General features: G+C 37.4%; 11 protein-coding genes, 1 long non-coding RNA gene and 1 other non-coding gene across 20 annotated transcripts; 9 read left to right on the top strand and 4 right to left on the bottom strand.

Annotated features, from left to right (window-relative positions):
* Nucleotides 1–2,794: 2,794 nt before the first annotated feature.
* Nucleotides 2,795–43,795, bottom strand: LOC117405852 (calpain-5). The gene is made up of 13 exons (XM_034009264.3): nt 43,678–43,795; nt 32,808–32,981; nt 19,437–19,568; nt 11,532–11,740; nt 10,481–10,673; nt 9,967–10,160; nt 8,566–8,643; nt 7,680–7,875; nt 6,966–7,088; nt 6,175–6,371; nt 5,548–5,669; nt 4,993–5,129; nt 2,795–4,483 (listed from the first exon to the last, which is right to left on the bottom strand). The coding sequence occupies exons 2-13, from the start codon at nt 32,970–32,972 to the stop codon at nt 4,301–4,303; spliced, it is 1,929 nt and encodes a 642-aa protein (XP_033865155.1). The 5' UTR covers nt 32,973–32,981; nt 43,678–43,795; the 3' UTR covers nt 2,795–4,300.
* Nucleotides 13,267–17,314, top strand: LOC117973017 (olfactory marker protein). Its single transcript, XM_034923831.2, has one exon. It carries the CDS (start codon nt 13,305–13,307, stop codon nt 13,890–13,892), a length of 588 nt encoding a protein of 195 aa, XP_034779722.2. The 5' UTR covers nt 13,267–13,304; the 3' UTR covers nt 13,893–17,314.
* A 1,437-nt stretch (nt 43,796–45,232) lies between the features above and the next one.
* On the top strand, nt 45,233–47,514 carry LOC117406000 (uncharacterized). The gene is made up of 3 exons (XR_009329330.1): nt 45,233–45,377; nt 45,880–46,410; nt 47,354–47,514. It is a non-coding gene; the product is annotated as an uncharacterized LOC117406000 (transcript).
* Nucleotides 47,515–48,083: 569 nt separating this feature from the next.
* On the top strand, nt 48,084–50,837 carry LOC131696765 (uncharacterized). The gene is made up of 2 exons (XM_059028524.1): nt 48,084–48,390; nt 48,666–50,837. The coding sequence occupies exons 1-2, from the start codon at nt 48,090–48,092 to the stop codon at nt 50,318–50,320; spliced, it is 1,956 nt and encodes a 651-aa protein (XP_058884507.1). The 5' UTR covers nt 48,084–48,089; the 3' UTR covers nt 50,321–50,837.
* Nucleotides 50,838–52,501: 1,664 nt separating this feature from the next.
* On the bottom strand, nt 52,502–60,005 carry LOC117972791 (DCN1-like protein 5). Of its 2 annotated transcripts, XM_059028525.1 has the most exons (12): nt 59,869–59,996; nt 58,986–59,061; nt 58,704–58,751; nt 56,971–57,016; nt 56,772–56,880; nt 56,090–56,181; nt 55,716–55,786; nt 54,948–55,039; nt 54,235–54,343; nt 53,739–53,843; nt 53,225–53,327; nt 52,502–52,882 (listed from the first exon to the last, which is right to left on the bottom strand). In XM_059028525.1, exons 2-12 carry the CDS (start codon nt 58,998–59,000, stop codon nt 52,827–52,829), a joined length of 846 nt encoding a protein of 281 aa, XP_058884508.1. In that variant the 5' UTR covers nt 59,001–59,061; nt 59,869–59,996; the 3' UTR covers nt 52,502–52,826. The 2 variants fall into 2 exon arrangements, with proteins under 2 accessions (XP_058884508.1, XP_034778904.1); XM_034923013.2 differs by lacking the exon at nt 58,986–59,061 and having other exon boundaries at nt 59,869–60,005.
* A 244-nt stretch (nt 60,006–60,249) lies between these two features.
* LOC117405335 (uncharacterized) lies at nt 60,250–61,947 on the top strand. The gene is made up of 3 exons (XR_009329329.1): nt 60,250–60,830; nt 61,435–61,471; nt 61,567–61,947. It is a non-coding gene; the product is annotated as an uncharacterized LOC117405335 (long non-coding RNA).
* A 447-nt stretch (nt 61,948–62,394) lies between these two features.
* On the bottom strand, nt 62,395–89,090 carry LOC117405897 (cullin-5). The gene is made up of 19 exons (XM_059028523.1): nt 88,754–89,090; nt 81,991–82,100; nt 78,339–78,438; nt 77,678–77,854; nt 76,917–77,058; nt 76,462–76,607; nt 76,237–76,317; nt 75,856–75,949; nt 74,667–74,797; nt 74,286–74,393; nt 73,970–74,034; nt 72,274–72,406; nt 71,779–71,910; nt 70,539–70,662; nt 70,076–70,251; nt 68,741–68,902; nt 68,129–68,247; nt 66,965–67,088; nt 62,395–65,942 (listed from the first exon to the last, which is right to left on the bottom strand). The coding sequence occupies exons 1-19, from the start codon at nt 88,775–88,777 to the stop codon at nt 65,748–65,750; spliced, it is 2,343 nt and encodes a 780-aa protein (XP_058884506.1). The 5' UTR covers nt 88,778–89,090; the 3' UTR covers nt 62,395–65,747.
* Nucleotides 89,091–91,661: 2,571 nt separating this feature from the next.
* On the top strand, nt 91,662–110,996 carry LOC117972611 (solute carrier family 35 member F2-like). Of its 3 annotated transcripts, none has more exons than XM_059028520.1 (9): nt 91,662–91,798; nt 102,050–102,173; nt 103,463–103,638; nt 104,523–104,650; nt 105,141–105,300; nt 105,665–105,821; nt 106,266–106,318; nt 106,873–107,027; nt 108,916–110,996. In XM_059028520.1, exons 2-9 carry the CDS (start codon nt 102,067–102,069, stop codon nt 109,129–109,131), a joined length of 1,152 nt encoding a protein of 383 aa, XP_058884503.1. In that variant the 5' UTR covers nt 91,662–91,798; nt 102,050–102,066; the 3' UTR covers nt 109,132–110,996. The 3 variants fall into 3 exon arrangements, with proteins under 3 accessions (XP_058884503.1, XP_034778193.2, XP_058884504.1); XM_034922302.2 differs by lacking the exon at nt 91,662–91,798 and adding an exon at nt 100,096–100,236; XM_059028521.1 differs by lacking the exon at nt 91,662–91,798 and adding an exon at nt 101,572–101,652.
* On the bottom strand, nt 94,601–99,983 carry LOC117972612 (ras-related protein Rab-39B-like). Its single transcript, XM_034922303.2, has 2 exons — nt 99,335–99,983; nt 94,601–99,112 (listed from the first exon to the last, which is right to left on the bottom strand). The coding sequence occupies exons 1-2, from the start codon at nt 99,547–99,549 to the stop codon at nt 98,686–98,688; spliced, it is 642 nt and encodes a 213-aa protein (XP_034778194.2). The 5' UTR covers nt 99,550–99,983; the 3' UTR covers nt 94,601–98,685.
* A 1,031-nt stretch (nt 110,997–112,027) lies between the features above and the next one.
* On the top strand, nt 112,028–122,657 carry LOC117405291 (ELMO domain-containing protein 1). Of its 4 annotated transcripts, none has more exons than XM_034008236.3 (12): nt 112,028–112,136; nt 113,887–113,968; nt 116,332–116,477; nt 116,707–116,735; nt 117,347–117,444; nt 118,035–118,164; nt 118,608–118,741; nt 119,194–119,262; nt 119,620–119,643; nt 119,966–120,016; nt 120,854–120,987; nt 121,357–122,657. In XM_034008236.3, the coding sequence occupies exons 2-12, from the start codon at nt 113,952–113,954 to the stop codon at nt 121,527–121,529; spliced, it is 1,005 nt and encodes a 334-aa protein (XP_033864127.3). In that variant the 5' UTR covers nt 112,028–112,136; nt 113,887–113,951; the 3' UTR covers nt 121,530–122,657. The 4 variants fall into 4 exon arrangements, with proteins under 4 accessions (XP_033864127.3, XP_033864131.3, XP_058884505.1 ...); XM_059028522.1 differs by having other exon boundaries at nt 112,089–112,107; XM_034008237.3 differs by lacking the exon at nt 112,028–112,136 and adding an exon at nt 112,584–112,817.
* A 1,067-nt stretch (nt 122,658–123,724) lies between these two features.
* LOC117972631 (kelch repeat and BTB domain-containing protein 3-like) lies at nt 123,725–140,409 on the top strand. The gene is made up of 3 exons (XM_059028519.1): nt 123,725–124,068; nt 125,190–125,430; nt 132,289–140,409. Exons 2-3 carry the CDS (start codon nt 125,204–125,206, stop codon nt 133,892–133,894), a joined length of 1,833 nt encoding a protein of 610 aa, XP_058884502.1. The 5' UTR covers nt 123,725–124,068; nt 125,190–125,203; the 3' UTR covers nt 133,895–140,409.
* Nucleotides 140,410–155,704: 15,295 nt separating this feature from the next.
* On the top strand, nt 155,705–171,310 carry LOC117406004 (alkylated DNA repair protein alkB homolog 8). Its single transcript, XM_034009637.3, has 11 exons — nt 155,705–155,882; nt 157,611–157,845; nt 159,045–159,176; nt 159,884–159,979; nt 160,346–160,450; nt 161,554–161,624; nt 167,626–167,732; nt 167,921–168,072; nt 168,517–168,782; nt 169,938–170,087; nt 170,591–171,310. The coding sequence occupies exons 1-11, from the start codon at nt 155,754–155,756 to the stop codon at nt 171,155–171,157; spliced, it is 2,010 nt and encodes a 669-aa protein (XP_033865528.3). The 5' UTR covers nt 155,705–155,753; the 3' UTR covers nt 171,158–171,310.
* A 1,444-nt stretch (nt 171,311–172,754) lies between these two features.
* LOC117405957 (CWF19-like protein 2) lies at nt 172,755–225,954 on the top strand. Of its 2 annotated transcripts, XM_059028517.1 has the most exons (18): nt 172,755–172,886; nt 177,742–177,852; nt 184,249–184,377; nt 185,895–186,011; nt 193,010–193,129; nt 195,121–195,214; nt 198,084–198,199; nt 198,387–199,108; nt 199,947–200,079; nt 201,752–201,859; nt 203,742–203,864; nt 204,891–205,028; nt 214,754–214,966; nt 218,179–218,295; nt 219,859–220,014; nt 221,023–221,103; nt 224,075–224,176; nt 225,208–225,954. In XM_059028517.1, exons 1-18 carry the CDS (start codon nt 172,794–172,796, stop codon nt 225,346–225,348), a joined length of 2,814 nt encoding a protein of 937 aa, XP_058884500.1. In that variant the 5' UTR covers nt 172,755–172,793; the 3' UTR covers nt 225,349–225,954. The 2 variants fall into 2 exon arrangements, with proteins under 2 accessions (XP_058884500.1, XP_058884501.1); XM_059028518.1 differs by lacking the exon at nt 185,895–186,011.
* The last annotated feature ends 6,924 nt before the right edge of the window (nt 225,955–232,878 follow it).

Raw genomic sequence — 232,878 nt, 5'->3', positions numbered from 1 at the left:
ATCAGTCTCTGTAGACCACTTTTCTTCTGATATTTTGTTATGACAGCACATTTTATGAGACCATTCTTAAATGCAAAAATGACTAACCTGCAGCACTCGTTAACATTTGAAAGTAACCAACCATTCTCAAATCATTTACCCTCATGCAAAGTGTTTTATAAAATAATGTTTTCCATAAAAAGAAAACTGCAGTTTATGTCGGAGCAGTATTTCCTGGCACTGGTGCATTACTAGTATTAAGGATCCCCATTCGCGTGCCCCGCTAGAGATGTAATCCCCCTTACATTTCACCCTCTAGACTCCATTCTAATATAAAGTTTGTAACGTGACCATCTGTTGAACCTTTTAGAAAAACAGGGTACATGATTACTGACTCTAGCCCAGCCATCTCATGAAACCCGGTTTTGTAAGGCATCAGACAGCATCCCCCAACATATCAACAATGGGAATATAACCCGAACCCATCCTGTACAGGATTTTCTTCAGAAAACATGGCCTGCCAACAGAGGTTTATTTAACCCAGTGAAGTACCAGATAATCAAGTTTTAAAATGAAAACGCAGGTTTGCTGAAACAGAGATTACTTTCACAACCACACATTGAGACCTATGTAGTCAATCGATGTGCATGGTATGGACAATGTATGGAATTATTTAAATACAGTAGCTGCAGTCACTTCAGCCACAGTAACATCTAATATCTTACCTTCAGTTCTGCTAAGATGTTGTGGGGACGTTCTACATTGAGGGAACATAACGGAACATTCTAAATTGGGGAGAAAAACAGGGGTAACATAATTGTGACCACTACATTTAAAAAAAAATAAAATTGCATGGGGATGTAATTTGATTGATTTGTTAAGGTAAAATCAAGCTACAGAGAGGTTACATTTAAACCAGGTCCCAGTTATATTCAAGTGTAGCAGTGGACATCTACACAGCACAGAGGTACTCAAACATGTCCCCACTTTTTAAGTGTGTTTGGTGACACCTCATGGATAAATAAGCTCATATCTGTCAATTGTAAACAAAAGGCAATATTATGATTTATTGGGAACAAAGCAGACAAAATGTATTATTAGTTCTACTTAAAAAATTGTGGTTTATTATTAAAGCAAATGGCAGAGACAGCTTTCAATAAAAGTCTTTATTTCAAATTCATGCCACAAATTTTGACATCATAAAAAAAAAAAAAAAAAAAATTATAATAATCATCAAAAAAAAAAGTTATAAAATAGCCACAGTAGAAACAAACTGCGAAGAAACAAACAAACAAAAAAAAAAAACAGTGTGGGCAGAAACATAAACTAAATTATAAACACATGATTGTATTTTTACAACATTAAAAAGTATTGTAAACATAATATTGGCTTTGAACCCCTGGGTGGGGAGGGGGGTGTATAACACAAATGTACAAAATATTGATATAAAAAAAAAAAATACCCAGAAGAGAATTCAATGTTATCATGCAATGCATTTGCAAATATCAAGGCAAGCTTATTGCCGCATTACAATAAAGCAATTGTTTCTCAGACTGCAGAATGCCACCATTATATGATAACAGTGCACAAGCATCCCATGTTACTGCAGTCGCATTACTCAGTTGTGTGTATCGGCAAGCATGCTAACTCGATGAAACTTCATGAAAGGTTGGCATTTTGCTAAAAGCCTGTAGAATTCTTGTCCTGCAGTTTTAAACTTGTATTTATTCTGCAAGGGTAATGTGGTGCAAAGATACTCCAGAACATTACTAAGGCACCACGGAACACATCATAACAGAATGAGAACTGGCAATATGAGCAAATCAATAAAAATCATGCAACGTGCAATGTCAGGCAGGCCGTCCCCACAAAGCCGATTACTTTTACTGACGCTTTTGTTTCTGAATTCTAACATTTTGAAGGAACTACCTAGACCGAAATTGTTTCAAAAGTACACTGTAGTTAAAATGCATACCCAACACACTATTTTTATATTACACACACCCTTTCACACATTTTAGAAGCATTGCGGCTCTCTATACGCTGGATGCATGATATATACGAAGCGCCCGGTTTATAGGAGTGTAGTTTATATCGAGTCGCAACCTACAGGACTACTAACCCGGTCTTCTGGCAGCTGCCAGCAAAATCTGATGTGTGTTATACAAGGGGCGTTAAATGAAACACAAAGAACGGGGTGCGTGTAATACACAGGGAGTGCGCTCTGCTCTAAAAATTACGGTACATCTGTTTTTTTTTTTGTTTTTTTTGGACTGCTTGTTTCCACATAGTAAACTCCTAAGACTTCATTGTAAACCGACACCAAAATTACCTGATATTTTCTTTCTTCAAATTTAAGACACACTTCATACCAGCAGTAGATATTTGGCCACTCAAAGGCTATCTGCTCAAGCAATTGTTTGTAAGAGTAAGGGCCTTCACATAGCATTGTGATTGACATCCCCCTTACCGTTTCATGGTGTTTGCAGTCCTGCCGAGTGTTTCTGGGCTCTGTTACTCCAGTATTGACTGGTTATCCCTTTTCTCTTTGCCTGGCTTTTAGCTTGTCTAGATGATCCTAAATGCCAGGACTGAACAGCCTTCCTTGTTCCATTGAAATCATGTGACTGCTAGCCCCATCTATCTCTACAATGCCATTTGACGCTATATATACTAACTAGGGCTATGGATACTGAGTAGGCTTTGCCTGAATAATATCCCCATGATTTAAAAAGGTACAAAATGCGCTATAGTTTAAAAAGTGAATATGTTTACATAAATATTGTGTGGACAAAACCTGTACCTGTAAAAGCTCCTAAAAGCAGCCAGTGCACACCAGTAAACACCCAAACTTGGACAAGTGGTAATGATTTTATAATAATCTTAAAATCTGTGAGCCAGTCAGATTACAAAGTGCAGACTTTTTTTAAATAGTATGTCATTTTGTCCTTTCAGGAAAGGCTACAAATTTATAGCAGGCAAGGCCATTAAGAACTTTACAGGGTTTGCACACCAAAATGTACAGCTATTCCAAAACATAAATACATACACACACACACACTATATATATATATATATATATATATATATATATATATATATATATATATATATATTGCTGCTACTGTGTATGAGCCAAATGAGGTATACTAAATACCCAACTCCCGCTCTCTGGCAACACTGCAGTTGTGAGAGTGTGAAAAGCCTTCAAAAACATGCACAGACAACCATTACTTTTCAACGTCATGTGCAAACAACATCATTAACACTAGAACAACAAGGGGTCATTTCAACCCCATTTTAAAATATCCCCAATGACAGTTATAGTTGAATGTAAAACAGTAAAATACACAATGATTTGGTACATTTATATTTTTTGTTTTGAAGGATTTCTAATCTTTTTGTGTCCTAAAAAATCTTTCAGGAGCATCAATGCCAGTAGTAGAACACTATGCTATCAGAAATGATAATGGTGTTTTAGTCACACCACTGGCAACTATAGCATAGAAGGGTCAAGTAGGGGTCAAAATGGCCCCTCGTTCCTTCTAGATGGGCAGATTTCTTTGGTTGTTCTAGTGTTAACAAAGAATGACAGAAAGAAGATCTCAATTTGTCATTAGCATGTGGTAAGACATTTAAACCTTCAACATTTTATGGCTTTCTTTGGTCCCATAAAGCACTTGTCACAATAGAACGTATAAGGTTGGGGTTGAGGTTAGGGTTAGGGTTACACACACTGGAAAACAAGTAAAATTATACAGTAGCGAATATATAAATCTTAAACCTTATGCTATTCTATTTATTATTTCATTAGATAAACATATTTTCATGCTAATAATTACTGGCAATGTTGTGTAATTACCTGGCTTTAAAAAAATCATCTTTTATGCCATTTTAGGAAGACATAAAAATATATTTTTTAGCACAGAAAAACATGCGTGGTATATGTGGCTTGGTCCTTATTACTTAATTAAGACAATGAACCTCCAACCAAAAAAAATGACCTTTCTATGAGTAATAATAAATCGCTTAATGACATCACAACACGGTTGTGCACAGAACAGTAATTTGGCAAACATTAACAATTACCATGGAGACTTCTTCTATAGAGAGGGCTGTGCAGGCAGGAGACATCAACACATTCTGTAGAGCATGTTGATCCTGAACAAATTGCGCCATCTGCTGGGCTGGCAAAGCCAGTTGTTAACACAGGTAGCCCTTGTGAACACCTTTTTATCTGTTCTTATTATAGGGTTGTCGTTTTCAATCGTTTGGTCGCCCATGTCGCTCGCACAGCACGCGTTGTAAGGCTGCAGTGACGTTATATGTTGGTGAGCACATCTTTGGTGATGATGCTCACTGTGATGTTGCCGGGCAGGTCGTTGCTTTGTCTGTTGCCCTTGTCTCGAAGGTGGAGGGTGTGCTCCTGCTGGAGGTCACTGGAGTCACTAGTGAGGATTACCTGACCCATGAAGGTGTCACACATCACATTCTTACTGTAGATCTGAGAGAAAGGTAGAGATTGAGAAAAGGGTGTTGGAACAACTGATCGCATCTTCTTAACAGCTGCATGTTAATATTTACTATTGCTCACCCAACAAGCCACATACTTGAAAGTGAAAACGAGTGCCAAGTGTGAGTTTTGCATTAAGAATGATGAAAGAGATATTAGCCTGGGTCCAGTGACTTGTAGACATTAGAAATGTCAGAAAGGGATATATTTCTTCAAACTTTTTTGAGTACAAAGAAAATCCTATCATTCATTAACTGCTGAGAAGGTTTGATTATTAAAATCGTTTTAATGAGGAGATGATCCTCTATTCAGCTATACCAAAAATGTTTCGATCACCTATATCAATATTTTTAAAGAGCAGGGGTCTTGGTGGAAGGTAGTATATTTTGCATACATTTTCTTTTTAAACTAGATTTAAAAGTGCCAAATCCCAAAAATGATTCCAGCGACAGGTAGACCTGTACGGCTTCAATAATGAACCCAACACCGTATTCCTGTACCTGTATGTGAATATGTTCCCTTGGCTTCTTCCTGTAGAATAGTGCTTTCACATCGAACTCTGGATTCAGACAGTCCTTGTGGACTGGAGAGCGAACCTTCTCTCCCTCACAGCTTATGATCACGTAGGGATTGGCAGCTGAAATAAAAAAAAAAAAACGTGATTCAGTACAGATGTGTCGTGAACAGTGAAGATGCCAAATTACCTAGATCACATACTTCAAAAAGTCTCAGGTCACACTGAACCAAGTGTTCAGGTTTATTACCACATATGTGCTGCTTTAAAAGCTACCACAGGACAAGGACTCGTGTTCCTAGTTTTATGAGTGCTTTTACACTGAATTAACAACTACAAATCAGATTTAACTTTGTGGGGAAATTAAAGAGATTGAATAAGCAGGCACCTGTATTGAGTGGCCATGCCTGTTTAATCCTTATGGTGACTGATGGCCAATTCAGACTTCACAGTAGTAGCAGTAATCTAATTTTCAGAACCAAAAAGTTAATAGTATTGAAGTTGCAATCGCCCTTAGCTGAAAGGAAGGTGCCTCTTGTACCTCCGTTTGAACCCTGAACTTGAAGGCCTTGAGCACCCAGAACGTGGACCTGAGTGACCAGCTGGGGGTATCCGCACATCCCTGTCCAGCACGTTTGCGGAGGCTCATCAAGGGTCAGCTCCCTGCAGGACAAACAGACACACGTCACATTCAGTCTTCATGTATCTGTATGGGCAGATCCATTAAACTAGCGTTGGGTTAGACAACTTACTAGTTTTTTCATTTGCTTTGTTTTGCTGTAACTCAACAGGTTGCTAAAACATTAAGAAGTCAATAATAATAATAAAAAAACACTTAGCAATTTGTTGAAACATACAAGTCAAGCAGTACGTTTTCAGTCCATGTCTTCATCAGAGTAATCAGGCAAAGGGTCGACAAGGGACAATTCACGTTCCAGAATATTAGGTTCTGAAGGAACAGAACCCAATACCCAACAGTCTCCCATTCCAATTACACACACACACAGAAAATAACGTATTACTGAATCTTGGGAGATACTGTAAGCCTGGTTTACCCCAACTAAAGGGTTGCAGAGAGGATCTAAATATTCTAACTAGAAGTTGCATCGTACAAACCCTGCCAGAACCCAGTACATTTCACATCCAGTAATAGAAAAGCCATGTTTACTTGCAGTCTGAAGGCACGTCTGAGAAGACTCTGACAAGGAAGTCTCCTATGTGCCCGGGGTCGAAGGTCGTGGGGATGATGACATAGCGGCCCTCTCGCAGTTCCTTCTTGAAGAACACACACCTCGAGTTGATGTAGACGGAGCCCGCCACCTTCTGCTGGACAGTATGCATTCTGTACTTCCTGTTCAACTCCACCTGCCAACGCAGCAGAACAACATGACCCTTACAGCAGCAGGATCACTGACAGCAGGACTGTTTCAAATTAAACCAAACCTCTGGACATGAATACAAACTGACTGTGCCCTCCTCTCCCTCCCAAACTTACAATAGTTACTCTGCAGTAATAACTGAGACCCACCATTACTATAAAATTCGCACTATAACATTTGTAAACGTTTTCTAGACATGGGCGAAGACAATAGATTGCGCTACCAGACATTAAATTCACTTCCTGTGCAGCAGGTATTAGGATCCCACCTGAGCCTCATGTTCAGGTAAGTTCTTGGGGTAGTGAATTAGTCTGGAAAACTACTTCTGATTCTTACTTAAAACCCACAGTAAAGGCAAAAATGGCTTAGATCTCTTTATTACTTTTAGAAATGTCCAGCATACACAGTTCCTCAAAATTCTGGTTGCATTTCACTATTGGTGCACTTATCTTTTTTATGATACATAATAAAGGAGATGGCAGGAAGGAAGGTACTATTACCCATTAAAGTTCACTGCCAAATGACCAACAGACTAACAAAGACAACGTTGTTATGCCTCAGAGATGTGTCATTTCCTCACCCTGTGGATGTCAAAGCCCATTGCCAGGTTTTCCCCTTTTCCCTCTTTTGGACGAGCTCTCCGGTCCTTCTGCTGCAGGCAAATCAGCACCTCATCTTCAGGCTTCTTCACGTCAAAGACATACTGGACAGAAAGGAAAGAAAATGACCAGACTCAAATTTCTGAGGCCTTTCTGTACTGCAACAAAACACCAACATTGATACGGGCGTTACAAAAACTATTGCAATTCTTATTGTGTGTTTTGGAATCACTTTCTGTATTATTTTCAATTCTTACACCGTGCATGCTTCTGCTAACATCTATTCTAAAAATGTACAGTGAGCCCATTAATGTTATGTGAGGCTTTCAACAGTACCTTATATCACCACAAGGTGGCACTGAAGATTGCTAAAAAGAAGCATAGTCACTACCTTTACATGCACTTACTGTAGCATTCCATATACAGCAGTGTGCTTGCAAGGCAACTAAAAATGGACCTGAAGTTTCATGTCTTTAGGCATCAAACAGCATTTATAGCAGGAACAAGAACCTGTTAAATCCTATTACAATCACAGCCTGTCGTATGCTTCAAACGAGTGTGAGCTGCACAGATTTGAATTGTATGCTGCTGTATTAACAGCCTATCACGTTATTGTAGAACCTTGTTTAATGCTCTGTTGCTTTATTTCTAGAAAACGAGACATGTACTCATTGTAAACACTGTCTGCCTGTCACCTGTGGGTTCTGCAGAAAGGTGACTTTGTAATTGATGCAGCCCCCCGAGCGGTTGCGCAAGGGGTCATCGTGTCTGTCCCAGGACCCCCGCATCACCGCCTCCTCCCACGTCTTGTGGATGCTCAGGTAAGACGTGTTGATGAGGCGGCAGAGAATCAGGTCGGTGTAGTACTTGCAGAAGTCTTCAAAAGTCATCCTGAAAGAGCACATCAGAGAAGAAGAGTAGCATCCCATGCACATTCAAACTACTAACACAGATTATTTATTTATTTATTTATTTATTTATTTATTTATTTATTTATTTTAAAAGGGTTGTGCTCATTAAAAAAGGTGAGAGACAATGGCATTAGCTACAGGCAGGCACATATAACCAATGGCAATGAGCCTTCATTGAAGTGGATGCTGTGCTAATACTAGACTCATATTCATTATAGAACATAAGAAAGTTAACAAATGAGAGCAGGCCATTCGGCCCATTTTGCTAGTATGGTTGTTAGTAGCTTATTGATCCCAGAATCACATCAAGCAGCTTCTTAAAGGATCCCAGGGTGTCACCTTGAAGAACATTACTGGGGAGTTGGTTCCAGACTGCCACAATTCTCTGTGTAAAAAAGTGCCTCCTATTTTCTGTTCTGAATGCCCATTTATCTCCATTTGTGACCCCTGGTCCTTGTTTGGATTTTTTTTTTTTTTTAAATCCAGGTATCCAGGTAGCACACAGTGATTGAATCACATTTACTGGTAATTTAAGTAAAGCAAACTTTAATTTTGGTATTCTAGCATTATTTAGGTTTTCAATAGTTAAAATTTAAGCTGTACACATTTCTAACCATGTAAACATCCGATATATAGAGGCCATTGTTTGCTGAGGAAATGAAAAAAGTACCAGAACTCTCCATCGTCTTGCACTGTCACCCCCAGTTTCTCTCGCTCACTCTTGCTCACTTTCTGCCATTCTTCAGAACTATAAAGCAAGATGAAGGGCATGTAAGAAGTCCTTTTGAAATAAAGTCAAGACAGTGGCAGTTTGCCAGCCCAAAGCAGCTTTGACAAAGGCACAGTAGAATGGTTGTACAGTACAACCTTTGTAATCATGTTGAACCTGTGATAACATGATCATACTGTATACAGCTGCAGATTTTTCAAAGCATTGTTCATTGAACATTTTACTCTAGAAATAAAATATGCTGAAATATAAAATCTAGTTCCCAGTTGCCAAAATTCAGAAATTAAAACTACCATAATTTAAAAATACCAGATAAATGTGCGTTCCATTTGTACATTGCTTTTTCTATAAAATCTTGGGGTTGACAAAACATGATTTCACATGCCCTCAAACTAATGCACTGGTTTAGTTAAGTTTTTTTTGTTTTTAAATTACTCAAAACTAAATAAGTATTTAATTGCCAAAGAGATTAAAAAAAAATAAATAGGGAAAGAGCTTTTTCCTATTTAAATAATTTAAAAAATGAAATATTCTAACAGTAATTGTACTGTATCATCAATAGAAAACCCCAAACATTAAATTAAGCACGAGTCCAGATCTAAAATTAGGAGACTACATCTGGCTTTTATACCCATTGTCACAACATTATACAGTACAGCAGTGTGGTGATTTTCTCAAGAGGTTGCTTGAGAACTGCAAATCACTGCAAAAGCCTCCCCAATTATTCCTAGACAGTGTTACTGTGACAGAGACAGAATAATTCTTTGTGACAAATCTCTCTCCCGACCTGTGAGGGCGCTGTGTATAGGGAACAGAGTGCCCTGGACTGGATGGCCAAACAATTAATTCCCAGGGTTAGAAGGAAGTCCGTCATCTAGAAAGGGGCGGAGCTACGATACACTAAATCATCGACCTGGAAGGGAAACGATGTGGCAGCCGCAGATTGGAGGAACGGTTACACTAGTTAACCAAGGGGTCATGATTGACGGTACAAAAGGGGTACCGTCAATCAAATTTGGTTGGTGCCTCGTGCAAATATTTTGCTATCCACCACAAGACATTTCTAAAAGCCTGACTAACGGTCTTACCCAGATTTGGTGAGATCTACCAATATATCAGCATGATATTTATGGCACTTTTGAAGAAGGGGAGGTGTTAACCCCAGTGTTGACTTCTTCAATTCCACTACCCTTATCGTAAATTGGAACGGGACATCTTTATAAACATATTGCATCGCAGTGGCTCTATCAGCATAAACATCTTCACCACACAAACAAGTACATCAAATATATTAGACAATACCTAACAGCTTACAACAATGAAATAAACGTGTTTCAATACCTGTCGCTCCAGGGCCCATTCCACTCCTTCTCTCCCCAGGGGTTCCGCATCCGGATCATGAAGAGTTTCTCTGACTTGAGGTAGGACAGCAGCCCATGGCCCAGCCTCACCTTCCGCACGTCTGTGACGGCATAGGCATGGCCTTTCACCAGGCCACAGTCCAGACGCGCCTCCATGTCAGCGCTGGTGGTAGCCTGAGATCGATAAAATAAAATTAAAAAAACAAGACTGAAAATGAATCCTAGAGAGAAGGAAAACTAGTTTTAGTTTCCAAGCGCTTCTTGTTCTTTCTCCGAACACAACAGAGAAAAAAGACGCGGGGAAAAGACAGGAGCTTCACGTCCTTCTATAACGGGGGTGTTGCAGACAGCCGGAGGAATATTACATGCTTGTGACGAGGTGCTATTCAGAACTGAGCTTTGCTGAAAGAGCTGCTCCATTGGCCCACCTTGCGGGGTCCTAGCTTTGGAGACCAAAGGGGGTTTGTAGGGCGACACGACGGGATTTAACTTACTCTGATAGAACAGCTGATGAGGCCCTCGCGGTTGTGCACCTTCAGCACCCGCTCAAAGAGCCGGTTTCTCGACTCTTCATCCTGGGCGAACTGTCCTTCAATCAGATCGAGCGGCTCGGACACTCCCCCGGTGAAATCCACGAGAGCGTCCGCCGTGTTCCCCCCGTCCAGGGCTTCATAGCAGCCATACACCCTGGGGGCATGGAGCAGCCCCGGTCAGCCCACACTCCAGGACATTTACTAGGAGCACTCAACAAACACACATTCTACTGCACACCAACAATGGAAGGGATCAGGGATTGGTCATGGAAAAAAACAGCCTAGAGGGTTTTAGACACATTTTCACTAGGCAACAGGGAGTGCCTAAAAGACAGGGGTAATATAAAACAGAAAGACTTTGGCCACTCCGGTCAACATACAGACTAGAAGCTAAGGACGCCAGGGTGTAAACCATCCTGTAAGGGACCCCATCAAAACATTTTTAGGAGTTGAATTTTTTAGCAGGCTACCAACAATAGATCTACATTGATGGAACGTTGAATAAGAAACGCAATAACTCATTCCACGGTGTCCAATATGGTCCGCATGCCTAGGGGTGTTGTTCAGTTAGACCTTATGGGATGTGTTACTGTGCTATTAAAATGGCACCCCTCACCCCTACCAAAGATAACTTGTTTTCAAGGGAATCAGTCAGAGTGGTTCTAAAAGTTCCTTGCCATGCTGATATAGTGACATATTTGCACTATACTATACCTGTTGGCCAATGAGATTGCTCCCTCTTTTTTCCACTCAATACCTTCTTCTAATTTAAAATTCTGTTCAATTTGGTGATATACCTTTCAATAGCCCAAACCACCACAAACCAAAACTCATACATTAATTGGTCACCATGACACCTTCATGGATGTGTGCTAGGGAATGCGGTTACCTAGTTTCAACACAACTGAGTGAGCAGTTCTTAAGATAGAACTAAAAATAAACACTTTATCCTAGTCGCTATGGATATGCTACTAAAACATTTCACTGCCCCTAGTGAATTTGCTGTACTTGCTTTGCATAGGCCTTTTCCACCAGCGCACTCCAGAACTCGTTGGAGTCGTTGGAATGGCAATAGACCAGCTGGTTGTTGATGGTGGGGAGCCGGTCATCAATCACCACGTCCACCCATTCTCCGAAGCGCCAGAACCGGAAATGGAATATCCCAGCATAGGCCTCTTTCTTCTGCTGGTCCCACTCCTGCTCCTTCCAGTCTGGGATCACCTGCAGAATTAAAACCAGCGCTTAGCAACCTTGTATTGCATCAAACACCTTGGCCGATGCAAATCAGGGGAGGTTGATCAAATCAACCTCTTCCTCAATCAAAACACACTGAACAGCACAATAGGAGAGGGTCTGTAACATTTTCATATGAGCGTATCCAGAAATCAAATAAATACACCACTAGATTACTTTGAGATAGAAAGACAGATAGATAGATAGAGATAGATAGATAGATAGATAGATAGATAGATAGATAAATAAATAAATAAATTGAGGGGCATCGTTAGAAAATGATCTGGTACCAAACTGTACTTGATTCAGTTTTATGACAGTGACTTTCTGTTCGTTTTATGCTGATATGGACGGTGAAACACCGGTTAGTTAAGGGGGAGGGGGGGGGGGGGCTGGTGACATGCTATTTGCAACACTTGTAAGATTTGATACTTTGAAATGGAGAAAGTGAGCAATGGCATTCCGAGTTTATGGTTGCTAAGCAATGGCGTGCTGTACCTCCTTTGATATTAATTAATTTCATATTCTCAAAAGGTTTCCTCAGTGTTGCTCAGCAAAGGAAAAGGCTGTATTTGTGTACAGAACATGATGTACATGTTTTTTCCAAGGTCTTGTTGCTTACTGGGCTTGTTTTTGTGAAGCTGGCTTATTACTGTACAGAATATTCCTGTACAGAAAGTGAAGAAAACACATAGGCAGAAAAGAAGTCTGTCAAAAATATATACTATAAGGGAAACATTAGATGTACATGGGATTCACCTTAAGCATGTATATAAACTGGTAACAGCATCAGTTTAATGAAGTTTTAATGGAGCAGTGTGGCATTTTGCTACTCAAGCTTACTACATACAACAACACCCAAGAGGATGGAAACATTTAACAAATATTATAAAGGGGGAAAAAAACCCGGCAATTTTGAAGCCATAAAAGCCTTGCTCAAGCAGCCTCCGAGAGAGGACAAGTGAAAAAAAGAGTCAAGGGGTGGAGGAGATGTCTGTCCAGAAGAGGTACTTTGCCTTCAGCAGCAGCAGCTGAATGACATCCTGACCACCTGACCTGCCTCCATACCTCCTTGGGGAAGCGTTCGAGACAGATATCGTAACATCTCCACTCGGAATCACGCATTGCTTGGACCTCTCTGTAAGGACACGGCCTGCCAACTTATGATTGTGGCACCAAATGCTATCCTAATACTTGAAGGGGGGGGGGACGGACAGACGGACATCTCTTTTGCCACTTTTTGGGTTGCATCAGGCCTATGAAGCCAAGCAAAGCAGGACAACTTGCTTTACCATACCCAATACAAATGAGGCGAGCAGAAGCATGATAAATACTGTATAGTTTCAGAGAAGGCACCCTGTAATGTTTTCTAAGTCATCAAACAGTCCGCACTGTAGAGACATTCAGTTTTCCCTTCAAGAGCATAACACAGAAATCATGCAACGGCACACGCCAGTTTGATAAAACCCTAAGCGCCCAGAGGAAAATCCCCCGGTTACAGCTTTGCACGTCATTAGCTTTTGTTGCCTAGCACCACCACACATCACAACGTATGCCTCTCGCTGTCTGTGAAACAGGATCAGTACAGCCCCACACTGCAGCCAAACAGAACTCATCCCACATTAGAGACCGACTGGGAAGAGACAGACCCACAAACACAAAGCAAGCAGCCATGGCCTCAGAACTGGAGCTTCACTTCTGTGAAGACAGCCATCTTACAGAGTGCATGAGGCTGCGGGCTCAAAGCGTGCAGGACAGGAACCAGACGCGTCAGGATGGTGAGAAGCTGCTGCGGCCCAAGGAGTATGTGTACCGGCTGGAGTTCACCGAGCAGAAGCTCAAGTTCCAGAAGTGGAACATTCAGCTGGGCGTCCCGGGGAAGATCATCATCACAGGCACCTCCCAGCACTGGACACCCGACCTCACCAACCTCATGACCAGGCAGCTCCTGGACCCTGCTGGGATCTTCTGGAAGAAGGAGGGGGAAGACCAGATCCAGTGCTACGAGGCAGACGCCCAGGAATTCGGGGAGCGGATAGCGGAGCTCGCCAGGATCCGAAAGGTGATGTACTTCCTGGTGACGTTCGAAGACGGCACAGATCCAGCCAACATCAACTGCTCAATAACTTTCAAAGTGTGATTGGCGAAATATTTTTCACTTGCTTACTTTCTTACTTGTTTGTTTGTTTACTTATTTTAACTTGCTGCAGTGGGAAGGGTTTTCTTGCTGTGTTTCTCCGCCTACAGTAGACGTCCTGTATGTAATTCTATCGAATATGTTTCTTTGTGCTTTAATGTTTGAATGCTTGAATATGCACATTGTGCAACTGGGACTAAAAAACTGTGATTGAACCTGCTCTAATACAAATAGGCATACAGTGAAAAAAGCACAGAGTAATAACAAGCAAGCTTTCTGTATACCGCTTCTGCTCTAAATGCAGAATGTATTATGTTTGCCCACAGTTTGATGTTTTTGTTTGTTTGTTTTTGCAGAGTATATAGCAGAAATGTATCTGTTCCGTGTTCTGAATAATTCCAGCACCAGTTTATTAGAAATATGCTTAAGATGACACGTTTCTATTTTTAAGCTTACGTAATATTATATATATATATAAAAGTACAAATATATAATTGTGAAGCAGCTGCATTAAAGTATATGGCAGATTTACTCATCTAATATAAACTGTATTTATGAGAACAGTCCTTGATCTGTGTGCGCCAGTAGACCAGCTGTTAAACACCACTACTGGAAAAGGCTTTGGAAGCAGCAAGCTGGTGACACTTTGATGGTATTGATTGTATTTCATGACATGTCCCCTCAAGGCGCTAATTACAATGGAGTACTCCACAGGGAGATTTTAGTGATGAAAAAATCATCCCGCTTGGCTTGTTTGCATCCTTCCCAAATTCACAGCTACAACATTCTGAATGTCAAACATTTCCAGGGCTCCAAAATAAAAATTACCCTCATCTCTCAATACTCACTTTGCAAATAATGCAGTACAAAGAAAATGCCTGTATCATTATAGTGTAATGTGTTAGGTTTCTTTTTTTTTTAGATTAAAAAGGTGTTTTTTTGTGTGCATTTTTTTAAAACAAGCTCACACAGTTAAGATATTAAAACTATACATGACACATTTGCATATGACCAGAACTAAAACTACAAAACAAAAAACTACGAAAATGATATTCTGATTATTGTAAAAACGTGTACACATTACTTGTAATGATCAATTATACCGGTGCTATCAAAAGTGTGATTTCTAATTTATAAAACAATGAATCTGTCATTGTAATGTCAGTTCCAGTAAACGAGACACCAAGATAAACAGAAATATGCAATATGTTTTTTTTTTTTTTTTTTATAAATCATGAAGGTCTTTATTTCTTTCAATGTCAGTTTCCCTTTAGAAAATGACTGGTATTTGAATTAGCCCTGAACTCCCTGAAATTTTAAAACTAGTGCAAAAATAAAATAAAAAATAAAGCTACTAGAAACTGCAAGTACATATGTGGTGTCATTACTTCATAGATCTCACTTCCAATTATAAAAGGCATACACATTATGGTAAACGTGAATTAGAACACCTTTACTTTCATTGCTGAGGGACTTCTAAAGAACTACAAATCCCAGAATCCTCCTGCTTTTGCTCCCCATTGCAGTACCATAAACAATCACAGCTGTTTGCTATGACTGATGTGTTTTCAATGTCTCTGCATTCCCAATGGGCCCTCTTGCAGGAAGTGCAGCAATGAAATATTTTTCAGGGAGCCATCAGTCCATTTTACCCATTAATGCTGTGAATAAAGTAACATTACAAAATCCAAAATGCACCTTTACTCTGATGTGTTCATTAAGTAATGTAGTTGTACATTTTAAATGTTGTAAACTCTAAAACAAATAGAACACATTTTCTCTTGAGCAAATGCAAAAAAACCCCTGTCCCTTTGAACTACTGTACATGTACCAATGTCTTGTATAAATACAACTGTAGATTCACATCAATGATCTGTAACCCTACAGTACTTTTAGATACAGTCATGCAATAATACCCATGGAAAATAGAACAGTCGATTGGAGAAAGAATTCTATTATTGTGTCATATTGTGTTCTTCTATATTGTATGTAATAGAAAGTGTAATAGGCCTTTGTTATACGATTGAATAGATGTATAGTGCACAGCCTACAGAGCCTTTTATTTTGGGTTTCGTAGAAATTCAGGAACTGTAAGCCCACGGTACTGGCAGACCGATAAATACATGTAAATTGCGTTACTGTGCCTTTATTAACAGCATATCATTGCTTGTTTTAAACGGGATGTCCTTGCGAGAGGGAGACCATTGGAAATAACTGATAATAGGCCGATTAGGGGGTACTGTCTGCAAGCTGCATATTTCAGATTATTTTGCAAGGTCAGACACTGGGGATTGTATGCTGGAGCTTCAATGTACATTAAACGGTGCAGTTCTGAGGAATCACAGCCATTGGGACATATGGGATTTTATAGAGATGAATAGATACAGAAACAGACAAACAAACAATTCATAGTTGACCCCAGTTCTTAGAAAATCTATACATTGTACCACTACACTTGTGAGACAGGCTGCTCATTAAAAAAATAAGCGTCCATATATTCAGAATATGGAAACTGAACACAGATTTGGCTATGCAGTACCAAATATTAGCACTATTATGTGTTGTGTTTTCCCCAAGAGCAGCAAAACAAAAGTACAAAACTGATCTAAAATCCCTTACTTTCCAGTAAAGCACAGCGGGTTTCTCTTGATCATTCAGCTAGATTATAGATTTCACACAAATATTCCCTTCAGTGGCACCATGTACTGTCTGATGTAATTCAGGTCCGAGGTGAGTTTGTATTTCTCAACAGACAATAATTACTAGAGAGCATTCTAAGTGGCTTCAGATTCTAAGTAACAAGTTCTCTTGGGGTGGCGCAGGGTATTTCTGAGAGGGAGCACTGAAACTGAATCTGAAATCAACAAAACACCTTTTATTGAGCAGGTCTCTATTACAGCTTTATGGCAATTTGCCATGTTCTGGTGTGTTTCAATTATCTGAAATAAAAACACATTGGAAATGTGAAAGAACGGCAAGTTATCAAAAGTGCCCAGCCATTTAAAGTGGAGATATCAAAAACACAAGCCAAGTTTCAAGAAACCATTGGGGCAACCTTGCCCAGCACAAGGCAAATAGGCACACATAGGTAAAACCGATGGGGGTCAAGGTTGCCCCAATTGTTTCTACTAACTTGGCTTGTGTTTTTAATGCAAGTTCGATCTGCTTTTATTGTGCCTGAAAAACACAAGCCAAGTTAGCTGGTTCTTATATATAATGTGTGTGTGTGCTATAGTATGTATGTTCAATTCAATGAAAGTGTCATTCAAATCAACTACATTTTTGCAAACAGAAATAAATCATTTAATATGAATGATATAGGACGTCAAAATAAAAGTGTTCCCTAGTATATTTCCATGTTGACAATACAAGTTAATTGTCATTAAAACTCAGATGCCCTGTAATATACATATGCATGGATAAAGGTGTCTAGGGTCTGCAAAAAAATAAAAACAAAATACAGAAGATTTTTACCTTTGGTGACTTATTTCTCTTACTGTATGACAGGTATTGACTTTTTTTCACATTTCACCCAAGTTTCTTGGGAACTACAAATTAAAAGTGAATGATGCTTTTGGCTGATTTACTTTTGCTGTACTAATACCCTGAAAACACAAACTATCCGTTGCTTGGCCGCGAGGAACTACCGTTCCTCTCAATAAAGGCCAGAAAATGAAATAGAAAGTCGTCTAGCTGTGCAGTGAAAAAACAAACAAGTAATGTAAAGTATTGTGTATGCATGTTGTTGTTTTCTGAACCCACTACTGCAGCTATGGCCAAAGGTTTTGAATCACCTACAATTTTAGGATTAAGACATAATAAAAAAAATAAAAATAAAACTATGAACATAATGTACACCTTTTAATTAACACAATGTAATCAAAGAAACTACAAAATGATATTGCAAAAGTCTACCAGAAGCCATAATAGTAGTAGTATTTCATGTTAGATTTTGAAAGGTCATATTTTTCAATTTGTCAGTTTTTCGTTAAGTATATAGAAAACTACAAAGCGGTATGTAATTCAATATGTTAACGTAACATTATTCAGCAGGTGTCATTCAACTTTTTGAAGCAAAATTTGTTCATCCTATTGAGTGATGCAAAACCTTTGGCCAGATCTGTAGGTGTTTCAAATTCAGAAACAAGACAGCTTAAGAGTACAGAATACAAAAAGGTGTTTTAGTAGTTCATATTGTAACTCAGACAGAATAATCATATTATCTTGTAACTATAACAAATAACACACAAACAATGAACTATAGATACACATTTCATCCTCAGGTGGATGAAATCAATAACTGTGATTTTGTTAAAGACTTTTTCAAAGTCAATTTCGATTAAATAAATCCAGTCTGCAGACCATGAAACATATTTTCAATCGTTTTAGAAAGGGTTAGTAGTTTATTCTCATTTTAATCATTTTTGAAGCGCTGTTATACCTACCAGTATGTTTATAAACAGAGACGAACAGTTCTTTTAAGTCTTTAAATCAAGTCTGTAAAGTTTTGTGAGCAGGGCCTATGATATCATTTGAAATTGTGTGTGCCAATCCTGTCAGGGCACATCCATGACGTAGCAGGTTGTTTGCCTGTGACGTTCTCAACCCTACACCTGAATGAAAGAGACAGCAGGAGGGGTTTTGAGTAAAGAACAGAGAATTCCTGAAAGGCACCAGGTGCGACTGCAGCAGCAACTTGGGGACCTGTTCGGTCGGAAACTTCCAAGCTTGGTGAAAACATCAGGAGCACCTGGGGAGAGTATGCTCCAGTGAAGCCGTTGACGCAGAACAAGCCAAGGCTCGCAAATAACGAGGTCCCAGAGGGGTGTGCGTCTGCGAGCGGAAAGGCTCGTTAGAACTGACGGAGAACAGGTATCGGATCATTCAAAACCAGATTGAAATAAGAACCTGTTTATGATAGCGAATACTGTCACATACATTTTTTTTGCTTCAAAATGTGCAGTTTTGAAAAAAAAAGTTAAATGCCACTATACTAGGTTAAAAGAAATCCCTGTTTGCAAGTCTTACTTTCAGGTCATCTTGTACTTCCTTGGTCATTTAAGTGTCCCCACGCCTTCTTTCCTGTTATTGACCAACCAACTGCTTACATTGTTGTGCTGGGATTTGTTCTCAAGTTTGTCGTTATATTGCTACCTACTGTATTCATCATGTTTAAAACACTGACATGTCTATATTGTTTATGGTATAATTGTTTTGTTTTTATATTATTTAATACAGGATATATTATCTGTTTGGCTAAACCTAATCCAGGTGTTTTCTCTGCCTGTGCCAAGTTTGACAGCTGCATGGAACTGAGGCACAAAATAAGGGAGCAAACAGAGCTGGCTCTTTTGACATAGCTGAGCTGACAATACAATGACCCTGAACCAGGTCACTCATATGTGAAATAAGTGTGTGGGGAATTGAAAGTGAAAAAGTTAATTTATGCACATTTACAAGAATCTGTATATATTGTACTGTCACATTCTGATGCCAAAACAATTCATTAAATGGGAAACGGAAGAGCCCAGCTGGAGAGCCACTTACCTTCTGCCAGAGAGATTCTCTGGAGGCTAGACTGGAGCAGGCTGCCACAAACCAACAGTTTCCCAGCTGGCCCTGGTGCAAGTCATGTGCGCTGATCCCATTGACAAAAAGGTGGGGGTCCTCACACAGCTCCTGCAGGAGAGACAGGCAGGGATTGAGGACAGTACACAGCACAGCCGGGATTCATTCATAATGCCGGTAATCGTAAAGTGTTTTACACTCTGTTAGCACACCATAAATCATGGTATTAGACAGGACACAGCAAGTTTACTGCATTTTCTGATACTGCAAGACTTTTGATGCTTGCAGGCTTAAGAAGACATGCGTGACAATGACACTGGATACAGACAGGCCTGGAGCAGACAGTGTACAAGAAAAGCTAGTAAATAGTGCAGTGTTCAGTGCAATGTCCCCGACACTGCTGGCTATACTGTCTTTCACCAGCGGGTGGAGGTCAAGGTTGCTGCTCACTAGAAGTGCCAAGTTAACAAGTTATTTGCATTTAAAGACCTGCAACACAGCTTTGCAGGTGGCAGGTTTTAAATACTGTGCTGGCTCTGTTTTGCTTAAGTCTTTTTCTTGTGGGGCCAAAAGTACACAATACTGCAGGAAACACCCACATATAAAATGACATACAGCATGGATATAATGTAAAATTATTTTTTTGGAGCCAAGGATTGGGAACGTTGAGATCTCTAAAATGCTAGTTCAGATCAAGCCGCATTTCCCAGCTACAGTAAGAATTCAAGTAAACAGTAAGAGAGTTAAAATGTGGAAGAAATATTTTGGGTAAAACTGACCTCAAATACAGAGGTGCATTTCAATTTAGAAAAAAGGGCCAGAATGTTGTTTAATATGAACATACCCTAACAGTAACTGAGGCTGAAGCTGAAACTCTTTGGTATATATTATATTATTCAAATTAATTCCTAGGAGTTGCAGAGTTTTCAGTTTTATATTTGTAACATGGTAAATGAAAAACATGTGTCTACTTTAGGTAATTATGGGAGTAGTTTTATGGAAGGACTAAATCAGCTGGAAGACCCTGTGTATTCTTCTTTGTTACACAGATGGAGGAGCCCCTTGTGACCAACACACTCCCATCCCTTATGCATTTTAGAAGTTACAAGACTCTCCACACTCCAACCAAAAGTACATTTAGAAAATACTAGTACATTGTATGCTAGGGGTCTATTTATGCAAAACTGGCCCATAGTACTGTACTGTAGGTCACAAAGCCAAAACTACATTTTCCATTCAAAGGACAACTTGTCATAAGAGTTAAGTGAAGGCTGGGACTGCACTTCACCCCTTCATCCCAACCATAGTTACTGAATGAACTAAAACGATGAACTAAAAACACAGGGCATGTGAATAAAGACATTTTGTTTAAGGGGTGTTGGCAGATCAAACACTGCAGTTAAAACATGAAATATAAAGCATATTTGCTTTTGCTTTTTTTACAGACCACATCGAGTAGGTAGTGCACTTTGACAGTGCAGTGCAGGTATTCCATAGGCACACGGACTCAGATTACATATTGCAATATAAACACAGCAAAAGCAGGGTTGAAGGGTGGCATTAAGGTCAACCACCGTTTAAATCCTTAAAATATACCCCATGTCTTTCTGTGAAAGAGAGAGGATCTATTCCTTTAATTGTTCTTTCATTTCTTAATGTAGAATCCAGCTTTGTCCTGATACATTATTTCAGTATAGATTTCACCAGTGTATGGCATGTCACTGGGACTTCAAAACAGCTCCCGATAGCTTGTTATAATTGTGAGGTCTGTAGAGCAGGTTGTCAGTGTGTACAATTAGCTGCAAGATGGATCATTTCTCTACTTGTTAGGTGATTACATGGTGAAACTGTTGCAGCACAGCAAACAGCTACCATCCTCCCACACCAACAGCTGTGATGTCTGGAAGTTTTTTTGTTTTCTGTCAGAAGGAAACTTCAATAAGCCTTACTTTCCCCCTCTAACCGCTTAGTATTACTACATTCTGGTATTAAAGGCCAGTTGCCTGGCAACTAATGGGGCCTGTTTGTGAACAAAACAAAGTTTGATATGTATTAGATGTGTTGGTTAATACCATACATCATCAAATGAATCAAAGACAGACAGAAAAGTTGTGTTTAGTGTTATGCTGAATTAAGACTGTAATGTGTTTAAACATACTTCACAAGCCCGAACTACTTAAATCTAGAGGTTAACAAATTAAACAGTTTACACATGATAAAAATCGATGAAAAGGCTGGTTAAGGTTAAAATTCAGATATAACTGTGTTCACAATGTAGACACAGGATCAGTGCATAAATGTCCACATTTTGAATGAGCCTAAACATTGAATTTAAAATGGAGAAACTGAGTTTGAGGGCAGTTTTTATGTGAACAATAATACTCAGCGGCTTCCAGAAATGCCAACGCATTGCCAGAAGAAATGGAACTTCATAAGGGACCAAAGTAGATTATGTTTGATGCAAGGAAGGCTGTGTAAATGTTAAACAGGGTCACACATTTCATAGTTTTAAAACTGGTTATGAGAGAGTGCCATCATATTAGACTAGTCAAGTGAGCAGTCAGAAATGTCCAGAAATGTACCAGCTCTTTCTAGTCTTTCATTATAGATTGCAGCACAAAATCCCATCTGCACCTTAACACAAATGGGATTCAGACTGTTTACCGTTTCTGCAAACTGATTAAGTTTCCTTGTCATTTTTACAACTGTTATATATATGAAACCCCTCTGCCACAAGAACATTTCATTCGAACAGGGTTTTTAGCATTCAGCACTACTACTGCAAATTATTCACTGGAGAATTAAAATGTCAGGAATGAAAAAATACCAGGAATTAATTTATACACGATTTGTTCCCGGACTGATTTTTAAAAGTTATTACTGTACCATTCAATACATTTTTTTTTATAACTACAATATATCTCATTCAACTTAATGAAGTACATGAACCATTAAAAATCTTTTTTTTTTTTTTTCAAGCAATCAACTTATTGTTATTATTATCTGAAAATTGCCATTTGGGGCTCAAAAAGAAGGACAAAAGCCAACATACAGTACAAAAATAACACAACCAGAACAATATGTAAATAACAAGCCCAATCAGAAAGGCCTAAAAATCAACAGCTGCATTGTGCTCAGGTGGGGCTCAGTAAAGGATGTCAAACTCCATGAATTCTTCTCAATGTCACACATACTTTGTCACATCAGTAACTTGCACTAAAGGGATTGTCCCACCTACTATCAAAAGAGCTTAACTGGGTCAGGGATGCCCTGTTTTCTTGCAGTCAAAGGAATTACAAGTTGGCTCAAGGAAACATCCCAGTCTTAACTGTGCCAAAACTGCAGCAAAGCAATGTGAATCATCAAAATTAAACTGTTTTCAGTGGTACAGCTTAAATGACGAAATTCACTTCCAGGGGTGTCAAACTCCATTCCCGGAGGGCCGCAGTGTCTTCTGGCTTTCGTTCCACCAGAGCTACCATTTACTTCATTGGTCTAATTATTTGATTAGCTGGACAACTTTAAAACTTCTCTCCAGGCCTCAGAATGTTTCATAGGCAGTGTACCTTGAATGAAGTGCATTTTTTTAAAATTATCAACTGTAAAATATCTTGAAAAAAGCTGGAATGAAAAACTCGAGGACTGGAGTTTGACACCCCTGCACTTCACTAAGTTTGACCCTAGAAATACCAAAGGCTAACGCAAACATATCAATTTATACTGTGCTGTTTACATTTCAGTTTGTTTACATACCCCAGAATGCTTTGTACTGTATGGGCACAGCCTTCCTGGCCCTTTGAAACCTGCTTGCCACTTTGCCATTGTACAAGACAAACAGCTACAGCTACATTGCATGATGATGTACCGTGCGGCGCATTGGATAATTAATCAATATTGGACAACTGGCAAGTCCTTCAGTATTATGTTCTACACTACATACTGTAGCTCAGGAAGCAAAACAACCTACATTTTGAATTGAGGGTTTTCCAACTTGCCACTAAAAATATTAATGCAATCTGTATGGGACACTGCACCTTTAAATATTAGATTTTAGTTGTAATTAGATCTTGGTTTTAAGCATTACATGTCCCCACATTTGAAATATAACATTATATAGCTCTTAAGTCAAAAGGCTTGTATTTACTGTAAAGCCACCGTTAAAGTGCTTGAAACAGCAAGTGGATTGCAGCATAAACTGCTGTTTAATGGCCAATTATCCAACAAGGAGCAATTATCTAGCCCAGTACTGTAAGTAGTATTTGGTCTTTATAAAATATGGATGTATTTTTCCCCACCTTTTCAACTCCGAGTAGAGTGCTACAACCACAGATACTTCCGCTAATTACAGCAGAAATAATGATTCATTAAAAGGTAATATTCCTAGGAGACAAACTGCAAGCTCATGCAAACCAAGGATTCTCAAACTGTTGCTCTGGGTCACAAACAAAAGCATATTAGACAAACAGAGGATATGTGATGACTCTAAATGAGTAAAAATAATTACAGAGGAAGGGAACACAGAGAGTTAATATAGATTAATACAGAGCCTTTTGTTGCTCAACTTCATCAGTTACGACAGATACTAGGGACATGCTGTGATGTTTTGATTCGATTTTCCCTTAAGTGAACTCGTTTTTTTTTTAAATGCTGATTTGCTAGCAGCTCAGGGAAAGCAAACCTGGTTTATCCAAACAGGGGTTGCTACTGGTTGCTCCAGCCTAGCATAGTCCAATTATAAACCATATGGATATATACCACTGTTACTTCTAGGTCACTTTAGTTCAATTGATTTTCTGGCACAGGCTCACAAACACAAGGAGATGAGTGTGTGTTACTGTGCTGTGAATTCCCTGCAGTGGGAAACACTGAAATACACTGCTGGCTCTGGCATATAAAATACACAATAAAAAATAAGAGGTTTTTGTTGTAGCTTTTTTTTATTGTATTCAGTTTACCTGCCACAATAATTGCTTAACATTGTAATATAAACTGTGTGTGTTGAACTGTTTGTGTTGAACGGTTTACATTTTTAAAAAAAAAACTAAAAAGAAAACACAACATCCACTCTCAGTGTTTGAGTTTAGATGGGAAATCTTTTCCATTTGGTTTTCAAATGAAAACCACATGTTTGCAATACAAAGCTCTGAACTCTGCACAGAAAGAGAGTTTCAGGAGAAACAACAGGAAGCTGTGCCCATGTTTCAAGTTTCGCTGGGGCACTCCTGCAAACTCTCTATTCATTCCTCCTGTTTGCAGCTGATAACTGGAAAATATTGCTATCTCTCATGGTCACCTTAATGACACTTTAATTTAAAGCTGCAGTGTACATACATTATTATTTAATAAACAAAAAATTATATACTTTATTTCCATTTTTCATTTTTAGTACTGTATTTATTTTTATTTGAATTTATATCTATATTTTGTCATTTTTTCTGTGTAAAACAAACAAAACTAGAGTGTACCGAGTCACGTTCAGTTATTTACTAAAACATTCCATTCTAATTTATCAGGAGGGTAATATCATAGCTCACGGTCTTACATGGAAACGCCCTTCACATTCTTCCACTTCAGACTGCTGCCCCAGTCTCACTAATAGCTGCAACAGGTGAAAACAAAACAAACAAGTGCTCTGGCTTTTCTTCAATGTGGGCAATATTCCTTACTCTATCAGTGCACTAGAGCAGACATTTTGAGAAGAGCTTTGAAAAAAACATGGGGGCGGTGTGTAATGCTAGATTTACCGGAACCCCGCTACTTACTCTTTAAGGTTGCACAAGTCTGTGCCTTTAAAAACTCTTAACGAGCTAGGCCTTAAAGAAATGCAATCCTGAAGCCTGCTTGTTTTTCTTTTCCAAAAATAGAATTTTGTGGTTAAGGATTCTATTGGCATATTGATAGGTTCTTAAACAAATATTAAGACTGAGTTCACAATGGGTCCATTTAGAGGGTTTGGTCCGCACTCGGTACGGTTTCGTGTGAAGTATGAACAACAAAGTCCGCTTGGGAAACTAACTGTAACCCAAAGTCTGGTTCGCTTGCTAAACCTCAAAAGTGAACAACTGCTGGACTCTGTCCTTTTGCTCATAGGAAACAAACTATACAAGGTAACGTAATTGGAAGTAAATATTTTTGAAATAGTTTAGTTTATATGAACATTTTAAACAAGTAGAGCATAAAATAAAACTATATGGACAGTGCAAGGAACTGAAGCTCCGATAGAAATTTCAAGAATGCATCCAGTAGAGGTTGTGGATCGCTCGAAGAGAATGCTGTCCCTCGATTTCCTGTAAAGAAATGCATAAGGACCAAAAAACAAACTTTAGCTTGCATCCAAACAAACTCGCTCCCTTTGCTTGCAGATAACTGAACAGCAAGCACATTGATACATTGTTTCAAACTAAACAAACCAGACCGAGTCCATTTGAAACGGACCCAGTGTGAATGACTTACATACAAAATGAAAAACTAAAATGTCTTTGAAGCTGACATTTAAACACGAGACATTCATAACTTTTTACATTATTGTGCAAATAAATGTTTCTGTATTAAAGAATTAAGCAATGCTTCATTTAAAATTAAGTATAATTACATTTGCAATAAAGTATGATTAATACATGTCAAATAGTGAGATGAATAGAATAACAGAAATCAAATATTTTGAGTATTGTAGGACTGTTTTTAATGCAGCAAATAAGCTATTACAAATAAATGGGCAGATCAAAAAGCTTGTTAAATAGTATAGCACACCCGAATCAAAAAGGCCATTCCAAGGTATTTCCTTCTGGAAGGTACTCAAGTCTAAACCAGCAGTACCAACAGTGATGGCGAATGACAGGAGTGAAACAAGCCCAGGTTGAACAATAGCTCAGTTGTTTAAATTCTGTTCATTCTGCTTAAGAGCATGCGTCCAAGTGCAGAGGTGTATGGTCCATCTCAATATAGAATGGTAAATTACACAACCGAAAAATACAGGTTAGAATTTTCTGTTGCAACCGAATCAGGACCTCTGATAATCTGCACTGCGCCATGCACCCTCTGAATGTAAAAACTAGTTCAACTTCATATGTCAAAAAATATTAAAAGCACAATGCCCCATAACAAAAAAACCCCACAATGCATGAAAAAAAGAAAATAAAACATGTAGCTACAAAAATACTAACAAACATTATTGTGCTGTATACTGCTTCCAAGAAAATCTAAATTTGTCCTGAGGTTGTTTACTGTACTGTTGTATTTTGTTTCGGTTTTATTATTAGGTATGTTCATGTATGTTGGTAGGCTTTGAGAAATAATTACTTCTATATTGAAATTCTCCACAAAGTCTGCTGAACTGGAGTTACTGAATTATTGAAAGCAGAAGAAAGCCTTCGATCTCAAAGGGCATTGCAAGTTTTCTGCACACTCAGCTCAAATGAACTGCAGTTCTAGATTTTAATCATAGCATGGCCCTAGGCCAGTTCCTGTCTGGTAATAACAGATTTTTGAACTTCACACTGTATTTATGATCTCCTTACTTCAGTGATGCTACAGCCTAGTCCTCAGGTACCCCCCAAACATCATTGCAAAATGTATATGAAACTAAATAGGACTCGTAGAAGAATGGATCAGGTCCCGACGCCCACATACTGTATATACAGCCTTCAACAGCGGCTCACAAAAGTATTCACCCCTCTTGGACCTTTCCACATTTTATTGTGTTACAACATGGAATCAAAATGGATTTAATTTTGAGTTTTTGCCACTGATCAACCCAAAAAAAGTCCATAATGTCAAAGTGAAAAATAAAATCTACAAATTGTTCTAAATTAATTACAAATACAAAACAGAAAATAATTAATTGCATAAGTATTCACCCCCTTGAGTCAATATTTGGTAGAGGCACCTTTGGCAGAAATTACAGCCATGAGTCTATTTGGATAAGTCTCTACCAGCTTTGCACATCTGGACACTGCAATTTTTGCCCATTCTTCTTTGCAAAATTGCTCAAGCTCCGTCAAGTTGGATGGGGACCTTTGGTGAACAGCAATTTTCAACTCTTTCCACATATTCTCAATTGGATTGAGGTCCGGGCTTTGACTGGGCCACTCCAGGACATTGACCTTTTTGTTTTTAAGCCACTCCAGTGTGGCTTTGGCTGTGGCTTTGGCTGGATTTCTCTGTACTTTGCTGCATCCATTTTGCCCTCTATCTTCACAAGCTTTCCAGGCCCTGACGCAGAGAAGCATCCCCATAGTATGATGCTACCACCACCATGCTTCATGGTAGGGATGGTGTTCTCAGGATGATGTGCAGTTAGGGTTAGGGTTAGGGTTAACATAGCGCTTAGCATTGAGGCCAAAAAGCTCTATTTTGGTCTCATCAGACCATAGAATCTTCTTCCACTTGGTCTCAAGAGTCTCCCACATGCCTTCTGGCAAACTCTAGCCAAGATTTGATGTGAGTTTTTTTCAACAATGGCTTTCTTTTTGCCACTCTCCCATAAAGGCCAGTTTTGTGAAGCACATGGGCTATTGTTGCCGTTGCACAGTGTCTCCCAGCTCAGCCGTGGAAGACTGTAACTCCTTTAGAGTTGCCATAGGCCTCTTGGTGGCCTCCGACTAGTGCCCTTCTCGCCCGGATACTCAAGTTTTTGAGGATGGCCTGTTCTAGACAGATTCACAGTGCCATATTCTCTCCATTTCTTAATAACAGACTTTACTGTGCTCCGGGGGATATTCAATGCCTTGGAAATGTTCTTATATCCTACCTGATTGGTGCTTTTGAAGAACCTTATTCCAGATTTGCTTTCTATGTTCCTTCGTCTTCATGATGTAGTTTTTGTTAGGAAATGTACTAACCAACTGTGGGACCTCCCAGAGACCGATGTATTTAACCTGAAATCATGTGAAACACCTTAATTGCACACAGGTGGACTCCATTCAACTAATTATGTGACTTCTAAAGACAATTGGTTGCACCAGAGCTTATTTAGGTGTGTCATAGCAAAGGGGGTGAATACTTATGCAATCAATTATTTTCTGTTTTGTATTTGTAATTAATTTAGAACAATTTCTAGATTTTATTTTTCACTTTGACATTATGGACTTTTTTTGGGTTGATCAGTGGCAAAAACTCCTAATTAAATCCATTTTGATTCCATGTTGTAACACAATAAAATGTGGAAAGGTCCAAGGGGGGTGAATACTTTTGAGAGCCACTGTATGTAGCACAGAACATATTCAAATGATTATACACATATTTAACACCTGTTCTCTTCTGTTGGTGAGCTCCAGTTATTCTTTAAGATCACAATATCGCTGAGGCAGTAAAGTACAACTTGTGTGTGCACTGAGCACTGATCCAAACCATGCCGTGATCCACCTTGGAGCAGTGGGCTGAGAAAAAGCCATAAACATTAATGTGCCTGAACAGTAATAAATCTCTCTATTCCTTTTAATCCAAAAGTGACTTATTGTGGAGGCGAGCCAGAGGGCTTTCTCTCTCTCTCTCTCTCTCGTAACCTCTACAATTTAGTCCATTAATTCAGGATTTGTCCGCAGAGCTTTCAGTGTCATTGCGCAGGACACTCACTCCGCCTCTCTCTCTCTCTCCCTCCCTGCTTAGCTTGTCATGCTTCTATATGCTGAATGATGGGATCCCCATTTCCAGAGGTGTGTCTGCCTACACTTCTAGGTTCTACGACAGTAAACCAAAAAGTGAGAAAAGAATCAGATATAGAGGATATACTGATGATGCGTTACACAGAGATAACTGTGGTTAGGATTCCCTTAGGATTCCCTTTATCAATAGCATTAGCCACATGTTTTTTTATTATGTTTTCAAAAAATGTTCGACCAAAATTGCAGTGGCAACACTGCAATGTTATGATTTGAATTGAAATAAGTGAAGTTCTGCTCAGATGGCTAGATATTTATGACAACAATTTCAGTCAGTCAGTTGTCCTTCGGACGAGACGTAAAACTGAGGTCCTATTGAAAGTGACTCTGCAGCAGCAGTTGTGATGCATAGTTCACCCCCTAGAGTCTGTAAGTCGCTTAAAAGCACCTGCTAAATTACTAAAATAATAATAATAATAATAATTATATATATATATATATTCTTTTAGCAATTATTGGAATTTCATTAAGATCGTTAAATGCAGTAACTTCTCTTAAATAAAATTCATAAATAATAAAACACATATTAATTGGTTACCGTTTTGCTTATTTATTTAATGAAACTGTATTTAATACGTTTATATAAAAAAAAAAAGATTATTATGAATATCAGAACCAATTAAGCTAATTATTTCTTCTATTTTACATCATATTCAATTACGGTAATATTACAAAAAATAAAGACTGCAGTAGCCTACGTTAGACGAAGTACATTTGCATGTGTACAGAACAATATTATACTTTAGTACTTTGTTACATGTCAATAACAGCTCCTGAATGATAACTGCAATCACAGATTATGATTTTACATAGCACTAGAAAACCATGCTCAACGGCGCATGTGTAAATGAAGGACTGTGCTCAGAAAAGTTAATTTGTCTTATCAATTACATCATATCGCCATCATTTACCTCAGTAATATATTTCATCAGTGGACCCTGTAAATCAGCCCGAGTGGCTCACCTGGTAAAAGCTCAGCCGCGTGGTGCGCCAGTCATACAGCGCAGGTTCGCGTCCTGGCTGTGCGAAGGCGCCGGTCTTCGCTGGGGATTCTGAAGGGAGCGTCGCATTGGCTCTGGTGCTCCCGTGGGTTAGGGAGGCAAAAACTGGCAGGGGCTGTTCCTCCTCATCGTGCTACAGCGAACCCTGCTGGCCACGAGCCCAATAAGCTCAGAGTGGACACCTGCAGGGCTGGCCTTTGTCCTCCAGAGGCCAGTAGCTCTCTGACATCCACTCTCGAGTTTCTGGCTGTAAAAGAGGAAGCTGGCTTGGTCGTGGGGATCGGAGGACGCCCACTGAATCTTCTGATCTCCTGCGCTGTGTGGGGAACTGCTGCGGTGAGGAGAAAAAATAATTGGACATTCCAAATTGAGGAGAAGAATCTGGGGTAAAATAATTGGGCACACAAAGAAAAAACAAAACAAAAAAAAAACCCAACAATCCAACCCCTCTTCACTGACACAATAGAAAATAGCCCTGGAGCTCTCTTTGTATCCCATAACCCTTTGCACACCATAAGGCAAATCAGTCATGTGACTTACTACACAGGAAATGACTTGTTACATTTTGGTTTGTTTTGATGTACACACACCCTATATTGTATATCAGCCATAGATATTATATTTACTATATTTACTGTGTATATTTTACTGTGAACAGAACAGTGGTACTTTGTCAGCTGTACAGTATATCATTCATATTCACAGGCAGAAGGCATTAAGCTGACAAATTAAATTTGAAAAGCAAACTAAAGCAGAGGCGTCCCCACGGATTTCCAAGGCTGTGAAACTGCTCGGAATACTAGAACCTTCATTTGTCTGCATTTCTGAGCATGCTGGGGGCAAAGCTTGTGGTGTGCATGCTGAAACCAGCCATATGTGAGAATATCTAATGTATCCAGAGGATTAGTCAGCGGTGTTGCAAGTGTGAGGTTACTGTGAAAATGAGCCCCTTTCCTCAATGGTTCAGCTCCCCAGCTGCAATAAATCAATCCTGACATTCCTTTCACAGCCACCAAGAACAGAATAATGTTTCCTTATCATATTTCATCACTATTGGATTAATGGAAGATAAATGTAAAACTCCAGTGTGACATGCAGTCGATAAATGACCTGCCAAGACATTTGAAATATGCAAGGATTGCACAACATGACGATTATCTTTGTAATACAAATGAGCTACCTGTGACAATGGCATGACCAAGCTGTCCTGTTTTAGCTGTCTTGTGATGCCATCATTAAATTCCATAACCAATAGCTACAGCCCTTGTTCTCTGAGATAGTTATGAAAATGATTTGAACACAACAGATTCTAAAGATTCTAGACTCCCGAGAACAAAGGTTATTCTGTTCCAGTTGAACAAGCTCTATTTCAGTGCTGTTCTATCACAGGAAACAGCTTGAATATGAGTGTCAGGCACACAACCCAGCCCTCACTATTGAATCAGTACAACATATTAGTGTGAGCCTTCTATTGGAAGTTAAAGGAGGAGCTCTGTTGTTTAGACTGTGTCTTTTTTTTGTTGTTTTTTTTACCAGTTAAACAGGAAAGCTGAACCAGGCAGCTTATATTTTATATAGTGACATGGAGACACACAGCATGGCAGTAAGTGATTACCAAGATAAATGGCAAGAATGTGAAAAGGTTAAGGAAGGAATATACCAGGGCCCTATTAAAGAAACATTTAAAAAAATTAAAAAGACAAACAAAAAAAAAAAACAAACACAAAACATAGGTCCAGTTGTCTTTAGCGATGTGCTAAATATTTAGGGGCAAACAGATTGGGCAGTATGGAATGCAACATTATACAGCACTTCACAGCATTCTATTGCAGGAATAGAAAAAAAAAATTAAAAAAATCTGAAGAAGAAGTCATCAAAAATTCTGAACACTCTCATCCTCTGGAACTTGATTTGCATTTTGCTGCCAAAAGATGTTTGTTTCATGTCACGGTGTCTTTTTGTCTTTCAACAACGGATGTCTGTGAGCCTCAAATCAGCTGACTTCTGCCAAATGCCAGTAAATCAAATGATTCCAAGTGACAGTGGTCCTCGTATATTCAGGGAAACCCACGCAAAGAGCTGGACAGTGTCAAATGCTTTCGACTTGCCCTGTGAAACATTTCATTTCTTAAGTGCAAACATAATGTCTTTACTATAGCTTTGCCAAGCAGGAAATTGTGCAGTGACAAAGCAATGGTTACATCATCTCTAACCTGTTCTCTTGCCTTTGTTTACTTTTGTTCTTAATGGTAGGTGACTCCCACTCCCTCACATACAGATGGCATATAAGCTTCAGAACTTGTAAGTGCAATATTACATAGTAGAACATGCAGTCTTGGCTCCGGCTGTGACTATTTTAAATCTGTCTTCTCCTGCCCACACAAGAACTCACCCATTACCAAGCTGGGTTTCACCTCGTTCCTTTCATACCATAAAGTAGTAAGATTTTGTCCCCCCTAGATGCCAATCAACTGCTTTAATGCTGTGGAAATAATAGATGAAATTCTAATGGATTATGCGGTTTTATAACAGCTCATGTTTTAGGTTTCTAGACCCTGAGAAAATAGCAGTTTTCAATTAACAAAATGCACCTGCAATACAAAGCTGCAAACACAGATGTAAAGGATGCACTGCAGAGTGCAGGGTGGCAGGGGTACCTTGCTGGCAGGAGCAGCAGACACATGGCTTACCTTGGGCCTCTTCCAGTGCACTCTGCCTATCGGGTTCCCCTGGTAAAAGAGTGATTCGTCGACGGCGGGGAAGAGAGGGTCCTCAAACAGCACCTTCTTCTGCTGGCACTCCTTCTTCAGAGCAGCGTACTGCTGATTTTCATAGGGCTTGACTGAAGAGAACATTCTTCAGTTCTATAAAACAGGACAGCACATTTTCCAGGGTCACAGTAAATGAACGCAGCTCAACTGTTCACTGTTGCCCCAGCTACAGTAATAACAGAGTGGACTGGGATTGACCGAAGTCAGTGGGAACACGCGGCTCTACGTTTAATTTTGCCATTTTAGATATGAATGAAACAAATGCGTAAGCTCTCCCTCCGGAATTTGAATTGTTAAACACAAAGTGTAATGCAATTTCCAGGCCACTTCTTGTAAGTGTCATTTTTTCATTTTTAAATAGTTGAAACCACAATATCACAATTACAATCTTGACTTGAGCTTGCACGTGAAAGTTGCTTAAAAAAGTCCCCTGCTACAATTTGCTTGAATAGTTGACTGAAGAAATTTTCATAAAAGTTGAGTGGTGTTACATAGACTTAACGTGCCAACTTGGACAAAACAGAAAAAAAAAACTGTGTGTAAAAGAGAACTACTGCATTAATTATGGAGAAAAAACATGACTTATCAATGTGATTATCATGATCATTTTAAGATGATTAATGAAAATGCATTGACTATTAAGAGTATACAAACACCACTTTTCAAAACAAACAACTGATAAATAAAGAAGAAAAATTCATACCAGCAACAATTTGGCCTTACCAAGCTAATGATGCTGAACACAAACCAAGCTAATGACTTGCGTTAAAATCTCATTAAACAGTCTTGTGGTTTGAAAATGTTAATCCAATCCAACATTGTCATAAAGGCTGATCACCTGGGCAACCATTAGACTACAACTAGAAACAGGATTCAAAACATATGACCTTATTTGCAAAGCTTTAACTCAGGGGTTAAAGAATATTTTGTTTAATTGCTTAGATGAATACAGTTACTGATCTTCATGTGATGCCTGTTGGCTTATTTTACAACTCTCTAAGAGAGTTTTAAAAAATGTCTTATATTTGTAAAAAATGCATTATTTTATCCCTGATTTTCTCCCCAATTTAGAATGGTCATTTACATTCTCTCGCCGCAGCAGTTCCCCACAGCTCAGGAGAACTGAAGGTTCAGTGGGCGTCCTCCAATCCCAAAACCAAGCCAATTTCCTCTTTTACACCCAGGAACTCGAGAGCAGAGGTCAGCGAAGGACAGACCAGTCCGTCTGAGCTCACCAGGCCCTGGCCAATAGGATCTGCTGTTGTGTGATGATGAGGACAGTCTCTGCCGGTTTTGCGTCCCTAACCCCCAGGAGGGTCGCAGGTAATGCGACACTCCTTCCGGAATCCCCAGTGAATGAAAAAACATGCTTTAAATAGCAAATAAGTTAAAGATGTGTCAATAGAACCTGCAGCAATACTGTAGTCTAAGTTGTTTACTGGGTTACACCAGGGCACAACAAATTAAATATTCGGCAGTCTGGTTGTCATGGAGATTCATTCACAGGAGCCAGAAAAAAAACAAAAAAAACAGGTTCTGGTTTGTGCACTTTCCATCACACTATTCAATAGGAGCCTGTTTTTAATGGACTCTTTTTAATGGAATCTTCATTAAAGTGAAGATTCGATCTGCCAATGCTCTGTGCCCTAGTAAAAACAGCACTGCAGTGAGATGACTGCAGGGGAAAACGCAGAAAGCTTCCAGACCTCAATCCTCCACAGATGTCTTTTTTTTTCCTTTAATTTATGACAAAAATAGGAAAACAACATCTGAAACAAAGCAGTAAAAGAACTTTTCTTATGACTGGCATTGGGGAAAGAATACAGGTGCACTGTTTTTGGTATGAGGTAACTAGTGCAAGATGTGTTTTCTCACAGTGGAAAAATGAACAATTTAAAAACCAGGAAAACAAATACAGTTCACACAAGGTTGTGCTGGTATTCCATAATCTGCCAACATGGGAAATGCAGGCTTAATAAGATTTACAATGTTTTTCTTCCGCTTCTGTGCTGGTCCTGTGTGTCTCACTAACTGTATCTGCTTACTCTCTGTATAATCAAGCATCAGTGTTGGCAGTTACTGTACATTATAACAAACCAGCTAACTGAACAGCTTGCCAGATTCCAAGTGATGCGATATAGGTGCATTCCCTGATAATGCTACATTCTCAAAAATTCTCAGATAGTCTATCTGCGAGAGGACTGCAGACCTACTTTATTTACTGTATTAGGATGCTAATGTGAATACAAAATTTCAGCTACGCTGACAGACTGGTAGAGATTTGAGAATCATGCCTTTTGAGTGGAAAAAGATACGTCTTGAACAGTGTTGAAAGGTTTCTACGATTTGGGTATTTTAAAATTTAATTCTTCAATCTGGTGGCCAGTCAGTGTACATGCATCATGAAACTGATCACTGTAATCTTTATCCACAGTACATTATGTACTATTAACAGTATGTTAGTGTGACCTACGTATGGCCAGCTCCAATGTATTGTATCTAAAGGAAGAGGTATAGATCAACGCTCAGTTTAGAGAAGAAAAACAAGAACCACAAGATAAGGCAATAGGCCTAAGCCAGGACCACTGAACATAGCAAGGCTCATTTTAGATGTAGGGAAAATACAAAAGGTCAGACACTACGTACACCAATGACAAGAGCAGCACTGTGACCTGTAGAAGAATCACCGGGTTAAGATAAACATTTTGTGAACAAACCATTCCATGTACTCCCCCATACATATTTAACAAGGTTCGTACCCTAAAAGCCAATACTGAAAGATAAGCATACATGTTTCCTGTAAAATCTGTATCGTAAAAACAGCATTTAAAAAATAAATAAATAAAATAAAAAATCCTGTGCCAGGTGGTGCTCTCGCTGAGCACACAGGCATGAGAATAAGTGCCATGCTTCACTTCTCTCTGCTGCATCTCGTTCCAGGTAGTGGGGGTGGGGACGGGGACAAGTGGTCGCTCAGGAATAGAAAACCCGAGACGTTTGAGTGGTTAAATCCAGCTGGGATACTCAGGAGGAGAGCGTACTTCCACACAGAGAGACACAGTACTGTCGTTTGCTGTACGGCTCATCTAACTGTTTGGCACTGATGTGCTTAAAGCCTTCCCCAAACTGCTGGAGCCTGTGACCTGCCAAATAGAAATGACAGAAACTGGCACTGCAAATGACATGCTTACTGCACATGGGTGTATATGAAGGGGGACAAATGAAAAGAACGATTTTACTGAGCCTGTGTTTAAAGCTGATCAGTCATTTTTGGAGTTATTCAAGTAGAGTTTTCTTAAGTTACTATTGGAAAAATAGGTCTTGAAAGTAACCATTTTTTTTGGTTCACTAGTTTTCATTGCACATGTTTTTCATACATCATCCTTAAATGCATCTGAAAAGTTACCAGGGTACCTCATTTTTAAAATACTGTACGTATAACTTGTGGGATTGTATGTGTTTGTCATGGGATGAACATTGTTATTTCATCACGAATGATCCCACAGACAAAAACTGAAAATAAAAGGGACATCCAGTTTTTTCCTTTATTTTTCCATAATATTCTGTACATGGATATCATAACCTGCTGTAAACCACTTTCAGCCTTTTGGCCCTCCATAGACTGTATTATTGAACACACACTCCACCACACTCTGCAGTCTCTCCTCAAGATAACCTAGGACATTGATCTGCATTGTCAGCGCTTGATGGGGCGATCACTTACTGTACTGTAGCCCCTGCCTTTGGACAGATATTTTTATTTCATTTCATTTTTATTTGGCAGGTCACAGGCTCAGGGCTGTTAGATGGGCATCAAGTGAAATACAAACGTTTTAATACTATATTCATCATTTATGTATTTATTATTTATGGAGGACATTAACCCATTTTTTTCCCTTCACTTTACAACGCCATTTCCACGTTTGTTTTATTTTAAGTGTTTAAAGGTAAATTTCAGTTTTCGTTTGCTTGTTCAGCTACAAAAAGGCACAAGTAAATCTCATGTTATTACTTTATGAAAACGTGTCGCTGGCCACTGTTTACTGTGAAGAAACGGCAATGGCAAGAAATGAAAACAAAAAATGCGTTGTCAACTTTATGTACTGTTTATTTCAGGAATAAACGAAACAACGTTTAACTTGAACTGCTATTTGGCATCCTTTGTTTTGTAGTTAATTCACTGGGGTAAAGTAACTTATTCTTTACTACTGGAATATTTTCCTATTTTAATGTGTTACATATTGTAAGGGCTTGCTGTAAAATAAAGACACACACACACAGGGGCCAGGGGCCACGGACACACCCCTGCAACTGCTGCTATGCTGTCTCTGCCTGCGTTCAGTGCAATATAATGGCTTTAATTACTATTAAAAGAACAAATATCCAAACAAATATTTAAAATTATGAGCAAATATCTGAACATGAAAATCCTGTGTTTGTCCCAGCACTACAATATAATATGTATTTAATCACGCAGACCCGTCTTTACAAGATCTGCAACAGTACGAGGTTATTTATTTATTTTAAATCCTCCTTTGTTATCCAGGGAAGTGACGGGACGTATCCACACCAGATTAGCACTACCGCTTCACAGTGGCTAGAAAGACGTTTGCATTATGGAATACCCGGTCATCAAACTGACTTTGTGGTTTATGGCTGGACAACATGGAGAGGCCAGTGTTACGAAACAATGTAAAACAATGCAGGGCACAGCAGAAGACATGATACCATCGTACGTGGGCGAAATTATGTAGAGAAAGATACGGCAGGAATTGTCTAGATGCTTTTATAAGTACTCTGCATTACAGATCACACAGCTGTGCAGGCGGGGCAGGAGATGCAACCGACTGAAGGAGCAGTACAGACACAGCAGACCGGGGGCAGCAGCAACAAAACATCCAATTAACCACAAAAGGCTCTTAAGAGGCACCCAAATCTTTTTTTTTGAAAGAATTGGCGAATTTAAATTGATTTGAATACTTACTTTTGCTTTTTGAATTAGAGTGAATGGGGTCCTATTCAGACTCATTCAAAATCTCACGTACACTCTTTTGGTTTCCCAAAAGGTCAACATTTACATAACTCTGGTTAGTTACTTTCATTGCGATTTTTTATTTATTTTATTCTAGTGGCGTATGGTTATCTATCAGTGATTTGCCCCTTTTGAAAAGAAGTGCTGACCCATGGTGATATGCTGCAATATCAACACCCCCATGTGACTTGTTTGACCAAATCAGGATAGAGTATTTAAAATACCTATATATATATATATATATATATATATATATATATATATATATATATATATATATATATATATATACACACACACACACACACATATATATATATATATATATATATATATATATATATATATATATATATATATATATATATATATATATATATATATATATATATAAATATATAAGCATGTGTGTTTCTGTAAATTAGAAACTCAAATGATCTAGGACTACAGTATGTAACAGAATATTATGTGTAATGAACACACCTGGGGATGGAACACCACATCTCAGATTTATTATTTCATTCACCAGACAAATACTAGAATTTAATATTATTGACTTATTGCTTATTTTGATTTATACCATGGTTCCTAAATGATCAATAACATAGGATGTTGTTCATCTTATTTACTTAATGTTACTTTTTGAAACAATATTCACCTAACATTTCACTGACTTATTTGCTTAATATATATTTCATTTGCTTAATATATATTTCCACCCCTGCTTTCTGAGGAACTCCCATTAATAAACAAGCAGGTTCATAATCTTGGACCTATTACTGTTGTTCCATACTAAAGTCAATAAGGATGTTAAGCAATGAGTCAAAACATTATTGTACTGTTTGTCATATTCTAACCACAATTTTTAAAAAAAACCTAAATGTCACTGACTAATGGAAATGGCCATACCAGAACCAGAATAACACAACCACAACCTGTTAACACCACAACCCAGAAAGAAAGAAATATGCATGTGTATCACATACAACTGTAAGTGCTCACTTAGGCGGGTAATCTCAATGCAAGCCACCTGCACTTAGGAGTTGTTCATTGTGAAAAGTAGGCCCCTTTACATTGTGAATTCCTCAGGGATTGTGCAACCTAACTTTAGTTTTGGTTTACAGTGCTGCACAACAAAATCAGCTCATTTGCTGATCTGCTGGGCAGCTGGTTGGACACAGAACTTCATACTGAACCACCCCACTTACTGACCAGTCACACTCTTGCTTAGCTTGTGAGATATGACAAGATAAGAGTACAGGTTGGTTTGCCTTTTGCCATAAACCCTTAACAGTAAAGATGAGTAATACTGAAAAAACCAATAAGGACTAGCTGCAGTACCAGAGGCATCAGAGGAATCTAGGGGTGGGCTGATTGCTAATAAGATAGTTCTAACTGCCTAGATTGTCTGACTCCAGATTCCACTGATACACCTGTATCGTGATACATTTAGACTTGTTTTATTACCGTCTCTTGGGACAAAAAAACAAAACAAAACTGTACTGTCAAAGGAAGTCTGATCTTCTGAGGACTATGGGTGTGAGATTACTGGATGTTTCATTAATTACATTTCAGAAAGTTTAGAAAAAAAGGCTATATGAGAAAATGTTATCTCCATAGAGTGTCATACTGTCACAGTATGCATGGAAAATATTCAATACAAAAACGCAGTAAAACCAAGGCTAACATATGAATAGCTTTTGATCTTGCTTAACAGAAAGCCTGAATTGAGAACACAGAGCGCCTTGGGCATACTGTACTATCCTTAACTACAGCAGTACCCTCCTTAGAGAAAACAATCCATTACTGTTTAATAACCGGCACACCTTCTTTCTACACTTCCTGTACCAGTAATGTTAGCTCTGGCAGCTAAACCATTAAAGATTTACTAACAAAAGTCCACTACTGCTGTGGACTGCTGTCAGCCATCTTCTCATATACAGTACAGTAGGTGTACTGCAGTGCTACAAAGATTATGCCTACTGTGGGTTGTGCTTGGTGTTCTCAAAATGAATATACTGTATGCTTTCATTAAATTATGAATATTATACATATTTTTATTAGGAATATCTTTTTAATGACTACTTTAAATATATGGCAGGTCACACTGGCTCATTGATAACTATAAAAAACACACAATGGTAGAATATGTTGTGCTGTTAAAAGAAACAGTGAAACACACACTAGCGTATGATTTAGGCATGTTTCCAGTTTGATCCCCTGCATCAGAAATCATACGTTTCCAATACCGCACAGTGACATTTAATAACACTTTAATCAATCCACACCATTATTGTTGCAGTACATGCTGGGGACTTTGCAGATTAACAACATTTCACAGTTGTTTGGTATTGGACCAAATACAATTTTAAGCAATAGAAACAAATACTGTACACACTGAAGAGAAGTTGATTCATAGTAGCTATGCACTAGGTGGCGCTGTCTTTGACTATTCTACAGACTGTTTTGTTACTCTGTCCTGTATTATAGGTTTTTGGTGACTGCTATGATGAAGGGAATGAAACAAAAATGTTTATACTTGAATAAATAGTAATGTAACATTTAATATGAAAATGTATACGATAGTTTAAACCAGCGCCAGACACGCTGATAATACAGTTAATTCTCATTAAAACAATCTCAGATAATACACATTTCCTCATAATACTAGCAAGGACCAAGCCTGAACATAATAGTATCTTCTTGTAATAGAAATTCCCTATTCGCCAAACTAGATATTGTTTTGCTGTCGTGGGGCGTCCACTACCAACCATTCACAGCCTTGGTGTAAAAGAGGCGCCCACGTTTGGGATGTCTTCGACTCACTTTGAATATACTGCAGCATGCCTTCTCAAACGTTCAAGCGTGTGCGTCCTTATGAGACTGTTGTCATCTCCATCGAGGCTAACAGGTAAAGGCACTGGAATTATCCAAGTTTCTAATGTAGCACCATCTACAACTCACAGCAATTTTATTTTAAAAAGGTAAAACACAACTTGGAGTTGTTATGAACACTGGTTCCACAATCGATTCTCTGATATAATTCCACTTACAGTATCAGGAATGGCTTTAAGAGTTTACAACATGGATCACAATTTTACTAGCTTCTTATAAAACAGGTCATGTGTGCATTGTGGAAAGAGAACCACAATGACCTTTTACACATTTTTATTACAGTAAAGTACTTCTGTCAAAGGTGTGGACCACAGGTCATATGCAGCTAAAATAAAGCCAATCACAAGAAAACTGAACTGTGACATCATCACTGCAGACAGAGTTAACGACTAGGAGGATCTAGGTTCAAATCCCAGTTCAGCCACCAACTTAGGTCCCAGTTAATTTAACTTTTATGTTAGGAAGAATTCATTCAATGTAATAAACTGAGAAGATGTGAAGAGATTTGAAGAGAATTGGATTCAGTCACTTAAATCCAACATAATTGTTTTATACAGCATGCATGTTATGATGTTACTGTAGTGTATCTATTGCCAACATATAAACACACATGAAGCAAAATATGTACAAGAAACATCTTTGTTAAAAATAAAGTACTTTGAAAATCCTGCCAGTGGGAAACACTAGACGAATCTCATTTTAACTCACAAACATTAATGTTTTGCAACTATAGGGCCTTAGAATGCTATTCAATTCCTAGTAGTGAATTCTGGCTCAAATGCAAGACATGCGCTTATAATGGCATCTTATCACTTGCTGTCCTCCCAACAACACATAACAAAACGCTGCTTCTGGCAAGACTCGATGCGTATCACCACCACACAAAGAACGCAATGTCTTGGGGAACATAACCCAGTCATGCCACTAGCTTTCCTGATGTATGCATTGTCCTTGTATTACCCCCTCTAATCACTTGTCTGGCACGCTCACTCCCAAATCTTTGGCTTACTGTACTGAATTCAAATGTTGTATTTCCTTTAATAACTAGGCGGTGGGACTTTATAACCACACTATATCATCTGCTCTCTTATCTACATTGCTCTAATAGAATTGGTTAGAAGGCAGTATGGTCATGGCTTCTATTTTCTACTTCATCCAAGTTCACTTGAAGCTGGATGGTGATTAAGGTGTGACACAATGGTTTAATGAAGAAGCAACCCCAACATGCACCACCAATCCCATTTTCTTCAAGAGTAAATAGTTTCAAATGTGATTTTAATCATCATTTCATGGTGTTTGCAATCATTTCTGAGTAGTTCTAGTTCCAGGTTATGTTGCTCCAATATTATTATGAGTTATTATCAATTTTCTCTGAATCTGCCTTTCACTGGCTTTGAGCTCAGCTACAGAATCCAAAGTGTTGACACTGAACAACCTTTCTCATTCCAGTCAAATCATGTGACAGTAACCTCTCAACTCTGCTAGCCCCTCCTACTCTACATTGACCAAATAATAGACAGAGAGGCTGGTGGTGAATGGAATGAGGAAATGTGGTCAGACCTGGCACTTCGGATTCTACAGACACGCTCAAAGCAGGTTAAAGTCAGGTAAAGGCATATCTAGAAAAACATCACCACTCTGTATTAGAGCAAAGGGTTGTAAACACCATAAGACAGTAAGGGGAATGTTAAAACACAATGCAAATGGCTTGAAACGGGCCTACAGCACAGGACCTGCTTGGGTACCAGAAAGCAGCATCTCTGCATAATAAAGTATCAGCATACATACAAGCAATGAAACAAAACCTCTTCAAAATAAACCAAGTTCAGTGAAGTTTATGGAGGCTTGCCTTAATGTATAACCAGCCAAAATGTTCCAAAATGCATGTTGTGCTAAAATACAAGAGACTTCTGAGTAACCAAAAGTCTGAATTATAAAAGAAATACATTTGCCAATGAACTAGAGTCATACTTATATTAAACCCGTTTCGCCATTACAACTTAAGTTTCCAAAAATCACATGTCCTAAAAACAAATGATATCAGACTGTGACCATGACTGAAACTGTAACAGTACTGCAGTGGTTAGGGTTAGCGGAAGTATCTCTTCAGTCTTCTGAGAGTTACAGCTTCCAAATACTGAAAGGTTAAAAACAGAAGGAAGCACTACCACGAACAGCAACAAACACATTTTTCATATACTGCCTCAAACTACTGGTACAGGCATACCGTTGTCAAACCTATTTAGCTCATGTATTTAAATATTAAAACCACAGTGTATTGACATTTTTTTTTGTATGTTGACGTACGGATTTACTCCAGGGCAAGGTGGGGCTCTGTGTTTGTATCAATACAACATTCCCGATTAGGCAAAGAGAGAAAACTATATTGGGTGTGGAACTTCTTGTGAAACAATTCATCGTCCAAAATGCTTGGATACATTGTATTCAGCATAGAAAATAAGTCAGAACCCTGTTTAAGAAGGAGTGTCCCTGTATGGGTGAGAACCAAATTCATGATTTAAAACAAATCCACCCACTCAAACCAGTGCCCAGAACTCTCATCATCAAAGTAAAAGACATTGCATTCTGACATTCTAAATTTCATACTTCATGCACGACACTCTATCCCCCCTATGTTGATGCAAACTGTCTAACAGACAAAGCGTTAACATAATAAACAAATGATAGGGGACGCGGTGTTGTAGTAACAATGCAACGATGCTGAACAGATTTTTAATGGGATCGTATTTCGGCAGAGCTGCTGGAGTCAGCTTCCTCGTAGAGTGTGTCTTGTGCTGTATCTGTTTTCAACAGGTTTAAACACATCACTGAAAAAGCGAGGTCCTAGTATGTTTTCCTTACCTGAGTGGCGTCCTTGTCCCTCGGTGACGTATTCTGTCTACTACTCCTGGGATCCAGCAGCAGTGTGATCGCTGTTCTGTGCTGCACAGCCTCTGGCACTCAAGTAAAAATACACACATTTGGGAGGAGCTGCCAGACAGCGGCGCTCGACACAGCCCAACTGCGCATGTGCGACCACTCGCAGCACACAAATACAGACTGTGTTTGCAAAAGCATGTCTAGTATTCGTTTATATAATAATGGACAGCCGATAGAACGTAGGTAATTTGTTGAAAATAGCTATTTAGGTGGCTTTCTTTATTCATTACATTGATTCTCAGACACGTAAATGTATAATTGGAAGTGAATTGCTCTCTCGCAGGGCAGCCGAGTAAGGGTGTAAAAGCGTGCAGTTCATTCAGTTTCGCCAGCGGGATTTTTAGTTACAGAAATATAATCTCAGTTTCTTACTACTCCTCATCCTCTGCTTATTTATATAGCTTCTCACCTGTTCTGTTCTGTTTTGAAGCACCGTTGTTACTGATAATGCTGACTCCTGAGTAGGCATGTGCAATATGCTACCTGTGCACGGGTCTGATACTTGAAGTTGAACAGTGGTCACGTGGAGCTGCGTTTCCATAATATTCTGCCAGATACGTGTATTGTTATATACACATAAGACGTCGTCATTGAAAATTACTTTGTAATTGTCTATTGTCTGACTTTATAACACACTTTTTAATGCTGTCAGTTTGTGTTCATGTTTTAAATACACGTGTAGTCGAGTGTTTTTGACTACTTATTCCCCACCTTTCACCATCTGTATACAAAAACTACACGGGAAAATGAGGCAAATATCATTTTCCAACAATTCTTTTATTTTTTTTCTTAAATATACGGTTGCATTAATGCTAAAAAGGTTCCAACTATACATGTCTCACTCCAAATCATATTCTGAAACGCAAGACCAAAAATCTGTACTCGTTTTATTCAACATGTATTCAGATCAACATCTCCCTCTGGTGGCAATGCCAAAAGTAAATAATAATAATAATAATAATAATAATAATAATAATAATAATAATAATAATAATTTCCATTTTCCGTTTCTTGGTCACGCTGTGAGTGCTATAAAGAGATACAAAGTTAAGCTACAGTTTTAACGCGTTTAAATCCTAGTTTACTCTACACCTAAACAAACACTAGACTAACATTAACCTTTACAATGTATGTAAATTCCTTTACAATTACTTACATAGGATTGTGTAGTAGCTTATGACTTTGTAGAATCATATAATGATTATAACAAATGACATAGAAACGTACAATTGTGTAATTCTCTGTAAAGTGTTACTATATTGATTTTTTTACATTCTGGGAGCTCATACTAATCTAGTCAATATTATTCTGATCACCGTGGAGGCACATTCTATAATGGGGAGCAAATAAGATCATCTCCCCAAATCACAATGGGATCTGTGTCAGCTGATGGTAAACTAACGGTTAATTTTTAACTTTAAGGATGGAATCATGTGAAGATTGCACTTTACACCTCAACAAAAAACAACAAAAAAAAACAATCACTCGCAGGGAGCTAAATACAAAACATACAGTAGAAGGCTACTGTTCCAATTGAAATTCTATTAAAGAAGCTGAAAAGGAAGATTAATTTATAAAGCTCTTTGGCTGCATTCTTTGTAACTGCTGACTGGCATCTGTGGGTGAGTCACAAACCTTCATTTTTTTGTTTAATTTCTAAACTATACTATGAACTATATATATATATATATATATATATATATATATATATATATATATGTATATATATGTATATATATATATATATATATATATATATATATATATATATATATATATATATATATTATACAGCTGGTGACCATAACATTGATCTCCGATATGGCAGCGATATTGATGTCATGTGAGGTTTGAGGTTTCGGCTCCATGATATCCAGTTTCCACAGTAATTTTGCCGTACTTCCATTTCTTTATGATTTCCTGCAACAGTGCTTTTTTACACAGTGCACTACAGAAGACTATTGCATTGAACAGGGGGTATAGGGGGCAAGTGTCTGTCATACAGATAATTCACATAATAGGATATAAAGCTAGATGATAGAAAGTATCCTTTTCAATATTTTGTTGCTAGCTCCAGCTTTCACGTCTATTGTGCCTATTATAATTGACCTGTATCTCTTCCAGGAATTGTAAAGATGAAAACAGGCCCTGACTCAAAGCAATCCCTATTGTTTTGCTTATATTTTCTATGCCATGCTTGTTGTGTGCCATCGAATGACACTGCCGACTCGTGCCAATGGTTGTGGATAAATAGCAATAATCTGACAGTAAACTGCATCAACAAGGACCTACGGGCTGTTCCTCAAGGAATACCAGTACAAGCCTGCTCCATTCAATTGGGTGTAAACCAAATTTCACATGTAAGAAGATCAGATTTTCCCCACTATGCTTTTAACACACTCAAACTCAACCTCAGCCACAATCGCATTGGAAAAATAGCAGACAGGGCTTTTGGGAGTTTTCCAAACCTCGAACAACTGGACCTGAGTGACAATAGGATCAGAACACTAAGGGATGACTCATTCCAGGGGCTTTTAAAACTCAAGGAACTTCATCTGGGACGAAATGTCATTTCAGAAGTCCCTCTGTTTCACGACCTTCTTAGTCTACAAGCTTTGTGGTTACAGAGCAACAGGCTTATTCAAATTCCAGCAGGTACGTACAGTAGGGTTAACATCTGCTCACTCCCAACAAAGCAGTAAACGAGAGGGAAAAGCTCCAAGCTGCCATTTACATTAACAGCTTTGCAGGTGGCAAGTGAGAAACAAGGGAGACATTTGTCAAATGGGAGAATATCAAGCAAACTGGAGTGTCTATTAAGTTTTCATTATAATGCAGTTAGTGTGCGACTTTTTACTTGTTAAGCAATATTTTTAAATTAATTTTAAGGAAGCAAAACACAAGGTAACTTTTATTGATTTCTTCAGTTTGGAAGTAAATCATTTAAAATCCCATGTGTATTGTTCCACTTCATTTTAATAGATTTTTTAATGTAGTGCACACCACCCAGTGGTTGGATATTGTAATTGCAGAATTAAAAGAACATCCAAAGATAATTTATTCTTATGATTTAAATCAATATCCACAATTCAGCCATTCAGTACTAATAATGTATGTTTGGGATTGGGTATTCTTATTAAACTATGATCCTATTAACATCTTTAATATCTTTAAATTCTTTATCAGAGCCATTGATATACATTGATATTGATTTCACATCCTGGCAACTTTTAAAAAATTTTGAAGTTTAAAGCACCCCTGTGGCATCAATAGAGCACTCAGAATAATGTCAAACCTCCATCTACACCGCATACAGAGTGTAAGCATTAACTTGCCTCTATCTACACCACATACAAGAGTGTAAGCATTAACCTGCCACCCTGCAAAACTCTGCACTTAGTGGATGTGAGAAATGGCACATTTGTTCAATGTGGTACTTCTTACTGTTGGGATAAATTACTGATGGTGTACCACCTGTACTTAGAGATTTGACATGTTTCTTAGAGGCCTACTGAGGCCACATTAAGGATTTAAAGTAGGCTGTTTCTGTTGTTATGGTGGAACTTAGCGTTTGTTTTATTAACACTTCTTTCTGCAGTGAAGTTCATGGCCAGCCTCAAAGTCCTCTCTCTAGCAAGCAATAAGATTGTCTCGGTTGATTCTGGAAGTTTCCGAGGCTGCGGCTCGCTGGCTGAACTGCACATGCAGCACAACTTGATATCCAGAGTTGCTGGGGAGGGATTTGACGGTCTTTTTCAGCTCAAGGTAAAAACATTGCAAACTGAAAATCAAATGTAAGGGGCAGTAGAAACGGAGACAGACAGATGGATGATATAGAGAGATGGATAGTTAATTGATACATATATTGATCTATCCAGTATGAATCCAAATCCATTATCAGCCACTATAGTGATATACTGAAGGCACCAGTCGACATACATCCAGTCCTCTGGATTGCATTATATTAAAATCTTAATCAAGGGTATCCAGGCATAAGTGATTGATGCTTTAAAAAAATAATAATCTAGCTGTGTCTTATCTCAGCGGGGTATAGGTTGATCAAGTCAACCCCTTAGGCAATTACAATGGTATATTCCTTTTTAGCACAAGTTCATAAAGAGTATCAGAATCTATGAAGGACTCTGTCCACCTGTCTGTATGCCATCCTTACATTTTACATACTGTGGATGTTAGTGATGAAGATTGACTTTTTTATGACTGCTCAGGTTTTGTATTTACACAAGTGTTAGGGAGCTATGTTACTGACATTTATTATTATTATATTTATTATTATTATTATTATTATTATTAAGGTGCTGAATCTGAGCTGCAACATGCTTGAAACGATCCCTCCCAAGGCCTTCCAAGCCTTTGCTGCCCAGGAAACCGATTTAGTTTTACATGATAATCCTTGGCAGTGCAATTGCAACATGTACGAGCTGAAACGGTCTGCTCCCGCTTCACTGGCACAGAGAATCAGATGTCACACTGGGCCTCTTGCTGGTCACTACCTGTCAACAGTCAACCAGGAGCAGCTGACATGCAAAGAGTCCCTCCGAGTTGCACACGTTGTCACGGTGACAGTCCCAGCTGGAAGGGGGTTAAAACTTGCATGTGAGACAAAGAATAAAAAAGGTAATATTTCTACATATACAGCATTGGCGCTTTAGCTATTAACTGGAAGCCAGATGCCCCCCCGGTAGACTTTCTGCCCCTTTTTATTTCATTTTCTATAGGTAGTCCAGCAATAATAACTGTGGCTTCCAAGCTCATTTAAATGAAAACTGAATCCTGCACAGTACTATGAGGCACACCACAAACTATGTAGAATACAATGGCTGAACCTTCTTCTGTCTCTGTTAAACAAACTCAGTATGCTTCTTTGACCTGTGTTGTTTGATCTTTTGCAGGACACGTACTTTACTGGCAGACTCCACTTAGGAAACACAAAACCACGACAATTTACAGCAGTGAAGACCATACCTTTGTGTTGAGTGATGGGAGTTTAAAGATTGTCAGGCTCTCCGCTCACCTCTCTGGAATATATTACTGTGTCTTTGGCTATGAAGAAGGACAAATGATAACCCTTTATAAGGTCAATTTAATGGATCACGGTATTCTAGAAAGGGGGCGATTAAGGGAAAAAAGGGAGTATGAGCAATATGTAGAGTTAGTGTCGGAGGAGCACTTTGCCTCTGCTATTGCTGCTTCTGTCATCGTTACTTTCTTAGGTGCTGTCATTCTTGGTGCCATCAGTAGTCCGTTCTTCATTGAGTGCTGCAGGAAAATAAAGCACCGCAGAAATGCGACAAAAGCCAAACTAGGTCTTGAATTGAAAACAGAGCCAAGGCATTATGAAAACATGGTATTTGCAATTAATGAAGACCCAAAAGAAGAAACACCAATCTATGACATTCCCAAAGGATCAGAGTCTATAGCACAGGATTCCAGTAGTGGCCAGGAATGTACCTATGCAAAACCCAGCAATGCTCATAAAACAATTTCCCTTGAGGTTCCTGAACCAGACAAAGAATATGATGTTTCACCACCGCGACCAGCACCCAGACTGAAGTTCCCACCTCGTAAAGGAGATGGACAATCACAAAACACAGAGATATCAGAGGGCGCACACAATGAATCAGCTCAAAGTCTACATGGTCAAGTAGACGCACCAAGGTATGCACATGGAACCAGTCACTCTGATGCAGAACACTGTCTCAACAGCAACCTCTCAACAGATAACATTACAAGTGCATTACCAGCAATAGGAGAAAACAGTGAAGCAGACTACATCATTTTCCCTGTTTGCGATTATACAAAAGTGGCTCCTGTCCAACACTCTGCCGATATTATTCTTTCTGAAAAACTGTTTAGCCACAGTGCAATCATTCCAAACTCCCCACAGACATTTGAGTCCAATACATCATGTGCAGCATTTCCTGAAGAGCCAGGAACAAATGCTGAAAATAGTGCCGGTCTTCACAATAAAAAGAAAGGGCTGGATTTAGACAAACCTCTTTGTTCAGAGGAAGAAAACATGAAAGCTAAACAAGACTTTCTCAAAATAGAAATGCATGAAGGAAGTTCTGATGTAATTACTGAAGAGGAAAAGCCTGATTATGGAATGTGTCCCAAAGCCAACCTTGATAAAACAGCTAAAAGAAGTGAAAATCCAGAAGCACATGGAGAGAGCAGTCACAATGAAGAGAAACCGGTTGACCTAAACCAGAGAGATCAGAACTCAGGCATGAATAAAGACAACCAGGAAGGTCCTTCGTCCAGTGAGGAGTCAGGAGATCTGTCTCAACACCAGCCCAAGGCAGCCAAGCGAAGGGTTATCAAGCTGTACAACTATGATGAAGAAGGAAAGCTGTACGATCACATTAAAAGTTCAGAAGAGTTTGAGTCCGAGAGCGAGCAGAGAATGAAACGGAGGTCATTGTCCCTGACTCGGCTGAATGCAATTATGAGCGTAGCATTTGCAGATGACTTCAATTCAGAATTAAACAAGAATCAGAAACAGTCAAACATTGATGGAAATGGCATGTTTAATATAAAAAAATAAGGATGCACTTGGCTTTCAGATTAGACTTCACTTTTAACCCTTATCCAGGCAAGTCAATCGGCCACATTAGAAGATCAGGTCATGAGTCAAAAAAAAGCAATTACGGAATTTTTTTTGTAGAAAATGCATTTGCAAATTCAGAAAAGATTAAACAGTCCAGTAGACCAGAATTGCCCAGATAATGGTTTAAAGCAGCACTGATATGCTGTATAATAATTGTGCAATTGATGGCTGGCCAGTAGGTGGATATGAAAGTAGAAATAACACTGAAATCAAACTTAAGCAAATGAAAACACTTTAAAAGGAGAAATTATTATAGACACACTATATATATATTTTTTCTTTACACTCCTGTGATATTGAAATGAACATACCTCTTGTTAACAATACAATTCATTTTTAAGACTTCTCAGGGATGATCAAGTTAAGCCAATTACTTAACACTTGTAAATGTAATACTGTATAAAACCTTTGTCAAGTAAATAAATTAAATTTGACCTTTGTGGTACAAACTGCACCGAACAGTAATGTATGAAAACAGTCAATAACCTTGTTTTGCACTCCAGGCCAGTGTACTGGTCACATGGTGAAGTTTTGTTAATCTGAACCTTTTTTGTTACCATTTCTGTTTTCATCTTCCAATTGTTATAGCAAGAGCAATTTTGTATATGGTTAGTCAGTGTGTTTTTATCAATTATACAAAGTTACTCAATATATAGCAATGATAAAATGGGGAGGGCCACATTAGTAACTACAAAATTGTTGGGGGCCCACGAACATCTTTATTCCCCAAACACTTTACATGCCATGGCTGTGATAGAAAATTAGAGCCATTGACATCATGAAGTGACACCACCAATATAGACTTTTGGCTGGTTTCCCAGACCCCAATTAGCACAAGTCTTGCACTACTTTACCTAAAATAACATTAGTTAGTCTCAAATTAGTCATAAATCAGGGTCTGTGAAAGCAGTGGTTTGTGTTTATGGACTATAGATCTGCGACAAACATGGAATTTTCATGTTCAGATATCCATTCAAGATTCAGACAATTCGTTCATTTGCAAAACGTTAGCAGTTATATGTACTACTGTTTGTATTACTGTACTGTTAAAGTTGAATAGGCCTTACTTTACCCCACTGAATTAACTACAAAACAAAGGATGCCATACAGTAGTTAAGGTTAAATTATTCTTGTGTATATTACAGGTAAAAACAGTACATACAAATAAATACACGTGAAAAATAAAATGTGGAAAAGGTGCATTAAAAAAAAAAACACACTATTTACTTCTCTTATTCTACCAAAAACTAGAAAAAATAAAAATAAAAAAATAAATCACAAGACATTTTATTTGCAAGTTGGGCCAGTGCTGCATTTTGGGGCGATGTACCCGATCTGCTTGTGTTGCCTGCACATGCTAATCTTGAACCCCCTTTAAAATGCCAGAGTAAATAAAGGACTAAAAGCAGCGGTGTTGATCTTTTTATATAGAAATCGCACGTAGACAGAGGTATTTTTCAATTTTTAATAACTGCCGCACATATTCTGGCAAGGTGTTAAATCTGTGCAAGGCGAAACACTTTGTGATACGTATTTCCCATTTCTATCAATTGTGTAATATCAGGCAGACACTAACATACGTTTTTGCCTTTGAATACATGTAAAACACATGTTCGTTCGGACATTTGTCCCAGCACTACTAAACTAGGCATGACAAATGTAAGGTTTACCTGAAGGAAGCAGTGAGACACAACATTAGGCAAGCGGCTGGTATTTTGGACCATTGATGCAAAAGTTCTGGTATCCTCACACATTTAAGTTGCACTTAACAAAAACACAATCATATACACTACTTCTGAGCTTCCAAATTCCCCAAACATACCTAAACTACTCCACAAGGTTTAAAATGCAATCTTGGCTGACCAGGTCCTCCCTTCATTTTAGCATCTTTTGCTGTGAGGTAATGTGAAGGGCCTGTGGCTGTAAATATATCATGACCCCTTAAATAAACCATTACAATCTACAAAACTGTTAGTAAATTGGTGGGGCAGTTAATATCTGATAAGATTGCTATGGTATTTAGAATTCTCTCAGCCAACTAGGGCTCCCCAACTCCTGTCAACCATAAAACACAGTCCAATTGTGCACATACCTTCTCAGGATGTAAATGGAGACATATTCTGGTACTTTAACATACTTTATTATTGGTTTTGAAAACATATACTATAAACAGGGTAAGACCAAAAAAAAACAAAAACAAAAAACCCAACAAAGAAACACTGCCAGTTGATCGTACAACATTGGATATGTACTAAATGCCATGACAAATGTAAAACATAACAATTCCCCTTCTTAAATTAACACTGCAATAGTCTCTTTTGACAATTAAATCCATGGTTTATGGATTCTCTGCTGTCCTTGCAATTTGTGTGAGCGGTAAAGAAACAAAACGTCCAAACTAGTGCTTTTCTTCTTTTTTTTTTTTTCTCTTTCTTCCCCCTGGTTATAATGCCAGTCGTGCCTTCTGCCACTCCACAAATTCATCTAACAGAACAGGCCCTGAAATAAAAAAATAAAATAAATAAGTGAACTTCGGGCACTGACACTGGGTTAGTTTCAGTAGTTAAGGCCGCAGTGGATCCTTCTTGTTATCCACATTTAACAAATGTCCAATTATTGTTGTACGTTGCACACCCAGTTCATAACCATACAAAACAGGAATCCACAGAATTTAGATCCAATCCGATACTATAGGGTCATTCTACATCAAATGGACCAACTGCCTCCACCTCACTGTCTCAGATTCTTCTGATACTGCATATAAATGTACCTGGAAGTGTTATAAGAAGAATCACAATTATTATTTTTATTATTATTTTTATAATGTACACATTTACTTACATGCACCGTCTTCATCGTAGTTACTAAGATCCGCATGGACTGTTCTGCTGAATTCTAAGACATTGTACCACTGATCCTTGTTCATAACTTTATATTTGGATTGCTACAAAATAAAAAAAAAGATCAAATAAATAACGTGCCCCTTTTATCAAAAGAGCTCCTTACATAATGACTGCCATACAAGTGTACCAACTACCAATATCACTTAAAGAAAAAATTACAATAAATGTGAACACACAGACCATAATGTTCTCTGAATATCCAATCAGCAGTTAAAACAGTTATAGTATAGATGGGCTAGTATTGAAACGGCAAGTGACATTGGTAGAAGTGCTAGAACAATTTGAATGCTGTCATAAGTGCAAGTACATCTATCAAACCCTTATTCCAATCACAGCCCAACTTGTCAAGTTTTTCTTCATGGTGGAGATCGTGTATAACAGGATCAAGGTGTGAAGCAAGCAAAATGTACAATCAATTAACAGCCAAGTGAAAAAAGAACACTAGTACAAACCTCCAAAAACTGATGAAACACTGAGAAGAGAGGCCATGTTCTTCCTAGAAGTAAAGCTAACATAGACTTTGCAGTGTCGATATCAAGGCTACGTTGGTCTTTATCCTATAGATATGTAAGTGAACAGGAACATATCAAAGTGAACAGGTGCAACACAGAAAAAAATTGCTTCAAGAGTAATAACTTAATTCCTTTCATTAACCATTTTTGCAAAACTGGTTTGAAAAATGGTTTTCAACCCCCGCCACCCGCCCCCACTAATCTCTAGCTTTCAGCTACATTCAATGCGATCTGCAGGAATCCTTTACCCAATGGCCCAATTCCCTCATTCCAAAAAAGCATGTGAGACTGTGACCTTCGCAGCCAAAACCGGGACACAGCTTCACGTGACTTGGAATGAAGAAATTAAAAATAAACAAAAGACCTTAGCACTGTATTTGAAGTTACATAATCATTTACAAACACATATTCAAATGGACAAAAGAAGAGAACTTACCCTAGCAAAATCAAAGGCATATCTGTAGATATTCTTGAAAGCTGTAGTATCATTTAGCTGGGATCGCAAATAATCAAGCTTGCTCTGTAACCTTTCTGTACAGTCACATCTAGGAAATGCATTGAATAAGCTCAATTCTGGAACACTAGATCACGTTAACAGTTTATAGTCTTATACTTAATATAAAGTGCAACTTTTGCTTAGATTTTTCTCCACAAAAAAACTTTATAAACAATAATATCCAGTAAAGGAAGGTAGTATGCTGGTAAACATGTAAAATGCAATACTTTAAGCCTGTATGTATTTCCTCCAGTATGTGTAGGCTTTTGTTCATTCCTGATGCCCTCTAATGACATAAATAAAAATTACAACCCACACCATATACATCACTTCAAATGGTGTTTTTTAACACAGGTATACATTCTGAATTGCAATATAGAATGACAAGCATAAGTGTGGAGTAGTGGTTAGGGCTCTGGACTCTTGACCAGAGGGTTGTGGGTTCAATCCCCAGTGGGGGACACTGCTGTTGTACCCTTGAGCAAGGTACTTTACTTGGATTGCTCCAGTAAAACTGTATAAATGGGTAATTGTATGTGAAATAATGTATAATGTGATATCTTGTAACAATTGTAAGTTGCCCTGGATAAGGGCGTCTGCTAAGAAATAAATAATAATAAGAAATAAAAAGAAGACATTTCAAAAGTTCTTACTGTAGTAAGGTCATTCCCTTTAGCCATTCTTCCTTTGTGAAAAAGCCCATATTTGGGGCTTCCAATTTCCAGGCTAAGACTAACATGATAATCTGCAAAAACATGTGAATAAATACAAAGTTCAAAAAACATTAACAGTGAAAACTGATGGGCATAGCACAGGACTGCATTCTGCATAGTCTCCCAGCTACCTGATGTCTGGACATTAAATTAAATCTATCATCCTCTGTGTCATTTCACACACACTAGCCTTTTACTCCTAAAGCTGTTTTCACTTTTCAACTTAATAAGCTCATATTCTTTGTTGACATCAAAATGGAGAACAAGAAAGTGCAATGCAGTCAAATCTAGAAATTGGCACCCCTTGGGTCATAGCATAAGGGGAATGGCATCTCTGATAGAATGGTTTCCAAACCTGTATAAAGCAGTATGGATATGTGAAAAAATAGTTTCACAAAGAGAAAACTTAAGCTATTTATTATACTGGTCCACTGCATTAAAGCTAAACACACATTTTCAGGTTCCACACCAATGTCTTCACAGAATAATGGCTGATTATGAATAATGGTTGAAATTATGTTGGCATCTGAAATGTTTGCTATATCTGCTGTTGAAGTGGGAGCTTTACAAATAGCATAAACCAAGCTGCATGCAATGTAGTTACTAGTATAGCATACATAGTTCAAACAAATCACTTGTACAGAAGTAATGATAGAGAGAGTTTAAGTTGCTTCGTATGCTTGTTTACCGCACTAAAGCTAAACTCACATTTTCAGGTTCCACACCAATGTCTTCACAGAACTTTTCCATGCCTTCTGGACCCAAAACTTCATCAGGACCTTTAAAAAGAAGAAATAAGCTTTTTAAAATCTTCACATCCACATGTAATGGGTTAATGATACAATAAATACAAATTTTCATAAGGTCTGTGTTAAAACAAAAATATATAGTAGACTAAAGGGTCCCCCCCAATGATTTGTTTGAAACGATGTCAAACGTCAATATTATATTCAGTATATGGTTCAGATAAGCCTAGTGTCACTTGGTTATTTCCAGACAGCACAGTGTAGGAGATTGCTTTTACTTTTCATGAAAGGTCGTGGAAGTCAGTGGTAGTTAGGGAGTAGGATAACCAGACATACCTGCATATTCATAATACCAAGACGTGCACTTCTTGCTTGAAAAATGGTCTTCCGTATTTATCAATCTACCAGGTGCTTGTGATCTGCAGAAGCTACATGAGGAAATGAGTGTTAAGAATCCTTCTGAGGGACTCAGGAGATATACATACCATAATACCCAGCAGACAGACTATACCTGAATACCTTTACCGAATTTGAAAAAAAACATTAAAAAAAAATAATAATAATACTACTACTACTAAATTGATACCTTGAAAATTCCAAGACTGAATGTGTCATTTGAAAACAATTTGTAGTTGCTAGGATTTCTTAAGATTATCATATTTATCATATCATACTTCAGAGTTAACCAATGTAATTTGCTTTTAACTTCCTTAAAATCATCTATTTGTCTTCCTAAACAAATGTCAATAACTGTTAGGGACTTTTCAGAGTCAATCTTTCCTAACAAGTCAATAAGCCACATGGTTTATAGATCATTTCTTAATGTTTAACATTAAGTGTCAACTTTTAATGTCCTATTTGCATTAATCATGGACTAACTTGGCCAAGACCAGGTTAGATCATTTATGACTAGTGGTAATTGGGGTCAATGAAACCAGTGGTAAGAGTGACAAACAAGAATACCTCACAAGAGGTCAATAGATAGGAACTCGTTCACAATCCTGAACATGCGAGATACCTTGTAATCTTGCATTTCCTAATGCCAGCATCTTCTGGCCCTGAAGACTTTCTTTTCTTTTTCACAGGCATTGTGTGAACACTTGAAGAGCTGCTTGGTTGGGGGGTTCCTATGGTTAAATTAACAATAAATATAATTACAAAAACAAAACCGTGCTCAAATCATACTGATCAAAGAATGACATAAGAAGAGGATTTACCTATGTTTTTTTGATCACCTTGTCCATTCAAATCTTCTACTATATTCTATTAAAAAAAAAAAAAAAATGATATAAGAACAGTGGTTATTTCCTGTTTATAGTAAAACAGATAATACAATTGTAGCAACATATTTAGCATAGTAATGGAATAGAACAAATATGCCTTATCGCAGAATTACCATAATGTGCAATGGCAATGCAAAGTGTCAAATTCAGACATCATCACTCAAGAAATACCTTTATAGGTACACTATATATCCCAATTGCTGTGATATCCACAGGAGGAATTCACCCAATACAGCAACAGTATTCCAACTATGTATTATATACTGTTAAATACAGATGTTTTCATTTGAATAGCGAGAAGGACACAGATCTATTTACTTTTTTATGCTTTGTAGAATTGGGAGAGTTAGAGACCCATGTTGCCTTTAAACTGTTGTAGCAGCCACCCAATATTTTGTTTTTCTGTAACTTTGAAATAGAGCAGAGTTTACACTGTATGAAATTGTGTAAGCAGGAAGCACTCAAGCCAGAATCCAAATAAGTCCCCCTATAGTGTCTGGGTGAGGAGAGAGAAATGTTCTCGTTTTCAGTGTGGACACTGGAATTTTGATTATACTGTTGAAAACTCAAATACAGGGTTTTGCATCTTGGTAGGGGGTATCCTAGGGAAAAAAAGCTTTTCCCAGTAGATTTTCTAGTCAAACTGTAGCTAGGCTAAATGTGCACTACTAATGTAAATTTACAAAGGTTACTTTGAAATACAACTTGTAATATAAACAATGACATCGCATTCTTGTAATGCAGGAATGGAAAGATGCCTCTTATTGCATAGCACAGGGGTCAGCAACCTAAGGCTTGCGAGCCATACCTGGCTTTTCAAATGACCAAATATGACTGTCATTCACCGTCACTTTAAGACTGTACTAGTAGCATCCACAGAAATGCACCACTGTTTCAAAGAGAGACATTTGGATTGAAAAGTTTTGCACACTAAATGTTAATCTGGAAACCCTTGCTCCGCAACGTGCAGAACTACCAAAACTGCACAAGTGGACTGATTTGAAGAAATTGTAGCACGAAGATAAGCTCATTCTGCAAACTTGGAATGAACCTCCACTTACACAGGGCACAATGCAGAATGTCAGTTTGGCTCTCTTAATGATGTTTGGCTCCACCTATACATGTGAACAAGCATTCTCCCACTTGAATCACATCAAAAACAACCCGCACTCAAGATTGACAGAAGAAAGCTTGTATGTTTGCATGAAGCTAAATTTGACCAGCTATGAACCTGACTTCACAGAACTGAGCAAAACCTTGCAGCAGCAGAAGTCTAATTAAAGCAGTGCACTGCAAGTAGAATAATCAATTTACATTTTCTTTTTAATATGTAGTTTTTACATTGCACTTTAAAGTACACAAATTGTGTATATATCTATATATCATTCTCTCTCTCTCTCATATATATATATATATATATATATATATATATATATATATATATATATATATATATATATACACACACACACACACACCTATATCTATATGGGGTTTTATTTGTAAACCACTCACTCTAAATTCCCATTAACTTGGCTCTCTTGAACAAAAAAGGTTGCCCCCCAGTTTAACCCATTCCAGGTTTCCATCACTGTAATGAGATTTTTTTTTTTTTTAATTGTGTTGTTTTTCCACATCTTTTTTGATTAAAAATGCAGAGTACTTACTAGCCTGTCAAATGTTTGAGATACCTGTTGAATGCCTGCCAGCTCCTTCTGAAACACAAAACACACAAGTCTATAACAATACAAACGACAAAAAATAAAAAAAACACGTTTTGCTCACTAGATACATTCAGCGCTATACTTTATTTGCAAACAAGTAACTTCAATTTTTTCTAGAACATTTTCTGAACGCAATAAAGACATGGTTATCAAAAGATAGTTTCATCTTGGCTTTGGTTCTCATGAATTTTATACAAAATATTAAATTCAAATAGATAACCCTACAGTGCTTCGTAGCATCCCAGTCTGTATCCTTCTCCCAAACCCCAATCCGAAGAATCTCCCGAAAAACAGTATTAACCTGGTGGAACAAGGTTTTTTGTGTCCATGTGTTGTGTCTTCTATAAGCTTAAACATGTTCGTTATCTGTACATTTAGTTTTTTAATCTTTAACACAAACTGCGTCACCGCTTGCTGAAAAAAAAAAACTGCTGCAAAAATGCGAAACCAAGTGAGCTAGAGCGCTGTCCCACTTATGTAACTTATGCACCTTCCTGACGTATTAAAACGATTTGTGCCATAATCAAAACTAAAGGTTTCAATAAAAATTCACAAAATGACTGCACCCCGTCGCTGTTTTTCTTTGCGTCCACCTCAATTTGTATTGTTACATGATTATTCATTTGTCACGGTTAACGATGCATTTCTGTACGACTGGTTAAATAAAATACGTGTCATCTTTTTAGAAAAAAATACGTTCACAGACTGCAAGTCTATCACACACATCATGACGCTGACAAATATATAAACTCTTTTAAGAGAACAATAAGGATGTTTTGTGCTCATAAGATTGCATTCACTTTATTCACAATGTTCGCCCCTCCCTATCTTTATAACAATAACTTTTCCCATTAATATTAGATCGTCCTAACTTTACTTTTGCAAACATTTTTATTTGTTTTTGATTATTACACGTTCCCTTCAGGAATGAAACATTACAATCTGCTGCCAGCGTTCACTCGGCAAATTTAGCCTGACTTCATCACCACCACTAATGGGGTTTTAGACCAACTGTAACCAAATAAAGATGCCAAATTTAGTAGGATTCGTTATATTTGATCACTAGATCTTTCGAATGGTTAAATTAAAGGGATTTTATTTTTCAAACCTGTAATTCTGGCACTTTGTTTTCCTTTTGCACAAAAAAATCAACTCAATTCTCCAGCCAGCAGCAAACACAAACGAGCTGCACTTTCTCACACCGGCACTGCAACTCCTTCCTTCCGGGGCAACAGCAATTTCTCGGAACACACCAAATCTCACCATTAAGGGGTGTACTGAACTACATTAAGAAATAAAAATTACGACCGAGGTTGTGATGTAAAATGTACAGTTTTATTAATGGAATTTTTTTTTTTTTTTTAAATTCAAAGACAAGCATTTTCAAACATGTGACTTTGTTGTTCTTTCAAAACGATGATATTTTCTTAAATCACCCCTTCGCTTATGAAACTTGAATGGTCCCGTTAATAAAAGTGCAGTGGTTTGAGCAAATACATGTCAGCCGTATTCCCCAAGCATCGTGAATGGAACCTTTTCAAAATCAAGAACTATAGTATTCTCAACTTTATTAATTCATCTAAACGATAAACCAATGGACAAATAAGTTCGGTTCTGTATACTTCTGCAACGATTCTGGTCACAGTAACCGTTGCTAAATTGCATGGCAATATGGTACGATTTTTGACAAAACTATGTCTACATGCAGTTGTATTTCACCCAACTATTGCAGGTTTAGTTAGGGAATAGTTAAGTAAGAGTGACAGACACGCATGTAGTAGTTATTCGTTTTTGTTTCTATATTGTGCCCGTTCCTTTAGTTATACAAGTGTGCACTGACAGAGATAATTGAGTCGGATATTTGAATGTTGACTGCAAGAGATACTTCCAAAAATAATAGACAGTAGTATGTTTGATTTTGTTGCTCTTACAATTGTTATTAGAAATACGCATCACAACGTGTTTTGCCTCGATTATCACCTTGCCAGAATTTGCGCGGCAGCTTCGAAAATGTGACGTGGGATTAGCATAAAAAACAGGGTCAACAAAGTGCTGCTTCAGATGCTGCAGGTACATCACTAAAAAATGTTTCACGCTTTCCAAACCCTGGCCCAACTTGCACAGTAAATGCTACTTATAGTGATCAACGTTTTGTTCTGTTATGAGTAGAGTAATAAACGAAAACCAAAACGGTGTCCTTTTTCTTTGTGCAACGCCCCCATTTCAATTTAACTGACAATTTTTACTTGCGCATACTGATAAAAAAAACCAAAAAAAACTGTAAAATGTGTCTTGCCGCTTTGTTTGTTGTGAAGCAACCTGAAATACACACAAGGAAAAAAATGTGTGTGCCATCCTTTTATAGTTAATTCAGTGGGCCACAGTAAGGCCTTCACAACCTATTATGTTGGAATATTAGTTTTAAGTATAATTCTATAATATAACATAATTGCAAATTGTTATACCTTTGTTAGACTTAGCTGGGGATTGTGCAGCACGTAATTGGAATAAAAAGTGAACTTACTTTTTTTGTATTTAGCTGAGGTACTGCGTTCATTTATATCAATGTGTATGATTGATTAACCTATTAAGTTTGTCCTGTTGTCACAGTAATAACAAATATAAAGTAAAAATAAAAGTCTAGCACACCTGATTTTTGTCTCCATATCATTAGAAGGGCCAGATCCAGTACGGAGTTGAGAAGGACTGAGGTATTTTTGAAATGAGAAACACTTTGGCTTTATTATAGAAATACTTGAAAAAATATAGAATTGCAAATGTCTATATTTGTCTTTACTGCACTTAGGAAAAATGAGCAGTGCGACCACCAGAGGCTTGACGTATCCCAAATACTGCAGGACAGAGGCAATGTGGGCACAGCATTCCACTGTGCTGGCTCCAGATCTGTACAGCATTAATGAGTGATGCCTATGAATCCTGGACTGGAGTTGCACATCCAACAGGATATTGTTGTCACAGAAGTTCATAGTAGTCCATGCTCCTCAGCGTACAACTCCATCTGTTTCGATTGGGAAACACCAAGGGTGATGTCCCGCAACCACTCATCCAACATTCTTGGAGTCCGCCGAGCGATAATCTATTTTATGAAGCATGTCATCGTTCAATAGTATAATCTCTTAGTGAGAACATCTTGTGCAGAATTGGTTTTCAAAGGAGGGCCCCGGTAGCCCAGTAACCCAGATAAGGGGCATTTTTGTGTTTTATCGCTACTTGTTTTAAAGGCGTGATAACAAAAGTTTTAACATAAAATGTATTACCTCTTACATATTTTTGTTAACCAATTACTACGCTGAGTGAATCCGACATAGGAGTACAATTTTACCACGAAGAGCAGGCTGGGTTTATTTGTTAATTTGATTAATTCTATCCCTGTTTATTTTAAAGGAGTGATAGCTAAGGTTTTACAAGGCTGGTGATCTTAAAATATGCATAACAAATATATTTTTAACCGTGAAAATTATTTTAAAAAAAAAAATATTAAAAAGGTGAAAAACTAAACCCATAAAAAAAACCAAAAAAAAACAAACATGGAAAATAACTTGGGGTGGATGGGGGTCAATCTTGATGCTTAGAAAGACAATTGCTTAAAAAAAGAAGACTGACATATTTCAGAAACTTCTTTACATTACATTTTTATTTTTCCAGAAAATAAATTAAACAACTTAAAAAATAAATTAAAAAATAATGCAGTACATCAAAATAGTTCAGCTGGAACCGGCATACAGAAATGACTACCATTCAATAAAACTGTACAGCCTTTTGACCTTGTTATGTAGTGGCACACATTCAACTGGTAAATATCAGAAAAGATAAAATTTAGGATTTCAAGTTTGCTCACCACTCCAGGCTCCAAATACTGTAAAGTGTTCCATACCCTAGATAAAGTTTGTTGTGATGACACAATAACTATTACCAAAAATATGAAAAATGTGCCCACATCTTATAAGATTCTATGGATAATAAAAACAAGGTGTTTAATAATCCATTCTCATACATTCTATCATTTGTATTTTTAAACTGTATCTACCAATAAGAACCACTGTTCTTAGCAAGGGTGGAAGTGAGGATTTAGGAAAAATAAATTTAAAATTCTGTGGAAATGCACAAAGTATTCTGAGAGTTGTACCTTTAGCTACTCTGGAGTTTAAGAAAGTCCAACAGCAATAGTTAAAAAACTGAATCAAAACCAAAAGGACAAGGTCTACAAATGGCATCTAAAAGTGAAATATTTACTATGGAAGTTGTACCAGAAATGAACTTGTCTATTGCCACATTCTTTATTTTTTCCGTGTGTACAGAATCCTGTGCAGGCCCACTTGTTCAATGTTGCTAATATGAATGCAAGTGCCATCTTTATACAAGGTCAGTCTTCTGTATGCTGCTATACTGCCAACACACTGAAGACTGAAGTTGTTTCACAAGCGGGCATGCATTCGATACACATGCAAAGAATAAGAATGTGACATTAGACAAGTTCATTTACTCAAATCTACCTGATTGTAGTTGAAGGTGAAACTTCCGTATTAAATATTAATTTTTTGTCTGTTACTTGTCGGCATAATTCCCATCTTTAGACCCTTGTCCTTTCAGGAATAAATTCAACTGTATAAAAACTAACTTATGAAAAAGTAATTGAAATGTTCCTTCCTCCACCTAAGTTGTTTCTTGCTCGTTATATAGACTGGTCAAAAACTTTTGTACCTTTATACTCGTTTCAAAACAGGCCCTGGTGCAAAAACCCTGTTTTTTTGTTTTTTATTTACTTCTGTTACAAGAGACCGAAAATCTATGTTTTCTAAACTGTCAACCATATTCTAAATAATAATAATTTAAAAAAAAATCATGATTCAGAATCCCTTTTAAAGCACTGTATCAAAAACTACAGAATAAAACTGAGGAATTCGGCCTGTTAAGAAGCATTGGATTGTAATGGTAATGTTCAGCACAGCAGCACCCAGCTTAGCATCTAAATTCGGAATTCCTTTCTTGAATGTGGAATTATTTTAAACAGTACTGCAGGACTGTGCACTTCTTTGTGTGTCAAGTAAACTACAGTAATTGCTATAAACCAAGGGCCCCATGTTCTCCAACACCACAACAGGTTAACTGCAATGTCATTTCTACACATGGACACAAGTTAATAAATGGGTGAGACCATTTAGGGGCTGCATCTTTTACTGCAGAAGTCTGCATCCACACCTTTTAAAAAAATGTTTTAATGGCTCACAACTGTTAGCATTAGCATCACAATATTTGCTATTAAAAAAGGATAGTGACATAATACAGTATGTCATTATTGATCTTCAGATATTTTTAAGGAATTAAAAACCCAATACATTGAACACAGAGATTATGTAAAAGTGCATGACTAACACAAGTACTAATTGTAATCCCCATATTGAAGTATTTTATAGCCCACATACATCCACTGTTTGCAGTTATTTCTGTATTAGGCAGTTAGAACTATACATCCACTAAGGTTAAAGTAAATGCAACCCCCCTTTATGATCAATAGTAGGCTTAAAGTTAATCTGTAAAAACTGTTTGCACATTGTTGCCCACTTGATCATTTGTAACATTTAATAAAATTTGATAAAAAAAAATAAAAATAAACTGTGAATTTTTTTCTTTAAAAGCTTGACACGTTGCCATTCTCCAACCAATCGTATTTATTGTTAAAATAAGCAGACAAAGTGTGAAACTGTTTTCTTCTTTCAAGTTTTATATAAATTAAATATTTACAATACAATAGCCTCGAAAAACATGTTATATACTGACATTGGAGAATTGACCCATTTGGTTTATTACTTACAAGTGTCTGACTTTGTGTGTATCAAGGGGAGGGGAAATGGGTAAATACAAGTGTATTGATTTGTACTGTATCAAATATATATATATAATAGAAGGCAGCAAAATTCAAGAAAATGCAGTTTTAGAAACATATCTCTCTTGAATGCCAAGATCCAAAACCACATCTTTAAAGTATTTCTTGTAGTGGGCTAAAGATGAAACTGAAATTTTACTAAATGTAACAATAAAAGCAAGCATGACCCTTGCAATGTAAATAAGCCACTGCAAATCCCTTTATGCAGGAGGCTAGAACATTGTTTTGTTCAGGTTCAGCTCTAAAAGAATGTTTTTTTTTTTTTTTGCTTTTGTTTTGTTTAATAGCAACCTAATTCAGCGCAAAGAAATCAATTTTCACGGCATTCGGAAAACTGAACGCAACACTGTTTTGTTTTATAACCAGCAGTACAAACCTTATTTTAGGAGACAAAAAGAATAAAAAGAAAAAAAAAAAAATGTGTTGGGGCCGGAGACATAAAATAAGGTTTACTGAAAATATTGTTGACTTAGAGAAAAGACTGCCATCGCATTACGGAAATGCATGGTAATACAACTGTCGGTTACAACTTGCAAACTTCAGGACACCAACATTAATGATAAACCATCTTCAGAAACTGTATGCCGAAAAAGGAAACGGTCCAGAACATAAAGTGGAAGTGCTAATCCTAGTTCTAATTACAATTCTTTATATACAAAACTAATAGCAGTTCCCCAGTGCATAATGATGTGTGGGTCTAGGTTTACTGTTGCGGGCACGTCCGAAAAAGAAGAAATATCTGTAATCCATCCGACAGCGGACTCGCACAGTGGATCGAAATTATAATTATTTTTAACAGCACACAACAGGCTTGTTTGATGAATGCATTATTTCCACAAAATTGCATGCCGTTGAAGATGAGAGAAACACGAAGGCAAAACGCCACCATGCATACCGAATAACATTGGCAAAATATAGTCCTCTTTTTTTTCTTTATAAGGCAAGGCAGGGATTTTAATATGTATGTAACTGAAGAGTAATTCACAAATCCAGTATTTTGTGTTTTTTCTTGTTGACATTCCTCCGATCAGAGCCGGGTCCGCCTGGCGTGATCATCGCCACTCGTGCGCTCTTCCTCGTCGCTACGCCATGTAAATGAAGGTGTTTATGTCCGACTCATCCCTCTTGATGTATTTGTGCTCGATAAGCCATTCAATTTGCTCTTTGATCATTTTCTTCTGCGGTAAAAACATGTTTTTTAGAATTTCTACCAGTTCAGTCTGGAGCTGGGCGTTGGTAATCTTCTTGCGCATTTTCATTATTTGGATGATGGCCTCCTAGAAGGAAAAGAACAACAATCAATAATCATGTAAGATAGATCTTTAACAACTTTAACATACTGTAAAAAAGGGGGATATTAGCTAGTGTTTTGGGTGTTTTTTGTTCCTCTGGCATTATGGTTTTCAAATCAATCCAAATCCAAATCTTACCAGCCATGCCCTTCCATCAGCAACGTAGAGCTTACATATGCAGTTTTTAAAACGTCTCAATTTACATCTCTTACTTTCAAGTAGGCTATTTATGTTTTATTTCTTTGGTCACTTCACCGCAGCAGCATGTTCGGGGTCAAAGCATGTCACTGGCCAAAAAGTATTTCAGTCATTGAGGAATGCAGCTGGTTGGTAAGGTGACAAGAAATAAGGCACTTAAGAAATAGTATTTCACTACAGGAAATCGTGAAATCTTACAAGGCTATAGGAGACTAAGCTATTTAACCTAATATGGGAGCAGATACAAATAAATGTTTGCTGTGGTTCTTTGAAAACTGCATGTGAGACCTACATAGCACAACAGGTAAGACAGAGTGAATTACTTCAGAATCTATAACCCCTTTAAGGTGTGGAGTGACGATCTTTAGTCGCAATGCGATACCCAGTTTGTCTCAGTAAAAGGGTTAGTTATAATTTGTATGCACTTCTAATTAAATGATGTTGCTATTTTCCCTATTTTCAACAATGGTTTTAGTTCAGTGGGACTATATATGACATTCAGAAGGTAAAAGTAAAATGTTTCACTACAGTTTAAGCGTGGGGCAGTGAAACTGTTTCAGAATCAAACCCCAAGGTGTTTAATGTCCCAGGACTTGTGTATACAACAATAATTAAATCACAACTGTGATTAAAGATGTGAGTATACAGTAGATCGCAGCAGTAGTAGGTACCAGTAGTCATGATGAATTCATGTTATTTTAGAGCTTAGTAAAAATGAACAAATATTTAATATAAATGTAACAGAAATGTAATCGGACAATCATGTTGGTCCACAGGCAATTACTGTTACTTAAAATGATACCACAGACCTGGGTTCTTAATATTCTTAGCTGGACGATCCCTTCATTTTCCTCCTCTCTCATTCTCTCTGTTGTCAGCTGCAGTCTGCCGATGAGATTAATCTTTCCTCTTTTCTGAACCTTGCTGTTTTTACTGCAACAGAGATTTCCTTTTTGTGAGACAATGTTCATGGAAAACAATCCCACAATTCTCAGAAGAATTAGATTTGTCATTATCAGTTATTAAAATACTGTTAGAATGTACTGGTTCATCAAATGTGTTAAAACACGTATTACATTAAAACTGTTGAGCAATTAATTCCCAACCCCCCTGTAAAATATGTACGGTGCTATAACATTTGTCTTCTAAAAAGGTTCTAGTGTTGGAGGGGTAACATTTTTCTTTGTTACCAGACACTGGCAATGCACAGATATCATACATGCTTTTTGTGTATCTGGATTTCATCATATTAGTGCACAATTCACCCCAAAGGTGCCCTTGCTTGAGATCTGCTTCATGCTTTAAATTGAACAGGATGGAAATGTCTCACTCAAATTCTTGAACAAAAGCATTCAGGGCCAGATTTACCAAAATAACATTAACAGTTGTATTGTACTTCCACAAACAATTGCATAATGCATTGGTATAAACAACTTGATATTCAGTACTTACCCCATTGTGTGTTAAATAAAGAATACAAAACAGTAAGGTTTGTATTATGCATTTACTGTTTATTTTATTTCTTGCTTAGAAGATCTTACTGTTTGGTATTTTGCTACAAAAAACCCAGCCTCCAGCAGTGCAAGGAAGCAAGGACCCAGTCGTTCTACTGTAATATAATGCCTGTCTAGACTGCAGTTAATCCTTCAGCCCTACAGTCAACATTAACCTGCGTCATAGTTAGAAACAAATATGCTCAAAATGTCAACATTCCATGTTATCTTACAGTCTTGATTACCTTTTAAAAAACAGATTTTCTTACCTTTATTACAACACAAGAATTTAGCTAATTAAAACGGCTGATATGTGAGAATGATTTAACTGCATCCTTTTTGTATCACTAGTTGTTGCCACCCTGATGAAACCCCATATACATTATAAACATGTCAAATGTCAGACCTGTAGATGAAGAGCACCTGTCTCTACAGGCATGCAGTGAATGTTCAATGTAATTAAATGTCAGATCTTCTTACATTAAAGAGAACTCCTGGTTCACGAAGAAGAGGGTGCCTTCTGCAAAGTCTTTGGGTGAGTTGACTTGAGGTTCGTATGATAACACCTGCCGCTTTAGCTTTGGAAAAGCTACAAGAGACTTGGGGGGGGGAATGGAAACGGATAACACAAACATTTGGCTTATTTATTTTGAATTCTGTAATCATTTTTTAAGAACAATATATAAAAATATTCCAGGCCTACAGTACTAACATCTTCCACAGGTCAACACAAAATAGAAAAACACTTCAACTCACACTTTACACTAAGAAGTCAAAAACTGACAATATAAAATCACACTATCTTTATTATTTTTGTCTTACTTTCAAATTACATTTAGGTTCCGACTTCAGGTGCTGTAAACCGTGAAATTTCATTTAAAATGAATGGGCAATTTATAAAATCACTTAAATAAAAGTGAAAAACACACCAGTATAAAAAGTTTAATTCTGATACTGTACACAATTTTAAACACCAATGAAATCACCTATAAGTTATCAAAAATAAATATTTTCTGATGAAATCAGTTCTTGTGATTCTCAGGTGACTATATCATCCCGTCATGATGGAAGATCCTCCAGGAGGAAGCTTACCCATAAGGTTCGTCGAAGCTCTGCGTCTGGGAGCTCGGTTGCCAATTTGAGATTTTCAAAACTAATCTTTTCTCTGGGTCTTTGGTTCCAGGCAAACAGAACGGCCAGCTGAAATGTGGTGACCTCCAGGTCATACTGGCCCACTTCATTCTTAAACGTTATCTACAGGACACAGAACACTTACAGTATTACAACAAGGATACATACTGTACATACAGATTGCCTTAACTGTGTGTGTGTATATATATATATATATATATATATATATATATATATATATATATATAGAACCTCACTATACTGCAATTCAGTTATATTACAGTTGGCTCCCCTTTTCAACAAATATAACCACTAAAAGCTAACTGCGCATGACTATGAATATTAATTACCCTATCAGAACATCGTTGAACGTTTTGCTGCCTGGAGATTAAAGTGAAGCAATTGAAAGTTAACTGGCAGCGTTCATATACGTATGCAGAATGAAAATCGAAACGAAAGCTGTTGAGCAAGTGAAAAGCGGAGCTAAACAAGTGGATGTTACATGTGATTTGAAAGTTGGCAATATGATGTGTGAACATACGTGTGAATAAGGACAAGCAGAAAAAAGTAACCGATTACTTTCCAAAGTTGAACTAACTGTCTGTAGGCTATGCCAGTGTATAACAGCAAAAGTCACTGATTTTGATTTGCTCATGCCATTTTATTTAGCAATACAGTAGTTACTACTGGTGCTGTATGTAATTTGTGAATTTTACCATTTGCCCTGCAGCACACAGTATTGGCCCATTTTTCAGTAAATCTGTAAACGTTATATGACACCTGTGATAAACCGAGGGGGTGGTGTACACACAGACACACACACTAGTATGGGACCACCTACCTGTCAGTCACTTTGATCAGAGCATCTCTAAAATGTAATCAGCACAACTTTATATGAAGGATCAATAACATTTTAAAAGAAATACATCGTGCTGTTTTGGTTTCCAGACAGCCATGTGATCGGAGATCAAGGTCACTCAATAAATTCCCATTAGCGGCTGGTACAACTTCCAAGTTTCAAGTAAATACAAAAGATGCAGCAGCTACCAATACATCACGCATCAACCATTTAGCTTGCCCTTTGGACTGCTCCTGTTCGGCTTGGTGTCATTTAAGCAGCTGGATATTTTCAGACAAAAAGAGCTTTGAAAACCACATGCTGTTAGGATAATGTGTGTCCCCAAAAGTATGGATATTCAACGTTTTACTGTAAACGGTATGCTACACAATTACACAATCACAATACTGCCTGCGATTCTAATGATCATTATAAAAGTGTCCATATTAAGAGCTCACAATGCCGTTGGACATGAGGTGATGCCAGTGCAGTTTTCTGCCGCTGTGGTTCTTCTTGTAGAACTCCTCGACCTCCGGAATGAGGTCCTCCAGCTCCGTGGGCAGAGACACAAACACCTTCTCAGAGCTCCTGGACCAGGCTCCAGCATTCAGGATTTTAATGTTCGCTGAATCCGCTGAATTGTAATGATAAAGAGAACAAAGCATTAACCTTTAGGACTGGGATCACATATAAATATTTACATACATATTTAATTAGGCTTTTATGCTACCGACTAGTTTCACAGACCCTGATTAGCAGTAATCTTGGGCTACCTTGACTAAGATTGTGTTGTCCAATATTATACGAACATAGATCTATGGCAATTTTGATTTCCTTTTTAATAGAAGACCCTGGAACAATTGAACTATCTACCTATCTGTAAAATGAGTGCTGAAAGAGTGAAAGCGGAGTGGATGTTACCTGGTAATGCAAGCTTATTGTGTTTATGCATTTCCTTGAATGACTGGTTAAGGTCTTCGGATACTTTAATATCCTGAAACATCCTGGCCAGTTTGTTTACATAGTCTGCAGGCATACCCACTTCCTGTATGGAAAAATACAAAATCAATCACATGAAAAACAATCATTCCTAGATGTTAAGCTATAACTTACAAGAGTGAGGTCAAGTGGACACATTTTAGCTAATGCCTCCATCAGTGTAATCATTGATTCGGCAGCAGTGTGGAGTAGTGGTTAGGGCTCTGGACTCCTGACCGGAGGGTTGTGGGTTCAATCCCAGGTGGGGGACACTGCTGCTGTACCCTTGAGCAAGGTACTTTACCTAGATTGCTCCAGTAAAAACCCAATTGTATAAATGGGTAATTGTATGTAAAAATAATGTGTAAAAAATAATGTAATTGTATGTAAAAATAATGTGATATCTTGTAACAATTGTAAGTCACCCTGGATAAGTGCGTCTGCTAAGAAATAAATAATAATAATAATAATAATAATAATAATAATAATAAGGTAGGGTCAGGAGTGGAAGAAAACACAGAAATAAAACTAGAAACTGGATCTCTGATTAAATGGCTTATAAATATGAAGAAAAATATGCGGATGCATTTATCATTGCTAGAACCACCAGTGAAACAACAGAATTGGAACTGAAACAATAACATGAGACAGCTGTACCAAATATTAATCAATAACTCAAAGTGTAATGTCTCCAAGGCTGAAACTTTCAAATTACTTCTATATACAGTAGCAGCCATATCAAAGTTACACACACAGCAACATGCATTACCCAGCAACATGCAGTTACTACCTCAACATTTCTCAGAGGAATGTGGCACTGACGTGTGTCAGCAGCTGCTCTGTAAAATGTCCATCATTCGGAAACCAAAAAGTCACACGACCTTGATATGGCAGCCATACTGGGTCATATGTCAAAGTGGTTTTATGAGATATTAGCAGTTCAAGAAGTGGAATCATTGTGTTTTAACTTGTTTGATGTGGTGGTGTGAACCTCTTGCCAGGTCATCATTGTAAATTAGTTCTCAATTGACTCATCTGGATAAATAAAGGTTTTGATTGATTGGAATGGCAATTATTATTATTTATTTATTTGGCAGACGCCTTTATCCAAGGCATGACATATTAGCGTCCTCACTGGGATTCTTAATGATTAATATTTAAACAGGTAGCAGCAGCTACTTACTCTAAGCCACTCCACCATGTTTTCTTCAATCTCGCTGTCAGCTGAAATGTCCAGGATCAAACGGCGAGTCAAATGTGCTTTATGATACCGCATGAAGACATCTTTATTTTGCACATATTTTAGCACCAGTAACTAAGAATTTAAAAAAAAATCATGATCAGTCTACAGGACACATGTGAAAGGTTGGTTATACAAAACACATTAATGTGATTTCTTATTAAAAACCATGGGTATAGAAATGGCTGTTACTGTAAATACTGTGCACTGCATGCTGTACCAAGTCTACACTAGAAAAACATTACTACTGTAGCATGTATACCGAGCATCAAAAGAAACTTATCACTATTATAACACATTACTACTGTAGCATGTATTTAGTTTCACATAAACAGCTATGTAAGGAAGCACAAGTTCTACAGGCCTGGATAAATCCTATGAAGTTCGAAAGAATATTTGAATGAATCTTGCCCTGGATACTGTAACAAGTTTACATACCACCTCCTTCAGTTTTGCTTCAATTTCTTCAGAGGTAAGTTTTTTACTAAGCGGTGTTTTTCTTAACAACATGTCACAGTAGTTTGCTAGCAGCTCAGGGCACTTGGACTCAGGCTGTGTTTTTAAACCCACTCTGCATTGGTGCACAAAAAAATAAATAAAATAAAAAAAGACAATATAGGCATTAGGGTTAAAAATAAATTCAATTACTGTATGTTGTATAGAAACTAACAGCTATCAGTATCATGGCAATTTATGTCGACATGGCCTTTAACTACAGAACCTGGTACCCTTAACAACTTGCTAAGTGGTTGATTTAAAATCAACCTATACCTTGCCAGGAGCACCGCAGCTGAACCTTGGAGCATTTCACAGCTCTGGGAAACCACCCTGGATTTTTATCCTTTCACGGGATATGTGGTTTATTCAATCAAGGCTGATTCATAAGTGCTGTAAATGCTCCAATACAATCCAGCTGTGGTTTATCCCAACAGAGCATAGGTTGATCAAATGAACCCCTAAGAATGTCTTAACCACCAGAGTAATCAATGTATCTATATGTAGAAATGTAAGTTTGGCACAAACCCCAATACAGCTGCATGTGCACCCCCAAGAGGGACACAATAGTTTTTAAAAACTATTTTAAAGATGCAGTACCATGGTTAAATATCAGATTTGTTTAGATTGCTGTTTTGCTTTTCTGAGCTACAGTACAAAGGTGCTTACACATCATAGTGATAGCCTGCTGCTGCTGCAGATTTGAAAGCAGCATGTTTGTTTAGAATGAGTGTCAAGCAGGCTTCAAGTAGAGAGGGAGTTTGTGTTCCTGCAGCTGAAACTAGCATTAAGGAATGTAAACAAAATGGAAAGCCAACAAGGTCTAGAGTGCACGAACGTGTAAACAACACACAAATGTATTGTAAGCACCCAGTGCCTGCAATATTAACCCAGCAATTGCCAAATTATTTTTTCTTTGACGAAATCATAAAACAAGCTGTAATTTATGTAATTTGATACATTCTAAATCAATATTTCTTAACAGAAAAAAAAATGTAGTCCTTTATTTTGGCTACAAACTGCTGCGTCCTAGTTTGAAGAGTTAGACGTGCCCATAATCAGACCAGTGAAATTTCACACCGGCTATGAAGCTCAAAACATAGCAAATGGAGTTTAATCACCACTGTGGGGATGAAAATACCAAGAAATGTCTAATTTTTAGACAACAATTCCTTATTTTATATTGAGGCGTCAGAAAAGCATCTGAAGGGCTAAATTTGCAAATTTAACAGTTACATTTAGACAACTTTTGCGGTTAACAAAATCAGAGTAAGTTATCATAACAACATAGTAAAAGACAACTTTTAAAGAACACGTAGATGCCAATTAAAAATGCTCCAAAAAATACAAAAGTAGTCTGTTCTCAAATGAGGACAATGGCACTTAAATGGGGGTTAATGTAAGTTACAAGAGACAATGCTGTACTTATCTTCAATACCAAACGTGTGAACAGTCAAATCCTGCACAGCAAGAGTTGAAAATGAAAGGACTCTACAGCCAAAACCACTGGAGCTGGAGCTTTCAAATAAAAACTAGCAAATTATAATACCGGTATGTGTTTCTGGTTATTCAGTGAACCACTCTATGGTTAAATACACCACTATCAATAGAAGCCATGAAGAACTGGAAACGTACTTACCCTTTTTGCTTCAGGGGTAGCTCAAGTTTAAATATTGTGGCGTCATTCACAACAGCTTTATATGCCTAAAAAAAGTCATTCACAATGGTGGAGAGAACCATTTCAGAATCACATTTTTCAGTATCTCAACGACAACGAGGTCCTTCACAGTTAGCTTTTAAATTCATTATTATTTACAGTATTTTTTTAAGTCAAATGTTTCACCACATCTGTTAAACTTTCACAGTGGTAAGCATTACATCTTTGATTTACATTGCAATATATAACACAACATTACGTGCAGTAACATTTTTATAAAAAGGCAACAGAGACTTACTTTGTCTCTGGCAGTCAGAAAGCGAGGGTCATCTTGAAATGCTTCTTTAACTAGTTTACTGAATCGATTAAATAATGTAAGCAGCTGCTCTACATATTTCTCAGAGTCCTACAGAGAAGAAAAAAATGGAAATATAAGCAAGTCAGAAAATTTTTAAAATATTTAACAGAGTGAGCTACAAAAGCCAACACACCTTTATCCCTGTCTTAATACATTTTCTAAAAACAATAAAGCAGACAGGAAAACAGATTACAAGTAACAAAATTATACTTTTTGATTAAACTGGTACCACACACATCTGAACAAAGAAATCTATCTACTGTTACTACATTAATCATTCTGGTACCGCAGTTATCGAATCTACTAAATGCCACAACTTACAGTAGTGATCGTTTCAGCTGTTGCTACCATGTCTGCTAACCCGGCACTTATAATATGGTCCTCCAAATCTTTCAGCATGGGTTCGATTCCATTTGGAACTTTATCCATGAGTGAAAACATAAGATGTAGCTCTGAGGAAGAAAGTAAACATAATTAGCATCCTCAACCATACATGCTGAGGCCTTGGGGGAGGGGGCACGACGACAGTTATCATAATGAATGTATCCTCCTTCTTGTTTAGAATCCCTTTGTATAATATTTTCTGTTTCAGTCACCACATTCTGGCTACTTAAACTCAGAAGCCATTTCTGTATCACATATGATAGAATGCTTAGCCACCCTTCTATATTATTATTTTTTAAATCCAGCCTCACAAGCCAGACTTTTTCAATGCAGTACATTGTGTTGCCAGACAGGGGATGGAGGGGGGGGAGTGTTTTCCACAAGAAATGGAATCTAATTACATAAATAAAGTAGCGTTTCTCATTTTAAAAATGCTCGGGCATTACAGGATTAATCTTTCCCTCTGCAACACTGTGCTCCCAGTGGATACTACATGTGTTCTATGTGATATTTCTTACTGATGTATTTCTGACATCCATTAGGGGCAGTGTTGCAGGGAGACATGGTAAAGCTTACAATCTGGTGTACCAGCTGTACCTGGATTGAGAGCTCAATTGAGGCTACAGATTCTCTTTACATTTCTGAGGTTTAAAAAGTCACCAGGAACTGATGACTGAAACAGAAAATAATATACAAAGTGAACCTAAACAAGGATATACAAGAATACATTTCATTCAATTCCCTCTACGTCTGGGCTTCCCAACCCTGGTCCTGGGGACCCCATGTGTCTTCTGGTTTTCATTCCAACTGAGCTCTCAATTACTTAGCTAGACCCTTAATTGAACTAATAATTTGCTTAATTAGACCTTTTTAATTGTTCTCAGCTCCTAAAAAGTTGCAGGAGTTCAAGCTACTTATAAAATGGTATACCTAACTTGAAATCTGCAACTGTTTAAGAGCTGAAAACAAGTAATCTAATTAAGCAAATTATTAGTTCAATTAAGGGTTGAATTAAGTAACAGAGTTCCGTTGGAATGAAAACCAGAAGATATCGGGGTCCCCAGGACCAGGGTTGGGAAGCCCTGCTCTACGTTGTTTTATTTATTTTTTCTTTGGAATCACTTACTATCAGTTTCGTTTCTTTTAATCATGCCGGGGCATTCTGCTAAGATTGTCTCTTTGAACGACGTCACAAGTGCATTTACACAACACTCCATAAGCTGAAAACAAGAGCAGCGTGTTAAACAATACAAGAGAGTCATTTTTCAAATATATGCATTTTGCTACAACTATCAATAAAAAGCCCAATTAAATTTGAGAAAGCTAGCCAAAACATTTGTATGAACTATTTTTGTTAAAACAAATACATGTATATTTTATTTACAGTGTTTCCCACTGAGCATTTCACTTAAAAAGAGGGCTTGTGAGTCAGTCAAAAACCATGGTGGTATAATTAAAAACTGATGGTATGACTTAGTGAAAAAACATTAAAAACAACCATACTTACTGCTTGTACAGAGTTACATTCACGCCTCGTCTCTAAATAACGAAGTGCTCTTTTCTCTTCTTCTCTTAACTTAGCATCAGCCTGTTTGGATTGGACATTGTGAATATCTCTTAATTAAGACAGCAGAAGAACAGGCTATCCAAACGAATTACTAAATGCCACATATCAATTAAGATGGGTGCTATGAAGAAAAAATCAATTATTATAGTGTTGCAATTAACTTACATATTTCATATAATTCTGAACGCCATTTTGCTGTAAATATGAGGGAGCTTGTGTCCTGTAAAATCTCTCAGTTGAATCCAGATATGCCTTTTCAAAATTATCCCGATAAATCTGAAGTTTGTCTTCGGGGTTGGAGCACAGATTCACTGCGAATAATGCAACACAAATACACAATTTACAACCACGGTACATCCTCCTCTTGAAAACCACAATACACAAAGATCATTTGTGTAACTTCCACTGTGGCCTTTAGTAGTAACCTACAATTTAATATAGAAATTAAACAACAATACATTTTAAAACAAATTGTAAGACATTATATTTACGTGTCTGAGAAACAAACCCCCTTTTGGGCGCTTCTGTAAACCAATAGAGAAGTATAACACTGGGTAAAATGTAGTGATAAAAATATCGGATTATGTGACCACGCAAAGATGAGGTCAAACTGGGCTTACCATAAGACTCTCGGACTCCAATGACGAGCTGCGAGTCAAATGCCTCTCCCAATCGCTCTGCGTGCACCAGTTTCATTGCACTGTCCTGCAGCCGATTCTTTATATTGGAAAAGATGGACTCATTCCACGTGTCAAGCATGAGCTGGAAAAGAACAAAAGAAAATTAGGAAAAACACTGAATATTTTTTGTTTTATTTTTTTTAGCTCACCTACTAGAATCCTGGTTTTGGAGACAAAAGTCTGCAAGTTCAAACCCTAAGATTGTTTGTGCAAGGTTGCAGTAAGTTGATGCCTTACATGTGTCTATATGGTTCACCTTAGTGTACTGTATCTAATTAGATCTGCAGGCTCTTCTGTGTAGATTTCTTAAAGTCTCTTTTTGCCAATTAGCTGGTCATAGAAACTGCTTTCGTTTGGCTAAAGTCCAAAGTCAGGAGCTTGTTCATTAAAGCATGTCATTTTTTTGTTAACTCAAATCCTATTAGAATCAATTTCCTAACAAGCTAAATAAACACAATAAAGTGCTTTTGCTCCAGTGCAAACCACTGCCCCACTGTTGTTTAAATTAAAAGGTATACACAGCTGACAACATTAGAGAGTTAGAAATGAACTACTCTTGTAAATGGTACACAGTAAATCTGGTCCAATGGAATTCTTTTTTTTCCCCAGGAGCAGTATAAATACATTTTGGCCCCAATGGAATTAGCGACCCCACATAATCATTACTTCCCCACTGAATGTGAACCGTGATTTGTTCCTACCTTTCTCACAATGCTGTCTTCTACATTTGACTTCTTGTTGCTGCCCTGTTTCCCCATCAGTGTAATCTCGAGCTGGCAGAATGGCTTGGGGAGGATGTCACACTGAGTGAAGAACTTTCTCCATTCCACAATGTAGGCTTTGAGTAATGCGGTGTCATCCTGATGGCTCAACACTCTCTAATGGGGAAAAAAAAATAGATTGTGTATTATATTCAGATATATTATATAGCACAGTTACTTACAGTTCCCTGCTTTTTACCTTCTGATAATAAGTTAAAGTGATTGTGGCAATCAAAATAATTCCTTATACATTACCTGTTCTGCAGTTTATTTGTTATATGTCTCCACCCCTTCAATGGCTTCTTCCCTGTCATTAACCAACAAACTGCTTCCACTATTGTCTGACATGCTTTCAGTCAGTAACAAGCTTTGACCCTGATGACACTGCTGAGGTAAAATGACCCAGGAAGTGTAAGTGTAAGAATAGGGCATAGAAACTAAGAATTTTCTTGATATCCAGATATCATGTTTTAAAATGAAAATAAATCTGGGATTAAATGCATAATAGACGACAATATCCCCTTGATCAGTGATAATAAATAGACTTAAGTCCGGTATTATCCTAATAACCTTACAACCTGCAGTGTGTTGGTCAACTTACTGCCTGTGCTTGTTTGATAAAATCAAGGATATCTTCTTTCAAAGCCTGGTGGATTTTTGCTGGACCTTTGTCATCCCAAAGACAAACTGCATGAACATCCCTTCAATAAAAAAGGTATATTTTAGGAATCAGTTACACACATTATCCAGGGCTGCAATCACACAACCTATTTTTTTTTTTTTTTTTATTTATTCGTCGCCAATAGTTTTTACCCCGGTTTTCTCCCCAATTTGGAATGCCCAATTATTATTTTTATCCTGGTTCACCACTTCGAAGCCACCAGAACTATAGTTCCAGAGGACAACTATAGGTCTGAATGGCTCCATTGCACAACCGCAGGGGTCGCTGGTGCGTGGTGAACCGTGGATTGCCCTGCCGACCTGGGCACCGCTCGGCCAATTGTGCGCCGTCCCCTAGGAACCCCCGGTCATGGTTGGCAATGACATAGCCTGGATTTGAACCTGCGATCTTCAGTCTATAGGGCACATCCTGCAGTCTACGCAGAGTGCCTTTACTGGATGTGCCACTCGGGATCCCCCCCCCCCGACACAACATTTGTAAAGCTACATTGAGACCTTTCACATTCATGACACCCTGAAGCCACCTAAATATTTATGACCAACGCCATAGAGGATTACTGGTCTTGAGGCAATGGTGAAACTCAGAGGTAATCCCACATGGACTGTGTTACAAAAACTCATGTAAAAATGTTGTAGGAAAGTTCATTCTTTGTGTCAAAGAAATTGGCTCAAAGGCCCCTTCTCTTCAAACTTATAAAATATGAAGTGAACTCATATGATTGTATGTTAACAAACAAACAAGTTATTTTGTAATACAAAAATGTCTTGGATATAAGGCTGTTCATTAACTACAAATAATACTTTCTCTGACCATAAAAAGCATTTAATTTATATAACTGTTGTCAATACAGGAGGCTGTGTGGTCCAGTGGTTAAAGAAAAGGGCTTGTAACCAGGAGGTCCCCGGTTCAAATCCCACCTCAGCCACTGACTCATTGTGTGACCCTGTGCAAGTCACTTGACCTCCTTGTGCTCCGTCTTTCGGGTGAGACGTAATTGTAAGTGACTCTGCAGCTAATGCATAGTTCACACACCCTAGTCTCTGTAAGTCATCTTGGATAAAGGCGTCTACTAAATAAACAAATAATAATAATTTCTTTACTGTGCAAACGCCCTTTCAACCAGACTACTCTTATTCAAGTCACATCCAAGTTTTAAATCACTGGCATTTAGGAATATGACAGGCATAGAATATACCAGAACTGAATACAGAAAAAAAATGTCATTAATTAAAAACGACTAATAGACTATTAGCAGGAACCCAATGGGCCCTTGGCAACGGCATTGTAATCACGTGACCTCTTTCCAAGCTAGCAGACGCAGTCAGTTTAAGCTGGTTCCCAACTCCTCCCCGAGTCCGTAGCGGCGAGATGGTTCAGAGTTTTGATTGGTTCATCTTATCCACCATATTTGCCAGGTATGACGGTATATCGCGATATTAACTCACTGCGGTATTAATACCATAACAAAAAACATTATCGCGATAACCGTGGGATCACGATATTGTAAATAAGTGAGTCTGGAAGGCAGACTTTTACATAGAATTCACCTGTACTGCACTGCTAGATGGCTTGACTAGTAATAAAGGAAAGAAAGAATCGTTTTAACGTAATTTACACACATTATTTATTAGAAAAAATCCGACTGTTTAAATAAATTAAACTAAAAAGTAAATCTTTTTTTATTATAGAGGTTCGCTTTGTGGCTTTGGCTGGCATCAGTAATGATTTAAAGCAGTATGCGGCGTCTTCACTCCACCAAATACAGTATGTGTTATGCTCTGTTGAATTTTATAACTCACACAGTGTTCTAACTTAACTTGTATTATGGATTTACACTGCTGTAAAACCACTGCTTCATTGTACAGGTTTGGATAAAATGTGTCATTAAGCAAGTATAATATCCTTGGAATAGTCTAAACTAAGTCTTAAAATAAATGAAAAAGCTGTAAAATGAGCCCTTAATTCAGTCACTAGACTCAAATGAAATAATGTAAATCACTGTTTGGACGATTATAAAAATAAAAATTTCAAAAATACAGGGGCAGCTGTAAAAACAAAAACGAGAAAAAAAACAAAAAAAGTTTGAAGCTAAATGACTAAATGTTTGAAATTTGAATCAAATACACATTTAACAGCTAACATTTTACTTTTCCTCGGCAACAGTTTAGTAAACTCGTCAATGCATGTTTGTTGGCCGTGATTTGAACATTGTGGAAGCATGCGCGCCTGCGTAGTGTAGCTATGAAACACGATGCACAGGGAAAACATTACCTGAAAAAGCAACGTTAAAGCAGTGCTGCAAAATAAATACAATCTAAAATCAATTTGACCAGCAAATATTTGAGCATTACAGCTACCAGGGTACTCTCAGAGCACATGTTTAGCACTAGTGGGCACATTCTAACACCTTTTTGTTCACGCCAAAACACAGAACACCTGAATATGCTTTTTTGATGATTCTGTTTCTTATTTGTATATGCCTAATATCAGTAGAACTGCTTGCTTTTATTTTGAGGCAGGCCTGATTTCCATAAAAGATGTTTGTTTTTATAGAGATATTCATTTATCAAGAACACCAAGGGCCCCATTTTGAAGCGATTGCAAAGTTTGCCCTCATTTTTCTGAAAAGAATAAAACCATTTTTAAGATTGTAAAACGCGTAAGAAACCACTCAAAAGAATAATGTAATTGCTCCAACCTGCAACAAATTTGTTTCTTGATAGTCTCATAATATTGATGATGTTTTTTCCTTTCAGAAAAAAAGGAGGGAAAACTTCAGCCAGGATCCTGTCAAACTGTCATATTTTTCACATCCCATTGGGTATCTGGGTGTAATGAAGATGGCAAGTACAGATCAAAATGCCACTGAGACAGAAGTGAACAAATGGCATGAAATCAAAAGCAGCGCAGCTTTCCAGTAAACAGTTGAGTATTTGGGTGCAGACAAGATCAATGCAGACAGCAAGAACAGGGATCATTTGCTGAAAGTTAAACACACAATGTGTTCTGGTATACACCCCATCTACTCCTCCTGCTTCTTCTCTTTAGTGGCATATCGGTCTCCACTCGCCATCTTAACTGCAGTGCAATTAGATATCCACAAAGTATGACAACTAAGCCAGGATCCAGCAAGGCATAAGCATGAGAGTGTCCAGGAAGCAACTGACAGCCAGTCCAGCACCAGGGTTTGAAGTGCATTGGGAATGCTTATTTAATTCTCTGCTCATGGATTTATTCAATGTAAAACCTGAAGACATGCCAAATGTTCCTAAATTAAGAACTCAATATTTTATCCATTAACCAAACAAGTAAAAAGATGAAAAAATGTAATCTTTTTCTATGAGATGAGCTGAAAGCTTAGAAGAGGGCATGTGGGTTGTGATGACAATGGTGGGCATATTTTCACTGCAATATATGTTATCAACAACTACATATGTTAACTGTACCAATGGCATTGCAATAATGACAAGCTTGCATTAGTGAATAACAAAAACATTTATAGTCATCCTGCAAAGAGAGTACAAAGATATCACTTTCATCCCTGATTCATAGATGTAGGTAGTGTACGTACGAAAACAAATCAAACCACTGCTGTTTTGTCACGGATTCCTGGCGCAATAACTTCAGAACGATGGGGCGCATCAGATCCCATTTGTCCTCAAACTGGAGGGAGCCTTTGTTCTAAAGGAAGGAAAAAAAGGTTACTGGAAAATCACATGCTGTAACATTCCCTAATTTCGGATGAGAATTCCCCAAAATAATTAGCCCAACAAATCTCAAGCCAGAATTCTGCATATTGTAAGTAGATCGTAACATGGATACTTCTGGTATTTTCAAGCTATGTCACGATTTACACACAGGACTCTCCACTACAGATACACTACACTGAGCATCCCGTACGCCCCAATACAATTTAAAACACTTCACTGCAACACAGACTAGAACCAGTTCAGTACTGGGATATGCCTGCAGTGAGTGATCTTTGTTTTCAAGTCATTTTTACAATGTTGCAGTATTAAATGTTGCAGAAATCAAATTTAGCTGTCACTTTTGAAATCTTACTAAAAACTTATCCTTGCTCATATTTTGCTATAGCTTTTCATGTTTCGGTATGTTAGCAAAAAGATTGCCACATTCTGACTTCTCATGCAGCCGCGTTGGAGGACAACCCCTCAGTGCAATACTATGTCCCAATTATTACTTCCCAATTATTACGTTTTACTCCTATTAAGAAATTGTCAAAATAAACAAAACAAACCAAAACATCACTGTTGATTTATTTTATTTTCTGTTCTAAAAATGGTAGAAATAGGAGGCTGTGTGGTCCAGTGGTTAAAGAAAGGGGCTTGTAACCAGGAGGTCCCCAGTTCAAATCCCACCTTAGCCAGAATGCACAATGTTGCATCGGTCAAGGATAGTTTGTATGATAGTATGTAAAAAGGTTAGAAGTTGTTGCGTTCAGCACTGGTTGAAATAATACTGCAGAGAGAGAGAGAGATTCACACCTAGGCTGATGTTTGAAGTGATTCAAAATATGCAGGGTGAGGCAAGTCGCAGGATGACTGCCTAAACATAATTTTGTATACTTGTTTATTTCTGCATTTTCTGTGATTAGGATTCCACATTTGAACAGGAGTTTTGGTATGTGCCTGTCCTGTATATTTTAAAATATCTCTGCATGCATACATGGTTAGGTAATCTGTATTGACATGGCTCCAAACTGTAATGTTTTCAAGAGCAATTTTAACAGGCCAGCTCTGGAATGGGAAGACTGCACTTCAACACGTATACAATTTCAAAACTGTGCTTAACAAAAACATTTCTGGCAAGCAAAGCAATGCCGTTGGAAAGAAAAATGTTATAAAGTGCCTGTGCATTCAAATAGTATTGTGTTTGAGATCAAAATGGTACCATTATTTTCATAATATAACCTAAATTATATGAGGCCTATAAGGTGCACAGTATACTCAGGTAATAGTGTTTTATATAATATACGGCTGTGTTTTTAATAGGGTAGTATACAAGATGTGTGATTATACAATGAATTATACACAGGGTGAGTGTTATATTGTTAAAATGACTGTATACAGTAGGTCTATGCACCATTCACTTGTGGGATGTCCAAATGCACTCAAAGTTTACCGGTCGCAGCCAGAAAAGTTTGAACACCCCAGTTTTAAGCCATTCTTTATTGTAGCTGCAGAAAGTGGCAGAGGACTAGAAAACATGTATAGTCTATATTGCACCTTTAGTGACTACCTCTCCACACACTCGCCTTCAGCTCAGGACATTTAACTGCACTAAGCTGATTTTACTCTTCTTACTGAACTGGGTCCTTTTTTCCCCTTGCTATTCTCTCAGATGACTGTGCTTTACTTTTTGTGCTTCAGTTCACTTTTGCTCTATTGGTCTATAAGCAATCAGACCCACGTGACTACCAGCACAGGAAGAAATTAGGTATTGTGAAGCATTTTTTTATTGTTATTATTTTTTTTCTAACAAAATTATATGGCATTGTTAGTTTCGGTCTGAGTCTACCTTCCCCTTTGTTTCAGTCTCTTCAGCCTGCATTTGTTCTCTTCAAACTTTATGGTTTGTGTTTATTATGGCTGAAATCTTGGCACCAACACCACTGTACTTTCAGTATTACTGAAGTAAAAAAAAAAAAAAAAGAGAGATTACACAAACAAGGCCTTGTTCATAAAAATAGGATGTTTTTTTTTTGTTGTTGTTACTGGATTTAACATCCTACGCCCTTCGATTTACACCAAACCCGTGCTCAGGGTTATTCACGGCAAACAACCCAAAATGTACATTTTCAGCCTGATCGGGTCAAGGGGTCATACGTTACAGAGGAATCAAAATTTGGTAGATTTAAGAAACAAAACCTCCTCTCCTATGTGCAACAGTCTTTTTCCTCAGCTTTCAACTGAGCCACCCAAGGAGATTCTCACAACGATTTCTGTTGGACTAGTTGAGGTGGGAGACTTGAAGCTTGTTCTGGTAAATGGGGTTGAATCTGTGTAGGTGTAGTGCTTCATCAATGGTCAGTGTTGACTTGAACCTGTGTTCTAAGTTTTCAGCAATGAACACAATCTATTTTTCAGAGACAAAGGTGAAGGTTATGCTGTGAAAGATAGTCTTGCAGAGCAAAAGCACATCCTTTGTGGTTATAGCCACTGCTCATTTTTGTTGTCTTTCTCTTGGCTGTTCTCCCGACACCATCACAATCTGAAGTCCAGTTTATGATACCAAGCTTGATCAAATTGTACCCGTTTTTGTATGGCCAGCATAGCTCTCACTAAAGTACTGAATTTTGTGGTGCAGTTTTTCCTTCTGTTGGGTTTGGAGTATGGATTGGGAGGAGTGCACAGCTAACATTAAAAAAAGAGATCATGGTCAATGCTTAAAACCCAGGACAAACTGGTTGTAGCTGACAAAATAATTCCACTTCCATTCATTACATACTGTAGCTCTCAAATGTGCAATTTTGAAAGAAACACATGTTATTTCAAAAGCATGACATCTGGTACAACTCTCATTTCTGTTTGCAAGCTATGCTTTCAGATTGTATTGCACTTGCTTGTCTATGTCACCTTGAAGTTATTATTATAATTATTATTTATTTTATTTCTTAGCAGATGCCCTTATCCAGGGTGACTTACAATTGTTCCAAGATATCACATTATTTTTACATACAATTACCCATTTATACAGTTGGGTTTTTACTGGAGCAATCTAGGTAAAGTACCTTGCTCAAGGGTACAGCAGCAGTGTCCCCCACCTGGAACTGAACCCACGACCCTCCAGTCAAGAGTCCAGAGCCCTAAACACTACTCCACACTGCTGCCCGTTGAAATTGTTCAAGTTGAAATTGTCCCGCCCCTTCTTTTCTCTCAACCAACCACATTTGTCATAGAAAACACACTGCTGATGTGAAATGACCCAGAAAGTGCAAGCGTGACATATTTCCTGAGAAAAAGGCATGAAAACTGAGATATCATGTTTTAAAATAAAAATACATATTTAGTTTTGTGTTTTTTTCAAAGCTGAAAATTTGAGACAGGTAGCTAAAGCATGAACAAAACAGGTACAATTTATGGAAATATTTTGCGACCTACAATCACTTTATTGGGCACACAAGGTCTACACAGATTCATCCCTAATTCCTACATCCAGCTTCAAGTCTCCAATGCATAAAAAACTGTGAGAATCTCCTGCGATGGCACAGATGAACACAAAGCTGAGGAAGAAGACACTGTTACTTATAGGAGAGGGAGTTTTGTTTTTTGCATCTATGTAGATACAATTTGGATTGTATTGATTGAAAACCTCTATGAAGTATTTTGAAACTTTGATTTATTTATCAAGTCCATGCACCCAGGGGGGAAATCAGGGCAGTATCTCTGGATAGAGAAGGGTGAGAAATGCTGGATCCCCCTTGAGAACATGCGATGCAGTGTTCAATGACCAAGTCTCACTTCACCTTCCACAACAGGCTGCAACTTGTGGGTTTAAAATCCAACAAGACTGAGGAAAAAAATCCAACAAGACTGAGGGAAAAAAAAAAAGTGTCACTTACTGGTCATTTATTTTTGTTCCAGCCATTTATTATTCAAATGTTCAGGTACTGCCTTCCTGTAACTTTGTACATGTTTAGCAGAAACTTTGACCTTTTCATTAGTTTCTTTCCCAGTTTCTTATTTATTTATTTATTTATTTATTGCCAAAGGTCAAAATCTTTATTAAGGGGTAACTACTACTTTTTTTTTTTTTTTTTTTTTTAAACGTGTTTTTAATATCATTTTTGGATTTCTCAACTTTAATAAAAAGACACCTAACATGTCTCTGAAATAGTTTTTGAGTTAAAGACCGCTTAGGCCTTTGACCTGATAAGGCTGAAAACGTAAACTTTGTTGTTTTTTTTTTGCCTTGAACAACCCTGAACACTGAGTTTGGTGTAAATCGGAGGAGGCAGAGTGTTACCTGTTGGGTTTAGTTTTTTTAAGAGCTTAAGGTGTAGCCATGGCAACAAGAGACTCAAAATCCAAGTGCATTTAAAAGTGCCACTCCAGTAGGTGACAGAAGTTACTTGCAAGCTGCAATTCTTTCTTTGTATTCCACCTACATACAGTAAAACCTCGCTCTTGTAATTGAGAATTAGACAAATGAAATATGGGAATACCATTCAAGGGAAATCACTTAAGACATTTTATTTCCATAGCTTCGTTGGTTGCCCTTTCAAATGTACTACAGCTGCAATGCAAGGTAGGCTACATATTTCAGATGCTCATTAAATTGGGGATTTTGCAGGCCATTGGTGGTGTGCGATGGTTTGTGCTCCACAAACCTCTCCAGAACAACTCAGTTCCAGGGATGCACCTGATTAGATACACTGCTCAGATATGCATGGGTATCGAATCTACCCTCCAAAAGAATTACAGGTCCCAGAACATGCTACAAAAAGAATCACCAGCAGTCATAAAGACAGTTATGGCTATGTTAAATCCATGTTACACTATGTTTTTTCCCATGGTTCAGCTGTAAACTATTAACATGGGTTTCAGTTGCTAGACACCTGACCATCTATTTCTTCATTAATCAATTGACACCTACCCAGTAAAAAGTTACCTGTGAAACATGGGGTGAAACTGAACATTACTATTTTAAATATAGTGTCAGATGTCACAAAAACAGCAGTGCCAAAATGAATGAATGCTTTAAGAAAAGAACAGTACCTATTTACTACTTCTCTATTCGTGGTTATCAAATATTTCACAAATATAAATAAAGTAATTCATCAGAAGTATTGCAGTTCATTTCAGCACACTGTGACCTATAGACTGTGTTCCTTAAATTGCTCACAAACACTACTTACATTTGCATTATTGTATTTGAATTGTATGGGGAGGCAATAAAGATGTAACACATACATATATGGCCCTTCATCTAAAAAATACTATTCAATTTATCTCAAACACATGAATGCTTTTTAAAAATCAAAGCAATGTGACAGCAATTACAGAAGTGAATCATACAGTTACAATATTGTGAATTGATTGACTTTACCTTGCAGTACTCTCCTGGTACTGTAATTAGACCCAGATGAGTTAGTATGATTCATTGTGCATTTTACTGTATCTGTATACTGTTACTGATGTAAATCAACGAGGTCACTTACCCACATTTAGAGGTTATGGTGTATGAAAAGCAGGGGGTGAAGCAACAGCAATTTATTTATTTGAGATAAGTACGCCTCTGGCAATAGATTCTGTGCAGAACTGAGCTCCCAGGTAAAGCTCACATCCACCAGTCATGCAGAATTAAGGCATGACTGCTACTATGTAAGAAGGTATTAAGAAAATTAATGTATTTAGAACGAAGACATTTTATCTTATACATTTTACTAAAAAGCTTGAAGCTTTACCTCAATAAAATATATGGACCATACAACAAACATCAATAAATATGACTGTGGGACACACATGTTTATTATAGGTACAAAAGTGGCAGCCGGCGCTTCGTGGGATATACTACTAGGGACTGCCCACACTGTGTCTCTGGCATTTGCAATCACTTAAGTAAAAAAAAAAAAAAAAAAAAAAAAAAACAACATTATGTGTGTGTGTGTGTGTGTGTGTGTGTGTGTGTGTGTGTGTGTGTGTGATTATATATATAAAATACACAATATCGCAGTCTTTCGTCATACCTATTCATGACAGGGCTATAATTAACGCACTTTTTTTCTCTCGATGGAAAATTTATACCTGGTTAGTTTTCAAATGTTAACATGCTCCTGCGCTTCAGCTATTAATATTAATTAACATTAAGGTTCATGGTTACAACACGACATTGCGATACATACATGTATTCATTATTAAATGTCTCAAATGTAACAAGACGCTATATTGATAATAATAATAATTTGATTAACTGTCCCTGGTCAGTAAGACGTGTAAACATAGAGAGATCCGGGCAATCGCTATACGTTTATCTGAATACAGTCAAGAATTAGTACACACAATTGTGAAGTACTTTGTATCTGAAAAAAATACAAACACTAATTATTTCCTATAAGACCCATATTCTGGGAATATTACATTTTTTTTTTATTTTTTTTTTTACACCCAACATGAACAAGAGCCAGCTATTTCCAGCCAGCAGTGATAGCTTTGTAATTCCTCCTCCATTCATCTGCAAAATTCTGCAACGATCACTACATGCTCTTTGTTTTGTTAAAAGTAGCCCATTTAAACCCATGCAGCAGACCACAAATTCACGTTATATCCAATACAATCAACACACTATCAATATTAAAACGAAGTGCCTCTTACCTTTAGCAAATTAGACGTCGCCATGTTCCCTCAACTTATCGCCTCACGCACTCTCGCGAGATTTACAGGGTTTAGTTATCAAGGGGCCTTAAAGATTGAGCAACATAAAATGCATTTCTGTTCACAAAGTTTTAAATTTTAGCGGTTCATAGATTTAAAAAAAAAACAAAAAACCTGCAACTGCCTATTGCTGCCTTTAAAACTGTATCCAGTTTGCCTTCATATGCTGTGGTTTACCGGGATATGGTGTTAGAGCTGCAGTTTTATGACCTTTCACAATGTAATTCCTGCTTGGAATCGTGTGTGAGCGGGTGCTAAACTTAGCCTTCATAACGAAGTATATCCATACAAGGGTATCACGTGATCTGGATACTGGAGACTTGATGGGAAGGTTGACACTTCAAGAAAGCAAACCTGTGTTAACAGCGGCGCCCTCTATTGTTTACACAGTACATTAATAAAGTTGTTTACTCGATTTAAAAAACATTTTTAGTCACAGTAAAGATCATAATATTTGTGTGATTTCTTTAGTTTTTTAACTGATTTTGTTACTGTGATTGTGTTATTTTTTCTAACATTACAGTGTTTGGACAAAACAAATACCACCTGCCAGTTTCAGTCAAAATAGCCAGCAGGGGGGGGGGGGGGCGGTAGTCATAATAGTAGTTAGACTGCAGAAATAGTCACACTTGTTACTGCCTATTACTTCAGAACAATTAAACATCTTGAAGATCTCACAGTGTTATAGCAGGTTTCTATTTTTTTGTGTGCTGTAGATATGGTGCATTTGAATGTGTACCCAACAATTTACCATTTGATACCCAGAGAGCTAAACTGTCTCATCTGTCCAGCAGATAATAAGTACAGTAGCAATTTTGCATGCAAGACTTCTCCAAAATTATGTTTTGTACATATTTACTGAAACATCATTGCCTGAGCAAAACAGCATACATTTGTTGAAATACAAAAATAAAGCAGATCTATACTTTTTTAAATTGTACAATTTTAGGGCAGCAGTGTGGAGTAGTGGTTAGGGCTCTAGACTCTTGACCAGAGGGTCGTGGGTTCAATCCCAGGTGGGGGACACTGCTGCTGTACCCTTGAGCAAGATACTTTACCGAGATTGCTCCAGTAAAAACCCAACTGTATAAATGGGGAATTGTATATAACAATAATGTAATATCTTGTAACAATTGTAAGTTGCCCTGGATAAGGGTGTCTGCTAAGAAAAAAATTCCTAACAAATACTGTTTTACAAGCATGTTGGCTGAAACTGTTGGGAAAAAAACTGTATTCTGTTGTACTGTATCAGTCTGTGAAGTATAAGGCTAGTTTGGTTTCAAACCTTTTAATCTGGTACCGTTTTAAATGGAAGTAAAAATGTTACCTTAAGCAAACTAGAGCGTTCTCTGTTGAATGCCTTTGCTGGCGTAATGATGATTGATTGGGGTATATAAAACTGAAAGTGTAATATCAAGATTCATTTGAACTTGCCTCAGGCCGGGGCTCCTCTTCAACATTTACATAATGTACGAATTGGAAAAGGGCAACCTGAAAATAATATATACGTTTTTTTTTATTAGTCATGTTAGACGTGTGGACTTGAAATTAGGATTATTTAAACGTAATTATGAAAGACTATAGGAAAGATGTATTATTTATTTGCCCCTTTCTACGTTTTGGTCAAAACTCGCCTATTGGTACTTGGCCATGACAAACTCCAGTGAGTGACATTACCTCCTGTTTGTGTTGAATAATTGGCTGCTGTGCACTGATAGTGCAGCAGGTAGAAGAAGCTGGACTGATTTCTGTTTTAGGACAAAGATAATAAAATGAATTACAATAGTGAAGTGCGGGACTGTTTCAACAGTTACTTTCTTTGTTCTTTGGGATGTGAGCATTCTCTCCTTTACTATTGTTTAATCTCGCTGTGGCCCTAGTTCATTCTGTTTTAGTCAATTGTGAATGTTCTGTATTTCAGTTAACATTTTTTTAATGCAGATTGATTAAACTTGCAGCTGTACTGATATTACAAGCCCTTAATCGCAGTAGCATGTTAATGGTAATGTGATAGACGTGTGGGAGCAACCACTACAAAAGCTGGTCTAGGATTATTTTATTGGGTTTGGTTTATGCATGATCATTTTTCACATAATTTGTTACGTTCACTATTAAAGCTTATTCTGGCCGTCTCATTTTTTATTTATAGAAGTGTATATTTATATGGTATTATTTTGCACAGACTGCTAGTATTACTAGTTGGAGGCTCCATAGTTTGTGTTAGATAAAAACAGAGTGCTGATTGACTTGGACCTAAGGGGTGCATGGAGTATGTTAGCACACTGCTGTTATGACATCTTTCCATCTGGCACTAGGACCGTCTGTAAAGCTATTTTAAATCAGGCAGGGTTTAAATCTCAGATTTTGTGTAATGTTCATCTGGAGAGTAGATTGTAGACTGCAGATGGAAACGACAGCAGCCCCAGTTTGATTGTGGAACAAGATGAGATTGAGTTTTACAGACTGGTTTCATGTTGCAGATGGTTATTGTTGATTCTCAGGCACAGTTTACATTTTACAGCGATTGTTTTTTTTTTTTTTTTTTTGGTCAGGCACAAAATATTCTTTCAGCCCTGTCAACTCTCCCGTTTTCACAAGAATAACCTGTATTTTGGACACTTCTCCCGGGACAGATTTTCTCTCGTATTTTGCTCAAAACTGTACTGTTAAACCTCCTTGTCAGTAAACCTTTAATGTCTGCAAAAGTCATGGTCGGTGTGTGGTTACTGCAATCCCGGTCTTTTTCTAGCAGGGTTTAGGACCCAGAGGAGCCCTGTGGCAGGCATGCATTCAATGCTCGAGGCAAGTTCACATACTTAGACACGCACCTGCACCCCCACAACCCTCTGCTGCTGCTGCTCTGCAGGGGAAACAGTAAAAACGCTATCACGGCACCACACCCCCACTCGCAATTTTGTATTTTCAGAAGTTGACAGGTATGTTCTTTGAAGATCCAACTATTCAACCCGCCCGTTGGCATTAAATGTAAGTAAAAGTAAACTCGCATTTTTTTTACAGTGTAATGCATTACCACATTTAGTTACCTGTCTGAAAAATGAACCGTTACAGTTACAAGTTAATGGAAAACGTAATAAGATTACAGTAATGCATTATATGCAGTGAGTGTTCTACTCCCCAATACTGAGTAACTGATATAGCTTAATGTTTCTTCAAGTAAACTGGGTTGGTAATTAAGACAAAAGATAATAAGGGTGAAAAAAATGACATAGTAGTAAATATGTATCTGTGAGACTGAAAAGAGAGTTTACAACATAGTACATGTTTTAATATCTACAAGGTGGCACTGTCTTGTTAGAAAGTGTGAAATATCAACAGCTGTCAATATGGGCCACAGCTGGCCAGTATGTTTCAGTAAGAATGGAATTATTGTGAAACACAGCCACCACTTTGCCACAAAACAATATGACTTAATTCTAAAGTTGACAAAGTTACTCTCCATACAACCTGGTCTGCTTGAGGTGTGCGGCTGCATTCATCTTCAATTCGATCTTTTCTGATTTCTTGGCGTCTCACCCACCAGTTCCTCGCCCTGTTTTACAATCAGCCTCAAGGCCAGGCTGCTTTTTCACTTCTCCCCAGCTCCCGATGTCATCCAAAGGCAATCCGAAAACACAGACATGCTGTGAGCTGTACACAAATACAGAACACTAAAGACAGAAAATACTGTGGCCTTGATCTAAACAAAACTAGTAAGACACATGAAAAGTTAAAGGCAAAGTGTCTGAGAAAAATAAAACAAGAAACCACTTATATGTAGGACAGAACAATTCAATTACAGTCCTGTCTTTACTAGCAGTGTCTCCATAAAAACACTCACTTGTACAGCCAAACTCTCTTCAGCCATTTACCAATCTCTGTTATATCGGCAAGTCACAGGAAACGCCTGGTAAAAGGGATTACTACAGTATAAACTAACAGAATATGCTTTACTTCCAGGACATGGTTGAACAAGTAGAGATTCAAGGAATAAGGATCTGCAAGTGTTTTTTTTTTTCAGAGCAGAAATTCAAAATACCAGGAATTGTATCACACCTTTTTGAGTGTCTTCATAGCAGTGCAACAATTGTGCTACATCGACATATATATCACACGTCTGAAGCATTCATAGAGCAAGCATCCTTCCAATATTATTATTATTTTTATCTTAGCTTATTTTTCATAATTTGGCCTCTTCTCTGAGCAGTCCTGTACAGTAGCACTGTATGGGAAATGATTTCTAAAAAGCATTGGGTGTTAGTGTTTGGAACCCGAAAAAGTTGAAGGTAAATCAACACAACCGAGTCTCTTTCATTTTAATTCATCAAATGTTTTATGCAGCAATACAATATATAATACAATTATATTAGTGTTATACAGATTGGCTGTATAACATACTGTATATACAAAGATGGTATCTGATGCAAATGACATCACTTTAAGATCAGCTGTTACGTTTAATTATTCTTATTTAACGATACATTATAACTATAGTATAGGGTACTGAAGGATAGCAAGCTGATTTAACCTTTCAAGAATGGACGTACAGAACTCTAAACAAAATTGTAGATATAGTTAACTGATATATAGGATGCTACAGATTATAGTGGAATAAAATAAAGCATAGAAGCCCTTTATTACTTCATTACTATTATACCAAAAATCAAAGACATTCAATTTATTAAGGCTACTGCCATTTCAATAGGTTCTAAGCTGCAGCGCTGTAGATCACATTAGGACTTTTTAAATTGATTTTGCTGTGGCCTTGGATAAAGGGGAGTGCTTGTTGCTATGGAGACTCACTCCACTTCTAAGTTTATTGAAAAGTGTGTTCTTAATCTGCCAAGATGTCGCCGCTGCAGATTTGATATTGACTACATTTGGATCCACAATCATGTCATATTAGAATATCATTCTCTAGTGTCTGATTAATAGTCTTCCATAGTTTATGCTTTTGTGAACTCGTTATCACAGGACCTTGTTCACATGCACATGCAGATTAGCATTCCCCAAAACGCACCTGTGTGGGCATTTGGGAATCTAACCTTAAAGAACTACTTCTGTCCGCTTTCTTATAACCCGACTATCTAATTTTTCATCACCCTGCATTCGAGATCAGCAGGTTGATCATGTGATGTGACATGTGATCCATGCAACACTGAAAAGCTATTGGTGCAGCACAATTGCAAACAGCCTACCAGACGAGGCATGATGGTGGGTGCAGGTGGAGCAGGTGACACAGTATCAAGGACAGTCATGTTGGTAGGCTGCTCCAAGACATCAGCAATGACACAACAAAGGGAAAGTGGTCACCAAGAGAGACAGCTGTAGCTGCAACATGTTTGTGACAGGCAGAGAGGCTTGTCCATGTACTAATAAAGTGGCCAAGCAGTGTGTGTTGAATACGTACGACCTAAGTCGTGAGACTTTGGATTTTCAGTGTTAGAATCTCACATTTTAACACAAAAAGTACACAGTATTCTTCAAAAATCAACACTTTTTCGACATGCAGACTTCAAACAGATCAACCCTCTGAATATGAGATAGATGCCTGAAATGTTTAATTAAAAAAAAAAAAAAAACTATGGGAACCATTTAGCACAGGGGGAGTGCAGCCAATGGAAAGCAATTTAATGCGGCACTGTACATATTGTATTCAGCTTCCTAACAGGAGTTTTATAAACTACAAACAGCCCTGAGATGAGCTAAACCTGATAAATGAGTAATGTAATTATACCAATGATAAAGAACACCAGCAACGCCCAAAACATAAAATACATTTGGAAGAAAAACGATTTGGCTTCATTTATTAGTGTTATAGCATTAAGAAAATGAGACCAACTTTACACTGGTGTATACAGAAGGAAAATACGACCTATTGTGAAGCAATAAGGGAATAGAGAGTGGCAGACAAACACATCTGATTAAATCATATTGCACTTGATTATCAGTAGGTCTGTGCAATCATGAGACTTTCCTTTGGGAACAACTTTCTAAAACACCTCATATTAAATCTGGATAAGTTTGATAAAAACAACATTAAAAATAATTATGTGAGCCATGTAATTATTCCACCATCACTTTATAACACGTTTCTATAACTCTAAATTAATAAACTGTAAATGATAACAAATCAGTAATTGGATGCATCTCAATCTTCTGACAATGTTGAACACTGGTAAATCAGTAGAGTGAACCTGAATGAGACGTTCAATAATATTCAATAAAAGCACAGTAAGGCTCAACATAATACAATCAAGAGTTCAGGACCAGATAGTAAACTAAATACTCTTTCTATATGAACAATAACTCCAATGCACGTTCTGGTCATTGAAAATACTTGGCATGTTTTCATAACGTTGTTTATAATTGTGGCAAGTACCTGTTTACATTTTGAGCAATGGAAATCTAACATATATTGTTAAAGCAACAAACAACAATGGGAACACTTTTTAAGTTCTGTTAATTACAACATGATTACATATGAACTGCCACACAATTTCACACTGAATGCTTGAACAGTAAATTAATCCATGAATGATAACCCCTGTGATGCCCTGTGGGGTGTTGCTGGCGACAAGGATATGCCAGGGGTAAGCACTGAGCAGTCCACTGGAAAAGTCCACTGGAAAACCTCAGAAACTGGTAGCCGACTGATCGCATGCTTCAATTTCAAAGCAGCAACAGCGTAATGTGTTTAAAGTGTAAACTAGAATGAACTAGCAACACACTGTTATTTATTGATTACTTCATATCATTTAAAATACAATTGCAGTCACAGGAGTTACGATATTGCACTGCTATTACTGGAACTTTAAAATATCACAAAAAATATATTGAATAAAACAGACATGGATAAATACATAGCATGTATAATAACGTCTTGCTCCAAGGGCACTTAAAATATTGCACATAGATTGTCTAACAATTTTGGCCTTCCTTTTTGATATGGATGTGCTAATGGGAACTAAATTGAATCCCTGGTGAAAATTAAAATAAGAAATGTACCATTAATCCAGTTTTGTTAGTTTTTAAATAAATAATGAATGGTCTTTATTTACCATAGTGCCACATAAACCAAGTTTGGAATAGTTCCTAATGTACAGAAAAAAAACTGGAAATGAATTCACTAGACCAAAGGGAAGTGGATTCTGTGGTAAACACATTCCCGAGCTGGGGGTGCAGTAACTCCTAATACTATGTGACCTCACACATGTCAACAATGGTTACATATGTAAGATGATGTAACAAACAGCTGACCAAAACATTTTGGGGTTGAGGATTATCACGTCATGTTGGTGTGCCATTCAATTCAGCAATACCGTACCCCCAGATACTGATTTTTGTTTTTGTTTTGTTTTTGTAACATCCTGTTTCCTGTGGTCATGTGAATGTACTCCCAAAACGACTTTCCTGTCTAAAAATAAATGAATAAATAAAATAACAGCTCCAGTGGCCAAGAAGCTTTCTTAACCTTGTACCTATGAATATTATAAGAAAACTAGAAAACATATGTGGTGATATATTTTTTGTGATATTGTCACTAAATGATCGGATCGTTCAGTTTCTTCATGTGATTTATTAAACCATTTAAATGTATATTTATATAAGCATCAAAAATGTTGCTACTACATTATATATATATATATATATATATATATATATATATATATATATATAGACGCACACAAATAAACAACCACATAATTGATAGATATTTTCTGAATATACAGACAATAGATTTCCAACATTGAACTAAATACTGCCAACTGCCAATAAATAACTGAACTATTCAAATAATGGTCAATAATGCAGTATATACTAGCATGCAGCTTTTAAGTATGCAAGTATTATAGCAAGTAAAAATACCATTAACATTGGGTCGTGTTTGACAAACAGTGGTAAACAGAAAAAGGCAGCAAACAAATAATGCAGGCAGTACTTAATATCCCATTCGTTTCCCCTTCGGTTACACGCTTTGAGTCCGGAAATGGGTATTGTCTTGGCTTCGTAGGAATAGAGTGAATGGAAACTTGTTTTGAATGATACTGGTAAGTTATTACAGATTTGCCATTACTGAGAAAGTTAATAATAAAATAAGACACGTTTCACATACTTTTTCACGTACCATATAATTATGCATGTAGGCACATGGGTTTATACTGCAGCGTTTTCTATGCAAATGCACTCAGTCCTTTGGTTTTATATACTGGTCCATGCACCCAAGTCAGAGTTTAATTGTATCGCATTGGCAAGGATATAAGCACCCATGACTATATGTTTGCAGTGCTATACACAATCATTGTAAGTGCGCCTGTTTGTAGGATTATTTTCCAGTGGTTCTAGATTTTTGAGTAACTTGATTTCAGAACTCCCTGTGTTTCCCCCTATATACAGGAATGTGGCAGATGTGCAGCAATGACTGTGATCTCATTCAAAGAGAATTAGGGTACTGCCTTCCTTCCATGCCTTTCAGTGGCTTGTCATTATTCTTATCTAAATCAATCTAGGCTTGACCAAAAAGTACAACAATTTTTGGTTTAAAAATAGAATACATTCATAAACATTCACACATAACATCTACTTATAACAGTAAACTTTTTTTTTTTAATACAATAGAAATCCTGAAGCTTTGCAGTGGTTACAGCTAACTCCATGAATCTTACCAGTGCAATTCGCTATGTGTGGTCTCACATGTGTAGGCAGTTTGGAAAGAAACATGTTATTGCAACCATATATTAATTTAACAACATGATATTTGGTACAATAGTGAATTAAGAAAGCTATGCAAGGCATGCACACTGTGAGCTAGATTGCAGACTTTTCTGATAGCTAGTACAATACTAGGTATGTGTGCCTTTCAAAACTACACATATGTCATCTACATAGCATATGTCAGTGCACAAGATGTATAGATATTTTAAAACCTTGGCACCCGAAGCTCAATTTCCATAAGACACTTATTTGCAAGACTCTCACAGCTTGATTATATGAAATGTACTTGCATTGATGGCTAAATCAAAGAGAAAATGGAAAGTCATTAAAAACATTTTGAAGCAAGTGCTCAGGTACATTTTTAGAGAGTCATTTTAACAGTATCAAACTATTTTGTAACAATAATTGAACTACTCCTTCATACATTTGAGTTTTGCTAGTTTTGTACCATTACAAAATGTTTTTTTTATTCCTCTCAGAAAATGTGCCTGTGACTTCACACTTTCAAAAACTGAAACCAGCTCCCATTAACACGAATTGCAAGAAATGCAACTTACTATCTAGAAACCTTCCTACTTTATTTCACTAATCCATTACCGTACTTGACATGGCAACAGACTTCTCATGCTTTTAAAGCTTGATTGCACTAATGAGGCACATTTCAGCTGCAAAACTTTCTTTGATGTGGTAAGGCAATTACTTTATAATGTGCACTTGCCTCCCATTACAAAATACTGCTATGTGCATTCAGGCAGCTTTCCTTCATATATTTACAAAATGTACATAGAAATGACTGGCTAAACCAGCCCTGTTTTTACGTGCAATTTGTATGTTTTGTTTTAACTCCTCTAACAAAATCAGTTGCACAAGCACTATTATGGTAATCTATATATAGCAGAATATTATGCTACTGAATCTACACATTTTGAACCATCACTCATTGTATGGATTAGATAACCAATGATACAGTAGGGCTATATTATACTGTGTTGGAGAGCAATATTGGAAAACTCCACAGAGCAATGCATCTTTTACATCTTAAAAAAACATGTGTTATGTATTTGTATTATATATCTGAATAGCAATGTGCTTGGTAGCACTCTTCACAATGCACGTAGCTCTTGCTGTTGGCGGATTGGCATTTCTTCCCCAACAGCAACTTAACAAGGGCATCGCCGTCCAGGTTTCACAGCCTCTTCTGATGAATGGACAACATTTGGAATGAAGCCACTCTTCACTCCCTCCCAGTTTTCTTGAATATTTATCTCACCTCTCTTCACCAGCTCATAGATATCTCTGGTGAGAATGGTGAAAGACTCCTCTACATTGATGGCGTCTTTGGCGGAAGCCTCAATGTATTTCATACCACAGGCCAAGGCCAGCTTTTCAGCTTCTTCCCTCGTCACTTGACGCTGGAGACCAAGGTCACATTTATGCCCTACCAACATGAGCACGATTTGGAAAGGTTGCACGTGCATCTTGGCTTCATCTAACCAATTCTTTACTTGCTGAAAAGACCTGCGGTTGGTTAGGTCAAACACCAACAGCCCACCGACTGAGTTACGGTAGTAGGAGCGTGTTATCGACCTGCAATAAAAATAGTAATATAGTAATACAATTAAGAAGCCTTGCCTTATTTACAGATCTTTATAAAGGGAACTAAATTCAGTGTAACGCTAAATCCAGGGCGGCACACACTTGTAAAACAAATCCGTATGCTGGATTATGTTTGTGCCAAACTACATGTACATGAAAGAATAACAATAAATAAATAAATAAACAAATAAATACATGTATTTCTTTTTGTACCTGAATCTCTCCTGGCCCGCGGTATCCCAGAGCTGTAGTTTGATTCGTTTCCCTGGTTCAATCTCTACCAGCCGGGCAAAAAAATCCACACCGACCGTGGGGTCTGAGAAATCTGCAAATTTCCCTTCAGTAAAGCGACGCAGTAAACACGACTTCCCCACTGTCGAGTCCCCAATGATTATCAGCCTGAACTGATATATCCAAATTGCTTCCATCACAACATCTCTTTAATAAACTAGTGATGGCATATATGTGATGAGCTTTATCTAACAATAATTACAATACTATTATCATTTATCTGCAAGAGGTAATACTGTATTAGAAAGAGATCGATGTTTATACTGCCAGCTCTCAGTTCCATTCGTTTTCAGCATATTCCCTCTTGTTGTGTATTTCACCGAAGATATCAATTATGCTTCTTATGGGTTTGCAATTAACAGACAATTAACTGTACCAATTAAAAGAAAAATCTTACATTTTGACAAAGATATTGTAACAGATCAACCACGCCCCACCTCTACATTGACATACTGTCATTGACATCATTCTAGAGACGAGGTGTATTTTTGGAATCTTTAAAGAATTTACACTGTAAACAAACAAAAAAAAAGGATGCTATATATCGCATCAGGGAAAGGAGTTGTCACTTCAGCACCACAGTTAATATTCTCTGACCCTCCCTTTGCTACGTAACTGCGCAATTTCTTGATAGACATTCCAAGGCACCCAGGGTAATTTAAAGAGCCTATCACTTGAAAACGGGGCGAGGCACAGAAAAAATACAACGAATTACATTGAAGCATGCTGGCACTAGGAAGTACGTTTGATTTGCTGTATGATGGTTGAAATACACCGGCAACAACCGACGGAGATGGAGGAAAAACAAGGTTTACGCAGCTCAGGTAGAACTAATGTATTACTGATTGGTAAAATATTACTAGAATGTAAAACCATAAACAGTACATTGGGAGTATACTTTTGTGCAGTGGCATCTGCAGATTAATTACAATAAAGTAGCCGTTGAATATTTGTTTGCACAAACCGCATGTTCCCACAAGCAGATTTGTTTTAAGAGTTCAAAGAAGCGATCCGAATAAATTAGCAGATTGTGAGAATGTACTGATGTGTTTTTGCATGGAAGGTTTAACTCCACGTGTCCTCCACGCATGACACGTACTCCTCTAGTGGCAACAACAGGAACAGAAAGTCTTACACACAAAGACATACCGAACGCAGTTCATAGAAAGACTACAATAATTATGCACACAATTAGGGATGCAAATAGACTCCATGCTGTGATCTCTATAGGTGTCTAAATTATCCAGGCGCCGGAACCCATCAGTACTAATGGATTCCGGATCTGAACAGGCCCAGACAGGCTTGGGGGGGGGGGGGGGGGGGGGGGAACAGAGTGGGATTCGGTTTGGGGTTTAAGGAGATTCTGATGGACAGACCCCCTCCTAATGTTTAGCTGCACCTTCAGCATGTGAATGTTCCTGAACAGACCTGAACCAACAGTTTAGAAGCCCTGCCTGTTTGTCCCTGCTAAAGACACTTAACCCATCAGTTTGGTACTGTTACAATTCAGTCCCAGGTGACTCATACAGATGGCAATATTCACAGTACACATGTAGAAATTCTATTTTATTCACATCCTTACCGTTTTTTGTTTTAAAGAGTTTAATCAACTTGGTGTGGTATGAATGAAACATCGCTGTTATTCTAATGAATGTATTCTTGTTTAGAATTTTTTTTTTGTTTTTTCTGTTTCGGTCATCCCATCCTGGTGACTTTTTAAACTCTGAAGTCACCCCGGCAGCCTCCATAGAGCTTTCAAACAGCGCAGTGTAATCATTAACATGTTCCCCTGTAGTACTCACTAGGGGATGTAAGAAACACCAGATTTGTTCTATGTTCTATTTTTTACTGCTGCATTTCCTACATCTACATGGGTCAAAGTGTTGCAGGTGGGAGCAGGTTAATGGTTACACTCTGGTGTGCCAGCTGTACAGAGAAGACCTAGTTTAGTGCTCTCTTGAGGCCACACTTTTATCACCTGTTTAATATCACATATGTGTGTTTGGTATGGTCCTCTATTGCTGTTTCTACCGGGATCATTATTTACCAGGCTTGCTACTAGTAATGTCCCTTTACAAATAACGAGGTGGCTTTATAAAGTAAATGACCACTAGATTTGTGCAGCTGCAATGTCTGCCCCCTCTTGTAAAAAAACACAGTTTCAGAGGGGACAGAAACTGTCTGGACGTCAAACCATCGAACCAGAAATTCAGATGTGGTTGGAACAGTTAGAAAACACGGTAAATATTGATCGAAGCAGAAACAGCAATGGAGAAGGATTGAGAACACACATTGTATGATATTAAACAGGTTAGAAATGAAAAGTCATGAAATGTAGATGATATAAAGTATCCATTTTTAACTAGTTAATCATCTGGTAAAAATTAAATCTGGCATCATGGTATCTTCATGTGGATTAATGTAACTGGATTTTAAAAAGCCAACAGGATAAGTTCAAGCAGTATAATCGCAATATAATGAATTATCTTATCCTTCCTTTATGGGAACGTTCCAAGCAAGTTAACCACATTCCCTCTTGTACTTTGACACAAAGAGAGTTAATGATTCAGCATATTCTTTCAAAGCTTGGAATCACTACTGCTGTTAATTTAGTTTCTCTCACTTTGGACCCCTTAGAGGTGCTTTGGAAGAGAATGGAGCCCAATGAACACGGGACGTTCCCTGCAGATCCCGAAACCAGCCGTGGAAATAGTTTCCTTGATTCGTTACGGAAATATAAAGTAAAAGAAGTTTTCACATGGTGAGTTATGCAACATATTATAAACACAATATTTTATGCAAGGGAAATGTAACCAATTTTGGGTCATGCTTTATTTTAAGGAGATCTTTCTTACTAACATATTAACAAATCACATTGAATTAATTCTTAGTAAATATATTGTAATCTGTTCCCTTTAAAATAAAGCATGACCCAATTTTGTTTGACTGGCAGTGTATGACATTACTTAAAAGTGACGAACATATTGACAACATTCAAAACTTGTGTTCACGTTTTTAGCACAGAATGGATGATATGTCACTTTTGGACTAGACTATAGGCAAACATATATATTGTTACTTCTGAAGTTTAGCATTGTTTAGTCTACAGTGCAAAATACCCTTTTTAATGAGAAATACTAAAATCTTCACATTCATGTCTGTGTCTTGCATGTTTTATAACTTTATAATGAGCAACCTGCACACTTCTTAAGAAATCAATACGCTTCTTCGGAGTTGTAAAGATGGAAAACAGAATATCTAATGCTGTCCATTCAAAAAGCATATCTTTCCTGATAAGAGACTTTGCAAATTGGTATTGCTACATATAGAATTGTAAAGATATCTTGAAATGCTTAAGCTGCTAATGGATATTCTATTGTACTTGGACATTGCCTTCCCTTTCAAGTGACTTAGTGCTTTTTGGCAGGAAGTATTTCAGAAACAAGTTTGTGGATTTGAATGCCCTTTTGTGTTTTGAGGGGGGTTGGTTGCTGCAGACACACTAGTGTCATTTCTGAGGGTGGTAGACCCAGAGAAAAGGCCACGGCAAGGTTGAATTAAATCTTATGTTTTCCTTTGTGTGTCTCTTTCAATATGTTAGAATCCCACTACAGTTTAAAGCAACTAACCATATTTTTTTTTGTAAATCTGTAGCAGATAATTTTTTTACCTCTTCTTTTTTTTTACATTCAGTAATTTACAAACAGGTTTTGCTATAACAAATGATAATGGTTACCCACATCTGCAATGTCCCTGCTAATCTTGCCCACATTGCACCACGTGGTGCTAGATACAAGCTACACTGTAACTGATTGTTACTATTATGGAAATTGATATGGAATTCTACTCGTCCTTCACCCAGTTAGATTTTCTTATGTATTACATTACTAAATGTGTTGCTTTATTGTGACCCTTTCAAAGTTATTACAGCAGCCATCCCATTAGTAGTACATCTACATACAGGGGTGAAACATTTGTAAGGGAATGCAAAGGTTTAGAACTGAAGCTGAATTTTTTTTTTTCTTTCACTGAAACTGTCCTTTATTTCAGGCATCTTTTCAAGACGATATCCATGAGTCAAGGGTTGTCAGTGTTAATCTGTGGGACTGGGATCTCCAGCCAGTATTTGGCAGTCCGTTATTCTGTGAATACACCAATGCTGCAGAGCTTCATCAACTATGTTTTACTGTTATGTGTTTATACATCAATACTGGCATTCAGAAGGGGTAAGTAAGCCTATGATGCCAGGCATGGGATAATTCTCTCCCTGCAGCTTGGATAGAATAGAAATGGTCATCTATTTTGGTATGGACATTTGTGACAGCCTGGCTGGCAGTGGTGAGTGTGATGACGTCACGGACCAGGAAGTAACTGACTCCAAAACAGTGGATGGGCGGGTGAAACCGAGTGCAAAAGCACTCAGCGTATTTAATAATAAACAAACAGAATATTTAAACAAAATACAAACAAAAGGGCACGAGGGCCAAACGAATAAATAAACAAACAAGTAAGTGCCGTGCTGGATAATCCAGCACGTATTAGCAATTGTTTTTTAAATGTTATTCCTTCTCTCCGCTCCCCGTACTCTCTACTCCAACACCCCAACCCCGAGTGCAGAGTGCTGCTGGTTTATATACTCCGGCCGAGGGATTTAACTAGTTGGTAATTATCTTATTATCCCCCGGCCAGAGTCTGCACGCGTTTGGTAAGGATGCATGACTGTCAGCTATTTAAATAATCAGTAGCTGATCAGCCATGCATCCTCACGGGGTTTTTAAATAATAAAATACAAATAATAATAAATAGGGGCGGGACACTCCGCCACAACATTCCACAGCAGGTGTTCAGTTTTTTTCATGGGTTCTGCCAACGACTGCAGTATTACCATTCGGTTTTGATGAACCTATGCTCATACATTTGCTTTGAAAGCTATTCTACTTCCTAAGATTATAAGCTGCCATACTTTTTTATGGTACTGACACACGTTATGTACCAGTGTCGCTTATTTAGTTGGGGTACGTGTATGTTACTGGCATACCCATTAATGAAGTGCTAATTAAAACACATCCATATACTGCACAACAGCAAAACTATTTTTTTTTACTGATAGGGGATGACAATCTTTTGAAAATTCTGAAGACAAAGTGGTGGAAGTATATGCTGCTAGGGATTGTTGATGTCGAGGCTAATTACATGGTGGTGAAGGCTTACCAATACACAACGCTAACAAGTGTCCAGGTAAGAAACAGACACCCAGATCGTTTTTATTTTATTTCTGTATTTATTTTTTAAAAATGCATGATTAAAAACATGTTTGGGTGAATATTTGTAAGTTGAGGTAGTGTAGCAATGTAACTGGAGTTTTTACAATGCCTTTTTAATGAAAAACATGATCTGCAGGAAGTAAGGTTTTAGGTGTGTGAGAAATAAACACTATTTAACCGGGCTTTGTTTGTGCTGTAATACAGAATCCTTGCTTCATATTCTCACCTAGACTGAGGACAGAGGGTGGGAAACACTTTTATTTTTACATAGATTGCATGAAATGGGTTATCAAGCCATTTTGTTGATGCTGATTCATTGGGATCCTTCGTGAAGTAGGAACTACTAGGAACTGGACAAGCATTGATGTTCGTCATCCAAGACCTAAAACGAGTTAGTAAAATCAAAGAAGGATAGTGTTGCTTTTTAAAGTGTTGTTGCATTTTGTATCTTTATTTCCATCCAGCTGCTGGATTGCTTTGTGATCCCGGTGTTGATGGCACTGTCATGGTTTATCCTTCGTACTCGATACAGGATAATCCACTATGTCGCAGTGTGCATCTGCCTGCTTGGAGTAGGTGCGATGGTCGGTGCAGACGTGCTGGCCGGAAGAGATCAGGGTGCCAGTAAGGAGAAAACTATTTTCTTCTAGTGCTCTCTTTGGAACGTGATGGTGATTTCTGAAATTGAAAAGTAAAAGAAACAATCCACCCCTTACAACATAAACTAAGAAGGTTAGCTTGCTCGTTTTAATTAAGAATCTAACAGTTTTTAGTTCTGCCTGATATATTAACAAGGATCTGTTTTAATACAGGAACTGTGTTTACCACAGTAGTTATACAACATGACACACAAGTAAGGATCATAAGCAGAAACTGCAGTAGAGCATGCTGGGGATATTTAGGATTGATTAACGACTTGTCATCAAGATTCTAACAAGTACTCGCACAGTTGCTCAGCTGCATACAATGTATATTTGAATTGTTTTAGGCACAAACATCTTCCTGGGGGACAGTCTTGTTCTGATGAGTGCTGCTCTGTATGCTGTGTCTAATGTGTGTCAGGAGTACACCGTGAAGAACCTGAGCAGAGAGGAGTTCTTAGGAATGATTGGCATGTTTGGAACCATCTTCAGTGGTCTGCAATTGTAAGAGAAATTCAGTCAATACACTTGAGAACCGTAGAAGGGTCTACATAAATAGGATAAGGGGTAAAAACAGAATAGGGTATTTATTTACTTTTGTTTTCAGACAGGAAGCTGGTGTCTTATTAATATAACCCCCTAGTCCTTTATTTCCTGCTGGATGCTCTTGGTGGTAATGAAGGAGAGAGATAATAATTAGGTTGTGAGATCTAGTCACAAGAAAATTCAGCACCTCAAACAAAAACATTTTTGAATTTTTATTTGGCCAGAGATGAATGTAGGGTTACATGCACTGAAGGTGAATATGTATTTAAAATGAAATGGATGACAAGATATATTTTAAATGAAAATGTTTCACTTTTATAAAAAACATGTTATGTTTGAATTTTGTTTAAAAAGTAGTTAATACTGTACATGCCTTGACCGTTTTTCTTTTTTTTTGTACAGAGCCATATTGGAACATAGTGAAATCCCCAAAATTATTTGGGATTGGCAAGTTGGTAAGTCATGAGTCGTGTTTTTTTTTTTTCTGATTGAAATCAGAATCGTATTGAATTTAAGATTGAAAGTGAGGTTGCTAATCTTTGCATGGATAAAAGAAAGATGACTTCCATTGCATAGCACTTTGAGCCATTCCAGGTTTTCCTATGTGATGAATTCCCTTTCCTTAAGTATTAAGTATTTTATGGGGTTTCAATCATTCTGAGTAGTTCTGTGTCCTGACTAATAAATAGTCTTCCTCATTCAAAACTAGGTGGGGCTAGCAGAGTTGAAAAGACACATTGTCACATGATTTTAATGGAACGAGGAAGGCTAAGGATACTCCAGATAAGCTCCAGATCAAAGCCAGAAAATGGTAGATTTAGTATGGGAGCAACAGAAGCCCTTAGCACCATAGTAAGGGAAATGATAATTGCTGCTGTTGAAACATTTTTTATGGGGTTATCCATAATAATACAGAGCGGGGTTGGTTTATTTCACTCTCCTGATTTGTTTGGGTAATTTTCATTGGTTAATCAGTTTGGGAATAAAACATTACCTTGTTTTCTTCCAGCGCTGCTGTTTGCTGCGTATGCCCTCTGCATGTTTGCGCTGTACAGTTTCATGCCAGTGGTTATTAAACTTGCCAGTGCAACTGCTGTCAACCTGTCCATGCTGACCGCAGACCTCTTCAGCCTGTTCTTCGGGCTCTTCCTCTTCCACTACAAGGTAAAGAAACCGAGAAGAAAACAGAATATACTGTACACACACACACACACTGTGAAGGTGTAGTATATTCTGTAAAGTCATTGAGATCCTTCTGCTTTCAGCAGCAGTGTGGAGTAGTGGTTAGGGCTATGGACTCTTGACCGGACGGTCGTGGGTTCAATCCCAGGTGGGGGACACTGCTGCTGTACCCTTGAGCAAGGTACTTTACCTAGATTGCTCCAGTAAAAACCCAACTGTATAAATGGGTAATTGCATGTAAAAATAATGTATAAAGAATAATGTCATTGTATGTAAGAAATAATGTGATATCTTGTAACAATTGTAAGTTGCCCTGGATAAGGATGTCTGCTAAGAAATTAATAAATAATAATAGGATGAAAATCCACCAATGAATGCACATTTATATGGTCACATGATGTGACACGTGCAACTGTTCATCGACAATTGTCTCAAAGCAGAAGGATCTCAATGACTTTACAGCATATACTAAACCTTTACAGTGTATGTTTTGGCATTGTGACAGATTGTGACAATACATGCTGTGAACTCATTCACTCCACTCGCAGAGGTGCTTTTTTTTTTTTTTTTTTAATTTAGTCGTTGCCAATTATTTTTTATTATTTTCTCCCAATTTGGAATGGCCAATTATTTGATTACGGTCGTCTCACCGCTACCACCCCTGCGCTGACTCGGGAGGGCGAAGATGAACACACGCTGTCCTCTGAAGCGCGTGCCGTCAAGCCGACCGCTTTTTTTCACACTGCAGACTCACCATGCAGCCACCCAAGAGCTACAACGTCGGAGGACAATGCAGCTCTCGGGCAGCTTACAGGCAAGCCTGCAGGCGCCCGGCCAGACTACAGGGGTCGCTGGTGCGCGGTGAGCCGAGGACACCCTGGCTGACCTAACCCTCCCTCCCCCCGGGCGCTGCTCGGCCAATTGTGCGCCACCCCTTGGAAGCTCCCGTCCTCGATCGGCAAAGGAATAGCCTGGATTCGAACGCGCGACTTGCAGGCTATAGAGCGCATCCTGCACTCACGTGGAGCGCCTTTACTGGATGCGCCACTCGGGAGCCCCCGCAGAGGTGCTTTTAATGTTAGCCTTTGCTAACGACCTCTAAAATGTGGTACTTGTGTCCCTGTGATTCTTCTCAATGCCAGTTTGCATTCTTCACACTGATAGCAGTGATAACATTGCAGAGTTGGCTGTAACAATAAGCTGAGCTGTGGTGTCCCAAATGCTGATTTGTGTTGCAGGAGGTCAAAGTCTACAGCAGATGCTGTATAAAGTGCAAATTTGTAAAATTGTGATTAGTGACGGTTCTGAGACTGTTTTTGTGCATTGCTTAAGAAACCTGGCAAGTATAAGCGTGAGGTATGACACAAGCCAGATACTCTAGTATGGGAGAAACACGAAACACATACACACCATGATATGTCCACAGCAGTAGACATGATGTCCTTGTAAAACCTCATCAAAAGAAACATTGTAATTGGCGTTTATAAATATAATTTCTTTTCGACACAGTCTGCTAGCATTTATTATTTCTCCATGTTGATGCATATGTCACGTCTACATATATTCTGAGATCTGTGTATCCAACTGGAAAACTTGTAGCATATAATATTATCTATAACTGTTAAACACTCAATAGTGCTACATTTAGACATACTAAAAGAAACTTTAGTATTTCTAAATTTAGCATAGAATATTAATATGGGAATATCCAGAGGTCAAGAAAGAAACCAGATTTATAAGATTGCTGGGAATATAATTTAAAATGGCAAAATGACTGTGGTTAGCCGAGGACTTCATGATCTAGCAAATATTCTTATTCACGTTTTTTTTTTTTTCTTCTTCTTCTTTTCTTTTAATTGTCTCAATGCAGTTCTCAGGGTTGTACATCCTGGCCTTCACTATGATCGTCGTTGGGTTTGTTTTGTATTACTCCATGGCAACATACACCCAGGAACCTGCACCTCAGGAGACTGCCATAGATGGACTGGACAACCCTGTCTCGGAGACTGAGGACGACAACAGACAGGAAACGGCTATACAGTTCCCCTCAGGAGAGGACGCTGCAGAGACAACACGGTCACAGTGACCACGTCAGGAACTGAAGACTGACAAGCATAGCAAACGCTATAATGGAACAGCCAACTGGCATGGAAGGGAACTTGCATTCATGTACTCTTGTGCCTTTCATACACACAGGAGGTCAAAGCGGTTTACAAAAACAGAATTTAGGCAGTAGTCTAGAACCTGCCAGCCATTTTATTTCATATTATTATTAGAGTTAATTTTATTAGGGACCCTTAAAATGTGTTCCACTCTATATATTTAACATTTTGGAACATTTTCACTTTTGATTTATTTATTTTTGTATTTTTTTTTATTTTTAATGAGTTGTTTTTATATATTGTCATGGAGATTTCATAAAACCCCAAGGATGATTAAACTTTCTCTGTTCGTGGGATGAAGTTAATGGTGCTGACCTCTAAAATGCAATTAGACAGACTCTTTTTAAAATGCCTGCACTTCATTCAACTGTAAACCAGTCCAGAGTTTACTTTGAACTGGGTGGATTTTATGATCATGCGTTTGTGTAATCATATTAGATAATTGGATATGGACAACTGCACATGGACATTGCAGGGAATTTACAATTTAAACAATTATGCAATCCTCCTTGGAGGGGAAAAAAAACAAAACAGAACTGTGGTTCTGATTGTCTTCCAAGCTTTCAGCAGTACTTGAAGCTGCAGCAGCAGCGTGTGCCTTTGCTAACAGTGGTATATTCTTGCATGACAAGTTATGATAAAGAAATCTAGATGTTAAGGCAGTCAGTAGCCAATTCTATTCACTGTTTTATGTCCTTTTAATGGGGAAACTACTAGATCACATCCAGTGGGATTGAAGTAAAATTAGACAACTAAGCAAGTATTGGTACTTGTTGCTCATCTTTAAATCTAAAATCTTTTAGGAAAAAAAATATTTTTAATTACAAATGGCACATGTACATTGTAGTGATTGATTCATTTTAGAATGTATAAAAAAAACTGAATCTTTGTGATGCTGTCAGAAGGCTTGGAGCTTGTGTTTTGAGATGATCAATGAAATGCTAGTGCATCAAAAAAAACCATAGTACCGGAGTGGGAGTTCTTGGTAGCAAAATGTTTGTTTTGAGCCTTGGTATACAGTGTGGTCCTATTGAGGTTTGATTGAATAGCACTAACAAACAGAATCTACCCTGTAGTTTCTGATAATAAGAATGTATGATTCAGTGTTCGTAGATTGAAGAGGACTAACAGGAGACAAATGTTTTATTTTGTCTGTGCCTTTTTAATAATTTTTTAATACATATTTTTATTTTCCACTTTCATCTTATCTGCAATGTGTCTTATTTATTTAGTATTTTATTTTATTTTTGCACGTTGCCTTATTTTCACTTCTTTGCCCCACACTGCACTTGCTCAGCAGTCTATTGACTGGTTTCATAGACTGTGATTGGCACTAAGGTAACATTAATTAGTCCAAGATTACTAATTGGGGGTCTGTGAAACTTGCTGTTTGCACAATATGCACTTGGGCATTTTTGGGACCAATAAGGGAGAATCACCCAAAAGTGGCAATCATTTTAATCCACATGAGTTAATATTATACCACAAAAGACAAATATGTTTATTTGTTTGCACTTATTTTTAGTACTACAGTGTACCAAATATTGTTTCATAATGTACAATAGTATCCATAAGCTTTTACAGCTGCCAGTGTGATACCTACATGGGATTACTAATATCTCCCATGAAGCTTTAAAAGCCCTTGTTTTAAGTTTTGGTCATTTTCATTAAGACAAAAATACAAAAGTAAGTTGTTTTGGATGTGTACTAAAACCAGAAAATGTTTGATTTTGTCATTTTTAATTTGCACCTTGTTTAATTGTTTATTATTAAAATGAGCTTGAGACAATGCTTGAAAGGCTATACAGGGAGTCTCATTACCTGTGTTTGTGAAGCCCAGTGTGGAAGTACTTTAGGACTCCACTTATGCCAGATCAACATAACATGTCAAACGTTTTGAAGAAGTCAGTAGAATCAATGTACCTCAGTGTTTTTCCTTACAGGCTTTTTAACAGCCTAAAGTAGGAAGGTAGATGTATTAAGCATTACTATCAGAAAGTCTTACACTGTATTTAAAAAAAAAAAAAAAAAAAAACTGGTTCCATCGATGCTTCTTCAGCTGTTCATATCTTATCAACTGCTTCAGATGCTGACTTCATATTCGGGCAAAATTGAACAGTGCCCTTCTCTTGTCCTGTGACCTACTGTAAGGATCTCCATATTAGTTTAAGCATAATAAACAAAAACTCTTTTTGAGATATTGGATTCATATTTTCAAAAATGTATTATATGATGCTTTAGGTCAAGTTTGATCATGGGTATCTTACAAGGAAAGAAATACCCGTTTTGTGGTAATTTTCAAAGACGTCGCCAAGACGCGGTCTGAGCCTCATATCCGAGACCATGTGAAGTTCTGACGGACATCGTGTTTCAAGGGGGTTATGCAAGAAACATGTGTCCATGACTTTGACATTGACCTCTGACCCAAAAGGGTAATTTGTATCAACTGCTATCCAGGTGGGTTTACTTCAAACCCATATGTAACAAAACTGTGTAACCATTTGTAGTAAATTCTATTGAATGCAATCACTAGGTCAGAAAGTCTGTGCCAGAAAGATCATTTGAGCTGCTGCTGTGCATAGGAATACCATGCCTCCAGTCTGTATTTTGCTTGATAAATATTAAGCAGAGTGTTTGTTGTGATGTCGGCACACTATGTAGATATTATGGAAGGGTATGTTGAACATTTTCAGGGACTTTTTTTCAAAATATATTACACATAGGCCCCAACAAGTGTGAAACGTTGAGTACATCGCAGTAGTCTACATCTCTATGACGTAGTCTGCAAATGCTTTTGCCATGTGTTTCCTTCTGGTCTAGGGTGTCCTGGTTACGGCGACAGCAGGAGAACGGTAGCACGAGAGCGAGGGAGACGGGACTTGACTGGAATGCACAGGATGGTAGGATAAACAACACGGATTTACTACAGGTGAGGAATATGCAAAAGCTAAGAATTGCAGTCGCATTAGTCACAAGAGATAAGTGAATTAATTGTATCGTTGCATAGTATTATTGTATAGGTTGTGTGACGATTGGAAGATCTGGAACAAGAACTGTTTTACAAATTGGAGAAAAAAAAATGTTAGGTAGGATAAGCTTGTAAATGCAACCCATATAAAGACGTGTAAATCCTAACATCCTCATTATCACTTTATTTGTATTAATATTAGAAGCAAATCAACTTGAGGAAAGTGAAAGAAAAGGATGGTGCTTCTGCCGCTGGTTCCGTGGACTTGTCGCTTAGCGACAACAAAGCAATTTAAATCAAGCACGCCAAAGGGAAAATGCTGTAAATAAATTAATAGTTAATATCATATATCGGGTCGTTAACAAACAAAACATAGCAAACTAAATGGATATGATATATTCCCAAAAGATGGGTTGTGGTTTACATTAGTATTATGTTAATCGTGTTATTTTAAATGGCATACATTAAAACGTACTCGAGTGCTGCGCATCACTCAGGTCTGACATAGGCGTGTGAGTGGAATCAACACCATGTGAAAGATCCCTTTGAATTTAACGTACTGGATGAATAGTCTGGAGCCAGTTTTACCAAACGTTTGTTTTTGAAGGGTACGCGGACTGAAGCAGGCTGCACAATAAGAAGGTATTGCACATTGCATTTAAATGACGAATTCTGTGAACATCTTTTTATTGTAATCGTTATGAGACAGTGAACTGAGCACCGTTGTATGCTTCTCTGTCCCATTTTTTTCTGGAAAAGGGACACAACGCTAATTCGATATCCTTTCACCCGTGTAGATTGAGGTAAAAATATATATGTAGGGCATTTAAATATAGAATAAGTTCTTCTGTTTTGGGGCTGAGACGTGCGTCATGATGAAATAAAACAGATTCTGTATCTTTGGCGGTTGTCGCTAGTCTGTTTCAATACTGGAGGCTACTGCATTGCGATCAGTGTGTCTTTCACTTCAGTCAGCTCAGCACGCAGAGTACCGCGTTCAATATGGAGGAAAGCAGGTACCTGCCACAGGATTCGCACAAAGCAAATAAAAAAGAATCCAGAGTCCGATGCATTTTTTTCTACAGGACTGATCTTGAAAAACGTTAAAGGATAAAGTAAATGTGGGTCATACCATACATCATTTGGAAACAGTGTTACAGTATGTGTATGTTTGTGTTGGAGAGGGGATTATGTAAACCGATTGGAGCAGATCAAATGTATATTTGTATTTAATACATAGGCATTGTATTTAAATAAAACAAATTTGAATCTTTATAATCCTTGCGCATATTAAAATAAGATGTGTGTGTGTATTATATATATATATATATATATATATATATATATATATATATATATATATATATATATATATATATAGACACACGCACGTTTCATCTACATTGTTCTCAGATTCGCTTTTGTCTTCCCGCAAGACATGACACCTCATAATAATAATGAGACAACCTGCACACGAGGTATTAACGTTTATACTGTCAACAACTGGGGGGGATAAACATATCCTAAACTCCGGAAGTCATAATGTTTATGTCGTCATAAAACGTGAATATGTTATGTAAATTATAATTTGTTATTTATAAAATTTTTACTGTAAACATGAAAAAATGTAGAAAAACACTATGCATTGTAGTTTACCAGCTTTTTAAATAGGACATGAAATTTGCTTCTTTTTTTACCTAATTCTTTGCAGGACAACTGAACTGCAAGAGCCCTCAGTAAATCACTGGACATTCAGGTGTGAGAGGACAAATAAAAATGAAGCATTTTCTCAAGTAAGTGCCTTTTTTTTGTGAAACTTGTTTTTTGGCATAAGAGAAAGAAAGCTTTCTTCCCATTTTAGTTGTAATCCCAAGGATTACATTGTGTGACATGCTTTCGTGTACACTACTCCACAAATATCAGTGCCTCTCAAGGGAAACCTGTTCATCTACAAACACCTTTTTCTAACTAGAACATGAATTATTCATTTCAGTTTTTCTAAAAATAAACCTGTGTGCCCAGGCACAACAACTCATGTTTAAAGTGTAATGGGCAACAGGTTCACTGTCAGGGCAGATGAAAGTGCATGCAAAAATCCCAAACACAGAATGAACCAGTGTAGTCTGGCCATGTGAGTCTGATTATTCTCTATGGTCCGTTTACCACGCCAAACCTCTTGATTTGAGAACATCTTATTAAAACACAAACACTGGAAATCTGTAATTGTATGTGCAGTGTAATCCCTGACTCTGATAACAATCACTGCTGTAATGGCTTTGGATAGAATGCTTTAATTAAACCACTAGTGTGTACGCTTGAGAGCATTTAGTTCCCACCATTGTTCCCCTGACGATGGTTAATGGAACTACTGTCCATTATTTCATTTAACTATTGCATGCCAAAAAAAAAAAAAAAAGTTTTGTGTTGATTCTTTTTCACCAACTCATACTGTAAGTGAGCAGTAGCGCCGCACTCCCTTCTTCATAGCACTTGAAATAGCAACTGCAGTGTTAACAGCAGTTTGAGCATTTCCTGTCAGTGCTGCTTGATAATACACATTTGTTAAATTATTCCAGAGGATGAATCAGTGCAGCTATTTTTGTAAGTAATTGGTAAACCCAGGATAATATCCCCCACCTTGCCAGAAAATACAAATGTCTCTTGAGTTTTTAGTTTTGTTTCACTCCTTCAGTCTTATTTAATTATTTTCATACCAGCAAAAATACAGTACCCTTTTAATCAAAGCGAACCAATAACAGCTTAACAGGGAGACATATACAGTACTATTTTTTTTTTTTGCGGTATATCAAATATTTTACATTTAGGTCTGTTTAATCTCTGATTTTGTTCTCTGATATCTCACATTAGCCCTTAACGTCTTACAGAACACCCTGCAGTGTTTTTAAGAAGCACACTACTTTACCTTTGCTGTATCCTTTGCTGTCTGTAGCGCAGCAATATATTTTCCAACATAATGCTCATTAGTTTGATCATTTTATTCACATGCCCTAGAAATGCATTTCCTGACTTTTACTCAAGAGAGCGTTCACAAAGAGAAGGAGAATTACTCTTATGAGCATCATAGTGTGCTTACATCATGTTCCCTTCTGCAACGTATTCCGATTGAAAGTTGTGCAAAGGTGAAATAAAAGAAGAACTGTTGCTGCAGAGAGCATTATCTAGGCACACTATGATGCTGTTAGTTTTAGTCTGGTGTGGTTTAAGTAATACATGGTAATGTTTCTGTACAGGGCTTCATGACAGTGCAGTAATCCTGGAGCATTCTCCTCTCCCTTGGACCCTTATGAAACAGCTGCCACTAAAAAAAGAGCCTCAACCACTTTTTGATCTCCACAGGTTCAGTTCTGAAGTTCAGTAGTTTTAGTAGTATTAGGCTACCTGTATATAGAGTAATGGGACAAATAATTATAAACACTTGTCAAAACACTGTAAAGGTCTGGTGACTAGGCAAGGCAGAACTGATTTGACATGTGGAGCAGATGTGAACAATTATCACTTATAATTCTTGAATTTTGAATTTCCACCTATAGGTTGTGAACATCTTTTCTTCCTGGCACAGGGAACCTGCCTTGATGTTTTAAAAAATGAATACAAAAATAGGCCTTTTACTGCATCAGAAGGTCATGTGCGCTGCATGTTCTAACTGCTGCTCTGCAAATTCAGTGTGGGGATCAATACAGTCTCCAGGCGATTGGGGAGGCTGATGGGCTGCCAGGAGGAAGGTGGATGAAGAACAGATTAATTAAGGTTCTTTCGCTTTCCGCCTGTGCTCTGATCAAAGGCAGGCATTGGCAGGCAGTGGACACGAGGGTGCCTGACTAATCTAGCCCCCCTGTCCCCTTGCTCCACCTCATCAAGCACCTGTCAGAGTGATGGAGTGCATGAAAGAACAGGCAGCAAGGGAATAGGGAGCTGTCTGACTGGTTTTGTTCTCTACCACTCCCCTGAGAAGCTCTTGTCTTGCTGAGTCAAAATGGGTGTTTATTATGCTATTTGTTAAAAACAAACCTAGAAAACAAAAAGCTTTTTATTGAGATTGTGACACTGGAGACAGGCAGGACAATGACCATGCAGAGCTGTATAGGTTGTTGTTTGTTTTCTTTGCTTTGATTTGCTTGTCTGTTGGTTTTGCCAGGGTGCTGATGCAGTTCTTCCTGTATCTTTACTGTAAATGTCTGTGGCGGTCTCTGAAGTTCGTTTTGCGGAAGGTTACAGGACGATGTGAGCTGCAGCGAATCTGCTACAACAATAAGCCTGGTGCCCGCAGAACGCTGAAGATAGGTACTGGAACTTACAATCTGTTTATTCATCCTGTGTTCAAGGGTCATGCAGTAGGAACCACAGAGCATAACGACTTATACATCGGTTGCACATACAGCATTTGTTCTGACTAAAACTTGTTACTCTGTTTAAAGTCATTCAGTAAAATTCAATACATACATCAACTTGTTTTTCAAACAGTTTAACATTTGAATTGAACAAACACGGTTTGCCTTTGTTTTCTTAACAGAGTCATCTCTTAAATTCTCCAAGAGCGAGGTAAGTTATTTTTTATGTGTCTGTTCTGTTGGCCCAGAAGTATAGCTTAGCAGAAAGCAATAAAATTAACAATTTAAAGGAACAAATTTACTACTACAGTGCTCCGTCGTTATCAGGCGTCCCTTAATCCCACAGAACAGATTAAGGCCGTGTCATAATGCCTTCCATTTGCCCCATAATGCTATAACTTTATCATTATAAAGTAGAACACACATTGCACAGTGTCTGAAGTATAGTACTACAGCATTCTAAAGAGAAGCACACTGTTTGTTTCTGTTTACCTGTTTATCATATTCAACTGAGCTGTAGTTGGATAACAGTAATATTATCCAATGTCATGGGCTCTATTTAAAGTATGATTATCCTGTTGGTCTGTTTACCTATAGCTTTTACAGTATGCTTTGGTTTATAATTAATTGATGGTAGTTAGTGGTTTAGTGGTTAGAACACTTTTCACCTTGGGACGTTGGCTGGATTCAAATCTTTTTCATCAGCCTTTTCTAGTGTTTCTAAATAAAATACTTTATTGTTATATATGATCTGTGCAAGATTATTAAGTATATTATATCTTACATGTGCAAGTTCCTGGGGTATCTTTCTCTCCTACTCAGCTCTTGCAAAGTGCAGTGAGTGTCCATCCTGATGCTGTAGAGAAGACTATAGAAGACATCATGACCTTGAAGAAGATTAACCAAGATACCAACCCCCAGTAAGATAATCAGGTGTTTTGCTAGAGAGCATGACAGGAGTGGTTTAATAGTAATTAGCTTCAAAGTTGTTTTTTGAGTTTTTTTTGCCAAATAGTTTTCATTTTAGTTTTCCTTCTTCACTGTAAGTTCATTCAAGTTCAATCAACACCAGTTGATTTTAAACGCTTACATGGTAGGCATAGAACTGAAGTATCTCATATCAAAGTGATCCAACTCCTTGAGCTGCAAGTTAGTACAAGAGCCTGTTAACCCCAGCCTGGAAACTCAGTTTAGCGTGACTTCACTTGATCTTCATGAATTTTAATTACTACAGACCAGCAGGATTGGATGGCCATGAGACGGAACTATTCCATCGCTCCCAGTTCCTCCAGGGCAGGAATTTGGCCATGCTTGTTGGACAATGTAGGGATAATAACATTGTCCTGCTGCTTGAGTAATTCCTGCCCTGTGGATACATTCAGAGGATTTATTTAGCTTCCAGTGCAGCCAACCCTGCCCCATACAAAATCTGATAAAACAAACAGCAAAAAAAAAACGTACAGAAAAATCGACTAAAAGCTCAATGTTTTTGTTTGTTTGTTTGTTCAAGGCTGGGGATATCCCTGCAGGCCAGTCTCCTCCAGATTGTTGGGTACAGGAACCTGGTGGTAGAAGTTGAGAAGCTTCGCAGAGAGACCTATGATTCGGAGAATCCAGAGCATGAGGAAATCCTGCTAAAGGTAGGCATGAACTACAGGCTTCTGACAATCACACTCATCACACTACTTACTAACAGCATCAGAATGACAATTGTGAGGTATTTAGTTATTTATCCTCATTAATAGAGAACAATCCAAATGCAGATAAACCTGCTACTATAGCTGTCTGTGCAATGTAAAAAAAAAAAAAATATGTACATGTGTTGAATTTTTTGATGTGCACCATTTGACAGCAATACACAATTGACATTTTACAATCTGCTGTATATGAAGAGTGCCTCAGTAAAATGAGCAGATAAAAGGATGATGTCTATCTGAACTGACATTGCCACAGACTGTAATTGGCTGAATGGCAGGCAGTAGATTTCAGGGAAAGGGAAATTAGTAGGACAGTGCTGAGGGAAGCCATGTAAGAAGACTGCCTTCATTTGACTTCTCATGAATGTTAAATGTGTTTTTTTCAGCTGTGGAAGTTGCTGCGTCCTGATGTTCCACTCAAAGGTCGCATTACAAAGCAGTGGTGCGAAATTGGTTTCCAAGGCGACGACCCTAAAACAGACTTCAGAGGGATGGGCCTGCTTGGGTTACTTAACTTAGTGTAAGAGCATTGTGATTTTTAGGCACCAGACCGTTTTCAAAGACTGGTATTGATTCCTTTATCACCAGCAACCAGTAATGTAATAAAAAAACATTTGCTGCTGCTGAATAATGGTGGTGATACAGACAATTGTGACTATTACTTGTCTGTTATTGCTGATGTTTTTAATAGCCAGTGTTGAAACTCATACCTTAATTCCCAAAGCATTGTCATTTGCTGTTTTGCTCATTCCAACAATGTGATGCGCCGTTAGTTGTGTAAAACAAATTCATAAACCTTATGTTCTCAAACAGCATTTTAGTGGGAGAATATCCAAAGCAAATATATTCTGGAGGCACTCGTACTGTACTGCCTCTTATACAGTGGTACCTATATCTCAAGAAGCACTTGTTTAGTTGTGATTAAACCTCCCCTGTCCTGTGTCTGACTTCTTAAAATACATTGTATTACAGCTACTTTGCAGAACATGACAGTGTCACAGCCCTTCAAGTCCTTCATGATTCCCTTCAACCAAACTACAGGTAATACCGGGCTAAAGGATTTTCACTATTTTGCTTCCATTAATTAGAAACATGCTACCCCATGCGACTGTTTCTTAATACAGAGAGTGTATTGTATGCTAGATTGTAATATCTAAAGCCATCTGTGTGTACAGGGCATTGAAAATGAACAGAAGAAAAGGGAAAGTACTGTGCTATTTTTAGAGAGGCTCCTGCTTACAGTTTCCTGTGAATGAAAAATTCGAACTCTGGAAACAATTTCATTTTTAGCTTGGATTAGATTGGACGTCTTTGTTTTGTTTTTAATTTCTCATTTCACACTCATTGCATATCTTTAATATATATATTTTTTGTTTTTACATTTTACTTTACATGTAGAGATATAACCAAAAAGGATGCAAGGTATTTATTTTGATTATTTTGTTTTTTATTCATATCTTTTTTTGTCCATTGCCTACTTTGCCTGTTTAATATATGTGCAATTTCCATTTATATGAATACTAATTTAATACACCTTTTACTAACACTTTTTACTACTTCTGTGGTTCAGCAGTTCTAAAGTAACACCGGATATGTGTGTGTGTATATATATAAACTTCTAACATATTGTTATTGCAATTTTACATCATATAATTGAGTTTCCTTTTATTTTTTTATTTTACAGCTGTGGTATAGCTGCATAATAAAGATATAGGATGTTCACAAATGCTGTTTTTTTTTATAGCAAGATGAGCAAACTTGAATGGGAGAAGAAGAAGTTTGATAAAGCCATAGGGTAAGTATGTATAGATGCATAGGTTTGATAAAACTATCAGATAACACAGTGCTGTCAAATATTTTGTTCATAGGCATAGCGATGCAGCACTTATATTAAAACAAGAGTTTCAGATACACATATTATATGCATTTAGACACATACATTTACAGGAATACAGAACATTACGTCTTTTTTTTAAATATTATTTTCAAAGCATTTCTTTAATGAGGAGAAAAGTACATCGATGTAACAAAACTGAGAAAATACGCAAAGTACTTAAGACTCCTTATTATTTTACTGAGATGTTTGGTTCATTAAAATAGGCCATACAAGAATGGAAATGTAAGTGTTTAATAAAACAAAAAAAGAAATGTGTTTAAAAGCTCTTATGCATTACGAAGGATGAAGGTTACATACAAACATTACAGTGAACAGTATGCTGAAGTTTCCATCCTGTGCATTAGGTTTTTTTTTTTTTTTTTATCATCCAGAGAATATTTTTTTTTGTATCAGTAACCTTCACAATGCATTAGCGTGATTGCTACCCGTGGCAATATAGAGGACATGAAATGTGGCAGCCTGAAGATCTTACCTCTGCAGATCCCAAACAAAAGTGCTGAGGCGCTTATGTGGCAGAAAAAGACCAATAAGACTAAACTGGAGTGATGGGTTGTGAAAGCCAAACTATGCAAAAGTTAAAGGTGCAAAATATCACTTCGTAGCTTAAATAACATTCATTTACTTTCTCAAATGCATTTTTTTTAAATACTTGCATGTGTGGTTTTTTTTTTAAATTTAAGAACTTTTACACTTTTTGTAGACTGCACATTGATCCTTGTACTTTTTTTTTTTTAGCTACTCCTTTGCAATAGTGGGCATCAATATTACAGACTTGGCGCACACACTGCTTGTGAGTGGAGCTCTGAAGACACATTTATACAATGTTGCTCCTGAAGCACCAGCCCTTGCACACTTCCAGCAGACATTTTGTAAGTGTTACTTACCAATTGTGATGAAACCTGGTTAGTAATGCATGTTCTTTAGCATGGGTTGTTGAGAGCATCAAAATCTGGGGATATGTGGAAGAACCGGTAAATATATATGGTATATAGAATTGTGTTCTTGTGGGTGCTACTTCTCCCCTTTTAACTCTTAAATTGTTGTATAGGGTTATCTGAAATGCCAGGACAGAACTTTTTTGGAACAGTTTTGTATTTCAGAAAACATGCATTTAAACTATAGAGAGAAATATTGGAAGAACAGACACCAAATTTCAATTTATTGGCTAAATAAAATCTATGGTACGAGAAAGCAACCCTACCTTAAAGTTCACATAGAAATGTTTCTTCTTGCTACAGGTTACTTAATGCAAGAGTTTCATAAGTTCTGGACCGAAGAGGACCCCTGTGATATAATGGAGTTTAACTACGTCCGCACAAAGTTTCACAAGCGCATTCTGAAACAGCTCCGGAATAAAGACATGGCCCTGTGCCCTCACTTTGCAGCATCGGATCATTTAGTTAACATGTAGGCATCCTTCAGTCACACTTCATCAGCAGTACTTGTCTCATAACTGACTCACCCATTTGGATGGACCGCATTGAACCTACAGCCTTGATCACCACCAGCACATTTTATGACCATGTCGATTGTATGCATGCTGTTCTTTACTGTGTGTGGCGTTGATCTCCCATATTACTGCTTGCCACAGACACAGACATTGACATGCATTTCAGGTCACTTTTCTTTTCTCATTTAAATCCGTGCACTTATCGTACTGTGGCACCATGCAGTGTTACCTTCATGCAGTGTTCATTAGAAGAAATGTTTCTATTTTTGTAAATGTTTCTATTTTTCCCATACCATCAACATTTCTAAACTGTAATTCTCTGGGCATGCTTTTGTAAAACTTATTGATAGCTGTGTTTAGTCTTGTAAAGCCCTTTAATTTCTTCCAGTTTTTAAATCATGTATTTCTTAGAAACAGGGAACTGGGTTCCTGGTTTATTTCTTAAAAAGCCTCAGGGTTTGCATGCAGCATACTGTATTTGTAAGTAGTAAGGTATCAACAAGAAGCATTTTTGCATAGTATTGATGAGTGGTTATTACTATTGATGTCTTTGCACTAAACAATGTTTTGTTACACTGCTGTGACAGTCAGCCTTTGATGGGAATACCTTTTTAAGCTTGCCTAGGTGTTGTAAAAATGAATTAAAATATATAACATGCTTTCCCATTCACTAAATGATTTAGTAACATCATAGAAAAGTACAGTAAAGTTCATTATGTAACTTTCTACAGCAATGTAAATAAAGGCGCTATAAAAATGCATATGTGTGTAGAATTAAAGGGCTTTACTGTTGTCTGCAATAATGTAGGTCCCTTTTAGGAGAAGAAAAATGTTCTTGTATCCCAAGACAATCACCTTGATACTAGAAATTGTTTTAAATCAGTACCAGTAGTTGCATTATTAAAATCCCAACATGCATGTAAATTTACCTTACTCTTCAGGGCATCCAGTTTTTATTTCAGTGAAATTTCTACTCTGTCTACTTTGTCTTGTGTACTGTACATCACAATAGCTCAACTGCCTGTGTAATGTGAAAAGGGGAGACTTTGTACTATTATTATTAAAACTCCATTACATAACACTAATCAATACCTGATTACTAACCAATTGCTTTGTGCGTTACAGGAAAATGCTATTTGTAGTTGAAATACCTCTTAACATGAAAGTGTTTTTCTTGCAACACAAAACAAAAAACTAGAGACAGAAGAATAATATAAAGTATTAGGCTAATGCACAAGCGCAGGGCTGCCAACGAATGGTATTAAACTCTACAACAAGACAAACATATTTAAAAGTTCCCTGGTTATCATAATGGCTCTTTCAGCCTCAAGGGTGGGAAAGCTTTGGACTAGCCTTTCACAGTAGTCCATATCAGAAAACCATCACAGAATTTGGTGCTGCTCAGCTTAGCGGGCAGGCAGTGTGTTGGATGAATATGGAGACTAATGGCAACGGTTCTGGTCCAGGCTGGTTGAAGCAGGCTTGCACGGCAGGAGCAGCTGTTTGGAATCTCCCATTCCTAGTGCTTGTAAATTTCAGTGGACAAAGTTCCCTGGATAAAAATGCTTCATTTTGAGTACAGTGGGATATTTTGACGACCATCAAAACAAGCAGTTCTAAAGAAAGAATTCAGAAGGAAAGCAGGTATTCCCAAAGATAAATACAGCCTGGTGAGACAAGGAGACTTCCACAACATATACAATGCTTATTTATCCTGTACATTTTGCATAGCTAATGTACTGTGTTCCATTTTGCTAATCAACTAACATCAAAGGGTCAAATTGCTCAGATAATCGAATCAAACTGCAAATTAGTTTATGACTTTCCCAATCCAGAAAGCCTCCTTAATATTAATAATATTACCCCCGTACTTTTACATAGACAGCATACAATACAATGTACTCTAAATATCTGAGTTTGAGGGCTCCTCAGCGCATTTTCTATGACAGCAAGCCAGACACAAGACCGGTAATCTAGCGGCGCTTCCGGATAATGCAGGTTTTGCTATATTGGGCAGGTCTGTGTCTAGATTTATTACTGCTGTATTATTTTGGTAATGGTCTAAAGTCACTTATCAATACAATATCCCAGTTGTATTCTGGATTATGGAGGGTATTAAGGTATATTCCAGTTGCTTTGTCCATTTATTTATTTATTTATTTACTAGACTGCAATGCAGTACAAACCTGTCTCTAATCCCTGACCGAGCAGTGTTGCTATGTGGGTGGATGCAGCTGAACATCGCCCACGACTTCTGCCTCTGGAAAACATTCATTTAGTAGTGCACAGACATGCTATACAACAGCATTGCAGCGTCCTGTCCAGTCAGGGTAGTCAACAGTTAAATACGTTTGAAGACACCAGGAGACAGTGCAAGAAGTGCCAGGGAACGTACCACTGCACTGACATCATTTCCTCCAGTAACTTGCAGCTTCAATATGGACCTCGCTCTTCCGGTATTTTTTTAAAAACTACGCTGGCCGAGGTGCTGAAAGCTGAGGTGAGTATAATTGACTGCTTCTGTGTTTGAATCTAGAACTTATAGTTAAACACCAACACAAATAAAACGACATTTAATTACTTTTTAAATGGGTCATTCTTATGTAGCTGAGACTACCATAGTAGACTAAAATAAGACGCGCTAAAACTGGTTAACAAAAATTAACTGGTTAACTAAATTATTATCACACTGCCGATCAATTAAGGAGTGTTTTTGAGGTGCTGTTTTTTGAGCTCATGTTGAGATACAGTTATCTAAAGCATTTAATGTAAAGTTATTTACCGTGCATGCCATTTTTACATTTTTTTTTTTGCAAAAAAATAAATTCTTGCATACTTTAAATACCGTAAAAACAAACAAACAAACAAAAAAAACAGTTTGAATAATTAAAAGAAAGGAAAAATGTTCACTTAAAAGGAGTATTTAGTACAGAAAGACATTGTCATCTGCTTTTACAAATCAAATGTGCCAAATGTTAAGCGGTAGAAGGAAATCTTCACGGAGCTCGAGCCCACTCTTCTTTATTTAAAAATAAAAAACCTAACATGGCTAAATTCTGCTGAGGCTGCTCAAAACAATGCCTCCACTTATTTATTTGAAATTACCCTCCTAATAACAGATTTATAGATACATAATCTCCCAACAATAAATAAATAAATAAAAGATCTGCTAATTACAAATAGAGTCAACACTGAGTAATAAAGCCCTGTTGTTATTTTTCTCTTAAAAGAACAACAATGCAGAACTACATAACCAAAAATCAATAAGGAAGTACAAATGCATTTAAACATCATGTGAGAAAGTATATTTAGCATTGTCTTATACCTTGCTCAAGAAGTTATAAAGGTTGAGTTCATGTATAACGTTTCAATGATTGGCTTAACACAATTGCTTTAGCAAGTTCAAATTCAGTTTATTTATCCAGGATAGTCTATTCAGCTCAAAGATAGTACCATTTATATGTTTACAATATGTGAATATATATATATATATATATATATATATATATATATATATATATATATATATATATATATATATATATATATATAGTGGTGAACATGACTTTTATTCTTTAAACTGGGTTTATCTAATAAACGGATGTTTCATTTTGTATCCAGTCTATTACAGGTTAATGGCAGACATGGAAAACATGTGTGATCCAATCAGAAGGGCTGTTTGCAATGGAGTGGCTGAGAATAACACCGTTGTTTTGGTTGTTGAGGATCATGGTCGTCAGATTCTGAATATCCTTCAAAATTTCAGAGAAGAGAATCTCTTTTTTGATTTCAGAATACTTGTAAAGGATGAAACCATCCTGTGCCACCGATGTGTCTTGGCAGCCTGCAGTGATTTCTTCAGGTAACACAATGTTAAACAAAGACATTTTCTGTAGACTGCTGTGTTATACAATATCTTATCGAGGTATGACACAGGCCCGGTTTTTGGGATGGAACCGCATAACAGTCTCGCGTTTTGATTGGTCCATGTCTGTCACATGAATATGTCGTCACACGAGTGGAAAAGCGTGCAGGCATTTTAACATTGTGATCAGATAGAGAGAGTGATCTGCTTTCCACAACCTTACCATTAAAATATAATGTGGTATTACACTGTACTGATATTACAAACTATGAGGAATTACTTTATATAAATTATCATGTTGTGCACGAATGTAAGAATTGGCTTTCTGTGGTGATGTACTTTTTTCTTTCAAGTAGCATATATCTATAATCGTTTTTGCGATATATTTTAATATAAAACATATACGCTATTGCAGTTTTGTTACAGGATACATTAGTTTATCTCTAATGTAATCACAGTTTTACATATAGACTGCCCCTGTTTTCATTTACGTCCCAAATTCTGGGGCGCTTTGCTTTTCAGATAATGTCCCAAATTCTGGGCCGCTTTGGTTTTTAGATAACGTCCCAAATTCTGGGCCGCCTTGGTTTTTAGATAACGTCCAAAATTCTGGGCCGCCTTGGTTTTTAGATAACATCCCAAATTCTGGGCAGCCTTGGTTTTTAGATAACATCCCAAATTCTGGGCCGCTTTGCATTTCCGAATTCAGCCCAGTTTTGGGGAATCAGCTGACAGCCGAGTTTCTAAGTCATGCATGCACAGTTTACCATAAACTGGATCGTGAATTCATTTGAGAGTAACCCTTAGTACATTAATCAAAGTTCATGTATTTTTTACTCTCCCCAGAAATCTTTTTTTTTTTTTTTTTTTTTTTAATGAAAAAAACAAAAATGTAAATGTTAAACGTATTTCTTATTACATGAAGAAACTACATTGCACTGAAATAGATACATGAAAATGAATTTAAGCAGTCGTTTTCCTTTATTAAAGGCTAATATTAAAACACATTTTTGGGAAGGAACATGGTATTCCGAAAAAAGGACATCTCGTTTTCTTATGTAACGTCCATCAATATATTGTAGTGTTTCAGGTTCTTTTTGGACAGAAATGAGACTGCAACTGTGAGTAGATGAAGGCCGTTTATTTTGACAATAATTAAATAATCACAAAATAAAATCATAAAGTGATGGTAAGGAGACTGGGAGTCGAAAGTGAAAATAAATGATTGTAGTAATTTTTCTTTTTCCCTACCCTTCCCAGTCTTTTCCCCGCCCCTCTTGTGCGCAAAACCTGAACTCCAATTCCCCTCCACACACGTGTACCACCATGCAACCCCTGCACGTACACACCACCATGCAACCCCTGCACGCACACACCACCAAGCAACCCCTGCACGCATACACCCACCATGCAACCCCTGCACGCACACACCACCATGCAACCCCTGCACGCATACACCCACCGTAGCAATTCTTTGCAAAATATATTTTTGGGTATTCAGCCCCATTCTTGTCTATGGCAGTGTTATAAAACACATTTTCAGGCATATCTATCGAACCCGAGTACGTAGAAACACCATTCAAAGTGATATAGACTCAGGGGAGCACCCCAAACCACCCCCTAAAAAGGTGTGGTGGTTCACCCAAAAACTCATGTCATGACGAAAAAATTCACTTTGCCAAGCCGTCCTGGCATTTGAACCATGAAAATGGTGACTCCTTGTGCGGGGCCCCATGGGGCCCCAACACAAAAAAAAAAATCAAGTTCCTAACCCCCACAGAACCCGAGATACGCCCTGTCAAAAATGTCCAAAAACTACCCTTTTCGGGGTCATATCTCCATGACCCTGGGGCCTAGAAATCGGGTTGAACTTCCTAGGGTCATGTTTGGGGGCCCTCTTTCACAGGGAGCCACCCGTTTTCAAATGCTACATTTTCAACAAATTTTCACATTTTCAGCATGATGGCATGTCAAGGTTGCATTTCCAATAGCTTTTGAGCTCCAGGTTGGCAAAAAAAGTCTAAACTGGTGTCCTTTCTAGCTGGGGACACATCGCTTGGAGGGATCGACAGGGGCCCCGAGGTGGACCTCCATACCGATTTTCAAGTCTTGGGGACCCCCGGAACCCGAGATACAGCACCCTGAAAAATGTCTATGGGAAATCCCATTATAAAACACCTTTGGGGCAACGCCCACCATCTGGCGGTGGGGTGGCGTATGAACCCGTGGCCGATGTCTTTCTTTAGCTAAGACTCTTGTGCACGCAAAGAATGTCCTTCTGAGTTTGTTGGCCCAGGGGTCGTGGAGATACGGGTACGATAAGAGACCACCCCCTTCCCTATGGCAAATCCCATTATAAAAACACCATCGGGGTAAGGCTCAGCTAATGGCGGTCGTGGGTCTTACGAACTCGAAGGAACCCATTTTCTTTAGCTAAGATTGTTGTGCATCTAAAAAGAGTACAGAAGCACCAATTTAAGTCCATTCCAAGTGTTTTGTGATCACAGTATCAGCCTGAGTGTATCGGAGCACAGTTTTGCACCAAAAGCGAGGGGAGGTGAAAAAAAGCACTATATACCCTATTCTTTAAGATATCACTTTGCAGTGCAAATTTGAGGAACGCAACCACTTAGCAACTTGCAAATTGGTACTGCAATTTAAAGGCCTGTAGTGTCAGACTGGTAGTCCCTAACTGATTCAAGTGTTTTTGGAATGTTTCCTGCAAAGACTGATTTATAAGAAAAAAAAGAGATTGACAAACAGCATTTTGCTTTATATGCAGAAACGGGCAACTACAAGAGGGTGTCAAACAAGCTGAGAATGTCCCAGGAGGCTACAGAGTACCTCTGAGTATGAATCCAGATGCTCGCAGTACCTGTTCTTAGATGTATGAAACCACTGTATCGCTGTATAACTGTATACCCTATAAATATCACTTTTTATTGTGTATTTGAGGAACACAACCAATTACAAACTTAATTTGAATTGCTGTGCTATCAGAATATCAGTGTATAACTTTGCTGGGTATTGCAGTGTATGCTGGGTATCAAAAGGCCTTCAAACTTTTACAAAAGGCCGTCAAAGTTACAAAAAAATAGGTGTGCTCCTAACCCAATACTTGTCTTTTTAATTCTGTGCACCCAAATACTTGTAGTTAAAAGTTTTAAGAATTAAGCTTACTGTTTGTTGTTCTGTCCTAAACCAGCAGTTTGTCACCCAGATTTATTAAATAAACTGGGGGGGGGGGGCTCATCAGATTATTCTCCATTTTATTGTAACTGAGGTACCATTCAGTTGAGCGAAAATTGTAAAGGGGTACTCGAGCTGAAACCTCCAGATAGAAGGGGTACAGTTTCAAAAAAAGGCTGAAAACCCCTTACCTACAGTATAAATGATCAGGAATAGATAAGGGAAATGCTGACTAATACAATACAATAGGATTTATTTGAAGTTGTTGAAGGGCACTGGTCTCTTAAACCCAGAAGTTCTGATAAACCCCTATGCCTCACTATATATTGATGGACATTACATAAGCAAATGAGATGACCTTTTTTTTGGTATACCATGTTCCTAAATGTTTTCTGAGGAGAGTAAAAAATACATTAACTTTGATTCATGTACTCTTAAATGAATTAACGGTCCAGTTTATGGTAAACTGTGCATGCATGACTTAGAAACTCGGCTGTCAGCTAAGCAGAATATCTCAAAAACTGGCCTGAATTCGAAAATGCAGAATTCGGAACGTTATCTGAAAACCAGAGCAGCCCAGAAATTGGGATGTTATCAAAGCGGCCCAGAATTTGGGACGTTATCTAAAAACCAAAGCGGCCCAGAATTTGGGACGTTATCTAAAAACCAAAGCGGCCCAGAATTTGGGACGTTATCTAAAAACCAAAGCGGCCCAGAATTTGGGATGTTATCTGCAAACCAAATCAGCCCAGAATTTGGGACATTATCTGAAAAGTAAAGCGGCCCAGAATTTGCGACGTAAATGAAAACAGGGGCAGTCTATATGTAAAACTGTGATTACATTAGAGATAAACTAATGTATCCTGTAACAAAACTGCAATAGCGTATATATGTTTTATATTAAAATATATCGCAAAAACGATTATAGATATATGCTAGAAAAAAGTACATCACCACAGAAAGCCAATTCTACTTTCTTGCATAACATGATAATTTATATAAAGTAATTCCTCATAGTTTGTAATATCAGTACAGTGTAATACCACATTATATTTTAATGGTAAGGTTGTGGAAAGCAGATCACTCTAGTCTATCTGATCACAATGTTAAAAATGCCTGCACGCTTTTCCACTCGTGTGACGACATATTCATGTGACAGACATGGACCAATCAAAACGCGAGACTGTTATGCGGTTCCATCCCAAAAACCGGGCCTGTGTCATACCTCCCATAACCAGGGACCTACCTAAATCGCGATTTCGCGGATTTCGCGGAAATCCTGAAATTGAGGGGTCACCGCGAAATTCACCTCTTAGGGGCCAATGCATACAAACAAGTACGGAGAGGAAAAAAAACAAAACTTGTTTAAATGAACTACTGCACAACGCAAGTGACGCAAACTACGTATCTTCCTTCTGTAGATAGCCCTTTTTGATTCCTTCACCGTCACGTGTGCATTGCACTTAAGCAAAAAACAAACAAAAAACATCCACAAGTAACATTTACAAAATAAATTCTCCAAAGCAGTTAACGTTCTTGTTTACTATTCAAATGACAAAGTTTTAATCAGCCTATCAGTGCGTCTTTACTGCTTTTATGTGACCTGTACTGTGCAGGAGGGGGCAGGACAAAGTCACTGCTGCATTGTTTTGATTTAGGTTGCTGAAATCTAGTTTTCAGCATTGGAGGTAAAATAGTAGAAATGGACGACAAAGAAAGCAAAGTATATTTCGGCTGATGATCGTTTCAAGATATTTCCCAAATAAACTACATGCAGACTGAGGTAATTGTTTTCCATATCTTAATGTGTATTTGGAGAAAATACGATCGATCGCTATTTAGCTTCAGAATCGCACATTAAACAAAAGGCTACTACAGAGGCTACTGAACAGAACGTAAAATAAACAGCTTTCAGAAACCAAACTGGAAAGTCAGCCCAGACAAGAAGTATTCCTGTCTGCAAGTTAAATCAGTACTAAAACGATCCAGCACAGCCACCTCGCTTCAACCTGCTGCTTACAGTTGGAATTTTAGACCCGAATAGCCACGTCTTCTTTGTTTTGACTCGGTACTAATAAAATAAATTCTTGGATGGGACAAATAACATGACAACGAACGTGCTGCACACATTGACTTTATTAAAGTATGCCAGATGCCCGCCCTTGTGTAACCCAGTTTTTGGGCTGTTTCTAATCGATTTCCACGTCTGTATAACTTGGCAAAGCTTTGCCTTATCTTCCAGCCAATTCAGTGGATGCAAAACGTGCAGTCTGTATGTGCAAGTCAACTGCAGGGGGATGCTGCATACTCGCCTTTAATAGTGTTCTGAAATACTGTCTACTTTGGTTTATTTAATGTTTAAACATGTCCGCGAAATGTCCGCAAAATCCTAATTTTATTCCGCAACATACCCGTGAAAAATACGTAAATTTACCGCGTTTTAAGTAGACCCCTACCTATAACTAATGTCCCTCACACTTTTAGCTGTTGATTAGATACAAAAGAAAGAAAGAAAGAAAGAAAGAAAGAAAGAAAAAACAAATATAGGGGTGTGCAGAGAATGTTATGTTTGACTTTCCCTTAAAGATCTGTAGCGCAATTACAATGGTTGGCCACCTGGTGTCACTATGTGCTGTGTCACAATCCCAATCAAATAAACCACAGTACAAATATCTAGTTTTCCCATCAGTTGCCCCATGAGTATGCCTTAAACCTGCCATGGAGGGAACATCATCTTAATATAGGGGCTAATAAAGCAGTCCATCCTCCATCTAAGCAACTATTTACTATAAGTTTTAACTGCTCTTAGTCGAACTTGCTCTTACTTATAATTTACTGTACTCCTTATTTTGCTCTTACTTTAATTTGATCTTATTGCACTTTCATAACTGCTGTTACCTGTATTATGATATACTGTAATGTTATATTTTATAATATGATACTTTGTATTGTGATACTTTGTAACAATTGTAAGTCGCCCTGGATAAGGGTGTCTGCTAATAAATAAATAAATAAATAAATAAATAAATAAACAATCACAATCCTTAGATACTGTCCACTGAAATAACACATTTCAGGCAAACAAACAAGCTATTTATCAAGATTAGGGACATAGTTGCTGGAAAGTCCCCTGGTGGCAGTGCTAGCTACTCATGGGAAGCTGCTGTGACATCTTGTGGTGCCGATACTAGCTTGTATCATACAACACCCCGACCCGATGCTGTGTTATCTATATACAGTACGCATCACACATGCAAAACCACAGCTTTCACAAACTGGATTTTTTTTAATGTTTCCACTATGAACAATATTGTGTTTCATCTAAGTACAGTACAATTATATTTTAACAGTGATTAAAGAATTGTCTTCAAAGATAATTTCAAGGTAAATTCTGAATATGTTAATGCATGATGTGTAATGTATATTTATCAGGTGTCTTATGTGGACAGATTTTTACTATAATTGTATGATGGGCCCCATGATTAACCATGCAGTAACATATTCTAGGTGTGTTTTACACACAAAAAAAACACTATCCATCACTCTGAAAGTAAAACAAAAAGTACATTTTTCCTTTTTCTAATGATGCCAGACAATATGCAAACATTTTCAGTAGGTATCATCATTTTGGTGTTTATAATTAAATTGTTCTTATATATTTCTCAGGGCCATGTTTGCAGTGAACATGAGAGAACGAGATGCTGGGAGTGTGACGATGAACAACTTGTCCCCGAAAGCCGTAAGGGCCTTTCTGGATTTTGCGTACACAGGGAAAACAGAGATCACAGAAGAAAATGTTGAGATGTTCTTCCAGCTGTCCTCCTTTCTGCAGGTTGCCATCCTTTCTAAAGCATGCAGTGGTTTTCTTATCAAAACTATTGACCTCACAAACTGCCTGCAGCTGCTCTCCCTATCAGAGGGCTATGGCTCTACCAGTTTGTATGATCATGCCCTGGATTTTGTGGTGCAGCACTTTCACTCACTAACAAAATCGTCCGATTTCCTGGAGATGAATGTTGAGATCCTGAAAAAATGTCTCAAAGCGGACAAACTCAGCGTTCCAGATGAAGAAACTGTCCTGAAAGTCCTTCTCCAGTGGACAAAGCATGATCTGGAGAACCGGCAAAAACTCTTTCCCCACCTGATCAAACTCATAAGACTGCATCAAATGCCCAAAGAGACTCTAGAGGACTTCTCGCGATCAGAGAGTCTGCTGGCCAGCAATATGGAGTGCACTGAGACCATTAGAGAGGTAACCCAAAGCCTTCAGGAGCTCAGCGGAATTTTTAATGACGCCCGGCCCTCTACAACTGACAAGTATATTTATGTCCACAAGACCGAAGAGAATGGAAAAATTCAGCACACCTTCTGCTACAATATTGAAACCGACCACTGGAAAGAGCTACCTAAGACCCATATTGTCGATCTCTCTGGTTCCAGTTTTGCCAGCTTTGGTGAAAAGCTGTTTGTGACCGGTGGTTGCAAAGGGAATTGCTGCAGGGCTGTGCGGGTGCATATTGCTGAATCTTTCCACGATGCCACAGATGAGACCTGGTGCTACTGCCCAGTCCAGAATGACTTATTTCTGGTCCCCCCGATGAAGAAACCTCGAACAATGCACACATCTGTCACAGCTTTAAATAACATCTACGTCATCGGTGGAAAGACTCGAGGACCACGGAACACCAAAAGCTTGTTAGACGTGGAGGTTTATAACCCTCTCAGTAAAGAATGGAAATCAGTGGGTCCTCTGCCGAGAGGTATTTACTATCCAGAAGCTTGCGCCTGCGAGAGTGTCATCTATGTTCTGGGTTCTGAACTGGAAACATCTGATATCTTCAACCCATCGCTGGACTGTTTCTTCAGGTACAATGCCAGTACAGACCAGTGGTCTGAGCTGGTTGCCGAATTTGGGCAGTTCTTTCATGCCACCTTAGTCAAAGCCGTGCCCGTAAACAACACCTTGTACATATGTGACTTGTCCACTTACAAAGTGTACAGCTTCTGCCCGGAAACATGCGTGTGGAAGGGGGAAGGATCTTTTGAATGTGCCGGCTTCAATGCAGGAGCCATTGGAATTGCAGACAAAATCTACATACTAGGAGGGGACTATGCACCAGATGAAATAACAGATGAAGTACAAGTGTATCACAGCAACCGGTCGGAATGGGAGGAAGTCTCACCAATGCCAAGAGCTTTAACAGAGTTTCATTGTCACGTGATGCAGTTTAACAGGTATCGAGACCCATGGAAATCAAATCCAGAAATGTAAAAAAAATATATATTTATATATATATACAGTATATATATATACAGTTGTAGTCAAAATTTTACATACCCCAATGGAAATTTAGAATTTCTATACGATTAGGATATTTGTCAATGAGCTTTGGCATGATTCTTTATTGATTTTTGACCATTCTTCAATGCAAAATTGTTCCAGTTAATTAAACTTCCGAAGACTAGTGCACAGCCTTCTTCAACTCATACCAAAGATTCTCAATCAGATTTAGATTGAAACTTTGACTAGGCCATTCCAGAACCTTGATTTTATTCTTCTTTAACCATTCTGAAGTAGATTTTAATGTGTGCTTTGAATCGTTGTTGTGTTGGAACGTCCAGTTGCGCTTCAAACCAAGTTTTGTAGCCGAGGGTTTCAGATGTTTGGCTAATATCTTTTGGTTTGCTATGGATTAAATTTTACCATGTATTGGAACTATATTGGAACTAAATTTCCTGTGCCATTAGAGGAAAAACAGCCCCATAGAAGGATATTACCACCTTCATGCTTGACAGTAGTTATGGTGTTCTTTTCTTTGTACGCCTCACCAGACTTTCTCCAAACGCAGCGACTATCAGCGTGACCAAATAGCTTGATTTTTGTTTCGTCACTCCACCAATCCTTTGACCAGAACTCATGTCCATCATTCAAATGCAATTTTAAAAACTTTAAGCAATTGTCCTTATGACGTTTTCCTAACAAGGCATTACAGGTTATGCCAGCTCTGTTTACGGAGCGATTGAGACCAGCACGCAGGCTGCATTCATTTTAATTAATTACAATAAATGGGAACATTGAAAACCTCCAGTTTTATTATTATTATTATTATTAGTTTATTTAGCAGACGCCTTTATCCAAAGCGACTTACAGAGACTAGGGTGTGTGAACTATGCATCAGCTGCAGAGTCACTTACAACTACGTCTCACCCGAAAGACGGCGCACAAGAAGGTTAAGTGACTTGCTCAGGGTCACACAATGAGTCAGTGACTGAGGTGGGATTTGAACTGGGGACCTTCTGGTTACAAGTCCTTTTCTTTAACCACTGGACCACACAGCCTCCTCAACACATAATAGAACCTTGTTTGAGGGACTATTTCTCCAATTTTCTCCAATTTTGCATTGAAGAATGGTAAAAAAAAATCACTGAAGAATCGTGCCAAAAGCTCATTGACAAATATCCTAATCATTTTTAAAAAGTTATTATTGCTAAAGGTGCCTCAGCCAACTATTAATTTCATTTTCCTTGTCAGAGTATGAATACTTTTGAATGAGCATTTTTGGAGTTTTGCAAAAATCTATTTCTTGTAATTTGTTTTCCTCATCCACAAAAGCAAAAGTTTTGCTACAAAAGATTTTTCCTAAAATTCTTTGTTTTTGAGAAATTTCGAGAAATTATAAATTTCCATTGGGGTATGTAAACCTTTGATTACAACTGTAACTGTAAATCTATTTGTAAATATACTTCAATGGAATGATTCCATGCATTCTAAATATGGTTGAACTAAAGGGATATAATCCCTGATATATGCCCTTAGAATCTTTGTAACCGCATCACAAGAACAAATCAAACAAGATCACTTCATCAGCTATTAACAAAATGTCGTTTAAAGTAAATTTCACCCTTTTTAATTATTATTATTATTTATTATTATTTATTTCTTAGCAGACGCCCTTATCCAGGGCGACTTACAATCGTAAGCAAATACATTTCAAGTGTTACAGTACAAGTAATACAATAAGAGCAAGATAAATACAATGACTTTGGTTCAAGCAAGTACAAGTGTGACAAAATACAATTCAATACTACAGCAGATAACAGTGACAGTGATAATTACATCAAGATATGATTAACTACAAAATACTACAGATTAAACACTTGGCAGATTACAGTACTCTGAAGTACAGGATTAAATGCAGATAAGAGCAAATAAAGCACAATTAAGGAAGGGTGATAGTGTCCCAGGGTAAAAACAGAGGAGTACCACAGGTGCTGTCTGAAGAGGTGAGTCTTAAGGAGGCGCCGGAATGTGGTCAGGGACTGGGTGGTCCTGACATCTGTAGGTAGGTCATTCCACCACTGCGGAGCGAGGGTGGAGAAGGAGCGGGCTCTGGAGGCAGGGGAGCGTATAGGAGGTAGAGCCAGTCTTCTAGTGCAGGCAGAGTGGAGTGGTCAAGTGGGGGTGTAGGGAGATTTGAGGGTCTGGAGGTAGCTGGGTGCAGTCTGGTCAAGGCATCTGTAGGCTAGTACAAGAGTCTTGAACTGGATGCGAGCGGTGATCGGGAGCCAGTGGAGCGAGCGGAGTAGTGGAGTAGCGTGGGCGAAGCGAGGCAGAGAGAACACCAGGCGAGCAGCAGAGTTCTGGATGAGCTGGAGCGGACGGGTGGCGGACGCAGGGAGGCCAGCCAGGAGGGAGTTGCAGTAGTCTAGGCAGGAAAGTACCAAGGCCTGGACCAGGAGCTGGGTGGCATAGTTGGTGAGGAAGGGTCGGATTCTTCGGATGTTGCTCAGGAAGAATCGGCAAGTGCGTGCCAGAGTGGAGATGTGCTGGGAATAAGAGAGGCAGGGGTCCAGGGTGACTCCGAGGTTCTTAGCGGAGGAAGAGGGAGAGAGTGTGGTAGATTCCAGAGGAACAGAAATAGAGAGATCAGAGGAGGGGGAGGAGGGGGGAAAGAAAAGGAGGTCAGATTTACAGAGATTGAGTTTGAGGTGATGCGAGTGCATCCAGGAGGAAATAGCAGACAGACAGGTAGAGATACGGGAGGAGATGGTGGAGTCAGAAGTGGGGAAGGAGAGGAAAATCTGAGCATCATTAGCATAGAAATGGTATGAGAAACCATAGGATGCGATGAGGGGGCCCAGGGAGCGGGTGTAGAGAGAGAACAGGAGAGGACCCAAGACTGACCCAATAAGATGTCAACTGAGGAATGGCTAAATCAAAACATCCTGGAAAATACGAGCACCTCTGTGATGTCTACAGTTGCTATAAGTAGTACAGAGAGAAGTACTGTCAGACAAACTGAAAAACCTTTTCAATAATAGCATTTTTAATAACTGCTTGATATCTGGAAATACTCAAATCAATTACCAAGGAAACGACTAATTATTATTATTATTATTATTATTATTATTATTATTATTATTATTATTATTATTACAATTGCATAATCTTTTTTTCAGATCTTTGTCCTTAGTTTATTTCCACGGAAGCATTTTTAATAACTGCACACTAATAATAATAATAATACTACTACTACTACTACTACTACTACTACTACTACTACTACTAATAATAATAATAATAATAATAATAATAATAATAATAATAATAATCTTTTTTCACAATCTTTTGTTCTCTGTTTATTCAAATAAAAGTATACAGTTTTAAAAACGCTGTTTTGTACACTCATTTTATAGAGAAGATCGTTATGGAGGACTATATTTATAGAACGTTCATTTAAGAGTGCTTATGTGGAAGGATACGTAAAAAAAAAGAAGGAAAACCTACATAAATTCAGTTAAAATCAATAAAAATGATAGTTAATTGTGCTGAAACATTGAAGTATATAAGCAATAAGACCCTCCACATCGGGCATTACCGGGCATTAGACGACCGTTTGGTTGTAATAGTGCCCTCGACTTCTCGTATAATGCCTGGTACTGACCTATGTGTTGGGTCTTATTGCTTACTTATAATGTTCTGTTTTAAAATCACAACACAGTGTTTTGCACAAATCCTAAACTTGAGTCTATTGTGGAGATAATGTAACTTTAATCACTGTTGCATCTGTGCTGGACAAAGCTTTAATTATTTATTTCATGTTATTGCATTTTTTGCATATATTGAACGCAGCTATATTGAAATAATAGACACTTTCCAGTAACAGCTGAATATGTATTTGATGTTGGCTAACAGGATGTAATAATAAGTTAGCCAGTTTACTGGCGCAGATATAGTTCAATGCTGCAGGGATTCACATCAGTAACACTGCACATACTTTACAATCTCCGAGCCATGCTTTTGATTCTGTTAACATTCCAGATGCCTACAAGCTTACCACAAGCTAAAGAAGTTAATGAGTAAGCAGCTTCAGGTTTCATGTTCTTAAGTTTGAGTTTTACTCTCCTGTTACCCTTTTATGATGTTTGCAATCAGTCTGAGTGGTTCTCAATGCCTTTACTCAAATACTGTGTTTGTTTGTTGTATTCTTTGAATAGTGAGGTGCATTTTCACTTCCGTTCGGGACCTGCTCTTCGATTCTTGTTGCCTGTCACAGATATTTGTGATGGAGGTTAGATCAGTCAACGTGTATTTATAAAAGTAAGAGGCAGCACCATCTAGTGAGATAGTGATTGGCCCCTTTGGATCAAGTTTCCTCTTGTTTTTCAAGCAGTACACTAGCTGTGCACTAGGTGGTGCTGGCACCAATAAAAAGACATTTGGGGTGATCTAGCATGCATTTCAAATGTTTATGGTAGGCAACTAACTATATAGTAGGGGGAGGACATTGTAGTCTATGGGTTTAAGAAAGTTGGTAACAGGACTACATCCCCCAGAATGTCATGGTTTGAAATTAGAGCTGGGATAATTATCACCTGGCTCTATATGATGAGGAACACCTGCCTGTAATTTAAGCAGGCAGGTATTTAAGCAGGTCAAAGTTGTAGGCTGTCTGTCCGCCTCTGGGTGTGAAACCTGTCAACAGACCTGTGACCCTGCATCCTTAAGTTAGGTTTTGTCTTGCTGGTTTGTGTTTATGAATAAATATACAGGCACCTGTTTTAACCATATCTGTGGTCCAGTGTACTTGTTCTACACTAAAAGACAGTGAAAAAGGTCCTGAAAGTAGCAAAGCAATCCCTATCTATCTATCTATCTATCTATCTATCTATCTATCTATCTATCTATCTATCTATCTATCTATCTGTATTCAGAAAAACACAATATTTTAGTAATTGCAATATAACTATTTAGGATGTTTACAAACATCACACAATGGTTATGGGGCTGTAAAAATAAATAAGGAAATGTAACCTATTATGTTATGTAACCTAGTGTGTTTTACTGTGGCATTAGACCTTCCAAAAAGACCTCAGAAACAGCTAGAAGAAGATCCAAGCATGTCCTTCATTGTTGAATTGAACAGCCCCGCTCCTTATTCCAGCCTGGTCTTCAATTGTTAATTGAACCTGGCTGTTCAGTTCATTGAGACCTTGTTGGAACCAGGTCCCGGATTGGAATGGAGTATCAGTGCACTCAAATATTAACACTAACTGCTTTTTTTCGACAACACTGTGACACCCTGCTGGCCTGGCACTCCATCATGCCATATAAGATGCCAAAGGAGGCCCACAATGCACTGACATAGTACGGTGCGGCATGTAGTTAAAATAGTGTTGATCAAACAATGTGGCATGGTTTTTAAAGGGTGAAAATACCTGGCCAGCACAATGTCACAATGACTACGATTAGTAAATGTAACCAATGTTTTGATTAGAGCTGATCTTGGACTTCCAAGTTTCATTACTGTAGTAAAGGCTACACTAAAAAAGATCAATGCAAAAAAATAAATGACCTAAACATGGGCAAAATTGCACAAGGATTCATTACATTACAAATATAACCTATGGTAGATCCATTAATTTAAGTAATGTTGTTGAAGCTGACACCCTGGGATCCTTCAAGAAGCTGCTTGATGAGATTCTGGGATCAATAAGCTACTAACAACCAAACGAGAAAGATGGGCTGAATGGCCTCCTCTCGTTTGTAAACTTTCTTATGTTCTTATGTTCTTATAAACTTTTCATCATGAATTTTCAACATGAACCAGGTTGGGAACCCCCCATCCTATATTAATTAAAAAAAAAAAAAACTTAAAATGTAAGAGAAGACTGTATAACAAAACATGCATTTGATAAACCATTTAAACAGCTTATCATAAACATTTGGATAGTGCTGTATCAATATTTAAAAAAAAAAAAACCAAAACAGAACACGGAAAGCATTTATTTTTACATTGAAATACTGTGCAGCAGATATGCAGTGGTTAAATGAAACCTTGTAACATTTAAATGCTGTGCAATGCTTTTACTGACAGTATTATGTTTCAGCGATCTACTTGCAACGTTTGCAATAAGATATATTCCTTGCATAGTACAGAAACTGTGAACATTTTAGCTGAGCAGATTACAATTTCTACACAGTAGTAATAGAGATAGAAAGAGGTAAAGGTTACACAGAACATGATAGTTTTGTTCTTAGCTGCATACATTGTTGTAAAAAGGGCCAATCTTTGGTGGTCTTTATCAGGTTCTGGCTCCTTTTTTTTTATCAATGTACAGACATGCCTACTGGTGCCGGCAAAGCTTATGCCCCATGTAGAAGAGGCAACCTACAGTATGCACACATGCATATTTCTCATTAAATTGCTCTCACATACTGTATCAAGATCAATACAAGACATGCTTCTTTAGAAGGAATCCAGGTAGCATTGGGCAGAGTCTTACTCCATGTAGGATTTCACAAGGAGCCACATGAGTAGCACAGTAATCAAGACGATCATGAAGTTCAGGAAGAGTTCTTGTGCGGATCGATCCATTTTGCCCTTTTTCGTGTGGGTGAGGCCTTGATCGGTGCACTCTCTGCAAGTTCAGTCGAATTATCTTGACAGTAGAAAGGATGGATTGTTCTGTGTCCCAGTAGAAATCCTGAAAGCAAACGTAATGAATATGAAATATTTCCTGGATGGATTTTGCTGCACAAACGGTGCCTGTTCATTGTTAAATGTAGGAAAAGGCATATCAAACAAGGCTGTGTATTTAGTTTTTGTCCACTTTTGATAGTTTTGTTAGCACTGGTTTACATGCAGTCTTACGTTATGTTGTGAGGCCAAACAAAAGTGTGTCACAATATGTAAGTACTACTATGATAGCATTGATCAATTGCCACCTCTTTTTAAGGTGGTTATTGGAGTTAAAATTGGGATTTCGAATAGAACATAGGGCCACCTGTTAGAAGGGCATTGTATATTTGCAATTATTTTGAAGTGAATTTCAAGGTTTCACTTCATGTAAAATACTAATTTTCATAAAGAGTTTTATTGAGGTTTTCTCTGATAATTTTCTCTGTTACACAGTACAACTGTTAAAAATAATTTGATGAAAGTTATTCTAAAAATACTACAATATTACTTGAAATACCTTATAACAATTACTGGAAATTGTTGCAAATAAAATAAAGGGTTCCGTTTTATTTATTTATTTGAACAAAAGCATTGCCTACTGACACAATAAATGCTGACATGTATACATGATAGCTAACTTCATCTCCCCATTGTTCATTGGCTCTGATAAATAATACATTTGTGTTAACCATGAAGACATAATGAAGCCAACCTTATGTATTTTCAGGCAGCAGACTTAAATCAAACTTTCTAAAACTTAGATATACTTTATGAATTACTTCACAACTTGTCACCCTTTCTCAAAGCCTGTGTGGACATTCTTACTCTAAAAATATATCCTGTACACAGACCAAACCAGGGATTTCAAACAGCCTTATATAAGCGTTGGCACAAAGATTTGTAAATCTACTCTGCTTTCGCACATCTTTAGGCTGCCCTGTTCCAGAGGATTCTTTGATACCTCAGTCAACAGCTGTAGTGTAATATCACATTTCAAAATTGATAGTACGTGTCATTGGCTATGTTTACAACGACTTCTGGCACACAGAATCGAATGTTCTTTTTCTAGAATACCATTAGTGTACTTTACTTTTCTAGATTTTGGAAATGAACGCCTGGAGGGGGTAGGCAGTTTAATACGATCAACATCGTTCCATGGGTCAAAATGCATCAAATTCAAGAGACAATCTGAAGAATCATCATCTGACTTAGACAATACACGTCCTGTATAGCCTGCAATCCTACTGCAAGTCTTGCACAACCAGGGAAAGGGCACAGAGCTACATCCATGTCTCCCTGTGCTTTTCTGAATAATCTCAAAACAGGTTAATCTGTTTTTACTGTACATTCTTTATAAATAATATAAATTAAAAATACATTATAAAGTCGATATGCACACAGCCAAACTCACTGATAAAACCACTGAAATGTTAGCACCAAGCAGAGCCGCCTTATGTTAGCACCGTATGTTAACATATGCCTTTGGAACCTCACGTGACTCCTAGGTCCAAGGTAGTGTATAAATAAATGTAAAAAATCATTTTTGTCCTGTTCTCATGAGTTCATTTTTAATTATATAATTTAATTTTGATACAAATATTTCAGGACTGAAAGGGTTAACTGAACTCTAATTAAATGGTTAATTGCTTATAAAATAACTCCTTATTTTTGCAGAATAAAATGTTACTGAATTAGGACACCATTATGCATATATGCAGTCCTATTGTATGCAATTTTGTGCAAACTAATGCTTCATGAATACAGCAATTAGCACTTAGGAATAAAAATGCCCTGCAAGTTATGACCATTGCCTCTTACTGATTTCAACTTAAAAAAAAAAAAAATGCTTTGGAGTGTGAATAAATACATCAAACCTGTATTAAAGCTTACCTGTACAGACATACCACCTGTCTCTCTTGAAACTTTAATATGAAATATAACTGTCATCGTTTTCATCCCTTTATAGAATCCATACAGACATACACAGGCAAGAAATTAGCTTGTGGTTCCTTACCTGTATGGACAACGAGATGTGTTTTAATAAAAGCTCAGGGTCTGCAGTGTGGCTAACACTCCTCAAGCAGCTAACTTGATCTGTTCCCACCCAGTTCAGTCTGGAATTCAGAATGATTTGGAGTTGCCTCTAATGTAGTCAGAGGGAGGAGATCACCCAACAATTTGGCAACACAAGCTGTGACGTCTCAGATGAAGAATTTAAATGTGGTTTATTGATATAGACTACAGAATTAGGCCAGGATTTCTAAGTATGGTAAAGGGCAGCAGTGTGGAGTAGTGGTTAGGGCTCTGGACTCTTGACCGGAGGGTTGTGGGTTCAATCCCCAGTGGGGGACACTGCTGTTGTACCCTTGAGCAAGGTACTTTGCCTAGATTGCTCCAGTAAAAACCCAACTGTATAAATGGGTAATTGTATGTAAAAAATGATGTGATATCTGTATAATGTGAAATAATGTGTAATGTGATATGTTGTAACAATTGTAAGTCGCCCTGGATAAGGGCGTCTGCTAAGAAATAAATAATAATAATAATAAAAAGGGAATCAGCAGGATGATATGGCATAAAGGATATTATTGTAGTATTTCAAGGCTTTGATTGTTTGTTGACATAATGTGTCATAAAATAAAATGTATCTTATTCCAAAAATACCCACAACAATATGTGCATATGTGATTGGAGATGCAATGCAAGTGTATGTCGAGTCTCAGTACTTCTAGAAATCCCACCACTGTATAGGACAGCAGGTCACAACTCTGGAAAGAATCATAACGATTCTATAGCAATGCTTTGTTCTACAAATGCATCTGTAAATGGGTTAGTGTTCTGGTGTTCTGGAAATCTGATTCTCCCCCTCCAAATGGGCCTCCCATAGTACAGATTTTCAGACTAGTCTGATAAATAGCACCTCCCCTCCAAATGAGCTACTTAAATCGAACAGTTACGAGGAAGCTCATTTGGAGAAGCAGAAATGACTGCTCCACATGGGCTACCCTGTGTTTTTAAAAATTATTTGAAGCAGAAGAAAATTGGATTCAGTTTACTATTGTGAAATATCTTAAATGCACTATTTACAGAAATGAGAAAAAATAATTAGTGGCTATGGTTAAGATTGAAATACAACTCCTGTCAAATAAACAAATGTAGGTACAAACACTGTTGATTACAGCTGTTAATTTAATTGAATACAGTCTGTAAACCTGAGTTAGGAGTGCATGTCCACAATAGAATTGACATTTCCTTGGGAATTCTAAAAAAAATGTCTGTTTCTATGAGTTTCATGGGAGCTAAACTGGACACAGCCAGCAAGGTCTTTTTATCCCTCCAAATGAGCTACCCGGGCTTTAGTGGGTTAAAACCTGTACATTTCAGTCAAAACACAGTCATAAGGGGCCTGGTCTAATAAGAGTTTTACTTCGGATCGGGTCGGTTTGGGTAAAAAATTGTCGGTTCTGGGTTGGGTCTGGTATATTATTTTGGACCAGGGAAGACCTTTAGTTTGTAGTCTGACTCCAAGTTTGATTTTAACAGTGTACTGAACCTGAAAACAAATAGGTTATGGTGCACAATGGATACCGCAAATCAGTATAAATGTCTTTTTTGAAAAACAGTGGTAGTAAAAATGACGTAGCCCTTTATGTAATGGTTCTACATTCTGTAATATATCAGAATTAGAACTGATCTTTCAAAATCATTTACCCATGAACCAATGAAAACCTTAACATGAAGGTACACAACCGTAACTGAACTGAAACTTGAACCAATGAACTGAGCAACTCCTACATTGTACAGTACCTTTCTCTTTGCTGCTTAGTAATCCTCTTGGCCTGGCTGAAACCACATTTTGAGTTGTGGATTCCATGTCTTTTTTTGAGGAGACACTACCATATTCTGTCAAGTTTTCACAAGTGACCTTTGCTTGTAGGTTCTAACTCTTTACTATCACTGATGGCCTCACTGTGCACCAGCACTGTTGAACTGCTTGTCAATGGAGAACTACATATTTCTGTACATGTGCCTGTCAGTACCTGGAATTCATCTCTCTGCTGTAAGACTGGAGAAGCACTTGTCACAGGGGACATGTCAACTGCTTGCCTTGCCACTTCGCTTGTCTGTGGGGCTTTATATGATTTACATTGTCGTTAGAATGTCTCCTTGCTGATTCCTTAATGTACAATAAAACTTGGTTTCCTACACTGTACACTACTTCTTTGTACTGCTTAAGCACGCGTTTTACATATACCTCTTTCTGTGTCTGTTGTGATTTAGAATTATTAATTTTTGCCTTTACGAAAGAAAGGGCTAAAGTTTGTACTGGTATGGACTTTTGATCTCAGTGAAAACAAAATGACATCCAAGTAGATGTTCCAGTCATTTTGGTGATCATTAACGAATTTTGCAAGAGCCCTAAAATTAAATGAATGGCAATAAGATTTGGTTATAGCAATAACTAATACATGTTATTTATGCATAATGAAGTGACACTTAAAACTGTGGACCAAAACATTCAGACATGTGAAACATTGCATTATCACCATGGTAAAAAGAAAGCTACTCCATTGTTGAATTACCTCTTGATGTTGTGATTAATTTTCTCATCAAGGCCATCGGTTTGGGGGTGATAGGCAGCAGTCACACTACATTTTATCGACAGAAGTGAACACACTGAGTTATTCACCTGTAAAATTAACAAAAAATGCAAAAAACGAATCATAAAAAATGCAAATTTGTCCCCTATTACATGAATCTAAATAGACCAAAGACTGAGTTATAGGCCTATTTTCAGAAAGCATTTACTTTTGCTTGTGTAGTCTGGTAACCTGTTTATTTTCACTCTGGGACCCTCTGGGTACTAGTACATTTTTTAATTGACTAAAACCCTGGTGAAAACTTAGCCTTGTGGTAAAGAATTTAACCTTAAATGTCTTAAATACTGCACTCAAACATACAGCAATAATAGGACAGCTAACCATGACCTGCCTCTTTAGTAAATACATTACATAATCAAAACACCACTAACCATATCTAAATTGCAAAACAAAATCTATATTATAAATACTCACTTCATTATCAAACTCTCTTCCTCAATCTGAGAGGATTTGGAGAGGACAGCCATGTCAATATACTATAGTGCACGGACACTTTGCAACTTCCTTTGCAGTCTTAAAGGCTTCCACTGATTTTGAGAAGTAGTCTGTAGCGATTTATATTATATATATATATATATATATATATATATATATATATATATATATACTGTATGTATTGGTATCCATCAGCAGTCTGCGGCAATGGCCCAGTTAAATCAATCCCCACCAGTTGCCATACTGTTGAAACCTTCAGAGAATAAGAAAGCTCAATGGTAATAAATATAGTACTCATATCCTTGACTTTGAATGTGATGCGCTATCAGCTGTGATGCACTGTCAGCTGTGATGAGCTATCAGCTGTGATGCGCTATCAGCTGTGATGCGCTATCAGCTGTGATGCACTGCCAGCTGTGATGCACTGCCAGCTGTGATGCACTGCCAGCTGTGATGCACTGTCAGTTGTGATGCACTGTCAGCTGTGATGCGCTGTCAGCTGTGATGCACTACCAGCTGTGATGCGCTACCAGCTGTGATGCACTGCCAGCTGTGATCCACTGTCAGTTGTGATGCACTGTCAGACATGATGCACTGTCAGCTGTGATGCGCTGTCAGCTGTCATGCACTGTCAGACATGATGCACTGTCAGCTGTGATGCACTGCCAGCTGTGATGCGCTGACGCAGCTTGGTATTCTTTGTGGTTCAGTATTGCATTATTTGTATGTGTCAGAATATTTAGATAAGGAGGATAATTTGTAAATATATTTTAAGGTCTAGCTATTATTCCAATATACTCTCAGAAAATCTTCAGTTAATTAATTTATTAGGAGTTCCCAATTGCATAATTATATAAATATATATTTTACCACACTGATTTATTAACAGTGCATACCCAAGGAAAGAGAATTCATTTTTTTGTTCCTTTATCTAACAACCTAACCCTGAAACATGACGTGGGCCTGCAGTAGGTGCAGGTCAGTCTGTTTTAAGAACCCCCCTCCCCCCCGTGTTATTTTCACACAGGACTCTATATATTTTTATATTACATGCTCAATGCATCATGTAAGAATGGATAAAACACTGCACGGCTATAAAAAGGATGATGTCAAACAAAATACAATTTTATTTTAAAATGATCTTTACTGATTTGTTTGTGAAAAAAAAGTATTTCACTGCTATTTAAACAATAAACAATAATCAATTTCAGGAGAGAATTTTACAGATCACCTCATTTTTATCTATCCGATTATTTAACAAAATGTCAGATGCTTCAATAAAAAACCTCACTCTCTGTCAAACACGCGTTTTTGTTGCAACTGCAGACTGTCTTTCATTATGTCAAGTTTATGTTTTCACTTGCCACTATTCAATGGATACTGGCAGAGTTAACTTGAATGGATTTAATAGTGGCGTTGTGTAGGTTGTATTTTTTGCAAACTGCAATCTCTTTCTTGCAAAACAAAAAAGTTTCTTGTTATTTTCAATTACAAAATATTCTAGTTCCCAACCATCCTGGAAACCCCTGTTCTCTAACTTTATGGACTAATTGATTCTCTGTTGCAGTTTTCATTGATCATACTTTGCCATGCTTACTATCTATTGCTTCTAAATGGGCACCTCAAGGATGGTTAGGGGGAAATGAGGTAGGGAAACATATCTGTGTTTCACAGACCTCAGTGCACAATGCATCATCTTTAGGCTTCAGTGCACAGTACAATGCTAAAATGCAAAATTACCTCCACACCAATCAGCCTGGGTATGAGTCTGGGTATGAACCTGCGACTTAACAACTATAAAAAAGAGCCAGCTTCACCTGCAATAATGGTGATAGAGCTTTTAATCTGACTAAAAGGGGTCAGATCCGTAATGTCAGTGCATCACACAAATAAGCACGGTAAGTACAGTAATAGAGAACCATACAGAACATGCACCATAGGATATTATCAGGTAAGAAAGTACCAGCCACACTTTTGGGATCATTTGGCTGGCAGTCTCAAATAGAAAGGTCAAAGATGGGCAATATCAGGCCTGAGGCCAATGCCTGTGCTATCATTGGTGGTTTTATATAAGAGACTTCAGTCTCAAGTGTTTCCAATTGAAACATCTTTTATGGGCATATTAAATATAGACAAGTGGCAATTTACATACAGCTTCTGACAACGTATCTGGCACAGGTGATTTGTTGGTGCCCTCCTACATGAATAGTTAAAAACCCCTGAGGAGACTTAACCTTTTCCAAAACCCTGGCTGGAGCCATCCCCTCCCTCCTGCCTCACATATCCACTTGAGGGTTTAGTCTAAATATAAAGGTGTTGTCACTGTCGTAAATTAAAAGGTTGAACATCCACTGAGGCACGTAGACTTTGATATCAATGGAGGGCTGTTTCCAGTAGAATGACCTCCATGTTGATCCAGACGAAGGTATCAGAATCTGACATTGTTGCTGTTTTCTGTGGATAATGGTTGTATAAAAGTTATATAAAAAATGCTATTGTAGATATGCTGTTGTAGTTCCAAGTTCAAATCATATGCATCAGGTTTTTATTTTTTAATATATATATATATCATTTGCATTTATAAATTCCTCCAATAGTTCCCTGACGGTAAAACTAAATAACAGCCCTCTTTTCCTCCAAAATTTAAATTAAAAGGCCAGAGAAGCCAATCCTCTTTACCTTTATCATTGGTAGGTGTTGAACCAATGATACACTTTATTTCATTTTATGAAATATGCATAGCTTAGTACCTAAAAAGATGGAATGGAAGTAGGCCATCCATCTTGCGCTCGTCACAATGTAGATGCTACGACAATGCTGTCTGTGCAAATGTCTTAGCAGGTCACAATTGCAAATGTTTAACATGAAAGACACAACGATCTTATTGTAAACCTTGTCGAATTTCTAGCTCATTTTCAGTACTGTTGAGAAAGAATGTATTAGAATGCACAGTTTAATTGTAAATTACATTATTATTTTAAAATACAGTACTGTATGTCAAAACTTCAAAACCAGCTGATGTTTACCAGAATCAGATTATAACTTGAATACAGTTCTCTCACTATAAACTGAGCTTTTCCAGGCCTTTTGCCAGTTACCACCATTAACAGCTGTGTGCTATGTTACTGCTCTGCCAGTTCCTAAAATAGACATTACTGGACTAATCAAAACCACAGGAGCAGGCACCTAGTTATTTACACTGAAAGGAATGTTGCAGTTTCTATTTGGAATGTTTCATGCTCCTCATTATGTATATTCCCTTCATTAAATAATAGTCTTTTGCACCAGTAGCCTTGTGTCTCAGCGTAAGTTTTTACAGCACATTGTAAGATATTTCAAAACCATACGGTTTTAAAAATAAAATGTATTTTTGCATTATGTCTCGGAATGCTTTGTTTTTGTTAAAAAAAAAACAATTGTTTCTAGTTTCTTATTTTTTTTCATTATATTACCCTGGCCTTTATCTAACAATTATTATCAGATATTATAGTGAAATAATTACTTGATAAATTACTCCAACTAATCCCCCCCCCCCCCACCCCCCCCACCCCCCCCACCCCCGTTTACTATAACTAAAATAATTGCTGTTCAGTTGGAGACATTCTTTACACACCCACGTTAGTGGCCTGGCCAGCCTTACACTGGATTAAACGATAAGCAAGAGATATATTTTATTTTGTTTTTGTCACTTGCACTTGGCTCTTGATATGTATACAAACAATAGCATTCAAAGTATTTGGCTGGTGGCAATAATTGTGTCTAAATAAAGCTCTGAAAACACAATGGTCAACAAGTTAATCCAGCTAATTTGGGAGGCAATTTAGTGTAGGGATTGAAACAAAGGACAGATTCAGGAGATCCTAGGATTTTGCCAGGACCCCCTTGAAATGAGATGTATATACCAAGGGTTCTATCCTGGTAAAATAAATACATTTGAAATTTGAAATTTAAGTTTTAATTCAAACCACAGCCACAAGCTTGTTGTGTGTCCTCACTTGACTTGCCTCAGTCCTATCAACTTAAAAATGCAGTATTAAAGCTGGTTTATTCGGTACATCTCAACAGATGTGACCATAGATACTGGGGTTATTTATTATTTTAAATAGGGCAGTATTACATATCAACGCTTTTAAAGACTGGAATACATTAGGCTCACATGTGCCGTTAGGTATGCTTGTTTAACCTTGGTACTCTTTCAGTGATATTTAGATCCACTGTAGTTTAGATCTATTAAAGAGATTGTACAATGTAGTATTTTACACTTTAGTAATACCCTTTAGAATCTTGTTCATTTTGCATACAAATACTTTGTCAGCCAAGTGTCTTTTCCAAGTCTAAACATTTATGAAAACATTTGTCTACTAATAGCCAGTCTCTAACCGTTCCTTCCAGGTTTCCTGGCATGGCTCTCTCTCTCTCTCCTCACCCCTCTCTACAGGTGTACCTCAAGGATCTGTCCTAGGACCCATCTTGTTCTCACTTGACACCCGCTTGCTAGGCACTCTCATCTCCTCTCTTGGCTTCTGATGCCCAGATCTTCCTCTACTTTCCCTACTTCAACTCCCACATCTCCTCCCGCATCACAGAATGCCTCTCAGCTATCTCAACTTGGACGCATTCACACCACCTCAACCTCTCTAAATCTGACCTCCTCTACTTTCCTTCTGCTTCCTCTCTCTCCTCGGACCTCTCCATCACAGTCTCGCTTGACAAACTCTCTCCATCTTCTTCTGCTATAAACCTAGGTGTTACTCTTGACTCCTCCCTACCGAATCTGTCCTTTTCTCACTACTTACTCCACTCAACTCCTGGTCCAAGGTTGTACTTGCCAGAGAATTGTGAGGGTCTGGAACCAACTCCCAAGTAATGTTGTTGAAGCTGACACCCTGGGATCCTTCAAGAAGCTGCTTGATGAGATTCTGGGATCAATAAGCTACTAACAACTAAACGAGCAAGATGGGCCGAATGGCCTCCTCTCGTTTGTAAACTTTCTTATGTTCTTATGTTCTTAACTCTCTCCATGCTGGTCCTCCTGCTTCAGCTATCCACCCCCTTCAGCTCATTCAAAATTCTGCTGCATTCTCCCAACCACGCTACTCTCATGCAACCCCTCTGCTTCACACCCTCCACCGGTTACCTGTCTCTACTCATATTCAATTCAAGACACTTGTTCTTGCCTACCACTCTCTTTGCCACACCGCCCCTCCTACCTCAAATCCCTTGTGTCTTCTTACACCCCCTCTCGCCCACTCCGCTCCTCTTACTGGCCGACTGGTCATGCCTTCCCTCCCCTCTGTGGTGGAACCAGCTGCTGAAGAACTTCAGGACTGCCCCATCTCTCATTGCCTTCTGCCATCTCCTCAGACTCACCTGTTTAGTTTGCACTTGTACACCTCTTGATCTACCCCTTCTACTATGTACTGTATTTGCTTGTCCTAAGTACCACGTTACTGGATCCTCAGTTGATGCTCTATCCTTGCACTATTGCACTGCTATTATATCATTGTAGATATAAATTGTTGTAATCCCAACTTGTTGCTTCTTATTTCATATTGTACAGTAGTTCGGCTGTTGCTTGATGGAGCTCACTGTATAATCTGTAAATCAACAGATGTAAACATTTTATCTGTATAAATTAGGGCCCTCCCTAGCTTTTTTCATAAACAAACAGAAACACATGCTAAAATGCACTTACGGATATGTTGATTTTCCAAGTGTTTGTGCTCATGGTATATTATAAGCAACATTAGTTGTGTAAATATTATCAACAAGAATAACTCTCCCAATGTTACTGTACATGGCATGGCAGCCTTGTAAACAGATTAAGATTCTGAATACGCATTTATATTTACAGTAATACTATCTGGCCTGTGTTTGCCAGCTGGAGATGCAAACCAGGAGATCAAGTACAGTAACATGGAGATTTGTCCCAGTTTTTGCAGACACAGTCTCTAATAAAATCATTGGATGTAAGAAAAAAAACAAAACTCACAGCTGCAACGCTTACTGTATCACATTGTTTATAACAAAAGTGAGAATATGGAAACATAATAGGTTATAGGTTATATTCTAATTCTAATTATAGGTAATATTCTAATTGGGATATATAATACTTTGGTAGCCAGGCCATCTGGAGAGGGACAGGCTCCAGTAATTTTACAGACAGACAGATGCAGCCAACAACGTGTCCCACACAGCTCATTGAAGTGTTTAAACAGGTGGTTTAGAAACTTGGCTTCAACACTGTTCAGCATTGGTAGCTTGGTCTTCTTATAGTAACCATCAGCGAAATAACATTTTTTAAAGAACTCAGTTGACCAGAGGACAACAGCCTGAAAGGTATTCTTAGATAAGAATTTAGACGACGAACACACTTTAATTGATCCTCTTGAGGCCCGAATAGAAGAGACGAAAGTGTGCCGCCATATATTAGATTTTTCCAGTTTGTTGATGGAAGGTTATTGAAAGACTTTTTTTTTTAATGAATACTTTACACTCCCTGACATTGCATACTACAGTAAGCACTCACACGCGAGTGACACATATCTGATTATTTCATTCTAGCCCGTTCCAACCCTTGTCCGTTTTTCAGGGAACACAAAAAAGATACAATGTCAAAAATACATAGCTGAAAGGACTGTGTTTTAAAATAAGTAGGCTTCCATTTTGATGTACTGTAGTTGGTTTTGTTGGTACAGTACTATATTTTCAACAGAAGAAGTATTTTAATTCAGAACGGTATGATTCTGAAAATATCACTTGCCAAAAGAGACGACACGTGGACTGTAATACAGTACACACTTTAAAATCTGGTACGTATTGTAGCAGTATGTAAAATTTCCAATTAACGACCCAACCGCAAAATGAAATCAAATGTTACCCATGCACAGAAATGCATCCAACCTAAAAGGTAATGCAATTTAGCAAAAGATTAAAAACAACAACAACACAGTTTCCAGAATTAAAACAGTATCCAAAGTCAGTATTCAAAATTGCAGAATATAGTGTTCGATAAGGTCGTAATGTCATAGTTCACTTGCAAATGAAAAAGCACAAAAGTGACTAAAGATCACAGATTTCAAAAAATACATCACAGTATCTAAAACTGTTTAATGATGAACTGTTTTACATTACCGTAGCTTGTCTCATTTACATTATTTTTGCTGCATTTTCGTGAGGTGAAACTGGAGGATTGTGCTGTGTAACTGCACAATAAAAACAGACTGATTTGGCATGTGAGCAGAAAAAAACCCAAAACAAAACCGCAGGCTGTGATGGATAATCAAATAAATTGAAGAGATGGGCTTTGTATCAGAAAACTGGTGACGGAGTCGGAAATCGCATAGTTTACAGGAATAGTTTACAAGAAGTGCAATATGAACTAGAATGCAGCAAGTAAGGATTACAGCAAGTTATATCTACAAAGACATATTATTAGTGCAACAGTGCAAGGTTGGTGCATTAGCTGAGGATCCAGTAGCGTGGTGCTTAGGTCAGGCAAGTCTAGTGCATGCTAGGAGGGACAGATCAAGGGATCTATAAATGCAGTCTAAGCAGGTTGGTCTTGTTTATCATTCCCCTTTATTAAACCTGACTAGTATCATGAGAGCAAAAACAGTCATAAAGTAAATGCTGATTAAGATCACATACTATGGGAAAACAGATATTCCTATTACCTTCTTTAAACAGTGGCATAAGCACTATGATTGGTGGGTGCATGTGACTAAAGCATGTCATCAAACTTAATACAGTAATTGGACATGTACAGTACCTGATACAGAACATAGGAATTCCCAGTGTTACATTTGATTTAGCAGGTATCTCTTTAAGTAGAAAAGCTAGTTCATCAGTGTGACCGGATAAAAGAGCTGGGAGAGGATGCCTGGGAAGTAATCCAAAATATCACAGCCACAATGAAAATGCACATGTAGCAAGGTCATGGGACCAGGGAACAGGTGGATGAGTATTCCTGAGAGGATTCCTCTTTACATAATATCCTTGTTGGCTAACCTTGAGCCGTAATGCCCCTGAGTTAAAAATAACACAAACTTAAAAAATACATTTACTAATAAAGAACTTTGATCGCTGGTTATTTACAGTTTTTCTCAATCGCTAAAGCACAGTTACTGATACTATTAGCACAATTCTCAAAACAGTTAACACAAACACCAAAATAGCTGCCCGATTTGCAAAACATCAAATACAATTGCAAAATGAAGCAAACATGTCAAATTTATTCATACATCTTACAAAACCTAATACTGACAACAATAATGTTTAGGTTTATATAGTTTCAACTAAAATAAAATACAACTTTTTAATAATTAAAAAGATTATAAACTTGTATGATCAATGTCTGGTATTACAATTATATTTTCATTCTGTGTCACTGAGCCGCCCGATATGTTTGGCCACATCATTTCATCTATGTCGTAGCGGATGTTCTCCCTTCACTCTTTCACTATTCCTTTCAAATCGAACTCTGTAGATAGCCTTCATGCTCACATTGTGCCTCTTGAGGATGCGGTCAATGGTTGACACACGTATGCTGTTCTCACCATAAAAAACATCCTCATGTGCAACTATGCAGCTTTGTATCTCACAAAGGCGGATGCCATTGTTGGCACAGATCAGATCTACAATGGCCAGTTCTTGTTCTGGTGTCAGGAGATGACTACGTCCGCCATGGGCAGCTCTTCTTTCAATCCTAAAAAAAATGACAAATACATTTGAATATTGATATGCTAATATACAATCCACATGCATATTTACTGTGTAAAACAAAGTAGGGAGCTGCGTTGGCATGCAAGCTGCAAACTCTATAAATAAAATAGGTTACATAAAGTACTGCTATTCCCACATACCTATTCTCAGTTCAAAACGCACAAATTATAGATGCAGCTGTTGATCGTCGCAGATTTGGATGGACTGCCAGCCCTGCTTCCCTCATTGCCATCCTGCAGCTGATGGCATGGCCCGCAATTGTTGTTCGGATTTCATTCATTTGTTACAGCAATACGCTGTGGTCTCACCCGGGCTGGCTGTCTCCTGTGTGGAATACCACAACGACGACCATGATCACCCCTCTGTTCATGTCCACGACCACGTCCACCAGCTTGCCCACCTTCTCCTGCCTGCTCCACATTTGTGATTTATTTTGGGGTTAACATCAACTTTTTATGCTTGAGTGACATTTGATTATAGATTGATAAATTGTGAAATGTGCATTTCCATGTGTGGAATGCTTTTTTAAAGTAATGAGCATTAATTGTGAGCAACAGCATAGAGATGTATGTGTTTTCAAAAACAAGACTCATTTATGAAACTTGTATTAAAGTGATGGAATTGCATTTAGTGAACCATACATATGGTTTAGAATTTTGCATTGTGTGTGTTAACCAGAGACATGTGTTGGTAGTTTTGCAAACGAGGAGCCAGTTTCAGTGTTTGTATTCACTGTTTTGAGAATTGTGCTAATAGTTTCAAGAATTTTGCTTTAGCAATTGAGAAAAACTGTAAATAGAGTATAAACATAAACATGTAAAACGTAGCATTCGTTTGAGTACCACCTGAGTGTTTAATGCAGTTAAAGGATAAAGGTAAATTAGAAATGTATTACCTGAAAATTAATATTACCCACTATAAAGTCAAATATATTAAGCTTTCCATCTAATTTGTGACTTATCAATAAAGCTGTACTGTGTAGGGGCAATTAACAGCAGTGCGGTGTACAGCAGTCAAAGTGGGCCGTTCCTTTAACCTCTTGTATGAAGTTAGAAAAAACTACATTGTGACTTCTGCGCCCTTATACGACTGGTAAACTCTCTGCGTTGTTGATAGTCACTAATTACATTTAAAAGAACAGTTTAAAACTACATTGGGATGAAACAAACAAAAATCTGTTTTATGTTGTACGTAGGAATGCATGCTTTAAATTGTTAATAAAGCAGTTATTGAAAAAAATACAACGATCCTGTGAAAATCAATGAGAATCTTTGAGAGCACTTCTTTTCGCTAGGAACTAAAGTACTTGGTTATAGTTTCCTGCGGGTATTGAATTATTTGTGGTACCATGGAGGCAAGCTGTCAAGGAAACGTGAAACTGAAAAAGGAGGAGAGAAAACTGTTTAGGAAACAAATGAAAGCGAGTCGTACTTTACTGAGACATGAAGGCATTGAAACTGTATCACACCCGACACAGGTACCAGCATCGGCTATGCTTAATAGTTGTAACATTTCGTAAAAACACCGTTTAATTCAGTAGGCTGTATCAGGCTGGGTTGAAAGTTTAAAACAAATTATTGGCCTTTTTGATTATTTTTATCGGCGATGAGTTCTGTATTTTTAAATGTCCTATATGGTGATTAGAAAATGTGTGTGTGTGTGTGTGTGTATATATATATATATATATATATATATATATATATATATATATATATATATATATATATATATATATAGAGAGAGAGAGAGAGATGTATATGTATATATATTAGTGGACAGCAGTTTATTTACGTGACATGCACATCAATACGATGTGCAAAAATCGGTAAATCTATAGACTAACCGGTAAATGTGTAGATTTATCAGCTAAGCGGTCAATCTATAAAATAACTAAAGAGATGGTAGTAAACGATCTCTTACTTGCACCCATGAATACTGTCTGTCAACAATTCACAATGCAATATAATGTTTTTGCCGGCAAAATGACGTAGCAGCCTACATTCTCACTGAAATGCAAAACCTACGTGTCCTTAAGTTATGCTTTTTTTTTTTCAAAATGAGTTCAACTGAATAATACTAAATCACACTTACTAGAGGCATGAGTGTTGCTGAAGAGATGTCATTAATACCGTACTTTATGTTTGTCTTAAATTTTGATTTAAAATAAAATCGGGAAAGTACTTAAGGTAATTTACCCATGTAGATAACATATCTTACAGAAATCTTTTTTTGACCATTAAGCTCCCTGATGTTACTTTATTTCCAAATTGACCTCAAATATTGTAGCATTAACTATCATCTCTTTAGTTATTTTATAGATTGACTGCTGAGCGCGGGAATCTCTACCGATTTTACACATGAACAGTAATATACTGTATGTGTGTGTGTGTATATATATATATATATATATATATATATATATATATATATATATATATATATATGACTGGAACTTACATTACATTGCTCCAGCATGTCCAGATTTTTTTCAGGGCTGTGGGGTCAAACACCCAACTGTCATTTTTTTTTTTTCCCCCCACATAATCATTCTTCTGACCGGGGAGGTGTCTCTTAATATTTATTCCAGGAAAAAAAAAAAAAACGCATAATGGTTGCAAAACATGTAATGTATTTTATTCTGAAAGGAAATAAAATATAATAACATTAACAAGAAGCAACTTGTGTTCAGGTTGTTGCAGTTAAATTGTCTCTTGTTTTTCTTTCAGAAAAGTAATGGTGTCAACCATTGCACTTGTTGCAAAGTTTAGTCATAGTAATGGCTAAACTTCTCGCATCACACATATTTGCAGTCAAGGTATTGAATAGCAAAGAGCCGGTTTTCATCTTAGTCCAGGGAGTTGTCTATCTAGTCTATATACTTCATTTACAATTCAAATAGTATGACAAGTCTTAATTATATTTAAATGTACTTCTCGAGAAAAGAAAAAAAAAATATGGCGGTTGAACTTCGGACACCAATTATATTAGGATAAGAAATCCTTTTAAATTAAAACCATTTGTCAGGTTGTAAAAAGAGAAAACAACTTTGGGGGAGCTTGTCAGTCACCTTGTCAAAACAGGTGACATACTGCCATTTTTCATTGTTATAGGGTGTGTGCTAAACTTAACACATCACAATGCTTGAGTGTGCTCCTTCCTTGTTCTCAAAATTAAAAAAGTATATGTTTTGTAACACTTGTTTCAGAGCCTAGTTGTAGCAAATGGAGGCCTTGGCAACGGCGTGAGCAGACAGCAGCTCCTGGAGGTGCTGATGAAGTGCGGCTCAGTGGCTGCACTGCTGATGCCCCCTAACAAACCTTACGCATTTGTGACATTTGGATCGACAGAGGAAGCCCTGATGGCCCACACAACCATCAATGGCTTCCAACTCCAAACTGAAGACCAGACAATCACCTTGTATTTAAACTTTGTGGAGAAAGGTAAACTTTATTTTGTTAAATGAAAATAATAAAAAGGGTAGGCTGAAAAACATGACGACCCATATTCTTTTCATTTGGACATTGTTTGGACAAATGCTACATATAATGTAACTAATGTGAACTTTGTCTGCATGTTCAAGGACATGCCTATTCCTCTGTGATTACAGTCTCTTAACTGGGCCTCATGAAACATCAGAAAATCCTGCGAGATGATCAGTAAAAGTCTGTTGGATCTGCTGTCTTAAAACAGGGAGATGCAACTTTTATATAAATATATACATATTACAGAATTCATGTCAGGATTCTGTTAGTACGACAAACGATTCAGTTGTTTCAGAATAATATACTTTAAAACCATGTCTCCTGGTGACCATATAACCTACCTTTATGCTGTAGTGTTTTTAGCAAAAATGCACTTACTTCTTATATTAGTATTCCCCATATGTGCATTCTTGCTGAAAATGGATTTTTTTTTCCAAAGGGCTATTTTAGAAGTTAAGAGGGTCAATAGGGCATCCTCCTCACAAAAGTATAGGGTCCTCCTCACAAAAGTATAGGGTCTGCTGTGATGCTGAAAATTACACTAATTATTTAATCTGTAGTATTTTGTATTTAATTATATCCTGATGTAACTATCACTGACACGGTTATCTGCTCCGTTATTGAATTGTATTTTGTCATATACTTGTACTTGCTAGAACCAAAGTCATTGTATTTTTATCTTGCTCTTAATTGTATTATTACTTGTACTGTGATTCTTGAAATGTATTTTTGTTTACAACTGTAAGCCGCCCTGGATAAGGGCGCCTGCTAAGAAATAAATAATACAATAATAATAATACACAACCCAGTTACACAATGTACATCTTTATAAGCATTCACAGTGTGTCATATAAAACAAATGGTAAAAACAAATGGTTCCCAACTCTCTTCAACCAGACAGAAATATTTATACCTCCTCAATACATTTTATTATGACCAGTTTCAAACAACACATTTTCTATAGTGGTCCCTGAAAACCAGCAACACTTTTTGTACATTTATAGTATATAGAAAATACCGCTTTTGATCACCAGATGGTGCTGTCACCTAACCAAACCTGAAGTTGAGCCAAGGTTCTGGTTGTTACAGCTTTTTACAAGGTGAACAATGAAAAACAATCTGTGATGCCAAACTGTTTAATGCACATCTTCCTGCAGTTGATTGTAAAGACAGCGCATGCCAGAAGCTGCCTGCAGGTCTCCGAGTTGTGGAGGAGTTTGTATCGTCTGAGGAGGAGCAGCAACTACTGTCAAGTATTGATTGGGGTTCTGACATGAGCAGTGAAAGTGGTGAGTAGAAAAAAAGAAGAAAACTCACTGGGTCCGATATACTTACATATTGTACCAGGATAAAGTGTAATGAAGGCTTAAGTCAATTTTCTTAACTTTCAGAGCACTTGCCTATATTTCCCACTTTACCTTATTAGGTTGTGTTGAAAATGCCCCTTCATTTAAGTTATACCAGTATAGCCAAAGTTTAGGGGCCTTTTAATATGATAATACATGTGGAACAGGTATAATTGCAGAAAGTGTAAGTCTAGCATTATCCTTAAAGCACGAAGGAAAAAAGGACCTGTACTGGTCCCCGCATAGTTGTGCTAGATTGGTGTTTGCTTTTGTTTTTTTCTTTTGAGATTTTTCAAGTACAGTGCCACAGTATAGATTTTAAAGTTGAAAGTGTTGCTTGTGCTCAGAGTGTTAAAGTCTCACTCCTGTGTTCTCCCAGAATGAGACGGGGACTGGAAGTGAAGGAGTGAGACTGTAACACATTTTAATCTTCTAGTATGTAATTCTGGCCCTTTTTACATACATTAAAAAAAAAAACAACATATCAATAGCAAGAAATATGCTTGGTAAGTATAGGTTAGTAATATTCGAATAATATTAACTATAAAAGATATTATTCAATAACTAACTACAATTATCAATTATCGCGAGAGGTATGTGTGGATTGTGGGTTTCACAGATATAAATGCTTCTTTCCCTTTTCATTGCAGCCCAAAAGACTTTAAAACATCGGCGAGTGAAACACTATGGCTATGAATTCCGATATGATAATAACGATGTAGACAAGGACAGCCCTCTACCAGGAGGTATGTGGCATATTAGTTTATGTCTAAAAGTGTTTTTGCTTTGGATTTTAAAATCACGTAGCCTTCTGAACCCTTTGCATGATGTTAACCAGTCTTTATGGGTTATATTTAGGGGTTCTGATATTTGGGTTGTATGTCAAATCCTATGTATGCCAACTTGTGCAGGTTTGCTCATTTTCAAGTAATTCTTCTTGCGTTGAATCAGTGTTCTTAATGTGAGCACCATCTTTAAGTCATCAAGGAGAGTAATTCACCTTGTAACTGGTGGGTGAAATGAGAACACAGGCAGCTGGGAGTTTTTTTGAATTGTGATTCATTGTCCTAAATCTACCAGTCATTTGCTTTAAAATATTTGCTTTTTAACAGGCCTGCCTGAAATCTGTGAGGAAGTGCTGGAGAGATGCCTGGAGAAGGGATATGTAAACATCAAACCTGACCAGCTGACAGTAAACCAGTATGAACCTGGACAAGGTATGGCAAGGGGTTTTAGTGTTTCTTATTGATGCATTAGGGTGGGTTTGCACCAGGTGATTATTGCTAGCAATTATTCTAATCTGCACTTGTCAATTTATTGTTGGCAATATTGCTAGCAATTCCATGACAATTCAGTGATTCAACTGTTTAACTATAGAAAGTATTGTACACATATAAAGACCTATTCAATATATTTATATTGGGAATTTAGGTAATTTAATTTTATGGCTTCATGTTACCTGCAGTGAAGCTGCATGTGAAATTGATAACATATAGGAAAAGTATATAATCCCCAATCTCAGATTAAAATCTTACCTGTGTAGTGTACCACTATTTCAGTATAGTATGCAGTAGGATATAATTCAGTCCAATTTTGGCCCTTAAATCTTTTGATCTGTTTAAAACGACCACATAAAATAATATAAAAATGAGTTAGTACTGTAAATGTTCTTAAATACTGCAGCAGGTTTTTCTTTCTATCTACTTTAATCAGGGTATAGATTCTCAGGTGTGCAGTTAGCAAAATAATTAATCAACTATGGTGTTTAAAGTATTATTTTTATTATTCATGTAATGTTTGCAATAACATTACAATGTCGTTATCAAACATAATTAGTAAAAAAAAAACCAAAAAACCACACAATTAGAAAAGATGCACAAAAATGAGGAGAAATGAGTTGTACACTGTATATTAAAGTACAGTTTTAAATCAAGTTTGTCTACCTTCACACCAGATTCAAATCCAGGCTAGGTGAAAAGCACAGAAGGGTACTGAGAATACAGAGAAAGTACCAGCATGGTTTTAAATAGGCACTTCCTTCTGTTTACAACTTCATATTGATACACAGCACACAATATATATTTAAAGGCAGAGTGCATCAATCCATCTGTTCATAATCTGATGTCATGTAATCATTATAGTAGTTTTCAGCCATTCACTAACTGTATGTTATTATGCCCAGTTTCTAATGGACTGAATACTGCTATTCATTTTATATGGTGCATTGTTTTAAAAAATAAATAAATAAAAAAATCCATCAGTGGTTACAAAAGCCACGGACCCAGCCCTAATACACAGTTTCATTTTATTTTTTTGACAGGGATCCCTCCCCATGTTGATACCCATTCTCCATTTGAAGACACAATAATCTCCTTGAGCCTTGGAGCAAAGGTAATTGTTAAGCATTGTTTAAATGGCATGCTAATTGCAGGACTGGCAATAAGACTCCCATGGAAGTGCAGTTTGAGCCTCTGATTTGTGACCTGTATTGAAGATAAATGATGTACATAAATAACTTTAGCTGTGACTTATTAAACTGACAGTACAACATGGAAAGAGCTAAACTGCTATGTGTGGAAACTTCTGCGCTGTTCATTCAAAATAAACATTTGATTTCCTTGCTTGACTGTTGATGAGCTTATCATTACTATATACTGAACTTCTTCAGAACTCACAGCAGTATTCATTGATTGGTGTGTCATGGCATGCAATTTTATAGAAGAAGGGTTTTTCCTTATAGTGTAAAGAGTTCTAAACCCAGTAAATGATCATTGAGCGTGTTGCATCCAGCGTTTTAATTCCACCTGTAATGATGTGATATTGATTGTGGTTTGCAGTATTGAAGAAAACAGTTCAATCAAGTTAAGCATGGTAACTCGTCACTTTGACCTGTGACCTAATAGGCTTCTCTCGTTTGAACCAGGGATTAAACCTCTTTGCCAATAAGAACTGAAGTGCTCTCAATCAGAAGTGTTATCGATCTGTTCTCTGAGAAACCAGAAAGTTTGTTTCTTTGACCCCAAACCCAGAAAGGGTTTCTTCTGAGGGTCTGACCTGTAGAAACAAGCCTGTTTTGAATTTTTGGTAGTTCACAGCATCTGGAAGGTACAGGTGCCTGAGCTATAGGGGCATACCAAAGAGGTAAAGCCATAAGATACAAAGTCAAGTGGACACATGTTTGGGCTAATTCATTGTAGCACCAAACAGAAAAGTGTATTCTTGGTTATTTGTGCTCATCTGTTGGTGTAACAATGTGACAGCATCATACCAGTACAGTAGAGCCCAAAGCCAGTCATTCATCATTTGATAGGCTTTATTTTTTAAATTGCTTTGAAATGGTTTGTGATAATGTGTAATGTTTGGTTCCAGCGAGAGAAATGTTTGGATTAGCGTGACAGCTTGTCTGGTTCATTTGGGTGACTTGCTTTTTCTGTATTAAAGGATTAGATTATTTATATTTTCATAATGTGGCTGGTATTATTGCAGCAGTTGTGATGATCAGCCAAAAAATGTAATAAGACCTCCTTTTGTACTATGTTTGTAGTTTTTCATTTGTGAACAAATAGAATGAAATGTAGGCAGGATTGGAGGCTCGCTTGAGACGGTAAGTCACAAGAAATGAAGTTCTCCATTTATTGTTAGGCTTTTGAATGCATGTTTTATAAAAGTAAAACAATTCAAACTTTTTAAAATAAGAATTTAAGAATTTATATAGCTTTTTAACACTGACCAAAACTTTGATATCAAAGGGAGTGGCCCATTTAGCATTTATATCTGCGCGCATAAGTTTACCATGTCAAGTTCCCTATCTGTGTATCTATTTTAGAATGCATATGTTTTAGCAGGGCAACTTCTGGAACTCTGTAGAGTTTAGGGGATATAAAATTTGAATTCATATTCTACCACTGTTGCAGCCTGATTAATTCTTAAGGGCGTTAAAGCAGATGCAGTTGTAGAGATAGGGTTGTTGGAACTAATGCAGTAGTTTTTTAGATCAATCAATAATGCTTCTCTGAAATTCATTGCACTCCACGGGGGAGATGTGTTTATTTCAAGAATCAGATCAATATATAACAATGTTCTAAAACAATAGCTTCCCAGAGGCACCTAATGCACTGGGCTGTTAGTTTATTATTATGCTTCACAGAGAACTTGTTTGAATTGAACAAGGACCATTTAATACACACAGGGCTAAAATCTGTTAACTTTTTTAAATTGTAGAAGGTGGCTACAGGGGAAGAAGTGTGTTCATTTGTAGCTATTCCCACCAGTTCCTTTGGCTTTTTCCAGGATATCTTCAATAATTGCACTCCCTGTGCTGTTAGCCACAGTAACGGACTCTTTTCCTTTCAGTTTGTTGTGTTTTAATGTGTATGATATTTCCAGAGAGAAGAGGCCTTGGATTATCATCAGAAGTTTACCTACTGTTTATCTACTGTAGCTTCATGCTATTTTAGTTCTAGCAGTTTATTTAAAAACTAACAGTTGAGAATAGTTTCATGAATAAACTGTATTTAAACAATCAGAACACACCAAGATAACTGGAGATTTGTGAAGGGTCTATCCAGTAGTTGTAAGTTAAACACATACCTACTGGTGTGTACCTTCAGGTATTAATATCTGTTTAGTTTTATACTTGTTGCATGTTTAAAATTACAAACAACCATTTACATAAAAAGTCTTAATAATGTCACCTCTGCACACAATTCTTAGAAAGACTATGAAGCAAGTGTTCAAGAGGGCCCAGCTTTGTTAATCTTCTTTGTAATTATTTGACAGCTGTTGATGTGGAACATATCATTTGTTGCACAGTTGATGACAGGACAGGGATTTTATGTGGAGTAAGAATTCTTTCTGAACATTTTATGAACTGGCCATTGATTCAGTTATAAAGGTACTAAACTCAAGGAGAGGAGAGTAAAAGCTTGCATGAAAAGGACAAGGTGGGTTTCTTTGCCGTGGGTCGCGAGGGAGCCTGTTCTAGGCTTGAAACAGCCTTTAAAAAATCAAGAGGTCCTGAGATGGGATTTCTAGCTAATTGATTCGAAAGCTTTGCTGTGCAATAGAATCCAATTGATTTGTAATCAGGGGTTCAAGTAACCTCAACACTGGTAACAGCTATTCACAAAATCAACATTTTCAGTCATCAGGAAGCTGCATTTCCATTAGGGACATATTTATAAGATACGTGGTTCTCCCATGATCACACACTTCTCCCTTCTTGTGGCCCTAATGTTTCCATCTGCCCGGGCAAATGCACTACTTTCATTATCCAAGATACCAGTTTCAATTTAACTTTAGACTGAAACTAAAACACTGTGGTGTGCCACGCAGAATGTCTAGTTTTCTACCCACTTGTCTAACGCACCAGGTGCTTGAGTCTGCTTTGCTCTCTGTGCTGAACTGCTTACTAACATGTGTGAGAGAGGGCTGCTTTAAAATGTTATAACTTAAAGAGTAACTTCAACTGGTGTGAAATATCAGTTATCTTACTCAATGCATTCTTGTTGTTGTTTAGATTTACTTTGTATCATTTTCTCTGTCAGCCGTCAGATCCTGGTTACTTTCTAAAACCCCTGTTGCCTAAGTGCATCTCTCCGAATCATGTCTACCCTCCAGGTATAGTACATCTGGTACTCCAGAGTGTAACCATTAAAATGGCTCCCTGCAACACTGCTCCAAATGGATTTCTTAATTATGTCCGCTAGAGGCACATTGTTGCAGTGGGACAGGTTTATGGGAACAATGTGGCCTTTCAGAAAGACTTTAGACAAAGCATGTTTTTTTTCTGTGGCAGCACACAGAGAGGTATTGTTAAGAGCCAGTTCAGGTTTCAAACTGGGAATTGGCAGTGGAAGATCTCAAAGCTCAAGCACGATGTATTAGGGGAATCAGCATATGGCTATGAAACCACAGATCAACTTTTGTGTTAAACTGGGGTTCTTAGTTTTGCGGTTTAACTATTTATTAGGGTTTCAAAATCTTTAACTTCTTTTTGTGTGATGACTGAAACTGAAAAGTATACAATTTAACAAGAACAATACCTTAAAGATGTTATATTTCATGCCCATATCAAGTTGTTCTTTAAGAGACCGTTTTAAGCAAAAGATTGGACATGTGAATTCTAACTGCACACTTGATAAGCAAAGGTAAGTCAATAAAGTGTATGGAGTTTTTTTTATTATTATTAATTTAGGGACTGTCCCTCTAAGGCTGGAGCTGGTATTTATTACTTCGAGAAGAGCAGCAGTGCCTTTAGCTGTGATTAGTGATGGACTTTGCTAATTTCGACATTGACCGCATCCAGCAATTAGAACAGAGATTTAAAAAATAATATTTTTTATCAATTTCAATAGGCAGCCTCATAGCACAGAGTCAAGAAATATTTAGCTGGTGTGTGGCAGGGAAGAGCCCTGCACGTAAATAGGGGGCAGGGCAAAGCCCTTCTGATAAATGTATTGTGATGTTATTGCAGTATTATTTAAAAGAATGGGTTATTATTGTTTGGGGTCATGTAGCACGGGTGATTTAAAAAAATATATATAGTGCTTAGTTTAAATGTGGTCTGGCAGGGGCAATGGTAGCAGCTCGGCTCTGCCAGACATCTTGTGAGAATGCGTGGTCGGCAGCGAACTAATTATTAACATATTGGCTGTCGACCACGCAGGTATAAAAACTCTTGTGTAGAATGTGACCCTCTCCAGATTGATTGATTAATTTATTACTAATCTGGAGATGATCACATGTATAAAAACCGACAGCTTTTGCTAGTCTGGGGGTGTACAGAGAGGAGGTACGTGAGAGCGATAGCGACGAGAGTAAACGAAAGTAAGACGAAAAAAAATTGTTACGCGTGCAGGAAGCACAGTACTTGTTTGGGGTGTCAGAATATTTTGTTTTGTTAAAGCTTTTATTGTGGCTCTGTGAGCAGTTTTTTTTTGTACTACCTTTTGATTTATTTTTGTCATTTGAATAAATACGCGCACCAGCACATCAACATGCAGTCCTGTGTCTGTCAGCTTCCTGGTCTAGGCATGTCACCACTCAGCCGCCCTGCCGCAGCGTGCTTTACTGAATTTTATGTAGGCTTAACTATGAAACGGATTCTGATAACCATAAATTCACCATTCTCCACTAATTTATTCATTGAATAATCAAAAGTAATGTATTACAGAATTAATTCAGTAATGTGTATTTATCAAAGTAGTCGAATAATGATTGTATAGAAGTACTCTTACTCATCCTTAAGATACAGTATTTAAAATAAAGTATTTAAAACATAGGCTTTCTAGTTTTCCTTTCTGTTTTTTCTATTTCACCACAAATTCAAATAATCAAAGCCAAAATTCTGAAGTAAAGCTCTGTGTTGAAGGCATTTGCTGAAATGTGCATCTACTTTTCTTGAGTTCAAAAAAAGTGCCATTACAATATTGATGCTGAGAAAAGGCATACAACCATTTTAATCTCAAGTGTTGGCCTCTGTCACCATAGCCTCACTGGAAATCTGATCTTTATTGACTCTGCCACCTTGGAAAATAAAGAAAAAAAGGTAAAAGCGAGAAGAGTAATTGGAAAGAGCTCCTGCGAAGTGAAGCTGTCATGAGCTCCATTGATTTGGCCACGGCAGAGCAGCTTTATTGATTGCGAGTCCTTAGTGAATCAAAAAAAGAGAAGATGCCTTAATCTTCCATTTTGACAACTTGAAATGCTCCTGTGAGGTTTCATTGGAGATACGTTGTATTTGAGTGTAGGGTTTAGTTAAAGATTTCTGTGTTGCTTTGGGAAATATGTCTGTGTGTGAGACAAAAGAACGTGTTCACTTATAAATTTGTAAATGTTACCTGAGGATTTATCCAAGCATAGTATTAAAAATGACCAGAGATGTTTTTTCATACTGTGACCTAAAATACCTCCCTTTCAGTTGCTTCGCTTGTATTGCAATTTTTTTTTCTCTTGGTGCTATTAATATTTTAAAGATCATTTCATTTGTCTTAAAGGAACAGTCAAATATCAATTTTCTGCACCCTTGTATAGAGCAACTTGGTAGGGGATTAAAATGTCAGTTATCTTATAACATATTCATATTTACAGTATGTGGAGTTTAGAATCACTTTTCTTGAGCTGTTTTCAGTTTCATACCCATACTAATTAGCTCTTTAAGATGTTGTAGTCATTCGTAAAACAGTAACAGCAATCTGGCAGGCTTCTCACCATAATGTTTCTGATTGGTTACTGAGATTCCCAATATGTTAAAGCTGAAACGTCTTCAAACCTAAAGTTGAAATGTAACATAATCCAACACTCCTATGCTGCACTAGAGATCACTACAGCCGCCTTATAGTGCAAGTCATTACTACCTGCTGAAATGTAAACCTTCTGCCCATTTTCACAGACCGTTATGGATTTTAAACACCCAGATGGCCGTAGCGTAGCTGTGATGCTGCCTCGCAGAAGCCTGCTGGTGATGACAGGAGAGTCACGCTACCTCTGGACTCACGGGTAAGAACATTACCCAGATACATGGCGACGCCTTGCACACTGGCACTGTAAAATTGGTAGCACACATTACAATTTCAGTAGGATGCTTGCAAGTCAATCTGAAAAGGTTTAGAAGGTGTATTTCAACTGGTTGGAGGTGGTATGTCTTTATTGTGGCTTAATATTAGAGTTTTGTTTTTTGTTTATAGCATCACGCCAAGAAAGTTTGACGTCGTTCCTGCTTCAGAGGCAGACGAGCCCGGAACTGTAAGCAGTGATATTGGGGATTTGACAATAAACAAGAGAGAGACGAGAACTTCTTTTACGTTTAGGAAAGTGAGGAGGACACCGTGTGATTGTGGTAGGTACTGTACTTGGGGAATTGCCAAAATTCAAAATACTACAGCTACAGTAGGTTTCATCAACTGATAAGACTAGGAGAGTAACTGAACAAGAACACTTGTGGATGTTACCTGGCTTAACAACTTGTTGAAACAACTTGCCAGTCAATTTGTTGGCTCACACATTTGAAACAGTGGCTTATATGAATAGACTACAATACTTACTGTCCTCAGTACACTGAACTAGGCTGTCCTCAGTTGCCTTTTTCTCCAGTGGCTCATACAAAAGGAGTAAACAGGTTTTGTCCTTTTGGATTATTGTACCTTTAAAAAGAACGAGTGACAACATTTTGCAAGGTTTCTAGGGAAGTCTAGGTGAGCTACATATATCTCACATCCCAATCACCAATGTGTATGTGTGTGTGTTTTAGGTGGGGACTTACATTTGTTTTGTGCCTTGACAGCTTACCCATCTGTTTGTGACAGCCAGGGCTCCAAAAATCAGGACTGCGCCCCCTCCGTGCCTCAGAGTGATGGAGATGCTTCTCGTCTGGAGCGGAAGTTTGTACACAAAGTCTATGAGCAAATTGCCGATCATTTCAGCAACACTAGGCATTCACCCTGGCCAAAGGTGGTGGAGTTCCTGAAGTCTCTACCCAGAGCGTCCGTAGTAGCTGATATAGGCTGTGGCAATGGCAAATACCTGGGGGTCAACCAGGAGCTGTGCATGGTGAGTAACACTCAACTGCTCACTTGACTCAGAGGGACTTGGGGTGTGTGCATAAAATCCCAAATTGAATTCCCTTACCTCTTATAAGTATAACTTCATTCAACCCCATTATTGTTAACCTTTTGATACTTTGTTTTTATTTTTATAAAGTTTAGCCCATTCATCTCTAAGTACAGCTGGTACACCAGAGGGTAAGTATTAACCTGTCCCTCTGCAGTCAATACATCAGGATAGAATAACGCCTAGAAAAATGCAGTAGTTATTATATCCACTGGGGGCAGTGTGTTGCAGAGGGACAGGTTAATGGTTACATTATGGTGTATTCCAATACTGCACTTCTACATTCTTTTTCAAGTCACAGAAACATGTAAGTTATTGGGAAAGCAGCGATTGGTTACCGAGAAGCAGAGCCAAAGTGTGAGGCTTCTGGGAGTCTTGAGTTCTTGTGAAAACTCCTGAAGAAACTCGCTTCCATGTTATCAGCGCCTTTGTGACCTCATGAACTAGAATGAAGGGTTAGCTGCAGCATTGAAATATCTGGAAGGATTAATCAGTACGTTTAGTTCATTAGTAGCTTCAAACGAATGCCATATATAAAATCATCTCTTGTATGCATCCCTTGCATGGGAAAATGTGAGACTTCATAGTAAGTATGATTTACTGGAACAACTTTGGTAGCTGTACTTCAAAGACTTAACCTTAGCTGGAATTTTGACTGCAGGATGAGACATTTAACTACCCAGGAAAATGGTAATGGCAATAATTTTCATTGTAAGTGGACCTTGGATAATAAAGCAAACCGCAGATGGCCCGTCAAGGTGTATCTGCATTCAAATATTTTTTCACGCACTACACTGTAGCACAAGAAAGAAAACGAAGAGTACTGCTGGATTTTTTTTTTTTTTTATAGCAAAACTCTGTACGTGGAACAAATGTTTGACAAGATACAATCTGATGTCTGTCAGTCTAAATGAATGACTACCCGGACCAAACAAAAACTCCTGATTTCTTGATTTGACAAGGAGACATAAAACCTGCTTTTGTAAGCTTGGTCTGGGAGCACAATGTACTTATATGATGAGAATACAGCTGACAGCTTGTAAAGTCCGTCCCCCCCACCCCACCCGATTCAAAACCGTTTCTTTGTTTTGACAGATGGGCTGTGATCGCAGCAGGAACCTTGTGGACATTTGTGGAGAAAGAAAATTTCAGGCTTTTGCGTCGGATGCTCTCTTGGTGCCTTTACGGAGTGGTATTTGTGATGCTTGTATCTCCATCGCTGTGATTCACCATTTTTCAACCGAGGTGAGTGAGTCTGTAGGGACTCTACATAATAAATAGGTTCCCTCTCTGTTGCAAAACAAGCGAAGTTATGACCCTTCTGTCAAAGAAAGTAAAAATACTTTTGTAAGTTCAACTTTCTCTCCAGTTCTTTTTGTGGTTGTAATAAGATATTACTGTGTACTCACTTTTGAGAGTCATAGGGTATTTCCAGACGATTACAAAAGTTGCAGTTATGCATGCACAGAGCCTAAAGGTTGTGTTGTGTGTATATATATTCTCTGAAACGTTTCGAACCAATGCGCTGTGATGTGACATCAAAAAATTGTAATTGAACCCATCTTGATTCTCTAGCATGTCTTCAGGGCACACCATTTTGGTTATATGTGACAAGACCTTTAGGCTATTATTTTGTATTCAAGGTAAGACTGTACGAACATACAGTTAATAGATTTTTTAAAAAAAAGCAATATATTAATTAGAAAGACTAATTCACTTTTTTGATTGATTCTGTTAAATCTTTCCAGGAGAGAAGACTTGCAGCCATTAATGAACTTGTGAGACTCTTGCGACCTGGAGGAAGGGCACTTATTTATGTCTGGGCAATGGAACAGGAGTACAAGAAACAAAAGTCCAAGTATTTGAAGAAAAATAAAGCCAAACCCGAGGAGGCTATGCCTGGTACACTCCAGCAGGAGTTCAGCAGTAACAGAACAGAAAGCTCCACCGTTTCAAGCTATGAGGCTGCAGATTTTAAGAAGTCTCCTTCAGTTGCACAGAATCAGTGTGAGCTGCGAGTTCACATGAACCGAACTTCCTTCCATTCCCAAGATCTGCTTGTGCCCTGGCATCTCAAAGAAAGTGTGGAAAAGAACAAAAGTGCAGAGGAGGCTCTAAGAGAGTCCACCGATCACAGCAAAGCAGCTGAAAATGCACCTGTCTTCCACCGCTTCTATCATGTGTTTTGTGAAGGGGAGTTGGAGAACTTGTGTAGAAAAATTGAAAACGTCACAATTTACAGTAACTACTATGATCAAGGAAACTGGTGTGTCATTATTGAAAAATGTAAACCATTCTGTGTAAAAATGGTTTAATTTTATGTTTTGAACTTTATTATTATTATTATTTATTTATTAGCAGACACCCTTATCCAGGGCAACTTACAATCGTAAGCAAAAACTTGTATTAAACAATGAAATGTTGTATGTATTTTTAAAAGCCTAAGGAATAAACAAGTGAAAAGCTCATGGAAGAATCTTGTATTTGTTGCTTTTTGTAATATTGCGATTAATTAGGACTTGGATTCACATTTAGGACCCCACCAGAAACCAATTGCAACACTAGGTCTTCAGGGTCAGGATAAATGGGCTTCATGTGATTCAAAGTGAATATAAAGTCTGGAAAACTACAGAAAAATGATAATGGACTTCAAGATATTATTATATATATTGTTCTTTCAGATAAATTAAGTACTTAAGACCACTTTTTGGTCCCATACTGGCAGTCTTATCAGTCTGCACTTTTTGCATATACTGTACTTGTACAGCAATTCTTTATGAACAGATATTTGGAAATACTATAGTGAAAACTAGGGCTGAATGTTAAGGAAAAAAACATTTCATAAACAGTCTTTAGATTAAACAATACTTTTTAAAATGAGACGAAATGTCTATCCCGCTCTTAAACAATCAAATTAAAATTGACTTTAAGAAATTTGTTAACAAACAGTTATTAAAGTTTTGTGAATAGGTCCTGGAGACTAAAAAGAAAAACATACTTGTTTCCTCTCAAAATAAACACAAATACATTAATAAATTAAAACTAATCAAGATGTTCTTTAACAGATAGAAGTATGTGGGGCACTTGGTTAACAGCCCCCCCCCCCCCCCCCCACACACACACACAAACAAAATAGTAATAATAATTAATAATCGACTCATCTCATACAGCTCACATCAGTGTTCCAGTGTAAATAATAAACTGCAATAAACCAGGTTTGAACCTTATGATTTTTTTTTTTTTTTTTTTAGCTAGAACTGCATAAAAATCCACCCTGCTGATTGGATGTACACACTTTAGGACTGGAATTAAGGGATGAAACCACATGCTGATTGGTTGCTTCTTCATCCAGCTCACTTCTGTAAAAATATTCTAGACTTATCCAGACAGGATACATAAAATAAAAAGGCTGTGTCTTGTTCCCATTAAACAAGAAGACTCTAATTACTGAGTCGATAATATAAGTGCATTTTATTTTACTGCTTCTAGTAAAAGCTCGAACATTGGCCCTGCTAGTAGGAATGACAGTGAAAGACAGGGTTTTCCATTGAATGCCGGGCTAATATTCAAAGTCTGTCATTCCATAGAAACTGCTGTCATTCCGCTTTTATTTAGTCTATTTATTAGACTTATTTGAAAGATATATGCTGCCATTCCTTTTTGTCTGTTGTATTCTATGGGCACAACTCGCTCACTTTCAATCAATTGCTTAATAAAAAGAGGAATACAAAATTCATTTTAATTGAGTATTTAAAATATCACTCCTCCAGTGTCAAAATGATACCGTTAACACTGACATACTTATAACTTAGTAGATTAGACTGTATCGACTCTCAGACCCTCAACACCAACATCTTTGACCTTATTTCAGAAATTGTCGTAAATATACTTGCCTGTGTTTGTGTTCACGACAGTTTTTTTGCCACAGCAGCTTCAGTTTCCGATAGCATCATGGCGGCGTACAGAAGCAGTTTTGAAAGTGTGAAGAGTATCGAAGAGAGAAGAGAGTTTAAAAGGCAAACGAGAGAAGAGATTGTGGAAAAGGTAACGCTTTGTGAGACTCTCCGGTCATGCACAGATAGTCTTGAATGTGGGTGTTCAGTGCAAGGGGGGCAAGCTTGTTTTCAATTATTCTACATCTTCAGGCGTAGTGTCATGTATTGTCTTCCTTTCTTATCTTAGCAGTTGTAGTTCATTTTGTAGAGATGCACAATTGATTTAGTATATGTTGCTCTCATCTCGTCTCGTCCTGTTTTGTAGGGGATAACCAGCACTTACCGTGCCTATAGACTAGACTGACCGATAGTTGTATGAATGTCTATCTTATGTATATTTAATTAATACAGTATACAGTATTATTCCAACTAAGTACTCTAATAATGGTTATTGACTGTTGTACAACTGAACAAATCGAATAAGCCAAGACGTTTTCTGTAAGCATTTGTGATGTACTACAGCATGGAACTCTGAATCTCCTGAAATGTGACGGATGGAACAAAGTGAATCTCCTTATTTTAGGAGACTAAACAATTTAAAGATAGAAGCCATTATATAAAATGGAACTACCTTCTATAGCTTATATGACAGTTTTTTCAACCTTGAAATGGAATAATAATAAAAGTAATTGTGGGTCAGTGGGCACCAGCAATAGGCATTAGTACCTCACGTTGTTGTAACACAAATACTGTCAATACGATGTCAGATAATTTCTTCACTGTCTGTATTAAAAATAATAATAATAATAATCATTTGACCTGTACTGATTTTACTTTAAAGCACAGTGCAGTGTATGGTTCACAGAGAGAACCTCTGGTAAAGGACTTCTCTGTCTTCCCATTCAAGGCTTTTTTTTAAAAAAATCCCATTCCTAATGAAATTGATTAATTTGTCAATCTCATGAACCTCAACAAAACAAACAAATTAAACAAAAAATACAGTATTTGTTGTATTTAAATATTACATTATATAGGTAATGTCTATCTTACCTTGTAGGAAGTTTAAACACGGAGATATTTTACCAAAAATAAACTGTTTTAAATTCAATTTGCAACTGTGTGAGCTGAGTGTCAAACCACTAGGTGGCGATGTTTGACTTGCATTGTATTTGAGTAATGAATTTCCCTAAATAACAAAAAAATAAAAGGTAAGCATATTGTGCAGTGTTTAAAGCAGATTTTTTTTTTTTTTTTTACATATGAACAGTAGCCATTTGCTCAGGATATTGGTGTTATCTTGTTTTTCTGTCTAAATAATGTAGACTTGAATGTACTGTTGTGTGAACCAAGGTTTTTATTTCTCACTAGCAGTGTTTTCTCCGTGAAGTTCTTTTGTGTCTTGTCTTTTGTACTTTACATTGGAATATGCAGATATTATTTGTAGGCCTACACTGTAAAAAAGATCTTCAGCACATGAAAATGGGGGACCAGAGGTATTTAACCCATTAAATGCCATTGTCTTCTTTTGAGGAAAGTTTGGGAGCATTTTTAACATCTAACTCAACTGTCTTCAGAATTGGACGCAACTGTTTGTTGCTAAAACAAAGGATTTACATTTTTTCCTGTGAAAAATTACATAATACAGCTTGTGTTCTGATATTTTTTTTACAAATGAAAGTGGTACCTAATGGGTAAAATTATTATTATTATTATTATTATTTTTAAGTTTAACATTCCTGAAACTTCTTTGGACTATTACTGATTTCATTAGCATTAGTAAAGAACAGTGATGCTAATGCTGGTAAGGTAACACAAGGATTTCAAATGACTGAAAACATTCTGTGGTTTAAATGACTTCATAATAAATTGTGATCCCAGGTGCTCTGAAAAATATAACTTACACAGTAATTAGGATATGACATATTTGGCGTATATTTTTTTTAGAAGCACCCAAATATAGCAAGAATCCACTCACTGTTTTGAACTGACACAGGTTCTGTATTGAATTATGACACCTGGTAATTGCTTCAGTGACTTTGTCTCTCCATTTTATCATTTTCAATTTACTTTACGCATCTGATCAGCTGCAATAAACTGTGCCTGAGTGGGTGGATGCTGAGAGCATGCAAGTTGGATGTCAATTATATATGACCCAGCAACTCTAATAAGCACCTGAGGGCTCATCTTTAATAGTGAATCAGAAACAGGACTAGACCACTACAGGTGTTTATGATTTGCTATTTAAGTTAGACGTGAACCGCTGCTGTAGGCACTTATTGGGGAAATGTGCCGATTTAATAGGGGTTACAACACATGATTGACATCCAATTTGTGTGCGCTCAGCATCCGCCTACTCAGTCAGGAGCAGTTTAATGCAGCTGCTCAGATATGAATAGTAAAAAGAAAGTTATCACATTAAGTGGCAAAGTGTTAAATCTTGTTCCTCGTCCCTTTATTATTTGGCAAATGTAGTGGAAGATGTTTTACAGTTATATTGCAGTGTGGACAGAGCATCAATGTTTTGATCAGTTTCTGTTACATTTTTTTTTATTGATTTGTTCTTATTTGTTTATTTAGCAGACGCCTTTATCCAAGGTGACTTACAGAGACTAGGGTGTGTGACATATGCATCAGCTGCAGAGTCACTTACAACTATGTCTCACCCGAAAGATCACACCATGAGTCAGTGGCTGAGGTGGGATTTGAACCGGGGACCTCCTGGTTACAAGCCCTTTTCTTTAACCACTGGATTTTTTTCACCTGAGCTGTACAGCATCTGCTGAGTGGTCGCGAAGCAAGTCTTCCTGCAAACACACTGGAAATCTTCTTGCAGCAGGGCTCATTTTCTTTTTTCTCTTGTCAGTTGAGTCAATTTCGCCTGGCATAAAAAATACAATCTACAGCATGTGACAATACATAATACCTAAAAGTAAAAAACAAACAAAAAAATCAATCAAAAATTGAGTTTATGTTGCTACAGTATAGATTTGAAACAGCACTGATGCATGTGAAATATAAACAGTAGCTGTGACCCCCCAAATTATTGTGGTGGTAATGTCTCAGTAGCTTGAATAGCTTGTTTGTTCATAATAAAACTAAACGATCCATTATTACCCTGGCCCTGTGCTTTCTATTTCTGGATACTATGCAGGGCTGTTAAAGGCAAAGCTTAGATTTAGTGCATGTTGGTACAGTTGGCAGTGATTGAATCCATTTTCTTTTGAACCTGCACTGTTAAGCGTTGCCTGAGAGGTTGTTATTAACGGCCTCTTTGCAGACTGCTTTGATGGTGCTGAAGATAATCCAGGTGGCACAGGGGGGAGACGTGGCACAGCGGTTTATGCACTTTCACCTCCTTCACCTCCTGGAGGGAGGCTCGGCTCTCAAGTGAAATGATTTTGGGAGCCCTGATTAGTCTTGGTTTTCGGTATTCATCTCTACCGTGATCTGAATATTTAAATATATTTTTTATTTTAATTACAGTACTACTGATATAAATACTGGTACAATTCAATTTGAAATATGTTCTAAGTGATCAACCCTTTTGTTTGACTCAAAAATCAAGCTTTTAGTGAAGAGATTTAAGCATATTGTATGTTTACTAGGCTTGTACCAGCCAGCACGCAGTAAAGACACGTCCCTCTGATTGGCAGTAAGAGTGAATTACTTCCACTGACGCTACTGTAGCCATAACAACTAGCAGTGATATATTGGTGATTTTGAACTCCACACAGATGTTGTGGATTGGTTCATAGAATATATTAGCATTGAGCTATTCTCTGGCTTTTTAGAGACCATATGTGGTGTAAATTGATTACTGGATCAAATGTGAATTTCAAAACTGAGATCTTACTCAAAACATTACCTGTTGTAGAATTATTTCTTTGTAAAGAAAGTTAAAACTACCCGCTAGTGGAAATTGTTAGATTAAGTTTATTTACACTTTTTAGTAAGGGGTGGAAGTCCTTATTATGTTTAATATTATTTGAAATTATTTTAAAAATGTAAGCTAGGCATTTGCTTTTTTCTAGTCATGTGTGGTACTATTCGGAACTCATTGGTAACTGTAATCCTGTAAGGTGTTATAAGAAATGGAGGTATACATTTTATTTTTGAGGTTTCAGCTTCTGATTAAATAGGGTAGTAATCTACTGTATCAATGCTCCTGAAGGTGCTGTTTATGATACCCCATCCAAAATGTGTATTTCTCCTCAATACACATTGTCCTTTTAGAATTATCAGCATCTTAGTATGTAATACTTAAAAAAAACTTAAATATTGAAACAAAGGTGGCTGTGTGGTCCAGTGGTTAAAGAAAAGGGCTTGTAACCAGGAGGTCCCCGGTTCAAATCCCACCTCAGCCACTGACTCTGAGTAAGTCACTTAACCTCCTTGTGCTCCGTCTTTCGGGTGAGACGTAGTTGTAAGTGACTCTGCAGCTGATGCATAGTTCACACACCCTAGTCTCTGTAAGTCGCCTTGGATAAAGGCGTCTGCTAAATAAACTAATAATAATAATTAAAAAATACATTTTCTCATGACACACCGGGCTATAACATTATACTGTATATTGTGGCATTGAAAAGGGTAAAAATCTATCAATGTGTCCTTGTTCTACCAAACATTGAATAAAGTTGAGGATTGATTGTTCAATATCTATTGTTTGGAAGAAATCTCCATTCTCCCAGAATTCAGTGAAGGCCTTTTAGAAATGAAGACTGCAAACATTTTGAATAGATCTCCCAGCTGCATATCCAATGAAGGACATCTGGACTTCATTAGCTCTCTCTTCCCAGCAGTAAGCTTTTGCATCAGCGTGTTAGATATGCCATCTGCGGCCCACTCCCCTTTAGCACCTGTGATCAAGTAAGGAGCGGACACATATCTGAAACGGTTTGCTTTATTCCTGACGGAGGTGAGAGTTTAATAAAACAGTAATTCAAGACTGTCCTTTCTGCTTTCAGGCGAAAGAAGAGTACGAGAAAGCAGAGAGACGCAAGGAGCTCAAACGGGCACGTGGGGAGGACACGTGGATGCTTCCCGATGTGGACTTGAGGCTCAAAGAGTTAGAGGAGGTAGGAGAAGCTGGGAAGTGAAGAACCTGTCTGTGTCCTACAAACCATCACTAAGAGCTGTTTCACATGTGAAGAGCAAAAGGACAAAAATGAATAAGAGCAATAGATGATAAACAGCTGATTTACATCCAGCACACCTGTAAACAAATCTAATATACTGTAACATAGAAATGGACATAGATACAGATGTTAGTATAATACACTGAAACTATTTAATTAGTTATTCCTGGACAGTCTTTCTGTATATTTAGTTAGTCCTGAAAGTGTTCGGTTCAGAATGTTCGTCAAGTTGCATTCACGCACTGCATGTTTTTTCTTTTTCGTTTTTTTTTCTGTTAACAGAAACCGTTTGACAGTGTGAATACTATAAATCACACATTAAATGTAAATCGCATGCAAAATTCGATCGTTTGGTTGGCATAATACATATTACGTAAACAAAAGCTGTTGTATTAAAATCCACTACCGTTGTATCAAATCGTTGTACGTAGCAACTCTATATGGCACCGCTGTCGTGTATGGAGCAGGGTATAGTATGCCAAAACACTGGGGCGATACCTATAGCGGTTGTATAGCGTCAGTAAAATATGTACTGAATACCTCGTGTAAGAGAAGTGATATTATGGTAGAATATGTTTGAAACATACAAAATATACACTAACACTAATCATTTTAATTTCAAAAACTGAGCACCATCCGCCCCTCCCCCTCCAGCTTGTGTTATCCAGAGGTAGAACTTTAGTTTCTTCATTCGCCATCTCGGCAGCAAAGCGTTGTATAGCCTAAGCTGTATTGAAAGAAATGTCTCGAAACCCGCCCCTGCTGTTTATGATGTTTTTTAAATGCCCAAAAAAATAAAAAGTTGAGTGCAAACTCGTATCATGGAGGCATAACCAGCCTCTGGGGTCACTTGACAAGTGTAAGTTCATGTTATTATTATTATTACGTGTAAATAAACAACGTGTATTATTATTTTTATTTAAATTATAAAAAGATGATTATTGTTCTGTATAATGTATTTTTAAAATACATGTGAATGTTTTATTACATATATATATGGATTACCTGTAAAATAATAGGATTTTCAATAAAATATAAACTAGTAGCTATGGTGACGTCACCAGTATATTATGCAAATTAGTACCATCGATGGTTCGAACCGTCCTTCGGTAATGTGTTCCGTACCTTCGAAGGTCAAAATGTACCCTTTGTACCAGCCCTAAAAAGATCCTTCAAATAGGCTGGAGCCATAATCTGTGCTTAAAATGTTTTTTTTTTCTTTTTAAAATACAAGTCAAAAATTGGGATATTAATAGACGTATTCTGTTGTTTGACTAAGTGCAGTATGTTTTACTTTTGAAACATTAGTAAATTAAACAAATGAAAGTGGCAGTGTTTTTTTTAAACCTAATGCTGTGAAACAAAGTCTTAACACACCTCCTTGTACTGGGTCAGTAACTTACTGTTGAAAAACAGGAACTTTACACGTGACTCTGCTTCTGCTTTAGCATAATTTAGCATCGTTTCTGTGAAGATTATCAGGGAACAACACCACCTGTACAGTAACCACATTGTTGGATCTAAACATACATCAGTCAGTGTCAAAAGCTAATGGAGGAACAGCTGGTACAGAAGGAAAAAAAAAAAAAAAAAAAAAAACACCAAGCAACTTTTGCCTCCCAAACAACAAAATCCCTGAGTTTGTACTGCAGTGATAAAAAATACTTTTTGGCCAGGCAGTATCCCACAAAGAACAAATGTTGAAAACATTAACGTTAGACTAACAAAATCTTCTCTTCAAGTGTAAGACAGTTACAGGTTGAAAAGTCTGCAGCAGACTTGCGGTGTCTCAGAAGGGCCTGACTCTTTAGTGCATCCTCGCATTGACTTGTGAGTGCAGCAAGGTAGACCCTGGGGGTTCAGAACTACCCTCAAGTGTATTATTTAAATAATCAGAAGCCAGGAGGTTGTCCAATCATACCCCTGCTAAATAAATGGTTAATGTCCAATAACCACAACTCATAATAGTACCCAGTGCTCCAGGTAAGGATTTAGGTCGTTGAGTAATTTACTCTCCAGTTTAGACACTGTGAGTAAAATGCAACATTACCTCTAATGAACTGTAGTTTTACTTTGAACTACTGTACAGAAATGTAGTCTTTCAATAAAAACAAAAACAAGATATTCTTATTTGCTTTATAGACTACAAACAATATAGCTGTAAAGAAACTCAACACATAAATATAATTATCATTTTTTTTTTAATTCTGCAGGCCTGAATGCGCATACTTATGAAGAAACCATTATATTGTATTCCTTATTGATCGCCTTGCTATAGCAATATAAAGCATCCCGACTTTCTCCAAACACAGAATATTGTATTTATGGTATGGAATTTCTTCCAAAAATGTGGTTAACAGATAGGTTGAGGGTGACTAAGATAGTCCAGAGAAATCCAAAATCAAGAATCCAGTCGCTTATTCACCAGTCACGAACACATATTAGAAGTTGAGTGGATTCATCCGTACATATTTTTTAAAAACAATTACATATATTCAAACCCAAACTTATTGATCATGTGTTTCTGGCAGTTCCTAGGCAGGCTACAATTAGTGTGTCTGATCCATTCCCTAACTACTGCTTGAATACACCTTGAATTGCCAGGTGTATTTTTTACACATTAAATTTAAATACCATCTGTAATTTATATTTTTTCAATGTGTAAAACTCACAGTACGCAGATTATCGCTGATAGTACCTCTACCGATTCAGGTCAGACTTGTTCATACTGTGATATGTGCAGTTTCAGAGAGGATTCAGCAGGTTTCTGATTGCTCAACTTCCTGACACAATAATATACCCACCACACAAGGAGAATTTTGAATCCCAGGACTGGATGAGAGTAGCGTTCTTAACCCTGTACAGAGGAAAGCATTCAGGTAGGAATGAGCAAAGCTGGGATTTGGAGCTTTGTACAGTGTTGAGACACCAAAGAAAAAAGAATACATTTATAACCAGCAATTGTAAAGATCTCTTAAAATCTGTAATTGTTTTGTGATTCTTGGTTTATGCTGAGAAATATAATGATGCTCACAACTTAGATATTTATATTTTTAAATACCATACAAGAGTACTTTTTATTGACAAAAATACTGAAAGAATTACAACTTGTCAGTCTATACTAGGGCAGTTTGTAATTTACCATTTTCATAAAAAGAAACTACAACTTAATTTAACCAGCCAGTATGATAATCAATAGAACTCTAGTGGGCCATATAGTACAACTGTTGAAATGCAGTGGCCTTTACATTAAGGGGAACAATGTTGAAGGTCAAAGTTAATAGATCAGTATTGTTAGTTCATTATGAGCATGAACTCAAAACAGGTCAAGGATAAGGGTAGATCGAGGTGAATAGATTAAATCAGTCATGGGATGTCATGTTCTTAAGAAAATACATTAATAAATACAAACGGACCTTGAAAGAATAATGGAGATGAGAGGGCAGTGATTATGGAAACATGGTGGGTTGTTCTCATTATTTAATCACATTCACTATATTGTATTTAACCAATATTTCTACTGTATTACAGTAAGGTAAATAAACAGAACGTAAAAAAACAAAGCTAAGAATAAACACAAGAAAAAACATTTCAAGGTCTATATTTCTTGTTCCATGGCTTGTGGGGACATTCAGGGTTAGCGGACACACACAGCTGCATTGCCTCACCTAGCTTTTCTTTTATCTGTCATAGATAAACTGCTCTCTCATCTACAGTCAAAACAAGTCCTCATTACCAGCTGATCAACTCTGCTGATTGTAACAGAATCGCTCATCCCTCTATTCCTTGAGGACCTACAATTTACCACCTGTGTGGATCAGAATAATTGGACCCATGCCAAACTGTTCCTGCATGTGCTCTGAATCTTTCCATCATATCAGAACCAAGGGGATGCTTCATGATCCCTTAATAGCAGTCAAGAGCTATTGCAATTTGGCATTGCAGTTACTCATTTTAATACTGCCTGTGTTATAATTCTGGCATTTCAGTTGTGGTTGTAGTGATTATTTATTTTTTTAATATTTTACTCATTTTCAGCCATGATACAAAACAATATAGGCACTATCAGCTTTTTAGCCATTGATATACGATTGTTCATATCTAAATCTTATGTAGCAGGTGGAATAAAGTCATTTAAGTGGCTCTAGATATGTTGCTTTAAAAACAGTTACAGGGGCCCTAACATGTGCAACCTTTGAAAGAAACAGAACATACCCTCAAACTGTATAAGTGTGTAATGTTGAATTATTGCATTTTGTCAGGCATCATTTGTAACTGCGATATGCAATGATTCCATCATATCTACAAAAAGAAAGCATGGAAAGCAGGTGTGTTATTAATTATATCATTTTAGGACTTTTTTTATTTTTTATTTGCCATGTTTGAACATTCAGTAATATTTTGCCAGTATAAATTAATAAGAGTAACCATATTAGTATAACATGCAAATGATGCCAGGATCATTTTTATTCAGTTGGGAGCGTCCACTATTAAAGACATAATGTAAAATATCTGTTTTTATTTAATTTAAGCAGACATTAACAAAGCATAATTGTACTTTAATAATTCCAGCAGTAGCACAGAGTGTGTTTAGGCATATCCACTTATCTAACTGTGTATGTGAAAGGACCCTTTAGTTAACACCAGTCTTAAATACAGTGCTCCTTTTAGAGTTTGCTGAAGCTCTGGATAGAACATTTAGACCATAGACCAGGCTGTGGATACCATTCTAACTGCTTTGTTGCTTAGAAACAGGTGGCAGCTTCCTATTTTCTGTTTTACACATTTAGAAACCCAGGGTGCTTCCATTATATCGAACACTGGTGTAGCATGTTTGGCGGTGACCTGTTCTTACACTACTGTACATAAAACGACCTTGTCTGGGGGAAGAAATAAACTGACAGACTGTATAAAGTAGATGAGTGTGAATTTAAAAAAATTATAAACATGGTCAGACTGAGATGGTTATGAAAACAAATCTGCAGGCAGAGTCTGCCAGCTAAATGTAATCTATCGTTGGTGTATTTTCTCCATCGCCCTCTTACATTTTCTGTTATTTTCCTTTTTTTTATTTTTTTTTAAAAGACCTTATGAAACATATCACCATATTTGGTTTGCAAGCTTAAAATATATATTTAAAATCGCAAAATTCTCAACCCCTTCAAGTTTCTCTTTTAAACATGATTTCTTTTTCAAGGGAACAAATGGAATAGAATCTCAGTGTACCATTATAAGTGTGATAACCGTGTAATAGCCTTAGTGCTAAATAAGATGTTATTGTAATGTGTAGCAACTGGCAGCTGCTGGGCATAATTACAGTGTGACAACTCTAATATAGCAAGAGCAGAGACCTTGTACGATGCTCTAAAACCAACCTGTACGTGGTATTCTTGTTGGATTCCTTATATATAGGGCTTCTGTTTTTTGGGGTTTTAGTAATTGTATTTTTCGGTGCTTATTTTTAGCTATTTTCAAGTTTTATGTAAATCGTTTTTTTTTCGGGGCTTTCGTTTTTGATATACTGTATGAAATTAGTGTTTTTGGTTACTTTCCAAAATGCTTGAGCGTTTTTTTTTTGTGTCAAAATATGTCTAGTAGCTGGACAGTACCTGCACACTTAAGTTGTACCTTCTTTCCTTTGCTGTCTTCCACAATGAAATCCCTATGGTCACAGGAACATTCTTCTGGGGTTTTTGTGTGTAGGAATTTTTGTACATTTCGTCACAATTCTGTTTTAAATCCTCCGTATCTTAACTCCTAATACAGCTTTTAAATCCAGATAACAAGCCTCCATCCTGATTGTAATCTCGTTTTAAGTCTCGCAAGTGGAGTCTCCAATAGAAATGTAGGACTCTGCTGTCACTCAGTTGTTGTCACTCAGTAGTTAAAGTATTCAGAACGAATCAATGATAGAAACACGTCAGGAAGGTGGGACATTGCCCAGCAGCCCTGGGAAATGTATTTATTATTATTTTTGTAGTAGGTTTTATTTTTTTTAATGGGAAAAGGGTAAAGTCAACGTGAATAGATTAACCATTTCCACAGTTTTCCGGTGTTTTCCGATGTTTATTGGCTATTACCGATTTAATTATTTTGTATCGGGTTTTATCGGTTAAAACCGAAAATCAGAAGCCCTACTTTATATATTATCCTGGTTTCAGAAACCGCGAATAAACTACCGCCAATAATATAAAAAAATGGGTGTCTAAATTGTTGTGTTATGTAATAAATGGCTGAAGCTTTCCACCACAAATGGGGGTATACAGTGTTCTGAGACCCTGTGTGAAGGAAATGTAATATAGAGTGTATTCCGTTAACCCAGGCATTTCTCTCCAGGAACAGTCAGGCACTGGAAAGAAGAAGAAGAAGAAAGAGAAAAAATCCAAAAAGACTAAAAAAGAAAAGAAGAAGAAAGACAAAAAGGAGAGGAAGGCAAAAGGTGATGACTCTGATGACAGTTCTGCAGTAAGTCATGAGACATTTTTTAGGTTATTTTCCAGGTGTTTATTTGGTAAGATTGTTCAGACAATCATATTAAACATTAAAATAACTTTATATGGATACAGTCTCTTACAGGCAGATTAAAATGTTTTCAGTCATTCGGAGTGGTTCTTATTGCCTCTATTCAAATACAGTTTTTTTTGTATTTATTTTTTTATTTAGAGAAGTCTGTGTTAAGGTACTTTCAACAGCTGCTCTTCAGTTATAGTTGCTGCCATCGATTATATGTAGCATTATTTGTAACATAAATACATATATTTGAACATAGATCTTAGAGCCAGTGCTGTCCGCTTTGGATCAAGTTTCTTTTGTTTGGCTGGCAATGCAGTGCTGTGCACTCTGGTTCTGACAGCAAAAAAAAAAAAAACCCTTTAGAAAATGTATTTGGCATCCACTCCGTTTAATAGAGACGAGGGAAGGAGACGTGCAGTCACTTTTAAATACATCTCTAACCCTGCGCTATCACACCTGCAGTTTTAAGGGTTTTTGAAATCGGCAAGGAAAAATAAATTGAAGATAAAGTGTGGCCTCTAATTTTATAAAGACTGAGTTGGTCCTTTCCAAGGTGTTCTTATGGCTGGCAAAAGCTAATGAATTTGCCCTTTCCAAGGTGTGCCGATAAGCAGCCCTGCAATATTGAATCTGCATCCAGTTGTGCTTATCACGGTTTCAGCAATAGAAGAAAATTACATTTTCACAGTTGCCAAGTTAGGGGAACAAAGCCTCATGTATGAAAATAAAATAGGCTTAATCGTGCTTTATAACAACTTGGTAGGAGTCCTTGAAAAAACGATTCCATAGTGCCAACTGCAGTACGTGCTGTTTTTGTATTGTTATTTCTCCCTTATCATAGCATCGAATACAGCCACTGTAACATCACCAAGTGCATTCATGTAGTGGAGCCTGATCATTCTTATTCTTACAGCATCCAAGATTTAATAAAACTTGTATGAAAAGGTTTGCAGATAAGATTGGTATCATAATCCATTGTATTGAATATTATTGTGGAGCCACTATTTAATAAAAAAGAGACACTAAGTTTCATTGCAGTATTGCTGCACACCTGACAGCGTCTTTATGGAAAGAGTTTTTAACAGTTTGGCAGAGAAAGCTCTGGCACTGATTTTGTTCCCAACTAAGAATGTTTTATTACGTTTCTGATTCCATGGCCCAAGTGTAAGGATGGTCTATCATACATGTGGCTGCAACTTAGGGAAACAGCATTGACCAACCAGCAAGAACTACCCTACAAAGCTCATACCTCCAGTCAGATTCAATAACCCTTCAAAATATGTATCATTTTCTTTACAATTACAACCTGGGTTTTCTTGTTGCAAATACATATCACAGGGAATGCCTGTCTGAAAATGTATCATCGTTCTCTTCTCACAACCCCCCACCCCTCCCTTTCAACTCGATGTACTATACTGAGGAAATATGAAATGACACTAAAGGTTACCACTGTATTTGTAATCTTCTAGGATTCAGAAGATGAATGGGTGGAAGCAGAGGATGTCCCTCAGCTGGGGAGTGCTGATAAATCTTGGAAGGTTCAAAAAGAAAAGTCTGATTTGGCAGAAAACAGCGCCCCCAAACAGGTAAGAGGCTGGGTGTTTCCCCCAATCACAGCTATGACATGATGTGGCATAGACTCCACAAGGTGCTGGAAGGAAGATTTGAAAGTAGCTATCTCCACAGGAGCAGCATTGTATGTATCATACTATTTCTGAATTATGCAACTATAGATGGCCATTTAGAACTGAAGATGTCATTTAGAACTGCTTTGTAAATATACCCCCATGTGGGGTCAGGAGGTCCTATTACCTGTAACACAGGAAGGAAGTGAATGGGGAAAGCACACCTGGTGGGGTACTTCTATCAAACCTATTGCATTGTGGCATGACAAATGACCTTCAGAGAAGTCACATCAAAACCACGCTGTACTGAGTGTGCATGTTGCCCAACAACTTGTTGACAGTGTTCTGGCAGGTGTTTAAAATGATTTGTCTCACTCTGTACTTGCACTCAGAAACCCTCTTTTAGCAGCTCTGTTGGCATCTTTGCTGGAAAAAAACCTGATAGAGACACATGGAAAGTAATAGAGTGGGGGAGCACATTAGGAGTAATTATTTTTTGACTTGTGTTTCTGGCCAATTGAAGACTATACTGAATAATTTTAACTTGCATTCCTGACGAGCGAAAGTACAGCCCACACTGTAAGGTTAGACTAGTGTTGGTTTTAAGAAACTTGTAGGCCCAAATTAAGCTTCTTGTTTACATAATGTTTGAATAAAAAGCATGACATTGCAGCTTAAGTATGCTAGTGTGACGGGGCATGGATCTCAGCATGTACTGAAAGGTAAAAACCCTACTTTATCACTGTGATCTGATCGGTAAGGACTTATTTACATTGCAAACAGAATCCAGTCTGATGCCTGGCATGTCCATACATCATTTTATCCAACGCTCTCTGCATATGAATGTGGTTTCCAAAATGTTTATGGTAGCCCATTAGAAATATGTTCTCAATATATATATGCAATAAAGCCGTATCTGTACACTGGTAAATCAAGCAAAACTATGAAACCATAGATGGCCATTTATTAGATTCTTTTCTACATTCTTTGGAAAACGTGTTAGTTCTGTTTTGCTTCTAGAGCTGTAACAGAGCTTGAAGATGTCATTTATCACTGTTTACTTCTTACAAGCAGTCGGTAACTGGCCTGCCGACTGTGTCTGCTTTCTGATAGGATACAAAAGCAATTTTAACTAACCAAAAATAACTAGACTGTTCTCCTTGAAGGTCAAGTGTACTATCATTAGTCTAAAGAGGATAGCTTTGACTTCTCTAGGTTGTTGTAAGAGTGAATACCAGAAAATAGAAGTGTGATCCCACAGAACCCAAGGTATTTTTCAGTTCTAAGTAGGATACTGTATATGGCTGTAAAACACCTTTTTTTGGTTTGTTTTAGCAGTTTTTTACTGTTTAAACGTTGGTTTACCGCATCAATATACTGTAAAATAACCCAGAAAATCAATACAAAATCCTCATGAAACATTTCCAGTAAAATACTGGGTCGTTTAGGATTTTAATTTTAAAATCGTTTAGGATTTTTAATTTTAATTTTATATCTACTGTCAAGCCTTCTAATGTTCTCTTTTCAGTTTCCAGTTCAAATGGAATTCAGTTTTCAGATCAGTTGCTTTTTTTGCACTGCAGCTAGATTTAAATTGACTTGTATCTCTTCCAAATTGTCACCCTCTCACGAAACTGTCACTTAAATACTATTTTGTTCTTGGTTTTGGTCTTTGTATATTTAGGTAAGTCACATCCTTTCCGTAAATTATGTTAAGGAAGATCTGGTTTCGTAAGAGGACATTGTAAAACATTTCTGGTAAATTGTTTTAAAAAGCAAAAAATGTGTTTCCCCACAACAAACTGTATTGCTGGTGTAGAAATTTTAAAAAGTGTAGTGAAAATGTGAACTCTGGTGTCATGCCCCACATAGCTTGATTCCACACAATGCCTATAAATGAAATATTGGAGAACTGTAAAATTTCTAGAGCAATGAAAGGTTTGTATTAAGTAATTTTTAATTTCAGCTTTAAAGGGGAACAGGTAAACAACTGTGTGTGAATGCAGTCTTCCTTCTGTAGGACGGAACCAGATTATTAGCCTACAGTACTTCAGCAACTAATACCAGCCATTTTTTGCAGCTGTGTATAGCTGTTTCCATAGGACACAAACCTGGCTTAGGACGTTTCTGATTTAGAGCAATTCATATTTATGAAGCCAGGATGTTTTTCTTTATTTAGCTTTGTGAAATAAAGACATGTCCAGTTTTTTAAAGCGATATAAAGAAGTAAAGATTGGATAAATCACTGTGGAGACACAGTATACAGTAAATGAAGCTTTAAGGGCTTGTGCTGGATTGTGTTTGCAACTCAGGACATTACCCATATATTGGTAATAAACCTTATGCAGCTGTGTTTTATTGTTACTCTTTAAAACAGTCTGTAGTCAGTGCAGCTCCTGTACATCTATTTGTTTTATTTTTTCTTTTAAATTTAATAGTCACCAATTAGTTTTTTGTTGTTTTCTCCCCAATTTAATAGTGTCCAATTATTTTTGTTTAGCTCAGCTCACTGCTACCACCCCCGCACTGACTCGGGAGCGGCGAAGACGAACACATGCTGTCTTCCGAAGCGTGTGCCGTTGGCCGACCGCTTTTTTTCACACTGCAGACTCACCATGCAGCCACCCAGAGCTACAGCGTCGGAGGACAACGCAGCTCTCAGGCACGCCCGCAGGCACCCGGCCAGACTACAGGGGTCGCTGGTGCGCGGTGAGCCGAGAACACCCTGGCCGACCTAACCCTCCCTCCCTCCGGGCGGCGCTCGGCCAATTGTGCGCCGCCCCCTGGGAGCTCCAGTCCTCGGTCGGCAAAGGAATAGCCTGACTCGAACCGACGACTTCCAGACTATAGGGTGCATCCTGCGCTCTATGAGAGTGCGTTTACTGAATGCGCCACTCGGGAGTCCCAAGGTCTCGTACATCTATTTGATAGCTTGTGCTTAACCATTGACCTGCGACCCTTCAATAGGCTGTATTTGTGACTTCTCATCAGTATTAAGTGATCTGTCATCTTTTTGTCTTTTTCACAGTATTAAATTAACCATGGAAGCAATACATGCAATCAGTTTGTGTAAAGGTTAAGAAACCATATTGTTGTGTGCCTGCTGGCGCTTTCAGGGAGCTAATTTTCTCCAATAAGGGTTTTATTTAAAGGTTGCACTGAAGGGGACATTTTAGAAGCAATGCAATCATTATTTTCCCATGCAAAGTCAGTGATGGGGTTCAGGGAATGCAATTTTTAATTGGAAAACATTGATTATACAAACACAGCAGTTACAGTATTGCTCTTTCTTGTAGTTGTAGAGTCCAGTCCTCTATAACTGTTATTTACAATTCCGGTACAAGAGTTTTATTGTAATTATAGTATTTCTGGTGGGTTGAAATGAACACATTTACTGCAATGAATCAACTTCTGTGAACAAATCAATTCCTTTAGTTTTAAAAATATGGGTTTGTGCTGGTTTCCGACTATTACACCGTCCATTTGGTTGATCTAGCCTGTGTTACATGTCTGGTGAAAGGGAATCTGGTAACTATATCTCAAGAGATGCTCCTGAACTCAAAACACTGACAGACTACTCGGAATGATTTCATGAAGGATCAAGGGAAATGTTCAAAAGCAATTCAAATGACTTTTCAAGCTACTTGCTTGTTAATTAATTTAGACAATGTGTGTGCCAGGTTTATAGAAGTTTACAGAGGCCATATATTCTAAATATTACAGTCACAGACAAAAGTATTGGCACCCTCCAATAAATATGAGATCATTCAAGAAAACATGTTAATTAAAAGCATTTAGTGAACATTATTCACTAATTAATGATAAAGACCAACATACACAGTGTCTTTTAGTTTAACAAATAATCTTCATGTATGAATATTTGTTCATGACAAAAGTATTGGCACCCCTGCTTTAGTATTTTGTGTGTCCTCCTTTTGCTTTTATTACGGCTTTCTGACATTTTATGATAACTCCCTCAACTGCTTAAAAAAAAAAAGTATATATATATATATATATATATATATATATATTACTGTTTCTATATATATTATATACAATATATAATAATGTAAAATATAACAGGAAACGTTATATTTTAGTCTCATTGCACCTGAGGATTTTGTTGAACAATACTTCAGATTCCTGTTCATGTTTTTTGGCAAATTTAGACGGTTTGTTTTCAGCATCTTTTCTAAAAGTGGTTTGCAGTGAGCTCTACGTCCATACGACTCTTCTGTGTTCACATGTCCTTGTACATTTCTTTCATGCACCGTTATGTCTGTTGCTTCTAAATCTTTCTTTAAGTCCTTGACTGTTATTTATTTATTTGTTTTAGCTGCTCGGACAATTCTCCTACCTGCTGTACCCGAAGTTTCCTTTGGACGTCCACTTCTTTCAAGCGTTTCAGTTGAATTTGTTCTGTGTTACTTCTTGATTATTGCTCTGATTGTGGATTCTGGTATTCCATGTTTCTTTGATACTGTTTCTTTCGTTGCAGTTTGCTAAGAGTGCTTTTCTCAAATGTGAATCCAACTCCTTTGTCTTGACCATCACATGTTGCCAAAATGTTTTATAATTCCCTCTTTTTCTACCTATTGACTTTGTAATGCAGCTTCGTTACTGTGTAATGGTTTTCAATCAATTGAGATATATATATATATATATATTTAAATGAGTTATTTAATGTTTACAGACATAATGTAAAGGTGCCAATACTTTTGTCATGAACAGATATTTAAAATTGCAGAAGTGCTTTTCTAAGTATTGTTCTTTAAACTACCAGAAATGTAGTATTTTGGTCTTTGTCATATTAATTCGTGGCTAATGTTAACTAAATGCTTGTATTTAACATGTTTTCATGAATTATCATATATTAAGTGTAGGGTGCGAATAGTTTTGTCTGCAGCTGTATGCTTTTACAAAACATGTTTTGTAAAAGCTGTGCAAAAAATATGGATGTAGCCGATGAATTTAATATTTAAACTTAAAAAACTGCTCAAAACTAAAGCATCCTTACTCCTTCTCCTGGATTTCAGAGATAAGAGATTATTTGCTAGTGTTCCGCTAAGTCCTGCCTAAGCTTGTACAGCACATTGCTGGCATAGCAGCAGCAGGAGGTAGTAGCAAATCTGGCAGGCTTGCTTCAGGGTGGGAGTCATAAGACAAACAATTCAAATTTCAGTCACATATGTTTGATTTATTTAAAGGAATGCAGAGGAATGCTATATGTCATTTACAGAAGCGGCATGTTGCAGGACCATTGTTAAGTCATGCTATAATATTCATAGCACAAATAGTTATGTAATTACAAAATTACAAAATAGTTTATTGAGCATGGTAACTACTGTTTAATTACATGGAAATGGTTTTGTGACCAACCTGTTACCTGATGTTTTTACACAACAGCAAGATGACATTGAACATGTTTTCCACCAGTAGTTCCCATGTACAGGAAGAGCAGGGACTGTCAGTAGTAACCCAGCTATTACAGTGTTATTACATGGTTATGTATGTCCAGTACAGGCTGTGTGGTCCAGTGGTTAAAGAAAAGGGCTTGTAACCAGAAGGTCCCCGGTTCAAATCCCACCTCAACCACTGACTCATTGTGTGACCCTGAGCAAGTCACTTAACCTCCTTGTGCTCCGTCTTTCGGGTGAGATGTAATTGTAAGTGACTCTGCAGCTGATGCATAGTTCACACACCCTAGTCTCTGTAAGTCGCCTTGGATAAAGGCGTCTGCTAAAAAAATAAAATAAAATAATAATAATCTAAAGTGCTACCTAAAAGTAAAAGAGTAGTTTGACTTTGGCTTGGTTCTATTTTATGTTTGCTACAGTAACACTTCATCAGGTTTAACATCTGAGGTTAACTATACCACATGTGGTGTATTAACTGCTGCAGCTTCTAAATTATTATAATTACTGCCCGCAAGAGGTGCATATTCCCGGTAATAGGGATATGGTGGAAAAAGTTCTAGATAAAAAGCCAGTAAAATATCATCACTGTCACTTTCTTAAGAAATATAATATGTTAAGTTTTGATAATTTTATAAATCTCTCCAATGCATGTCTGATTTTTAAGTCTCTACATAAACTGGCCCCCCGCCCCTAAGGGAATTTGTTCAGCCCTGCTCGGTAAAAGCTGTTAGAGTCACTCAATCAACCACTAGAGGAGACTGGATAGTGTCTAGACGTCGAACCAAGTTTGCACAAACAGCTTGCTCAATCAAGGGTGCCATGTTCTGGATTACGCTACCAGACTTCATGAAAAACATATCGGACTACAAGAGCTTTTTAACAGAACTGAAAAAATGGTTGAAACAGAACCAGCTTTGTGACCATGTCTAGACCCCCTCCATTTGTTGACTTTCTTTTTATTTTGTTTTCTATTGTTATTTCTAATTTGTATTTTTATTTTAGTATTTTTAATTTAATGTTATTGTTGCTTTATTGTTATTATCATTGTATTTGTGGTTGTTAGTTTGTGGGACTACCAATGTAAATTTATATGAATAGCATGTTTTAATCATGAATGTTTTTATTGCACATGGTCCTAAAAAAAAGACTTTTTTGCAAATCCAATTGTGATGAAACTTGACCAGTCTTTCAAATATGAGTATCAGAATCTCATTCATGGTGATCTACTCTTTCATCTTACTGATGGAGTTCTAATATGTTAATATGTTGCTGATATACTGATTATTCATTTTCATTATACTGTTTGCCAAAGTGACCATGAAACTAAAATACAATACTATTTAGATTTAGAATTAGGAAGCCCAGTGTCTATCTAAAGTAAATCAGTTATTATGTCAATCTAAAAATGGGTTAGCATGTTATAAAAATCTGTCTTTAAAAATGTTTATCTTATTAAATGAAGAGATTCTGACTGTGGGAAATGGATTTGATTACCATCTTTTGTACTTTAAATTTAATTTGGTTTTATTTTTTTTACCCTAGAGAGACGAATGGATGACGTTTGATTTCCTAACCATGAAAACTGTGTCAACCACAGCCCTGCGAGCTGAGAAGGAGAAAGAAAAAGAGGCAGAGAAAGAGAGGGTGCAGGCAATCGAACAGGTGGGTCTTCACTGTACAAAATGAAGTAGCTGCTTTAAAAAAATACCTTCTCAAAGTGATACAATTTATTTCAAAAGAGATGCTGGGCCATCATTTAACCTGCGTCTCAACATGGTGTTGGGTGGGATGAAGTTGGGTGTTTTGTGGGTATTATTAAATATATTATTAATAATAATAATAATAATAATAATAATAATAATAATAATAATAATAATAATAATAATAAGTACCGGTAATGTGTTGACCCCTTTGTCCAGGCTAACTTAACCATCTCTGTAAATCTGTAAATAATGTTGCTAATGTGAGAAACATATAAAGCCAGTCTTCCTTGGTTGAAGCACCCACTTACTGTAGACTTTCAAAACGATTGGGTTAAAGGAAAAATAATAAACTTTTGACTTTAAGGTTAAATTAACCTCTTCATTTGCTCAAAATAGAACTAAGGGACTTTTGTGTGAAATGTCTCTATAAGCTGTATTATTTTTAAAGATTTAATGCATGTGTACTATTAATAAAATCTCTAGACAAAAAGTCAGCCCTGTTTCTGCTGGTTTCAAAAGGTGTGATTGGTTGACTGGTTCGTTTAAGACTGGTTCGGGTTCATACTTGAGGCACCACTGTATGATTTTTTTCATCTAAATATTCACACCCCCATGTGACCTGTTTTGACCAATCAGGATATAGTGATATATATATATATATATATATATATATATATATATATATATATATATATATATATATATATATATATATATATATATGGCACAGTTTTTTAAAAGAAGCAATTTACCTTTTAGAACACCGTGATGGTTACCATGGAAATCAAATTCAAGCTTAATTGAGACACACCATTTGGAATTGAATGCAATGCTTGGACTGTATTACAGCAATTACTGTCAGTGTTGGGTGTCTTATTTAAAAAAAACAAAAAAAAACAAATATATATTTATTTTATTTTAGAAATACCTGCCCATTGCAACTAATTCATGTACACTGTACTTGCATACTGTAGTCACCATTTTATGTGAAATTGATTGTGCTTCCATACCATTGTTGATCTTGAATGCGAGTTATGTATGTATATAAAATTAAATCTCAAGGAATCAACCAAGTGTGGCCTCTATATGGCCTTACAACTGAAAGTACCAAGAATATCTTGTAAGAAAATGTTTTTAGTTCATACATTTTTTTAACTTAACACTTTTTTTTACTCTGAGGTATAAAAATATATATATCAGAAGCATCTATTTTTTTCACAATTAATGGGTTTGACATATTTTATTAAAACAAATATATATATTTGAAGACAAGTACGTTAAATCCTAATGATTGATTCAAGTGCTTTAGGGCCCCAGAAGAAGTGCTGAGTAAAAAAACATTCTCCCATTGTTTAGTGGAGAGGAAAAGAATATACCGCCATTTTGTACAATAGTCTGCTGTCTTTAAAGTAATGTAACTGATGGTGACCTTGCTTTCACATCAATTGGATTGCAGCTTGAGCTCTTGAATGTTGCCACAGGTCCTCTTTCTTACGTGACAACCATAATTAAATCGGTGCTATTCCACAGGCAACCTTCGTTATGGAAGGTCACAAGCTGCTGGTACATATTCTGCAGAACTGTGTACAATTTCTGACATTACCACACTTCTAGCCCTGTCAGGTCTTCGAAACATGACTTCAAGACATGGCACAGTAACATGGTAGCCCTATGACTGGAGATCTGTCAAAGGCGGTACAGTGCCTGGACATTATTGTGGGAGTTGTGCGTGGGGTATGGTGGATGAATTGTTTTTTCAGAGTCGGTATATACAAACCTTATTCTTAGTACTGGTGTGCTAAAAACTGGAGAGTGTTCGCCAGTCTGTGCTGTCTTCGGCATAAGGAAGTTATTTGTTAACTTACTTTATTGACTGATGAGAGTCATTGGTGTGAAAATAACGTGGCCACCATCATATTCCATTGTATTTTTTTCGTTCATATATTTTAGGCTGGACTTCACAAAAGGGAACTGAACCCATATTGGAAAGATGGTGGCTCTGGACTCCCTTCGGTGGAAAGCAACAGAGAATCATTTAAAAAAGGTAATAAAAAATAAAATCAAGAAAATTCCCTTTTCTGGTCAATACAAACCTAAATCTATAAATACATTTTGAAAGCAGATTTCCTGGCGTGGTTTGTTCTGCGAATGCTTTCCAACTCTGTGATTGCTGTGAAAACAATCGCACTGATCTGTACTCCAGTAATGTAAAAAAAAGTCTAGTTTACCATTGTAGACAGCCTGATACACTTATATTCCTGAAAGCCAGTATCGAGTAATAGCAGTACATTAAAGGTGTGATCTCCAGGACTTTACCTGTCATTAACAGAACAGCATTCTAACAAATGCCTTCTTGACAACCCTTGTTGCTTTTACTTTATTTTCACTTTGAGCTCTTTTGTGCTTCCACTACGCTCGGTTTTTCACCATCCACTTCCCCGGTTACAGGTAATCTGACCCCAGTTTCTTGTGCAATGTACAAGTGCTCGGATGGGGACCCATTACCTACCATAAAACAAAGAAAGCATGTCAGAAGTGAAATAGATCCAGAAAAGAAAAAGATCAAAAGCAAAACTAAAAGGGAAAATGTGATGTAGAGAGTTTTTCACTGCCTTGCTTATCTTACCTTTCAAACAACGGCATTCTCTTTGCTTGAGACGCTGGATAAATTGGTATGTTTATAATTAGTCATTTGAGGATGTTTATACAAGGCTAGTCTTTTCAGAAGAGGCCTCTACACACAAACTAAGGTGGAGGAATGAAGCTTTTAAAAAATACAGTGGTGTGTGGCGCCAACACCCACACAATCTCTGTGGTGCAGGCATTAGCCAAGTAGATGGTACCTCAGTAAACAAGCTATATCATTCAAAAGCCCAACCTCTAATTTTAAAGATGTTAGTATGAGAGTTTGACCCAGCTGTGCTATTTTCTTGTGCAGCCAAAATTAGTTTTCGATTTTCTTTCAAATTCTATTAGAACAGTGCATTGGCAAGTTAATCTGCATCATTTGAGAAGGTATGCATAATGTTTATAGGAATGTTAACTAGACAACATACCAAACACACTTGGTGCCCTTCGTGTACATGCATCCTAGGGCTCTTCACATATTCAGAACCACTATGGAGAGCATGCAAAATCAAAAAGCTAACTCTTTTTTTAAATCTGACTTTAAAAAAACAACACTCTCTGCACTAAGATGTAGAAGCTAAAAACTCTGGCACCAAGTATCTTTAAACATTATATTGTTTCTACCAATAAGCTAGCATCAGTGGAACTCAAGGTATAGCCAGGAACATAAGGGGTGAGCAGCTCACTCCAATAAGGGGCAAGGATATGTATGATTTATAAGTGAGGACTCCCTGAGTAAGATTTTAAAGTCAATACTGGCAACCACTATAAATATCTAAGAACAGGAGTGATGGGATTTTGTATCAAATGCAGCCGATCAAGAACGTTTTTACAAGTGAAGCATGGCTAAAGGAAGTGTAGAGTTACAGAATATGACTTTTGAAAAGGTAAAAGCCTCCATAAGCTGCACCATCACTGAGCCTTGGAGAAAATGTGTGACTCGAATCAGATTGAAAAAACATCACATTAGAAATGTATGTAGCCAAAATGGCTTCTGAAAGGCTAGCAAGAACATCTTAAGTGGTTATAGAGTGACGGTCCAGCAGTTCCTCTGTTAGAGAGGTTACTCCGGGCGCTCGCTAGTATTCATTAAGTTTAATTAATGTTCTGTTAAATGTACTGTTGAAACCATCTAGTATAATGGTTGTGAAAAGTGAGATTAATGCTTTCAAAGAACATTGTTAATGAATCCCTCCCAGGAGTGACATAAGCTCCAAGTTGACAGGAATCTTACTGAAAGACATTGTTCTATTCATGTTGTATAGTGCATGTGTTCTGGTAAAAGTCTGAATTTGTTCAATTCTGTTAAATGCAAATTAAATCGTTTGGACAGGACTCCTGAGACATTCGGTCATTAGCCAAAGCCACTTCATGTTCGAAGTAAAGCGTTATCTTGTTTATTTTGGACATTTACCAGTAAATCTTAAGATTCCCCAATGTAATGACTTTTACTGTAACACATGCACTATATAGACATATTTAGCACTTTTTTGAAGAACTTGCAAGGGCAGTTTTTCTAAAAGAAAAATATATATATATATATAAAACCGAATTCAGAAACTTTTTTGCAGGAAGAAGTACTTCAAAGAATAGTTTCTTGCTAGATTTTAAAATGTTCACCAGCTGGGGATGTAATAGATTGTGTATGTCATTAGAGTTTAACATGTCTCTATAGAACCCTGATGAACCCTGCTAAAGATATATTGAGAGGATCGGGATTTGAGGGTACTTGGTGTGTGCTTGTATTTCCTTCTGTTTCTCGGTACAGTGTTACATACTGTAGGTTGTGGTTTACTTTTTTATTATTTATAACTGTGGCAGAGGATGTATATTATTACCCTACTTTAACTTTTATTATTGTGCATGTTTTGTATCTGGTAGAGCTAATTCTTGGGTCTCCAAATGATTTTCTTTCTGACCTTCAGACCGACTTGAAGCAAACACGTTCATGTCTCAACCAATTAATGCCAAGCTAATTTCACCTGGACATAATGATTGACTGTAAGATCGTTTTAGTCTCCCTCACACAATGACAAATAATTAAATGTTTTGCATGCCAAAGGCCAGGTTTAATTTGTCCTGTAGACCTGTCATGCCCTGACACTTCAATAGATTAGTAATCGGGCAGGGAGCACAGTGTCTTGCTTTCAGAAGCTCTAAGGACCTTTCAGTGCGCTGTGAAGCAAGCTGCCTTGTGACACCAAATAGAACCTTGTTTGAGGCCTGTTGCCACCTTGGTTTGTAAATGCTGATTGTCTGTTGCCTGTTGTGATCTTCTGTTTTAGCTGCAATAGTAGATGATGGGGGGCTGAGCTGGCTCCGAAAATCTTATCAGCGCATGAAGGAGCAGGCCGAGAGGGACAAGCGCAGTCTTGACGATGTGGTAGCAGAGAGATATGGGGTAAGACCCGAACACATTCATCGTACCCATGTCTGGGTATTTGTTCTTGTAAGAGCCTAGGAATGTGACATTACATTTTAAAACAGCACATCCAAAATTCTTCTGCTTGTGTTTTGACCCACATGCCTATGTTGACTCCATTGCCTTTCTTTAGCCCAAAGGATGATTTTATGTTTTCCATTTGCAGTCTATGGAGCAATTCCAAAGGAGACTGGAAGCAGCAGAAAAAGCAGCATTCGGTAACTCTCAGAAAGGAAGAGATAGGGAATACGGGAGAGAGCGCTGGAGGAAACCTGGCCCCAGGGATTCAGTGCGAGATGATCCATTGGAGAGGGGGTCCATCAGGGTTAGAGGTGGACATCACAGTAGCTATGGAAAGGAAGAGTATGAAAAGAAAGCATTAGACTCGCGGCCTGATAGAGAACATTTTAAATTCCGAAACAGCAGGCCAGAAGAAAGTGACAGAAGATCCCAAAAGCCAGGTAACGAGTCCAGATTGAGAGAGAGCCCCAGGCCATCTAGAAGCTGTGAAGAACCTTCCATTCCACAAAGCAGCTCCAAGGATACATTTCTGAAGCCTTTGGAGATGGAAGATACGGCAAGTGCTAATTGGTGCTCCAAAGTAGAACGCTCCCCTGCTCCACCACCCCGTAGCTCCTTGGGCTTCCGGAAACCTGCTGATGATGACAACGGGATCTCCTGGAGAAAGGACTCCAGAGAGTCAGTGTTAGACAAGACTTCTGAAAGACAAGCCGCATCAGACAGCACTTCAGAAGAAGACTGGAAAGCTAGACCAGATCAAGGAGGAGCCCCAAAATCTAAAGGATCGACACCACAGAGAGAGCAGAAAGAGTGTAGCCTTGCACAGATTACGTCTCAGGAAAGAAAAAGCCAGTTGCCCTCCTCTAGGTGAAAGATTATTAACTTGGGGCTAGGTGGCCCAGTGGGTTAATGCATTATCCTTATATCTCAGATATAATGACAAGTTTCTTATCTTAGTCCATATTACCCGAAAAAGAAAACAATACAGCATACTTGGTAGTCTCCATGAGAGTGGCCTAGAGTGAAATAGCAGCGCAGAGATGACCTATGTAACTAAACCCTAACAAAGTTAGATATAATACTTTAATTTTGCTTTTTGCAGACTTTTATCGGTACCTGTCATTGACCTTGTCCTTTTTATGTTCAAGATAAATGTTCAAGTTCCACTATTTCAGTCACAAAAGAAATTAATTTAGTCCCATCGGCAATTAGGCTGCCTTCTTGTGTGACGCTTTTTTTGAAAAGGCTGTTCATTCACCCTTAAATATCTTGCTTGAATGGTCCTCATGGCTCTCTTCATTACTGTACTTTATAATGTTTTTTGTAATATTCAGAGGACATTTTATTTCTGGCAATTTTAACTTTGAATTGTTTTAATTTCCCTTGTCTACCCATGCAGTACACTTTGAGACACAATAAGTAACGTGATTAGATTACCACACTGCAGCTTGTGCAATGTTTCCATCTGCACCATAAAATCAAAACACATTCACATCTTGTTACAGTATCAAACTGGGGCTGCCACCTGTTCTATCTGCAGTCTGCAATCCAATCTGACTTACTGTTTATGACCAGCGAGACTACATGGCAAATCATTACAACAAGAACTGTCCCAGTGCAAGTCCCAAAGCAACATGTTCCAAATGCGAAAGATCCATAACACTACACCTTTCTTGTTTTTTTAATTCTCCCCACTTTGTCTCAGTGCCAGCGTGGCTCCCTGCAGAACACCTGTTAAGGAATACAAAGAGGAAGAGGAGGCTGATCATATCCTCAGTGAGGAGGAAATGAATCGTATTGGGGCCAAACTTGTCAAGGCAGAACTTATGGGAAACACGGTAAATGTTTGGGTCCACCTTTAAAAGAGTAGGGAGTTGAAAAAAAAATAAAAATAATAATAAATTACCAAAAAGTATAGTAATGGCTCATATTACTTCCCCGTTTGCATTGCTTTTTAAAATTTCATTCAACTTTTTTTGCATTGAATGTAGTGCTGCCTAATGCTGAAGTGTTGTCATGGTAGTTTTTTTAAATAGGTTTGTGCATGGCACAAAGTGTGATATTTTATAGAGGGATTCCACTGGAAATTATTTCAATTAGTTTCCATTGTGTTTTTTTTTTATTTTGTAAGTTTAACTGCATTTTTAAATTGCAAACAAGGCTCTGTGAAAAATATATGTATGCATTAAGAATTTAAACTGATGGTGTATTTTGTTTTAAGTGCAGTTGCTCAGGAGTAGCTGAAAAGACTACTTGCTGCAAGTGGCTGATGCAGGAGTATGACAAGAGTGACTTGCCCTCCTTTATTAAGTGTTGTGGCGAGTGAAGTGCAGATCCACCTGCCAAAAGATAGACAATGTAGTTAGTTTGTCATTAACTGATGAAGAGCATCAAAGATGCACTGCAGCCCTACAGTAAAACCGATTGTGTGACAGCTTTCTCTAGATGATTGTAGTTTAATGATACTCTGCAAAATACTCAATAAACAACAGCAGGGCACAAATAAATCAAATAAATGCAAATTCATTTTCGGGAAATAATAATCAGTTGTAATGTATCTACAAATATCACCAACAAATGTACTGTACTACTTAAAATAGGTATGATATCATTGCATGTTGTAAGATGCCAAACATAAATAAAGTTGACTTTTTTCTCTCTAAGTAGCAGCTGCCTAACTCATTTTTAAAGTGGTATTTCTAAAGGTAGTAGTGCAATAGCTGCATTTGGATTCTGTATGTACTTTATGTCTTCTCATATTCGGCCACTTCTGCTGGACCTTTGTGGAATTGTGAACTCTGTGGGCTTTTTTTTATTATTGTTTTACGACAAGATGTATTGTTGTGTATGAAAACGTGTCAAACCTGTATGAAATACCTACCGTCATCCAGAACTTTATTGTATGAATAATATTAAGTTATCCTAGACTTTATTTTATTAATGCTCTTTAAATAATACACGAGTTAAAACTTTGTGAAAGAGCCCAGGGTAGTATTAAAAAGAAATGTAATACAGTTATAAAGTTTCAACATCTTTTAGTGATATAAAAAGGGACGGGTATTAGTAGATATAACAGTAACATTAGTAATGACCTTTTTTTAAACCCCATCTCAAACGTAAAAAGAAAATAAACAATATATGCATTAAACAATTGCGATGCATTACTCTCCTAACTATGGCATTACTTCCAAACTTGGTCAGTTTCAATTTTCTGTTTAATATCTCCATTTTACTGCAAATTAAAAGGCATTTTTGTTTAATTAAAAGTTTTATATATAATACAATTCTGTCTAGCCTGTGAATATTTTAGTCTCCAGTCAATAGTTTGTAATGGGAAATGTCTGCTGAGATGTGGCCAAAGCTTTTATTTATAGAGCTTTATTGGTGATCAATAGACATAAAACTCACCTGTACTCCTAATGCTTGGTATACATGGGTACTTAAACATCGAATGTGTGGAAATTGAACTTCTCTGCAGTACAGTGATTACAAAGTTTACGTGTATTTCAGGATCTGGCTTGTAAGCTTAAAGCCCAACTGGATGCGGCTCGAAAAGTGAAGGAGAATCTAGCGCAAAACAACCCAGCTGCTTCTGTGCCAAGGAAATTGGAGACTAAGGTATTGTATGGTACTTCACCCCACCAACCCCGAGATGTTGGGGTGAGCGTCTGGGGTGGAGGATTGCCTAGAGCCAACCTTCCAGCTCAATGGCAAACATATACAGTGAAAGCACCTAGAACATAAGAAAAGTTTGGGAACGAGACAAGACCATACGGCCCATCAAGGCTCATCCTTTGTTAGCACACCTTATGACCTGGACCTGGAGTGAAGCTCTATAAACCTGCTCTGACATGAAAACAAGCAGCTACTTTGAACACTAATGATCAGTTCTGGTTTTTTTTTTTTTGCATTTTGTTAGCATGCTGCGTATTTCATTTTACCTTTCATGTACTGACCAGTGTAGATGTTTGGTTTTGAGCCACAAATCTCCCATTGTGAATTGTATTCCTTAGGAAGACAACATCTTGAGATCGTGTTCCTTTTTTTCTTTTTTAATTTTATACACACATTGAAGTCTTCCAGGTACAGTAATCCAGGTTTGCAGCTATTCCCTGCCCACTCTTTAAGAAGCAACTAGTAAGTCAAGAAGGCGTTTGATCACAGCACCTGCTGTGCAAAAGGCAAAATAGCTGCAGGCATCCAATTGAAACAGGGCTAAGCTACCCAGCACAACAGAACCATGAAGAATGATTTAAGCACAGAAAAAAAAGCATCCGTCATTTTTTGTAATGCAAACGACTGATGCCACCAATACCGTTGTATTAAAGGAATATTAGCCCGTCACATGTTTTCCTAATCAGAATTTCTAACTCATTCTGCAGTCAAGGATATTTAGCATGTTTCACAGCAGTAATTTTTAATACCAGTCTCGTTAAAGACATTCCACCTCACTGTTTTAAAGTAAACATCAGAGAGAGCTGTTTGTTCTTAAAACATGATTTACCTAAACATAGACGATTTATTAACTAGAAGACTTAAATATTCCTGTTCTCTGCTAACATAATTTGTTTTATATATATCAGGGTTGATCGTTATAGCAATATTTTTCATTATTAATGGCATTCTGGTATTTATAATGTATATTATGAAGTCTGGGAATCCTATTACATGGAAACTTGAACTACGAAGCAGAAATACCTTTAAATCTGGACAAGGAATTTATGATGTGACCATGAATCATATGTTGGCATAATTTGCACATACCAACAATCTTCAAAAGTTAATAAATGTTATATCTTAAATAAAAAGACTCCACCTTTTAACATAAAACAGTAGATTTGATTTCTTGAGTACTAAGCAGGAAAATAATTTTACCTGGTTGCTGCGTGGAGAAAAAATATCTAGGTCTAAATAAACCTCCAGTTATAATAAGTGCAACATACTTTTACAAAAATCATGCACACAAAGGATGTATAAAGTTGTGGTTCTATTTACATTGGAATATGCAGACTGAGCACTGAGCATTACAGTTCAACATTAGAAGAAAAACACATTTTTCTTCATTCCATTAACAGCATTAAAAATGTATAGATATAGGCTTTGTTAGTTTGTTTAGATTATCCTAACAAATCCTAAATGGGTTCATTTTAGAAAGCAGTTCACCTAGTTGTAAGGTGGGTCATCATCATTTGGCGTGTAGCAATTACAAATAAGCAAATACCAGCAGGGACCATAACTGTATACTGGAAGTAGCTCTACTAGTTACTGTACTGTTGGACTGGCACAGTCCTGTGATGCATAGTTGGGGAAGTATTTGGAAAACTAGTCCTGGTACTGTGAAACATCACAATCCTGTCATTAATACTATTGATGCTCCAGCTTGCTGAAGTGCCATACGCATCTTTTTAATCACCCTTCTGTTCAACAATGGGAAAAAATAAACAGTAACATGTAATTGTATTTTATTTTAATGAATGATCTGCTTTATCGTCCCCGACAGGCTGCTGGACGAGAGGAGGAGGAGGTGGTTCTGTTCAGGACGGATCAGTCCGGTAGAGCTTGGCCCGTCAACGCCCCCACAGAACTTCTGGAGCCCAAGGGAGGACGGCGCAAGAAGCAGCTGGTAAAAACAAACTTCATCATGAACGTGAACCGCTACTCCCTCGGAACGTGCTGGGCCACACAGTTTGCAGTCCCCTAGCGCTCACATGAAGGATAGTGATTATTACACTGTGTTATACAGCACAGTCAGGCATTTGAGCCGATAAAGATCCTGTAACACTCTCCAGAAGGTGTCTGTTATTGCTGTGTTTAGGTGTAAGGGATGGATGACACAATTCATCACGTGCAGGCTTTCATCAAAAACATGTAATTTCTGCAATGGATAGAAATGTGTGGGTTTTTTAACGCTTATATCTAGGTTGAGCTCCAGTGTTGAGATGGATCAACCTCTTTCAGGAATACTGTAGTAGTCATTTTAGAAAGCCTGTCCACACTGAAGTGCCTGCTTCACTGTGCTATGTATTGGCTTGCTGATTTGGCATGTCAAATAAATCTTTGATTCACACAAACACACACACAGCGGTTCTTAAAACTGAGGTCCACAAAGATTGCCAAGGGGGGTCCCCAGGAAATTCTGGAAATCTGTCTTGTCAAACAACATATTATTATACGGAAATATGTGTTTTTTTTTTTTTTTGTTTTTTTTTTACTGTTGTGGTGAGAAATAGGTGCTAATTTTGACTATTGTATTAAAAGTGGTCTTTGACTGTTGCAGCGAGAGACCTGCCTTCTGCTACTTGCAGACAGTATTATACATTTACATTCGCTGCTTGTGATTTGCCTTCTCCTCATTTTTAATTTGGGGGTCCCTATTCAAAATTGTTTCTAAAAAGGAACCCCTCCCCCCCCCCCCCCCCCCCAAAAAAAAAAAAAAAAAAAATGTTTGAGGACCTTTGCATTCATTTATGAGCCCTAAAGTTTCCCTCTGCTCTGGTATACTTGCTTATAATAATTCCAATAATAACAACTTTGTTCTACCAGACGTCCCCTCTGCAGCTCTGTTTATTCTCTCCAGGAAGGCAGGCATGTTTACGGCAGATGAGTTGTTAATTGGCTGATGAAACTTGAAGGTTGTTTGTTTTTCTAGGTTGAAACCCATAGGGATGGTGAGAGGGTTCGGTATTTCCAGGACGATGATAATGTTGATCTTCAGGAGATGGTGAAGAGGGAGAAGATGGGAACAGCCGAGGATCAGAACGTTCTGTATTCTCGAATGGCATCAAAGGTTAGAGGGTGATTCGTAATTACAGTGTGTGGGAAGAACAGGCTGCTATTGCGCTCTAGCAATCTAAATTTATGCCCAAAAGTGTAACGTGCATATTTTTCCAAAATCTGAGGTCAAGAAGAAAAAAAAAAAAAAATCTACAAGCTAAATTTCTGTGACTAGTGAGAGATTTGTTTTCTAAATGTCACTATAATATTTTTCTGTTCTAAGTTTCTGTTTTATGTAATACCACATAGAAAAAGGCTAGTCCCAAGAACACAGGTTCATTGTAATTGAATAAAACTACAAAACTTACATATTATTATGGGCTTTTCTTTGACAGCCTTGTTGTTCTAGTTATGTCTTATGTGAAGGCTTCCAACACATTTTGGAAGCAGAAAGCTTGTGTCACAACAAAATAATCAATAACCAGTAAGCTGTCAACAGAGCCTTACTCACTCCTATTAAGGCTCTTAAGAACAGGAATGGGTGTTTTTTGGAGATATATTCCAAAGTCATTTGTCAATGTCTTAGTTTTACTTAACTGGTACGGCAGTAAAATGGTGATGCTTTGATTTGGATACTCGCTGACACTCTGATACATGACTTTGTATTTTCCTGAGGGAGCCTGATTGCTAGTTTACAGATCATGTCACCAAACAGGCGACTTTAGCTCAGAATTAGCATTCATCTTTAAGACATTTCTTCAGCTGAGCAGAGAGTGCTTCTTAAAGCTAGCAGTGCTATCCGCAGTTTACAGTTGAGTTGAATTGACAGGGATATGGGCCTGGAAAGCCTCAATTTGACATCAAGTTCAAGAAGCTAATTATTTGATTTATATGTGTGCCTGTGTTTTCCCATTCCTGTCAGGGGTGGATATCCATGATAATGGGTATATTATACAATCTATGTAACTTGAGGAACCTCGTTAAGAAACACATGCAACTAAAGCTGTATTTTGAGAAGATGCCTTACAATGACACAAAAAGGTTCTTAAGTAGTATGTACAGCGGTCCAGATAAGCTGCGTACTTGCCATTTTTACGCATTTAAAAAATCAAAAATACTCACTTTAATTGTAATTCAATGCATAAAAATACACATAGCAATTTTGCTGCACAGCTTGTCTGTCTCCCCTAAAACTTCCACTAACCACATCTCCCAGAATACAATGTCTTCAGTTACTAGGAAACTGTACACAAGAAAAAACAACCCCACAAACATTATCCAATCTCTGGATAGCCCTGTTGTCTTTGCAGCTAAGAATAAGTAAGAATAAGAACAAATTTGAAGCTACACAGATTGAAGCGTAAACACCCCGGTCCAGCTACAAATCCAACTGGAACCGTCGTCAGAGGCAACCGCTAAAGAAAAAGGTGCCTATAATATTAAACAAACTGATTTATAACGTATTAATACATCATCCTTATTTAACTGTATGGCTTTATACTGAAGTTTTAACATATTCACTGAGTGTAGTAAATGTTAATAACGTAATTAATTTGCAGAGTCAGAGATATCTCGAAAAAAATTCGCTGAGCCGATAAAGAACTTTGCAGAACACACGCGTGGCTGTACAGGAGTTCAAAGTAACATTGCAGTTAAAATGGAAGGCTCTTTTTTAATGCCTACCTCATTACCATTAAATATACAGTATTTAATCAAGATTACTCATGACTTCAAGGTAATGTTACATTTTACCCCCTGAAAATACATTTTACTTTCTGTGTGAAAATGAGATGGTGAGTTAGTCCCAGACCCAAAACCTCATCTGTAGCGATGATTCCTTGGTAACATGTCTCTCTTCCTGACCCCTGGACTTTTTAAACTATAGATGTTTTGTATTAAAGCCCATTACTTTGTGTTAACTCAACCCAGTGTCGTAGTACATCCACCACGACTAAGGGACCTAACTTACTGAGCAATGAGCAACTACTTGTTTGAAATATATATTTTTTCTGTTAAGGAAAAACAAACTGTTACTGTTACACAGCAAGCAACATTTTACATTATGTGCTGCAATTTAAAAGATAAATACTCACCACATTTAAGTCAAAGGATTTTTATTTTAATTTTTTTTGGAGCAGTGTCATTTGCTGGAAGGTTTAAGAACACAAATAATACTTTCAAAATGGACTATCTTGCTTTAACAGATGCTATTTTAAATGTTTCTGTTGAAAGAATGCAGCTCCCTGTATCTCTTGTGGTAACCCTAATGTCAGCTAATAGATTTGACAGTACCTGCTGGCAATGCTTTTTTATAGGCATCTTAGACTCTACATTTTACCCACACTTACAACACGAATATTAAGGAAAGGGGAAAAAAAAAAAACAATAACCCTCAGGCCATCAGCACTTGTAAATCTGTGCATTAGCAATATGTTTCTCTGCATTTGTCACTTTGATTCCTATTATATTCTCATCATTGTACACAAGTGTGCTAAATCTTGGTCACTGTGGTGGCTGTTTTCCCTGATTGATTCAGCACTCCCAGGGGGGGATTTAAAATACAGTTTGTTTATGAAGTGAGAGCATTTTTATAAAAGGTTTTTCCTTGGGCTTGAGATGCAGCATTTGTTTTAACCCTTATCTCCCATCAGCAGTTGTATTTTTGGTCACAGAGGTAGCTAATCTTTTTTGTGGAGTCCAATTTCTCAGGAACATTGTCAGCTGTTTTGTGTCCTGTATGTGCTAGAATCACAATTCATGGTATGTAGACTTAAGCATTATCTCGGTGAAAAATACATGTTTGCAGAGGGCTTTTATGGTTAGCTGGCTCACAAAATGCCCCAGATGAGAGGGATTGTTCCTGTATATGCAACATTTTGTAGGGACTGTTTTATGTGCAAACTTAAGTTACTGAGAGCCACCAGAAAGCACTGTAATGGAAAACCATCAGAATAAATACTCTTAATACAGAGCATGCAAACTGGGAGTCTAAAGGCACTTTTGCACCTAGTTTACTTACAAGTGATTCGAACCGTGGTTCACTTGTGAACAAGCTCTTTTGTTTTCTTAGTTTGCTTCGGTTCGTTTCACTTCAGAAAAATTCAAGTGAACTTTCTTTTAAAGCATTCAAATTTGTTTGTTTGGTTCACTTGCAGCTTCATCCAGACTAGTTTATTGGTTTCACATTGAACTTTTCCAAACGCACTCAGCTCTCTTGCTGTTTACTAGTTCTCTCCAATTTTTCCATTATGCCCAACATGGAGAATACTTTACGTGATATGGTTGTGCTGTTGTCCGTCTTATTTTGATATATAAGGTCAAATCATTCCAGAAGAAACATGCCGAAAGAGCATCAAGTAATTGTCGGAAAAACACTGTTATTTTGAAGGAAATGCCAGAGACAATCATGATTATGAAAAGATGTATTTGTATATTCAACCAAATGCAATTTAGCTCTTGATAATAATACCAATAATAATAATCATAATTTTTTTATAATACTACTACTACTACTACTACTACTAATAATACTAGCTTGTTGTAAATGTTGTATGCATGACAGTGTGGTGAGATACAGATGCAACAGGAGCTGGTTTACTAAACTCAGACGGAGCAGCGCAAATGCAACAGTGACTAACGTCTGTACAGATGGTACTGCTTTGTCTTGGCACAATGGTTTCACAATGTTTTGCAAGTGTATATGGCATAGGGATGCTATGCACTTAAATGAACTATTGTATAGTAATCGTGGTGTGTACAGTCATTTATGTGGTCATGGGACGTATCATGTGATCCTATAGACCTTAGACCTTGAATGTCAATGTTTTGTAGGTTAACATAGTGTTGCCATCCCTTACCATGTCTTTTTAATTTCTTGTAAGTCAAACAACTAATACTAGTGTATATAGACACTATGTAACTTTACCTTGTATGTCAGTATTGAGCTTATTGTATCGTTACAACCCTAGATAATAACACCTCATGATTACATTTATTTTCATGTTACTGTTATGTTTTGGTCTCTTGGTTTATTCATGGTATTCGCATTACAGAACTTCTGGTCAATGTAATAACATGCATCTTGGATACTGCATGCTTCTCCACCTCTAACAACCCGAGGTTGTGCCGCCCTGAGTCCCCTGCCCAGACAGACAAATGAATGTTACCAATGGAGGTAGCTTCAATGTGGTGTGTTTGAAATCACCCCAGGTGATAAAACTGCTACAGAGACAACAAAGGAGTAAGTTAGATTTATCTAAACCACCTGCAGCTTTAAAAAAAAAAAACAACTATATATCTGTTGAGTACAATAATCAATCATTTAAACAGCATGTAATAAAAGACTGAGGCGGTCAGATTCTAGAAACCTAAATTATTGTCATGTTATATTAGTGCTGGGACAAATATCTGAATATCTGAACACATTTCTTTTTCCTATGTAAAAGTCCATATCCACTAAAAATTACACAATTAATAGAAATGAGAAATACTTTCGCCTTGCACACCACCTTACCAGAATTCGCAGGACACAGTTTCAAAATTAGAAAGTGTGAAAATAGCTGCACCTGTGTGGGATTTCTATATATAATATGCATTTTGGCTGCAAGTGACACTGGGAGTTGTTTCACTTTTAATGGAACTACCATTGGGTATACAGTATAAATATGGAGCTCACATTTAAAAAGAGCATTCAAAGTAGGAAAAGAGGCTGCAGTGACCAACATGACCATCAAAACAGCTTTTGTAAATAAATAAATAAATATAGCAGAGGTTTTAAAAACTCACCAACAGAAATTGCAACTCCAGTCACAAGTGGGTCATGACATAGCTTAACACAGGACTTTTTTAGCCTTTTTGATCAGTCAGTGTAGTGTGGAGCCTTTAACATGGGACTTAAAAATACAACTAAGGACAGCAGCTTCATTTGTTATTGCCAAACACTGAAGAAACCTGTGGACCAAGGCTTGAACTATAAGTCTTCCTCATCAGTTGTTAGAGAAATCAATAAGGATTGTTAGGAATTGTTTTTAAAACACCTGGTTTGAAGCAAGAGATTTTAAACAGGCATGACAGGTCTGGTTAAGGGTTCAGCGAGTTGTTTGCAAATGAATCCACTAATAAATGCCTTAACAGGAGGTAAGCAACTTGAAAATGTGGTAGCATTGTTAGCAGCTACATATAGAAGCCATGTAATGCATATACAGATAGCTGGTATGAAAATCCATACTTTTAGCCTGTAGCCAGAGCAAACAACTAGAGGGGGGGAGGGGGGGAGGACCAAAATGAAATTCAGTTTTTATTTTTAGAACAAAGAAAAGGTCAGCACTTCAAGGCAGAGGTGGTATTTGTGCATTTTACACCATACTACCAGTATATATGTCATTTTAGATTTTATTGGCGGTAACTACAGTTGGCTGTTCTTTGCCAATATGTTTTATTGGATATTAAGTTATTGTAATGTTTATTCTTTTTTTTGAGAACATGAAAGGTCAGGGTTTATAACTTGAAGGCCCCTTTCAGATGTAACCGTTGTTACGCAAATCCTTTAAGGAAAAATGTTGCTCAAGATTCATGTTCTAAAAAATCTAATTAACACATCAGCCAGTGACAACTCTAGTAGCCCTGTACTGACCTCTATCCAGTTGGCATTACTAAATACAAGGTCTGTGAATAATAAATCTCTTTTAATTAACGACTTTATTCTGGAATCACATCTAGATGTCATAACCTTAGTTGAGACTTGGCTGAAACAGGACGGTATTATACCGCTAGTAAAGGCTTGTCCCACAGGTTTCTCTTTCTATCAGAGGGCACATGCTATAGGTCGCGGTGGTGGCATTGCTACCATTTTCGGGAAGGAGTTCGATCTTAACTATGAGAACACACAAGGTTAATTGTCATTTGAAATTCTATATTTTGCTATTTGTGGCCCAACTCCTATACAGGTTGCAGTTATCATCCTCCTAGACCCAGCTCTTTGTTTGGTGAACATTTGCTGTCAAGCATGATGGGGTTGTGGTGTTAGGTGATTTTAATGTGCACGTTGTTGTAGACCGAGATCCCTCTGGAAAAGATTTTATCGAGCCCGTTGGTTTTACTCAACATGTTTCTGGCCCGACTCATATTCATGACCACACACTTGATCTACTTGTCACTCGTGGTACAGACATCCAGAACCTGTCTATCATTGATCTTACAGTTTCAGATCATTCTGCTGTTATTTAATTATTAATACCATGTGCAATAAAACTGCCGACACACTGTATAAAAAACGATCTCTCAACTTCATCACCACTGATACATTCTTGGCAGTATTGTCCACCTCTGCTCTTGCTCATCAGGATCAGTGGATGTGTTGGTAGAGGATTATAACAGCACCCGAAGTAATACCTTAGATACGGTTGCACCTATGAAAAATAGGTTTAATGATACAACACGTATATTTAAACAAACAGATTGAAAAGTTGAAAGCAAATGGAAAAACACCAAACTACAGGTCTTTTATCTCGCCTGGAAAGAAGTAGTAGGCTGATCTAACTGTCCTCAGCTAGATCAGCCTACTACTCAGCCCTTTATAGAATCAAATAAAGATAATCCTTGATTTCTTTTTGAAACAATAGTTAAACTAACAAACAAGCAGAAGGAGCCCTCCTTATATACCGTATTACCAGCAAGCAGTGATGCTTTTATGAATCACTTTAACAAGAAAATCATTGAAATGAGAAATCAGATTTCAGATGGTAAATTAAATTTAGACATGTCATCTTACAACATTGACAAAACTACTTCTTTGGGTCCTGCTACATCAGACTAAATCTTTTTCTTTGATTAACCAGCCAGAATTAACTGACCTAGTTATTAAGACAAAATCCACTACGTGTGTGTCAGACCCCGTTCCCACTAAACTGTTTTTAAAGAAGTATTCTCTCGGATCGATACGACCTGTTTTAAATATTCATAACAGTTCCTGTTCATCTGGTATTGTTCCAAAATCATTTAAGGTTGCTGTGGTAAAACCATTGCTTAAAAAACCTATTCTAGACCATAAGTTCTTAACAATTTTAGGCCTATTTCCAATCTCCCCTTTCTATCCAAAGAGTAGTAGCAATCCAACTTAATAGATTCCTTGCAGCACAAAATAGATTTCAGTCAGGTTTCCTCCCGGGTCATAGTACTGAAACTGCTCTTGTCAGAGTGGTAAATGATGTACTATTATTTGAATTTGATCTTTTGCTACTGATTTTATTGTACTTTACAACTGCTGCTATCTGTAATGTGATATTCTGAAATGTGATACTTTAAAATGTGATATTTTGCAATGCGATACTTTGTGCTGTGATATTTTGTAACAATTGTAAGTCGACCAGGATAAGGTGTCTGCTAAGAAATAAATAATAATAATAGTATTATCTTCAGATATGGGAGCGTCCTTAGTCTTCTAGGTTAAAGTGCAGCGTTTGACACTTGATCATCCAGTTTTGCTTGAGAACCTTGTAAGACTGTCAGGTAGTGTCCTGTCGTGGTTTAAATCTTATCTTTCAAATAGGTTACAATATCTTAGAATTGGGGAAGATTCCTCTCTTATATCTGAAGTTACATGTGGTGTCCCGCAGGGTTCTGCTGTTGGAACCCTGCATATGTAAGGAAAACCGTTTTGTTTTCCTTATATATGCTACCCCTGGGCGATATTGTCCGTAGACATGAGGTACATTTTCATTGCTATGCTGATGATACTCAGCTATATCTCTGAAACCAGGTGACTCCACATCTGCAAATATTCTGACTACATGTTTTGCTAATATTAAGCAATGGGTGTCAAAAATGTTTTATGGTTAAACTGCTATCAAACAGAGGTAATGTTGTAAACAAAACAAATATATGTGCTTCTATAGAATAAATCTTCCCTTTTGCACTGAAGGCTGAAATGAGAAATTTGGGTGTAATCTTTGACCCAGAACTTTCTTTCGAACCTCATATTAGGAATGTAATTAAAGTGTCCTTTTTTCACCTTTGGTAATGTTGCTAAAACAAGATGTTCTCTTTCACCACAAGATGCAGAGTGAGCGATGCATGCTTTCATAACATCTACAATTGATTACTGCAATGCCCTGCTTTCTGGTATTCCAAGATATGTTTTATCCCAATTGCAGCTTGTGCAAAATGCTGCTGCCAGGGTTTTAACAAAAACAAAAAAGCATGATCACATTACGCCTGTGTTAGGAGCCCTACACTGGCTTCCTATACAGTTCAGGATTGATTAAGGTCCTGCTTATAACTTATAAAGCCTTAAATAGGTTGTCTTACTTAAATAATCTTTTAATCCCAAATGTTCCTAGACAGCCACTCCAATCCCAGGATGCTGGGTTGCTTACTATTCCTAAAATAAAAATAAAAATAAAAATGCAGGAATGATCTGCCTATTTCTGTAAGGGGAGCACCAACTGTTGCGGCTTTTAAAACCAGACTAAAGACACATTTTTATAACCAAATTTTAATCTACGAAAATGATTTACTATACTGTGCTGTGTAAATTCAGATCAAATTGTTTGTACACTGCTGGATGTTCACTTCTGTCATTGATTTGTTTATTTAGGCTTATTTAAGTTTGTTTTTCACTGGTGAAGCACAAAGGAAGGGGTTACATAATTCTATAGTTCCTCAATGTTGTGGCTGCAGAATTTCTTGAGCATGGAAGGGAAATGGTTGTGAACCAACTGAGACTTTGACAAGCTTTAGATACACATCAGAGCTAACCTAAGCTATATTATGAAAATGGTAAAGTACAGTACTAAAGCTATTTGAGGCATTTAAGGCAATAAATAGCTGTGTTTTGTATGAATTTATATTTACTATACCTTTTGAATGTTGGCTTTAGTCTAAGTGAGCAGGTTGCTGTTATGTTGTAGAATCTGCCTGTTAAAAAAAAAAAAAAAAAGGATAATAACATTCCTTTATGGAAGCATTATTAATAAACTCCAAAGACGTCAGTGTTTCCATGGCAACTCCAAATTAAAGCGACAGCCATTACCCCTTCAGCTCAGCGTTGACGTCTTTTGTATGTACAGTAACTGCAGGCCAGTTCAAGATGATGTCATGGATATAAAATGTACTGTTCATAAGCATAGATTACATTTTGGAAGTAAATAAGAATCGTTCTGATGGAAGCTTGTATGAGTTTGCAAATCTCCCACTGCCAATATCTCATAAACCCTTTCAACTGAAAAGCTTGTTTTCTCAGTGTTGTGGAAACTCTTCGGGCAAAATGTATTGGCATCACTACGCCATGTGGGAGTCATCAATGCCTGTATCTCAGAAAACATTGGAGGTAGTGACTTAGATAGATTTTAAAATAAACCTGATCACGACTTTGACCTCTGACCTAGACCTAATATGGCTGCCTGATTGATGTTATGTTTTGGTACAGCTGTTTTCTTAGATTTTCTTAGTTTCATTACTGGAGCTCATGTCACTAATGAGCCACCATACTGATCAACTACTCCTACTTAACATACTGTTGTGAATGATTAACTATAACACTGAGCTGTTGATTACTCTGTCTTTAGTTACTATCCTTGTTCTACACAGATTTCAAATGCATGTTTCCTGCTTCCAAGCTAGATGGGTAGAGGTGTGTTTTCAGTGGTTGCAGTTGCTTAGTTTTATCTGGTTCATTTCACTTTGCCATATGAAAACATAAATATTTAGCTACAGCTTTGAGTACAAGGTTCTGCATCAAGAACAGGCATTGGGCCATATTCTGAAAGGTTGTGCTCCAGTATCTGCTTGCTGTGTTTGCAGCTCATGGGAAAGACAGATGGAGATAACTATACCCTGGATGACATGTTTGTCTCCAGCGCTGCCAAGAAGGAGCGTTCTGGGCAAGAGGAGGAGAGACAAAGACAGAAAGCCATTCAGGAGCACAGACGGCTGGCAGGACGCATGGAGAAATGCCACTTCTGCTTTGATAACCCAGAACTGCCCAAACATCTCATCATCGCCATTGGCACAAAGGTAACACACACTGGCATGGACTTTTCTTCATACTATACATACTATAAAACCATAAAAGGTAATTTTCTGTGAAGTGACATTGTCCATCAAAGCTTTTCCGTGTCTACAGTAGTAGCTGATTGGTCTTCATCTAGTTGGCTCTTAAAGGATCCCTGTGTATCAACAGTAACAACGGCATGGCTTGGTAATTCCACCAAAAGCCACATTTGTTCATTTTTTTATGCAAAATGGATTGTATTCCTGTTTTGTAAAACAATTTTAATACAATTTAACAAAGTAAACATTTGGGATTCTGATCATTTATACTGTACATGAGCTTATGTTACATTTTATTTAATATTCCATAACAAGCCCCACAATTGCATCTTCACCTGACCACCCAACCACATGAGTTCAGAACAGTATGTCAATCAAATATGATTGCAATTCTGCCACCTCATACACTTTTCAGATATCGCATGAGGTGACAGCAATGAGGTATATCATGGCATTAAACACACAAACTTTGACATTCACTTTTGGAGCAAATTTCAGATTTTTACAGTTTATCTCAATATACTTTACTGCTAATATTAATTAATGACTGTATTTACTCAAATTTAAGTCGACCCTGAATTCAAGTGGCACCCCCAAATTCAAAGACCATAAAATAAATAAACACCCTGAATACAAGTCATATTTAACTCTGAATGAAAAAAGCACAATAATGAATGTTTAAATTACCTTTTAAATTCTAGGTGCCTGCATGGAACACTGTATTATCGTACATTAAAGCATCAATGTAAGTCACCAATATATTACGAATGAGAAAAGAAAATATGTACAGTACAGTATTTTATAGTCCCTGCCAAAAAATTACAAAGTGCTATAGTATACTATAGTACTTTTTTTATAATTTTTTAGCAGGGGTATTGAACGGCAGTCCTTGCATTTTACAGTAGCTTGAAAATGTTAAATGACCTTTTAGTTTATTTCAGTACGTTTTATTGTCCTCCTTTCAATTGCATCTCCATCTTCTGACACACATCTCGGACGCCCCAAATTCACGGTTTCCCTTTTCTTCAGCAAACAAGATGACGTTTCTTTTAAAAGCTTGCATGAAGTTCGCTGTGTAGCCATTTTAATATATTGGTACCGTATGAAGGTAATTCATGTAGTGTGCTTTGCTGTGTCCACAGCTCTCATGCAAACGCACCAGGATAATTGACATTACGCAAATTGGTCCCCTAACTGAAAAACCCAGAATCCAAATTGCCTTTGAATCCAGGTCACTCCCCGCAAATTTGAACCTTTATTTGTCAAAGTGTGACTTTAAATTTGAGTTAATAAGGTAGTTAGTGTGTTTTATTTATTTATGTATTTATTTATTTTAACATAACCTAAAGAATTTCTAGAAGAGGTTTCTTTGTAAGTTATGATTTTTTTTTTCTGCATTCGATTACAGAACTGTTTTGACAGTATACCTGACATCTCTGTTTTCTGTTCACAAACACAAGAGGGTCTTTGTGGTTGTCAGATGCTATGCTGTAATGCAGCAACTGAAAATGCAATACATGTTTTCTTTTTATACCTACTTTATTTTCCAAGTAGTAGGAGATCTGTGAAACTAGTTTCTTTTGATGGAGAAAGTGATTGTGGCACTGGTATCCAATGTGCTGGAAGTGGGCTGGGGCTGCTGATATAAAAAGGGTATTTCATAGACCCCTGTGACTTAAAGGATTGCTTGGTAGAAACTGAACTGTGATAAGTGCAATTGAGATCATGCGGGTCAGAGATGAAAGCAACATTTTTATGCTTGCGTCCTGTTTGACATTATCTGAAATCACTAAAAATAGAGAGAATTCATTTTAGAAGATCTGAAAAAGACCCCAGTATAATCTTAGTATGTTTTTTTTTTTCTCCCCAGTTTATGAATTCTGTATGGCAGGTCAGATTGATCTTTTTCTGCTTAATATTTATTTTTAATAACCCTAGACTGTGATCCGTCCTAAATTTTTTTTTTTAAAGGCAAGATTTGGAAGATACTGTACTTTTTTTTCTCATTTAGCTTCATCTCCTGGAATCCACTTTAGGGAGATAAACATGCTAATTAGGTGATTTGGAAAAATTGGTTATGAAACTTTCATTTAAATTTGGCTTTTTATAGCCCTGTATTCCGATATTAAAACAATGTTTTAAAAATTAAATTTGCTTCTGATTATTAATATTAAGAAAATTATGAGCCCATCAAATATATTTTGCTATTAAGTGTGACATTTCTTCAATCAATCAATCAGTCTTTATTTTTATATAGCGCCTTTCATAGTGGACCACCATCACAAAGCACTTTACAAGATGCAGTAACAACAAGAGAATCCAAAGTACTTTTAAATACAGAGAAATGCATAATACATGCTATAGAGTAAAAAAAAAAAAACACAATACATTAAGTACAGTGAAAAATGCATAATTCATGATAGTAGCATAATACATGAAATAGTAGCAGCAACACAGCAGCTAATAGCAGATATCAGGCTTAAAGAGCATGGAAAGCAAGAGAGAACAAGTGGGTCTTGAGAGTTGATTTAAAGTGAGTGACGGTGGGAGCATCACGCACCAAAGCTGGGAGAGAGTTGCAAAGAGTCAGAGCCATGAAGCTAAACGAGCGTTCTTCAAGTGTGGTGCACTTTTACTTGGGGGATAACAAGCAGGCTAGAGTCGGAGGACCTCAGCTTGCGGGCAGGGACATAGCGGGTCAGCAGGTTGAGGAAGTACTCGGGACCTGTGTGATGAAGGGCATTGTAGGGGAGCAGGAGAGTTTTAAAAATAATCCTGAACTTAACAGATAGACAGGGAACATGAGAATATTTTATTACTTTCTTTAAATGGCTTTTTTCTTTCTTTACTTACATGCTAATAATATAATGCTGTGCTGGTGAAATGAATGCAGTTCTTGTCGTAGCTGTACATCATGGTTATGAGAATTTGCAATGAGAAGACCACATATTCCCTTTCCGTTGGTCTTGAAGTTTTGGTATGAATAGCACACTGGAGACTTGTCACTGTCCATTTACGGATATGAACGTAATTGAGGCCCTTTGAGAAAAATTGGATCAATTATCTTCAAGCAAGCAAATACATTATTCCGATTCCTAGTCCAAAATGAGAGTATCAGGTAGTTTGCATTTGTATCCTAACTGTACAAAATGCTTTTCTCTTTTAAACCCTTCCAGGTATACCTATGTCTGCCGAACTGCAAGTCACTGGCAGAGGGTCACTGTTTGATAGCACCACTGCACCACCACACTTCTGCAACAACATTGGATGAGGACATCTGGCAAGAAACCCAAGTCAGTACAACACCAGACAAACCCCTTTCCATCCTATTAAAGCTAATGGTCTACTTGTTGAAGGAATCAATGCTTTTGTGGGATGGTGGGAAGCTGGCGTATTTCAGTGGACATCAGTGTTGGTTGAGGCTTAAACATTATTGTCACTCTGGTCCATGTAGAGCAGCCTAAGATAACCTTGTACACTAGTAACACGTATTGGAAAAATGTATCGTTTTTATTGAGCAGCAAAGTTCATCAGAAGTTCAATTGAAAAAGACATTTAGGTCAGTGCGACAGTACATACCCACTTTCCATTGCAACTTGTTAATTGGAAGAGCTGACAGTGTAGTTGTTCAAGGAAGACAATCGAGATCAAAATGTAACCTCGTTGTTTTAATTAACATTTCATTTTACTGCATGCTAATCCCAGAAGCTAATTTAGCAGTGTAATTAATACATGTATGTTGAAGGATTACATTGTATTGGCTATAACTTTTAAAAGTGCATTATGCAAAACCACTTTTTTTGCCGCGAACACACAAGCTAATACATTACTGTGCTATTAACTTGCTGAGCACGCTGCCACAGATTTATACAATAGCAATATTGGGACAATTAACAATTTTACTGTTTCCGACCGGGACAAAAAATGAAGGCTGAAAACTGTTACAATCTCAATTTTCCCGGGATGTCTGGTAACCCTAATGTAGTTCCCAGAGACTTTTTTTTTTTTTTAGTTTTCCTCAGAATTTACTAAACCGCAAAATGTTTACTTCCTAGTCAGGTTAGTCTAGCAGTTGTTCACATTGAGGTTTAGCAAGCGAACCAGACTGTTCAGGTGGACTCGGTACAGTTAGTTTCCTAAGTGGACTTCATACCGAACCATACCGAGTGCGGACCAAACCCTCTAAACAGACCCGGTGTGAACACAACCTTAAACTATGAATTGACAAGCTAATGAAAACCTCTTTTGGATTTAAATTTGGGTTTTATGGAGAATTAACTTAAATAAAGATAATTTTATTTTGTACAGTCTTAAAGGATTTAGAAGGGTATACTAGACAGAAAACAAGATACTTTTATTTTCAGAAATACAAAACTTAACTATTGCATAGGCAAATAGTTACATCTTTTAATACATATTTATAAACACAATACACAATCTCTTCTGGTAATGACTTAGATTATCAAGAAGAATATACAGTTGTTCCTTGTGAATAAATATATCCAAATTGCTATTAACAGTATTTTCTAGAGCAATAATGCTTTTTCATAAGCTTTTATATCAGTAAAAATAATGAAGCACTTAATATTAAAATAAATAATTCCATTTGTATTTAAACCTGCATTGTTACCTGTTGTTTTAGAACAGACACTCAGACACTGCAGTGTTTAAACAATAATACCCAATTCAGCTGACATTACCCACCAGATAATTAAAACGGTTGTTTCCCCAGCTGAAGGCTAGGTGTCTAGTGAAACACAATGTGAAGTATCTGACAGGTAGTGCCCTCTGCTGAAGTGCATGCAGCCTCTGGGATAAACCTGTTTGCTGCATCTGTTTTTTGTTGCATGCTGCAGATGTTCCGGAGAGCCTTAGTGAAGATGTTTGAAGATCAAGGGCAAGACTGTGTGTTCCTGGAGACACACATGAACCCAAAGAAGCGACACCACATGGTCTACGAGTGCATTCCTCTGCCGAGGGAAGTGGGGGACATGGCTCCAATCTATTTCAAGGTACTGTACCCAGTACACAGATATTTAACATAGCCAAAGCATTGATGGGAAATCGCTCTGTGGATGCTGTAGATTTACGCCTGTTGCATATATAGAGGGATAACTCCTTTACAAGACTCTACACTTTTGGGACGCCCTTGTAAATCAGATGTTCCATGTCAAGGGTCTATCCTGGCCTGTACAAATACAAATAAATGTATACATAAAGAAATGACCTAAACATTTAATCATTTTGTTGGTTTCCAACAATCATTGGTCAGGCTGCAAATGGAAATGTGGACAATTTAGGGCAAATTGAATAAGTAATCAGGTATTTGCTTGTGATTTTCACAATATAAACCACAAGTCAATGATCTGTGCCATGATTGCAGGCTGTTTAGAAAACACATTCTGTTTTGGGCTGAGCTAACAACGCATGGATCCTCTGTAGATCAACACTTTAAAACGATTGAAACCCTGAAATATAACACTTTACTGATCAGTCATATTGCAGTGTATAGCATATGTAAGAAGAAGCTAACTAAAATAAACCCTTGTCATTTTGACAGTTAATATACCCTTTGAAATGCTTTCTGTTGATGTACCCTTGGCCCCTACAAAGGCCGAACTGCAAACAAGCATGATTGCTGCTACTGTATATGTAAGGGTATATCATTGATTTAGCATGAGGATTGCTTTAACCTCTCTGAATCAAAACTAACAAAAGCCAGTCTTTGTCTCTCCACCTCTAGAGGGTGACTAGTGACCCAGTCTAATGCTATAGAGCATGTTTCTTCTGTTCCAGGTATTAATAATACATTGATTTGTCATTTTTAATTTACATTATTATCTGTCTGTTACATACATTTAAGATGTATAACTTGGTATAATGTATACCTACCCAAGCAGCTGTTACTGCTGTATACAATAGCATATAATGGGTTGGAAAAGCCCTTTTAAATCCACACTGTTAAATCCTGCGTTAATGCAAGCATGTCTGTTTTATATTCCAATATGTTCCCTTTGCAGAAAGCTATAATGGAATCTGATGAAGAGTGGGCTATGAATAAGAAGCTGATTGACCTTTCTTCGAGGGACGTGCGCAGGGCTGTAAGTGGCATAATTGCCCCTCCACAGTGTGCTTACTGAAATATGTAGAAGCCTGAGAATTTGTCTGTAGCCAAAGCTTTTAGAATTCAGCACAATGCTTGGCACCATTTCATAATTAGTCTTACATAAAATCACTCAAACAAGTACGAAGTTAGGGTACCAGAATTTACATACCTGAGAACTGAATGACATATTACTCTTCATACACAGAACTCCAGTATGTATATGCTTTTCAATGAAGTTGGTTTCCTGACTTGGAGGTGCAATGGAATTACCCAGCCTAGTCAGTGGACTGTGTGAGCTCTGGTGGTATTATTTTGCCTCCAAGGGGCACATGGGTCTAATTATAATAGTTATAGCAGCGATAATAATAGTAATTATAATGTTAGTAACTGTCATCAAGATATTTTTAATTAAGTTATCGTTAGGGCTGTTTAAGTGTTCAAGGTAATAAACCTATTTCCGAGTGGATGAATACCCGAGTTACACGCAACCAGTCCCAAAGCTATAGCAGTTATGAAAGTGTTTTTGAAATAAAAGTAAATTTTATTGATGAAAACTGTGTTGCAAAGTGTTTAACACAATAGAAATGCAAATGAGTATTAAATTAAAGTATGGGTACAGTATCCAAATAGCATCAGGTATGCATCTTTTAATTTATTAAAATTGTGGTTGGTGTTATTAATATTTGACATTAGGTTTATCTCAGGATATACTTTGTATACTCAGCATATCTTAGTAGGATATTCTGACTTGGAATCCCAAGAGAAGTAAGTGGGACCGTTAATTCAACTTTTGTATTTATAATTATTAAATGTGTTTCTGCTCAACTGTTCCATAAAAATGTAACATTATATCGTCTTTATCAGAATAATGGCAGACACTAGATTTAGTTGTGGTAAGGGAGATGAAAAAGTTTGATGTCAATGAGTAATTCCATGCAATATACACAGTACAATTACATATTTTCCACATGTTGACAGGTAATTGCAGTAGAACCTTATCTATTTGAAACATTGTTGTTCAGAAAGCAATTATTGGTGACATATTAAACCTAAACACTTGGCAACTCAGAAATGTGTAGTTATTAGTAATTATTTAAGCAATACCCAACACAGGGAATGTCTGAGATTAGGGACGCTATATTATTTTTTCTCTGTATTTCCTATTAAAAAATAAGCCTTACTGGATGGATTCCATGATTTACAGCAGGGGGATTTTTACCACCAAGAGACAATTGACGGTGTCAGTCTTGAAAGAGCTGACATTAATTTTGATCCTGTTTGAAAGAATGGTCTGTTAGATTTATCTACAGCAGTGACTGACAGTGCTTGCCCAGGAGCACTTTTTTATTAACTCGTATTCAAATATGAGAGATTCCCAAGGATGAAGGCCATATACATTTTACCTCTGCTTATGTTCTTGGTTTTTGGTCTACAAAGTGTGTATGCGTGATTCAAGCAATGACTCGCAGTATGATTTAACACTGTACAATCTGATATACTTTATGATTGAAACTAGAAATAGGTTTGACCATTGGATGTATGATTTTAGCATGCATACATTTCAGCAAGAGCATGTTACAGGTTAGGAAAGAAGAACCTGTCAAATTTGCAGAATGCTAAGGGATAGTCATACGCATGCAGAATCCTGCACACCAGGAGTAGAGGTTGAATTTATGATGCAGATATAAAGTTTCAAAATTCTGAACCAAACTAAGGCTGGTTTGTAATATGCACATTCTGCAGTGCTGTTGGGTCAACTCATGTCTGATAATATAAATAAGTTAGCAGTCACTAGGAATTACCTGCAGGTAATGCAGAGACTGATTTTCTTAAAACACAGGTTAAGGTTTCGTCTTTGCAGCCCTTCTGTTAATGTGGATTGCCAGTGGCAGGTATTGTTAGTGAGATGAATGTACCTTTCCGTTTACATTACTGTGTTGACAGATTAAAGGCAACTATTTTGTTTAGAAGGGGTGGATTTTGACTTTTTTTTAGTTGTCTAGCCCAACTAAACAAAACAATACAAGCAAAAAAAAATCCTCCTGTTGCCCAATCTAAATTTGACTTAGGCCAATGAGACACATCCCAAGATGATGATGTCCACCATGGAGATGCATATATTGGGAACAGGCATATACAGTAATGGAGGCAAAGGTCACACTTAAAATCAACATGAACCAGTTAAACCTGCATCCAGACCCCAAAGTAGTTAATTATATCATTTTACCTGTTAAACCTGGAGTGGAGTGGCCCTCCAGGACAGTGATTGGGCACCCATGACTGAAGGTAAAAGGCTTAATGCGCTGGCATACACCCCTTACTTTCATGAAGCCTTTTCACTTTTTGCTGCAGCTTTCTTTTTAAGACGATAACAATATGCCAGCCATTGTCCTGCATCATTAAATCAACTGTGGAATTAGTCAAGCGAAATTGCATCGCTGTTGATTAACGATCCAGGCTTTGTGGAATATAAACATGGGTAATTTATTTTAAAAATATATATTTGCAGGAGTACTTGATACACTGCAAGTAGCAACAGTAAGTAGTGCTAATGATGTAGAAGTCAAGGGGTGTTCTCCATCGCTTTAATACCAGATTGCATATCCACAGCACCGCTACTCTAGCACATGTACAGTGAGCTCTTTATTAAATCAGCTGAGAACCTGACATTATTATCCGTAGGTACTAAAAAGCTGATACTTTTAATTTACAAAAAGTGCATCCATATATTACACAATTGTCCTGGACTACTGGCTTGATTTTGAAATTTATTTGCATAGCCACAAATTAAACTGCCTACATGGGAGTAAGATACACACATTGACATTCTGCTTTCTTTTGAAAGAAACAATGACATTATTCAAATGGGCAAGGAGTGAGGCTTTTGTTAACTGAGAATGGATTGACTGTTTTTTGGCGGATGCAGAAACGTATTGTGACTGCATGCAATGTTGTCTTTCTTTCAGGTTCCTAAAGGACTTCCCTATTTCTCTGTGGATTTCGGGCTTCAAGGAGGATACGCTCATGTGATTGAAAACGAGCACAAGTTCCCTCATTATTTTGGCAAGGTATTCATGACTAAAACAACAGTTACAACTGTGACCGTTTGAAAGAATTGCCTACAGACATGACAATGTGAGAGTTCAAATGACCTGTAAAAAACGTGGATTTGTACAGACAAACGATATTGTTTGCTTCTTACTGTTGAGCATCTCTTAGTACAGTAATACAAGGTAGTAAATTAACTGGTTTATTCCCTTTTTGAAGTCTTTTTTTTTTTTTTAAACACAAACACATTGGCATTTAAAAAAATCAGACATCCCATCATTATTAACATGAGGATATCAGTGCTAAGTGCCACAGCTAAAGGAAAAGGAGAAATACAAGTAAAGATCTGTGTAGCAATGTCAAGCCACTTGCATATTTGAGCTCTGCTGGAAACTACTGTTCACTTAACAATGCTGCTAAAGTTTGAAACGATAGGAACAAAGACAAAATAAGCTTTGATTTTTCCTCAGTTTTTCTGTATGTTATTTGGTGTATTTGATCCAGTTTAGCTAGGAATAAGCTTGGATCGACAAAAAACATGAGCTGTTGTCGGTGTATATTTTGCGGTCTAAAAAGAGTAATTGGACCATAATAGATGACAGTAAAAGTTGCATTAAGAGGGGTATTCAGGATACTCAAAACCCTATACACCAAAGCAGAGTTGATAGAACAAAATTACTTTAATTCCCTTCTGACCTAACCTCCCCTTTAGTTCAGTGCACTTAGTCTAGTGCTTCTAAGTGCTTATGATTGCCTGCTGGAAAATATATCTTGATTAGTCTCTGTGCCAGTCTTCCCAACTTGATTAGTCTCTGTGCCAGTCTTCCCAATGTGAGACCCCATGTTGCAAAAACGTGCAACAGTCCCCCAACCTTCTGCCAAAGGTGTTGTGTCTCCCTGAGAAAATGCTATAATCATTTGGTGTAGGAATCAACCTTTTTTTATTTTTTTTTTATAACTATTTCACTGAGCATTTAAGGAGACATTGAGTTAACCACAGATGTATTGCTCCTTGTTTTGGGGGATATTTTCTTTTTCTTGTCTTTGGTAGGAAATAATTGGCGGTATGCTTGACCTGGAACCAAGATGTTGGAGAAAACCCTTCCGAGAAAATTTTGATGACCAGCGGAAGAAAGTCCTGCAGTTTGCCCAATGGTGGAAGCCTTTTGACTGCACTAAAAATCAAGATTAATGTCTTCAGGGAAGCAGAACCAGATATTATTTTCCTTTTTAAAGGTCATTTAGTTATCTATTGCAAATGTTTTGAAAGTGTCTTAAATATATCTTACTGTAGGATAAAGAACCATGTATTCAAAACCTGATTCACTGAGGTTTGCTAAATTGCGTTACTACAGGATTTTGAAAAAGCTATATGACAATATGTAAGCTCTGAAAACAAATGCTAGTCACTTCATGGTTCTTCATACCTGTGATTTTTCAGTTTCCTTTTAGTACTACTGTAAAGTGTATTTCATGAGTTTCAATTAAGAACGAATGATAACGTTTTCATTATGGAGAATGTAGTTCTACCTACGATTTCAAAAGCCCTTAAAGAATATTACTTGTGGTTTGCATGTATTATTTTCTCTTTCTGGTCCACTATTGCCCAGCTTTCTTTTTTGAGTTATTTAAGCAACCTCACCTGAGCAACACTTGAAAGCTGTGGTTATAGAAACACAAGTGTTCAATGTCCTGAATGACAGCCAGGTTTGCTTTTAATGGATGTTTTGCATTTCTTTTAAATTACCTTTTGTGAGTTATTTTGTAAGTAAACTGATGACTTCTTTTTAATCTTTCATTTTAATTGCCATTGGTAATTTTTCTAAAACTGAAATTGGTTAAATGTTGTCTTATTATTTTTTCTAATATCTGCACCTTCATCAACACCTGCTGTTCATATAACCAGTGCAGGCACATGCAGAGGGTCCTCATAATAAGCGCACAGTAAGTAAAAGATTATGATCAAATTTAACAGGAAACTTGTATAGGTGGCTAGGAGTTATTAACACAATGAAGATTTGATGCAAAATCCAGAGAGTTATGGTGTACACATTTATTAATCCGACAGCTAAGCCGTTTTCTGATTCAACAAAACAATGTTACAAAGAACATATACGTATATTTCAAACCTTTTCAGTAGTCATCGGGTCTGTGCACAGGTCTCAGCCTTCACACAGACAACCTATGAATCGTAACACCCGTCTTTATATACATGCCTGCTTGATTACAGACAAGTGTGTCTCATGAGGAAACTGTGTTTCTACTGCCTGTTTTTTTTCTGACCACAGAGGCATTCTGGGAAAGGTAGTCTTGCTCTCCCTATTTAATGGCTGACGACATTTTCCTCTTTCCAGTTATTTCAATACCCATCTCGCCTTGGGGCATAAACTACATAATATTCAGGGTTCCATATACAGTCCCTCTTTCACTTTCCCTGTAGTTTGTTTATATATGTATGTAAAAAGTAGCTTTAAAAAGTCTGCTTGTTCCCATATCCTATCATGTCTAGACTGTGGGTTATCTATCTGGCATGAGAGTAGCTTTAAATAAAATTAGAAAAAAGACTCATTTAGAAGCCGTAGTTTATTTAACATGAAAGTTTTCCATCTTTCACTTGAAGGCATCATTATAATACAAAGCAGCAGCTCATCAGCGATGCAGCTATTAAATGAGCCGTTTCCAAGGTCTATTAAGATTGTTCTGCTTTTCTTAATGATCCTCATTAAGTGCAGCAGCCACTTTTAAGTAAACATGAGTTCAACGAATCTGGAAAATGTTGCCCCATCCCTTTTATAGCAACAGGAACTACTCGTAACATCATGATGATGATTGGGGGGGGGGGGGGGGGGGGATTTACCCTCAAAACATTGTATGGCTGATCTCTTCTCAGTTGGCCATTTTTGGAACGTTCATTGTTTTTAGTAATGCTGATTTCCCAATATTTCTGTTTTTGTTTTGTCTGAAGATGTCTTGATAGCCCCCTTGTGCCCATTGTGGTAATTAAACATTCAATCAGAAACATGGAAAAGGATTACCCAACAAATTGCTTTCCCTAGTTCATCCTAATCTCTACAAGTTTCACAAATGATAAGATGTGTATATATAAGATGTGCTATAATTGGTCCTAAACCATGCCTGAACCTTTTGTTCCTGTGCAAAAACAAAATTAGGCAGCAGCAGCCATATCCAGTTTCTCTGGTGTTTTTTGTTGAGAGAGATGCTTCATGTAAATTAGGTAACGTTAACAACTGGCTTGTTCACCAGGTTTCAGCAGTTACCCACTCTTTCCCTCAAGTTTAATCCAATCAAGACACAATTAAAGTTGTCAATTCAACCAATATGTTTCAAAGCTTCTGATATTCCATACACTTGATAAACCTCTTAACTGGGATATGGACTGTTTGTGGTATGTGTAGTGCTTAATAAAGGTGCCAGGTTGACAGATCTGGAAAGTGAAGTCATCTATCTGCAGATCAGATTCAACAGACAGTGGTAATTATGAGCTTCCCCACATAGATTTTTATCATGCCAAATGGGAAATGAACATGCAAAATATCAGCCTGCAATTAAGGCATGTTATTATTTTATGTCTCAGTTTTAATGGGTGTACTGTAATACTATATCACGGTGCTAGTTATTTACTTACTATTTATATAATTGGACAAGTGGACCTTAAAATGCAGTTCTGGTATTAAGATATATATTTTCTTGTTTTAATACTGTGTTTTTTTTCACCAGAACACTTGTTCATACAAAACACTTGATAGTACTTATTAAGGCTACTTTTTATACAGCAAAAACAGACCTTACAAATGCAAACATCAGGATGTCCTCAATGCATCCAGTGGGGTTTATTCAGTCTAAACTGTGATGGATATACATTCCGCCATCCTTTGTATTCTGGGGTTTTACTTCACAGACAAAAATGAACTACAAAGACTTTCAGATTCTTATTTTAATAATCTTGGTATGTAGATTTAATTATCTCAGTGACAGAATTTAAATACATCAAAGTTTAGATAAATTGTATAGACCCCAATGTCTTGACCCCTTAACACCAATATAGTTAGCATGAAAAGTGACTTCAAATCAGACAGCACATGACAAGGTGGATATATACAGGGATAAAATATACAAACCACTATTAAGCAAAAGGGGAAAGGCACATTTTCTGAAAGGAATACAACATTTTCTTGGTATAAAACCAATAAGACAACTTACAGTATAGTAGTTGCAACTAGCAACAAGTAAATTATTGATATACACATCATTCCTAGATTTATACTGTTAAAAATGTTATCCCGTAGTAGTTTACTTCTGCATATGCATAAGTAAAACTCAAACAATCACATTGACAAGAGGACCAGTGATAATGTTATTTGTTAAGAGTTAAAGCTCTGTGGCCAGTTGCATGAAACACCTCAAGTTAAATAAATTTGCCATTAGTTTTCCCCTTAAATGTTCCTTGCGTTTAACACAATTAAGTCAAAACCGTAGTTAAGGGAAAATGTATCCTTAAGTGTTAAACTTAATACCCAGGGTGTTTTATGCCACCAGCCCCTGGTTATCACTTTTAACCTTGGTGCAAATCAGTGTTTCATGTACGTAATTCAAAGGCTGGCAGTCTGTCTTGTCTACGGATAAAATAACTGCCCCTTCTAAAAAAAGCTTCCATTTTTGTTACGAGATTCTAACAGGTGAATGATAGATAAACTAACAACTGCTATGTTTAAATATGTATGTGACAGTAAATAAAATCTAATTGAATTGTGTCCTTCCTCAAGTGAATTTAATTTAAACAGTTATTGAATGCATCTTTTAAACCTGAGAAATGATATCAAGTGACACTGTTGGCCATAATTGCATTACCAGCATGCTGAAAAGAAATACAGTTGTGAGTTTTTCTGCGTAGTATTCAATACGTATTTATTGAAAGCGTTTTAAGGTGAAATATGGTTTTATGAAACGCAGTTGTTCTGAAAGAAACCTTTGTTTTAGCAAACATGAAGATGTGAGATCTGGTTCTACACTTTGTTTAAGAAATCTTTTTGCAAGCCTTGCTTTCAGAGAGTGTTGCACTATCCTGGTCTTGCACCTGAGAGTGAAGCTGCCCCCACCCCTTCTGGGCCTTTTTTCCTGCTGGTATCCAACCAGTAGCTTCCATAATGACTCCTTTGCAGCAGGTAAAATGATTTGACCCCGAGGATACTAGAACATGTTTTTTTTCAAAACTGCATTCAAGACACATATAGTGAGTGAACATGTTGTTACCTACAACCACTTTAAGGCAAACTCAAAGGAAGGTACGTATATACTGTAGAAACCTAGATGAAAAGGTCTGTGTTTAGTATTATTTGCTTTATACAGTACATTAGAGCTATAACCAAGGCTAGCATAGTCAATAAACGATGCAGAAATAGAAACAGTAATATAATTTGCTTTCTAATAGGCTCACACGAATAGCTCCCTTTCAAGCTTATGACAATGTCACCTACAATAATACACAGCCTTCACAACCTCATTCAGTGTAATAATGCAGCTTTGCCTGCACAAACAAGGTTGGAGGTGTTTTTTTTAAATAGCAAACAGTATCCACACTCCAGCTCCTCTCTTTGTAGGCTATTTTAATATGTTCAATAGACTTTGTATCTATTTATGATTTTTGTGCCTAAAGTACGGTTCAGTATAGCCATATTTTTTATAATGCCGCTATTCCTCGAGATCACAAGCTATTTCTCTGGAGAGGCATGCAAACACTACAGCCTATTACTCTTTTTTTGTATTCGATTAAGTGGAGAAAAAATAGGTCATACAGTCTGAATGTTGAACATCATCTTTTGGTAACTGGCTTATTATTTTCATCTGGGGGCAGTGATAGTGAATTAATAGGCTGAAGAGCAATGGATATGTGCGCTGTCCACTGGAATTCTGTCACAACCTATGGGCTAAACTGAAGTGGGAACCAATAAGTGTTTTAGTTTAACACTGAAGATGATTGTGAGACACTGCAGCTTTATGTAGAAGCACTTCTACTAGTACTCTACAGATCTGTGATTCAATAGGAGCGTTCACTAACACCCTGGGAATTGGAATTTGAGAGTTCTGTTCATCCCTCTTATTGGGTACTGATCATGAGAGCAGCCAATCCCAATACAAGGAGCTTCTGCCAATCATATTAGCGCTAATGTCAGACAGAAAACAAACATGGCAACAAAACAGAAGTTTTTTCCTCCTTTTGATAGATGCTTTGAGAACCAGAATTATTGATGCACCAAATGTCTGATGTCTTTGTTCTATAGACCCTACTAGTAGTATTATATAAAAGCAAAGAGAGAAAAATTAAGTGTGCTTTGAGTGCCAACAAAATAATTCAAGTTTTCCAAACCTCTTTACTTACTAATTTACTGTTAAAAAATACATCTGTTCCTCTTTATCCCCCTCAGCTTTGCAAAATTTAAAGTACAATCAATCAAACCAACTGCAGGACTGGTGTCTCTACATGTAAGGTACAGAATTAGTGTTGCTTCAGTTGAGTCACATGCAGTTGATTAAATAAAGACATGGAACTGGAAGTTTCCCAGGAACTCTCAAACTGGCATGAAAAACAAGGCATCACAGAAGCAAAGCCTGGGGATAGAGAACTAAAACAATAATATTATTGGAACATTTCTGGCCTGCCAAGAAATGTGGTCACCTTGACCACAGACTTCAGTCAAGTCATCCTCTGATGCCTCACTGGATTGAGATCCAGTAATTAGTCAGGTCAAGAGAGGTGTGCGTGCCTGTTCAAACCATTTACACCTGACTGCTCTTGATCAATGGATTTGAACATTGCATATAGCAAGCCAGGAATGAAAACGGGGTTCTACTTAAGTGATCTAAATGGTGGCATATCTAAGTACTGTCATCCTGAAATAGGATACTCCCTGCTGTTTACTCCCTGCTGTTTACATATTTTACACAGAAATGCTATGTTTCATGTTTATTTTGCTTAACCTTTTCTTAATGACCTTCGTGGCTGTATTTGCTGTTTAGATCAATCAGATTGACCCGTTTATCTGCTGCCATGATACTGGGTGAAGCAATCTTAACAGAGACCGACTACCTGTAGCAGTGCGGCAGCAGTGTGGAGTAGTGGTTAGGGCTCTGGACTCCTGACCAGAGGGTTGTGGGTTCAATCCCCAGTGGGGGACACTACTGTTGTACCCTTGAGCAAGGTACTTTACCTAGATTGCTCCAGTAAAAACCCAACTGTATAAATGGGTAATTGTATGTAAAAATAATGTGATATCTGTATAATGTGAAATAATGTATAATGTGATATCTTGTAACAATTGTAAGTCGCCCTGGATAAGGGGGTCTGCAAAGAAATTAATAATAATACCTGGTACAGTTATTTGTAAGGAGAAGTAGATAATAGACTGGACATTTGCTGGCACTTATTATGAAAGGCCTTAACACTAACACCACTCGATAGTATAGGCCTTGCAGAAGTAACAGTGATATCATACATTCTCTCTCGCTCTGTTATTATTATTATTTGTTTATTTAGCAGACGCCTTTATCCAAGGCGACTTACAGAGACTAGGGTGTGTGAACTATGCATCAGCAGCAGAGTCACTTACAACTACGTCTCACCCAAAAGACGGAGCACAAGGAGGTTAAGTGACTTGCTCAGGGTCACACAATGAGTCAGTGGCTGAGGTGGGATTTGAACCGGGGACCTCCTGGTTACAAGCCCTTTTCTTTAACCACTGGACCACACAGCCTCTAATATATATATATATATATATATATATATATATATATATATATATATATATATATATATATATATATATATATATATATATATATATATATAAAAATATATAAATCTATAAATCAGAAATAGGCTTATTTTGATTACAACTTTGTTTGATGTAATTAACCATGTGAATTACATATTTTCTGAGAATCGCTATCTACCAAGACTCGTTGATGTATTGATATGTTTTTAATTATTACACAATTTTGTTTGAAATGTAATGTCTGTACATGTAATTTAATTATTTAATTGTGTAATGACATGGCATTTTAAACCCTGACATACCTATTTGCATAGCATTGACAGCATGATCATTGTAACTGTCAGTAACACCATACTTGGTGATTATCCTCCTTGACTACATTTTAGGAGTGTAACATTACATTGTAAATCACTGCAATCATTGATCCAGTGTTTCTGAAGAGATCAGTGAACTGAGCATGTACAAGCTGTAATTACTGCAGGAGAACTATTGATGACAATTTGTTGGCATGCCTGTGTGTACTGTAACTCTATACACAGTGAATGATTGCAGTAAACTATATTTCTGAACGGCAATTTCATTGTTGGCCAACTATTAATAATCCCAATAAAGACCTATGGCGATATTGTGATCTCTACTGCACAAAAGAGGTATTGTATACTATGACATGTGAAAACACTTTTCTGTTACTCATTACCTAATATAAAAAAAGCTTCTTTACCCTAACCAACATCATGAGAGCTTCTTAAGAAAAATGTCAGCAACTGCAGTATTTCTCACGCCTCTTAATATCTCCACTCATTATTGAACTTGTGTTCACCAGTGGTCTGAGGTAGCCATGAAATGTCTATGGAGGTTTGGAATACACCGTATTTGTGCATAAGTGAAATGACTGCTTTACAAAAAATAGCTGCATTTGATATTCAGCTACT

Source organism: Acipenser ruthenus, chromosome 8, assembly GCF_902713425.1.
Source record: "Acipenser ruthenus chromosome 8, fAciRut3.2 maternal haplotype, whole genome shotgun sequence".
In the NCBI taxonomy this organism is placed as follows: Eukaryota; Metazoa; Chordata; class Actinopteri; order Acipenseriformes; family Acipenseridae; genus Acipenser; species Acipenser ruthenus.
This window is presented reverse-complemented; position numbering and strand designations above follow the sequence as displayed.

Bases quoted from the DNA above. Each gene is read 5' to 3' on its own strand.
- LOC117405852 (XM_034009264.3), bottom strand. From the start codon at position 32,972: ATGTTCTCTTCAGTCAAGCCCTATGAAAATCAGCAGTACGCTGCTCTG. The intron at 6,372-6,965 runs GTGAGGAAATGA...CTGCGTTGGCAG, and splicing joins TGGGCTTTGACATCCACAGG to GTGGAGTTGAACAGGAAGTA. The intron at 4,484-4,992 runs GTACAGGAATAC...CCTTTCTCTCAG, and splicing joins GGGAACATATTCACATACAG to ATCTACAGTAAGAATGTGAT.
- LOC117405291 (XM_034008236.3), top strand. The intron at 116,478-116,706 runs GTACTGGAACTT...TTTTCTTAACAG, and splicing joins CCGCAGAACGCTGAAGATAG to AGTCATCTCTTAAATTCTCC. The intron at 119,263-119,619 runs GTAATACCGGGC...CTTTACATGTAG, and splicing joins TCCCTTCAACCAAACTACAG to AGATATAACCAAAAAGGATG.
- LOC117972612 (XM_034922303.2), bottom strand. From the start codon at position 99,549: ATGGAAGCAATTTGGATATATCAGTTCAGGCTGATAATCATTGGGGAC. The intron at 99,113-99,334 runs GTACAAAAAGAA...TTTTTATTGCAG, and splicing joins GCGGGCCAGGAGAGATTCAG to GTCGATAACACGCTCCTACT.
- LOC117973017 (XM_034923831.2), top strand. From the start codon at position 13,305: ATGCCTCTCGCTGTCTGTGAAACAGGATCAGTACAGCCCCACACTGCA.
- LOC117972631 (XM_059028519.1), top strand. From the start codon at position 125,204: ATGGCAGACATGGAAAACATGTGTGATCCAATCAGAAGGGCTGTTTGC. The intron at 125,431-132,288 runs GTAACACAATGT...TATATTTCTCAG, and splicing joins GCCTGCAGTGATTTCTTCAG to GGCCATGTTTGCAGTGAACA.
- LOC117972611 (XM_034922302.2), top strand. From the start codon at position 100,170: ATGATGGTTGAAATACACCGGCAACAACCGACGGAGATGGAGGAAAAA. The intron at 106,319-106,872 runs GTAAGTCATGAG...GTTTTCTTCCAG, and splicing joins TATTTGGGATTGGCAAGTTG to CGCTGCTGTTTGCTGCGTAT. The intron at 107,028-108,915 runs GTAAAGAAACCG...GTCTCAATGCAG, and splicing joins TCTTCCTCTTCCACTACAAG to TTCTCAGGGTTGTACATCCT.
- LOC117405897 (XM_059028523.1), bottom strand. From the start codon at position 88,777: ATGGCGACGTCTAATTTGCTAAAG. The intron at 76,318-76,461 runs GTAAGTTAATTG...CAATCCAAACAG, and splicing joins TTCAGAATTATATGAAATAT to GCTGATGCTAAGTTAAGAGA. The intron at 68,248-68,740 runs GTAAGCTTCCTC...CCCCCCCCCAAG, and splicing joins AGCTTCGACGAACCTTATGG to TCTCTTGTAGCTTTTCCAAA.
- LOC117972791 (XM_059028525.1), bottom strand. The intron at 56,881-56,970 runs GTAAATCCTCTT...ATTTAACCATAG, and splicing joins AGGTGATCAAAAAAACATAG to GAACCCCCCAACCAAGCAGC. The intron at 55,787-56,089 runs GTATGTCTGGTT...TTCTTTTTAAAG, and splicing joins TTGGTATTATGAATATGCAG to GTCCTGATGAAGTTTTGGGT.
- LOC117405957 (XM_059028517.1), top strand. From the start codon at position 172,794: ATGGCGGCGTACAGAAGCAGTTTTGAAAGTGTGAAGAGTATCGAAGAG. The intron at 177,853-184,248 runs GTAGGAGAAGCT...ATTTCTCTCCAG, and splicing joins GGCTCAAAGAGTTAGAGGAG to GAACAGTCAGGCACTGGAAA. The intron at 184,378-185,894 runs GTAAGTCATGAG...GTAATCTTCTAG, and splicing joins ACTCTGATGACAGTTCTGCA to GATTCAGAAGATGAATGGGT.
- LOC117406004 (XM_034009637.3), top strand. From the start codon at position 155,754: ATGGAGGCAAGCTGTCAAGGAAACGTGAAACTGAAAAAGGAGGAGAGA. The intron at 157,846-159,044 runs GTAAACTTTATT...ATCTTCCTGCAG, and splicing joins TTTAAACTTTGTGGAGAAAG to TTGATTGTAAAGACAGCGCA. The intron at 170,088-170,590 runs GTGAGTGAGTCT...AAATCTTTCCAG, and splicing joins TTCACCATTTTTCAACCGAG to GAGAGAAGACTTGCAGCCAT.
- LOC131696765 (XM_059028524.1), top strand. From the start codon at position 48,090: ATGCTTGAAACGATCCCTCCCAAGGCCTTCCAAGCCTTTGCTGCCCAG. The intron at 48,391-48,665 runs GTAATATTTCTA...GATCTTTTGCAG, and splicing joins TGAGACAAAGAATAAAAAAG to GACACGTACTTTACTGGCAG.